Here is a 288358-nt window from a genome sequence, read left to right as displayed (position 1 = left end):
CCATCCTTTGGAGGGCGTTTTAGTATGGATGAGAAAAAGCAAAGAGACTCGCCATCGAATCAAGTAAAGGGAAAATCTGCGCTCGCTTCCTTTCGGAAAGGATTACGCCTCGCTGTACATCGGAACGTGAGCGCTTCTTCTTGGGCATGGGGATGAGGTTAAGCTTTGGATGGGTTGCATTTTCGCTATCACTCTCCATTTCCCCCGTACCCCTTTTCGCTTGACCGCCCGCCGGAAAGCATTCAATCGGTTTCGGTGGCTTTCTGGCGAGTGGTTCTCGTCTCGAAACCGGGCAGCTGGTTCGTTTTAAGCTTCTTAGTGGCGTCTAAAGTGTTCCGAAGGTAGTTGGAAAAATCGCCACATTGCGTTTGCGTTTTCCACCGGTTTCGTGGCGATCGCATTGCCGTAGAAAGCAACACCTACTCGTGGTGGAGCATAAGGTGGCGTCTATGGAATTGTTAAAGGGCGTTTGTTAGCAACACTTCGATGACCCGGCTAATTCCAGGGGGGCAGGGGAGGCGAAGAAGAGGTTAGTTTGAGTGGTTCCGTTTCATGACAGGTGAAGCACTTTCTAATATGATTAGTTTAAGAACTATTCCAAAAAATTTCCAATAAATATTTAAAAGTTTAGTTGATACTAAATTACTTTCTTGTTTACTATGCGATGAGAGTACAATTGAGTGAAAGTTGCACATTCCTGACTATAATCCTCTAACTAAACCTTCACTCTACTTGGTGCGTAAGTTTTGACGAGTCATTTATCGAACGTCAAAAACGCACCCGGCTTGACGTGACCGAAAGACCGCACTCGAGTAGCGCATTCACCTAACGCTAACCTAATCCATCTTCCACGCTCGAGAATGGACTTAGTAACAGTTTATTAATCGACACGAGAGAATACGATATCCATTTCCAACCCGGCGAAAACGGACACACACGTACCGCTCGGTTGGCGCTTCGAGTGGGTTAGGTTGGGTGGGTTTGGGTGGGTTGCGAATTTCCGCCACCCGCCAGTTTCGCGCGCCGGCCATTAATCTTTTCCCGTTAATTTTCCACCAATATCGGACGTCCGAATGTGATTTCCTGCCGGCTAATAATACTGGCTGCAATCATCGCGCGCTGGTCCTTTCGTGTGGGTGGCGGGTGGAAGATGGCGAAACGTACCGGGTTTGACCCGGAAGGTGGCCGTGATTAATGTTTGTGAACGAGTTGGGAGATTGAAAATCACACACAAACGTCCCCCTGGATGTGGACACCCCCCCTAAAGGGAGGTGGAGATTATAGAAACGAAAACAGGAATATTATGAAAGAGTCACTGCTTGGTGAATTCCCTCCGGTGACCGGGCGGTAGTATGTTGCAATCGTCCCACTTGGTCAGGGCCCTTTTTCCTACAAGCTTCTACCTTCAACTCTTTCCCCCCCCACGCCCGTGTCACTCAACATCTTTCCCCGAAACGGTGTCACGCGCGTGATTGCGCAAATAAATATGATAACACGCCGTTCGCTTCCAACACCGGAACGAGATGGTACGCCGGGAATTACTAATAAGTTTACTCATCGCGCTAGTACATGTGCTTAAGGTAGAAAGAAACCTCACCGGTTTGTTGCGAATCGTGCGCTTTTATTTCTTCCCGCGTGGAACGCTCATGCACTTCCGGTCACGTCGGGCGGCTTATGAGGGCGGCGTAGGCCTTGAGCTCAAGACGCTCGTGCCGTTTGTTGGATAATTCTGGTGCTAATATTGTTGTTCTCTTCCTTTTTTTCTTTCGTTATCCGATGGCGCATTTCTATTAATAGCATGTTACCACACGCTTAAATATGGCTTAATGTACGGCCGATGAAGCAAATGTGTTTTCATTCATGATTCAAAAGGTGTTCGTGATTCAAAAGATGACAATGGTATACGAAAATTTTTACGGAAAAAAGTCTTTTAGAAACGAAATTTTTTCATCTTTTGAATTTTATAAATATTTGATTTAATTATTTACTTTATTGGGCTCGTTTTAATCACATTTTTACTTTTAAATTTATTCCCTCCGCTCGGTGGAAAATAAGAATATCATTTATTTCCCATATGTTGGTTCAGCCTAGCTCGGCAATACATCATTAAACTGACGCATAAGTTTAACGTCCCAGACACCCCGTGTGGGGGTCACATTGCGTCTTGCGACATGCGACCGAATGGCAAACATGTGCAACCGAGCAGAACACATGGTCGCCGACGGTTCGAAGCCAGCAGAATATTAATTTCATTTCGGTAATGTTTCTTTCACGCCACCGAAGACATAAGCAAACTCGCGAGCCAGCAATAAAACACAATAAAGGGTTGCACGAGAGTTTTGACGCGGGAAATCGGGTTGATTTTTAAAAAAATGATATCATGAAATGCAAACGAAAGGGAAAAATGAATTCAAAACCAAACCATGTCTCCTAAAATATGTCACTCACGCGGCCACGAGTGTCGCGTCATCTGCCGGGAGCCCGGGAGGGGTTGGGGGGGGGGGGGATAGGTTTGGTCGTTTTGTCATCCCCTGTGCGATGACTGTCAACTTTTGAATCGGTGTAGGCGTCCTCAAATGTGACCGACGCTTCAGTCAGCTGTTGGAAAAACGAAAAAACCAACATGCTGGAAAATGTGTCTGCCCGCCATCGAACGGCAGGCGGTGGAAAATCCCTTTCTGTCTGGCACCAAAATAAGCAGACCATTTGACGGGGAACGGAACCGACGTGACGGACGCTATCTGGTCATAACAATGCACTTCTTTTTTTTTTAATAAGTTGTGAATAAATTTGTTAATACAATTTACCGCATGGTTTAACGTCGCTCGTTGCAGCCGCGGAGGGTTTGGATGGGAGCGGCACAGGAAAGGCAAATGAAAATCATAAAAAAATACAACATCACATGAAAAGTCCACCAGTAGGAAACAATCGTCAATTGTCATCGGTAGGCGCGGATACGCTGAGCGGGAGGAGGTAAATATATGAGGTCCATAAGTCAGCATTGCACCTGGCTGTCGGTGCCGAGCGAATGGCTGCATCATGTCCGGGCATCCGGCTGGCGGCCGGGTGAGCACGCAGGACGATGGGACAGACAAGTAATAAGCAAGCATAAAATATGCATTCATGATTTTTCCCCAACCAACCATGATCACCTTCCATTTGCCAAGCCATGATCGTCAGGTACGGGGGCCGCAGTCTTTATGAATGATGAAAATTATGAATACACACGAGGGGGAAATTAATTTCCGGCCAGCGGCTTGGCATGGTCAAACAAAACGGTTAACCATTACCGTCGCTGGTTGTTCAGCGCATTCACGGTCTCACTTTTCCGCGTTACGTGTGTTATTTTGTTCTCTCCATTTTCGCATCGCCGAATGTTTTGTTTCTCGACCTCGGTTTCGGTGAGAATCTCTATCATCCCAACTCCAGAACCGAGCACATCCTCCAGGGATGCTGGAAGGCACAGTAGTGTGAGAACTCCCGCCGAGCCTTTGCCCCCTTTTCTCCCGTCCAACAAGCGAATGCTTTTGGGTTGCTGTAGGATTTTATTCATCTTTTGAACATTGCGTTCGTTTTCCCCTGGAACGTGACTGCTTTGCGTAAACTCTCGCTGGGCGAAATGGTTTCTGGGGTATTTTTTCCCCCGTATACCTTCCGCTAGGCGAACAAGTTTCACAGTATTTACCCCTTTCTGAATGCTTCATTAGCTAGGTGTGAACCCTGCTCTTTGGCATTCAAATGAGAGTGTAATGCTTGAAAGTAAAAAAAAAGGTTAGCAATTGTTTACAAATTGCGACACGAAACTACCAACGGTAGAATTAATATTCTACAAATAATCTCAACCATAACACTAGGGAAAGGATGCCGTTATTGATTGTTAAACGAAAGTATGAAGCATTAATATTTTATGTTGGACTGTTAATTTTACTAGCCTGCCCATGCCTGGTCGTTGGAGATTTCACAAGAAGTGTTGCTATCAAGAGGGTTAATTTTAACGAGGTTTTAATCACTCATATCGCTGATATAACACAAAGCAATGCGGCTGCTGAATCGGCAATGAGTAATTTCATGACTAAGAAAAGATCCCAGAAGAGTCCGATAAAGACAAATACAAAAAAAAAACTTATTACCCAAACAGGTGCGCTCGTAAAAAAACAACCTGCGCACCTAGTCAATTATCGGAGGATCGTAAAGGTACTCCCCGAAAACCTAGTCAGGCCCTTCATTTGCGTGAGGTACGAGACGGAATTCGGTCGCTTCTGCAAACTGTCCCGTCCAGACCGGAGAATTTCAAATGCCGTTTTACGCCACCAAAGCACTCACATTTTCAAGCAGACGGCGCGCGCGCATGGCCATCCCCGGCGAAACCTCTCTGGCGCCTTTAGCTTGGATGAGGGGGGTTGGGATGGGAGCGCGGGGTGACGATGGGTTTGCATTTTTAATTTCAAAATCTAATCAAATGGCAATTAAATTAGCCACCGGCAAAGGGGCACCAAACTTGAGCTTTTGACGTCGTCGTCGTTGTCGTCGTCGAGGAACGTGCCGACATTTTTATGCCGCGAGAAATACCATCTTGATCTATTGGAGCTGGAGGCTCCTTTTACGTACCTGGAGTGTTTGCGTTCTTGCGATGGTTATTTTTACTTTTTGCACTGATTGCTATAATACTGGTTTCTTCGTTGTTTGGCGTATTCTTCACTTGGATGGACTTCACTGTGGGCCGCATAAATGGACCCGCGATCCACGGACCCGGTAAGGCAGCTGTCCGAGTACGGAGCTCTGGAACGACGAGATAAGGCAAAGTGCAGAAGTTTTGTGAGTGACGAATTAATTGATTCCGATGAATGTTTAAAACTCTCCGAGCGGCGAGATTGAAGCGGAGTGCCGGTTGGATTAATGGAACCCGTCGACAGACTGGAGACTGATCGAGTTTGATTGTTGGAAAGATTATGGGGATACTTTTAGGAATGGCCTTAGTAGATTTCGTTCGTGTCGTTAGATCTCCAAATATTTATCCTCTGAAATCTAATAATGTCCAACTTTCCGATCCGTTCTCAAAATAAAAACAACTTCAAACAGTCCCACTGCCATCGATGTTTTTCTTTGATATTTTTCAAACGATAGCTCATGTTAATCACACCGAACATGTTCACACTTCAAGTGTCTTCCGATTACAAAAGGGGTTTTACAGCTTAAAAGTAGTCCGACGCTAGCTTTCAATTCCTTGCGCTTCAACAACACCTGATCCCCTGGCCGGTAAGGATTATCCGTTTCCGTGAGGCACCACCAGGGTGGGTTCTTTGTACACTGGCCATTGGGACGCGCCGTTGAGGCTAAAGAGAATGGGATGGCGAAAATCTCCCGGATTATCCATGCTTTGGTCAAGCTGTGTTCGGTGCTGGTAGCATACGTTAGTGGTTTCCTTGTTCCAGGAACCCTGAGGGTAGAGAAAAAATTGTATGCATCGCAAGCCCTTTCAGTTACAGCACCGGATCAAACGTACCTCGTACCTTAATTGATTTGTTTCTTTGCAAATTGTCTGCGCGTACCGAACAGAATATTTATCATATCCCTCGCGCCAGCCATAACCGGTGGCCGTGCCCCGTAGGTATGCTGCTGAACCATCGGTAGCTGGTTTTTTTTCCACTCCTTCCTTTTGCGCCACGTATGCTACTGACAGGGTTCTGGATAATTGATTATGCGTTCGTCGAGTTTCTCTGTTTTCGGTGATGGCCGTGGCGGCAAAGTACAAAAGCAAACCAGTACCGGAGCGGGTTCTCGTGGGGTTGCCAGTGGGTTCGCCCTTTTTTTTATTTCTCATATTCATTATCAGCAAAGGGTCAAAGCGATCCACGACCAATTGAAGCCGCAGCTCGGTTGGCTGGCGTCCATCTTGGCGCGAGATCAACAACCGGATGACCCAGTAGTCCGCCAGTTGTTGATCGGTCGCCCTTCCCTTGGTTAATTGTTTGATTCGAATTTTATTGGCCAGCTCGAAGCCAGCTCTCGAGGGTGACCATCGCGGGGAAGGCATTCCGGGTCGCGATAGCCCCGTTACGTGTGTCGTAAGCGTTGGAACTTGCTTGCCAGCTGGAGCAGTGCCGGTCCGGGGTGTGAGATTGTGAGAGGTTAAAGGTTCTCATATCCCGGAGAAGTTCCCCACGAGAGTTGGAAGATAAGGCGTCGGCTCATTTAGGGAAGCGAATGATTCATCGACCAATGTTATATCTGGTGCCTCCACCACATTTCTGGCACAAGTTTCTATGGGCTGCGAGTTGCCAGAGTTCTTGACGAGGGGTGTTTGTTATTGATCAACTGCTACATGTTGGCTAAAATACATGATTTTTACTGTCGATGATGCAACGTCCCCAGTCCGACTGCAGCATCGCAGCTCACGAAAAAGTCCCAAGACGCCGAACCGTTGACTGGCGTAAACATGCCCGGTCACATTAATGTGCGTCGTCCGAAAAACTTGTCCACCCCGTGTCACCATCGCCGCGGGACAGTTTAGTGGTTGTACGCTTTGAAAACTGCCGACTGCCACTGCAGTATAGTGAGCGGCACTAGCGCACAGGGAACATGTAAACATTCCCCAACCGAGGGAACGATATTTTTAGCCCATGAGCATAACTAATATGAAACTATTCTTCTCTTCTCCCGTTGGCCAATGGGTGAGATTTTTCGCCCGACCGTTGGCGACAATATTCTTCCCCGGTCGGATAGATTTTTGGATGGTCTGCCTTGGAGTGACTCATCGCTGGAGGTTGGAGAAACCCGTGCGTGTGTGTGTCCCAGCATCGGGACTTTTCTACGAGCGTATTCCAAGGAAACTTTTCTAACTGCCTCATTGAACGTGACACGATTTCGCAACGGGGATTTAAAGACAAACGTAATTCGTCATAAGAGAATTGTGTCCTTTGAGAGCCTCTTTCGGCAAGTTTGAGAGGGCCGAAGCACGAGTGCCACGAAAAGGGGTTGACATGTCCGACAGATTGATCGAGGACCTTCACTACTTGTTCGTTAGTTTGCTGTCACCGCGGCCAGGTGGCTGGGGCATTCTTGAACGACATCCAATCCGGACGCTGCCCCTGATCGGTAAGATCTGGCCTATTTCTGCGAGAGCTCTGTGAAGATTAATCCTCCGAGCAGTTGTCAGCGGAGTGATTGGTTCCACACGTTAGCCGTGGTGTTTGAATGCACTAACGATCGTAGGTGGGATGCTGGTTGCATCTGCAACAAATCGTCGGCGCAAACCTTGACTGGCGCTGTCGAGGGGATTGTGTGAAACCATGAACCACCAGGCAACGACCTTTCCAACTTCATACTGCGTCCGAATTTGCCTCCCTTGTAAGGTTCGTGCCGTTTGAAGCGATCTTCCCGGTTGATATGTGCCGCACCATCCCGGTCTGATGATCCCCGACTGACGCTGGCATGTCTGGCGAGTGGGACGTGGCCTGACGATGATCCGCTCGATCGTAATCTGCCGTCCGGAAGTTCGGTTCGCTGCAGCATCAGCCTTCATCAAACATCAGGGTCTGCTCGCGTTCAACAAACAAGGGCCACTGTTTGGGCTTTTGGGGTGAGTCGTTGGGCTCGTTCTCTAATTTAAATATGTACTTGTGCCTTCCAACCGCTCTCGCCCTCCGCGGGATAACTCCCGCGCGTAAGAAAATGAACACTTTGTATCTGTCGCTGAGCCGAACCAACAATTCGACCGTTTGTTTGCTTCCATTCACGTCGACCAACGAAAGCAACGTGCGCGTCCTCAGCAAATGCTATTGACCTGCATTTTCCTATGATATGACGGCAGCTCATATAGTTCGTGCCACATGTGACGAGTGTGTGTGTGTGTGTGTGCTTCAACTGCGAACAGTTTGTTCCCTTACTTTTTCCTCCACGTTGCGAAAAGAAAAAGGGCCCACAAGTACCATCCCACGCGATCGTTATCCCTGAATTGCGTCCGCACGCATTATAAGCGGAATGAGAAATTACGGGAACCTGAATGGGACTTTTCTCGCTCGGAATAGCTTCATTTGCACTTAATTAAACGTCCGCAAATGATTTTATGATTTCACCGGCAAATGGCTAAACCACGGACATGGTTTTTCGGGTGGAAGTGTGCCCAGCCGTGTGCCGGAAGGGTTCGGAAAAATACAAATATGTGTGCCAAAACGGTACGAGTGAATGGTGTGGTGTAGTTTGGTAATGCTACGGTGGGTCGGTAATGTTCTTATTAATGGTTGATTTTGGACGAACGGACGGCCGGACGGACGGGTGGCAGTTGGGGGAGGAATATGGAAAACCGTTTGCGAACGATGTGTGTTGTGGCTTTCGAAACGGGTGCAAACAGCGTTTATACGCTTCGTCAAGTAGTTTCGGTGGCGTGATTGCTGGAGTGCACAAATAATTTGCCAATGTACCGTTTTATAATTTGTTAATTTGAATAAATTAACGCTTACTTACAGTCTGAGAGTTGACAGTAAAAGGGTCTCTCATCAATTTCTGCTATAACTGTAATGCAAAAGCAAGTAAAACCCCTTTTTTTTAGGGCAAATTTTCGACCGCATAGTTTTCGAAAAAACCAAACAGTGTAAATAGCGGGTGGAAAGTAAAACAACATTTTTAATATTCAATTTTCTGAAAATGGACGATGGATAATCGAGCGCATTTTCGTTGGTGAAAACCCCATATTTCATCAGCACGTCATGGGTTTTCCCCGGTTGATGAACCGTAAAATTAATGACCTCAATTCAGTGCGTGAATCGGGTGGCGTGCCCGCTTGGCAATACCATGCTGTTTAACATTTCATCGACGCATGTTGACATAACTGTTAATTCTACGAACACACTCAGTCACACGCTGCGGTGCACACATTTTCCCACTGTGTCCGGTTAAATCCCATGAGCGTCTTTGCAAATTCCTTCTATAGAGAAATGCATAATGAGTGCATCATGCTTCCGAGATAAGCTGCGAGAGTCCCTGAAACAGCTTATATTGTTCTGAGTATTTTCCATTAACAGAATGTGTGAAGTTTGTTGTCGAATCTGACTGTTCTATAATAATCATTCCAACAATAGTTATTCCTAGAACAACTTGAGAGTGTCGTGGCTGGGCGACAAAACTTTAGTCATAGCAGTGAACGACCGCGGTAGAAGTTTTTGTAGAGTGTGTCGATGAAACCTCTTTCGGAAGGAAAGTACCACAAGTGCCATGGTTGAAGAAGCCCAACTTCGATGCTTACCAATGTCTATCAACAGAGGTTTCATTGTTTTTCGTCATCTCAATGCCCGATCATAGGATTCCCAATCGTGGTTAGAGTATTCACAACAATGCACCATTTCTAAAGTGTTCGAAGCGGCAGGAAATAAAAACTCGACGCATAGAAACGCGAGCCCTTGACGATACTTGACTGGCTGGCTCAAGACTGGCCCAATAGACTGCACGAACACACACTCTCTCTTACGACGGACTGCGCGTTCCTCGTAACCATATTTTAGTCATCAGAACTGGGCTGATGGTGCGAGCGATAATGAAAAGTGCAGTCGAACCAGGAAATCGTTACTAATAATAAATCATACAGTGACAGCAGGGGTAAGTAAATAAACAGCATGCAGGAGAAGGCCGCACAGATCGCATCGTGATGATAGATGCGCCGAGCGCCGTCCCGGCTCTCTTTATGTCGGTGGAAAGTGAACACCAGCAGCGGCACCGCGAGACAGTCTAATTAATGGTGACATTGGAGGAAAATAATCCAAACATGTTTCTACTCGAAACAAGAAAAAAAAACCATTGTTTATCATGAGAAAGATTTGACAATATCAATCTCTCGCTACGCATGATCGTTGAACATAATTCTACGAGAAACCATAAGAATTAGTTAAACTCAAAATATAATTGAAGAACTAGCGTCCCATTTTAAACAACAACGAATGGTTTAAGGGTATCATCGTGTAATGAGAAAATCAGAATAATTTTACAATCCGACATTGGCAACACAACTCAAATCACAAAGCAAATTAGGAGCTCTACAACGCTTTGACAAACCTAATGCACCATAAGGTTCCCCATCAATCAACATGCCCAGCAGTTGCGAACAGTGGATCTTTTGATGGATGAGTTGACATCGCTTCATGTTTGGCCAATTATCCTGACGCACAATACTGTCCATTTTCCGACAGTGCGGAGTTGCGATTTTACCGATCCTTTTAATCACCGCCTTGGTAGGGAAACGTTTTTCCCAATCAAAAATTGGATAGCGGTGATTACGAAACCTCTCCATGCTGGGGATGGAAAATTCCGAATCCTCCTAGCAACAAGTCCGTGACAAATTGCACTCCTCTCCCGCCAGGTTCCCAGGCAGCTGAAACACGGTTGAAGTCGTAAACCGGAGAATAAGACCACACGGCAGCCTGATTTCGGCTGATGCGGCTTTTCGGTGATTGAAAAAACATCGTAAATCTTCCTGCATTCGTCGTCCGGTTTTTCGGGCAGCAAATGCAACCGGGAAATGCAATTGAGCGGCTCGAGTGAGTGGGTGAGCGGCAAATACAACTACAGTGCGGTGCATTGTTTGGTCCGCGGTGGAAAATCTTCTTCCAAACGAAGAGGCACCGCTTGGAAGTGGAAGAGGGTGACACGAACAAAAAAACACAAACCCACACACACACACAAACATATAAAAACACACTGAAAGTTGAGAAAGTGAAAATTTTATAGCTTCGCTTTTCCGGTGTTGTGCGCACTGCACGTCGTGGAGGTCTTCCGTCGGTCGGTTCGAGGGAAGAAAAAGGTTCTCCTCCGACGGGGACGGCGGATGTATAGGGTCGGGTTTTATGCAACCACCGTACGGCTGAGCACCTATAAAATGAACATTAATGGCAACTGGTGCGCTTGTTGTGCACTGGGTTATCAACGTTCTTAGCGACGCTGGTGGGAAACGCCGTTAAACAACTCGTAATGCACATGACATAGTGGAAGTGAATGAAGGAGATTGTTTTCCGCTTTACAGCAACACGATTATAGCGTCGACAATTTTATGTTATGTAATGTGGGATTAGAGTGAATCAAATCAATAAGAATAAAGTGAAAAACTTGTGAAATAGGACCGGAATGAAGTTAGAAACACAAGCTTTCCACAAAGGCTTTAAGCGAAACCATAAATAAAACATAAAAATGCTGTTAACAAAACAATAAAACAGGAAATGAAATGTTTTAAAAATAAAAAAAGCAGACGCAATTCTTTGCGCATGGTTTCTAAATCGTTTTCCACCAGTTTATTAAATGCAGTCAACACATGGGAGTTTCGCAAAGAAAATACACATTCATAACAGAAAGTGCATCCCCATTAACGAGTACGTACATGGTGCATGGGTGCCTTATGGCAAAATAGTTGCGCCACCAAATGGAAACACTGCACACACGGATACAGGAGGTGTCTTCGGTGACCGCGAACAGTTTCTGGCATTCGTTTTCCACCATATAATTTCCCCTCCCTATTTCACCGAGCAATATGGCGCTAGGTGCCCGTGCTTATAAATATAGCACCGATCCGGCGCACGTTGCTGTTTTCCCGGTGGCACACCGGTGGGAAAAAGCCATTGTCGAGTCACGGAAAAGAACTACACCGGGCAGAACTTCTCCTAAACGACGACTCCATTACTGTAATGGCTTAATAACTGTTTCTACTCAAATAAATTCCTGCACCAACGCGGACAAGCATCGGGTCCGACCCCGTAAGTAGCAAATGTCTTACGAGCCTGAATTGTAGCGACGCGGGTTTGTTTTGCGCTCGCGTACGGCCAACTTCAGCCACGGGTTGTGTGGGTTGTTTTTCTGTGTGATTTTTCACATTTTCACATAAACTTCAAAGGCACACGCGGGACCGGAACGCCCTGGACTGGCCACGGAAGGCCTGGTCGAGTATGTATGTACATAATAAATCCCGTCTTCTGTCATGTTGAATTGCTGGCCGAGATTTATGGCCGCCAGTCGAGGCCGATGTTTGGAGCGCAAGGATCGTTTCGGGGAGGTTTTTTTTATGGGTAAAGTTGGAAGAATGGAAGAATGGAATCAATCAGCGCGATAGTGCACGAAGTTTGGTGGGTTTATTTAAAGACAGCCACTAAACCACTTGTGAATTGGACGTAATAGATTTTCCACCACCGGTATAGGATCTGTTTAGTCGATAAAACGTCTGGCCGCGGGCTGGAAGGCGCGGACGAGACAAACTATCCAGACTTTTTATGCTTCATTAAACGGAGCGAAGGCAACTTGTTGAATCTTTAAAAGAACTTACAAAAGAACTTACAAAAGGAAAAATCACCAAAAATATCCTCTGGACAACATTCGCCCTTATAGAACCAGTTAGAACTCGAGGTGAAATAGAAACATCTCAACTTTTCCCATAAGCACATTGCGCCGTATGTGCGTTCGAGAAGTCACCGAAGAAAACAAACCTCCTTCGTGAGAGCCATTCAACCCTAATCCATAAAATCAATGTCCTGCGTGCGGGAAGAAAACGGCTCAACGAAGGCTCAGCAAACTTTAGATATTAACGGCGCCCTCTAATCCGCCTCAACCGGGGGTCGGAAAGTTTTCGAATCGAGCGCCGGCGTAAACAGGACGGTAATGCCTGCTCGACAACTTGGCTCGGTCCCCACGGGGTCTCCGGAGAGTCCTGCCAACCTATCGCAACTGATGGTTGAAAGATTTATTTCTTTCCCTTTTCCGATAAGCCAACTCTCTACCCTGTCAATGTTGCTTCGGGCGAGGGTGAAGAAAAATTCCGAAAAGCGTTGTGGAAAAGTTAGCCTACATTCGTTGCCGGTGGTCGAAATTGGTATGCGCATGCATGTGTTTGTGTGGCTGATAAGAGGTAGTAGGGTGTGAAGAAAACTTATTTTCCCTGGTTCACCACGGATATGGTTCAACACTAATCGGACACGGAGGTTTTCGGTTGACCAGGTTGCGATGGAAGCCAATCTGCCTCGGGGCCCTCGGCGTCAACGAAGGCTTGGCTTTGATGTCGGGTGAAAACGAGTAAACTATGAGGAAAGATCACAAGCATAACTTTACGTTTCCATGCCGGGAAATTCATGGTGCGAGGAAAGGCGTGTGGATGTGTCAGGTTTCAATGCACATGCAAGGATAATGCAGCGAGTTAAAAATATCCAATACAATATTTAAAAAGAAGTTCATCAAGATTTTGTTAAGTTTGATTATTTTGGGGAAACAAATATTAGGGTTACAGTAATTTTGTAGAGAGTTTGAAAAGTTTCCACACGCAATAGCACAAATGCAAGAAAAGATCAGCGGTTGGCCAATCAACGACAGAGACTTTAATAGGGCGTGAAAATGTTGTTAGATGTGCTTACTGCGGGTCTTAGCATCGGAAAGGAAGGGACCGAGTGAACATTTTCTCTGAATGTCCGTGTAATTATCACCCCATGGAATGTGAACGTCGGAAAAGAACGAAAAGAAGTGCGACCTCTGAAAAACGCGAAGCACACTATTTACAGGAGAAGTCTACTTCGTGGTCTTACCGCTGTTGTAATTACCAAACTGGCCGCATAGAATTTGCTGACCAGGTGGGCAAGCATGCCCAACCTCCGCGCTTGGTCCTCGTTTCCTCGAAACGGGTCGAAGGAAACGCACGACCGTCCCGGGGAACAAAACCTTCGGGAGGGATGAATGCGTAGGACGACAGATGGCTCGAGGCTCGTACGCTGAACCCACAGGATATGCGTGCATTCGAGCCCGGAAAATGACCCTGGATGCAACAGCTGATGCTCCGGTCGAGAATTCTTCACGGTTGGTTTGGTGGCTTAGCGTTGGCCAAACAAAACCGGCTCGTGGGGGATCGGAAAAAGCGTTCCGGAGAGGGGTGGAAAAGTGCCCGAAAATCCCAACGCTACGAAGCACGTGAATGGATTGTGGCCGAAATGCGCTGCACCTGGGTCGAAAGGTGTAATAGTTTGCAACATGAGACACGTGAATGATAAGTTGGTGAATTGTTGAGGCATACCTTGAGCATGTGATGGAGGGTAGGGCTTTTGTGTTGACAGCAAGATGAAATTTGGCACGAAACGTAAGCAGTACTTCAAAAGCACTTCAAAGAAGGTATAATATGCAACACGGAATAACGGAGAAACGATACTCGTAAGTAGAAGTGTAATTTGAGAAATTTTATTTGTCAAGAACCCGTGAGTTATCATTTGTAGAAATCAGTTTCTTCGTCATCAGTTTGTTTGGAATGAATCACCATGACTATATTATCCTAGAACTTCATCAAATAATATAAAGTATCGTTTCAATGTTGACGTTTACGAGTTCAACAAATTTTCGTGCATAAATAAAAATGCAAACATAACTCCTGTATAAATTAGAATTTAAAATTCCCTACCCCTGCAAAGAATGTACAGCGAAAAATTATTATTCCACGGAAAAGCGATTCAGTGTCTACCAAGCGCCTCGAAGCGTAGTTTTTCGCACTCTAAATTTGCCGACTCGCAGCTTCATTACGTGCGTCGTTCGAGGTGATTGCTACAGAAACTCATTCGTTTGTCTAGAACCAACATAAACGGCACCCTTTTTATGGCAAAGGGCGCTACAAGCACACACACACACAGACATAGACACAGCCACATGTAGACAGCATCAAAAACCGCATCTATGGAGTCGGTAGATTGAAGTCCGATGTGTTTGCGCGAGAGTCACTGTTTGCCTTTCGTCGACGGAGCGAACCGGCCACGTCAGACACCGGCTGCACGAACGAACGAACGTTTCCATGACAACCGACAACCTGGCGTGGTTTTCCCGGCCACGTGGGTGGAAAGGAGGGAACCGTTCCACGCAGGACACCGGCCTGCAGACAGTTTGGAAAACACATATTCACACACACAAAATCACTCCAGCGGACGGACGGTCCTCCTGCAATCATGCCGTGTTTCATCACAATGGACAAAAATATCGATTTTCCACCCCGATCTTTCGAAACGACCGGCGGCGCATCGTGCAGCGAAACATGAATGTGTTCCCGAGAGGGAGAGAGGGCAGTAAAAATCCCTTTTCAAGGTCGGTCCAAATTGCGCCCTTTAGGGTGAAAGACGGAATGGAAATGGTATCCTCCTCCTCCTCCCAGCCGTTAGCTGGTGCCGCATCTGCAGATACCCTCGGATGTTGACGCATGAATTAATGTATGCAGAGTACAACTTCCGGACGTAGTACTTTCGGAGTTCAAAACTTAACTCAATCGGAGCTAATCAACACATGAGGTACACGCCGGCGGAACCAACCAACGTACGTGGTGCGTCCGAATTCGATGGCTGTTTTTTTGTTCGATGTTGGGCTGCTCTTATCGATCGAGGTGCATTATCAGAGCGAATGGCGTGCGCCATCGACGAACCTTATCGTGGCAAAGTAGACTACGCCAGCCAGTACGACTAAGCGGTTTGGCAGACGACGAAGTTCGAACGTTCGAAGCAGCCCACAACACCTCGTGAGTAATCCTTGTGCGCCGGTCTCTCGTCAGAGACATAGACAGTGATGGTCTGCAAGTTCGTCGGAGGGTACATAGTGCTGGTGGCTCTCGTGCTAGCCGGTAGTTTGAGTTCGTCCAGCGGCGCAAAGATTTTGGCCGTGTTTCCGAGCATCAGCAAGACGAACTACATCTTCGGGCAGGTACTGTTCGAGGCACTTGCAGCACGTGGACACAATGTAAGTGATGGCTAGAACCTTGCGTGGTGAGTTCCCTACAAACTTTTTGGTTTCCATTCGCCAAGGTAACTATCGTGAGTCCCTTCGAGGTGCAGTACGCGCACGAAAACATCCGCCAGGTGAGGATAACGGGACTGTACAGCCACGTCGAAGGTAAGCTCCCGTGCCGGTGTTTGTCCAACGGCTTATCGATTGCAGCGGAACCCTTTTGACATTGGTACCCCATAGATTATGGACTCACGGCGAACGTGTTCACCAAGCGGGACAAATCGAGCTTCTACGGTAACACCAACCTGATCTACGGTACGGCGGCGATGGCCGACTACACGCTGGGTCATGCGAAGGTTCAGGAACTGTTGAAGAACCCATCCGAGGCGTTCGACCTGCTCCTGCTGGATCAGGTGCTGTGTGAAAGTTTACTCGGGTAAGCGAGACGCACACGTTGCCGACGTCACGTCCATGTGCGTCAAAATCTTATCGCCCGTCTCCACTTATGCTTTACGCCCGTTCGCTCGTTTGTTGTGCAGGCTGGCTTATCATTACGGTGTGCCGGCGATTGTGTACAGTGCCGAGGCCCCGAACAAGTACACCAACGAGATGGTGGCGAACCCGCACAATCCGGCCTACAATCCGATCCCGTCGCTCGGTTACTCCGACCGCATGACGCTGGTGCAGCGCGTCTGGAACACGTTCGTGTCGGTGTGCGAGCAGTTTAACTACAAGTACCTGTACCTACCGTCGCAGGAAGCCGTCTACCAGCGGCATTTCCAACGGAAGGGGACACTACCCCCGCTGTTGGATCTGATCCACAACGTAAGCCTGGTGCTGGTCAATAGCCATCCGGTGATCAACTTCGCGCGCCCATTCGTACCAAACATGATTGAGGTCGGTGGGGTGCACATCCGGGAGTTCGAGGATACCGGGTTCTCGCAGGACGTCATCAATTGGGTGGAGAAGGCCAAGAATGGCGTCATCTACTTCAGTATGGGCACGAACATTCGGTCGGCGGACTTCCCCGACTATCTGCGGGATGCGTTCACGGGTGCGTTCGGACGGTTGAGCCAGGTACTGGTCATCTGGAAGTGGGAGAACGCGACGTTGGCCAACCAATCGGGGAATGTCATCGTCGGTCCGTGGATGCCGCAGCAGCAGCTTCTGGCGCACCCTAACGTGAGGCTCCATATCACGCACGGTGGGTTGCTGAGCATGATGGAGACGGTGTACTACGGCAAACCGATCCTCGGGCTTCCACTTGCCGGCGATCAGGAGATCCTGGTGAACCGTGCCGTTGACGCTGGTTACGGTCTAAAACTGGACTATCAAAATGTCACCGAGGAACTAGTGTTGGAGTTAATTAATGAAATGCTCAACGAGCAAAGGTGAGTCCTCTACTAACCGCCTATAGCGATCATGTGATCCATTCCTTCCGAACCCTTCTTTCGCCCAGCTTCCGCTACGCCGCTCTCAAGGCATCGCGACAGTTCCGCGAACAGCCGCAAAAACCGATGGAGAAGGCCCTCTACTACATCGACTACGTCCTCAAGAACGACGGTGGCGTCAACTATCTGCGCAGTGGAGCTCTCTATCTGTCGTTCTGGTCGCGCCATGTCGTCGACGTGGCGATCATGGTGCTGCTGATCGTGATGCTACCGGTCGGGTTGTTTGCGACGCTTATTCAAATCATTCTGCGCAAAACGCACCAGCGAAAGTTGAAGAACGCGTCCACCGCCGACAAGACGAGCAGCGCAGGAAAGCCGACAGAATCGAAAGAATTGAAAAAGAAACGGAACTGATGAGGGGGAAAAGTGGTGCGAAGTGGTGCAATGGGTGTGGGGACTAAACGAGGGATCTTTTATAGACATCTTCCAAAGAAGAAGTACTGCTTCAATTTTGTATATCGCGTTATTAGATTTGTACAAATATAGTTGAACATAATTTTACTGAAAACAAATGGAGTAATATGTTCTATAACCATTTTTTAACAACGTTATACAGTTTTCAATAAAAAGGAAGGAAACTCACAAGCCAATGGAAATGAAAATTGCGATTGCGAACTAATAGATGAAATCGGGACATTTCACATTTCTCATATTTCCGACAGTATCCTATCGATGAAGCTATGTTTGATTTTTTTACATAGCCTTTTCCAATTTCAGGAGGAAAAAAAAGTTACCGGTTGTTAATTTCGTATCACTCACGCCCGAGGGTAGACAACAAAGCAAAACATCGGTCGGCTGGGGAAAAACGTAGCCGGAAAAATGCTGGAAAGATTCGATATCACCACATTCACCAATGCGAGCATTTAATAGCACTCCGCACACTCTCTCCGACTAATGATGCCATCTTGTCGTTACGGAAGGAAAAAACGGTCTCGTTTTCCCCCGCCCCGTCCACAAAAAAAAAAACCAACAAGAGGTGTGCAGGAAAAATCGGCACACATGAACGCACCGAAAAACCGTATCACAACCGGAAGGGCTTTATGAACGGGTCTGCTGTTCCTGTTGGAGCACTTCCGTCGTCGAAATTGTGTTGACGTGACGTTGTCTACTGTTCCTAAATGATTTTTGTGTTTGGGATGTTTTTTTTTCTGCTTTTTGGTTTGCACCCACATGGCGAAACACATCCGTGTGTATGTGAGTGACGAAAGGTCTGGCGTAGGAACTTGCCTCGCGTGAACGGTAATGGGGCAAACCGAGCGGCCCCCACATTCATCGTTCGGTTTGCGTCTTGTTAAGGAGATCAGGTCCCTAAGCAGCTTAGAGTCAAAATGTAGCCAATTTTTCGTCATCATCAACTCTTCCCCAAGGCTGGGGAACATGGATGAGGACATTTTTGTCTCCGTCAAACCGAGGGACCTTGTGTATGTGTGTGTGAGTGTGATTGCATTTGGTTCCCGGCAAAGATTCCACCATCGCTTGACGATGTTTCCGTTGTTTTGGCGCTGGTTCGCAACAACGTGCACGGTATGGCATGGTTTGAATTGAAGCGAAACCCCTGCGAAGCTTCTGTAAAACACGCCGTGCGCTAGAATTGCGTTAGGGGATTTTCTAGGAACGTTTTCCATCTTGCCTTTTTGTTTTCCCACCGAGCAGTGGCTGCGGAAAAGAATGGGTTTTGATGAGCCGTGCGCTCCTGGAAGCGATCTCTTTGACATCCCAACGTCAACAACAGCCATCATCGTCGGGCGAGGGAAAATTATAAAATGCAAATCAATCTCCAGCAGCCCACCCCTCCGCCTTTGCTTGTTTGTGTTGGTGTGGGTTGATGTACAACCCAGCATCGACAGAAGGTTCCCCGGGAGAAAAACAACACACGATCGGCGTGGGGTCAGTTACGGAGACCAATGGAGTGCGTCGAGTAGAGTTTGCTGTTGTTTCGATAAACTAGACTAGAGCTTGATCGTGCCTGGTCGGCCTGATGAGTTCGCCCGCAAACGAAAAGTCACACCGCATGCAACGTAGCTTGATTGTACGAGTTCCAGAAGCGAACGTAAATATTTAGACTTCTCCTGCCAGCTTGTAGCTTCCCATTTGCATTGTGCGTGCAATCTGCTGAGTGCATCACACGGATTGGCAGGCAGCTGGGATCAAGGCTCCCCAACCGAGCCGTCCGAGGTGCAATCAATGCACTTCGGAATGCGGCAGTGAAGGTTGGAAAAGAATAGAAATCAGCTAGACGATGGCCATTTCCACCGTGCCGAGTCTGGGGATTGGTAGGCGACAGGGCGTATCTAATGTGTTTCCGAATCCGCATCCTTTGTTGATTACGTCGGCTTCCTGAGGCTTCGTTGGAAAAGTGTTTCCAAAGACTTCCGGGTTTTACGAGCTTCCCGGAGTGACTTTCGGGAGGAGTGGGCACGCTAGAATCCAACTTGGTCCCACAGGGACTCTTATTTAGTTTGCTTGGTCAACACGAAGATCAAAGTAATTGGGTTTATTTCAATCGGTATTCAACAAACAGTCTGATTTTATTCAATATTACAAATGTGTTAACAGAGAGCAACCTAGGCTTCATTTATAATGGATCTTTCCATGAAAAGAAACTTGATATTTATTGAGTATTTATTAATGCATTTTGAACATTTTAAACTAATTGCTACGAACGATGTCTTAAGATTAGTCCGAACATTGGTTTGTGGAACATCGAACATAATCAAGTTGTATCCTTGAGGGTTAAAAAGTTGTTAGTTTCATATTTATTTTCTCTTTCCAAACAAATTGTGTCTTTCTAGACAGTAGTTTTAATTTGGTGTGAAGAGAAAAGTATGAAAAGCTGAAATAATGAACCAGATAATATAACAGTTTATATGTTTTTGAATATGCTCAAAATAAATATATTATTTGAGGGTGTAAATATAGCTTTAGTCTACGCTCTAGTTCTTCATCGTTCTAGTTTGACTTCAATTTCACATTTACCTTAAGCCCGGAATCTTGTTTTAGTTGTAATTGCATTAAATGCATAATATTTCCTAATTACATGTAATAAATTAATAAATTCACCTTTTCCGTTGAATCGCCCTACCGTTCAGATTTTTGTGCATCATCTTTTCTTCATGCTTGTCGCAAAGCCTGTGACCTTCAAATCACATAATTAATGACTGCAAAACGAGCCTTTTTAACGCGTCGTTAGCATAAGAACCCCTTGCAGCAAAAATGAACGATGTTTTCAAGGCCAAACCAGAACCAGAAAAATGCTCTACGACACAACACGGTTGTTCTCGTGACGTGATGCTCCCTAATGCGAGGCGAATACGAGCCCTACGGGGAAAACAAACCCTTCCGACCCTAGCAAATGAGCCATTTATACTTTGAGGTGTTTGAAATGAGGGCATTCCAGCCGCCCGACGAGGGAACGTCTTGAGAATGAACATATCCACAGAACAGCGTACGGAGGAAACCAAAGCGGGACCGATTTAGAAATCCAGGAACTTGTGGTTCCTCGGTCCGAGGGAGGTGCGATAGTAAGCGATACTCGCGCGCATCATATCCAGTGACAGGAACGGGCTTCCGGAACCTCCAAATGTCACGCCACTGTCAGCTCGCGTCTGGTTAGTGGCTCGTTCGGGGGAAGGATCGTCGATTGATCTCTTCCTGTCGATGGACCGTTTTTTGGTAGATCGAAATCGAACCATTCCGGATGGCGGTGGTGAGTTTTGAGGGTAATTCTCGAAACGAGTGCTGTTTTAAATACGTTCAACCATGAAATGATGGTCGAGAGTACGTGGCATCGGGAGCACACGAGCCGAAAAAGTAATCCAAACACCTTCCACTCGACTCCCCGCGCAGAACGCCAAAGAAGCAAATCGATCTCGCTGGTACCATTCGGATTGTGAGCGCGTCGGTTTCCGTTTGATGCCCCTACACATTTAACCTTCATGTTTCATGACTGCTTCCCTACCGAATGAAATCGAGGGCAGTCGCATTTGGTGAGGAAGGGAGAAAAATAATCGCCGAACAAATAATCAAACAAACGTACATATTCATTTCCAAAATAAACACCTTCCAACGGTGGCGGGCAGTCGACAGTTGCGTTAGAAATGTCTCGTGCTGCCCTTCCTAGAGGTGCCCTTGTTGCTGAGTCGAAATGCTGACTTATTGCACAACCGGCATTCCTTCCGCCGGTTGGTAGCAGTTTTTTTTCTATCTCTTCATACCGACAGCCGTGTAATAAATGTTAATGCCTAGGCAAAAGCCCCTACATAGAGCGTATGAATAAAATCGAAACCGTTAAAAATGGTAAATATGAATGAAGTTAATTTTGGCGAATTTTGCAAACAAAATAGAATAAATTATTATTACTAATAAAATTACTAATAAAATAAAATAAACTTATTACTAACAAAATAAAATAAAGAGGGCAACATTTTAGCTCCATTCAATTGAAACAATGTATGCAATTTTATATTTATTAATTTCAAACGCTAACGATGTGCTTGGTTAAAAAGATACCGATTTAATAATATAATAAAATAAAGAAAATAATAAAATAAAGAAGGCAACATGTTAGCTCCATTCAATTTAAACAATTTATGCAATTTTAAATTTATCAATTTCAAACACTAATGATGTGTTTGGTTAAAAAGATATAGATTCTTCCGAGCCCCTCGTCCCGCATCGTAATGGGCAGATGATAGTTTCAAATATTTTCCCAACGACGACAACCCCGACCGCTGGTTTTGCCAATAGGACACACCCAGAGGAAGAAAACAAAATCCCCGAATGGGTAAAATGGGTATTAATGTGAAAACGATCACCAGCAGCCAGAAACCGCCATCCATACTTGCCGGATATTAAAATTTCTGACCCCAAGAATGAAAATGTTAAAGAGTGATTTAACCGCTTCGACGGGCCCGCGTCCGAGGGCCTGACAGAATGTGTGAGAGTGTTTGGGTGTGTATGTGTGTGTGTGTGTGTGTATGTGACGCACGTCGACGATCGAGATGCAGACGGTCGATAAGGAATGCATCGGGCATGCAGCGCACGGCTACGCGAGGGCCCCGGCCAAAGTCGGGCTGTTAAAGCGATAAATCGAGCCATTCTTCATGCGGGTCGATCGATCTTCGGCGTGTAACTACCGAGGGCCAGGGTCTAGGCGGCCGGAGGCAGGCAGGGTAGAACGAGGGAGGGGGAGATAAATGAGCGACTCGTTTCTAACTTTGCGACTTACGAGAAGCGAGCTGATAAATTGAACATCAGTATCTACGACACGGGTAAGTGTGTGTCTATGATCGTAGATCTATTGAGACCATGATTGGGATGGCTTTCGTCTAACGACACCGGGAATCGGGATAACTTAATCGAGAAATCCCGCTAGTGGTGCTTTACGTGGATGCACGTGGATGACGTTGGTGAAACATTGCTGATTTGTAGAAATTTGTTTTATGGATTTTATGAAATCCTATGTATACATAGTAGTAAAACTAGGAGAAAAAACGGGTGAAGGATAATAAACTTTAAAAATAAAATGTAAAACCTAGAAAAGAAAACACTTTTTAGAAAATGGGTAAGACATGTTGGTTTAAATTTTAAATAATAAAATACTCCAACTACTGTATCGATAAGAGCATTAAAAGAGAAAAAGAAACTCTTCACCAAACGAATGAACTTTAGGAATAAAACCCATAAAATAAAAAAGGAGCAGTTGTATTAAAACATTTAAACAAACAAAACACTTTAGAAGGTAATAAAATAAACAAGCACAACACGGAATAAATCAAATTTAACTTCATCTTCGTTGCAAAATGTACGATCCCTTTTAATCTTGGACCTTCGCAAACTTCGATGGCTAGAACATCCGGTCCAGAATCGCCTTCCGGATGCATTCCGAACAAAACAGGACCAACCTGTAGTCAACCTTCGATAAAGCGAAAGAGTAAATATTGCACCCCTTTGAAGGCGCTTATCGCCTCCGACGCCGAGCTAGATTGTTCGCCTTCAGGCCACCTTTTAGCGTTCCCTCGACAGGGACAAGGAAAAATTTCCCGAACACTGACTGACAGACAGTTTCTTTTGGCATCCCTGCTGTGACACTCGGGGGACGAGTGAAATTTCCAAACTGCGTTCGAAACTTCGGATGGATAGGATATTTTTCCAAAGGGGGAGATGCGTTTGAAATGGAAAGAAAGAACCTTTGAAAGGAGAGATTGCTCTTTTTTAAGTCCCGTGCTTTCCTCTGCCCAATTCGGAGGGTTTTTTTTATCTATTTCCCTCTCATCATCGGCCCGATTAGCTGTCGACCCCTTCGGCCGGCTCGGTGTGTCCTGAATGCGATTCCGGCGAATCCCAGGTAGCCGCCGTCGGGCCGAAACCCTCCAAAACATCATGCACCTTTCGGGATGAAAAGAGCGCTATCGGTTTGGAAGCGGATCCGTTATTTACCTTGCTTTTCTACCTGTTTGCTCGCCTACCGTTGAAGGGTCGGCTTGCACACCGGCACGGGATGGGCCGGTCGAAGGATGCTGCTGACACAGGGAAGCGCCATTTGCACAGGACAAGTTTGCTGGGTTGTGGGATATTTTTTTTATGTTTTCAGTTCTTCGGAGAAACAGAGGCATTTTTTTGGATATTTCCTACGAAAGTGTGGCTCAATTTCGGGCTTGTTTTTATTCTTAAATTGTACGGACGCACTGGTAAGTGTTGCTTTAGCTGCGGTGAGGGCAAAGAAGCCCGAACTTACCACAGAAAATGGTGCAGCTGTAGGGTAACCCTTTGAAAGGGTCATAAAATGGAATAATTGTAAGAAATTTGATTCCGAGCTACCAGGAAGGGTTGCGAGTGTTGATCTAGTTAATGCTAAACAAATGTTCTTCTTGTAGGAAAATCCGGTGCACTACTTTTAAGTAATTTCACGGAGCATCTTCAAACGTCGAGAAAGATTGTGATTTAGATAAATGTTGAAAGGTTTAATTTAATCTTTCGAATGATATTGGTTAGCCTTTTCCGAAAGAATCTCAAATAGACATCTCAAAAGGCTTATATTTCTACAAAACTATCGAACAAATGTTAATAATGCAACCAAAAACAACGCTCATCGTTCACCTTCTTTTTTTAAATCAATAATTCTCCAGCAAAAGATAATGAAAGAAGATTTATCTGTAATCGAACATGAAAATATCAAATTACGACCGATAGATCTCATTCCCATCATTCCGTTTCCTTTTCGCACATTAACGAGGCTACAGCTCGGTTCGAAGGAAAAATTGCACAAAAATAGCTCGAGTTCAAAACTAAAATGAGGGAAAAAAGACAATGTCAAATGTACCACTCGTGCATCCCCGTTAGAAATCCCACTAGGAGACAAACTTGCAGCATGGTTCAATTTTGTTTTTTTTTCTGTTAGTTTTCTTTCGTCCTTATTTTTCCATCCACCAGGATCGAATCGGTCAAAGTATCGGGTTTTCCGGTTTGCAGTTCGGTCCTTCGGTGTGCAATCGCATCACCGAAGAAAGGGACCACGATTTATGACACTGCAGTGGAAAATTAACAGGAGTTAATTTCAGTGTGTGCTAATTTACGAGTACGACGGCGACCGTAAGGGACATCGGGACATCTGGCCACTTTGGTTGCTGTAGTGAGGCCCCTTTTTGGTCTGTACTGTGCACTTCTAGCAGTTCTCTTCAATGACCAAGTTTGGTAGCGATTGTGTGCGAAAGGTTGCAGCACTTATGATCGATTTATGGGTTTCCTAATAGGAAGGCGTGGCACTTTGGAACCTTATGATAGCTATTTGTGTGATTTGGTTTCAATCATCCAGAAAAAAAATACATTATTGCACGGAACAGAAGCTCAAGATTTGCAAGAGATAGAAAAGGTTTCGTTAGAAACCTGGCTCTAAAAAGAAGTACTAAAGAAGTGAAAATAACCAACACAACCAACAAAAGTGCATTGTACTTTAACGCAAAGTTTTCTCCTAATTCTAACATTAAACCCTAGCAACGTTCTGCTGCAGAGGAACCATAAACAACATTCCATTAGCATTGCCCTCCGGGGTGGACTGGCAAACATTCTGTGCAGTTTTGTTGCATCCACCCGAGCAACCATCGACGCGGGAAAACACATCGACCGGCCCTTTTGCTTCGTTACGGTTTGAATCTGTTTTGCAATCCGTTTCCCCGGGACTAGAGATTGCAGCCCTTTTATTGCAGCATTAGCAGAAGGTAAACAGGATACAACCGTCTCGCAGGTGCCATGCCGCACGGACAAGGGCGACCATAATTTCCAGATGCGTCCCGTAACGCGCTGTAGTAACGTTGTCTTTTGGTGGGTTTTGCAACACACGTTTCCCGGAAGCAAGAACCATGCATACTACCAGTTGAAGATGTTTGCACAGACGCGCTCCTGTAGCGGAAGTAAAATGTAAGGTAAACGTTTATGTTTGATCTAACCGTTTTCGGGTTTAGTTTTCGTGCAATATAAATAAGCCGCAAACATTGTGTTGCAATTGGTTCTTTCGTGCATGCGAAGAAAATTCCCACCCAACCCTCACATTGTGAAACACAACAACGAGACTGCGAAAAACTTGTGCCCGTTTCTAAACCGTTCCATAACGTAATGTTTGGAAAAATTCAGTTCTTTCAACACATCTACTAGTTAGCGTTTGAGATGGTAGAATCGAACGTCAATATTTTATTCATTTGGTACCATACTGCAACATCTTTCCCGGAACGGAAGCACCAAATCCCGGGTGAAGTGAAGACGTTTCCACGACCATTCACTCCAACGCTGAGGAAACACATTCGAGCGAGGAAAACATCGGTAGAGGGATCAGTTCACACTTGGAAAAGATGTTGATTTGTATGTAGGTCATTGGAGGAAGTAACGCGCTGTGATCTACCCGCCACACATCGCCGGGGACCACGGGGAGGATTGGGTTAAAAATGCACCACCTTGGGCGGCCTCTGTCCGGTAAAGCCGATGGCGGGAAACATCTGCCCGATCCGGTGCCGATGCGGCTTCCCGCTGTGACGCTTAGAATGAGTTTTTTTTTTTACTTGGGAAACGCACAGTGGGACGAGACAGAACAGGTTTTATAATATTTAATAAAACAAAATTTTTTTTATCATTTTAATTGGGAGGAGCCTGGATCAATCGATACAGGTAGGATTTTTTTAAATATACACTTTATCGATTGAAATATAACTATGGAGTTTGCAAAGTTATTGATTTTCGTTTGAGTAAAATTTTTAAGTTTGAAATTTTGTAGTGCTAAAGTATAATTAGTATTTGATTGAAATTATAGTAAAAAACGTAAACATCTAATTAAAAGAAAAGTAATCTTTGCGTAGATTGTATTCTTCAATTAAAGATCCCTGCAAAATGAATTTCCTTCTTAGTTTCACTACACTTATACCACAAAACACGTCAAACATCGTGATGTAAAGTAGGACAAAATACATTATTTTACAGTTATGTATGGAAAGTTAACAAATATTACAAAATCTTAATCTTTTTGGTCAAAATAGAGAACGATCAGCCTCAGTCCTAGTGTGCGCTAGCAACGTAAAATCCCCAACTTCCTACCAGCATTTTGACAGGGAAAAAGATTTACATCATCACGGTTTTGCAAGAGCAGTTGGTGCAGCACGGCCCGACAGAGATCTGCATGCGCCCTTGCACCGGAACTTGTTGCAGTGAAAATTTCTCTCGCCACATAAAGATACCTTTTTAGTAGTTCAACCGATGCAGTTTAGAACTGGACAAACTGAGTTGGACGTTGCACCCACGCTATCCAACGCCGACACGATGGTGGATACATTTTACGAGCAGTCAAACTCGACCGGAGTTTCTGCTCCCAATCGTCCCCCGTCCCTTTGGGAAGGCCCGAAAAGAACATTCCGTTACGCGTCCAGAGTGTAACCCGTTCGGAGTGGATTGCAAAAACCGGGTTGCAACTTGACGAATGATTGCAATCGTCGAAAAAAGGGGTTGGCTGCACCGGGAGATCTGTGTCACTAAAATGCGATTAGATGCGGGTGTTGATAGTTGATGAAGATGTAGTCGCTAGTGTTTTGCGTTGCACATCGGACTCACGCTGAATCGGGTCAATTTAGTGTACGATGTGGCTTGTTTTTATTTCCGTGGAATAAATTAACGTTTACATTGTCGTCGATTCATGTTTGCGCTGATTCAAATGGTTCCAAAAACTAACGTTGACGGAACGGTGGTAGTTTTACTAATGCATTTATAGAACCTCTCTCAAAATCGATTGTTTTACCCTAATACTTGTTATATTATCTTTTTCAACTTTCCTCTTCAGAGGTGCAAAACTTTATCGTTATGTTTTAGGGTTGTAAAATAAAAACCTTTGTATTATAAAAACAACTAACTAATTTCCACTGCAAGAAATAAACTGGTTCAAGTGATGTAACGGCACAAAACTAAAAAGAGACAAACATCGTTTCCGTTCGAGCACGTGCCACTGCAGCATTTCGAAAACCGTTAGAAAGCTAAAACCTACAAGAAACATAATGTTTTCATTCATTCATTTTCCGTACCAACCTTCGACGTACGTGCGTGCGTGAACTGGGAGTTGCGGCCATTGGACGATTGCTTTAGGGGAAAAAAACGGAAAAGGCACCGAGTGGGAGTACATTTGTTTTCGATTGGACGCCGTTGAGGTCAGTTGGGAGGATGGTACCCTATATATTTTTTATCGGATACATTCTTGTGAATCACGATCACGGGGAAAGCGGCGTATTGCGTGAGTGGACCGGTTCCCCGTGGGGACGCTGACCGAACCAGACATCGATGAGCAGCGGTTGATGCGAACGTTGATTAGAAGAAACCGCATGCAGTAATTATGGCTTAATGAGCTTTGGGAGGCAAATTAAATTGATCCACTGCTCGACTTTCATCGCCCACCCTCCCCCTTATCAGCTCGATTGACACCCTGGTGGTGGACTGAACCGCCCCTTTGGTCCGGATGAAGATGTAACTAGATAAATTAAAACCATCTCACTCGACTTTCGAGAGCATCCCGGAGCGAGCGGAAACCTTCTGGAATCCTGACGGTGACGAGCTTCTCCATCATCGCGGAGAATCGCCTGCGGACACGATAAATCCGGGGCGCCGTGTTATTTTTTCTTCATCCGATCCGGTACGATTAAAGCTCAGCGTGGAGTCGCCCATCGATTCCGGGCTGGCTATAAGTGTCATTCGACACCCGCGGGCCCCCAAAACGTGCCAACGGGATGTCACGTGCCGGGGAGTACCAGTAATTAATCGCGTCAAACTTTCTTACGACACGACAAAACACGGTATCGGTTAATGTTTCGGTCAGCCTTCGGAGGAAAACTTGAGATGGCGTGTGCGTTTCATAATTCGTCGTAAAAATATATATATATGTTTTATGAGCTGCCAGTGCTGCTGAGCGAATGGTTTTCCATCCGGCTCGCCACCAACCTCTTCCAACGGCAAAAAAATGCCGACGGAAATACGTTGCGTAGAATGTTTGGTATGGGGCGTCGCATTGTGCTGGGAGCTTCAGATTGTGCTTTCATGGCTGTATTATGGAGTATTTTTATGGTTTATTTGGGGTTTCGTGAATAAGCAGTAAAAAACCAGACGAAAAAAGTTTCAGGGTGAAGTTCAGCAAAAGTTTCTTCCTTCCAGTGGATCCATTAAAGTGGGGGAGAAAAAACAATGCTTTTTACGGTATGGATTCCACGAAGAAAGCACTCTGAAAATGGTACATGGTTTTTGTATCTTTTAAACAGGATATACAAAAATTGTTTTTCCCTGTTAAATGTAGTAAATAATTTTGTTTTCTTTTTGTAAACTTAACAAAGCGCTTTAAAAACTAAACAACGTAAGCCGCTTCCTTTTTCTTATATCCGAGCGTGTTCTTGATACTTTCCGAAAAGGAAACCCCCAATTTTCAGCAACATTCAGTCTTACCTGAACGGCGCGGTCGATCGATAAATTCCTTTGAATGCTCGGGAAGGGAACTAGTCACGCTTCCGAATTTTTCCCCAAACTGGGCAACTCGTACTGCGCTGAGGAACTGTCCTTTAACTACCGAAATCAAACAATTCATTCAACGAAAACTCAAACAATTTGCACACGGACTAAATGTCCATCGATTATGTCTCGATTTCCACATCACTAGTAACGGACCGGTGTGTGGGGGTTTGAGGAATAAACCCTGCAGTTTCCTTCCGTTTCGGATGAGAAGAAACAAGGCAATCCACAGCAGCCGAGCCCGTGCTTGGGAGTTGAGCCGTTTTTCAGGACCAACCCGTTGACGAAAAACAAACACCAAGTGAAATGTGTTGCGAATGATGATATAAAATGGCACACGCACCGAACGGAACGTTGAACGCGAAAGGATTGGAAATGAAGACGAACGACGCTCGCGTACCGGGCGGAGGCGCAAGAGAAAAATTTTCTGTTTACAATTTTCCGCACTGAAAAATCGCCTCCCGGAAAACTCGAAACACGCAAGGCAACTAGAGTGGTGTAATGCAGATTCAGATTCATGAATTTAGATGATCCTTTACGTTTTAGAAATTCATGAATCTTGTAATGATAGATTCATGAATCCCGAAGCCTTATGAATTGATGAAAAGTGATGAGCAAAAAATAGGTATAGGGACCTGTTTTTTGGTCGCATGATCCACGACAATGAAAGAATCATGGAGATTCGTAAAAGATCCATGAAAGATTCATGAAGATTCGTTAAGGTTTCAAAAGATTCATTAACGTTTGAAGATTCGAATTTCCAAAGATTCTTGAATTCAACTGAATAAATGTTGGGTGAAAGATTCATATGAATGAATCTCGTCAAAAGATTCATAAGGCACAACACTAAAGGCAACATGTTTGCCGTTTGACGTTTGTGCGCAAAGTTCCTCAAGCCGGAACGTTGTTCATCAAACCGATCCGAAAGACCATCATGTCGATTCCAGCTTGTTTCGATGTACATACCTTTTCAAAGTTGCGGAATAACTCAATTCTCGTACTTACATGTTAAAATTTCAAATTTATCTTCATAGATAGTCGTAAAAGTGCGTTTGATGAACCTTTTGAACAATTTTCTTGCCGGAATAGCTCTTGCTCAACCGTTCCGTTCCTGTGAATTTAAATAACGCCCGTTATTTGAATCGGGCGGAACCGTTTCAATGACCTCTGCTCGAAGACTTCGTAAAAATGGCAAAGTCAAACTTCCCGATTCAAGCCAGCCATTCATGCCAAGGTTACTACAGAATGATTTGCGAGCGACCAAGGTTGCGAACCATTTGACTTTTGAATTAAAACATGTATAAAGCCGTTGCATCATCAATTCATTTGAAACACATATTTCATGCTACAGAAAGGTATTTGCCGTTACCGTTAAATTTTACAATTTGAAATAGCCACATTTACTCATACTAGCAAAATTTAACTTTTTTGAGAGCAACACATGTACAAAGTTTTTTTTTATTTTACTATTTCATACGTTTTATGTATTTGTAAATTGTATTGTTTTGTTTTCTTTCCTTTTACTTCACTGAAATGCAGCTTTTTAGTGTCCTGAATTGTTTCTCTTCTTCCGTTCTCAATCATACAAGCGGCAATCATTTTAATTATGATTGTTTATAAACCTAAGGAAATGCCATGTTGATAACTTTGTCGTCTGAGTCTAGGAAAGAAAGTCTCACTGGTTTACCACCGATACACACGGTTTACGGTGGCCATAGACAAGGCTAACAAACCGGCACGTTACCGAAGTAACTTTCAATGCGTTTTGTCCGGATGGTCCGGATACTGGGACGGATGGTGGTGCTGACAGATGGCGACCGGCAAAGGATGAAAGAGTTGGCAAACGAGGACGGCTTATTTCCCGGAAGGAAAAGTTACAATAGTTTCACACCTACAGCGCGCGATTTCCGCCGTGGCATTTCAATTATGAAGGAAATCGTTACGCCCCAAACCTTTCCCAGATACCCAAGGAAATGGGAGGCCAATGGAGGGCACTGTAAGTTCTTCTTACGGTCCTTGTGGAACTAGAAGTCTCACGATGGTGCGACTATCTTGAGATGCAAGGCACAGGAATCGGTAAATCGGAAAGGGAAAATAATCTCTCTTCTGGAGTGGGCGTTTTATTAGTTCGGATGATGGTTCCTTTGTTTCGTTAAAGACACTCGTGGTCGGTGTCGACGGGAGCAGATTGTTATCACTGTCCATTGTTGATCTTTTACAGTTGAAGAAAAAATGTACATAAAAGGTAACATAATCTTATTGAGAAATCAAGAAAATACTCGGAGAAGAAATAAAATAAGTTGATTTCATATGTCTTTTTCCCCGCAAGTGATATTTTTCAATGGAGTACCGAAACGGATAAAAATATTGGTTCCGCTTAAAAGAGCTAATATAATGTTGAACATTAATATATTTTCAGTAGAAAAGTATGCGTATTACTGGGGTTTATGTATTAAACCGTTAATTTTTCCTCAAACTCCTGATCAATGAACGGGTTAAGGAGCTAATTGGAGGCTATATTCAAAATTGTGTTAAGCTTCAACAACTGGATCATCAGTAACACAGTGATCATCAAGTCACAGTGTTATTAAATTTTATCATTAGTTATTAAATTTTATCATTAGTTATTAAATTAAAAACATTAGTAAATAAATTTACAAAGAAAGGCAAACTATGGTAAGATGTTTTGATGGGATAAAATAAAACTGCACTTTTTTAGCTCGATTAAGAAAATTAATTTTTATTGGCGTGTCTTATACATTCCATGTGAATTTTACTACTCTACAATAGGATTTAATAGAGAAAATAGCATAAAGTTAGTTATGACGAAAATCGTATATGATTCTCCTACGAAAAAAGTGCTCTTAAAAACTACGTTTTAGTAACAATCAGATAGATTCAATGTAGTTTCATTATTTTTTGGTACTGGAATAGATGGTATATACAGGATCTGTTAACATTTGGGATATTTTTCTTGAATGGTCGTAAACAATTAATTTGTTCACATAAGGGGTGCGTACGTTGTATAAACAAATAAATAGTTCGAATAACTTTAAAAACATACCCAAAAAATGATGATCCAATAATGTGAAAAAGAAAAAAAATTATTTCTTTCAATCCAAACACGTGAATTAAACATCTACTACAAATAGCTTAGGGAATGTGCTTTATAGACTCGTAGTTTTTCTTCAGTTGTAAATAAAATTTCTGCAATGGATAAGAAAATTGTTGGTTTCTCATACTCATAGTGTTGATGCCAAAAAGAAAATTATCGCTACTGTCCCAAATTTGGGTACCTGCCTCAGCATCATCTTTTTGCTTTTGTGTATTGATTTCAAACCTGCCTGTAACAAAACGAACGACTCTGCACGCGGGAAGGCACTGGTCTCTAAACTGGTCCCAAATCATTGTCAGCGAAAAAGTTCGCAAGACAATAATCCACCCATCAATCTCGCGACTCGGGGCTCCTGGCACACATCGTACCCATGTCAAGGGTACGCGCTGACACACGCCGAAAACGTATCAATAATTACGCTTATGCGTTTGACACATTACCCGTGCCGAGCAGGGCGTTGAATGTTGTGGCCGGTGGAAAGCGGACTGGATGGAAAAATCAGGAAGAGAAGAGGGGGCTAGTGCTACCCCGTGGCGAAAAGGTAGTAAGTAGCAACTTAGCTGAATTGTGGAATGTGAAGTAATGCCGTGACACGAAATATCGAACCGGCCCTCGGGAAGATCCCGCGTCATCTCTCTATCAGAGGATGTCCAGGGGCGGGCGAGGGAAAACAAAGAAACTGATAAAACCGTGAAGTAGCTCTGAATACTCAGAATAGGCAAACGAGAAAGAGGCAAAAACAAGTCGAACCACTACGCAGGAAGGCAATAATAGCGGAGATGGAAATGACATCCAATAAATTGCACCACCGGTAGCCAACCGGTGGAAACGTATCAATTTCATCTTCAGACCACACCATTCGCAGCCAGAAGGAAATCCAGCCGGGTTCGTCAGGATATCGCCTTTACTCGTCACACTTGGTGGCACACTCTGATACAGTAGAGGGGGGTGGTAGCAGTGGGAACGGGAAGGATGGTCGGTGGGTACTTGCTCCAGGTTTCAGGTTCGTCAACCGTCGGGCACGAGTTCGACTGACGGGCAACTGGGCAATGGGGATAGATATTCCTCCGGGGAAATCGATTTGAAATTTAGAGTGGATTGGACAGTTTGAGGTCATCGTAGGGCGAGCCGCTACCCTCGGCAGGGACGCGGGGTACGGTGGGAGGATAGTGCAAATCACTATTCCGTCCATTCCCCCACCCGACCCCGAAAACGTATGACGAGGAATTCACGAAGGCAAGACAACACGACCACGGCAGGAGTTCGGTTTGATGCAGATGGAAAACGAAAAACCCTCAACTGTGGGAGGATGGTTTGCAACCGATCACACATTCTAAGACAGCTAATGAACCGGAACGGGTTTTAGATTACAACCGGGAAGTCCGGCCCCTCCCGCGTTGGACAATCGCCATCACCATCGACACATACACACATTTTCCCTTTCGTGGGGTGTTGTTGGTGAGTGGGTGCTTGATTGTTTCCAATGTTTTTTGAATTTGCATAGTAGTGTCGGATTTCCATTTGAGGATTGGGTTTGATAGGGGTTTCTTGTTCTTTTTTACCAAAACGTATCGAAAGGATACGTTCTGTCGACGGAATTGATTGCAGGACCCTTTTCTCATTTACCGGTTAACCTACGAAAAACAGTCGACGTCAACACATTTTTCTGCTAGTGTCTTTGGCTTTGTAGAAAAATAAAGGAACCGTATCCAATTTAAACAACAACGTGTTTAAATTAAAAAGGTGTTCCAAATAAAAGAAAAGAAAATACTCCTTCAAAAAAGCATTGCACCCATGTTCACTTGGATGCTAACAACATTTTTTTTTAGTGATGTAGATTTTCCCTAGCCTTCTCACTCATTTCCAATAAAAGATTTCAGCTCCGTGCATTCAAGTCTCCAAATGACGCTTAGGATATCACACATTCGTGTTGAGTTCTTTGCTTGATTCCTCGAATGTATGATTTTTGGTTCATATTGCAGTTTATTTCTTTACACGTATTATAGATTAATTTTTTTCCGAATTTCACACATGCATTTAAGTCTCCAACTTTTGCTCACGATACGTTCTGATTTCTGAAACGCATTTAAGTAACTTTAGACAGAACTTTTAGATGATCTTTCATTCAACATTATAAATAGTAGCTCAATTATTCTTATTCCATCAAGCAGTGTTGATACCCGTTTTGATCCTATTTTCGTTGTGCGGCGTGGATTCACGATACACGTTATTGCAAGTTGTATATTTTCATTCATTTATGTGATACTAATCGATACAATTAATCAAAATTTGACAAAGAATTGATCTGAATCCCAAACGCTGAAACTGTAAAGGGGCTAATTTAGTTTGAATTTTCTTTACCCGCTGCCTAGTCGATGGTATTGACAGTATGGAAAAGAATCATATCCAGACAATTATTATCATATTCAGAAGAAAAAGAATCATATCCAGACTTATACTTTAAGTCCTATTCTTTCATTTTAACTGTACAGTTTGGTTTGACAGCGACTACAGAAGTATTGTGAGCCACATACTTTTGAACAAATTTCAAACAAAAATGTTTTATACAACAATGATACTTACACAATAAGGGTACCATCGGAATAAAAAATGTAAATAAAGTATTACACTTATAGTACACTTTTGTCGATTGTTTGATATTCAATTGACAACGCTTTATTTCGATCAACATAAAGCCAATATAATCGACTGATTAAATGGCACAAAACATTGACAACAAAACCACAAACAAGTATGTATAAAATGTGGCTGATGATTTTTAGTTGCGTATGGCAGGGCTTTTTGTATGTTTCTTTCCCTATGATATAACTTTACTCGTATTCCAAATGGTGTAAACGCTTTTACAGCTGTATGATAGGAAAGCACAAGAAGTGATTCACAGGAAGTTACAGGATTTGAAAAAGGCTTAATTGTACAATAAAAACTGAAATGTGTAAATGTGGTGTATTTGTAAAAGCAAATGATGCATATTACGTTAAAAAAACATATCTTTGATTTTACCTCCTATGTTTCCAGAGATGCAAATAATGTATTTAAGTTATTAAGATTTTTATACTTTTTTTAATGGATTCGGAGCATTAACGCATGTGCTAAAAATTTTGATTGTGTTAAATGCATTGTTGATGGTATTAAATATCTTCTTGCTTTTAGGATGCTAAGGAAGTGTAGATTAAATCCACTGTTGGCAAAATGATATTACTCTCTGTACCAATTTCGAAACAAATATTTTTCAAATAGCAAAAAAACAAGCGCATACTCCATAAAATGTGTTAAATTAAATTCCTCCCGGCTTGCCACGTGCCATCAAATGCGGTACCCGATACAAGAAAATCTGCCGCGCAGCGTGGATCTTAAAGACTTCACAAAACATGCCATCCATTATGACACTTGAGGGAATGTTTTTCTTCATGGAAAGCTCCTGCTTCCCTCCCGTCCACGGCGGGTTTCGATTTTTTCGTGGCCCCAAAAATGCCATCCTTCGCGCTGTTATTTCTTCTCGTTTCCGTCCTCCTTCGCGTTCCTCGTACCACGTGTCAATCACTGTTAAGCGCTGGGGGCAGGTTTGACACCAATGAATATGTTGTCCTTTTTTCGCCATGCCGATGCCATGCGGATGACTATGTGTGTGAGCGGTGGGTGGGTATGGGGACAATTATTTTCATATTTATCAGCAGGCCGCAAAATCTACTCCCGGAGAAATCGAACAAGGCGGAAGGACCTGTTATTTTTTGGCTTCTTCGCCTCCTCCTTTCGACCTCGCGGTCGTCCGGTGATGCGTTCACGGAAAAACAACACCCCTCTACCCTCCCGCATGCGCTTCCGGAACGAGGAAACTGTCAAGTGTTAATGTATGTGGTAGGTGTTGTCGTTTCGTTCGTTTGTGGCGTTGTTGCTGTTCTGTTATTGACGATGCTGATGGTGGCTCGAGTGGGCAACGGTGGAAACAGGGGATGGGGACTCGTGCCCGGACAGCAATGGCGCAGAAGAAGTGTTCGATGGCGGTGGCTTGCATGATTATGGATGGTAAATAAATGAGCGCCGGAACAATGCGCCGTATGATGAACGTCGACGTTTGCCTGTTGATGAGGGTCGGTCTCCGGGTGGCTTATCGTAGCTGCCGAGTCCAGAGCCTTCTGGCCCAGATCGCGACACTCTCTCTCTCTCCACCCCACCCCACTCCTCCCAGCTGACGCGAGCCCGCCGTTATTTGTTTATGCAAATCAGTCTCACGTCTTGCAGCGACCGTCCGTCCGTCTGTTTTCTACGCGTGGTATGGTGATATTGGAGGGTGTGAAACAGCGGACGTATGCCCCCTTTTCGCCCACCTTTCCTCAAGGTGCGGGCTCGGTCATAGTGCAACTGTTTGTCACCGCGGTTATCCACCCTTTCCCCTACCAATGAACTATCGGTGTTCGATGCGTTCCGGTCACCGGCGAGCATGCAACAGCCGAAATATTTCCGCATCAGATCCTTCCACAAAGCCCTCCCCCCCTCTCCACCCGCCAGGTTCCTCGCTGGATTTTCCCGGCCCAATGAGGCACAACAAGTCCGATGGCTACCCCCCGAACGGAGTTTCCAGCTTCTGCGTGCGAACTACGGTTGCATGAAAATGTTAATGTAATTTGACAATTGTTAAATGAAGTGTGACCGCTGGAAAACTTGGAAAACAAGTGGCATAAAATTAATTTAACCATGTCACATGATTATGATAATGGAAAACTGTTGCGCTCGGGCTGGTACGGTTTTGCATTGCCAACCGGCTGTTTTGCTAGCTGGCCTTGTTCGTTTTTTCCACCCTCCTTTCCTCTTTTTTTTATACACTCTACTTTTCAGTGACTTGCTGTGCAGATGGTTTAACCTTTCGTGGCAGTGTTTGGTGACTAACACGAGGGGGATCAGGGTTTTTGTCTGCATGATTCCGGGGGGCAGATTTTAAAGCCAAATCGGTGTGAACATTATGCTTAATATATTCTAGCGATAAAATGGAACGATGCTTACGGCAGTTACATGGATGGTCGCTTTTAGACGTGCAAAGTTATTGAGCGATCGTTAAGAATGCTTAGTATATAATTATTTTGGTACCAAGCATGAACCAGTTGTTTTTTAATCTAGGCTAAGCATATCGAACGGTTGATCTTTCAAGGAAATTTATAGTAACTTTATTTAAAAGATTCTTTGGCAAAGGTTTAATTCTTCAAATATATAAACATCCATCCTTGGTTTACCATTTTATAGAAAGGAATTAGTTTTCCATAGAAATAAATTCTACATTTCATGAATATCTGTAATTATTTTATTGTGTAGCTGAGTAATTTTTCTATTTACACAATAATCTTGAGGCCTAAAGATTAAAAGGATTGATATCAAATTTATATTTTACAGCGGTTGATATTCAGAATGATTACAGCTTGTTCATAATATAAGTTGGAGAAATTAAACAAGCCCAAGAAAGAAAGAAAGGAACAAACTGTTCGATTTTAACAGGTCGACCAAAAAATGTAGACATGAAAAAGAACAAGCTCATCTAAAACTTCTGAAATTGTTCAATACTGTTTTCTTCAGTTATTCCAAGAAAACAAACCATTTTCTTATTTTTAAATAAGGAGTGGTAACACAACGTTTTCTTGTTTTCAATTGAGACGTAGTAACATACTGTTGTACACGTGTACGAATAATTAGCTTGTCAAATTACGACTTTTCAATTCCCCGGGGGCATGAATGAATCAACAGCGTCAGTATGCGTGGGTGAATTTTAATCATGTTTAGACTGAAGAAGGAAAGTAAGCAATTTCAATGCGTCTACAACCTCATTAGAACCTTATACGCAGTTGTCACTGTTTACAATTTGTTCAATTACCGTTTAGCTCCAAACAAAAAGCATGCGAATTGTATCGAAGGTAGAAAAATCTCTACGAATGTCTGAACCACTTAGCCCAAATTTGTATCGCGTATCCTTCTGCAGAGAGGGAGGGAAGGTCCAGTCGAGAAAGTAGTTAATTATTTTAATGCTGACCGTGCCCCATCCCGCCGCCCCGGTTCCGGTTGATTATGCGCTGGCGTGTTGATAGCGGGTGCCGTGGCCACTTGGCAACCGGGGCCGAGCGAATTAAGCAGACCGACCGAAAGGAATTACCGGATCCAAGGCGCTGTCCGAAGTGCATCTAATAGCTCCGGGGTATAATTATTTGTTATTTTCCTCCATGCGCTATCTTCGATCCGTTCGTTAGTGGGTCGGGGGGATCCACGAACGGACCGCGGGACGGCGCTTATCCGTCCAGGACGAACGCCAATTCCAAGACGGTGGGATTTAGGATCATTTATTGCGTCGCACTTCCGTCGTGTTGTTTTGTTTTATTTTTTTCCTACGGTTTTTTGCTTCTCCAGTGGGATGTGGATCATCTTCCGGAACGAATCGAGCAGCATGTTGACCTCCTCGATGCGTGTCTTAGCAACCACTAATTGCATGGAAATTTTATTTTTTACTATCCACCTGACAGATAGCAGAAGTGAAAAACAAAAATAAAACAAACGGTTGCTTTCCACCACTTGCTTGTTTTGTGATGAGCAATTTGCCCGATTCTGATTGCGACCGACTTCCTTTCCTCCCTCCGGCAAGTTAAGTTCTTCACCTTGTGGCCATTCCTTTTTACTCTCTGCAAGAAATATAAGATTTTATAAGACTCAAGAAAGCAGAGCCAAAAAAAAAACAGGAAAAACAAGCAACATACAACATCTTCTAGAAATGGCCATGGAACAGGTGGAGAAAAAAAGGTACAAATCCTCTACCTCGAAGGGAAAGGCAGCGATCGGCAGAGATTATTTTGGTTGAGTGATAAAGTGGACAATTACCCGGGCCAAAGAGCCACGGGTTCAGAGGCAGTGTCGCATTAGCGACTGCAAAGGCTGCTCGGAAGTCAACCGTGGCCAATAACGACGATGGCCGGCCGCTACACGGCACGGATTATTAGCCCGCGGGTGTCCAGCCGTGGCGTCTGGTTTCTTCCGAGAATCCTTCGACTTCGGTTCCACGTAGGATACCGAACTGGTCCGGATTGTTGAATGTGGAATTGTTTATTCTTTTGCAGGTAATCAACGCAGCGAGCAATGGCCAATGTACAATTCACACGAAAAATAAAGCAGGGCTTGCATGGGATGCCTGTTGGGCTATATTTATTTATCTAATTAAATTGAAAAAATATCCACCCAACATGTTGTAATTTGAAACTGAAATTAGCACTCGTTAGCGCTCCATTCGGTTTGGTTGACAACCGAAGCAAATATAATGATAATAATAATACCAATAATAATAGTAGCAACAAAGAACGGAAAAATATCAACAAACAATCCATCCACCCTTCGCCGAGCATGGCCTCTTCTACTACTGATTGAGATCGTTAGTGGCTGGTGAAGGAGTATTTGTCAAAACTAACCTTTGAGTGACCATAGAGAAGAATATTGCACCGTTTTAGTTAGTTTGATATCGAGATTTACTAATTGAAATGAGTTCTTTGTTCTCTAGGTTGGCTAAAAACTTCTGTTTGAAGTAATAAAGCGTTCCTAGTGATGGAATCCTGAGCATGGTTAATATGAAACAATGTGGTCAATATGATCAAGTGTTCATAACATTATGTGGTAATGTTTTCAAATGCTGTTTGAAGAACTTGCGGATGTTTATATCGTTACATTTTTTATACCCGGTTTTAACAATAACATCAAACTTGGCAACAAAAAACACCAGTTTTTATTTTACATTTTACAGTTATGAAAAATAGAAATTAAATTCTGTTTCATTTGATGGTAGTCAAATCATCATACAAATATTCACTGAGACAGCGTTGCTCGCGTTCTAAGCACCATCTTATCTTATACAAGTTTTTAATTTCTAAATATAGCTTTTGATGTACTTGAGCACTTAAAGGTTACTCTGTAGCATCTCTTTGGTCTATGTTCGATAAGCTTTGACTGTGCTTGAGGGTGGGGTTCCTCGCGCGTTGGCCGGAATGCAGCGGGGTTGATAATCGTGACCTCTTGTCGATATGTCGCCAACGAAAACGTGCCGCAGATTTCTTCCAGTTCCAGCGGCGCCACCGTTTCGAATATTTTCTCCCTGACCGAAAACGTGCAAACAACAGGCGCCCTCGGTACGATCGGGCTGCTGTCGCTCGGGTCGTCCCAAATTGGCCCCGTGCCGGTCGCCCCCGCCGCCTGCTCCAAAGCTGAAGAAAAAGGAGTCGCGGAGGAAATTATAGAGAAAACTACCGGGAGCCGTAACGAGCAGAAAACTAGCGCTGCTGAACCAATCCGGTTTCCCGGAAAAACATCCCGTTCGCATGACGCACATTGGATGGCCTGGCTGGTTCAGTTCCTAGGCGCGTGGATGCTGGGGGTGTTAGTTTTCCTCCCTCAAAACTGCAAGCCACCGGGGAAGACAGACAGCCTCTTCCTAACGAGGAAATGTTTGAGGGTTGGTTCAGCCCTTGGCCTTTCTCCGATCCCGGTGGCATACACACATGTGGATAGTTTTCATCAACAGATCATAATCATCGCTATTATCTTCGGCAATGGTTTTCCATAATGTGTAGGGGGTTGCTCCGAAAAATGGCTCCCATAAGTAGTGAACATGCGGTGAACATTCCATGACGGTTGCGAGGGAATGCCAACACCGACTTTATGTTTGAGGGAAAGCGAACGCGATCGGAGGTGTGGCTTTTGTGACAACGAATCATCAACCGTGGATGAGGGGTGTATTTAAAGTGAGTTTTCTATAATGTTCACAAGCGGATACTATTGATGGCTCAAAATTATAGTAATTTGCAATCTGCTCCATTCTTAAAAGAGGTTTGCATTGAATTCACAATCAATGGGGTTGTTTATAAGAGAATCCAAGAATATCATAACAAGTGTCTGATAATTATAGGTTTGAATTACGTGTTGAAAACGCTTATGAACGTATAAATTTCATTTTATACAAAAGTATTTTAATATTCTTATGGGGAGTGGGTTTACCCACAGCGAATTTTTCTTTCCTCTGCATGAATTTTTTTTTCATTTTCATATTATCGTTACAAAATTTAACACAATCATGTAAACTGACAGGTAACTTATCATATTTCCATGCACTTTACGATTCAATGTTGCAAACATGTTTCATGCATGCACAAAGCGTTCGTTTCGAGGTATAATATGGATGATTTTAACGTTGCTATAAAATGTACGAATGAACATTTCGAAAGCATGTGGGGGTTTTTTATAAGCACTGAAATTAATACTGTGTTGTTAATAATATGATTTCTAGCATAGCGGCGATTTGGTAAAACAAAATCGGAAAATTAAACGTATTATTTTACCGTTTGCTTCCATGACAAACGCATCGCAAAATATCCTTTTGAATGCAATTGTTGGAAAGTAAAATACATTTTAAAACAAAGTTTCATGTTGACGTTGATGCAGGGGCGTTTTCAAAATCAACAGATTTTGTAACAATTGTTCCAGCAAGTCAATATTATCTTTTTGAGCTCTTTTATTAGTGTAGTAATGTGATTAAAAAGGGGTCATAATCCAAAAAGTGCCAATTCTAGAGAGATCAACTATAATAGTTTTCATTTTGCATTCGTCAAGAAAGCGTAAGTCGCTCGCAAATGTGTCTGGATGGGGCAAAGGGGTCGAAGTTAAACACGGAAAGCAATATTCAAGAGTTGTTGCACCTGGCTCGGTTGGCTTGGGAGAAAGGTTCCACCCGGTCGAGTGAAGTGCGATGATGGTAACTTCCTCGGTGTGGAAAGAAGCATGGTCTATTGGTTGTCGGCAGAGTCAGTTTCCGAGCATAGGTCGAGTCCAGCGGTGGAAAGGAGGTGCACATGGAACGCCATAATGCCACCGGTGTACATGCAAATATGAAATCATATTTATGTGCTTTGCTGTTTATTTTTAGTTCCCAAAGTTCCGGAAGTGATATTTATTCTGAAAGTTGTTTGATGCCACTCTATCCCTCGCTATTTTGCTGTAGCAAAACGTAGACAGAACGGTTCGGTCGGTGCAGAGTTGATGATCGAGTAGAAACCCCCCCCACTGAACCGAGCTATATCCTTTCTGGATCATTTCCAGAGGGGTTGCAAATCGTTCCATCGCTAGGATTCGTTTCGGAAAACATACGATTTCGTTTGTGCACATATTCTCGGCGCTGAACGGAGGCGACGAGCGGTGCGTCAAGGTGTATCGGGAAGCTTTCACCAGGGCACCTTTCGTACCAGTGCTAAAGGAAAACTTGAATGTTGCAATGCTAACCCCCGCATCGAACTCCAAGGGCACACTGGAGAAAGCAGGAGCTTATGTTTAATTAGTCTTGTTTGCGCTTTCCACTTCAGAACGATCCAGCTCAACATTAACGTCATCATCATCATCGTTATCAGCATGCATCATCTATGTTACGATCGTCATTGATGTGGGGCACTAATTAATAAAACTTTTCATAATTGCTTTCAATCAAAAGTGTCCGTCCTGATTGTACCGCATGATGATATGGAGCTTTTTGTAGTGATTTTCTGCAAAGGAGGTGTTGTTTTTCATGTTCTTTCTCATCGAAGTGCAACAAACATACAACACAGAAAAATCCCGAGAACGATCGCCTTTGAATCGGTTGGCAGAGAAAGCGACTTAGGACGTCTTTCGCATGGTTGGGAAACGAAAAACAGATAAAAACAAAACTGCAGGAATAAATAAATAAATTCTCTTTCGATAACAATCCCCTTGGATGAGGTCGTGCTTCTTATCATTAACTTCACTTTCGCGCGGCCCACTGAGTATGCACATTGGGATGTTCTTGAGTAGGATAGTGGACATAATTTTATCAATTTAAATAGTTGATTTTTTTCTCACTTTGATATGTTTGTTTTATATTTGAAACTGGTTTTGTTATGAAATGAACATCTACTTATTGTTCTTAACTATATTCTCTACCAAATGTCCACCATCGGTTCCGCCGTGCAACGGACGCATTTGACTGGAAAATAGGATACATAGTCGGGCACGCCAGATCATGCCAGAACAGGTGCCTTAAGTCCTGTACACCTACATCGAGGCTCGATTAGGAGAATGTGCCCATTTGTTTTATCATTTAAGCTAACGCAGGCCAATAAAAACAAGGATAATTGGACATGTGCACGCTATCGAGTGCTGAGTGAGCTGTTTGGGCAGGGAGAAGAAAGAAAGGCTCCTGGGGTTTTTTTTTCTTATCTCTCTATCCCTTCTAGTGGATGCTGATCTTAGTCGAATTGTGTATTTATGTAGCGTGTGTTTATTTTTATTTTTGGGATACTTATGTTTCCACTCGACGACGGTTTCGAGAAGCAATCGATGGGTGTTTGTTTGTTTCCTTGTGAGAGTGTTTTTTTTTATTTTAGATAGTTTTCCTTCCGCACGAAGCAACTGAAGGTAGTTGAAGTAAAAGAAAAAACGTATCCTCATCGGACAACGGGAAACGATCCTGATAATCTTGGTGGTTCGGGACGGTTTCGGAAATTCTCCTTCAGCCCATTTTTTTTTGTTTTTTCAAAATAGCCGTCGGCTTTTCTGGGGCTTCTCTCGCCATGCGGTATGTTTTCCGATGGGGCGCAATTTTAATGAGCAGTTACTCGAAAAGTCCCCAGGCCGATCGGGACCGGCTGAACCTCCAAGCCCCGGCCAGGTAGGTAAGTAATGAGAAAAGCACTTGAAGAGCACCGTGAGCAATAATTGCGAGCAGCATGGAAACGCTTCATTAGGGACGCCGGGTGAGTAAAGTGGCATATAAAGTGATCCACCAGCGCGACTCGGGCACACGTTTGAATTTGTGTGTGCTCCATGGTGGTCGCCATCGCACCCGTCAACCTCCGGTCGGCGGAGGTTAGCACTCGTTTGAGGTGCTTCTGTTGGGTGGAACTGGTTTAGTGTTTGTGTTGTGGTACGAATTGTTCTAGTTGCTTTTTCCCGCTCATATGCAGATGAAATAAACAGCGAATAAACAATGCTGTAGTGGAGTGCAGATTGTGGTTAGCTGTTTTTCGCTTCGAACATAAGCGATGCAGGAGTTGTTTTTATTGAAGTGTTGTTTACTAATCGCAAGTGCAGTTGGTGGAAATAAACTCATGATATATCGTCAAGCTGCTGATAATTGTTATGATAATATGTGTTGGAAACTGTTCCAACACTGTGATCCTCAGCTGATCCGTCAGCTGATCGACGAAGTTTCCTTTTGGCTTATCAATTTTATCATGCTGTCTGTTTTTAGCCGAATTGACAGGTGGTGTTAGACGCAAAAGTGTTTCTAACAATATATAAAATTGTGATGTTACTTTCTGAGCCATTGAATATCCTTCTCTACTCATTGCTGCGTTCTTGACAGACACTTATGTATGGATATTCCACAAGATGAAACAATTCAAAAGAACTCCCAAATTTAAATGAAAAGTGATAAAGTTGGTTCTACAGAATCAGGTACTACGTTGGTACTGGACAAACTAGTAAGTATTTTTTTTTAATTCCAAAGTAACCCACAAAGTCATCAATCTAATTGCAATAAAGGTGGTAATAAGAGCGATTAATCCGAATGTTGTACTTTCTTTTTTCTTTTTGGCGTAAACGACCTCTTGGTCATGCCTGCCCGTTAAGGGCTTACGAGACTTGTTTCCTTGTTGTACGTACGTGGATAGTCAGTCCTCTCGTACAGGGGAGGGTCCGGTCTCGGTTGGGATTCGAACCCACGCCGTCGAGGTGGTGAGCCCCGGCGCTCATGGGCCGATTTTCTAACCGGCGCTACCGCTCGGCTGTCGCGGACCCCCCCCCCCCCCCCAATGTTGTACTAGCAGTATCTGTATTATATCATCAAAAACGTTTCTAAAACTCAAATCTGTGTCAAAATTCATGTTTAAGTTACAGCAAGCATAGATAAGCAATACATTGGATATTTGTGAACATATTGTAAATGTTAGTAATGATATGACAGCCCGGTTCAAAACGAAGAATAAGGATTATTTATGGAACATTCAATTGTCGTTCCCATAACAATTTTCTTTTCATTCAATTTTCCACATGAATTTTTAATTTTGGAAATATTTGTTTGTGTGTGCGTCAATAAATAAGCAAATAAATTTAAATATAGCTGTCATTATCGTGAAGTCAGATTTGCTACATCAGTTGAAATGCAATCAAAAATGAAATTTCATTGTTTTAGCCATATTCCGCGAAACATATTTTCATCATACCTGCCAGATTGATGATGAAATATTTTAACTACGTATTTCAGTAAGTTTTCAATGCATCAGAAGCTTTTCCATCGCCGATTGGTCGACTTGATGTGGCTTCCCAGCATCCGCTTTACCAATGCTCGTCTGGAACAAGAGCCATTTCAATGGTTGGTCAAGTCATTTCCACTGGCTACGAAATCCCAGAAGTGCGCGAGGACTATTCGAAGAATTGAACGGTCATGTTGGGGCAACGTGCAGGCCAGTCCACCCGCCCAGTTTTGTTCCCGGTTGGTAGTGTATACAGTGGCGCATTGAAATCTCCAGTTTCCCCCGCTACGGCAATCACACATTATCGGCAATCAGTCAGTCGGCGTTTTCTATGGTTTCCATGAATACGATTAATTTTTGTCGCCCCTTCCCTTCCTAGTGGCCAGCACGTGCTTGTGTGCCGTCTCCGGGGTTAATTTGCAAACCCCTTTCCGGCAAATGAATTGTATTGCTCTTTTTTCATCACACACACCCACGTATCCCACCAAAAACATGCACTCATTTGTATGGGGAAAAGAAGGCGCCTTGTGGGTTCCACAAAATGGTAACATAATTATTGTGACACAGTTCAATCGGTTGGAAAATTGTTTTCCATTCCGTCGAGCATGGCGGTTTTGAGACAGTGGTGAAAGACAGGACGGAGGGAAGAAAACTGTTGCCAAGCTTCGGGCACCCGGGCCGACCTTCGGGATGAATTATGATGCCAAGACGATGGCTTTCGGCTGAAGAAAGTGAAAAATGGATAGTCACTCACCGTCTGCCGGCACACTGGCACTACGTTGGCTTAAAAACTATTTCCCAGCACCGGGGCCTATTGGGTTTGTTGTTTGCGGTGCGGCCAAAGATTTGACGTAAGTCGACGACTTTCAAGCCAGCTAGTGGAAAAGATTCCCTAGCTCAGGATCACGGCGAAAGTCCTTCGTCAAATGCGGTGTTTTGCAGCCGTTCCGTGATGTCAATCAATTTTGATTGATTGGAAAGTGTGTTCGCGAGTCCCTGTAGCCCGTCGGGACGAAGAAAGTCTCTGTTTACCCCCTTTTTACCTGTTTACCAACAACAACTGTTGTTGCTGGTGGTAGAATTCTCCAAAGTAACGTTCGTTCATCGAAGCTTTTGGGTGAGGTGTAAAAGTTTGTCCTATGTTTTGTACACGGAAAAATACGTTGTACTTGTTGGTTCTGTTAACAAAAAACAAAAACAATGATCTAAGAAACATTGGAACTGATTAATTGATTGATTTGGATTGGAGCATTTTTTGAAGTTTGTTTTGGAACATAGGATAGGGTTAAATGAATGCCACGAGTACGCTATTCCCTCAAGAAGAATTACTTTGAGAAGCAAAGCTGCAAAATCATTCTTTTGTGCTATTTCAAAATGTGAAATCTCTGATCAGGTTCAACTCTATTTACCACATATTATTTACAGTACTAGTATTACAAAGGAGTTTCTTACGGCTTTTAATTTAAAAACAAAAATTATGTTTGCGTTTGTTCAAGTTATTTTTTAAATAAAATTACCATCATATCGTCTCTTCAAAATCCTTTATATTGAATCGGATACTTCAGGTACTTCAGCCTAAAAGGTTACCGGTCCATTCGTCGTCTATTGGCTACCTGCAGCTTTTATTGAAACGGTAATCGAGGTCACGCGAACTTGTCAGAAAGACGTTTCCAGGAGACAATTCAGATAACCTCTGAATCAGGAGATCCGAGGCAACAGAGTTGGTGCTACTGTTTGAGCTGACACAGCTGTCAGCAGCACAGAGAAGGGTACCGTTGGGATAAATTTAGGTGCGTTTCACTGTTACCAGTAGGAAGTACATATTCTCCACAAAAGATCGTTGATTCTTGATCCACATTCGCCTGGATTGTGATGTAAGGAAACATTTAGATCGAAACGTTACCGATGTTCCTGGGAACGTTTCCATCAATCCCGGGCGGATGGTGTAACGGGGCCGAAGAGTTCTAGAAGTAGGGGAAAATAAATTCCCAAAATCAATTTCCGGTATTCTGGTGGCGAGGTTGGAAGGAAAACATTATCACTACAAAACCACTACCAAACAATGGTTCATTGGTTCATAGTCGACGGCAAACGGTCGCATTATTTTTACCATCGGAGCTAATTTTCACTGTGCCTGCGTGTAGTGTTGGTAAGCCGGATGGTTTTCCTTGATGGTAGTTCGAAAAGAGATTCTAGACCGTTTCATCTGGTCGTTCGTAAAATTCTATTTTATTTTATGACGTTAGTTTTATTGATCCCCATCGCCAGCGAACGTTGTTCGAAGCTCACCTATTTGGAGACGATCTTACGTGAGAGCCCAATGTGGATGTTTGTGTCATAATCTGTTTATAATGAGGTAAATTTTGATTTGTTTCCTGTGTTTTTTAATGTGGACGATAAATATCTTCTACTACCGTCGGTTGTCTAGGAGAAGTGGTAGTAGTTATTAAAGGTAGTTCGAAATAAACCTTGAAAGTGTCCACTTGTCCACTAGATCAATGTAAACTTTATTTTAACATAACAGTATGTGGAAATACTTTGGACGGATTTTAAGAACATCAACATGTTAGTTTATGTGATATTTATTTTGGTTTTACAAATGACAAAACTATTCCCTTCGCTGGTTCGAGCGGAGTCTCCAGTGCAGTCACTTTAAGACAGGCCGCTCATTAAGTGTCACACACAAGTGCGATTTCGAATCATGCTCATCCTTGACCGGCCAGTTGGTAACCACATGCCGACGGAAATCCTCGACCCGTTGGCTGCTCTTTGCACCGAGTTCATCTAATATTTCAAATAATTGTCAATAAACTGCACCATAATTGACCACATCAATAAATTTCCTCCGTCGCTCGCATTCGAATAAAATTGTCACATGCTGCGCCCGTCGGGAAAAGTGCACCGTTCGTGGTTGCTAGTCGCCGAACGATTGCAACGTGAGTTGCACCGGCTTCGACTCGACAAATCGCATCCCCATTGCATTGGGAAAACCCGTGCAACCCCATCCCAAGGTGAAGTTCCACTCTACTACGGGGTAGCGTGGTCACTTCCGTCCGATTGTCGAGATGCCGGACTTTCTTTCCAACTGCGTTCACACACACGCACACATGTTGCTACAGCACACTCGTCGGTGCGAAGTTGTTCCCTGGTTCGGATGGCCTTGCCCCGAATGGGAACGGCGGATGGCCACGCTGTGTCGAACCGGATGGTGATCGGTGAGATGAGTAGTGAAAATTTACGCCTTCGTTTCTCGCCAGTATCTTCATTTCCGGTTTTCCCGATCAACTCGACCGGGGACCAATGCACAGGGTACGGGAAATGCGTTGGTTTGGTTGATGCGGAAACCGGTTGTTTGCTGCTGGAGTGGTACGTCGTTCCTACTCACCCACTCCACAGCAGTGCAACTCCACAGTGTTGGAAAATCGGGTTAGAAAAGGCAGCGGAACGGTGGTTTGTGCAACGCGGGGTCTGTGTGGCGCACGTGATTGGAAAATTGCTGGCCGTTCGTGACGTTGCCATCGTCACAGAAACATTGTACGGAAATTCTTTTACGATGCAGTGTGAAGCTAAGGTGCCGGGAGAATCTCCGGCATTGCAGCAAGATGGAAACTTACATTCGGTTTGACGATAGCATAAGAAAGAATTTAAAAAAGAATACAGTTTTATAAAATATCAGTAAATTACAGTGTATCATAAATTTTGAATCATAATTGGGAGTTTGAAAGAAAAAAAACATTGTGGAAATTTATTGATAATTGTGTTTAATGAAAAACTTAATAAATCGCAAGTAATTTATTCGTTACCTAGTTAAGGTAGAATGTATTTATCTAGGCAATCATATTTCATATTTATCCTTACTTACTTAATGTTTCTCAGGCCACTTTTACAAATGCGAGAAAAGCAGATGGTAATACAACTACCAGCTTTCTCACAAAGACTAACCGTGTATAAGAAACACGAGCTTTCAGAATACTTCAACTGATCTTACCGAGAATCATCGGACCTTTCGTGCAAACTAATGAACCCCAAATGCACATGCACATCGTCAGAGACACCCATTGCTCTTGATAGAAACAGCAACTCACACGCCCGCAGTCTCCCGACGTCAAGTGTACATTTTAGAATCATATAACACTACAACAGTAGCGTTGATTTTCTTCTACAACACTTCTTCTTCTTCTTGGCGTAACGACCTCTTGGTCATGCCTGCCCGTTAAGGGCTTACGAGACTTGTTTCCCTGTTGTACGTGGATAGTCAGTCCTCTCGTACAGGGGAGGGTCCGGTCTCGGTTGGGATTCGAACCCACGCCGTCGAGGTGGTGAGCCCCCTTCGCTCATGGGCCGATTTTCTAACCGGCGCTACCGCTCGGCTGTCGCGGACCCCCAAACAACACTTCTTAGTACAGGAGAAAAGTTTGCTTTCGTAACTTCATAAAAGTATACCTTAAAAGAGACAAACGAAAAGTTTCCCTCGTTCGTCAAACCGGTGGTGTATTGTATGTGGTTTCTAGAGAACGTAACAACATTTACGTAAGTCAAGGAAGTTTGGTTCTCCACAAATGATACAGAGAAACCTTAATCGGCAAGTGTTTTCTCTGTTTACTGAGAGAATCAAAGGTACCAAGTGCTCCTTCAAAGAGTTTAAGTCACACCTGAAACTAGGATGGATGAGTTGTAAAGGTTGCATTTCTAAGGTTTGCAAGCATAACGGAGGCAATAAGTCAATGAAACATCTGCAGGTTTTGAATTACTCCGGAAAAGGTTTTGTGTAAGGTTCACGTTTCATGGACGGGTCTAAGACTTTTTATTTGAGTTGGAAAAATAATAGACCCAAAGCAAAGCAATCAGTTAAACTCGTGACCGGAAAGGGCATATGTTAGCTTGTGCCCGTGTCCAATAGGTGAATCCTTAGATTTTCGTTGCATATTTTATTTTGCATGTTTGCGAGCAACAATAAATGCCGAGGCCACTCCATCGCACTGTTGAACTAACGATCAAAATTCATCGAATGGGAAAATCATCGAAAGGATTCAACCTACGCCAGCGAGCATCTTCAACAATAGTAGCCAAAGGTTACCATGGAGAAAAAAAACAACTCCACAATTGGCAATGGTTGATGCCGTTGACAACACTATCTGATGGAGGCGCCTGGTCGCTCTCAGTACGTAACTGCCCTGCGTGCGTGGCGAACGATGGTTACGAAAACTATTATGACAAGCAAACCGAGTGAAATTGGAAGCACCTGAGACGCTGGGATGGGCACAGATTCACGGGTAGGTAACCTTTCCACCGCATTCATCCGGCAACCAAGCGCGGGCACGTAAACAGGTAAGTTGGGCAATACTGGCGGTAGCTTAGCGTCAAGCTGCTAGGTGTATTTTTATTTATCGTTCCTTCGACGAAGCACAACGAGCCACGATTGTGTTGTCACTGGCACAACAGGTTGTGTCCGGGGTTTTCTTCGCTCCCATTATTCCCGCCGTCAATCAGTTTCCTTTCCCAACACATCATCGTTCACGTTTTACTTGATATTGTTGCCGCCTCTATGTTCCGCTCGCTCCTCGTTCGGTGGTGTCCTTTTCCATCCGACCGGTGGTTGAACGATTTTTCCGCTTCTTGACGATGTTATGTTTGGATGTTTTTCTTTTTCTTCTATTGCCACCGCTGGGCAACAACATGTTTTCGACAAATCGCTCTGTGGAAGCCGTGCCGTGAACAGGCTTTTCTTCTGCAGTTGTCATTAAAACGATACCAATCGGAGGTAAGAATGCTTTTCAGCTATGTTTTTTTATTTATATTTCTTTGCATACATACGACTTGGACTTTATGTGTATGTAAGTGTGTATGTATTAAACTTTCCTTCAGTAGGAAATTAGGTGATCAAGCACAGCATAAAGCCATTCGGTCTTCCTATTGATAACTTTTGGTTGAATAGAGTGATTGAGGGAAATCTAGTCGATGGTTAGATTTTATTAGAAAACATAAGTACGTTTGGATCGTTTTAAGTGTTTTCCAGCGTAAAATAACCCGGAATACACCGAAATCACCAAGTTGACGTATTCAATGGTGTTATTCAGATTCATGGGAAATAATCTTTTGCTAAAAGCAAACTGTTTCTATCTATAACCACTTTTGTTTAACTCAGTTCCAACGCATCAGTTTGTGATCTAATTAATCAGAGAAATTGAATGGGTTTCACGTTGATTGATTTGGTTTTTAATTATACGATGAAACTTATATTCATCACTACCAACACTCTCGCAGAAAATAACGAAAAAAACCATCCAGACTGAGCTCAACTCAAACCAGCATTTTTGCGTTATGCTTGCGGCGGGCGGCTTTTAACCGATGCGATTCGCAAATCCTTTGTCACGACGGGTGGCGTTTTTTGTGCACTCTTTCTGGCAAGCAACTTGGCCGGCATCAGGTTCCCAAGTTGTTTGTCCCCGTGTGGTTTCGTTTTTTGTTTATTGTCGAGTTCCATCGCACAATTTCCACTGTTCAATTCAATCAATTGATTTCTCCATGCAATCGCTGGCCGCATCGGTAGCATCGGTTTCGCGTTTCCATCGCGACCGAAACGGCTGCTTCGAAGTGGGTGGTTAGGTTCATCGAAAGCGCATCTACAATCGCTCCCAACACAAACAGTACAGTTGCAGTTGTGCCACCGTTGGGTCGCTCGGTAGAACACTGATTGCACCGGGAGGAACACTGGATATTCTTTTTTCTATTTCTTTTTTTTCGTTTTCGCACCCGTCTGTTGTCGCACTCAATTTCAATCTCGTCACGAACGCAACAGTAAATACGTCGATAAACAATATTTTCCACCGTATTAGTTTTTCAAACAATTATTCCACACGCTGTCTTTTGGTGTCATTGTTTTTTTACGCCTCTTTGTGCGCTTGTTTGTTGCTAGTTTGCTTTTTCCGTTGCCCCGATGAGCTCCAATTATATTTTTCCACCAGGCTGTGCACCATCGTTCGTGTGACAATGCAGCAGCGTTGGAAGGGAGCAAGAACGGTGTCGGTATTTGCTTTCCTTGAATGGTTCGAGGATTGCCCCGATCCTGGATCGTTTCTTGTGTTGCGATGAAAAAAAAAACGTTAAGCACTGGTGGAGTTTGATAGATACTTTCCTAATTAACACACTAACTGGCGATGATATTTTTGTTATCGTTAGCGTAGTTCTAGCGAATTGTTGCCCGTGTCTGCTTCCGAAGTAGTGAATAAACTAGTTGTGATCATTTGATGGACAATTGCTATACATTTCTAGCCAATTTGGGTTAAGCATACTTTTTGTCTGTTTAAATATGATCGAATTTGTTCGAACACCAGTCCGGACATGAGATATCAAATTAAATTAATTATACTATAGAGTCCAAGCTCTAAGTTGCTGATAAACTACTTTTACTTGTTATTGTAATATCCGAAGATCTCTTGGCCGTATGAGAAAACTGTGCAGCATGTTGAATATTATAAATTATGTAATTTCTAAAGTCAATCATACAAGTGATCTTATGTCGCATAAAACAATGCCGTTTATATTGTTTTACCTTTTTTGGTTATTTTTTATAGCCAGTTTTGGTTACAGTTTTATATTGTTTTAAGCTGTTAGCTGAACGAGCTGACAAACAAAATTTCATTGCTGTAATGTGAATTTATCGCCTAGTGAATGTGAAACTTTAGTTGGTCAACAAAAATTGCTTGCTAATAATGCGTTTAGACATGCTATATCGGGTTTCACATGAGTGAAATGATTCTTCGGAACTATCGGTTGCTAAGTCAAAATTGCAAGGATTAAAATACTTTTATGAAATTGTTCTATTTTGAGTCCTGTTGACAATGTAGATTTGACTTGATTAAAACCAAATAGAATATGTTGGAAGTTTATCATGCTATGCAAGAAGAGTTGATTGATGTTTTGAAAGCAGGGTTAAAACCATATATGAAGAATCCTACTACGCTTGTTGCTGGTTTTCGTACGGTTTTCGTAAGGTTTTTGAAATATGTGATTTCATTGTTTGAATCAAATAATTGGTGCAAAAACATAAGAAAACAAGTTCAAATTCAACATTATTTTTCGTAGTTCTTAAATTCAAGGGTAAAGTAACAAAATTATACCTGTGTTATGAGTATGAAAGAAATCTAAGATATTGGTTTTCCCTGAATGAAATAGTTTTAATGGTTACAGTTTCTGTGTAGACATTCCAACTGAAAAATTGTTGTTTTTTTATATATTAGTTTCAGTTCATACGGTTACGAATTTTATCTTCGGCGAAAAAGAGATATACCAGCCCACAGGCATAAATAACTTAATGAAGCAAAACAGATTGAGGCAAAAATCCGGTGCGAACCACAAAACCCGTCCGGGCAATTAGCGATGGCACAACACACCGGTTTGCCCGTAGGAAAGTCACATATTTCTCATAAACAGTTGGGTGTGCAGCCAGCTGCATCGGAGGCGCGGTGCAACGGAATTATTTTTTAATTTCCCAAGCACCATTAAGAATAGTGGTTTTTCTGGCCACCGGGTGCCAACCCCGGGGAGGTATTTCCACCGCCCGTTTTGAACGCCAGAAGGTGCCGTAAATTTGTGTATGCACACGCATAAAACATACGGATACTCTGGGAAGCAGCGTCTAGAGCGGTTTGATAAGACGCTGGAAGGAGGCAAAAAACAGAGCGAAACACAATGGAAAACACATACACAAAAAAGGCTAGCCAATCGCAAGTTTATAAAGCAAGTTGTGCGACGACGACGACGACGACGACGATGAGGACAAGGAGAAAATTTATAACTCCACACCAAAACGAAACAGATAAAACGCTGGCAGTGTTGAAGGGAATGGCAAAAAACTTTAAACGGTGAAGTCTGTGATGAAGAAACCACGGAACGGAAAGGAGTTGCGTGGTGGTGTGTGGGTGAGGAACACGTTGGCCACATTAGAAAATACGAGCATCTTTCCTCGGAGCGACGGATGGAGCATAACCATCGGCAACAAGTTCAAGCCCGACGGGTTTACGTTTTTGGGTGGTAATAAATGGCATCCCCGGCGAAGGCAGTCTGCGGGAACCATCATTGTGTGCGTGTTTTTGTGTGCATGTGTGTTCAAGAGGGTGTTTTCCCTGAAGAAAAGTACCAGCACGAGCTTTTCGCCAACGTTGGAAAGATGTCTAGCAACAGGCGTTTGAAATCTGTTGCTTCACCTCGTGTCGCTAGGACGATTGTAGCGTAGGATTCCGCACGGCCGGCTTCGTTCGACGTGTTGGTATTGGTGAGCTCAATCACAGTAGCCTCCCGGCATGATACTATGTGTCAGTGTATGCGTGTGTGTGTGTGTGTCAGCATTGCATTGGAGCAGGGAGTGAAATACGAGCGAGGAAACCAAAAAAAGCTTTCGCAACTTTTCCCGCACATTCCTCCCTGCGCCCGGGTTTTCCCATCCATTTCCCCTCCACCGGAGATTTTCGGGGTAAACATTGTAAGCTGGGAAAAAGAACGACCGAACAACCACCTGAAATGGGAAACCTGTTGAAAGCTCGCTTGCTTCGATCGCTTGCGCTTCTGTTGATGTTCGGGAAATGCAACGTAGGAAACGGTGAAAGGCGAAGGTAGCGCATGTTTCCGTCACACGAAGTTTAACAAGTTCTCTCGTCCTTGTTGCGCCGTTTCGAGCGGCTCGGACGCCGGGTCCTGTTGCTTCGGAGCAACAGGATTCCCCTTCTCACTTACACAAAGGGGAGCCCGCGGCAAAATCCACGACACGAATGCCGAACGCACGGCTATCGGAATCGGTAGGGGAAAATTGTGGAAATCCTTCCGAAGCGAAACTACAGTGTGTGGGTGCTTATGTTTGGATACCTGTGCCCGTTCGTGAAGCTGTAGTTGTGCAACGGATCCTAGAAAGGTTCGGCGAAAAACTACCGACCGGATGGATGTTGTTTGCATTTGTACACCTCAACGCACGTACACCGATGCATGCCGGAAAGGCGAAACGAGTGGGGCTGGATCGGAGGAAAAACGCGCTCGCACACATGAACACGAGACGATTGGAAAGGAAAACGGGAAACCCAACTCATGCACGCACCGCCCGGATGGAGTCCTGCAGTGCAGTGCAAGAAGCGTGGTGAAATTGATACATTATCAAAATGAAAATGAGAAAATAACACTCGCCCGGTTGATCCAGTTTTCTTCTTCATTCATTTCCGTTCGACCCCGATTCGTCCCCGCTTGCCTTTGCCACGCCATCAAGAAATGCTGCCTTGCGGTTGTCTGGAGGACAGGACCCGTTGCGGAAGGCCGTCAGACATTACACCCTTAAGGACGTTGCGAGCCGATCCCTATTAGCCTTGGGTTACGCCACCGTTGGCCGCTGGGAAAAAAAATTCCCCGTTGCACACACCTTACCATATGTGTGTGTGTGTGCTACTCTTTTGCGTAATTGAACTTTACCGATTGGTGTCTGAAACGTGAAACTCTTATGCGGACATTGGTTACTTTTTTTGGACATTGGTTAACCTGCCCCGACTGGGCTCCTTACCGAAGGGCCGATAACTTTTTCGGGGGGAAAACCAACAAAAAACGTTGTCAAACTTTAAAGCAAGAATCCCTTCGAAGGCTCCCGAGGCACGTTCCGGCCAGCGGGAGGAAGTTGAATGAAAATTACCTACTACGCCAGGCTTGAAACGGGTGCGGGAAATCATGTTCGTGCTCGGAATAAAAGCGCTCCACAGTGTGAGGCGTTGGACTGTCTGATCATGCTGCCCGAACATTCCCAGTGCTGGTGTCCGGCAGATGCGATGACAATTTTCCACCATTGTGGACGAGGCGTTGTGATTTTTCTCCTCCCAAAACCGGTTCCATATGGTTGCTTTGGCTGGCGCATATTGGACTTTCTTTTCGGTTTTGTTGCCTTCTCTTCGGATAAGTCCCTGAATGATGGCTACGTATGAATGAAGGTGAAGATTTTACACTGCTTCGATTTATCTGCGATCAATATTGTTTGTCGCTTCACGCAGTTGAAACATGGTGTTGGTGAAGGGAAAAGGTTTAATTTTTTTTTGTTTCACATCAACCCGTTTTGATCAATATCAGTTTTCGCTAAGACAATCTAGAGAACGAAGGAGATCGTGAGGAAGACGTGTTTCCCGGCGGGGGAAGGAGAGGGAAGGAAAAAGTTTCGCTCTTCCAGACCGAACATTACTCGCCTCAATTGCCAGCCCGAGCGTAGGCCTATTGCTTGTGCGTGCCGTGAGGGTTTGTTGTCTTGTACCAGTACCATGAACGTTTTAGCCACGAATTCCCCACTTTTCACCACAGCCTACAATCTCTCCTCCCCCCTTCTCGTGGCTTTCAGTGTCATCACTGCGTATTATGGGGGTGAATCGGTTTCAGATCTGGGTTAAGGACCCTCGAGCTATCGTGCGCTAGCGGGAAGACGCAGCAGAAATCCTTTTCTCGTTGCGTTGCTAGTGCGAGGATGGCCACCGTTCCCCGAAGGCGGGTGGCGAGAGTTAAAGTTATACTTTTCCCAACCTCCAAATCCCTCCCCCCCCCCCTCCCACCTGCTCCACGATGGGTCATCGCCGGCCTCGGTGGGTGGATGCTGCGTTCGCGTTGAAGTGTGAACCAGTGTTTATGGTGTTGGGAATGAGTTTTAATGGCACTTTATTTCATCAGCGCTGTTTGAAGCGCCGATTGTATCGAGCAAAACGAAATAATGTGCCAGTGTAGGTGTGTGGAAGTGTGCCCTGCATTGCCGCTGGAATGCTGCTGAATGGGGGAAAATTCTTCCTGATCCGGGCGTCCGCGATTGAAAGTGATTAAAATACTCACAGGAATCTCAACGCGTTTGAGGTGAAATGAAAAGTGCGTAACTGAGAGAAGAGGCTGTCTTCAGGGTAAACGGGTGGTGGGGGAGAGGGGAAGGAGGATTTAAAGTGCGGCATCGCAAACTTAATTTAAAGCGAAGGATATTTAACAAATATTGAATGGTAGACTGAAGTCCTTGCGAGTAAATCTCGCTAAGGGATCAAAGGGTTTAGTTGACTAGATGAATTCCTTAACATTCCATAATGGTTGTAACAGTAAGATTTGCAGCACATTGATAGTAAGAGTTTTATCAACTTAATGATTATATCGATAAGTGATAAATCTTAACTGGACACATCGTTATCAAAAACGTGCTTTACAAATTTAAGCTTTTCATTTGGTATGAATGAAAGCTACGGGAGTTGTCTTACAATCGAATGATTGATATCAATTTAATTGCTAGCTGGAAATGCGCATTAGAGTTGGAATGTTGCGCCTGTCCCTCACCTTATATCAAGATTATTCACAATTTAAACGTACAATATTTTTCGTTCTTGTAATCAACTTGAGAATATTTGTGATACAACATTTTTGGAATGATGAGGCCGCTTTTGATTAAGCCCAGAGGTTGTCAATCTGTTTGTTGAGAGATGAGAGTCTGTTCGACGGAGATCTGAAATGAATGCCATTTGAGTTCACGGCATTTACGGAATGCCCGGAGAATTTGAAGAAAGTTACCAATTAGCACTACCGTAGAAGCATTATACTCGGCGCGGGTCCAAACTTGGCGCACTTTCTAAAATTTTCTTCGATATTAGACTATTTTCAAAACATTTCAGCCTAAAATATGTAGTCAAATATTTGTTTATGTTTGTACAATACATCCGAATCAAAACATGTTATTGATTTTTTGTTATTGAATGTATATTTAATTAAATGAAAAATTCCATCCCACAAGCGCGCCATTTTTTACCCGCGTTAGCAACGCTGCAAAGGAGATGGTGAAACTGTTTCCAATCATTTATCCGCAAAGGAAAAATTATTAGGGATTGTTTTATCAGAAACTGGTAAAACGTAAGTATTTCCAATCAATCGTGGTTGGATTCGGCGCTTTTTGAGATTTTTATACTAATTTTGAAGCGAAAATATTTTGCGCCAAGTTTGGCTCACAGTGTTCCTAATTATTCACCGTGGAGAATATGACTGTTCGCACTGCTAGATATTTTTGAATCATAGAAGGCTTTGATGAATGAGTTTATAAAAGTTAGCGATGAAATAGTTTTATTTTCACGAGAGAAGCCAACGTCCGCGGCAAAAAAAGCTAAATTGCTTTTTAAATTGCTATTGAAAAGTGTTTCTATTGTTTTAAGTTGAATTTTGAATAAAGCTGTTGAATTCAATGAACTACATCGATTTTGTTTTAAGTGCGTCAAGTAAGGAACACATCGCGCCAAGTAAGGAACATTGCAAAAACAATGCGCCAAGTTAGGAACATAATGTGCCACACAAAGGGTTTCTGAAACTTGAAGAAATATTAATGTAAGCGTTTCTCACTTATTTTACTTGTATTTTATGGTAGTTAGGCTCTGTGCAAAACGTAGTATGATTTGACTGAACATTGATTTGGTTATTCGACTTTTTATGCAGAATTTCCTTAACTGCGCCAAATATGGTACATCTGCGGTACTAGGGTTTTTAAAATTGACATTTTCATGGAAGGTTTTTATATATCTTTACACCATATCCTGAACAGTCGAAAAATGTGAGGTACTATACATTTTTCGAATACGATTACGTTACTTGGGCTGTTTACAGAAACAATAAAGCAAACTTTCAATGTACCGAAAGCAATCCTACGAGCTTCTCGATTTGCATCTTATGCACAAGTAGCTTCGGGAAACGAGAGCTTCGAAATCTTCTAAGATTTGCATTTTACCTTGGAAACATGGTAAAGACCGGTGGGCGCGTGCAAACAAAGGAAAAAAAGAATGCAAGAGAATACCGATGCAGATCGAGGAAAATCGATTCGGATGCGAATAATTTACTTTGTTGCTAGCCTGCCTTGCATTCCTCGTTGTCCAGAGCTTCTCCATCGAAGATTACTGGACCGAATCAGAATTCGGATGATTTGAACCGGGCGCCAGCCGTGGGGCAAGACTTTGCCAATGGTGATCAATGATGCCAGGGGTCTGCATGAGACGATGGAAATATTTCCCCATTTTATGTATGCATGTCTGCGTACGCCTCCTGCCAAGACCATGGGTCATGATTTTTTTCCTACTTTACGATACTCCTTGCGTTCATTCATCTTGTCCTGTCTTGGGAGGAGTGTGTGTCCTTTTTTCTTTCCCGCCCTTACCTGGTCGGGGCTTGGGTTGTTACGGGAAACGTCTTCTTCAGATATGTAGATGTCCCGGTGTACCTGGCAGCAGATTGCACCACCATGCCCGTAGCAGTACGAGCTTCTTTTTGTGTATGCGGCATGCATCATACTTCGGCGTTCGTTGGCTCAACCATAGTCTCATGCGCTTCTTGTAGTCTTGTTGTGCTTCGCTTGGTCGTGCTTGCGGCACTGGAAGGAAGCTGATTTTCCCTTTTAAACCATGTATCCAATCAACCGTCGAAATCCGTGCCAGCACCACCGAAGGAAACATATTGGAAACTAAGAGTTCATCTGAAAAGAAAGTTCCCATTCTCTTCGGCTGGTGGTAGAATGTGTTTAATTTTTTCGTAGTGATTACAACATCTCGGAAAAGGTTCTTTGGATAAGGTTTGTTGCTTGCAGTTGGTAAGAAGTTTCTCATATGCTGCCATTCCCCCTCTCAGAATACCGCAAAATGAAATGAAAGTTAAGGAAGTATTTTCAGAAACATGTTCTGGGAAATATATGAAAAATCAGCTTTCCACTGGAATGCATTGCACCAGCCTTTTATGTTAATGACGTTGGAGACTGCCTGTAGTGGAGTCAACTTGCTTGCGATCCACCTGGGGAGTCAGTTTACCAATATTTTTGTCATAGGAGAACATGGGAGCGCTATTTCCGGTGTATGCCTGTGACGCAAATTAACTGACGGTTTATGCACCGTAGTGTGAACGAGGAGTGCCAGTTTTCTTTGTTCCCGAAGTGTTGCGTGCAACGCGATGTATAGTAGAACAAACGAGCGAATCAAACGGATAATGTGCGACATTGGTTGTTCTAGAATCTAGATGAATGGAATGGTTGGCTTACATTTTGTGCACGTGTAAAGAGGATTGTAGAATGGTCTTGCTAGTTATTTGGATTAATGGTGGCAAATGGGAGATATCTGATATGGCTTTGAATCGGAAGTTTAGATGAAAATTCATCAAGCGTGAAAATTTACACTGTATTACTGTAGTGTGTGCGTACCTATTTTAAAGAAGATGTTTAGAAATTGATTCAGAGATTATTGCTAGTTTATTGTATAAAAGGTTGAACATTTCAAAAATATGACGGATCTTCAAAGGTGAGTATGGAATTTATTTTCCTTCGCCTCTTCGCTATTAGCAGTTAGTTAAATCTTAATTATAAATATGTTTATTAGAAATACACTTTATTAAAATATTTCTTCATAATGTTGCATTATCGTAACACATATTTAACGGCAAAGTATTCCTTCTTCTGAGCTTTCCCGACCTTCATGAATGATAAATGATTGTATTTATTTTAGAAACTTTTCTACGATTGCCAAAGTGTAGAATGGTCTTGCTAGTTATTTGGATTAATGGTGGCAAATGGGAGATATCTGATATGGCTTTGAATCGGAAGTTTAGATGAAAATTCATCAAGCGTGAAAATTTACACTGTATTACTGTAGTGTGTGCGTACCTATTTTAAAGAAGATGTTTAGAAATTGATTCAGAGATTATTGCTAGTTTATTGTATAAAAGGTTGAACATTTCAAAAATATGACGGATCTTCAAAGGTGAGTATGGAATTTATTTTCCTTCGCCTCTTCGCTATTAGCAGTTAGTTAAATCTTAATTATAAATATGTTTATTAGAAATACACTTTATTAAAATATTTCTTCATAATGTTGCATTATCGTAACACATATTTAACGGCAAAGTATTCCTTCTTCTGAGCTTTCCCGACCTTCATGAATGATAAATGATTGTATTTATTTTAGAAACTTTTCTACGATTGCCAAAGTGCTATCGTACCGCCATTCACCATTCACAGTCCCTAAAATGATGAGTTCTGCCTAATAACAGCATCATGTTTCAACTTTGTTGACGAATATGAGAACATTAACCTTTCCTCTCCGCCGGTAGTACCTTGCGCCTGCCATCGACGAGGCACGATTCTGAAAATCCTTCTCCTGGCACATTTAAAACTTCAAACAACAACTGCGCCTCCAACCGGTTGGAAACATTTTCTAATCACTCTAAAACGTTTACCAGCCATTTCGTGGGTTCGCTCGCAATCCGTACTGTCTAAAGTGGTTCGGGTATTTTCACTTCGTAACGAAAAGTGACCTTTTTTTTAGCAAAACATGGTGTCGAACGAACGGAGTTTTCTTCAGACGCTCTTGTGGCAAGGACAAACACTACCAAAACGATGGCGATGGTAAAAACGGTGCCTTTTGAATCACCACGTTCGCGATTGTTCTAGCCGAAGGTTTCAAAGGCCGACGGGGACATCTTGTGTGTATCGGAAAGTTGTTCATCTTTCCATCTGCCTCTTTCAATGTGAGCACTCACGTTGACGACACTGGTCGAGCCGGGTGAAAAAGGGTGTGCTTATTCTAGATGGTCGACGCATCAGACGTACGAAAACCTTACGCATTCCATCGGACACCAGTAATTGAACTCCATGACCCACCATCACCATCACTATGACGGTCGATTCGCATAGGGATTTCCAGAACACCATATGGAACGGCCGCAAAAATTCTGCAACCGAATGCGATCGGAGCACACATTTTCTTTTTGCCATCGAAGCGTGAAGGAACGAAAGGATGGCAAAGCTTTGGAATAAAAATCTCCTTACGTGCGGTGGACGCGTTTTGGCGGCGTGGTCAAGGTGCGGTTGGATTAAAAGAAAAATGTCTCCATATGGTTTGCGTGGGTAAAAAGGCCACCAGGGTGTTCCAGCGTGGTGGAACATTTCGGCTCTGGATGCTTTGATGCTGTACATTTTCTTGTTTTCAGTGTGACGGTTTTTGCTGCACCGAAAGAACGAAACATAAAACCTCGGTAAAGGGAAAGGAATCCGGATGATACGGCTCAGCACTAGATTGGTCCGATGGTGTCGGGAGCGTTATGCATTGGTTGACCTTTGTGCAGGGTATTGTGTTACAGGTTGTTTATTGTAAGGAAAAGGCTTTCAGCAGCGTAGAAAGATTTTTAAGTATGGGTTTCTTACGAAACATGCACATCAACAACATGTTTTACTTCATGAGGAAGTTTTGAAAACATTGGCCTTTTAAAAACCAGGTGATTTCAGTTTTATTTCAACTTTGTAACCCGATTGCAATCAAATAGCAAAACATATTTCTTTTATCGAGAAACTAGTTTTCTGTTATATCTTCAATCGCTATGTTGAAGCATATTGAGAAGTGAGGAAAACTTAACAAGAAAGAAGGAGAAGCATCGTTTGCGAATGAATTTGAACGAAACATATTTGGCCGTTTTCTTTGTAAAACATAATAAAAAAAAAAGTTTCGTTCTTTCTCACTCTGTATTAGAAAAAAAGAAGTCGAAAGGTATTTCCCCAATGCGTGTTATTGTTTTGCATCAATATAATATCGATTACTTTCATAAAATATATCATGCCCTTCTTCTTGGCATAACGACCGGCTTGGTCATGCCTACCCGTTAAGGGTTTACTAAACGTTTCCTCCCGTACAGGGGAGGGTGGTTATCCACAGCGACGATTTGGGCCGATTTTATAACCATCGATAGCGCTCGGCAGCAACAAAACCCTGTTATTTGCCGTGTACTTTTTTAGTTGCTTCAAAATTTTACTCAGAGATATAAATTACTTTCAAATTGAACTGAATTGGAATCGCTTTTGTATCATTCAAACTCTTTCAACTATTCTCTTAATTTACTATTTGATACAGTTTCTGATGCGTTTTATTCCTGCGAGTTGAAATTGAATTTCCACTTCCTATCAATGATTTGCTGATGAGTAAGACATACTAAAGCAACAGATTTTAAATGATCAACATGTTTACACTGCCTTTAACCGTGGGTTGGCACGGTTCGAGGCCGATTTAACCCAGCAAAGGCAAGACAACCCACGACCATACGGTACCATACGGCAGCAAACTGGATTCGCATTCGCGTGAATCATGTGGATTTCGGTTTGCGTCGACAAATGTGGGTGACCGAGGCACCTAGGCCAAAGCGTCGGCACCGGGGGACACCCATGGTGGGGTAAGCATGTGATTAAGCCAGTATTGTGTATGTATTGATGTGCAACAACAAGCGCCACGGGGGGGAAACAGCAGCGCGATGTTGGAAATACGAGCACAAACAGCCCTTAAAGCAGGAACCCGTGGTTTGGGGATGGATCGCCTCCCAAAAATATGGTGGATGTTCCCGGGACGGGAAGGAAAGGGAACGCGGGTTCTTTTTCCAAACTGTCGCAATACCATCACTCACCGGGCGATTGTGTAGGTAGCTCCAAAGGGAAGGGCTCCAAGAGCTAAACGAGATGCGGGTGTGACATCGCCGAGTTTTGAGTCGTTTTTCTTCGCGCCGTCCAATGAATGATGGGGGGGGGGGGGGGGAGAGGGGGAGGGGGTAAGGGAAGCGAAAACGAAGAAGGGCTCGTAGGGGTGGAAACGCTGGCGTGCCACGTGTCGTGCGCAAACGCGCCTCCGTACGCAAACCGAGCGAAGCGCACACCAAACTGTTGCTGCTTATCAACAGGCGGTTGATGCAGGGTGGCTTCGCCCTACACACAGGGTGCGTACGTACGCCACGGTTCGTTCGGCTTGTCTTCGGCCCGGCCGGCTGCTTCGTGTCGGGTTCGTGTCGTGGCACACCAACACCAACCGGAAACTGGCCACACTGTGAGGGTGCGTGTCGGGCATCGCTTTCCTTGCTTTCCACTAGGGGAAGGTTTACAGAGCGCGAGCTCGCCCTCGGTACGCACACGGGCGAAAATTTTCCAACCTTCCCACCCCCAACTCTCCCAGCGAGTCGTCGTCCTGTGGCGCCGATGAACGATGGCAACCGCTCCGCCGCCTAGAACGGGAAACTGGGCACTTTTTTTAGAACCTTACTCCGGGCACTCGAACGACGTGTCAGTCGTCAGTTGGTAGCGATAGCAGTAACATCTCACCCCAGACAGTCCCGCAGGAGGGAGCGTGCTGGGTAGGGCCGTGTTAGCTGGAGTTCCGGTAGTGTCACAGATTTGTCGGATGTTTTCACGACTTTTTTTCTTGTGTTTGAAGCTCTGATTTTTCCTACAACCTTATCCTCCACTTCAGTTTAACCTTCGTTCCGATTGTGTTGATTTGAATTGATGGTTTGGGATAAGAAAGTGTTTCGAACGGTGTTGGGGTTTGTGTTTGATCAGTGACATATTGTGCAAATAGGAGGCACAATTTCGGTAAATATGAAGACAACGTAGTAATCAACAGTAGATTGAATCGTTAGTAGTTGGTTAGTAATCATTTAATAGAAAGTTTTTGCCTAGAAAACATTTTTAAATGATTTTAATGGGGAATGTTGTGTGTAGTGCCATTTGAAATCAAATGGATTCATCAATTGTTGTTCTTTTCGTTATACGATAGCTAGCATTATTGCTCCACTCAGATACATTATGCAATGGTTATTGAAATGTTTTCAAAAGGCTAGTTTTTATTAAAAGTAGTAATGTAACATAACACAAATTTGAAACAGAAAAGAAAAGCTGAATGATCAGTAACAGGTTAGATAAATGAAGAGTAGAAGAAAGGATTAGTTTCAAATTTAAAATAAACTTTCTTTAAAAAAAATAGCTGCTATGCACCAGCGAAACTCACTCCCTAAACAAAAGCATCTAACCACAACAAATTGTACGGTATAATCAAGCAAAAACCAAACCCGAGAAGAGATTGAAGCAACAGAGTAAATGAAAACTTACCCACGGAAAGCATCGTACAAAGAATGACAACCATTTGCACCATTCAGCCCCCAATGCCACGCTTCATTTGGTTATCGAGCGTGGTTGACTCCCGCTTGTCCGTGTTCTGTTGATTTAAGTCTTCATTTGCTTGAGTTTGAAGCACATTTTGAAAAAGGAAACGCAAAAAATGGTAAAGCGTTGAGTTTGTATTTGAGGAAGCCAACAGCACGGACGGGTTGAAGTTTTCAGTCCGTGTTGGTTGTTTGTCTTTTGATTTTCTACCCCGGCAAGTAACCGTTCGGATCCGCCCGATCCCACAGCGGAAAGCAAATTTCTAGTACGAGAGGATCCAGATGGTAGACTTCTTGCGATTTTTTTGCTCTACTTTGTTGTTTTTGTTTTTTCCTATCCGTTTTCACTGCGGTGTTGGAATCTGGTGCAAAGCATGCAAAAAGTAGATCATCATCCATGTTAGCTCAATGAGTGTTTTTAACTGCAGCAGTTTCTCTTTTAAATTGTTTAATCAGTTTTTAATTACTCGTTTTGATAAAGTAAGTAAAAGTTGATTGAAAAAAGACAACTAGTTTTTGCTGTTGTGCTACTGTTTTTTCGTATTGAACTTTCCATCAGCTCTGAGTAATTGTACTGAAACAAGCGAACGTGTTTACTTGCAGCTTAAAGCCTTCGTAAAGCACTTTCACTCTCTTTCAATGCCATCGGTGAGCACTTTCAGGTGATGACGATGTAATTTAATTAATTTTCTACAGGGTAGTTGATGAAGGTTTCAAGAAAAAAAAACCCAGTAAGGTAGGGAGAGTAGAGCCGTGTAGAGCACTATCGGTTAGGGCAACATTTTCCCATTCTTTCAACCGACCATCTTGAGACTGATGGGCAAACGATTGACAATATTTTTCCAATTAAAACTCCAAGCTCAGCCCCATCAGGCCGAGCGGATCTCGAGACAGTTTTCCCCACTTCCCAGCACGTCCGGATGGATGGATGGCCATTGGTGAGAGGATTATTTTGTCAATATTTTCTTGCCCCACCAACACAACCGGCGCTTGTGGTGGAAATATTTATACGCGCACGAGGTTTTTTTTTGTGATCGTTGTGATTGACTACGTTTTGTTCGCTGACCAAAGTCCAAGTACAAGTCCTGTCAAGTGCATTTCGCGAGCGTGCTTTTTTCCGAGCAACTCCAAGGGTGACCGGAAGCATGAGTTTTCCCTACTAGAGGAGGGAAAAAAGAATCACTGTTGATGGTAAACCCAAAAGTGAACGAACAACTTGCGGTGAAACAGACGAAAGCTAAAGCCTTTGCCGAAGGAAGGCTAGAAAAAAAGCAGAGAAATAGAAGCACCAAAAGGAAATTGAAAAGTTGTTGGCCGGTGATGAAAAAACAAAAACGCAGGGAATGGGAAAACAGAAGCCAAAAACAAGAAAACACTCCCGAACATGAAGCGGAAGGTACAAACGGGTGCCATCGCCAGACCTTTCTCCGATGGCTTCTTAACCGTTCGGTGAAAGTTAGGTTTTTGTTTTACTTGTTTTCCCCCGTTTGTTTTCCCACCGGCTCCGTCTCGCTCCTCTTTCTGTATACTTTTCTTCATTATTTTCCGCTCCGCAGCACGGTTTGTATGCCAGCGGTCCACCGGAAGCGTTCGAGTGCAAACACTACACACCGGACCTGGCCAGGCGAACCAGGAAGTGCTAGTGCACGAAGCAGAAGGGAGCAAAAATTGACATCATGAAAAATTTGTCCCGGCCGGGCTTTTCCTCTCATGGTGTTGTTTTCTTTTTATGTCGATCAACCAAACACACCACAACACAGCGTTTGGTGTTTGATTTTGTTTCCTTCTTTTTTTCATCGCCTTTCTGGATCGCTGCTCAACACCCGAGGAAAGAGAAATGAGGAAAAGTCCAATAAATCGAGACCAGACACGCTTACGAACAAAAAGAAAAAAAAAACGCCGGGAAATCATAGCAAAGCTCTGCTGAAAATCATTACCGATCCTCCGAAGAAGTTAAATTGAGTTAATAAACTATGAAAAATAGAAGAGATCGTCCTCCGAGCGCCATTAAAGCACGAACGTGTGTGACTGAGTGAGTACGTTCGAGTGTTTTCCCTGAAAGGGTACGGACATGTGAAAAGCGGGAGCAAGAACTAGCATTTTTCCCCCCGATCGGAAAGGGTCGCGCCTGTGTTCCGTGTTGAAAGGATTTGACGATTTTCCAACCGGAAGTGCAGTGTGAAGTGGTACTCAAGTGACTCCAAAGGGTGACATGAACAAAAAGGGCCAACGGTTAGTAGAACTCTACGAGCCGAAACAAAACACCGGGCTTTTGCTACTGGCTGGGGACCGTTTCTACGCGCTCGGGTAAGTGAGAGTTTGATCTCATTAGTAGTTTTTTAATTTTCCCTGTTTTACAGTAGGTTGCAATCCTGAAAATTATCTTAATTAGAATGACGGCACTTGGATGGTTCACTTTAATTGCAGCATAAAATTTTATTCCTTGTTTTCGGTCCACTCTCCGGGCGGCTTATCGCGCAATGAGTCTTCCCTAAAACACGGTTACTCAACACGATATGAGACACGCCTGGTTTCCCTTCTTACCCTTCCCTTGTCTACCCACTTCCGTCAGCTGAGTGTCCTAAAATTTAGCTCCGGAGAAAATGACACGAACTCGAAACCGTCCAACGTGTTGGTATTTGTTGCATTCGCGAAACAATCTCCCTCCGCCCAGCTGCTTTCCCAATTTCCCCAGAGTCGCCCTTTTGCCCGGTCGCGCGCCCGGGGTTTTCCGGTTCGTTTTTTACTCCCGTGTGGGTCGCCGGAAATCATCACCTCATCCTTTTTCTTGTTGTTCCGCCACCTCAACCCGCACCATCCCGTAGGTGTGGGCACTCGGTTTTCGGGAAACGCTGGCACGAAAATTCAATGAATGAAATTTAATTATGTCTCTAACTTCCAACTCCCTGCTCAGACGGAACGAGGGCGAGCATCTACCGCTTGGATGATGTCGTTCTGCTTTCGGTTTCACTGCTGCTCCAGTCTGACAGACACGTTGGACGTAGTCCCCGTAGTCTGGCTGACTTTGTGTGTGTCTGTGTTAGTGTGTGGGTATATTTTTACTCCCTCGTACGTCAAGCGCACAACTTGTTGAGCACAGTGTTTGTCACTCCGTCTGACGCGCTCGGTCTGGGTTTTGCTTGGTTTTGCAAATGGTCATGTTCGTTTTATTCTTTTTCATTCTGCTGCTTTCACTTGATAAAATCATGCCATTTACATACCCACCGACCCGGTACGTTCCGATGCATCCCGCCAACGACCCGGAACGGATCAAATACGGCATCGCATTGTTCGCTTTTCCTCGCCCGACGAAACCGGTGGAAAACTTTCCGGTGGCTTTATGGTCCGTGACGTGCTGTGGCGCTTTTTCGTGTTTCACAGGATTTCCTTGCATCGCTTATTAGTGCATCCGTTTAACACACTTACTTGCTCGCAAGAAAATGCCGGCGGTTCGATCGAAGGAGAAGCGAAGTTGGGTGGAAAATTTAATAAAAACATAATATCGAAGAAACGATTTTCAGAAGGTATTATGTTTGCTTTTTATGGATAGCGAAAGAATGTCGACATGGCACTCTGTTATAACTTCAAGGGAATGTGGAAATTATGGAAGTGGATTTTGTGTCCTGGTGATGAAAATTCAATGAACCATGTGCCCACAGATAGTTGAGAGTTTACTTCTATTTTACGATTGCAAAATTACTACACGGTATTTCATTAAAGGGACTTGTGTTGCTTTCAAAAAATAATGACTTGTGGTTAAAGCATGTCAAATACATAAGGGTACAGTTATGATTCTTTGTCAGCATTAGTATTAGTTTCTTTCACAGTCTTGGCATTACTTATGCTCTTTGTTTTGGCCAATAAGAGGTTTCAAACAGAAGAACAATTTACGCTACGCTTTACCCTCATTTCATTTTTGCACAACGTTTTGTAATCATGGTTAAACTACGCAATGATTGAAAAGAAACCCTCAAGCATCATCGTTCATGCTCTCGACATTATTTGATATTCGATAACCATCACATAATATATCACGTAACTCGAACGCTCCAGCAACGATCTGCTTGATTTCATTTTCTATCACAAAAAAGTTTAAAATTCAACGAACCCCACTCGAGTCCTGCCACACACACACACACACACCTATACTCGCAAGGACCCAAAAGTGAGTGCATTTATGAGACTTCTCGCATATCGTTCGGAAAGCACTTTAACACCGTAGCTGCGAGCGCCCAACTTCGAACGTCCTGAATATCCGCTGCCACCGCCAGCGTTGTGGAATGTCATTTCCAAGTCTCCCCAGCATCCGGGTCGTCGCCATCCGCCCCGTTAGATTCCCTCCGTCCCACCCGGATTTTCCCACAGCCACTTGGGCACGAATCGTTCGGGGAACCGCTTCGAGGGAGGATGGGGGATCATTCCCCGGGAAAACTTCAGCCCAAGCTCACGTGTTCCGGACACATCCACACTCCGTGCCGGTGCCGATTGTCGCTTCCGCACTCCGCGTTTCCCGTGGCCCCGTCGATGGTAATATTAAATTTAAACAGAGATTCCTTCATCCTTTCGGTTTGTGCCGTGAAGGTTTAGTGCGGATGTTCTGCTTTACCTCGCATTTGGGAAGCGACCGGCTGCCCTGGTACATCCTGTCGCGCGCTGAAGAAAACTAGACAAGGGAACGGGGAAAGCCATTGTTGATTTTCGGTCGTTTTCCGTTTCATTTCACAATTTTACTGTGCGCCCGTTCGCTCGGTTCGGTTTCGTGTTTGCCTCTTGACTAGAGTCGTCCCTCCTTCGGTGCTGAAAGTCAAACTCATAAAACACAACCAGAGCACTCGCTGCCGTCTCTGGTGGGATATTTATCCGCTTTCAGCGTGGACGTGAAGTTCGTATGTGGCAGCAGCAGCAGCAGCACCAAAGATCGGTGGAAAGTTGTGCAAATGGACTGTCATATGTCTGGAGGAGATAAACAACAGAAATGAAAGAAAAAGAAATGAAACGAAGAGAGATTGGAGTATGGAAAAATCGCCCATCTTGTGCGACACAAAACGTCCCACTTGAGCGGGTGTCAAGAAGTTTTCGACTCTAACCAAGATTTCTTTTGTGTGATTTTACATATAGGAGACCATCAGAAAGGTTTCCTCGAATATATTACATCTCAACGAGCTCGTTTAGGTTGTAAATATCAGCAATCAAACGAGAAGTATTTCCTGAACGGAAAAAGGTAGTTTATAAACCAATTGAAAAAGAATGTTTAGACAGAGGCTAAAACCAAATACTTGCCTACAAGACCTTATGACCATTGTGAAGCATTTTTGAGAAACAATCAGCTCACCAACTTTCCCAACTTCAAATGGATCCATTTTCCCATTGCACTTGTGGCACCCATCCAGTTGCCCTTGTCGGCCCCTGGAATGGGAACAATTTATAACGCCACTGTCAGAGCCAAAAACGCCGAGGTGACACTGGGCAGCGCGAAAACCAGGCGCTTGCCAGGAATGACATAATCAGAAAAGATGAAAAGGAAATGGAAATAAATGAAATTCCTCGTCACCGGACAGTGCGTCCTGTTGAAAGCGAACGCTCCCTCGAAGCCAGGAAGTGAGAATGTCCGAGGAAGGGAAAGCCAATCCGACCAGAGCAGAGCATCTTCGCTTTTGCGTTTGATCGGGGTTTCGTTTTGAGCACGGAAGCCGTGGAGAGCATTTTCACCACAAAACCCAGTGAAGCCACAGTGCAGAATGTAGTCCGGGAGTAGGAATTCAACCGAGTCGAGCGGAGGGCGAAAGGATTTTTCGGTTTTGCGACAAGCACCTCCCGCTTTGCAGCTTGTTGGGAAAATGAAAGTCAACCGACTCAATCATTCCAGCCTCAATTCCAATCCCAAAAACCCAAAACCAAAGCAGTCGTAGTCGGGTGTTGGTTGTCAAGGGTTTTTCCGATGCGGGCGAGCGAGAGCTCAGAACAAAGTTGACCATTTTCCATTATTAAAGCGCGCTTTCTTGTTGGTCCCGGGAAAAGTATGATGAGAAACGGAGGTGTGTTTAGACTTTTGTACGAGTTGTGTTCGAAGGATAAAAGAATACCGCGAAGGGTGCGGAAGAGAACGGGGGAAAAGTGTCAAAGAAAAGCGAAAGTTAACCTAACGGCAACGGGGGAAAGTGTCCTGACATCGGGACAAGGTGAACGATGGATATAATAATCAGCCCCTGTGTCTTTCCTGTGTAGTTTTGTAGGAAGTTTGGAGTTCACTCTCGGGAAAAATGGGCCGCAATGAATAATTTAATTCATTTTCCAAATTGTCTAGCTATTTGTAAATAATTTCCTCTACTTGCAGCAACCGCTCGAATGTCGTAAGATGGAGGAAAACGTTGCTTCGGATGTTTTTCCTTTTTCCGGGGATCGATTTGAAGAAGTTCAAAAAGTAATCAAAAAGACGGAAAAGTGGCATCAAAATATTACATTCCATGCGACATTGATGAGTTTATTACTGTTGAATGAAAATGCTTTATATACTGCGACACTTAACTAAAGTCACTTGATATTTAGGATAAAAGTGAACTAAATGAGATTGTTTACTGCTAAAACACAATGTTCAAAACCTTCTTTTCTTCAATAATAATGCCTAAATAATTGATTGCTTTACGCCATTCATTGAGATTAAAACAAATTCAATACAGCAAATTCAAAACAAGTATAAAAGTTTGATATTTCTCTTCTGTAAAATTTGCAGCAATATTTGTGGAACTCACTCAATCAACAATTAAAATCCAACTTTTTTCTCAACGAGACAAGTTGGTTGTTTTGAGAAACATTAAAAAATGGTATCTATACCCAGTTTCAAATTATTTTTATTTTGACATGCAAAACAAGTGCATGAACATCTTATTTGACATTCAAACCTAGCATTAAATCCAGAGAGGATACGACTTTTGTCGAAAACGGTTTCGTTATTTTCGCCACCCGAGCCAATTGGTACCGCATGGTTAATATCCTGTAGGCGTTAGATTTCAAGAGGTGCAAAACAGCTGGCTTATTATTTGAAAGATGTATATAGAAGGTTGTTTTTTTCTAATTTTCCCTATCGTCAACGGCGAACTTGCAAGGGCACAATATGGCCAGATTTAGAACACTCCACCTACACCGTGCTACCCGAGCCTCATCGTCGCTCGACAAGTGGGTAGAAAGAAAGCTGTCCATTTATGTTTTTTCCATGTCGGTGGGACGACTTTCGTAGTGCCTCGGGCTGCGGATCAACGAACCAACATCTTTGTCTTTCATGAGGGTTTTTTTGAGTGCGTATAAAGCAATGAAAACCGGTGACCATCACCCACCCGAGTCTGCCGCTGAGGTGTAAGTGGATGAGAAAATGTTGTTTTCTTCATTTATCCAGCAAGGAACGGCAAGTGCGCGTGGTTTAGGGCTCGCGTTTGAGGACTTGCGGATCCTCAGGTTGCTACTGGAGTTTTCTTTTAATTTTATTTTTAACCCTCCACCCCACCGCCGTCCCGCGCTCAGACTCCAGTTGTTGAATTGACTCGAAAGCACTTCAAAAGAGGCGTGTAACGTGATTATGATGAAGATAAACGATGCCACCCCGGCAACGCACGATAGCGCCAAAAGCCAGGTCGAGGCATTCGCAGGGTAGCATCTCCCAAGTCATAAGGAGGGAGTTCAGTTTCATCACGACGAGCCCCACGAGTGCCGGAGTGATTGGAAGCAGGTCAGTGAGACAATCATCCGAGAAGGACGAACATAAAGAAACACTGTGGCCCAGATTGGCCTGCGGGGAAAACGGCGATAGAGTGGCTAATATTTTGATTTATGTACTACAACTTCATTGTCCGGAGACTCGAACCAACAGCTCGAAGGAAAAAAAGAATGAGAAATGTGAAGGGAATGAGATTAAGGCAACGAAGGAGCGCAAAAGCAATCGAGGAAGAGAAAAATATATTCAGCTCTCGTTTCTCAGGCCTCGGCCCGGGCACCGTTAAAGATCATCGTGGAAAAACGTTTCAATAGAAAAATTCTTTTTCATCCGGAAAAACGGGCCTATTTTCAATGCGGCTGGGCTGGGTAAATGAAAAAACCTGGGAACTGGGAGAAAAATGTAGTATCCGATTGCTACATGGAACCCCAGACCGTGTGTCCTATTGAAAAACTCATTCCGGTTTGGTGCAGCACGACCTTTTCAAACTCCAGCAAGGATCCCAGCCAAGACGAAAAAGATGTTGAATGAGATGTTGATGCTGCAATGGGGATGCGAACTGAAAAGCGAGGGAAGAAAAGCCTAGCAAAGCTTCAGTTCCTCAGCTGGGCCTCAATCTGAGCGAACCTGAACATTATATTTGGTTATCCTTCATTGAAATTAGATTCTATTATGAAAGTATGATTAGATTTAAATTTTATCCGATAAGGTACCGAACGCATTGAACTGCCGGGGTTCGATTGAGGAGTGCGCGGGATGGCGGAAGAAGGCGGAAACCTGAAAGACTCGACGAAGGTGGAATAGGAGCGAAAAGCCTGATGAAAAATGTTGTGAATCATAATGCCTAATAATAGTACTAATAATCGTAACCATAAATCGATCCATCGTAGAAGCGGCAGGAGACTACGGGCAGTTTGCGTCGATACGGACATTCAAAATGTCCTGGGAAGTTGATAAGCTACTGCTGCCTTGTGCGGCCAAGCCTTGGGTCGCAGATCTTTAATTACGAAATTAATGTTTCGGTAATGGAGCTTAAAAGTGATTACGGAGATTAGAGGCAACTTACGATGTGTTTCCAATGAAAGAAAAGAGATGAACACAAGCAATAGGGATCATGGATGATGGTTTGTAAAATGTTCGTCTAATGAAGGAAATAAATTTTCCATCAGGTAATGAGCGCGAAGAATTCACATCTTTCAAAATAATGGGACTGATACATGTTTAAAGTGAGCAAAAACGAATGTTAACTAATATGAGTCAGCTAGTGTATGAGCCTTTAGAAAGAATTGCATTTAATTCATGGGAATATATTTTCAGAAAAAATATTAAACATAATTTATAGGTTCGATTTGTAATAACACTTAAGGCCATTATTAGTTTTATGAAGTAAAAGTTAAGTCAGTAAGGAAAAGACTTTAGAAGATTTATTCACCTTTAAAGTCAGTAAGGAAAAGACATTAGAGTATCTGTCAACGGAAAAACACCACTAATTTTAGCGAAAAGATTTGTACAATCTTCCATTTGTACAATCTTCCAAAGGATAAATTACTAGGATTAGTTTTTACTATTTGTGAAGGTCTGTTGTAGCTTTTAAACAATGTATATTTGAGTCACTCAATTGATGTGCATTATGTTGTTTGAAAACTTTTACTTTGAAAGTTTAGCTCGTTGGTCATTGCTACCGTGAATAAGAAATCTTGATTTGACTTCGGAAAATTTGTGGATGAATATTATAAAAAACTACTCTTTTTAGTATTTCAAAGAATTCTTAAAAAAGGTGTTCACTGGAGTAGGAAAACTTCGACAATTTAAACATCCTAACATCAACATGCTCCATCCTTGTGACTAAATCTACCCAATTTGGGAATCAATCTTTATCGTTAGACTATCTTTGGGAGTCAAGAAAATGTAGCGACGATGCTTCCAGCATGCTCTGTGTAGTTTGCCAAACGTGTGTATGTGTATTTGACTGATAAAGTTGTATTCGCCAGAGCTTCCCTCAGACCACAAGCCGTCGTGTCCATAAACTCCTCTTCGCTTCTAAGCTGTTGCCCAAACGGAACGGGCATCAAAGATTTTCCACCGGAATTAATGTAATTTTTCCCCATTGACAAACATGCCCGGCAACATCGGCGCGACGGAGCGGCAAAGGCAAACAGCATCCACACTGGAAAGCCACCGCCTTCGTGCCATTCCTTCCGCATGCTGTTGCACCCTGCTTGGGTGGACACGAAAATAGCAAAAGTTTTTAATTTGAACTTTTCTGATCAAACAAACTTTCCCGCGGTGCGAGCCAGTCCCGTTTTACTCGCCGGTGCACCCGTTGATGTTGCTGGCTGGAGTTTTCCGGTGGCACTTCCGGAGCGCTCCTAAAGGACCCGTCGAGCGTCTGAGTTCCGCCTACCGAAAAGCGATGAGCGGAGAACCGAACATCTTTATTATTACAATATTTAATTTTCCCCTTCGTTTGCGCGAATCTTTAGCATCGACTGGAAGAGGAATATCTCACTGTGGCGTAAAGTAAGTTATCGTGCATCCCTCACCGGGCGAGGGTTTCATTCTCGCATCCCATCCGGTCTAGCGTTAGTTAGTTTTCCCCGAAGCGTTGGGAAATGATACGATATCGTCGTCGTGCAGTCGTTGCAGTTCACTTCATTTAACAGTGGCTGCAACGGCACTTTAAATTCATATCCAAACGAGTTTCACACGAACAAACACGCCACACCATCGTAACGTGATTCTTTTGTCGGTCCCATTACGTACTAAAATCGTTCGACTTATGTGCGGGATAAGTGAATTGGAATCTCGGTTTGGAAGTGTGTTTAATTTTCCATGAAATCGAACCACCCCGTGGGTGACGTTGGTCTCTCGCGCGAAACGATCAAGTTGTTATTTTTAACGGTGTCGTTCATTTGGTGAAAATTGAATCAAATTTAAGGGTGTGATTGCTTAAAAGGGGAAAACCCACCGAACGAGACAGAGAGAACGAGCGTTTTTAATGACTTTATTTTCTTTTAAATGACTTTTTGCATCTACTTCAGCCATGGAACATTCTGTAAATTGTGTTTAGTCCATGGTACGTTGATTTGGGATGAGGTCCTCTAAGTTATTGAACAAAAACAAAAGATAAACCTATCGATTTCTATCTTCAAACACAACGCCACGACGAAGATCGATATCGTTGTTCGAGCAAAGTAAAATTTAACTACGCATAATCTCATTCACCTGTTTCCACTCGAAACGGCGCCTGCGGCAGTAAAAATTTCCCACTCCAAAGGTGAAAGGAACACCCGGCGTGGAAGGAAAAAACCCCGGAACGAAAAGAATTAAAATCGAGAACAAAAGCAGTTTGTCTAATAAATCTCCAGCTGCGCGGAAAACTATCGCTCGAGGATCCAATCGACCCGCGAAGACTCGCACCCTTGTCCCCGTGCCGGTGGAAAACGTTTACTATTTTCCGGTGATAACTACCTTCCTTTCGCGAGGATGCTTGGAAAAATGCAACCATCCTGCGACGAGACGAAAAGACTGGAGCGAGAGAGAGAGAGAGGGGAAAGCGAAAAAGAAGTTCCGGAAAAGAGAAATAACTTTGAGACACGAAATAAAATGAAAAATCCGCGACGGTAGCCGAAAGGTTGGGGAAAGTGTCACGGGGAGAGGGGAAAATTTAACGAGCACAAGGACACAACAACAGGTTGGCTCCCGTAGGGTTGAACGCCAGGGTCGGGGCGGGGAAGAGTGTACAGGAAATTAAAGCAACAGGCGGCAGATGCAACAGTTGGAAGCGATCTGAGCGACCTGTTGATGCAGTGAGGGTGCGAAAGAGAGAGGTTTGCCCTCTCTTTTCCCACTTTTCCCAGCCAACGACCGCACCCCGCACAGCGTCGTCATCAAACCACTTCCGCTTTTGGCTTTTGTTACGGTTCTGTCTCGGATCACGTCGACATCCGGTCACGGTCTGAACCTCGGGCGCTAGTTGGCTACCATTTTCACGTTCGCTTTGTGCATTGGAAAATGGCTGTCGCGCGGCTGGTGGATGGAAAAGCCCGGGTAAGGGCTGCTGGTAAGGGTGTCAAGCATTTTTCCGCTCGATATGTACACGCTCGAGCACTTTCCAATGAATACATACTTCGTCAGGACGGAGGACCGTTTTTTCCGTCCAGACTCGCGACGCCATACTACATCCTCTCGTTGTGTGTTTGTGTGTGTGTGTGTGCGAGCAAGTTGGTGTAAGGATGTCGCGGTCGTCGAGGGGTACAAAGGACGTAAAATAAGCGTAGCACAAGTGTGCACGATAGCGAACCCGGAGTGCCTGGCAGCATCGCAGCGAAAGGATCGCGCACGGATCGTTACTTGTAAAATATGGAGTTTAACCGATGCTGATTGCGCCAGCAGGTCCAACGCGAAAGGTGCTGGTTCCAAGTTCTGCTTGGTACATTTTCCTCACAGCCCGGTTTTTTCCTTTTCTATCTCCAGCATACCGTACCAGAAGTCACCCACCAAGCGGTACACCATTCACAGTAAGTGGAATATTCAATCTATTTCCTCCAACACCTTCGGACACTGGCAGGGTTTCGGTCGAAAAGGGGAGGATGCTGCCTGGTGTCCTCCATGGCAAAGACCGGATCCCGGGTTGACTTGCAGCCCCTTGCGGAGTGCGATGCAGGTCTCATCCTGTATGCGCATTTACATTGTCCTTTCGGTCGTACGAGTCGGATCCAGCGGATCCGGGACTGCACTTAGAGGCCCGCGTCACGAGAACAATGGCTCTGCTGATTCCGTCTGCAACCCGGGCTGGCAAATGGCCCAACATCCGATCCGGCGGAACCACGGAGCGACCCTAAGGACGGGTTGTCGCGTATCGATGACCGGCATGATTTACTGTAGCAATAGCCAAAGCATAACCGTACCGTGGTCCTTTCTGCTGACCAAACGCTCTTTTCCGAGGTAACGCGCGGGAAGCGCCAAATGGGTTTTCCGAATGAAAGCATCCTAATGGAAAATCTGTCGTCCTGTGACGATGGCAACCCCCTCCCACACTCCGTGATGGTTGTGGCCGGGAGTGGCTAAATTGTTACCATTGTTCGCGATTGCATTCGATTCGAGAAAGTGCTCCACAGTGTTACCGTTTGGAAGTGATGGCCCTCGGTGGAACCTCAAAATTTGGGTCAAGTGGCATATCGCACATGAGTGAGTGAGTGCTCTTTGTGGACACTTGACTTTTCAAACGTCCCGTGACGCATAGACATAATTGTGGGTAGAGTAATAAATTACGGATTGACAGGTTGTTCAATCGACGACTCTCGAGAGTTGTTGATGGAAGTATTAAAAATGGAAGCTGAATAAATTCTTTTTCACCAATTTTCCTCGATGTATGTGTTTCATGCAGGATATGAAGAGAAATGTGTTTTCACTTGTTTACAATTGGGAAGGTTTTACTTAACTCGCTCTATCCAAGCGCTCTGAGCTTTCGACGGTGGACAAAGCAATCCATGCCATGGCATTCGTTTGTTAACTTACTCGTTAAGTAATTGTTTTGTTGTTCTATCGTATTTTTAAAGAGCATCCTGCACTATCTCATTATATCTTTAAAATTCAGTGCTTTTGAGAGGAATTGAACGATTTATCATACATTATTCTTTAGGATTGTTTCTGAAAGTGAAGTGTCATGTATGAAGAAACTGTGTACTAGGGTAAGTGGTCATGTAGTGTTGCTAGTACCAATAGAGATATTTGTTTTAGTATGAAATGTTCCATTATCTTCTGCGGAGTATTCAAAATTCCATCCCATAATAAATTAAAGCAAAAAACTAAAATTTTCCAAACGGGTTGTACTAATAAAAAGTATGCCATGATTTGCTCAAGACTACACTGCGTCCCAAAATGATAGCCTCACCTAGTTTTTTTTGTGCAGGGCGAATACCGAGCATATAAATTTTTCCAAAAAATTCACAAATATTTGTAAGTATAAAACGACTACTTTCCATAAATATTGTTGAAGAAAACGAGAGAACAATCCCTTTAGTACCAAGAAACTAAAATCAGTGGTGTCCCAAAATGATAGCCTCACTTAGGATTTTGATTAAATTATAAACAAAAATAGCATAAATGGATTCAAATATCATGATTTAATAATCAGTGGGCCCCCCATTACGATTTATTGCTTGGAAAATTCGTGATGGCATGCTCTCCGATAATTTTTCTAACGTATTTACTGACAAGGAACGCCAAGCATTTCGGATAGCAAGTTTAAGGTCCTTTAGGGCCTCGTAATGTCTCCCATCTTCATAAATCTCTTGAACTAGCCTTCCACAAACATTCTCTATTGGATTAAGGTCTGGGGAAACGGCTGGCTAAGACATTGTTTCGATACTAGATCGTGCATGGTGAGTTCTTGTTGTCTTGCTTGCGTGCACGGCAGCATTGTCTTGCTGAAAAATGAGCTGTTGAGTGTTGTGATTTTCCAGATAAGGCTTTAAATGATTGTCCAGGATGTCGATAAACATATCGCTGTTCATACGTGCTGGTATAATGGCCAATTCACTTCTACTAAGACCGCTGAACGCAGCCCAAATCATGACTGATTCACCTTCAAAATTGCGACGGTAGAAAAATCGTGCTTTCGTCTCAAATCTCGCCGGTAATGGATGTAAACATCCGATCCATCAATATTGAACATTTCTTCATCATTATAATCCACCTAACATGACTTATTAATTTAAAATTCGAACAATACTGCAAACGGACAACTTACGTTTCTCCACTGATTCTTCCATGTCATATGTTCTGTAGCAAACTTCAACCTAGCGACTTTTTGGTGAAGTTTGAGGGCAGAAACTTTCTTCATGGACTCTCTTACAATATCAGAACATTAATTCAAAGCTCGCAACACAGCATTTTTGTGCACATTCAACCAGAAATCGTTTTTTGTCCTACGGCAACCTTTGGCTGCATTGAAAGCAACTTAAAAAATCCTCCGATTATCACGCGAGGAAAGATTTTGAAGACGACCAGGAGACTTCTGAAGCCTATATTAACTGGAATCTTTTACATAATCGTTAATTACGTTTGTGAATCTATTTATTTGCACACCAATCTCATGATTTGACTTGCCATTAAAGCGATAAGCATCAATTTGACTTTTTTCTCGTTCCTAGAGTTGTTTTCTGCTTCCAATGTTCAAATTAAATTACAAATTAAAGTAAGAGAACTTAAAAATTACTTTTGGCAACTGATAACGTAGCTAGGAACTGGGTTGCTTTGTTAATTTGAATGATTTTTGAAGTGAGGCTATCATTATGGGACACTCCATTTTTTAAATTTTTGACCAAAATGTTATAATTTTTTTTTTTCTGATAAATTAGAAGTGAAACACATTTCTTTTAGATTAAGGAATATGTTTCTGTCGTTTATTTTACCTTGCGATCATTTAAAATAGCATATGAGCGAAAAAACTGTGTGAGGCTATCATTTTGGGACGCAGTGTATAAATAACTGCAAAATTTATTGTTTTATGAAAGGAATATGAGGCCAACGTATCGGTCTACGACCAAGACAATGCATTTGTCTAAGCCGTTCTGTTTAAAATATGCTTCAAAAATAAGTTACACTCAAAATATATCCAGTCTTTCCAAGTTTGCTGTACTTCTTCTTCTTGGCGTAACGACCTTGTTGGTCATGCCTGCCCTGTAAAGGGCTTACGAGACTTTTTACCCTATGTGAACGTGGATAGTCATTCCTCTCGGACAGGGGGGGGGGTCCGGTCTCGGTTGGGATTCGAACCCACGCCGTCGAGGTGGTGAGCCCCGCGCGCTCATGGGCCGATTTTCTAACCGGCGCTACCGCTCGGCTGTCGCGGACCCCAAAATCTGAAGAAAATTCGTATTTAGATGATAATTTGTATAAATATGTAAAATATTGTGTTCTTGACACTTTGAAATTACATCATAATGTTAGTTGTAGCTGTTACTAACTGCGTCACTATTGGTACCATTACAAGCAACATGAACAATCAATGGAAACGGATAAGAATCGATGAAAGCTGCTATCATTTGTCATCGACAAAATAGTTTTTTTCTTATCAAAGTCTTTTTCTTTTCCTGCATTTCAAGTCGACGCACTCCTTCGCAAAGTAACTTTAAATCGTCTACCAAATGTCGAGTGGGTAAGTTAGACCGGCACTCCCATCCTTTTTCGAGAACTTTACCAACTGTCACCATCCGTTCGGTCAACTTTTGCTCGCAATTCTCTATCAAAGAAATCTCGGCACAAAATTTACAATCATCTCCGAAAGCAACACCGACGCATCCGGAAAATATCGGACTGGCAGCAGGTGCAAAGCGAGCGCGGCATCCGGCGAGCACTTTTCATAATGGCAATTTGTGTTTCAGCTCAGAAATAAGTGTGTAAGAAGGGGGAAGGGCTTCAATGTAAAGGGTTGGTAGCAATGCGATCTCTCTTCGACCGTTCGTTGGCGGAGATCAGAGGGAAAGAGGGTTACGAGCAAAACATTCCACAAAACTATTTCTCAACTTTTCCCCGTGCCCTCCCCTCGTGATGCAGTGGGAAACGTAAGGACGCCAATTTTCACGTGCACACAGTAGCAGTTTTGGGATAAAAGTCACTTACCCGCCACACGCTGGAAATAGTGCAGAAAGTGGTATCGTCCTCCACGCTCGTTTGAAACGTTTTAAGTTGAATCTCGGCAAACTTCCATTGCGGTGTATGTTTGCGTGTGTGTGTGTGTGTGTTCAGTGTTCACCGATGCAACAGTTGATAAACACTACTTAGTTGTGTCGGAAAGCATGGGAAGCTATCGCCACATATCGTTTAGCTTTTGGCTTCTTCACCCTCCCATCGTTTCATCACACCGCCCTTCCAAAGCGTTTTGACTCAAGCGTGGATTCCTTCCTCGCTCGAGAGGGAGTGTTTGCCTGAAATTGGAATGAAATTTGTATCGTTTTCCATCCCGCCGGGGCCGCCAACCCTCCGAAAAACCTGGCGGATTTTCCCCGACCAGCGACGAGCAGCGTTCGTACGTACGTTTGGATTTTGCGAAACGGAGATCGTACCGAAATGGTTCCACTTAGCAGAAACGAGTAAACTAACAGTTCTCCTCCTTCAAAACACCCCTACACAACTCGTACGCCATAAGGGAAGGTTGGTTGGTGTTGGAGTTTTTTTTTTGTTCCCCATCTTTCCCCTTTGCATCCTTCTGGGCGGCGTCGCAAAACAACTTCTCCCACTGGCAAGGTTTCGGAACTTAAACGGACCGACTCGCCCCAATGCGCCCCCTCACTTTGCCTGCAGGTCTTGGTTTGTTTGTGTGTTATGGGTATGGATTATCATATTACGATTTAAAGCTTATTTGGGTTGCCCTCTGTTGCCTTTATCGGGCCGAGATTTCGGGCCGTTTTCGGCGCAGTCTCATGCGTTACCCGGGTTTCTCCATCTCGTTTAGGATGTCCTTTTGGGTCGTCCTTTCAACACCGGTCTCGATCCGGCCCGGTTGGCATGGTTCCACCGAACGGGGTTTGTTTTTCGCCACTGTGTTTGCCTTTGTGTTCATCTTCTTTTTCGGCAGCTTGCTGCTCGATGGGTGGAGAACGATGCTGAGCCGTTGACCAGTCGGAGTCGTAGTTTGCAATCCGTTCAAAAGGCCTCGGGGGAACTGTGAGAATATGCAGGTCTGTTTGTGTGTATGAGTGGTTTTGGTCCGGAACATGACGATGTTTAACTTGCCGCTCCAGGTGGGGCGGTTGTTAAGAGCAGGAAACGGATCCTTTGCGTCGGAACGGCATTCCAGACTTTGTGCTCTTTTTTTTCTTTGTTTTGTGACTTTTGCTTCAGCTTAATCCACTCCAACGAGCATCCGGGGTTCCGATTTAGGTGATTATCGGTGTGACCCCGAAATCGTTTGGGGCCCGAGATGGCATCGATGAATCTAAATCGTTTACGATCGGTGAAAATGGTTTGCATTAGTTTGTCGTATGTTAGTGCTTTAAGTTGATGACAATATTCAGAGGGTTCAATTTCTGTTTTGAACTTTCCTTCAAAACCTGTTTGTGTTTCACCAAATTAATTTACATCGCTCTGAATGCTGATGGTTAATATACTTGTGCTTTATTTATAATATTTCTAGTAAGATTTTTGAATGTATTGTATAAAAAATTCATAAGAAAAAAATTGGATCAAGCAACCAAACACTTCAATTTATTTCAAGCTACAAAAAAGATTTTAGGTGGAGTTTCAATCATACAGTTAAATTATTCCTGAATTTTATGAAATTTTGTTTTAGTGTTGACGGAACCCAGTCGATGAGCACATAATTTATGTTATGTCTTGCTGATAATTTGAATTTTGATAATTGGAATAATTTAAAAGACGATAATTGAAAACAAATCAAACAATTCAGATATTATTATTTATTATAACAATGATTTTGAAAACATTATTGAAATCGTAGTCGTTTTAGTTCTAAACATCGACACCGTTGTCATTCAAAATTTTCATGTATCAAATAAAAAATTTTAAATTCTTCTTTCTAATGTGGAACTGTAAGTTATTGTAACAAAGTTTAAATTTTCTTTGCCACCAAGCTTGTACCCGCTCGCTCAGCATCGTAGATTCCACGCAGGCTCCATTCAATTACCTCATCTGCCCGTGGAAACTTGCGCTAGGAACGATAATTTTATTGAAACATCTCATTTCACATTAACTTCTCTCAGCCGTGCGTCATCATATTCAAATAATTAAGCCATCAAAACATAAAAACCACCATCAACCAGGTCGCCGTACTGTGTTTCTGGCTGCCACGCGACGCCTCACCACGTTGATGAATTGGGGTGGGTTTTTCGCAAATGAAAACAGGCTACAGACGCTTTCAGCAGGCGGCGGAAAACCAACGCCGCGAAGTGAACGGGCGTTTCTTGGCACATTTCGGAAGGAACGCGGCTGTACCGAGAAGAACCGCCTTAGCCTTTTGCTGACGCGACAGACCGCACGGTCACCATCCACCGTGAAGGAGGGAGCTAAATTGAAGGATTAAAGTCGTTATATCGCCCCGGTCTGACGTTCGGCGTGGGTTTTCGGGTTTTGTGGCCGCGGATCGTAACGCAAACGCAAAGGCTCTTCGCTCAGCCCCGGCTCGGGTTAACCGCTACATTAGCCGAAGACAAAGATTTGTCTCCGACGGCGAAAAGATTTAATTTAATTACAAAAAGTCACCCAAACATCCGCTTGCAGCCTTTCCCTTTTCCCATTCGGAACCCACCTGTCGCTCGGGGAGGGTTTTTGGGGTTGGATTGTAGCTCGGGCGCCAAGGATCAGGTTTACGGTTTGTTGAATTTTTGGCTAGCGGAACGACCCACCATTACTCGCGTTGGTTGGCAGCAGGTTGTCACATTCGTCTTGCGTTGGATGGAGGCGCCTGGTGCTTATGGAGGCTCCTGGTGCTGATGGAGACGCCTGGTGGCTTTTGCTCTCCCTCTTTTTTCTCTCTCTCTCTATCTCCTGCCAGCCGACTGTGGCCGCGTACGTGAGTTTATTTAATCCAGCTCAAATCAGATTTAAAACGTTCGACGTACGCGTCCCGCCACGACTTTGACACGGTTTGAAGTCCGTTCACCCGAATCCCCGGGAAAAGGGCTGCTCCGTGAGCAATAGTGCCGTCGTGGCGTGGTTTAACCGGAGGCACGGTGCGTCATTGATGTGCGTACCGGGGTGAATGTTTATGTAACGGATCACAGTGGAAGCTGGAAGCGTACTCCGACTAGAGCGTGCGTACGACCGATGACGGTGGATATGCTGTGCCCGAAAATAACCCCAGCTTGCGAGCGATGCCTTGCCAACCAGATATTGAAAGTGAAACCATCCTTTTACCGGCAACCTCCCTCAACGCCAATCAATACCACCCTCGCACACGCGTGTGGTTGGTGTTTTTGGTTAATACGTCAACCAACGTTGACGCACCTAACGACGATACGTGGCACGGGATTTGACAGCGACCACCACCGAAACACACCATCACCAACGCCAAAACCCTCGTTGTGTGTATGTGTATTCGACAGCATCACAAATCGGTTCCTACTCGCGATTATTTTGTCAACGAACGAAACGTTGTAGGACGTCTGTTTCGCTACAAACTGGCGAGGGTTTTGTTGACTGTTCCCGACAACAGCAGAAGCAACGGGGCTTTTGATGGAACGGAGGGCTCAGTATCCTGGTGCTGGTTTCCATGATTTCTATCGTCCAAAAAAGGGGGGAACGCACGAGCTCACTTTAAATGGTAGTACGATATCGTTTTGTGCCCGCGAGGCTGTTTACTTTACATTAGAGTTATCGATACCTCTTTCCGTGTGTATGTGTTTGTTGTGTGGCTGTCCCTGGTTTTGAATTATTCAGCGCCTTTATAGCGATCGTTTGATGTCTGTTGCGTCTTAAATGTCGTGTTCACATGACAAGTAAATTTACACAAAACTGATACTGTTGAAGCGTGTGGAACGTCGATTTCATTATTGTGTATGACTGAATCGCAGACCTATTAATAAAATGAACAAAACAGAAGAAAATGTCCATTTTATGCAATACTTTCATGCTGGAGCTGGGCTTTTTTTAAAGTCATTGCTAGCATTCCATCAAGGGAAAATAGTTATCTACTACATATTTTAGCTTTTTTTTATGTATGGAGTTTTGTGTACACTAAAAACTCGACCAATACAGAACCGTCGCTAATGAAACTTTCCACACATATAGTTTAAGCACTGCAGATGTTGTTGACGATTCGTTTGATCACTTTTTTGTGATAAAATTATCTAAATTTTACAATTGAAACTCAGTTTTACTAAACAAACAAAACAAATACGTATGCAATCTACACTGTTTCACATAAAAACAAAATATAGCAAAAATGCACAAAATGTATATTTTTGTTGCACAAAACAAACATTATCTTCAGTTTTCGGTAGTTTTTACAAAGAACAATAATTAATCGTAGTAATTTAGGGGTTTTCATTAACAGTATTCTAATTTATGGCTCATACACGGTACCAATGAAAATAAACATCAGCCCAAGTATATATGCATCACTGACCACCACTGTAATGAAAGTGACAGTACCAGATGTCAAGGTGCATTCATCAAAAAAGGTTTATACAACACGGGGTATTGATGAAATATCAACAATTTTAAATATTACGTTATAGCAACTATCAAATTAAAACAAAACTTTCGAGTACAGGGTAAAAACTATAACTCTTTTCTTAAATCCTTCTTCGCCGAGCAACGCCGGGGCGACAAGCTTGTGAACTTATATTTTTGATTCTAAATTTGCCATAATGGGTTGTCTGGTTGTGGATGTTCCAAATGAGACACGTTTCGTTTTTGTGATCTCTTGATCACAACATTTTCGGTTAACGCAGAATTTAATGCATAAACCATCAGCGCTTCAGAATTGGGAAATCAACTTCGATCAATCAGAATTTTTTTTCTTATTCGGGCCACGTGTTATTTATACTATGACATTTTCAATTTCTATAGTTTTCACTGATAGTTATAGACACTGATAGAGATAGCTTACAGCAAACACCTCCATCAAATCAAATACATATTTTTAAATCATGGATTTCTTCAAGCTCAAAAGTGTTTCAAACGTTTTACAAATCACGTTTGATTGTATTTTTATTAAAACTTCATGTTTAGAATAGCCTAGAATATTTTTTATTCTTCCTATCCTTTTTGTTTGCAATTATGCGCCTGTTGAACATATTTGACTCGCACGGTACAACACTTTCCAGCAGGGCCTTTGAGGGCTTGGCTGCAGAAAAAGAACCGTTCCGTCACCTTGTAAAATGCCCTTCCATCCTAGCACGAGTACATGACGATTAATCAAACAGAAGAAAAAAGGCTCACCGTACACACTCCTCAATTTGATTCCTATTTATGACGGCACTGGCTTACGACTGCCACGCCCCGTGGGTGGGGGGCGGAGGAGCGTCGAACAAGCACAAAGTCATGTCGTGAAAGCAAAATGATCCTTCCGGAACTGACTGGGGATAAGCAGCAGCCATCGGAAAATACCGTGTCATGAAGGCGGAAGAAGAAAGCCCGATAGCATGCGGATAAATGCCAACGCAATTAAACCTGGGAAAAAGCGGGCTTACCATCTTAATCAAATCGGGTAGGGGGAAAGGGATGAAAACATGGATGCATGACTTGGGGTGCATTAGAGGGAGGCTCGGCCTTCTTTGATGAGGAGGATAGGGAACAAAAAACCAAATCGAAAAAAAAATACACACCAACAAGAATAGCAACCAATGGCTACGGGCGGAAAATCGATGGGCTAACATGGCAACACGGAAACCCATAAAAGCTCCAGCCTCGGTAGACACGTAAAATCTTCGTCCGTTCTTCCGCACCGACCAGCTGATGCCTCCCTCCGTTGGGGGTGGTGGCACTGGCGACAGTGTGTATGAATAAATCCTTTAACATCCTTCTTAACACATAATAAAACACATTCACCAGACCCACCGGGAGAACTCCAACTGCTTCACCAGCTCGACCCGAAACGTTCTATTTACCCTTCTCGCGAGTGAAGGAGGCTTTCCTTCTTTGTTGCCCGGAAAATGGCAGCCTGTAGGCCGCACATGGGATGACTGGCAGGTTTTTTTTCCCCCATACACGTCAGTGCTTGAGTATGCATACGACGACTACGCGGAGCGTGGCTGCTGGCGTATAAGCTTTCACAAACGATCGCACACTCATAAAAACCTCGTTCCCTTTGAATTATGGATATATTCACTTGACTTCAACTTGAACCCTCCAGCTGGAGCAAACGACCGGTGGTGTGGTGCAGACGGGGAAGGGCTAACATGCTACAACATGGAAGGGAGAGAGGTGGCACCCAAATAGTCATACGCGAACAGCGCATCGTCGTGGGCGCGAAAGCCTACGTTCGAGGCACACCAAATAGAACAAGAGAAAGGAAAAACGATTTCGGCAGTGTAGTACATTGTGATTTTTCGTATTTCTTTTCCATTCAGCTTTTTCCACATGCTTTCTCGCTTCTTTCCTACCCCCCAAGAGCCTCATCAAGCTTCCTTTGGGGGAAGGGGGTGGAGGTGCGTTTATCCGGTGGGGATTCCGTAATACGTTTCCCCTCTGAGCATGACATGGTAATGATGACACGAGGCTGGCGATGATGCTGTCGCTCAGCATACAACCATACGATGGGAGGGTAATATGTTAGGGGGACTCCTTGGCTCGACGTACGTGAATCAACTGGTGGAAAAATACACAATCGGGTGGGTTGGCCGAAACATGACTTTGTTTTTCCGCCTTAGCAAAAATGTAGCAAAGTATTATTGCTTGTTTAACTGTAGCTTGAAGCGAAAAGACTTACATTACGATTCTTATACTAAGAGTAAAAACTGTAAAAACTTACACTTATTGATAATTAGAAACAGAATAGAATAAGTATTCATGAACAACAAAATATATCAGCTATAGAGTACTTTGTTTGTCACAAATAACTTAAACTGAGTGTAAATTAAAATGCATAGATTAGTCTGTGCTTCAGAGTTCAGAAGTGGGAACCTCATATAATTCAAGAATTTAAATGTTGCAGTTTGTAAAGTGTATCTATGAACTTTTCATCCAATATTCATGAAACATTATGATTATTATAAAAGATTTTATATTCTCCAAAGGAGGAAGAATCTGAATAGAGCCAGAACAAAAAACAATGAACAAAATCACAATTTTATAATTCCTTTAAAATATGTTACGATTCATGATTGTATATCGAATTATTACGAATGTTCAGTTTCATTAATATACAAAACATTGAATTGAAATTACTCAACTCTAGTTCTGTCCTAGGAAGAAATTTAAAATTTGTATATACTTTTGAATAGAAAATATGTTGTTTCGGTTATGCATTTCCCAGTTGTTTACCCACCATAGAGGACTTTTCGAGCAACCCTCGTAATCCGCCTGCCTAAGCCTAAGGCAGATTGCATTCCGCTCCATCATCGAATCCATTTCCACCGCTGGCTTTTCCGGGCGCTCGCGCGCACTTGGCAGGAATGGGACACGAATAAATCATGAGCCCTATTATGATCATTGTTATTATTACCGTCAACATTTGCCGAGTTCACAAGAGGTGGTGGTGTGTGGGTGTGAGGGTGTGTTTGAGATGCTGCTCTGGGGCTGAATTTGTGTGGATTGTTTGTCGAGTTGGCTGGCATCGGGCTGACAGGCCATGTTATTGTTACCTTCTCTCTTCATCCTCTTCTCGTTCTTCTCCTCCTCTCGTTGGTGAGCCACGTGTGCAACATAAAAGTAAGCGTGAATGAATCTCCCACAAAGCCGCAAAACGATTCACTCCCAACACCCAGTTCCACTCGGCACAAGCTGGCAGGCCGGATCGTGCGAATGTTTTACGACAAAAAGAGCCGCCCGCAGGATAAACGGGGCGCATGATGGGCACCACTGGAAACTCACTCCCACGCGGACCAACACGAACGCTTCATCCCGGAATACCTTCCGGAAAAGCCGCAGATCGTCAACACTCGAGCGCAGTGTCGTGTCTTCAAATAAGCCTCGGGCGCCCGTTTCGCACCTTCACCTTTGTCTCCGTCTCTGCCCCTCTACGATGTTTGTTGTGGCTGCATTCTTCCCTACGTTTTTTTCACTCCCATTCCGGGGTACCCCGAAATACCGGAAAGGACATATAAAATTTTACGACACCTTTCTCGGCCTACGAGACGGTCTTGCCCCAAGGCAGGGAAGCACTGCGCCTGGAGGGGACACACGCGACAACGGTGGTAACAAAATTTCCACCGATTAATTTGCAGCTAATTTCCTTGGGCCCGAGTCTTTTACTGCCGCCCACCCGCCAACCCACCACCCCCATGGGTGGTCATGGGTTTTTATTGAGTGCGAGCGTGATGGAGTTTTATTGCGGCTGGCGATGTCGCCCGGAAAAGGGATAATTGGAGTGATAATTTTTTATTGTTTCCTTCGTGCTTTGTTGCTCTTCGTGTTTTTTTTTTTGGAACGAACGATATTGTGGATAAGACTCCGTAAGCCGAGCGTTTGTGCCATTGATTGGGAGTGTTAGTGTGAAGATTAGGATGATTGGATTGAGCGGAGGATAATGTTGTTTTGACGTGTCGATATTTGTGAGGGAAGATGGCATCGACACATGGAATATCCTTTGACATAATTTTTCATGTCGTTTAAATGGGTTATTTTCATAATTGAAAGAAGGAAATTATTATTAAAATTAATGTGAAATTAAACACATAATTCAATGAGCGTTGATTGGCGATCATCTTTACTATTATTGTTAGTGAAATTTTTAAATTAAAAGATTTCAAATGTTTCTTAAGTTGTTTTTTTTCGTAAATACAACATACAAATTGAAAAAAAACATCAAGTGGTCATCATCTTCTCTATTAAATTTTACACGGGAAAATATTTTCTCACAATAACCAACACGGAACAAAAGCAAAATGGCCACTGGCCCCACAAAGCACATGCTGATCGCTTTATCATCCACCCCTTCCCCGGGGGGAGGGTTTTTGGTGTGTGTGCATGCTAATTAATGTTTTCCTTAATAAATTGTCCATCACCGCCCCCTGTCCCACCCACCAAACCGTTCCCACTCTTTGACCGTTCAACAAAGGAAATGGCACCGTTTAATCAAACAAGCCATTGTGTGACTTTGCATGACGGTCATTGCTTCCGCCACGGTTTCGAACGTGCACACCACCCTTGTAACCGGACTCCGCTCACTTCCTGTTCGAACCCTCCCTCGTGGCATCCCCGAGCCGAACCTAGCGGGAGCGTCTCGACTCTTTTGCGCTTATCGGCGAACTTAACCCTACCGTCAAGTTGTAGTCGATTGAATACCACACGCCATTAAGCCACCCTCGGACATGGTACCACCTTACCCATACAGACACGCTGTGGGCGATCCGTTGGGTTGCGTTTTGTGGTTGTGTTTTTGCTGCTAAAAATAGGCGTTCGCTTTTGAGCATAAATTACGTGTAAATGTGATAACTATTCGCTAAGCGACATCATTAATTAGAAACTCCTTTATGTAGCGCTGTTCCTTTTTTTTATAATCACTCCCGAACACAAAACACAATCCCATGGAGGAGCCCTGTTTGCGTGCACGAACGGTGTGTACTTTAGTGCATTTTGCTGAAGTTGGTTGTAGTATGCTTTTATCGTAAATTTCGATTCGGTCGCTGTTTTTTCCAACACATCGTACGCAATAGTGTGTGGCTGTTAAATAAACCACCTTTGTTGAAGTGGGTGCAGCTTGGCCAGATGGCTACGGCCGTGTTGCTTTGCCAGACATTTTGTCGTTGTCTATGTCCGATAAGAACGGCGAACACATCCTCGACAATGCGATGCAAGAAGAACAGTATTTTTGTTCATGACGCTCGCGTGACAGATTGCGATGGGTTGAAAGAAAAGGTAAAATAAATGAAAAATACATATTTAAACAATTTGGTTTGGTCGGGAACTAATAATTTCAATGTTTATGTCGAAGACAAGATCTGATTGAACATTGTTGTCCTAAAAAAATGTAGTCATTCTTACCCTCATACTTAAAAACTAATTATGGCGTGGAAACTGGAATTGTTCAATTATAATCAGATTTTTTTCTTTTGTTTACAGGTCTTTGAATCAACTAATAATACAACTTGAGCTGGTGAGTGTGATACAATATTTAAATGTTCGTGTTTAATGATTATTCTTATCATATCGTTTAATTCATTTAATAACTGCACGAAAGAAACTAAAAATGCCTACCAACTTTACTATTACATACCAGCTTTAAGGCTCCCTAGTTCCCTCAAATTGATTAAAGTCCATTATGAGCACGAAAACTTCCGATGCTTCCACCAGCTAACTTATCACTATCATTGTCCACCGGCTCGCCACCGCCTACCGATTCTATGAGTCCCTCTAATGGATCGGATGATAAAATGTAATCCAATTACCATACCACCATACTAGTGTGAGCCATCCCAAAATTCAATCCCAGCACATTGGCCCGAAAATTGCAGCCCTTGAGACGCCCTCCACTCTGTGGAGCTGCCTGTGGTTTGGCACCCGAGAGGCTACTTGTTGGTCAGCTCGTATCACCGCCGTTCGGACCGATTGGCCACATGAAGTGTGTTTCGGCTACCAGCTGTCGGGACCTCAAACGGAGGAGGGACGCCACGGTAGAGGATCTTGTCCGTCGGATTGAGTGCCGGCACGCCCGTGGCGCAACGAAGGTCGCGCTCATCGGAAAACTTCCGCGTATGGCAACGATATTTATCTAATTATTCACGAGTGCCAGTTAATTTGATTCCCCGACCTACTTCCCAGGAGCGGTGCCGAAATCGGGAAATGTGTGAAAAGCCGACCGCAGGGTACGCTTCGTTCCGGTCCAGCTTGGGACATAGATAACGCACACTCATTCCGGTGGAAGTTGGGAAACGGCTGCGCTTGGTGTTCAGCTATCTTGCTGGCCTAGTGCCGATACATGGTTCGGTCAACCAGCGCTTTGCGGTTGCAGATCTGACGGTCCATCAGCCTTTCAAGCTTCCATCCATGGTTGCAAACTGTTGATATGCGTAGTGGTGGTATTTTTACGGAACGGTGTGTAATTAACCCCTTAAGTTGTGTCATTTTAGCTTAACTCAGTCGACTGATTATTCGTTCATCGCTCGATCACGACCCAGTGCTGTTTCAACTGCTGTTCTTTAAACCAAAAACCCTCTTTGACCCATCTGAAAAATCGTGATTCTTTATTAGAAACTTCAAAACAACAATGAATTAACGCATAGTTTTGCAAGTTTTTAGTTTGTAAGTAAAATTTATATCTTCATTGTGTACTCATCAAAATATTGTATATTCAAATTGAGTTTAACTGATTTATATTTGACTATGTGCCTACATTGGCCCCCTGTAATAGAAGTTTTTCAATGATTCAAAAACTAAAGAAGGTCAATTTGTAGTTTTCCAAGGAGTTATAAAGGTTCCAAGGAGTAATAATAAGGCAAAACCAAATTTAAAAAAAAACGAGCAAAAGTCATGTTTCATCACTTCACACCGTTTTAAAACTGTTTTACATTTTAGTTTTTTTAACTCTGTCCAGAAACTACTTTGGGAAGTGTTTCCAATGACCCAATCATAAGGAAAAAATTAATGATTCTCGACAGTAGGGTTCCTTAGAATTTTTCCTATTTTCTTTTGAAACCATAACAAATCCCATTAGGATACTTCTAATTGCAACGACCAATTTAATTAGCGTAAAATTTCACCGAAAAATGTCCTTAAAACTCAAACCGCTGAAATTTCGGTTTGCCATTTATGTACCCGTTCCTATTCCTTATGTTCATGTGTGCTCATTTTTCTAATGGATGTATGTTTAACCCTGCCCAGGTTGGATTGGTCGTGGCACTCTCGTAAATTGTTTCGTTACCCCAGCAAACAATAAACTGATACAAGTAGCATAAATTTTAACCTTCACAGGTTTTCACTGGTGTTAGGCTACTTTCAACCAAGTTGCACTAGCAAGAAATAAGCATAAAGTTAGTGGGGCTCGTAAATTTGGTCTTCTTTCGATCTCGTGCACCGATAGAAGCTGGAAGAAAAACTAGTCCCCTAATAGGGTGGTCTCCACGACGGTGTACATCATATGCGTACGTCGGGTGGGCGCGATGTGGAAACCGATTGCATCTCGTTAGAATCCGGGCAAGATTGAATTTGTAGAGCCGGGTGTTTTTTTTACCTTCCCACATTGGCTACCCGAGAGTGGGTGACAGAGAAGGCAAACGGTTTTCTGGCCACCCGACGGCCAGACACTATAACGTCCGCAATACCGCAACCGCAATTCGAGTGTGGTGTTGGGTCGCGTGTTCCGGCGACGACAACAAAGGAGAGAAGTTTTTCTGGCCACTCCATCTCTGTCTCCGGGCAGGACACAATCCCGCTGGCCCCAGGTGGTGTTTTCTGGTGGTAGAAAGATTTCTTCACTTTTTCCTTCCATTTTCTCCCGTGGGGAAGGTGGCAGTTTGGGCTGGAATTTATTTACCAGCTACATTATGGCTTTGAATTTAATTAAAATAAACTCTTTTTGTGTGCAGACTTCCCGACTTAGCAGTGGCTAAGCAGCGGGAAGTAAGCAAATGGTGTTGTTTACGCTACCGTTTTTAGGTGTGGCAGTGGTTTTTGTATGTGTTGTGCTTTCAATTCCAAACAAGGAAGGATTCGTTCACCGAGAAACCAATCCTTTCGGCCATAGGGATGGTTTAAGTTTTTACATTTCTTCCACTCTCCCTCCTGTATCCAATCTTTCATTCTTGTCTCACACCTGGAGGATTTAGTATTCTTTTTTCAGATGAATCTTTACCTTACAAAATGGCGCAGTGTTGTCGAGCTGCTGGAGAAAATCTCGTCGATTGTTTATTCCGCAAGTAGTAAATGGTTTTATTTTCTGTTTCAAGCCCTGTTTCCGCTCCACGAACCAGTAAAAACTTCTCCTTGTTGTGGCCGGAAAACGAACACAAGACAAACGAAAAACACACGCAAGAAAAGCAACAGAATCGTTTACGTCTTCGTACGTATCCTGTTCCGAATCGGGATGGTTCTTTTTCCTTTCCGCTTTGTTTGCTTGCTGTAGCCATTTGTTATCTTTGGTGTTGGTGTTGAGCACGATTCGTGACCGTTACCGGGAGGGAAGGAAAATCTAAGGGAGAAAAACCATCTACCGGCAAGAGAACCGGTTGTCTCGGCACCGTACACGTTCGCCAAAGGAAAACATCTATCTTCATTAGGTCCCCGGCAGCATCTTCGCTACCACGCTTCTCCGCGCCACGAAATCTGGGAATAACATTCGTACTTCCGAAGTGGGTGGTACCGTGATTCACTGGGAAAATCGTTCACTCCAGGGCTGCCGGTTGTACCAACATGGCAACAAGTTACCGGCACAAAGTCAAATTCTCGTTTGACGCCTTTTTTCTTGCTTACGGTTGGGTTTTCCTTGGACGGTCGGACCGAGCCGGTGGATGGATCTGAGTGTCGTTTTTCTTCATCCTCCCACATCCTTCCGGTATGGCGACGGTGTCCGTTTTCCGAGGGCTTAAGCTGCCACCATTGCTTGAGGTGGACAAATTTCTTCAAGATTTAATTTAACGGTCACCGTTTCACCTCGCCTTGCAGCGATTCGATCTTGTTTTTCCGCGCGGTGAAGCATTCTTCTTTCAAACCTGGGCAACGAAATAAACGTATCCTTTTCGAGTCGCCGGACGAAGCACATTCGGTCATACCTTGCACCGTTTCTTCTTCGGTTCAACCCGCCCACCTCGTTGTTTTTCTGCCTCCGTGGAAAACACACAGGACGTTCCTTTGCACGTGGACGCCTCGTTTATCGTTAAATTTAGATTAAGATGGAGTTAATTGTAAAATTTAATTTAGCGAATAGCTAAATAATGAACATAATGAACTGTGAAACAGCCGAACGCAGCACCTTTCTTCTAGGGGATGTTTGCGTCCTTCGGGGAAACGATACGGTTGGCGCGTTTTGGTGGAATTTACGTGTTCTTTGAATGCGCATCCTTGACGCGAAATGAAGATTTCCACCGCTTCGGAACCGGCAGGGTTCGTAAAGGATTACCGGCCACGACGACCAACCGTGAAAACATTAAAAAGGCATGTTCGAAGGATTTAGGATGAGGCATCCCTCAGCTCTGCTTACGCTTCGCCTAAGCCGACCAGAAATGGGAGAGCCATTTGCATGATGAGAATTAATTTTCTACGCCACTTTTCCTTCCGTCGTGGGTTGGGTTGCCGCGGATGTCCGTTCTAGAAAATCCACCCGAACTGTTGTCGAATGGCTAGCGCTGGATTTAGGCAATCCTCAAGAATCTCCTTGCTGATGGCCGAGAAGGAAGGTGGTTGGAATTTTTGGTTCTTTTTTAGGAGCAGTCCTTTTCGAAGTTAGTTTAATTTGGAAATAATGTCTCGATATCAAAGCCGTTCGAGCGGTGCGTGCTTCACTACATGGCAGGGGAATTATCGATGAACGACAAGAATGATGTTTAATTTTAAAATTCTGAAAAGCCTACGTTTGTTTCAATAAATTTAATATTGTGTATCGTAGGTGGAAAGTTCAAAACTATTTGATCCCTTTCGATGTTTATGAAATTAAAAGCTTTTAAATGAAATTTAATTGTTCTAGGAAACATTTTCTTTCATTCATTGAAAACGATCCTTTGTGATATTAAATCGTTTTAAATTTAAAATATAATATGTATTCATTATCTATTTTGTTTCACTATGTAAGCCCCACAAGACATTTTCCAAAAAGATGTTTAATTCTAACATAGTCATTGTTGAATTCTATTATGGATCATAGTAAACTTCTCGGCATTCTGTTAATTGGTTCTCGGATTTTTTTTCTTAATTATATGGTTCGTTAACTTTTAATACTTCTTCTTCTTGGCGTAACGACCTCTTGGTCATGCCTGTCCGTTAAGGACTTACGAGACTTGTTTCCCTGTTGTACGTGGATAGTCAGTCCTCTCGTACAGAGGAGGGTCCGGTCTCGGTTGGGATTCGAACCCACGCCGTCGAGGTGGTGAGGCCTGGCGCTCATGGGCCGATTTTCTAACCGGCGCTACCGCTCGGCTGTCGCGGACCCCCTAACTTTTAATAATTCAAACTAAATTGTTCAAAATTAATAAAAATCAAATATATTACATTTTATACGGTTTTTAAAATACCTGTATTTCCACTCGTTGACGTTGGAATAAAAGTAGCGGAATATGTTTAATTCATCGATATTATTGTGATTGCCTTTCTGGATCGATTTAGCAGTGTTTTCTTGCAAAATGTAAAATTCAATCGTTCTCATTATTTTTTATAATTTTCGGGAAATGTTTGTGGGTAGCACCGGCATACAAACGCGATCATAATCTTTGATCGTTCATTTCAAATAATAATTAGGCTTCATGTGTTCATTTGGATCATTTTGATCAATCTTAATTAGTGTCTTTCTATGGAATGGTCATTGTGGTAGATGGTTGAAACCTGTTGAAAGCCTGGCGAAATATTTGTGCATCATTTTTAAACTGCTTCCGAACGTATCCGGATACTAGGTTACCTCTCGGTTTCCAACTCATGCCAAACCGTGGACTTGCGCATCCCCTCAAGTGCACAATTAAATTGAACGCCCAGCCAGAAAACGTTACCACTACTTTAGCCACCGGTTGTAGGTGTGTGTGTGTGCGTGTGCTTGTGTGGCGAATTTCCCTCTGGACGGGGATAAGAATGGTCGGCACGGTGTATCACGGATTTGCAAACAAAAGCTCGTAATTGGAACATTTTGAGGTTGGCTTTTGCTAGTGGTTTTTTGGGTTTTCCCCTCCTCCACTTCTCACCATTCCCCGGGGAAAAGGGGGTGGAACGGTTGCATGCATTGCAGTTTGAAAGCGAGAGTGAATCCTTTGCACTGGTAATATAAAACGGTGCCGCTCGGAAAAAGCCCCAACCGGGGACCGGCGTCTGTCCGGTGTACTTTTCCCAGCCACAACGACCGAGAGGGTAGTTCGGGGTGGAGCTGTCAGGAGAGGAAAACCGGTGAAAAAACCACGGACGGTGGTCGGAAAATCATATCGACATCAAAAGCGGTATTGGATTTACCCTTCTGTTTCCATTCCAACCGGCCTGGCAGTTTCCGTACTCGAACATGGTTGGTAGGCTTAGTGATGGGCTTGACCATCATTTGCGTTATTTTCCCCGTTTTTTCCGACAACACAATGGATCAATCACGTGAAGCATGAGCCAGAAACATATGATCGGGTTTTACGGAAAACAAAACCGGCAACCCCTAATGGTCAAACATCGGTCGTTGTAATAACAATTGGAAATTTAATAACTTCCATTAGTGCTTTGTTATTTGCATTAAGTTACACCCTCTGTTAGCTTTTAAGCATTTACTGCCCTATTCCCTTTGTGGGGCCATTGATAATATTAATAGTTCCATCGAGAGGTCAATTATTTCACGAGTAGTAGTAAAACAATAGCAAAAAAAAAAACACTTGCAACCGGAAATGTCAGCTTTACGGGCTTTCATTTGTTTACATCTTTGTACGGCCATTTTGAGGCCCCTGTTGTGTTTTAGTGAGGGTGTTTTACCTTTGTATGCAATATTTTAATACGATTATGAGTAATATTCAAATAAAAATTAGAGGAACTTAGTTTAGACTTAAGCCTGATTATGCATCGCCCAATAATAGGTTTACTACATCGATTTAAAAATGCATACAATGGTTTATTACGAATAAACTTATTTCAGAGTACAACGATAAATGAATGTTTACGAATTTTCAAATTAAATGTTTTTAAATCATCCACTCCCAGAATCAACCACGCACTACGCATTTCTTACCATTTATATTAAATATTTTGAGCTTGGACAATCATTTTAAAGCACCAATTATCGATAGAACACACAGTACGTAATTTTCCTGTCGATGATTGCGATGCCTTCTTGTTGAATGAACACACCCACGACGACATATTCCAATGTGTCGGACACACAAAGTTGCGGTTGTGCTGTTCTGACGTCCGTTTCACTACGTATTTTTCCCGCCAGATCCTAGTTCCGTGTCAAACTTATTCATACATAATCGGTGGAAAAATATCTCTACACGCTTTCTTCTTTTCTACCACGTGTCGGAAGTGGAATGCTTCCTTCCTTCCTTCCTATCTTCCTTCCTTCCTTCCGCGTTTAGTGCGTTTGGAAAGCGTTAGGGTAGGGTCGAGTGTGGCTGTTCTGTCTGCTTGGGAAATGGAAATGAAAAAATCCACTCATCGTTTGGAATATCGGAAGAACGTTTTCCAAACGTCACCATTGGATGTGCGTGTGTGTGTGTATGTGAGACGCGCATGTCACCAGTAACCACATCACCACTGAACTACGTTGAACACTGGGTGACCGGGAGGGTCATTGTTGCGATCATCATCCATCATACGTGTGTGGCATGTTTCGACTGATACAAATTTTCCCTTACCTTCAAGGTCCAAGGAAGCGGCTCGATGGAGAGAAAAAAAAATATCCCAAGTGAAGGAAGTGGTTCCGGTTTGATGCCTGGCAAACTCCTCCATGAAAGGTGATTTTTTCCCCCACTCAATTTGCAGCTTGCGAAGTGTTTTCGAGAGCGAAGCCAGTCTTGCGGAAAAACTGATAAGAGCGTTGCCAGCGCGCGCGTTGCGATGGCACTCGGAACTTCCACACATATCGTCCGTTTCCTGTTACGCATTTTGATACACATTTCTTTCTTCTCTCTGTGGGTACGTTCCGTTATTATTATTTGCCCTTATCCAACTCACACTTCACCGAGCGAGACGGTGCGGGTCGTGTTGTTTTATACCACACCGTGCCATTCCTTCTGTTCCATTTCCATTTCCGATGCTAGCTCTGCAGCTTTTCTCGCTTCCCAGACTACTTCCCATCAGTCTAACGTTTTTTTCGCTGGCTTCCTTCCTCTATTTTCCAACGTACAAGCTCCAGAACACGGGGGTCAAGGTAAGTGAGGCAGAAAAGAAAGTTAGCAAAATAAATAAATTTGCCATACTTCACTCACCTTTAGCGAGCAGAAGCAGCAGTAGGACATTCTAGGCAAGAGTCCGGGTGTGCTTGACGCTTCGGTGGCGTTCTGAAGCGAAACTTTCCGTGCCATGGTGAACATTTTTCTCTTGTGTTTATTTTATCACCGGTAGAGTTTTCCCACACCCCCGGGGACGTTGTCAGCGAATCTAATTTAGTTTATTTTTGTTTTTCAAACGTTTACTTTTTAAGTTCGATTTATGTTTGGAACAAAGTCAATGAGGTGTTTTGCGAGTATTGTTTGTACCACTAGTTTTTGCACAATGGAGGCAGTTTGTGATTCCTTTAAAGTGTCCGAATCATTGAAGGAATGTAAATATTTATTGCTAAACAATCATTCCACACGTTGTATTTATTTAATTTTTAGTTTATGTTCGATACATTTAGGCAGCAAAAGCAGTTTCTCCAACCTTAAACTAAAACTTATACGGAGCTACACAGATGAATATATGTGATTTGAACTTTGAATTGCCATTTGCTACTACTTGTGCAATATTTTTTACATATGTTTTATATAAAAGCTTCAGTGTATTAATTTCCAATGCTTTCTACAGAAGGCAACCTATCGCTGGTATCCTTTTAATTGTTCGTTCTCGCTTATACGAAAGAAAAGTTTTTCATTTGCGAATCCTAACTCCATCCGCTCGGAAAACTTTACTGATCGATAACGGAACGTCTGCTTGTTTGCTGACAGCGTTTGCGATGGCAAAGGCTTGTGCATCGTTCGTCAGGCCTGTAGTGGATCTCCGGTTCGATAAACTTTCATCCAGCGCCTGGCGGTTTTTCGCGCAGTGAAGAAGAAACGCAGAAAGAAAAAACGGTCGCACCAAACCGGCCAATGGAAACACTAACCAATCAACTGTCAGAGCATATTGATTGGTTTGTTTGTATTGACGGCGGAAAATCCTCGCCACGCCGGACCGCCGACTGCGCCATAGTCGGTGGTTGGAATAATTGTCACGAAGGATAAATAATTCGTGCTATTTTTAACGTTTCGGGAATTATTTGATCAATAGCCCAACCCGATTGATGGTGAACGCGCTCGGGAAAAGGATCACACTCAGATCTTTCGGGCGGTCGGTGCCGCGTGCTAACCAGCCCACTGTCGGACCACATTTATTGATTCAATCTTCGGAAACGGATGGAACGCAGTGGAAGCATTCGCAGGCTGTTGGAACGAACGAACCCAAAACGTGACAATTGGTAGTCGGGATGATTGATTTGACGATGGCTGTCTCCTGATGGTGAGATTTTGCACTGGCTTTGTTTTTTTTGCATGATCTCTTTTCGCCATACGATGCAACAAAGTGTGTTTCCTTAAGGCAAAAACAAAAAGTTCAATAATTCATCCATGCAGATTTTCCAACACATCGTGGATTTGTTCAAGAAAAGACATCGACACACAATTCTTTGGGAAAAGTAGCTTTTTTTATTTATCAAGTTTATGAGTTATCAATAGATCCATTTCAGAAATTTAAAATGCAATATTCATTATTTCATCATTTCCGTAACGTGTTATATGTAACTACAAAGGAAAATTCTTCTTTCTATTTGTCCGTTAAGCGATTCTATTATAAACGCACATTTGAAAGTTGTAGTTGTATTTAACACACAATGGTCATGTTTGCTGTTAATCTGTACTATTCCGGTTGAAATACGAAGTGAAACTTTTTTTTTAAATTCATAAATTTTGTTATAAAAGTAACCGATTATTTAGTTTTAGATAATTTTGCCCTTTTACACACCCGTAATGTCAAAATAAAATGCTTATGTTGATAAAATTAGGGAAAGATAAGAAACACTTTTAATAATATGTAAAAATGAAACAACATTGCTGTTTATGGGGTGGAAAAACTAAAGTGAAACGATTTCCATCATCAATCATTGTTTCACACCTTCGGTTTTCCAAACAATTAACACTCTCAAGGGACTAATAATTCCACCTCTTACGTCAAACACCTGCGGTCAGCAGGAGTTTCTTAAGATTCTCAAGTCTGCAAATAGGAACGAAATGAAGCAATAGAGCTGCCTGCGTTGAAAAAGAACCCCTCGAAACGAACGCCAGGAGGTTGTTCGCGAATGGGACGGTTTGTCAAGTTTGGCAAACCGCCGCAACAATTATTCACGTGCAACAAAACAGCAAGCACGTGAGCTAAATACTGAGGTAGGAGGAAAACCAAAAAAAAAAAAATTCTATAACAAATGAAAAATAAAGAGGATACACCTCAAGAATTCTCTACATTTTCATTCTTCAATGAGGCAGTGCAAGCAACCACAGGAAGCCCACCCAGCGCTGAGTTTCATCCTAGAAACATCAAAGAGCACCCGAACGTCAGTCGAATAAGGACAAAGGACAATACGGTGGGGTGGCTTGGCGCTGGTTCGGGAACTGCCTGAAATGAAATGAAAACCTACCAGAAAAGTTGCTCACAGAAACACCGAAAGCATCCGAGTTGGCGAAGGAAAACTGCTTAAAGATCTGGTCGTACCATTGGACCAAGCAAGAAGGCAGCGGAAACCAACGGGATGCAAAGGTTTTCTCAGTTCCTGCGAACGTTCACCTTCACCAGCATTCACTGTCTACCGGCTCCCCGCCCCGGTTGTCCCCAGACGACACTCAATAGCCGCTTTAAGGGAAAAACTCCGCCACAATAACGTCAAATGAACAAACCATGTTTCTTTTGTGTCGGCTTTTGGCGTTGTTTGTTGGATCCTTCACCGCGTGTTTTGTCTTCTTCTGTTCTTATGTTTCTCGTCTTTTATTTAACTTTCTTTTCATGTTGCATTTTTTTTTCTTAACTACACTCCTCACATCGGCCTGCTGTGGTTTACAGTTCGTGGTACGCGTATTGCGTTCCATCTGCTTTCCTGGAAACGTTTTGCTTTCATTTTCGTTTTGTTTTCCGTGCTCCATGTTGTTCTCTCGCAACTCTCTTTTCCGTTGTTTACCTTCACTCTGCTCCTTCTGTCGAACTTTTTCCTTTTTGATTTACGTGATGGCTCGGTTATGATACTTTCTCGTTTCTCTTCCTTTAAGTTTATTTTCTCCTGTTTACATTGAAGTATTCGGTCAGTATGCCTTCAAAGATAACGTCAAAGTTAGGGTTTTGCTTTATATATATTTTTCAGTTTTCAATTCATACTGATTAAACGTTTCAGCCAAGGTTTGTTTTTGATGAAATTTTACAATTTTTTTCTTCTTACAGAATCGATAGCAGTTATGGAAATACTACAAAATAAATCTACAATATGATTCAGATGTTAGCAAAACTTACGTCACCACACGACTGGAGTTCCGTTTCCAATCATCCTATACAGGTAAAGGTACAGATTTCTCAATTTCACCAACCAAGAAAGTATCTTCATTGAAATGTAATGAAAAAGGTAACAACACATCACAACATCTCGCCGGAGAGAACCGTAGCGAAAAACGTTCCCTTCCGGGGGCGAAATTTTGACTTCCGCTTCATAGACGTTGCCTCTGTTGCCGAGAAGAATAACAAAGAAGAAAAATTCAGGCAGCCAATAGAAATAGAGCAATCGAGCCAAGCAAGGCCAGGCTTTTGTCTGTGACAGGGTGAACATTTGACAGCTTTTCACTTTCACCACGGGCGTCTATTTCCATTCCCCCCTGTTTCGGCGCAACCGGTGGATGGCGTGTAGGGTTTCAGCGCGGCGGGGGAGATGTTTTTCTTTTCGTTTACCGTATTATTTATACACTTCAATGTTGCTCCTTCCACCGAACCGACACGCTAGCGCACTCGCCATTCTTTTTCAATTGATGATAGCTTCCAAACAAGACCCCACGATCCTCGGTCGACACGGTGCCCGCGTGGAAAATATGTTTCCCGATGACTTCTGGCTACATTTTCCCACTCCATAATTTCCCCATCTTTTCTGCTTCCATATTTCTACAATTCACTCCCGAAAAGAAAACTTTTCCGCTCTTGATTTATTTTCTACCAGCATTTCAAGTTTCCGTTTTCACGGGGTTTTGTTTGTGTTTGAACAAATTTTCTGTTCATCTTTTGCTTTATTTTGACGTTTATCAACAATAACAGTATCATCACTTCACTCGCGCGCCTACTGAAGGGCTCTAGTTTCCCCATTTTCGCATGTAACCGTTTTGTACGCTGTTGCCCGACGTCAATGTAGGCTTTGATTATGTTGTGCCTCCACTTTTGCACCCAGCCGTCAACCTGATGCCAATTTGAACCGTAATGAGTTTTGACGCGAAAGGTGTGGATGTGTTTTGATTACTTGACAACGGGATGAGACTTATTTTTAGAAAAGTAGGTGATGATTTATGATGAACTTTGACGTGTTTGTTTGTTATTCTAACTTGTAGTGTTGTTTTATGAGCAAAAAAGCGACATTAACAACGATATTGGATACATACACTGCCGATATAACATTTAATTCACAACTTGTGATCGTTTTTAGTTCTATAAAATGAAAGAATCAAACGAATAAGGGGCACCACATTTTCCATCGATTCAATCTCACTCTAATACGGTAACAGTGAAAGTGTGAGGTAAACTATCAAATCAAGTAATCTCATTTGGCAACTAAACGTTTTATCGAACAAAACCAACACAACCACTGCCGGATAGAACCCTCAAATGTTTCTACATAACCATGGCAAACCCCGCTGACCTAGAACGAACCTGCTTTTTCCTCCCAAAGACCTTTGGTCGTCTGCGAGTCGTGCGTCGTTTTCAGCATCAAAAGCTAAAGAGCAACAGGTCGCTCGTTTCGACACGCTAAAGTTCAGTTCGGAGCTTTCCCGCTACCCTTGGTGGAATATTTAAGGCCAACTTTTCCGACGGGACAAGAATCCTTGCTTCTGGTTTGGAGGAGGCAACCACCCCGCTTCCCACTCCGGACCATCCACACTGAAGAGTGGTTCGGAATGACTGTGTTTCCATGGTCCGTTGTGCTCGGTCGGGGTTTCCATCGCGTCTCGTTTGCTAGAGTGTAGCGTGGGAGGGGAAACCTTCCGACACCGATCGTCTCCTTTTCCAGCCGAACGGTAACCGTTCCGTTCCGTGCGTCGTTCTGTGGCAGGACGGTGGAAATTATGTTAATTTGCATGCAAATTATAATTACCTTCGTCTGATTCTCTTTCGTGTTCTGGGTTCTGCTCGGCCCGGTCGTCTTTGGCACGAGACGAGATGGCGCTGTTGCGAGTGTTTCTTGGCGCATTTCGATGGAAGCTGCTAAATGGCGGACTCGGTGATAAATAATTTATTTTTGATTATGGTTTCATTATAGCATTTGTTTTCACTTTGCTTTGATATAAGCTTGAATTGGCGTCTTCCGCACAGTTGCGCTTATATAACGAGATCTTTTTACTGCGGCGTTCTTATTAACATTCCATCATTTGTTTGGGCGTTGTTTGTTCCTACTTTAGTTCTCCTTCAAATTGCATAATTTTCTGAGCATTCAGTAGACTAGCAAAAAATCTTTCTCCTCAACAAAAAGTCAGGAGATTTGATTTTGTTTTTTACACTTTAATTCAACTCAACCACCCAGTAAATTGCTAAACTCATTAGTCTCAGGTTGGTCAAAGCTGTGCCAACGGCACTCTCCAGCCACTTGCCTTCCAGCCGTTCAGGGAAAGATTAATTAGCTAAGCGAGATGTGAGTCACGTCAGCCATACGGTGATGCAATCCTTTCGTTAACAAACGGCACAGAAGAAAGCCAGAAGCCGGTGGGAAGCGTGGGACAGACACAATTTGTTTAAATTTAGCATTCGTTTGTAATAAAACCAACCCCCGACGCAGGCAGCTAGGTATTCAATCCAATTAGCATATGTTTGTGAAGCGATACCATGCATTGTTTCGACCAGCAGGAAATTGTCCTCGGAAAATCCTCTTCTTGCGGGTCGTGCATATCATCGATATAGTTTTGGAATAGTATGGTAAAATATGCATAAACCCTCTTTCCAGGAATGTTTCAACAGCTAGTTCTATTAGGTTCAACTGACTGATTGGCGCTATTGTTGGAGTTTTCCAACATTGAATAGTTTAGTGGAGAATATTTCCCGCTCGATGGGGAGCACATTTTCCAAGCCAAGCTTGCCAATTCGATTTGGTGTGGTAGAGTTTCCATCGGAAATAAGGTCTTATTGTTGGAATTTATTGTACTTTTATTAGATCTATTGAAGGCTATTACTATAATATTTGTATCCATGAAGTTGTTTCAATCCGAGTTTAATCGATTTTAGGAACACTTCTAACCAACATGTCGTGGTTTGGTTTTGTAGTCAAATATTTTCCAAATTATTATTGTTAAGGTTTCTGTCTTACTTTTAATCCTTCAGCATTTGGTTTATTTATTTTAAATTAAAAACCTTTGTACCGTAAACCGACTGTGTTTCTTATTTTTATCTATCACATTACCTTTAGGAGTTTTCCTATTTTTATTGGGTTGTTCAAGTTGAACGGAGAAAAGTTTTGTTAACAAATCTTCCGGAAATGTTATTTTTATTCGATTTTGTGTGCCAAATTTTTCGAGAATAATAAAACAGACAATTCAATATTTTGTTGAGGAAAATATAATCTGTTTTTCATTTTCTTAACTTCTCTACCAGCAACAATGGTATGTTTAAACTTAGTTTAAAAACTATATGCAATGTGAAAAACGGTCTCAGGTATTTGATTAATGTGAAATATACCTCCTCAATTCACTTACCATCCAATTCAAGTCCGTTCGCAAGCATCCCCGATCGATACCTTCCACACTATCGATCCGTTTTCAGAAGTTTTCCCATACTCTGCGAAACATTTACTTCAGTCACCGGTGGGCTTCCTTTAATCATCCGCCCATCCACGCTGGCGAAAAAGGGACACGCCAAACGCCGGAATAAGTTCAATGAAAGTATAACGTCTCCGTAACGTCTCTGTGTGTTTCCGTCTCCCACGGGAGAAGATGCCACCATCGGGATCGGATCGGGGTGAGGGTCGGAAAATAGTGTCATGTTCCAAATTAAGTCATAACTTTCTAGGGTTTCACCCGCGAGACGCCATTCACACCATCGGTGGTGCCAATGGTATAGTGGACGAGCGTGTGTGTGTGTGTGTGTTTTCTGTGTGCATGCCAAAGGGTCACCGCTCGAGGGTGTGTGATTTCATGTTGCAATTCCACGGAGCAATCTTCAATCGTCTCGAACGAGTCGACGATTTCTCAAACACCCTACGGATAGGGAAAAGCTGAAGAAAACAACCCATCGTCTTACCGACACGGCGCACGAGAGTCGTCCCGTTCGAGGACGGGCCGTGGCGGACGTAATACGATCGCTACTCATTTCGCCCGCCAGTTCCTCCCGCCAGTCCGGCCCATCGGAAGGAAGTGCTGCATTCAGCTGAGATTAATATTTTCTCATTTATTAGCCGTTCGGTGTAGAATCATCTGATACTTTTTACGACCTTTTGCACGGCCACGGACGGCTCTGGCTCCCCTCGCCGGGGTTCGCCAACACTGCCAACCCGCGCCGGCTGAGGTTAATTATAATTTATTTAAACTGATATCCGGTTCCGGCACACCCACGCGGAAGGACACCGTGTCCCGTTTCCGTTGCCCGCGTTCGCTACCGCAAATAGTCCGCCGACAATTGCGACGCCGATGTCCCCACGATGGTTGGAATGGGAGTTTTCCTTGTGTCTCTGCCAGTTTGTCTGTGTGTTTGTGTGTGTGTGTATTTATCTAGTCTCTTCTGCACCACGGAGCACAACTCGGACGGAGGAATAAAGAAATAAAACAACAATTTCCCGAGCAGCCGCTCCTAATGGCGTCATGTGTGTGGGAAACCGGAGACACACGGGTCTCGCAATTGCCTGCCTGCCATTGACCTCACTCAATTTCCTCCACCAAGCGAAAACATTGTGCGCTCGTATCCCGCTTTTAAGGTGAGCATTATTGGAGACCGTTCCACACTTAAATTATTGTAACCGCGTTCCACGGACCGGACCGACCTCGAGTGTATCCTTATGACGGTGCAATCTAAATGGACGCAATATAGCGCGGTCGACTGAGACGGAAGAAGGCGGCAATGTCGCGGGGACTTCAATTGGAACAGGAAACGAACCTCGAACTAACTCCACGCCCTCCCGGAAATTGTCACCATTTTGCACTCCATTAGGGAATATTTTATACCATATGGCGGCAATTGGAGGACCTGTTATCGTGTGCAACTAATGAAACCTCACCTGGAAAATGGAAGAGTGCATGTTGTCTGTTGTCTGTTGTCTGTTGAATTTAAGTAAAATGGCCTTTATCCGATTTTTTGTGTGTGTTTCTCCTTGCTTCAGAGGAAAGAAATGTTGAAATAGCGCTGGGGTAAATATCTGGACCATCTTTCGATGGTATGTTTTTAACATTTGTTTTTCCCCGAGCTAAACTCCCAGCACCGCCACGTGTTGGACACAAAGAAACGAAGGAAAGGTGATGGTGGTTCATAATAAATTAATTTTATCCCTTTTTATACAACGCCCAACTTTTTCACCAACCGACCACGAAGAACAAACGAAGGAACATCACCTCCATCGCTGGACCGAGCATACGGATCCACCCGTTTTCCGCCTACCGGATCCCTACCTCGCCGACACCCTTCTACATCGACATCCTTCGGCTACATTCGGTCAAAGCACACCGATCCCGGTCCGTCCGACCAACAACAACAAAAGCCCATTATGGTGTGTTTAATTGCCTCTATTAAATTAATATAATAAGTTTTCTCTATCCGGTTCCGCCCTGGACCGGCGCCCCCCCCCCCCCATAACCGACCCTTCTGGTTCCGATGGTAAAAGGATCCGTTCTACGCCACGTTTCACGGGCAAGTGGGCGCCCATCTTGCGGCACGTTTCCTTGCTTGCTTGCACCGTGTTTTTCTTCCGCTTTTGTGCGACAACGTTCGACTTCCGGCGGGCCTCATCAATCCGGCCGTCAAGAATTCGGCTCCAAATTTCACGCCCATCGAGCGGCGCACAGTGGGTGAGCATGGTGTCCATATGAAATTTAACTCTATTTTAGAACTTGTACAAATAAACGTAGCTTTAATTCTTGCTTTGTTCATGTCACAAATCATCATCTTCAGCTTAAATTTATAAATGCGGCGCGATCTTCTGTTAAATTAAAAAAGGATGTGCAATAAATAATCTAGTAGGCCGTATCAATTTTTTGATAAACATTCGCTGGAAGCTCTAATAAAAAGACCCCACTCTTCCATACTTTCCCGTTTCCTGTGCTGTCGAACTTTTCATCCAAGTTGTCATTCTGCCCCGACACGGCGTACAGTGTTCGTATTCCGTGTTTCACGATGGCATGCCGTTCCGTTCTTTTGTTTTTTTTTCTCTTCGTTGCTTATCCTCCAAATAAACCACAAAACCGTTGGGTTGATGTTACGCGAAAGCGTGAAGAAAATTAATTAACTCGTTACTGTATCGGGTGAAACTGCCAGTCTCACCATCACCCGGTTTTTCCATCGATGGATCCCGGAAATGGGTGAATTGAGTGAAAAATTGGGCAAGCAAACTTTTAACGGCCGTAGAGAATAAGTTTGGGTGTGGTAATCGGCATCGTAACGGGAAAACGATTTCCCGAACTTTGCTGTGGACTGGAAGGATGAGAATGGCCGGAAGCAGGGCGAAGTGGTTTATTCGATCGACGTTTGATAAGCATTTTTGACATTAATTCAAGTAGTTTCAGATGAGTTTGTAAGATAAAAAATTGCGGTACAGCTGAGAGGAGGAACAACCAATTGCATGTTCTTGCATTAGAAAATGGTTGGACATTGAAGTACATTTTTGTAATAATCATTTATGCCATTGATTAATCTATTTTTATATTTTTTTTTACTTTCAGCAGACGTGTAACAGAGCTGCAAAGGATCTTCTAAAGCACAATTTGCTTCAAATATTCCAACATCCTTTATTCCTTTAGGCTTCCTCAAATTAAATGTTTAAAATTGTGACAGAGACACAAGCTACAATTTTCAGATACAATTTGTCTGTTTGGAAAATCTTCAAAGTGCTCTCCGGCAAAAACTTGGTTGGCCACGCGTATTCTTGGGTTACTAACACACTATTTATGTTGTTATTGCTTGAGAATACACGTAGTTGACTAGTGTTGTTCATCATAAACATCGTAATCGTAGTGAAATAAAAGTGTGTATGTGTGTGTAACTGTCGGAACGAAAAATTTGTGCAGGAAATCCGTGAAACGTACAATAAAGAAAAGGGACCATAAGTGGAAAAGATTCCCGATACTGGGCCACTCGTACATTACCGTGTGACTCTAAGGGTGTCGAGGTGAGTTTGTGTTATGATATTATCGGGCAAGCTTATCGAGATCGGTATTGCTGTTATAATTCAGTGCCGCGGCGAACAGCGACGGAGGGCTCGTTTTCGGTTAGTGATAGTGGGTGAAAGGTGTATGGAAAGGAGGAAAAAAAACGGAAAAGTGGTTGAAATGGGTCCTTCGTGATTGATTGCAGTGTATCGCGACGATAAAGTGCCCACCCGTGGAGGTGATGTAGTGTGAACAGTTATTTTTATCGATTATTGATTTCAGCTTTGCGTTAAACGATGGGGGCGACCCTTTGTCAAGCGAACCCTAATGACCAGCGGCACGAGGGACGCAAATGCATTCGACGGTGTGCGTTACAAACAAGCCCTCGATAACGAGTAATGGTAGCCTCGGATATGTTTCGGAGGGGATGTACAAGTTTGGGTCATCGGTACAATTTTTTAATGTTAAAATATGCATCAATTTTCAAACCCCAGCTATGGGAACATGTTTCGGTTGAGTTTTGGTAGGTACTGATTGAAAATATATTGAAAATAAAACTCTATTGCAAGCAGCGTACAAATAGAAAATAGTCATTTTATGAGATTATTTATTTATACTTAGTTTAAATAAATGTAACATTGAAAGACAATCTCTTCGGCAATTATTCACAAAATATTTTACGCTGACTAAGTTCCATATTGGGGGTGCCCATGGCGCAGCGGTAGCGCGAGGAAACACCACGCCACAGGTGTGGGATCGAATCTCGAGTCTGGCACCCCCCGGTATTACGAACGGCTGACCACCGATCTATAATATACCGTCTTTCGGTCACACAAACTCTCTTCGGAGAGAGGCCTTGTCCCACAAGGGGATGTCGTGCCATATAAAAAAAAAAAAAAAGTTCCATATTTGAATTTGTTTATTATTAACAATTTGAAACAGAGACTGTGATTTTTAATATTTACACATGCAAATCATCATTTGAAATACGAGTCTTTAAATAGGTGACTACCCTGAATGGTACAAAAAATAATATTTAGCACTAAGTCCAATATTTCGTACTAGTTCGTATGTTCGACGAACATTTATAAATTAGTATAAAAAAATATGAGATAATTCTTATATTTATTTTAAATAAACGTAACATTGAAACACAATCCATCCGGTATTTATTCACAAAATATTTTACGCAGACTTTATTAAGTTGTTAAACGTTCAACCGACCCACTATAACAACTTGAAACAGATACTGTGATTTTTAATCTTTAAACGTACAAATCATCATTTGAAATACGAGTCTATAAATAGGTGACTACCATGAATGGTACGAAACATAAAATTTAACACTAAGTCCAATATTTCGTACGAGTTCGTATGTACGAGTAATTATAACAACATTTTAATTGAAATAAAATAAAGTACTATTTTACCGTTCTGATAATGATAAAAGAAAACGAAAATCAGTTGTTAAAAAGTCTTCTGTATGAACAAAGAATGATTGAAAAAATATATTTTTTTTATGAAAATTCATTATTTAAAACAACATGAAAACATATTCATTTCACAGATCAATCAAACGATTATTCACTTGAATGAAAACTGTTTATTGAATGATTAATAAATACATAATTATGGTATAAAAAATAATTCACTAAAAAAACAAGAAAACATATTCATTTCACAGATCATTCAAACAATTATTCAATTGAATGGAAACTGTTTATTAAATGATTAATAAATACAACAATAAACTTGAAATTATGATGAAAATGTTTAAAAATACTTCTCCGAAATCATTCGTATTGTGTTTAAACAATTCCAATGTGTACACAGTAATTTTTAAATACCCTTAAGTCAACCCCGACGCGCAAAAGTATGCAGAAAATGTTTACAGAGACTGTCATCAATTACAAAACGAACAAAACAGTCTACATCGAATAGCAAACATAACCCTCAAAGAAGGCGAACGTGGAACCTGTCGGACTGGTGAACTGGAAACCATACGATATCGCCTGGCCACGCTCTCGAACGCGCCCCAAATAAGGATCGCTCTCGCATAATCGACCTTTTGTTCGAACCATCAATCATTCTTCGACTGCGACACTTTATTGACACAATTTGTTAAAACAACACCAAATGACCCTAGCGCTGAGCACAGAAACGAACGCCCAAAACCCGGGCCTTTTCCGCTGATTTTCGTTGTTTTTTTTTTTTTGGTTCGTTATCCTTTTTGAGTACTGCTTTATATGCTTGTTTGGTTCTGTTTACGTTTCCCAGTCCTGCACACGATTGAACACATTTACTCTCCCATGACGAAAGTTTCCTAGCGAACAGCTTCGTACAAAACCGAACGTAACCGAATAGAATAAATCAATATTGCTACTCCAATCCCTCGGTGGCGGTAGAGGTTAGGCTGTGTTTCGAGACAATTTCTGTGATTTTGTTACCTTCATCGCATATTAAAACCACAATCTCATCGTGATTCACATTTTACAACCAGACCGAAAACGGGGGTACGGATTTCCTTTCGAAGAATCTCTCCGGGTCGATTATTCAATCGACTTGTAGTGTGACTTCTGGAAGTAACCGGTAAGGGTGCCCTCGTCCGCGAACGCAGTCAGCTCCTGGGGAATCACGTTCGCGTCCTCGATGCCGGTGCACGGCCGGCACATGCATTCGAGCGGGGCCTTCGTCGAAACCTTTCGTCGGCAAACACACGAAAAGGAGGGTATAATTTTAATTAACATTCGTCAAACTTTCGGACAGAAGCAATCAAATGGGACGGGGGGTTTTAAAATTGTTTGCCAAGCACATGCATCCATCCATCGGTGGAATGTCATCAGCCGGATGGATGGTTACTGTAGATTAAATACAATACATTCAAACACCATGCAACAAGCAAACACTCAAAAGATTGTTTTAAAAAGTAGGCTATGGAAATGGAGCTGCTAACTGGCGTTTTTTTGTTGTTTTTTGCAAAGAACATAAATTTCCTCTGTTTTGAAAATACAACTCACAACATGCAATTAGTGTTACTTACCGTTCACGTGGCCCGCCTGCTGTGTCGGATGAGAAAGTCCCGAACCGCTTGCTGAGATCATGAGTAATTTTAACTTACCACTTATGTTTTGCCCTTTCATTGAACCTTGTGACCTTTTCGTACAGGATGAGAGATACGTAGGCCACGCCAGGCTGCAAACCGACAAACCAACGGAACAGCAACCAACCCAACCAACCGCAACCAGATAAACCAATCTCATGGAAAACCGGGGGGTTATGTTTTCTATATATTTTCACCTTTTCCCGCTGGGCGTACACTAGCGGAGCCTTTCAACGGGGAGGTGGTTTTGCTTTCCCATTTTTATACTTTTATACTTTTACAGTATAGTTTATACTTTTACACCCCAGCCTCATGTGACGAGGAGAAAAACGGTTTACTTACTTTTATGGAGAAGAAGAAAAAAAAACAGTCGGTGGAAAACCGCTCACTTACCGTTGTCCTTCTGGGCGTGTAGGACGCGTCCGGGCAGGAGAATGAACGCCAGCTCCAGCACGACGAGCACGGTTGATTTCATCTATTAAATGTGTAATTTATGTATTTTGTGCCCATTTCTTCGTTGCTGTTTTGCGTTGATCGAGGCATTCAAGTGCACCCCGGAAAGTCGCTTACCGTTAACCGAGTGGGAAGATTTTTCCTTATTTTTGGAAGTATTTATTGACGCACCCCAGGAACGACGATCACCGTTGGAGGTTTTATGGGGTTGAAATTGTATATCTCTCCTTCGGTCCTTCAACGAGTTTCGGGGCTTTCGAAATCGTTACCTAAAATTATCGAAACACAAATCACACGAGCGTCCGATAAATTCCACAGACTTTGTGCTTACCAGGAAACAGGTGGGCAAGGTATTAGAAAAGGGTACGGAAAAGACACTCCGGAACTAAAGCCCTAACGCTGCCAAACGACTACTAGAGCTATGCCGCTGGATCTGAAGCAGCTATGGTCTACCATGGGACTGATGGTTGAGAGTGACATCCACTTCGGTATTTATAATTCACCGGCCAAAGGAAAACAAAGCATGATGAACGGATGATTAAATTGATCCCTTTCATAGGGCACTTTTTTTCTTGTCCGTTGAAGTAAAATTGCATGTTCGTGTACGTGGAAAAACGTGTACAAGATCCATTTGCGACCGCTGGGCGTATAAACACAAGGGTACTTTTCCTCGGCACACACACACAGAAATGGGTGAAAATGTCAACGGTGGAGTTTTCCACGTGGGACGGGGTGGTGGTAGTGAATGTCACTTTATTCTCTGTAGGAGCGAAAATTGAAAGGAATCCCCGCTGTGTGAACACACAAAAAAGGAAAGAAAATAACAAACACAAAGTGCCATATTAAAAACAAAGGAAGGAAGAAGAGCTTCCCAATGCATCACGTTCATGCTCGCTTGTGCGCCTGCTGGAAGTGGTGTACATTTTGCTTACCGTGGCGTTGACAAGTCAATCTACTCGAAATGGATTTTTCCCGATGAGATGTTTTCTCGCAGCGAAACCACGACGTTCGGGAAAGGGAAGTAATTGCCATTTTTCTGCAATCAAAGCTGGCCAAGCGGCTTGGCGGGATATTGATTTGGCTTATTGTTTGCGAACGCCATTCTTCGTACGGCTACAGTTGTTTTGCATCACGATAGTATCGGTGGTAAATTTTTAAATTGAGAGTGCATCAGAACCCCTGATGTAATTTACTTTTCTAATGGCAAATAATCTTATTTATTTGCTTTTAGTGGCATGATAGAGGTTACTAGTGAGTTTGTTAATAATCCAATCAAAGAGACCCATGGACATACTACCTTTGATTGCCCACGGCAAATAGCAACAGGGAGGTTTATGGTGCAACGGATGCTTTTCGAATTGTTGACGTGATATTCTTCAACAAAGGCATCAAGTTATAGCATCTTTAGTAATTTCTTCCAATACTTCCAATACCAAACTTAACCGTTACTGTATATGCTATACGAGCGAGGGAACCATCTTTTAGGTAACATTTGTCTGTTTAAAGCTAGGCAACTAGAGTTCAGCCCAAATTATCAGCCTACTCTTCTCATCAGTCATTTTATGTACGCTTCTTGGAACAAGCACTTAAAGATCTTATAGACCAAGATCAATCAAAAGACAGGTCGGGACAAAGCTATTTTTGCTCCGCCATTGTTGCGACAGTTGCTTGACAAAGTGTTTACACATAATTTCTAGCATACTTGTGGGAGATCTCCGCCAAAATCTTCGCGAAATAGGTAATTGGTAGTTCTAGATCACAGTATCCATTGTCTTGCGGATAGAAATTGCTCTTCTGTGTGAAGTCATGGGATATGGATCCTGTTGGTTGTCATGATTGGCGAAAAGTGTGTTGGTCTGTCTCATGCGCAGCCTTCCTCCATGAGCATATTTCGAACATACCAAATTTACAGTTGTGCCCTGGCTGCTCGTAAGAGATAAACAAAATTTCAACCAACTGTCAAAAATTTCCCCACGGTTTTTCTCTCGTTACATGGTATGCTGCGACTTCTTTTCCATAGACTTTGTTATAGACGAATAAATGCAACTACTTCTTCTCGTTGTTTAATTTTCAGTTAAATAACGAATACTTGAAAAAAGATGTTAAAAGTTTGCTCAATCGATTTGGAAAATATACAAAAACTGGACTTGATTTGGCTCACGTATAATTTTTTAAATTAAATATGTTCACATTCAGCCCATATGGCTGAAACTAATACAAATGCTCTAAAAGTGTGTTTAGCATGAACATTTATAAAAATAACATTTTTTACAAATATTTTGGGATTGGATCATGCACAATTTGTTTGAGCACTAATTGTGCTGTTTTATTAAAAGTGAACTCTTTTATTTGAAGAAAAACATCACGAGAATCACGAGAAAAAACCGCCCAATTTAAACTTCCGTATCTGAATATTTATTGATTCGGGATGATGCCACACTGCATACTCTTTATTAGCTGGATTAAATAGAAAATTACACAAACATGTTTCCAGCTTGTAAGCAAAATCGCATCTGTATGCGAAGACGATGCGATAGATATTTTACTGTTTTGTCAAAACAAGACCGTCCGTTTTGCGTACCAACTACGTCATCTTCAAAAATATATCTTATCGCAATAAAAAATACTTTAATTGAACCAAATAAACAGCTTATTAAATCATTAGAAAATGTTTAGAATATAACTCGATTAACACCCTGTATGATAGATTGAGTAAACAAAACCGGAACAAAAAGTTTCTCATGTAATCTCAGCACAAAAAAAATACCATTTTGCTTTCAGATTTTTTATTAATATTAATTTTTTGCTTGTGTAGCTGTAATCGGTTGCAATTTCATAATCCAACTCTGGGAAGGAGATCTGGAATGGAGGAAGGATATAAAATAGACGGACGAGGAATGGCCAGCGCTTTATGCTAGGCGGGTATCGTTGCACACTTCAAACGGAGAACGGAAAACAATTATTTAGAAGAGAACAAATATACACGCCGTTACAAATGGTTTCCGGGGATTTTTTTTTTTCTACCGTCCGGGTGTCCGATCGAAACATCACAAAACAGTGCATAATAACCCAAAAGAGTTTCATGTTGCACCCTTTGCTGCCGAATCGGTCGAATGCTGTGGGAGTGTGAGCGTGTCGGGGTGGTGTTCCGTTTGCCAAAAATAAAAATATGTATATTTAATAACATAAAACTTCAACATTCTTCATCGCTATGTACAGTACAGGAGTATCAGGGTTTCACTAGTTTTCCGTTGACTGTATCCGTGTTTGCCCTTTTTTGTTTTTCGCGAAAGCTACCGTCGACATCGGTGTTTCCCCGGGATGGTTTTTTTTGTTTTTGTGTGTCGTATGCATCTTTCTCGGTTTCGGTTTCGTTGGAGAGTTTGATTTATTTTTTCCTTTTTTCCACTACCCTTTTTATCCCTTTTATTTTCGATTGTGACTAAACGTAAATTACAACACGGCGTAAATTTTTTTTTGTCTCATTTGGGTTCGTTTGCGTTACAGTACGGCCCTGGTTGCTGGTCCGTCTGGTATGATAAATTAAATATTGCCCACGATACCGGTTTTGGGGGGGGTCGCATCCGGTCGCTCGATAGGCAACGGTGTCAATAGAACAGGAAACAACACAATTAAACGTAGTCTGAAACACCGATAGCTAAATACATCACACTCCCCCACCATATCTCGTCAGCGTGCGACCGCACAGTATCAGTTTTCGCTTTCGATCGAGGCGTTTTGCTTTACAGTGTCGCGTTGTCCGAATGGGAAGGACCTTCCGGTACGTTGGCATCGATGTGTCGCCGCCGAAAGTGATCGCCAGCAAACGGATCCCGGTCGGTGTCGTTGGTTGACCCCCGCGCCACACCACCAGCCGCTTCCTCCGCTTCGATACTATCACTAGGAGCCGGATGACTAGCGGTAGCATCACTGGAACCGTTGGACGGTTTCGAGACGGTGCCACCGATGGCTGGCATACTATAGGCCAGAGCAACTTTCACTGCCTTCTCCGGCGAGTGCTGCTGCTCGGTGGAGGTGGTGGTGGTCACCTGGACCGCCTCCTCTACGCTGGCGTCCTGCACCAACGCTTTGCTTTCTTCAACCGAAGCCGAAGAAGCTCGAAAACCCGACCCCGGTTGGGATACGCTTTGACTACCGATGGATTGAACTCCGATCTCCGTCGGGGTGACCACCTGCTGGGTCGTAAGCACCGCCTCAGGGAAAATGAAATTGTTCTCCTCGTAATTGCGCTGGTAGTTACTACGCCGATCGACCGGATGGTCCCGGTCTTCGTCATCCAACGGAAGATCCTCCAGCGTTCCGTTGCGATTGTTAATCGCTCCTCCTCCTCCTACTCCTCCTCCTGCTCGTCCTCCGGCAGCCCCTTCTACCCCACCCGCTCCGGTGCCACGGCCTGCCGCCGCCATGAGGACCCGGTTCTGAATCTCTATCACTAGGTTGTAGAAATGATCGTGCAGCGTCAGATAGTTATTGTTGTTGCCATTCTCGGGATTGTTGTTGTTATTGTTGTTATACACAATGCCGGTCCCGGCGTGCCCGAGCCGCGCCATGCCGTGATTGAGGTTCGCGCGCAGATACTGGATCGAATTGCGGGCGATGTCGCGCAGGGACGCGTTGAACCCGTTGATGTTGTTCACCACGTGGTGGCTGCCAAAGTTCAGCGTGTGCAGATTGTAGCGCGGCAGCCGGTTCAGCAGGTTCAGGTTGTTGTTGTTGTCGTTCTGACGGCGCAACAGCCGCAGCAGGTTCGTCCACTGGACGCTATAGTTATGCTGCGCCCGCGGTTGGTTCGGGCGACGATTGAAACGCTGCTGCTGTTGCTGCTGGGACGGTTGCTGTGGTCGCTGCTGCTGGAAGGCACCCAGCTGCGCCTGCGCATGGTCGCTGCGCGTCTGGATGATGATTTGCTGCAGCTGCGCCTGTTGAATTATCACCGGTAGCTCGTAGTGATGGAAGAAGTATATCATCGAGTGCTGCAGCATCACAAGGGAAAGGAGATGAAATAGTTAACATCGGTACAAAATAACTTAAAAAGTTAAATAAAAATGCGACTCAATGGTTCCAATCTAGCAGTAACGAATGCAATGGATTTTGAACTCTAACGAAAAGTTCAAAAGCATTAGATTTGTTTCATTTTGTTTCGACTGGTATTATTTGGAATTTGTTTTACTGTTTTTTTTCTTTTGTACGAATTTCTCAATTTCCACCAAAAAGCTTATCTGTTTGTTCAGGATAGGTAGCGAATTGTAATTTTTTTTTTCAGCAACACCGGGACACAAACGTGTTTAGTTAGAGTAAGAGGACGATGTGTCGATGCTGATTGGAAGTTTCCATTTAGATACTAGATGCTGAATTGAATGGTGGATGTTTGCTTTAAATTGCTGGGTCATATAAAGCAACAGTCAGTTGTGGAGATAGACGCAAAAACAGTGTAAACATATCCGAAGTAGATTGTGTAAATTAGAAATCAAGATAATTTAACTTATGCATCAAATAAGGAAATTCATTCAAAAGCAAACAGATAATTGTAACAAAATCGCTGTTGAGTACAAATCGGGTTGGAGTTATAAAGAGGTAGGGTAATATTGTGCCAAGCACAAATTCAACATTCGACAATTATTAGAATTAGACCTACAAAAAATACTCTTTTAAACTATTTTTTAAGACGACAATAATAATATAAAACATATCTAGGGAGTTGAATAGAAGGGTTTTGAAATTGAGAGCAAAAACTAGTTCTAAAAAGTTTGTGACCCATAAATAAATGCAAATGCCACAGACAAATTATAGTGATATTAAAAATAAGTTATTTTGCAAGATAAGCTTTTGCTTGGCCCATCCGTTTAACAAATATTATAAACACATTTTAATTAAAAAGATTGTACTAGAAATTGTGCTAAGAATGCTTAGTACGCAACATGTTAATTTGATATAAACATTTTGAAAATAAAAAACTAGCATCGATGGACTGTGCTTGGAAGTGTTAAAAAATGAGACAATAATTCTGAAATAATAATAAAGCAAAACAAAAACCTAACATAAAATCCGTACGATTTGGTTTTCAAAAAAAAAAAAAAAAACTTAACCTGTTTAAAGCGGTGTTACTTCTTCTAGCTTTCTACCAACAATTGATATCGTTAAAACCTTTGCACCCCCTCATCCTCGTCCAATCTCTTTGGAAAACAAATCGGTCAATTACTCGAGCAATTTTTAATCCTCTCTTCCCGCACCGTTAGCTTATTAGCAGCTCGCGAAGTGATGTATTGTTTTATAATTGGATCCACGGTCATCCATAATGTACAAATAGCATTAGTGCGGCAGGAGGAGGGCCGGTGACGTTGTGGGTGGTGGTTTAGTTTCTTGTTGCTGCACCGTTGCACTTTACTTGCGCTGCATTTTCCAGCAGCGCAAGAGTGGAAAGAACAGGCGTCATTCAAGCGAATTATCACCTCACACCGATGGAGGGAACTGGCGGTTCGATCAACTTCTTAGCGATGGCGCGTAAACGTAAGCTCTAGGGAGAAGACTTCCTCATCGTGTCCGCCATCATTGCACTCCGTCCAAAGGCTGAGGGGGGAGAAATACTTAACGTGGCGAGGGGAAAAAAAAGAATACGCTCCGGGGAAAGGGTCTCTCCCCCGTCGACGAATGAAACTTCAACTTTTATTATTCGTCCACCCTATGATTAATGGTGGCGGCAACTTTCCCCATTCTTTTCAATCCATCGCGCCGGAGTTCAATTTCCCGCGGCTTCACGTTCATCTTCAATTTCGCTTTTCTTTGGCAGAAGTTAAAAACAGGCAGCAAAAGTAAAATGAAATAACACAATCGCACGAAACCGAGAGCTCGTAGCCATTGCCTGCCTGGTATCGCCATCCAATCTTATTGCTCCTGCCAAACGCACACGCCCAATTCCACCCTTTTCCAGGGCCATGGGGACACAACGCCACCAACCGAGGCATCTATTTCTGTCGAAAGCTCCCAAAATTAATTGGATTAAAGAAGTAAATTCTCTTTGAAAATGTACCGCCAACCGAACCCGACCTTGGCTGTGGCTGTGTGTGTGTGTGTGTGTGTGACTCTTTTTAGGGCCGAGGCTGGAGATGCTGACGAACGTTTGACAATAATCCTCAAAAGCCCCGGTCCCGAATCCTAGCACCACCCGTGCGTTTCGCATTTTGTGCTATAGCAGAAAGTTACAAAACTCGAGCAAGTTACACCGGTTGACTTTAGTGTAAGACCCTCTCTCTCTCTCTCTCTTTCTTTGACGAGCCTGCGGAGGACTCTCCTATCGAAAAGACATCACAGACTCAAGCATTTACATTCTCAACATCAGATTGCCATAATTATTTATTCGTTCAGGATTGCCTAATCTTTGAAGCGAAGGCAAGCGAACGGGAAAAAGAGGGCAGACATTCCACGGTGTTAATATTTAACTGTGCCCATGAAAGCCGAAAGGGCAAACGTACAACTATGCCACTTAGAGATCAATTAACGTAGCTTGACAGTGTTTCAATTAAACAAAACCGATATTCCACCTGAAACGACGACCACACGCACGCAGCATAAACCGGACACCGGCGGACCGAAGCACGACAGACCTTTTCGTTCCGATAAAATAAAATACCGAAACTTGTTAATTGCTAATGAATGAGTGACCATTTCTGGTGATCGCTGCCATGGCGTGACAGAAGGTCCCTGCGCTGTGCTTTGGCTCCGGTCGTTTATCGGGGGCAAAAGTTTATCTACATGCGAATCCTATCTATTATTCAGCATGCGAAATGGCGTAGCTGGAACTGTTCAGGTAAGTGTTCCGTCCAAAACATCGTGAGCTACGGCTCACGAATGGTGAACGGCGAACACTGGGCGTTGGGTAACGTTTGTTGGTCGTAGGACTGTTTCTTTGTGGCCTTCCGAACAATGTAAGTAGATGAAGGAATTTTCTAACAGTACAATTATCAATAGTTCGAATTAAAAAAGCATGTGGTAAATGAAACACATGTGCTAGACGCACCAAAGTCTATTAAAACTTTGACTTCCACAACTGCGTCGCTTTTCATTGCCGTTTTCATTATGAAAAGTTTGAAACTTGATGAAACCTTAAAAAACTAACAGCACACGGGTGACATTTCTTGGACACGTGATTAGCAGGACATCCGTAGCCAACACTTAACCCGGAGTCATTAGAGTCACTGTATTCGCATAAAACTTTTACCCGCCACTCGACTGTGACCGCATGACGTACTGGGCGCCTCCATTCGCCCCCAAAACCCTAACACGAATCGGTTGTGCTAAACGATTGTAACCGTCGGATTATTATCTAACGCAGCCGGTTCATGAGCGCTTTTCGTCCGATTCACGTTACAAAACGTCCATTCCAAGGGAGAGAGCTCACGTGCACCGATCGGAATCCGTACCCCGATGCCGCGTGTGAACCAAACCACCCCGGTTTCGATGGTGCAGGGGGAGGGTTTTTGTTGAACATTTACGAAACCCCTACACGGACTCTCGCTGGCTGCCATTGACAACTTTTCCCGGGCGCTAGGTTACGATGAGCGCCTGCCTTTCCGACGGCAAAGTCCCGTGTGCTCACGTGTCGTAATTAGACTTTTCACGTGCACAAACCGCACCGGGGGTGGAGCAGGCGGAGAAGGGTGCTGTTGCTAATTTAACGTTCAAAAATATATCTCACTTTAAAATGACACTTCCTGCTTGGGATTTCTAGCAGATTTCATTTCAGATAATAAAAATAATTTGAGCCAACTTTAAAAACTAGTTGTAATGACAAGCCATGAATAGGCAATATTTACGTAAACGTTTTCTTCTCTTAACACGTTGACTGCCATGGCTATCATTAGTTCTAAAAAGTTGTTATCCCATAAATGAATGAAAATGCAACATAAAAACTATAGTAATATTTTATATCAATTCTTTGGGAAGCTAAGTTTTTGCTTAGCCTTCAAAAATCGTTGGTTAATAAGTGTTATAAACAAATTATATTAACACGTTGACTGCCAAGCGTTTTTAGCACAGTTTCTTAGTACAATCTTTTCTAATAAAATTTGTCTATAAAGGGCACGGTAAACGAAGCGTAATCGCTGGTCTCTCGTGTATCGTCGATATTCAGGCCAAGCGTCATCTTTGTTTGTTTATGTTTTGCGATTTGGTAAAAATGGCAACATTTGTTGAAGCTACTGCTATTTTTTTGTTGTTTATTGTAATAAATACAAAAACTACGCTAAATAATCATAGAAATTTGATAACTAATCACGGATGAATGAACTATTGATTCGTTTGTTTACGTTCTGACAAGATTACGCATGCGATTATAGGGTAGGTGAGCCAAAATTCTTTTTGACAGATTGACCAGCAGAATACCACGATTACGCTAGCGATTACGCTTAGTTTCCCGTCCCCTTAACGTTTGTTAAACCGATGGTTTTCAAAGGTTAAGCTAAAACTTAGCTTCCCAAAGAAATGATATTAAATAATACTATAATTTTCATCTTGCATTTTCATTCATTTATGGGGCAAACACTTTTTAGAACTAATGACAGCTGGCTATCAAAAATGATAGCAATGGCAGTCAACGTGTTAAAAAAGATTGTACTAAAAAAGTGTGCTAGAAACGCTTGGCAGCCAACGTTTTAACAGTGTGGCTGCCAAGCTGTTTTTGGTACAATCATTTTTAACAAAATTAATTGAATTCGATAAAACCAACGGTTTTAGAAAAAAATAAGTCGATTAAGTTTTCCAGAGAATACAGTTTTGGGATTTCTACAGTTTTTATGTTTCCCTATGTATTTATTTTAAGAGAAACAACATTCTAGAACTCATGCCAGTCAACGTAATACATACCTGAATAAACAACCAAGATGTAACCAACGCCAGGCTGCTGTACTGCCCATTGAACCGGTAGTGGTATGCGTAGAATGAGAAGTGGTACAAGTAGAAGAATCTAAAAAGAATAGAGTATAAAAAAGAATATAAGTGAAAATTCTAGCAAACCAAAGTTAGGTAATGTGACGGTATTTAGTAGTATAGATTGATTTCGTATGCTAAGCATTTTATTATGGGGATCATCAAAATGTTGTCTCACATCCCAAGTAATACACGAGTATCAAACATTCAAGCACTTGATATTGACAATAAATTGAAAGAAATCAGCTAAAGTTTTAAACATAGGTAATGTCAAGAGCTAATAGTACTTGCATTGATCGCTGTTCACATTGTGAAAATTGCCATCAAGCAGAACCGACAAAATTAAGGTTCTTTTCAAAAATATCAGCACGCGTCATCATTTTCGTGAAATCATACGCATGTGTCATTTTCGTTTCCTTGCCAGCCTGGGAAGGCAACGCGTGGTCGTGGTCGAAATAAAACGGTTAAGCAAATTGACACAAGCAAAGAGACCGGGCCACGATTGACGGGCGGTTCCGGTTTCTTGTGGCATTCGTGGCAAAACTCCCTCCCTCCTCCAATCGATCCGTTTCACTTGATCCATTTCCAGCGAAACGCCAAGATGATCGCTTTCGGTCGAAATCGTCAAAGCGTCACGCTGCGGCTTGCCAACATCTCCGCCAGCTTTTTCCAGAATCTCCATCCAAATTCCTCAATTTCGCCGTTGATATCCTTTCGCCCCCGCTCGGTCCGTCGACATACCTCCGAGTCTCACCGGACGGGAGTAGGGCCTGTCGATAAAGCGCGGATAAGTGGTCATAATTTTATGAAGAGGGTTAATCGAACGAACAACCGTCGTCGTCCTTCAGCGGCGGCGGCGGCGGTGGATGGGGTCGTGAGTACGTTTTATATTTAGGTCAAAAATTTATTCAATTTCCAGCGACCCTCTACCTCCGGTCACCCCACAAACCCTTCACCCTACTATACCGGACATGACCCGTTACCAGGCACGGGATGGCCCGATGGGATGATCTTTATCAACGGCCGAAATCGCCGCCAAAGAGCTCGGGAAAAAGGAATGCACACCATATACATGCACACACATACAGACGACGGTTCTTCAATTGAGCCGTTTTTCGAACCGTTGTCTTTCTGGCCTGTCAACAGTCCTGCCATCATATCTGCCATCGGCGTCCATCCCCATATCCGGCCCTTTTGCGCTGATGATCTCACAACCAAGGGTCGAGCATTTTTAATGTCACTCTACGGAGCGAGATTGCTTGTGGGCAGAAAATAAAGGGAACTGATACTAACGAAACAAACAAGCCGAAGGAACAAGAAATAACGTCTCGGAACTAAAGGGAAAGAGAAGTGCGGACAATGAAGACGGTGACCGTGAGTGACGAAAATATGTTTTTCCAAAAGGTTCCCCGCGGTCGAGAAAATGGATAAGAGTCGCAAAAAAAGAAAAAAACGTCGTGTTTCAAGATGAAGACTAACCCAAAGGGTTCATTCGGTTTGCGTTATTTTTACGCATTTCATGTCATATCACATGGATCCTCAATTCTGCGCAACACTGATCCCTTCCTTGAAGCGCACCAGGCAAGGACGAAAAAAAAGGATTGCTTTAAATATTTTATTTGCTTCAAAAAAAAAAAAAAACACTGCGTGCTGTCGAGTCTTATGGTTGTTATCGTTTACACTAGAGGTAGAGGTCTATTTTAACGGCCCCAAGTTGGGTTGGGGGAGGAATCCGTTTATCAAGCCACTTTCCGGAAGGATCTCGACAAAAATCATGATAAAACATTTGCCCAGTTTTTCCACAATCGCTGGATTGTGTCACTTTTGTGCTGTCAAGGTAGAAAGTAAAATATCAAGATTGTCACAAACCAAATCGGCGATCTGCGGGGGGAGCAAATAAGCAAATGGTCGCCATCCAAAACGACGAAACGGTACCGAAGTGGTACAAGATCACCAAGGAAGGCAACTTCAAAGATCGGCCCAAATGGGACGAAAGTAAGTGTAGATTGAAAGCGGCTTGTCCCGCCAGAGGTTATCTTCGCCTCACTTTCTTCCACGTGTTGCGGATGCGAGTGGGGGGGGGGGAAAAAAGACGAGTCAGAAGTCACACCAGAAGGGGAGGAGAATGCCATTGAAATGCCTTTGCAGTCTCCACCGATAAGCCCCATTGCATCTGCTCTGGTCTTTTGCATACACACACACATTGAAGCTCGACGAGAGCATTTTCATGCAGATTTCGAATGAACCTTAACGACATTCCGGTGCACCTTTGTGGCGTGTGATAGTGCAAAAAGGGTTTCCAAATGCAGAAGCGCGTGAGGCAGCCTGTTGCTTGCTGCCATCCAGGCGAAACTTGAGCCTTTCCTGAACCCAGTACCTCCTCCTTCTCCTCTGGCACGCCCGAAGCACGTCGAACGTGTTTCGTCAACGGCTTTGCCAAGATTTTCTCGTTCTACGAGCGAATCTCCAACCGGTACGATTTTCATCGGATTAGGCGGTGCTGAAAATCTGAAATCTCCTCTGGAATACTTAATCAGACGGGCTTTTCCACAACGTCCCACCAGGCCAGCTCCAACGAGCGGACAGGACGAACATAAACCATGCTCGACCGAACCGTTGGGTCAAAGCTGTTCCCAAATGCGATTGGAAAGCGTACATCGGAAAGATACTCTCTTGCTAAGCTCGTGCCGAATGTGAACATGCATCTCCCGATCCGGGGGGTTTGAAGAAGTACTTTTCCGCGCCGGAACCCGTCATCTCTGGGGGGTGTTCCCCCGGTGAAGCTCCTGTGATTCCTGTGATGCAAGCATACACACACACACACACAGCACAGCCATACGGGACGGCATTCCATCGTCCGACACCGACCGGTAGGAGTTTCGCCCCCGGTGGGGCGAATGATAATTGACACTAATTCGGTAGTTCGGTCAGTGGGAAGGTTAATTGCATAGTGGCCTCGTGGCTGCGGAGCCACACCACCGTTGGGATGGCTGTACCTAAACCTCCCTTTCCGATGGCTTAAATCAAAAGCGAGCTTTGATGAGCACTTCATCCTACGAACGGACGGTGGTTTCAGGTTGAAGGAACGTTGTAAATGGAAGAAATTAAAACGAATTGCTTCAACGCAGATAAAACGACAAATGTCAATATGTAATGAGCTGTTCGGTTTGCAAATAATTCGACAACGAGCGGAAGCGTTAAAGATACACGCATTTTTACTTTGCTATTTATGCTTGAAAACAACAACCCCTATATTTACCATCCATTTTTTTCCAAGAATGGCACCGTTAGAGACACGAGAATCTAAACAATTTCATGCACGCAAAATTTCAACCGACGCTTGCTGGTGCTATCATGAAGCGAATGTATTTCGTCGCGGTTCCACGAGACCACGACAATGAGAGTGGAAAATATTAAAATTAAATATCGGATTCGGTGCCAATTTCCGGTAAGGATTCTTTGCGGACCTCCGAAACCCGACCAAAATGAGCGTGTACATTCCAATCTCCCCCCTCCCCCCGGTTGTATGGAATTCCACACAAACGTATTTTCTACCATCCACCGACAAACGATACATTGAATTTTTATATTTCCAGCTCAATCCAATATGTAGCGAAACCTAACTAGAGCTACGGACGAAATCTAGCAATAATTGGGCTTGCACTCATAATAAAGCTGACGAGGAAAAAAGCTCACACACATTGTGATCGTAAATTTGATCATTTCCATGAATTTTGTTCAACATGGAGCACAAAGGTCGCACATGGGAAGCTAGCCAAGTGCTGGGAAATTAAAAATACCATTTTGCTTCGGTAGAGGCAACAGTAGGAATAAAATTTGCATCATTTGTACCACACATACGTATTCAAATTACCGATTTAATTGGATGTGAGATTTCCCTGAAGGGAATCTGTCTAATAACAATATAAACCCAAATCAGGATAATTTTGAATGGATAACATTATTTGATTGATGCTAGCAAACATTTCATCGGTAGAAAATATCACGCGTAACAGTTTCTATGGTTTCGTCGACGAGTAAAAGAGCAAAAGCATTATTTTGCTGAGCTGATTCTGGTTGATGCAAGCTAAATCCTAAATCCTACACAAACGTAACGTAATTTCAAACGTACGAGCAAATGTTGTCCAAATAAAAAACCTTTGTCTATCAAATATCATATTCCACTTTAACCGTTACCTGAATTGTGGTGTTCTCAGTAATAAACTAATTTTGTCTAGCATTAAGCGAAAACAGTGTGTTTTTAGGAAACAAAACCAGGGGTAACCATTTACGACGGCGGTCCACATGAAATTTCTCCACATGCCATCTGGTGAAGGGAACGAATCGTTGTCATTAAAATGCCCGAAGGCCACACACGCTGACATTACGAACCACTTAGTCACCCAGGAGAACTCGAAGGAGTACGAGCGATCAATTAAAATGTACCCGAAACGGTCCTTTTATGCTCACACCGTGGCATAGCAAGATTCGTTTGACCATTTTATGCGCCATTAGTTGAAACGCGGTGACCGTTAAAACATGGCCCGCCCAGGGCTCTCGCTGTATGGCGATGCAAAAAGAAACCGGTGCCGAGGCAATTTTCCGGCCATAATTCTCACCGAGAGAACCACCTCCCTGAGAGTGGCCGGAGCGACCGATTGTCCGGCGAAGGAGATGAAGACTTCACCCCCCTTTGCTGGCGGCGGCGGTCGTATCGAACCCGGTTGGGCATGATTATGTAAGTTAAATGTTCCGAAACGTGACAATATCCAGTGGCATCGCACACGAACCGGTGTGCCGATGTTGGTAGTTGTGCGCACGATAAAACCAATTAATATAAATGTAATCTCTTAATCCAATCATCACATACACCGAACACCATATCAAACGGCTCTCGAGCTCATCGATGAACCGACCCAGAGACACCGACGCCGGCGCGTCAAGAGAAGACAAGATTCGATGGTACCACACAGCACCTGAGTGGTTCCCGAGCACGGGACACGGTTTGGCAACGTGGACGAACCGAGGAAACAAAAGCATACGAACTGGCTGACATAAATGCACCAGGTCTGGGTGCGGCCCAGCCTTTCCGGGAGGGTGTCTGTGATGTAATGGAGCGAATCCACAAACAACGACAGCACCGAAGACAGGTTGTATGAATTGTGTGTGACGCTGTGGGCAAAAGATGCTACGTGCCCTGCGGAACCGATCAAGAGGACTGGCTTCGAGGCTGTCTTGAAAATGGACCCGACACACATTACGTCGGGGCGGATGCGTCCGGACCAGAAACTCCCAAAGCTAGAAAGCACGTAATCGACGAAGCCGGAGGTCACGGAAGCAAAGCGGGAAATACCAGCCATGGGCGCACGCACACACACAGACACGCACTGCTGGCGTGTGATGGACCGATTCATTTGCCATTTCAACCGCACTAAATTATAATCCAAATAGAAACATCGACCACTCGACCTTCGGTCCTCTCGGTTGTAGACAGGATTTCATTCAATGCTAATCGTACGTACGGAACTCTATACACCAACTCTATTCACCGAACGGACCGCCAAAGGGGACATACTGCATCCGGTTTCACACACCTCCGGAAAAGATCCGCAGGACTGGTGCGAAATAGACTTTGCACATGCATGAATGGGCGTTAGTTGGAGGGTTAAAAGCGAGCGAGATGCAAACAAACACAATCGGACATGTACCACAAATGATTCGAACAATTGAGCATGCCATAACATCACACCACACACGTCCCTACTATATACACCGGAAATGGGATGCTCTTAATTTTCTAGTTTAATTTAATTTTTGCCCATCCAATCTGGACGCTGGAGTTTGGAGGGTGTCGGCGTGGTACGGCGAAGGGCGCACGGTTCCGAACGGAACTCAATTTCGATGACTTTTGACCAACGAATGGGAAAGGGTCGAGCTAAACTATAGGGGAAAGTGGGGCAAAATGCCCCGGTGGAGTAAGATGTACCGGCATGTTTTTAGCTGAATTAAGCAATTTAAACCCAAAATTAAATAATGTAATGTGTTGATTAACGTATCTAGTACATCCTACGTGCATTTTGTGGCACGTCATTAACATCTCATAAAAAAAAACAAGAAAATACAAGTTGACACTAAATTATGTAATATTTATATTAGATAGTCAGTCCTCCCGTACAGGGGAAAGTCCGGTCTCGGATGAGACCCACGCAAGTATTGCAAGTGTTAAAATTACTATTTATCTACTACATGATTTAGCTTTTTTATGTATGAAGTTCTGTGTACACTAAAAACTCGACCAATGCTGAACTGTCGCTTCTGAAACTTTGCACACATTAAGTTTAAGTACTGCAGATTTTGTTGAAGGTTTGTTTGATCGCTAGTTTTTGATAAAATCATCTCAATTTTACTATTTAAATTCAGTTTTACTAACACAAACAAAACAAGCATGTAAACAAATGTTAAGGTGTATCCAACATAGTAACCCTAAGGTTTATACACCAAGGGGAATTTGATGAAATATCAAACATTTTAAATATGTCGTTATTGTAACTATTAAATTCAAACATATTTTTCAAGTATAATATAAAACCATAATTCTTTTCTCAATCCCTTCGTCACCGAGCAACGCCGGGGCGTCAAGCTAGTATAGTATATTTTCAATCAACCAGGCATTCTTATGGAACTTGAACTGTTTTAATAATCTCAAAATTTTAAATAAAAGACTGAAAAAGACGCCCTAGTATTCAAAATGTAAAAAATGTGGTATGATGCACCATCAAAACACAAGTAAAGCCTGTCTCATAGTAAATTGAGCCAAATAAAGCGCGCTACTGTGGCGCCTCTAGTGGCGTCCGCCAGAAACTAATATTTTTAGTAGTATTAGTGAATAGTAACAATCAAGTTGTGCAAGTTTCAGATCTGTACTATTGTTTTTCGCTAAATGCCGTATAATGGAAATTGAACTACCCAAAATAAATCCGCACAAATAACTGGAGCGCCGGTGGACAGATTGACAAGGTTTGGAATCCATAATAAAAGCAAAGAAAAATTAAAAGTATTTTTGCTTTTGTACAGTTATACATAAGGTTTGTTATAAAAATAGGTTTTTACTTTTTGCATGTTCCCTGTTCTTATAAATTCACGTACTTTTTTTGGCCCATTTTTCGACCTGCCATTATTCCAAGGTTGTCTTGGAGTGGTACTGGGCCAATAAGATCACTTGGTACCAAAACCAAATTTCCCAGCGTTTCACTCCATAAAAAAAATCTGGGCAATCACAAAACTTCGTCTTAAACAAAGTGGTGAAACAGTTACAGATGTTCTTGGGAAGAGGAAGTTAACGGAGGTTGCGAAAACGGTGTCCCATTCCACGCCATGGGCGTTAATGCAGGGGGAAAAAAAATACGTGAATTTAAAAGAACAGGGAACACGTAAAAAGTCAAAACATATTTTTATAACAAACCTTATGTAAAACTGTACAAAAGAAAAATTCTTGTCATTTTTTTGTTTTTTATTTTAATGGGTTCCCGGTATATTCAATTTGCTCAGTTGCCTTGGTGCTATAGTATTTTGTGCGGATTTATTTTTGGTCGTTCAATTTCCATTATACGCCATTTAGCGAAAAACAATAGTACAGGTCTGAAACTTTCACAACTTCATTGTTACTATTCATTAATACTACTAAAAATATTAGTTTTCGGCTGACGCTACTAGAGGCGCCACAGTAGTGCGCTTTTTTTGGCTCGATTTACTATGAGACAGGCTTTAAGTCAATGTTGGGTGCACGCATCCACGCATTGTTGATTTAAATATGTCTTGTGTTGAACATGTGTTGCAAGTATCAAAGTGAGGAATATTTAATAGGTCCTAATACGAAATTTGGGTAGATTTTTTGTGGTGTTCAACGGTGTTTTCATTATTTAACTTTTATTATTATTAGGTTCTTTATTCAACATTCAATAGGTGAATTACCCCAATGAATCGTCAGTTTTAATAAATAGTTTTGGATGCTACACTACAAAACTCAAACCAATGTGGGATATATGGGTTCAATATCAGAGTGTTTACTCGTCCCTCTTCATTTACTAACCTTTAGACAAGCAACCTTAGTCCTTCTCCTGTTTGTTTTGGGTCGTCTTGCCCCCATGTTTACGTCGGGGTGCGTGCTGCCCGACCGTTCGAGTCATCTTGCCCCACTATTGTCAACAGAGTCAAAACCATAAGGTCATTCGAAAACCTTATTTAACAAAAAATTGATAAGTTTGAAGTGGTTTTTCTTAGTTTTCAAACATTTATGTAGGATGTTTAGGAATTCAACTATGAAAAATTAGAATGATTTTAATGAATCCATTCATTAGCAGAGAAAAAAGTTTTTCGGTTAACGGAGGCATGTTGCCCCACGTTACCTTACTCGGCCATCCCGACAGGACTATTAATGTCTGCACCATCCACGGGCCGTTCATTGTTTGTAACTATGTTCATTGGGACATTAATTGAACTATTCGAAGAGCACATCGGGTCGAGCCGATGGTATGGCACGCATCGCGAACACCTACAAAAATAGAAAGCGAGCTGACTTGCTGCTGCAATTATCCTCATTTTTTCTGACTTTCTGCGACCGGAAGGCAACAAAACTTCACTTACCAACATTCTTCGGTTAAATTCTGGGATATTGGTGAAAATTCGCGTGATCCGCACCACCGTTTGGTCGCGGTTGCGTAAAAGTAAAATTGATGTAGATTGCATGTAATTTACTCGCCCTCGATCGATGCACATTTAAATTTTAATTGAATTGTACGTCGCAGTTAATTCTTATCGATGTGCAATTTTTCCCTTTTCGCGCTTCGGGCGAGCCCGTCATTTTGTTCCCTCCCATTTGGCCACCGTAGCTGGGAAGCCTTTGCAACGGCGACGGCGGAAAAATGTGTTCACTGAAAACTGAACAATAACTTCAGCAGCGGTAGTGTTTCACCATTTATCCACCGCTACTCCTGCTGAACGCTTCGTTTTTCTTTAATGGCATAACTATGTTAATGCTATAAGCCCCCCGAATAAAGGTTGCCGGAAAAGGAGTGCGCGTTACCTAACGCATTCTAGTAGGCAGCAAAGCGCCGGAACCCGGCAACGCGGCCCATGCCCAGACTGCGTTCGGGTTGTTCAATAATTATTTGCCATAAATTTATATCTTCATAGCGTCATTCCATCGTCACCATCGTCGTCGTCGTCGTCGTCGTCGTCGTGAGAAGGAAAGGATCGCCCAATCGTAAAGTGTGCCGCACCGATGGCAGCCGGATGAATATGTCGGTTAATAGCCCAGCTCGTTCGTTACGGTGCATTCGCTATATATCAACAAACGCAAAACCCTTCCTACCGTACGACGCGACGGCCCCGCAGTTCTCCAACACCGGACTTTTTCCATCCACCATTTGCTAAGCCAAGCAGTCTTCCTACTGAAAAGCAGGAGTTGCGAACATGAGGAGTCAAAGCAATGTATGTAATCAAATACCGAAGTTTTATTACGGTAATTTGGCTAATCTGAATAACATTAACTAACATTGATCAATAAGAATCTATTCCTCATTGTGCAAGAGAATTTTCAAGATCTATTTATTTGACTACTTTCCGTAGGCCAGTGAGTCGTGTAATTTTTGAAATATTTTACAATTCGTCCACACAAAGGCTCTTAAAACATATTTAAATAATCTTCAGTTATCCTTTTGATGACCATTCGGTTACCCATTTGAGAGCATTCGTTTAAAAGCGACCGTAAGATTCTCAGCATAGCTTGAGATTTATTAGAGCTTAAATTAATTTGTTAATGAGTTTAAATTAATTTATTATCTCATCGTTTAAAAAAAAAATTACTTTCACGATTTGGTATAACAATTATTGAAACATTTTAGCATCAATTTCACGATGATGATTTTCATAGAGAAATAGAAGATAAAATTGAACAGATCAGTTGAACTTGGTTTGAAATAATTAAGCTCTTGCAATGATGTAAATTATTTTCCATTCCATTACTGGATGAGAAGTGTTCTACACCGCTGCCCTTACAGAGTCGTAGGAGCGCTATTGAAAAGCGCCCCATCAGAGGAGGAAGGATGTAACCAATGAACAATTTGGGGTAAAGGGAGCTTCCGGATGGACACCGGAATGTGACTACCGTGCGGTGGCACTTCCCTTTACAACGCTCACGAGCCAACAACTAACACGTGTGCGTACCCGGTCCACGCCCTGTTTTCTCGTTTCGGTAAAGCGTCGGAGCGTCCTTTTCAGCGGCAAACCCGCTTTGAATGGCACCAGCCCCCAGCTGGGGAAGTGCGGAGCGAGGTGTAAGGATATCATAAATTCTGCTTCCTCAAAGGCACTCAAAGTCTGCCGGGTTGTGTTATGCCACAAGGATATGGGGAGGATCTTCCTCAGCACGGTTGTGTGAGAGCGGACAGACAGTGCGCGAATGTAACAATAACTGCACCATTGTTTGCTTATGCTGCTAGCTAGCCAGAGCCTTCAAATACTTTGTCAGTAAAAGCCCCCTCCCCTTGGTGGGGGGGTTGGTGGGTTTTTATTATGCTACCAGCGTACCTATCCTATATCGAAGATCTTCCAGCACTCTGCCGGTCATAGAAGACGGAGTACGCGGAATGGCACACCTGTCGGGCATTTCTTTGCATCGAAAAGCAACCGATTGCAGCGATGTTCACCGGCTGGACCTCTTTGGCATGGCAAGGTGTGGTACAACTGTTGCATTTCTGGCCAATCCCCAATCGGAAAACGGATGCACACGAATGCGCTCAACAGGCGAACTGTTTGCATATTCTCATTTTAATAACTTCATTTGCCCGTTTTCCCATCGAATGGTTCACCTCACCTCCTACGGTACGGTACACACACGCGAACACGGTTCACGGAACTGAGCCTAAAAAAGTCGACGGTGCGCGCTCGTGTTTAACTTTCCCCAAATTTCCACACGCTCCACATGCAACGAAGATCGCGCGCTTCCGCATGGGTGAAAATGTAATGCGCTGTTTGTTCTTCGGCTTCATCGAGAAAATTAAACGACCCCACCTATTCACCGTTTCCTACATCCCCCCCACACCCACCCTCCGCCCCGAGGGATGGGTCCGACGTGGTTGTATGTCGTCCCCGCTGCGGGCCGATTGTTTGTTTGCTCGGAAGGTGCAACACACCACATTAAACCGCCGCGTGGTATAACGTGCTCGAAAAACGTTGGCCCGAGTGGGGAAAACCGTACCCGAAACGGACAGAGAAGGATGGATTCGCTTCGATCGGAAAAACATTCATCGCCATTATGAGTGAGCATTAGCGAATCATAATTTATTGTAATGCCATTCCACAACGCACCATCGTTCCGGTGGGGGGTTGCGGTATGTGTTGTGCGGTGACGGTAAACGCTGTCGAGCGAGGAAGTCCCACGGGGGAGGGAGGGAGGTGTGGAGTAGGGTGAATGAGGGATGAAGTTGTGAACCTCCCCGGAGGAAAACCGGGCTCCCAAGAAGAAGAAAAAAAGCAAACGAACTTAGTTCCCTTTCCTTTTTTACAGCTTGCCTTCCTTGTTTTGCTTGTTGGCCCCAATCCCGAAACCCCTCTTTTCGGGTGGCGGGGGTGTGGGAGGGTGGAATACATGGAAAGCCGTTTTGGCGTTTTTTACGATTGTTATTTTTATGAGAGCTTCCGCAAATACCGTTCGCGATGAAGGACGCTTAGGTGTTTTTTTTGTTTCTTTTTTTGTCTCTATTGGTTAATTCGTGACAGGATCGAACTTCGCGTCATAAACATGGAACAAGCCAGGGGCGGCCAATATTTTGCAAACACCGGTCCATGACTTTTGAACCGTTCTTGCTTTTTTTAACCAAGAAGCGGATCAACTTTTGTCTCATAGTTTACGACATAGTGTGTTCATTTTTGTCTCTGAAGCAACCATTTTTGCCCCTAACGGATCTGTGTTTACCTCGTAGTGATACTTTGTTTGTTGATCTATTAGACAATGTTAGAATTTAGTATGTGATCAAACTTTTGCTCTTTTTGCTTTAAGAACATATCTGCCTAAAAATGCATAGTTATGCAAAATAATTAACAAAATTATAAGCTAGCAATGGGTAAAAATAAAAAAAAACAATACTAGAATATGAGCAAACAAATCAAGTTACAGCATTAAAAAAAAATAAATAAATAAAAGACTATATCGATAAAAATGACTATTAGACACGACTTATTAACAGCAAAAATTTATTAAAGTTCATTTTCGCAGAGAATATTCATTCAGAATAACTACACAGACTAGACAACTGCGAGCAAATAAAGGTACCTGCAGGGTGAAATGGTGTCCAATGTAAAAAAAGTTGGTACAATTAAAACAAAAATGCCACCTTTCGATAATAGTGTTAAAAATAATCGTCGTATGATAATTAACTTTTTTTTTCTAGCCAATGTGCGGTGAGGGTTTGGCGTAGATGAACTGAACCTAATCATTAAATTTTATAATTTATTCCGCAGACTAGCAAACCGTGATTGCCAACCGCTGGATTCATACCAAGCCTCCAGGGCAGAATCATGTTTCCTGGCTTTGCATTTGCACGTGCTGCGAACAAACAGCTCCATGGGAAGCATTATCGTCGTGCCTTCGCTCACGGCGTAGCATGTAAGCCATCCCTGCACGTTCCCTCCACTCGAACCATTTCACTTTAAGCCAGAGGCCTCCGCTGAAGAAAAGGCGGCGGGAAAACAAAATAGGTGTGGTAGGCTATAGATAATTTATTATCGTTAAACAACCGAAGGGTAGCGTTTGGCCCACTGCCACGGTGAAAGGCACACCGACATACGCGCGAACCAGGGCGGCGATGGAAGGGGAGAGGGCCTAATAGATTTCCCGAATTAAACTGTTGCAAAATTTGATACGTTCCGTCGGCCGGGAGGCGCCGACCGTGTTGATGATTGACGGCAAAGGCGGTGCCACTTATACGCCTAGGCAAACCACCCGGAGGAGTCACCGTTTGGCGCTGGCGACGCCTTGACGTCGCGTAGTACATGAAATTAATGGGGATTACCAGTGGGGTTGGGAGGGAAGGGTGCTGGGGAAGCCAGCGCCGAAGTGTTTACCGAACTTGAAGGAAACAGTCATTAGAGGCCATAGTCGTCGTTGTCGTCGTCGTCGTCGTCATTGTTGAGGTTGAGCTGGTATATATGGAATATTGTGCGCAAATTTACAATCATGGAGGAACGAAGGATGTTATCGCTGCAGCAGTATGGAGAAATACAGCCGGAAAAATAATAGAGTCACTTTTAAACGCGTGTCGCATGTTTTTTTTAGCCGTCGAATATTATAAACATATCAAATTCCCTTTCGCATAAAAAACAAGATGAAAACCGATTTTTCCTTTCGCGTCACCCCAAATACTTTCCACCGAAAAGATAACCCTGCTCGAGTGCTTTCAACACGACGCTGTTGCCGAACTCATTAGGAACTAAATCAAATAGCACGGGAAAAACGGGTTGCCAACAAAACAGCGAACGGGAAATCGGTTCCCCCCTATCGAAAGAACTCAATGACTCGGAAGCTGATTGCCCTCCTCCCTTCCCTCTCTACCCAAACCGATGGCTCCCCAAAAATAACACCATCGGCCAAATGGATGACGGCAAAATGGATTTGGATTGTTTTTCCTTGCCACATAATTATGTGCCTCGATAACAACAACCCGTTTCGGTGGGTTGGAAAAACCGGCAATTTTCCGGCCCTCCAGCGACCCCCGCCTGCAATCAGAGGCAATGCGCTAGGAGTGCTGGGTGCGCAACCCCAACAGTTGGCAGGCTTCGTTCGGTCTCGGGCGAAATTCGAAGATGAAGTTTTGTCGAAGCACTTGTCACGGACCGCCACTTTTCCGCCTCCCTCGGTGCCCAGCTGACCCGCTTGAACACCATCATCGGTTGAGCTTCATTTGATGATCGAATGTTGTTTGTTGTTTTGTTGCTCTCGGTTTTTCGGCGCGCACTGTGCAAACGGGAGAAGATTGATTGATCCATGGGCGAATCGGGCTGGAGGGCCGGTGTTGGAGGGGTGGACAGGAAAACTCGAACCTTCCACCAACGTTCGACGCTGTATTACATCGCGCCCCTTCTACTTGACTGTCTTCTGTGAGTTCAACAAGCGGGGGGTTTTTAAAGATGGTTTATCGGTTTTTAATCAACTACCATCGTCTGAGCACTTGAAATGGAATATCTTTCGATCTTCCAATCTCATCGATTCGTCACATTTCACAGGCAATGCGTAGACTATCACACCGTATTGGCAACATACGAAATCAATTCATGAGGCCTCTGACTGTGCGCTAGAATATAAAATACATACATAAATAAGACAACCGAACAGATCAATCTTGGCGTTTAGCTCCAGCCAAAATTTTACAACTTAATTCAACTTTGCCATCGGTTTCGAAACTCGTAGAAACAATCGATAAAGGTACGATTATGATTCACAAGAAGCAAGACATCCGGCAATCAAAAAGCAATGGAAACGACACGAACAGCCAACCGTTTGAGGTATTCTCTGTTAAGATAAACAATAAGGAGAAAGGTAATAAGCTACGAGTTTCTGCAGGCACGCCGGGCCAGCCGCAACCGAGATGACACGAGTCACTGGAGCACGTTCTAAGTGGCATGGATAGGTTCAATATTTGTTCAAATAATAAAATTTCGAGAGGCCAACTCAAAACCGGGAAGATCTAAAGGCAGCATCCGCGCACGGCGAAGAATCAATATTGGCACAGTGAAATCGTTCGATTTTCGTAAGTGGTTTCACAAAGAAAATCGAAGACAGCCAGAGAAACAGAAGCGGGAGAAGCTGTTTCTGAGGGAGACCCGACCCGTGCGGGGATTCACTTTGGTTTTGAGGCCGAATGTCGCTACATCCTGGCAACAGGCTTCGGGTGGAATGATTGTCGAACAAATATATCCAACGAAGGGAGCAGGCTGCCCCCGGCTCGGGATTTTAAACTCATTTCGCAATGGTTTGCGAATGCGTGACGTGTGGTGTATATTCATGGGTAAAGGTAACAAACCCTTTTCTCGATAACACAACGCGATAACGAATTGGCGACGTTTGTTTGCTAAGTTAATGCATCCTTCCGCTTATATCAAAAATAAATGTTCAATACAACAGAACCACCTTGCTTATGCTGTGTACTTTATTTCGTTATTTTTGCAAAATGCCCAAAGCATATCGTTTACACTTTTGGTACATCGTCCATCACAGAAATGACACAGCTCAAAAAGAGGAAACTACTCAGACGATACGCCGAAAACCTTATCGTACTGCCATAGACAACGACCGTCTATTCCCAGAGCAACTCGATCAAGCAAGGACGGGTAATTAAGATAAACATAAGACAAGAAGACACTTTAAAAATAAAGTGTACGATACACATGGGTCACATCAGTTAGAAATGGTCCCTTCTGTGGAAAAGCTTTTATAGAAATATTTTTCCATAATGACCAAAACACATGTGATGTCGCTAAACATACGTTAGTGCGAATGAGAATCGGCGAACGAAATCAATCACGGTTCGGTTATCGGTTCAAAATAATTATACAAACCATTTAGCTAATGGAAAATAAAATAAAATGCTGAAAGTTTACGCCAAAATAACAATCGATTTTATTTAAATGATAATAGTCAAATTATTTTAATTGAAATCAACTCAAGTTCTTATCCAAACATCAAAATATATCTGATGTCAAATCGAGAGGATGGCCAAGAACTTTTGTGTTATACCAAAAGTTTCGTAGATAAAACGTTAATCCTTCAATCGGACAGAAATTGCTGTCCCTAGCGAAGCCTCCAAGGTCCAGCCGATTATTACATAACACTGGAAGTTGCGCTTGAACAAATGACAATCAGATTAAACTGTCAAATTGTTCAACCAATTCAACCCCCAAGTGCGATAAGTTTTTTTTTCTTGCAGCACCCAACGCTTATATTCCCTTAGAGAAGAAGATTCCCCGAACCCGAATCTTCTTCTCTGATTGAATCGTCATGGCAGCAGCTCGGTCAAAACCAAGGGAGTTAAGGTAGTTGATTACCGAGAATCTTTGTAAATTGGCGACCGTCGCTTTCGTTTTACGTTCGGTGGAAGTTTTTGCAACCTGCCTCGTAATTCTGCATTGGACTTAATTGATAATTCTCGCTGCCTTTCGATTAAATGACTAATGAATCGCTTTTCTCCATCATTGATTTTCGATGCCTTACATTAAAGTCAGGAAGTATTATATAAAATGTTTAAAAAACACCACCCCTAACTGATAACGAAATATATAAAGCTACTGGAGTGGTTAATTAATTATAATAGCTGAAGCAGCAACTAAGCTGATCAATAACATTACACAGTGAGACGAGTATTGTATTAAATCTCGAAATTCCTTCATCCAAAATGGTATTTCTTCAATTGTATAGCATCTGACAAACAGATAACGACGTGCCTGATGATGATAAGTAATCGACCATCCCCTTCATAATCACCCACTCTAAACATTTGCTTCGCCTTGCGCACACACACACACACAGACAACCAATGTTTGGTTGAGATAAAAATAACATGAAAATATTATGACAGATATGAATAAAATATGCCAACGAAAGAGAACAAAATCCAGGGCACGGGGATAAACGGAGCGCGGTGCACGGAACCGGGCGTCGTCTTCGCGCACCGTGGGGAAAAGGTGGAGCAACTCCCCACGGGCTATTAGGGGGATGCTAAGCGCCCACGGAAAAGCACCAAATTTTGGCCGGGGCACTTCACGTGCAAAAAGTTTCCGCCAGCAAAGGAAAGGAAAGTCGAAGCAAGGAAAGCTGCCTGTGCGTTTCGAAAGCGGTGAAGCTTTGGACGACAAGGCAAGGCCACAGGGGGGTGGCACAATGTTTCTTCCTGTTTGTGTGTGTGTGTGTGTGTGTGTGTGTGTGTGTGTGTGTGTGTGTGCGGCGGGCATCGGATCGCATTAAACCGTACGCCACCGGAGCCAGGCCCGAAGAAAATCGTCATTTCACCTTCACTTACCTCAACCAGTGACGTTTTGTGACACTTGTATGACAGCAAACTGCATCGTATTGATCGGCGAACCAAACCACCAGGATGATGTAGAAGGCGGTCGTGGTGTCGTTGAAGAACTCCGACATGATGGCTTCCATGCCTGGATGGTGGATAGGGGTAGAAGAAACAAAAAGGCGGGAAGAGAGGAAAGAAAAACAAAGGCCCATGAGTTCGGTATCTTTCTGATCGGTGGGAAAAGATGGAGCAAGATTAATCATGTGTCAGAAACGTTCAATATCTATGCGAACTTCCCTCCCATGAAGCGAACCCGCACCAACCATAGAAACCACCAGTGGCACACAGTTTCGCACGCACTTTTATATGTGTATGTGTGACCTGGAGAGGGATTGAGGCTAAGGCCGTAGTAGAGTAGAAGATACCAACAAGTTTTCCGGGAAAATTATGAATCCAACGCGAGATCACTTGGAGAGGTTGCCGGAGGAGCAAGTTGGAAGCGGTGAACCTGGTAACGTAATAGGTTAAAAGGTTTCAACCTATATCATCGAGGGGATTTCTGGCAAATTTCGACAAATTACAGCTCTTTTGTGCGTATGCGTGTGCTTGTATGTGTGTTTTTCTTCCGATTCCATACAGATGAACTTTTCTATTGTCACTTGTTACATTTGCGATTGCTTCATTTAAAGCCTTGTTCGTTTTAAAGACTTCTATTTTACGGTATCCTTAAAAAAGGACCATTAATGCAGCTCTGACGTACCATAGTAAACGCAACGTTTATTCGTTCAAATGACCGAACTTTAAATTATCTGTGAAAAGGCAATAAAATCCCGGCACATGGAAGGCTACGAGTTTGCTGGTTTTAACTAAATTGCGCCGAAAAATATTGTGTTCATGCTAAATCATGACACTTTTACGCTCCCGCACTCGCACTCAGCTTAACGAATACGGCACAGGTCCGATCCCATTGCTTCCCGCAACTCAACATCAGCCACGGGTGAGGACACAATAAAATATGTAACGATTATGACTATGACAAATCGCATTCCCACTCATCTTTGACCGACCGACGCAGTTCCCTTCTCCCGGTGGATGTTCCGAGCCGAAGCAACGTCGCGTGGCGTTGCGTTTGTTGATGGTCGAAATAAAATTACAAACTCCAAAGTCATTCGGCCACCGTTCGGTGTCGTTTTTGGCGAAATCTACGTTCTCGTTTCCAGGTTGTTGCAGAGCGGTCGGTTGGGGTGGCCAGCCAGTATGAGTTGCAAATTGTATTCAAACCGAGGCTCGGGGTTCGAGTTCACTTCTGGGGTACTGTCCGATGACAACAACACCGAAGGGGGGCACATTTCGGTGTGTATGTGTGTGCAGCATAAGGCAAATATAGTTCTGCATACGGTGTGTCCTTTCAAGGGGGCGACGATGGCATCATCATCATCATCATCATCGTCGTCGTTGCCCTTGTCGTCATCGTGCATGTCTATGGTTCCTTTCTTTAAGTCTTCTTTCGCTCTGATAGGATCGTATCAAATTTAATTCACACCAAGACCACCATCATCCTCCATCCAAATGGGATTGGGGATTCGGTGGCGAGCCCTTTTGCCTGGCGACCGAACGGCGGAACCGGAGAAGCCACCAGCTCCGTACAGGCAGCCGACTTGTGCACACGGTTTGCCACGAAAAGACGAACACCAGACGAGCATGATGGGGCTGGGCAGGTGGGCAACTTCAATAACGAGGGATGGGTTGGGCACCGGGTAGCTTGGACTTGTTGGCATATGAAGCTGCTGCCTGGGGCACCCGTTCTGCTGCTGGCTCCGAGCCTGTTGCTTTCCGCTGTGTACATACGCTAAAATAATTTATATGTAAAACGAGACATCGGACGTTATAATATGTGAAATAGGATAGAAGATGAATGTTTCGTTATATCAATACGCTCCCCCCCCTCCGTTAAGCCAGCCCGCACATGATACCCAGGGCACGGTGTGCAAGCGAATGGGTAGCGCCAGTTAGCATAGGCGTGTTTGACAGTGAACTTCACGTGGGACGTCGTCTGCGAAAGCGTCCCGGAACCGGAAGCCAAACATTGGAGCTGGCTATGAAAAACTAAACCATCGCCGTTTCGAGACGGGGGCAGGGTTGACATATTGCTTTTTAGGGCTTTGCCCAACCATTTATGCACGGTATATATTTGCCCCGCCACGAGCCCGAAGCGCAAGGGCTCAGAATGATCACTTTCAGTGCGAGCCATTGGTGGTTCACGATTCAATTAGTTCAGAGTTCAAACTGCAACAGTTAATGTTAATTTAATTCAGGCCCTTTCCGAGCAATGGCTAACGCGAGTTTCGTTTTGTTTTTTTCAAGCGTCGAGAAAAAATATTTGCTAAACATGTTGGTTGCTTAAATAATAATTCCTCGTCCATCATTTAATAGACACGATTTATTGTGAAGAATTGTCATTTAAACAGTCCAGTCCATCACTTGATTGTGATGGAAAACACGGTACTTTGTGGTGTAAAAAAGTCATAGCAAAAACAAACAAAAAACATCATTAAGGATATATGAAATGTACCTCTCAGTGCAAATCAATCGGAGCATAAATGATCGATGAGTTGAGCGAATCTTTTTGCGATATTAATTTAATCCGAATCGCTTCCATGGTGTAGGTTACACGTGAGGGTGAAAAAAACCAGTCGGTTCGGTGAAATGCAACGGGCAAACGCAACAGGAATGCACCCCCAAACCGAAAAGTCGGTTCCATGCAGTTCATTTCATTGCATTCACGTCACCCGGGGGCTACACTTCGTCAAATAAACCCTACCGCCGTTGCGTGTAGCTGGAAATTCAATTCAAAAATGAAATTCAACCATCAGACATTGCTTGTGAGATGCGAAAAAAACAACGCACGGCAAAAACAATATATTTGATTAATTTGTTTGATTAAATTCAATACTCTTCCTTCACAGTAATCAAATTAACACGCATATCCAGCGTTAGGCGGAACATCATCATCAGCATCGTGGCATCGGGACGAACGATCGGATACGTAAGGACGCAGCGTGGCGGCGGTCGGCAAAATGATCTGTTGCCCGGGACGACGAACGGTACACTCGGTGTCGATATCGATGTCCGGCCCGCTGATGTATGTGCGGCGATAAATAACTGCCCACGACCGCGTTTGCGGACACGTTCGGTGATGGAAATGGACAGTCCATTCCAGTCCGGGGTGTGCATATGCCGGTGGGTGAACGAGGGGATAGCACTCGGGACCGGGAACTGCACTGCGCACCGAACTCCCACCCTTTTGCACGTTTGCAAACCCTCCTACAGACAAACTGTACCCATTAACGCCCGTCCAGCGAACGATTGCACGACACACGGTATGAGAAATGTATGCGGAAAAACGCCGGGTAAAATGAGAGCAACACAAGACTGTTACTTTTCTCCGGTTTTCCCCAAATTGGGGTATGAATCTTTCGCTTCGCAGTAGACCACACCGAAGTGCAACGCCATCGAAACCAAACAAACTGCCAAAAACGCTGGTGAACGGTGTGACGCGTAACAGGTTCACGTTCACTCGGTCTCACCGTGCTTTGCCGTTAGGCATCTCTTGCGGACAGATTGACTAATTCGGGAAATTTATGACATTGCCGGAAGGATAGGAACAGCGGAGACTTCGTTAGATGTCCTTGCACAGTGGATAAAATACGCATACGCGGTCGAACGTTTTTCTGCATTTTAAAAGATCTTGCTTTTGTGTTCTGACGTACTTTTTCAGACTTACTATATTTCGTACCAAAAAATAAACATGCTCTTGAGTGAAGAAATTGATGTTCAAACAAAACACCCTTCTATTGGAGTACTAAGAAACTATTCTCTTAATGTTTTTTTTTGTAAAAAAAAATGAGCGATCTTCGAATGAGTCTTAAAAATGCTACAAAAATACTTGCATTAGAAACTGCGGAGGATTTTAAGAGTAATAATTTTTATAATTTTAATGAATTCATGGGTAGTATCCGGTATTCTCATGGCGTAAAATAAGAATATACAAAAGAAATCAATATACATTTCCACAAAAACAGACAGATTTACTCGATTCTTCCTGAAGAATGGCGCATCTACAAACGCTAAATGTGACCAATCTATATACAATAAAAAAGTAAATGCAACGCACTATGCCTTAGCTTTATATTTTATGATCCACGTTAAACCATTTGTTTCTTGTACAAGTTTCTATACATGACCAAGTTGTTTTTCGTGTAAATATATTTAAAAAAAAAGATTTATTTTAGAATACATCTTACTGTGGCACGAAGAACCAATCAACAAATTTCTTTGTTTTTGGCAAACCAAGTTAAAGTTAGTATCATCTAACATGTTGTTGCAGCTTTTTGACTAAAGAGTCAAATGTTATATTTTACTAACTGAAAGAATACCAATATCCCGGCTAAAACACCGTGAAAGTAAAAAGGGACAGTTTCAATAACCAAATGAGTTTATTAATATTTACAGGAAAACAACCGTTTTGTTATCAATACTTTTCAACAAATAAAAATAATTCTTTGTAGTTTCTACTTCGAGGAAAAGTGTCCACCTCTTTGTCGTACAGTGTATTCATCTTTTAACCAGAGATGTCCTCTCGTTTTCCCGCAGTGAAACACTCACTTACCCGGGGTTGTGTTGTGATAAAGCACGTGCTCTCTTTCACTTAGTCACCGGTCCACCGGTTTGGCCATCCCAGCAACGCAACGGAAAAGGATGCGTTTTACGCAAAAGCGAGCAATTTTACCGTCCGATGTAATTGATCGGAAATCGGTTTGTTTGCTTTCCAGCACTCACCACTCGGGCGGCAGAACAGCATCACCACCACCACCACCAGTCATCATCATCATCATCATCATCATCACTCGAGAGCACTCGGATGAATCTCCCAAACGGGAAATGGCCGAGATTGAAGCATCGGGTTACAAACAAACCTTGCATCGGTTTGGTCGCCCTTGGCATGTACCATCGAGTGGTGTCCATCCTTGGTTACGATATGAGATACGCGTTCCATATGCAGGGTGTATATTTGTCCACTGGCCATAAGATGCGATGGTGTGCCTGCCCTTGCCATCGAGTTTTGCCACCATTACCGAAGCATGGGCTTCCCGACACCATCGGGCCCGGGCTTCCAGTGGAGCTGGTGGGAAATTGATTTCTTTCCCGGAACAACGCTTCGTCCTCTGTCGTTGCCCAAATTCATCATGAACATATTTCGATGGCTTCTTCGTTTCATCATCTCCCGGTGCGGGACGGTTTGCGGTGGTCTCCGTTGGCGAAATGAGAAATCAAACTCGAAACGTAATTTATTATATCGAATTGTAGGCCACGCTGGAATCATACAAGTGTCATATATTATTTTCCACACAGTTTTCCGCCCACTTTGGAGGGCTGGAACGCAGCAAAGCAGCGCTGGGTGACGATCATAACCGCGCGCGGCTGCGGTTTCAAATTTCATCCTCGTCAGAGCCCGTACCAACGGACGCAACCCCGATGGTTCTCCCAAGGGTTCTCCCGAGGGATCCGTCGCCTTTTTCGCTCGGAGACACCGGCACATACACCACGCGGACCCCATCCATCATGGGTTGCAGGAGAAGTGCGCTCGCATCCACGCGGACTATCATTTCATCCCGGCCTCGGAAACATTGTTTGCTCGAAACTTCGACTACTCCAGCCGACAACACGTCACACACCCTCCCACTCCCTAGCTGCGATTAATAAATCTTGATCCGATTTCATTTCGTTCAGCCTTATCATCCCCCACACTCGTACACTCTCCACAGCGAAGCTCCAAAAAGACAAACACACACACGCACACACTTTCGCACTAGGGAGTTTTCCTTGTTATCCAGTGCACTAGTTTACTTTTGCTTGTTTTCTGACCATCCAAACCCATCAGAGAGAGTGTAGTGGCCCCCCTCTGGCAAAACCGACGCATTGGGGGTTTCATATTTTTCCGGGAAGCACGAAAAACACAAGTGCACGAAAGGAAACGCCGGCCGGTCGGAAAACCCATTTATGGATATCTTTTTCGGATTGATTATAAATAAGCATTTTTCCCTCGGACGCGAACATCTCCGGACGAACGCATTCCTCTATCCGGGATTTGATTCACTGAACGTGTGATGAGTCCCGGAGATATGTGGAGACGTGGGCGGACCTATACCACTTGGCCAGCTAGCGCGAAGGGAGTGTTGAGAGGCGCTCACGGGGGGAAAACACATGCCAGGGAATAAAAGTGGGTTGAATGATAGGCACTTCAGGTCAGATTTTCTAACCATCGATACACTTAGTGCTGATCTTCCTGACCCATCCTCCGGAGGCATCCATCTCGTTTGTCTACTTACTTCCTTACTCCTTAGCTTGCCTAATAGCCGTACAGGGTTGTCAAACGGGGGACAACAAAATTCCCTTTTTATTAAACAAAACTTGATGATAGTTAAACTGGTAACAAAAAAACAATTTGTATATAACCAAACAGAATGTCTCGTTTGTCTCATTGAAAATAAAATATTTGATTTTGTTAAAGTATGTAACTTACTCCACACAGAAGTATATTAAAATGTAACAAGTGTAACTTAAACTTACTCTTACCATTTTGATTTAAAAACTCGAAATAAGTAAACAACGCTACGATAAAATAAGATAAAAACTGTACTACTAACTCCGTTTGCCTGCCCTGGCATCATGGGGAAATCGATCTGGCGGCCAGCTAGTAACCGAATTATTGACACCCGTGTTTCGCTTCCGACACTTTCGGCCGTCCGAGTCTGCCTTTGTAGGGGTGGCGCACGCAGAAAAGGCACGTCTTTAATTGAATCGTGATTATTTCTCATTCTGTCTGATTAAGAAAATAGATTAACCGAGATTTTCGGTTATCACTCTTTGCGTGGCAGTCGCAGCAGAGGGCAGGGCCCATCTCTATGCCCATTAGTGGACGTGGCAAAATTGTCCAAAAAATGTTTTAGCTCATACGAAAAACAATCCAAGCCATATAGTCAAAGAGTTCAAGAACTTGAGAAGACAACTAAAAACAGTTGTACCAAAGGATTCTAAATAAGCAACTTAAAAAAAACATTTGCAAATCCCTTTTGCTTAGAAAAACAGAATGCATACATTACGAATACCACCAAACCGAGCGAGACGCACCGGCAACGGTATCTTCTTCTTGCACCTCGGGACACCGACCTCGATTGATATAAATTAATTTGTTTAATAATTAAACGAAGCTCAATAAACAACAAATTAACCCCACACTGTGCGGAATTGAAATGAGTCAACATTATCGGATGCGACCCCCGATCGATTTCCCGCCGGAGCAGGAAAAAGAAATTGACACCCGGCGCGGGCTCTCGGCACGGCTCCCGGAGAGATACACACGCCCGCTAGAGAAAAAGCGTTGCGTATCGAAATGTGTCCCCGAGGTTTCTGCAACCGGGCAGGGAACGCGGGAGGGAGGGGCGTAAGGTATGCGAGATGGTTTCAAACTAAAATAAAACCCAGTAAAGGATGGAGCGAAGTAAGTAAGCAAAAACGAGCGAAAGACGACCCAGTGAAAAACAGATACATCCTACGTTCCACCGGGCGCTCCTAGGGTGTCCGTTCCGATCCGTCCGAGGGGACGGCCTGGTGTGCCGTCGCAACGGAGGCAGGGATGAAGACGTGCGCGCCGCGGCGGATTGACAAAGTCGAAGGAAAATAAATATGTAGGAAAAGCCCGCCGCAACCGAGCGGGATGAAAAATAGAGCGGGCATTGCGGACGAAGGCACACAATCCCCTTCGATGCGCAACGGACACGTTCCATTCCGGGGGACATTTTAAGCCGTAACGAAAACAAACCCGCACTACCACGGAACCCCCCTCCCGCTGGATCGTAGAGCGGAGGCTGTTTTATGTGTGCCAGTGGAAAAAAGGTGTCCAAGCACGGCCCGGGGAAAACCGTTTAGGAAACCCGCCCGGGAACCGAGTCCGAAGGGTTTCGCAGCGGACACGCAAACGCGGTCCTTAGGGATTCGGGGCCCGAACACCGATACGATTCGGGGCAGGGGATAAACACTGCCGAAGCGTTCGAATTAAAAATCCGCTTCCGCTCCATGGTAGCCAGGCTGAAGAAATCGATCCCGTATCTCAAGGCTGGTGCGACCCTGACGATGGTCCGGTCACTTGTTTTTCGGCACCAGAGGAAGACGCCGCTGCCGAAGAGATAAATAAGAGGAATGAGTGGGGCGGGAAACAGAGAAATCCCTACCAAGCTCCCGAGCTTGAACACCTCGTGGAACCATTCGGGTTCGGGAAACCGGAAGCGAATTATTTGCTTTCCCCGAAGGTAGCCTACCCCGGCCTGTAGGCGTTGTACTGGGCGCTGTTGTCGTAAGGCTCTGGTGAGCCTGTTTTGCTGTTTGCTTTGCTTCGGAACGAATCGTACTTCCGGTTCCCAACGGTCGAAGAAAGGATCTCTCTAAAGGATCGCCCCCAAAAGGAGGACAAGCACCCGGGGTGGTTGCCAGCCGGGTCGGTGTAGCTGTAGCCTGCTATGTATCGAATGTCTGCGCTCGCTTCGTCTTCGACAAAAGCATAAATTATTTCCCGCTGTGAGGAACGACAACTGAAATTAGGCTGATGAATAAAAATGGTCGTCCGTCGTCCGATGCGGTCGTGCTCGTCGTCGTTGTCGTCGTCGTTGTCGTCGTCGACGTCGTCCTCGGGCCAAGGGGGTGCACACTCTTCTTTCCTCCCCGGGAACCTTACGACCAGAATCCTGCGTATTAGTTGACCGCCTCCCGCCCCCCGGGTCAACCGGGGAGGAAGGACAAACAAGCAATGAAAAGGACACCCAGTTGGTTCACTGGCCAACTTTCGCTTTCCCCCTCCGCTCGACCCCCTGGAAGGTACGTGCTCTATGGTCCGGCTCGGGAAGCCCTTTTATGGATGCAGGATGTGTCGAGAAGTAATTAGAAAGATGGGCGGTAACTAATTGATTGAAATTGTTCAACGTTTCAACACGATCGATCGTTACCGGACAATCCACGGGCACGGGCTAGGGGTTGAAACAACACAAAAATAGGAACCTACAACCACAGTGGCAAAGGCAGAGAAAGAAGACATTTAACCACGTCCCAAAGGTGCTCAAAAGAGCGCAAAAGTTTGTCCTTTAACGCTGGCCGGGTGCTGCTTCGCTAGGAAACGATACCACAACCGAAGTAATATTTCATGGGCCCTCAGAGCTAAAAATTGCGAGGTTAATCATTTCCCGGAATCCAGTAGCATTACTTCCCATCCGAAAACCATTTATGCTCGACAAAAGTTATCGCTGTACTGTTGCAAAACCCAGCGAAAATCATACTTAAATCGATGGGAAAGAAAAAAATATGAAACCGGGAAAAGTTAATGCTTCCACGCAGTCAACAGATCGAACACCAAGTTCCTACCGGTCTATTCTAGTTGGACGATAATCCTTGGTATTCCGCCTGGGGAGGGGACAAGCAGAAATAAAAATGCCTTGATAGAGCGCACAAGTTTATCATCACATTTTTCGATTCGTTCAGCACCGGCTGTGGCCTGCCCGCCGGTACAACGGAGAAGCTAATCAAAAGCAAGCGCCGTTGCCAAGGATTCCTTTCCGTTCACCTTGCCGTTGCCGGAGAGATTCCGCCCGGTCGGTTGGGTTGGCGTACGAGGAGGGGGCAAGCAACGAGGTGCCATCTGAGTGGGGCCGCCCGTTCACGTACGAAATTATTCAACATTTAATTCCATCGATTGATTTGCGAAAAAAGTTCACCGCTGAGGAGGGCGATGTCGAATCAAAATAAAATACCGAAATAATAATAATAAAAAAAAAGTCCTAGAAGTCCGTGCCATGCCGTTCTGATAGGCAACGTCCAAGGACAGATTGAGGCCTGGGGATGGGGGAAGAAGGCACACATCATCGTTCACATAATTTTTCCCATTGCTAAGCATCTCCCGCACTACACCATGCGTTTCTTTCTTCCTTCCATCGGACGCTTTATGCTACAGTATTATGCTCAACTAGGGCGCGATTTCGATTCAAAAGTTATTTCCGTTCCGTTTCGCGTTCCTTAACGCTGCCTTTATTTCGCGTCGAATCCTCTCCTCCCCTTATACGACACAAAGCGCAGTGAGGCTTGTTTGTGCGCGAATTGATCGTAATGCTCTAATTGAATTTCCCGGAACACCAGCAAAGAATCTAATCGATGTTGGAAATTACAGAATTTGAATAATGTGCCAAAGGTCGGCGCGGCGCATTTTCTCTCTCCCGCGTTCCTATCAATGCCATTATATGTCCGTCACCGTTTGAATGACGGTCGGACAGCGATACTTATAGTGAAAAATATGATAAACAAGGAAGAGAAAAAAACACAGTTGGGACAAATGATTCCCCAACAAAAATGATCCACATCTTGAAACACATCATGAAAGACATCGGCGTTTTTAATCGGACAAAAATATTATAAAGAGCACCCGTCGTGGGTGGACAATCTATACACATTTTGACTTCTGAAAAGAAATGAAAGATCAATCGTCAATCAATCAACGGTGGACAATAATAAGAGGAAAGGTATAGCGCGAGCTATGCATCGCCGAACGGTTCCGGGAAGAGGAGAGACATTTTTCTATCAAGAAGTTGGCAACTATCTAACTTTGAAATTAGATTTGTATGGTTTGATTTCTTCGCTTCGCAGAACCGATCAATGGTGACCGCGCTATAACGGAAGTATTCTACAGATTTAACGTCGTTCCGCCCCGCGTCCGGTACGAACTCGATTTGAATTGAAAAATCTGAATAACAAACTGAGTCAAGTTGATTTGAAATCGTTCACCGAACACGCAACACACATCTGGAGTAGTATTAAATCTAAGTGAAATCATACAAACGTAATTCAAATATGAACTCACAAAACAACTGTCTGTTCGAAACTTCAGCGGATGATGCTTCCACAGGAAGGCTCATCGAGTGTTTCCGCTCTACTTCCGAGCTTAAAAATGCACTCACTTTTAATAGCTACCTGCTTTATATTCATTACACAAGAATTAGCCACGCATCTACAGGCCGGATGAGGGGTGAGGCATTGGCAGAGGCAGGAGCCGGCATACGCGACCATGAAACTCCCTAAATCCCGCACCGGAATGATGCTCCGTAAATCCGTAGCACCACACGGCACTCCACTGGGTTTCAACTTCAGCACGTGCAAATAAACATAAAGCACGTGAATGCATAGCGGTGCAGCGGTGGATTGCAACGTATGCATATGTGCGCTGGTTCGGGTGCTCCACGAGTGAGAGCAAAAGAGAAGTCACAAAAGGACAAAAACACTTCAACTGGAAGAAATTTTTGTTGCACACTAATTGGATTACAAAATCGGCAAATAAAGGTTAATGTAGCGAGTTTCGATGGAACGAGCCCCCGCGACCATACACACACACAGACGTGCCGCTTTCACATACCGATGGTCATGGCAACGGTGGAGGAGACATGCCAGAACTACACCAGCACAGCCGATGGGAAGAACTGGTGGTGAATTCCATCACCGCCGTGTGTTCGACTGAACATTTATGAATGAACCCACTAAAGTCCTTGGCGTAACCGGGTATGCCGGAGCGGCAGCACAGATTTTCCCGCTAGTGGTTTTCGTTGAGGGCGCTTCGGTGTGGCAACGGAGCGAGCAGTCAGTCGATCTTTACCCTCCTGACACTGACAGTCACTGGCGAAAGGCTGCGTCAACCACTCGCACTGCAAGTGAATCAGGACACAAGGGCACAAACACACGGACCACGGATGTTCTGTTGGTGTGCGCCCTTTAGTATGTAAAATATATACTCGATAAGAGGGATTACAGTCATAACTTTTAATTGGTTTTACATTTTCGAACGGTTTCACTTCGAACGAGGGAAACGAAGGATGCGCCCGGAACTTGCAAAAACCGACAATCGGAAGTAACTATCTACGGCCAAGGAGATGCTCCAAGACCAAGAAGCGTTTGCTAACCGAGTAGGATCGAATCGAAATGTACCATTTAACATACAAACTCTTTAGACGCCGACGCACAAACAAACGTCGGCAAACAGCTACGGAACGGAAGTAATTTCGTTACGCGTTATGAACCTTACGCACTGGCACCTTCTTCCTCCAGTGCTGTCCCTCCATCCCGGAAACCATTGCGGAAGAGAATCGGGTTGAACTCCGTGTTGTTAGAGAAAGGGATCGCAGGTATTCATGTCCTCTGCCGAGTTCCGAAGCTCTTCCTCCCTAGATACCCGGCACACCTGGAGGCAGGACCTCGGCGGTAATGAGAAGGTGTCACGAGACAGGCATGACACCCATAATTCCTCGTTTATGCGAATGAACATGCTGCAATGTGCTGCACTCCGCCGCCGTCGACCCCTTTTCGCTACGAAATCGATGTTTACGCTCTTTTAGCCACTTGATGTGTGTACCTTTCGGCTTACGGCTAAGCGATGCACAGTACCCGGCGCCGCTAGTGACCACCGGCAGTCCACTACCGTTCGTCCCAAACGCGCCACAGGAGCAGCATAAGCTTTATGTGCATACATACATAGATACACACGATCGCTGGAACGGATCGTGTTCGAAACAAACACGTTGGATTCCGGGAGCGGCATTGGCCGGCTCGGGGTTCTTTAGTGGATTAAGTTTATGTACACAGTGAAGTTCATCTCAAACAGATGGGATTTGGTGGAACATTTTTCGTCGAGGAGTTCGTAGAAAACGGGGCGAAAAAAGAGTAAGTGGAAAGAGAGAGATAGGAGTGCTCAAAGGATTTGGTATGCTGAACCCAGCCCGATGTGTGGAGTCCGACCAATCCGTTTCTTTTTTCAGACGGCCAATTAACGGCAATCCGTTGCTGAAGTAAAAACAATCGACGGCACGTTTGTTGCTTAATGGTTGAACGAATTCTTGGTACTGAGTTGTTTTGTTAGAAACTTAAAATCACTATACGTTGACTAAGCAAAACATCTTAACATCATTCTTTGTTTGCTTATGGAACTTTCCCCCAACGAAACGTACAACTTTGTGGAGAAACCATTCCTGGTAAATTGCTGCCGGTACTGAAACACTACCATACACAAGTTGTGAATAAATTTATCAAAAGAAAAGTTTACACTCTCTTGGCTTCGGTTGGGACAAGTGGGCACGTGCCTGTCAAAAGTCCAGCACACCCGACTTAAGCGGCATCGAGCTGAAGCAACGTGTCACTTGACGATGCGCATAAATTTACACTACGGCATTATCCACATCACCATCATCATCGTCATCGTCTCCGGTGTAACCATATTCATTGAAAAACAATTCTTTAAAGCTGTGCAGTCTGGGCGGCGAGTGGGGGAGGGAGAGTGGGGCGTCACGGTAGTGCAAAGATTTTGCACTTATGCCATACTGCGTCCAGTGCCGGAAGAAAAGATGCGGGACAGTTCACCACATGGCAAGCAGCATGAAAATGATTCCACCCAGATTCGATACATCACCGTGTGACACCGTCTTTGCTTTTCCTTCGCATCGAGGGATTCCCGGCCATTTCGATGGCCACATTCGGCTATGAATATTTTGTAGGATACACCGTTTGTTTGCTGGCGACCATTTTATCGTGCAAATTTAATTTACACAATTCCACTGAGAAGAAAATTCAGTGGAGATTTTAACGTGGATCATGTTGGGAAGGATGCCAGTTCTTCGACGTGCAAAATTGGTCAAGTGTGAAAGTAAGTAAATCTTCTATGATCTTTCCAGTAAGACACAAAGAAGGAAAGCCAAAATCAACTATATGCCAGCAAAAAGTGACTCGCTATGCTTTCAACGGTCTGCAACAAGCTCTTCGCTCTGTTGCGAACTGTTGCGATGGGGACAAAATTAATCGTTACAGTGTTTCACAATTACCACCCGGTGGACGCCAGTAAATCCTGGAGAGAAAAATTAGTTTATCTGATTTTACTAAGCCACCAACTAAACCCACCAAAAAAGGCTAATAAGCTGAGCCGATATGGGACAGATCCGAGGTCCGAGATGCCAAACCGGGAACAGATTTATTCCACGTCAATTTGTACGGATTACTACGGTGTGCAAGAATAATACCGTGGCTGGATTCCGCAACTGGACATGGTGGTGCACGCGAGGGCAACCGGCACGATCTAACTGTAAGCATAATTTCATGAATCCTAGCCGCAAACATTAATATCTATAAAATAGCGGTTTCCCCCGAGAGCGCGCTCGGGTACAACATTTTCCCGTGCAGAACTCATTTGTTTGATGTATTTATGTATTTCCGTACAACGGCGAGCTTTTACGGACGCCGCACCAAAGCCCAACGCACCCTGGATTGGGATGAGGAGAGAGGAGGAACATTCCACGACACATGAATCTAATTATCTCAGCTACTACGAGTCTCTCTCCGAGCGACGAATTCAAATGCAATGGGGTACATGAAATCCCCTTTGTGGAGGGGCCGGTAAAAAAGGCATACGTTTCAGAGGTTATTAGATTGCTCATTTACCGAAGAGATTCCCACGGCGACAGCGACGCCCAACGCCGATCAATCGGGCCAATCTGGATCGTTGGTGACATGAGAGTCAACCTCGTGCGGCGCAAAACGAATCAACCTTTGTGCCCGTAAACCCGTGACGAACCATTTCATAATGTAGCACTGTTCATCTGCCATTTCGAGGCCGGTTTCGACGCAAGATTACATTCAATAGGCCCCCCTCGTTTGACCACCCTCCTGGCATGTTCGGTTCCACCTTAAAGGAACCGATGGAGCTAGGAATTAAATATCATTTCATTTCCTCCATGCCCTGAAAGCCCAACCGGAGCAAAGTAAGGCTCATCCTCATTCGGTCGGATCGAACACATCAATAGTTGCTTTAGACGAAGGTACAGACGGCGCAACGTGTCCTATTAAAATGCATACCGTATGGCATCGCCGAAGGGCATGCCGAAACCGACCCGGCGCCCGAAAGTCTTGGGAAGGGGAAGCCACCACACACATATACACCCGCATACTCCGGCACTGCAAGCGGCCATCAAACGAATTCTGTGACGTTTGTAATTTCCTCATTTAGATTCGTAGTATCACCGCCGTATGCCCGACGTCGACGGTGTGGTTCGCAATCTCTCCGTCCGGCACTCGCATCAATTCCCATTAACTCCGGCGCGGTACGGTTCGGTTGATTGACTGATGCAAGTAACCCCCGGTACGGTCTCCCGCGCCTGCTTCACCATACGGCACACCTTCAAATCGCCGTCATTCGCCGTTTCGGGTGGTTTATAATTCGGGCTGTGTCAAAAGCGGAAATCTGCGCGCCTCCAAGGGAGTGTTTTTTTTTCCACCATTTGTTTTTTGCAATTTCCACAACATTTCCTAACGCAGCGGATGCTGATTGACGTGGTTTTGCGGCGAACTGCAAATGAACACGCACCCGAACCATTCCGCCGAATTTCACATCCTTCCCGGTGGTTTGTAAAGAGGTTCCCGTGCCGCGTCCTTCGGCATCATATATATTTAATATATATCACATGCAACAATGGATGATGGATAATAAATTTGAATGGAACTCATCTATCAATCAATATCGCACGTAATTAATGTATGCGGACATGAGGCTGCAACAAAGCGCGTACCATTGTATCGGTATTTCCGGGTCCCGCGCGTGTGTAATAACGCCATACGATGGTGGATGCTGCCGCACGGTCACGAGTGTATCGTATTCTGTTCACGAATGAAATGTATTTATTAACAGTTGCCACAACGAACGGCCTGCGATGTGGGATTTTGCAAGAATTTTGACGGAATGTCACAAGAACAATAGACGTGTAGGTTTTGCTGTTATTCAATGGATAGTAGAATAGGTTCCATGGATTACGAAACATTTGTTACATTATTTGAAAGATATTAAAATTTTCAGCCTCTTAAATTACTACCTGAAGTTTTGTAAATACTAGCTTGACACCCCGGCGAAGATCGGTGAAGAAAGGATTGAGAAAAGAGTTATGGTTTTAACTCTTTACTTTATAGTTATGTTTTAATTTGATAGTAACGATAACGGCATATTTCAAATGTTTGATATTTCATCGATTTCACCGTGTTGTATAAACCTTGTTGTACAACTTTGGTTGATACACCTTGACATATTTGTACATAATTGTTTTGTTCCTTATAGTAAAACTAAGTATCAATTGTAAAATTTAGATGATTTTATCAGTGCAGTGCTTAAACTTAATGTGTGGAAAGTTTCAGAAACAACGATTCAGTGTTGGTCGAACTTTTAGAGTAAAAATATGTGATAGATAACAAACATGATTGCTTTTCCATCCTTCTTAACACACACTTTATACACTTTTCGTGTAAATGGTAAAATGTTCAAATCTAATAATCATAAAAACCACTCGGTACGCCATTCAACACCAACCGCAACCTAATCGGATGCGCAGAAAATACCAAAAACGCGTGGCGTTCATCCTATCAATCAGGCGAAACCAGAGCGAGCCGATAAACAGTGCCGAAATATGCAACCTCACTAAATGCAACGTACCACCACCTCGGGGATTTTGTTTTTTGCTTTCAAAAGTGCATTTCCTCTAATGGACTTATTCTTAGTTTTGCCAACACGCTAACGCTAATGGTAGAATGGCCTCCTATGGCCCATACATGCCAATGCCTTGATGCGAACGGATTTGCCGAGTAAAATCCACACAGCTGGATGGCGTCGCGATGTGCACTATTGGCCCTAGGACCGAATGCACTCTCGCACGCGCTTGAGCTTTCACCGAACGGGGTAGGGATTTGCTAATGAAGAGAACTCTTAAATCGGATTTCAACCCCTTTTATCAATTATTGCTGGAACCGGTGGAATGTACGGTGTTCTGGAGGACTTAAACCAAAATTCTTTAGCGCAAAATCATAATCAATTCGTACATGGATGAAGTCGAGGTTTTGCTACAAAGTAACAATTGTTTTAACGAACAAAAGTAGAACATAGAAATGGTCGTATGTTGACAAACAAAAAACACAATGTGCGAATTTTCGAAGGCGGAAAGATTTGATTGATTTTTGTTGACTATATTATGGATATTTCCAATCCAACGGTTATACTTACCAACTAACGCCAATATAACCGTCAGTAGAGGAGCGGCAGGAAAACGGACTGGTACGTTAAATTCCAGCATTTGAAGGAGATCCACTGAAAAAGAAAACACAAATGATATTGTTGCAATTAATTTTCCTGAATGAAGTATGGGTGAACAGAAGCAGAAAGACATTTATGATTATCAAATATATTTTGCTTCACAACTTCACTAGCAAAATCAAAGAAAATACATATAGATAAATGTAGATATTGCACAGCAATTTGCTTCTCCCCTTCAATTTAGCAGAAGTGTTCACATCGCAGCTTAAAGTTTAACCTATCAGCTTTATCTTATCTTGGTCCACAATTATCAGGTTTTAATCTACACCATGATACTCCGTTGTGCAATATTAAAACTCATTGAAACGCAACGCAACCAAAGTCAATAGTATTGTTAGCGTTTAGCACTAATGTCCTAACATGTCTCCACTATATCTAGGCATAAATGTGTTCACCCGACACCGAACGGAAAGCGTGAAAGATAAAACTACCCCCCATCAATAGCAAACTGGACACACAAAAACACACCGATGATATATTTGTATCGATAAATTCGGCTCATTTGATCCCACAGCCGTACGAAGGCTACGTCCGATGATCCAATAACAAGCCTCCACACCACCGGAAACCCGAAACAACAGGTTGACGACAGAGTATCGAGGCGAAGGTGCCGGACCGTGTGATGGTCATGCTGCTGGTCACCGGACGAGTTTGGGGCGATCGGAGGATGGGTAAAACAAATGGTTAGTGATTCTCCGCTCTGCACGAGCAGAACGATACATTGGGAGGTTTTTTTTGGGTGGAGGGGGGAATAAGGAGGAAGTGAAAGGTGGCACCTCGTGCAGCTCCGTGGGCCGTGTATGTGTTCATGCAGATAGATAATGTCGTGGCACTCGGAAGGCAAGAGAATGGATGGAAAGCCACCACCTAGCCCAGCCCCAGCTAGGTAAGCAAGGAAGACAATGGCACCGAACATGACCAAACAATAGAAGGACGGCAACAACAGGAACAACAATAAAAAAAAAGCTGTGAATAGGTTCCGCACAGGCACGTAAACAACGCCACAACCTAATTACATACATTCATGTCAAATGGCTATCATGTTTCACTTTCAATTCACTTTGGCTACATTTTCATGGTAACATATTGGATACGAATCCTTTTATCAAAGATCACCTTGCGGCGCCTCCGATGGCCAGCCCGGTGGTGGCTGAATGGGTGGTGGTGGACCGCCCAATTTCACCTGAGGTGAAAGTGATACGGGTTTGTGGACGCTGTGTGGATGAGGATGGCCGAACTATCAGCCTCTTCTGCTTAGCGATGAGAAAAGTTTTATTTTTCACAAAAGCACCTACCAACAACTACACACATCAGCATGAGAGAGAACAATAACCAGGCCACCCATCCTCTCATCGTGTCGGGTAGGCTAAAAGTACACCGGATGTTTGGAAGGACATCAGGACGATACCAGGGCCTACCCGGGTTACACTCTTTCGTTAACACAAGCAAACATGAGGCTTGTGGTAAACAACAAAAGAGCAAGAAAAACAACGTTCGCCACTAATATTATCGATTGAAGGCAAGGACACAAACCTTAGACGAGTTCAAAACCCCAAATTTTCTGGAACTTTACGAATTACAATATTACTTGACGAATAACAATATTAGTTGACGAATAACAATATTACTTGACGAATAACAAGGCAATACCGTTGAGCAAGCGAATGATACTTGTTAATAGATAGAAACATCTTAATTCCACAGCTCACTGTGATGCGCATCACAATTTACTAGAATGCGTGTGCTAACGAAGAACCAAAAGCTTTCACTTCCGCATTTGACCAGGGTACAAGGTAGAGAGTTCGTGGTCTTAAAGTGAGCTAAAATCCTTCCCATAGCAAGCCGAACAATGATAACATTCGGACGCTTTATCCGATTAAAGGGGGCGACCATCGAGACCGGTCGCGTGCGATGGGAACACTTATTTTTGTTGGAAGTCATATTTACGAGGCTCGGGTGTAAACAACCCGTAAACGACCGGTTGTCCAAAAGATGCTGAACCCGATGGGATGATGGGACGGTTGTTCGCCCGCCCCACAGAAGGTAGAGTAATTTACTGTCGTTCTTATTTGAAGCATAGTGAAACACCGATAGCGAAAGAAACGGTAAAAGACTTGCTCAACGACAACGACAACGATGACGATCCGCAACAAGCGTCTTTTCTTCCAAAAACCAAAAACATTTCGGTGGCCTCAAGGGAGTTCGGATGCGGTAGCGAGCACGTGATGGGTTCGAGAAACACCATCGTCGTTCGAATCACCAATGGGACGACAAGTTTTAAGCACAATTATTTCCTAGTTAAAATGCTTACTATTACACAATTGCTAAACTAGTTAAAATTCTTTTATTCTAACGTTTTTAAACTCTCTTTCTCAGGTTTTTTCGGTCTCAAATCGATTTTAAAGACGGATTTAATGAAGCTTACTAGGCAATGTATTAAGGTATTATTAGCAGACAGAAAAGGATCCAAAGTATAAAACATGAACCATAAATGGAACCGCAATGAGGCAAAATGAAGAAAAAAGAAACACAACACGTTTGATATTCATATTGTAACATCGTGTTTTAACTGTACAACGAAACACTCATCTGGACAACGAGATACAAAAACATGCGCGTGAAGTAAAGCATAATAACAATAATGATTACAATGCAAACGCACACCCCCTTGTCATGAATATCGATGTGTTTCTTTATCATCAAGGAAAAATTTGAATATTAATTAAATTGATATTTTGCGTACCAATCTCATCCTCTTGTGGCAGCAACGAAGTTAAGTTTGTAATGTAAAGCTATCCAATGCGAGTAAAGAGTCCACACCCACGGAAGGAAGATTTTGATTTTCATCGGGATTGAAGAAGAATAGAATCTGAACAAAAAAAAACAAAACTCGAGTCGAGTTTGGTGGAAAAAATACGAGCCAAAGAATTTCCACACTTCAGTGGGCAAAACCTTCGATGCGAGCCTTCATTGCCAAGGAGCCGATCTGTAAAGCGTCCTTTCACATGCTACCCCGCTCACCCCATCCCGGTACAGACCAGTGTTGGGCGTCGTTCGGCGATGATAACCAATCAATTTCGGTAACCCTGGCAGCTAATATCTGTTTCTCACAATCGAACCATTACGGTGTGCTCCGATTATTATTTCTCCATCGCACCTTTCGCCCACCAGAGGGAAGGGGATGTGAACGACGGTTTGAGGCGGTGAGGCACAACACACATACACACACACACACACACACAATGGGCCCCGATGCGATGTCTCGTCAATGTCATTATTCAGTGTGTCACATCATTATCGACCGAAGGACGCTCACAAATGTCCTGGCTGCCCTTTGGGGGCGGGAGGATAGCATATGCGGGGTGTGGGACGAAACGAACCAACAACAACCGATAGGATTGCACAGGTTGATTGTGAAAAAAGGACATTCTACCCATCTGGCATTCCACAGGTACGGCAAGGAAGCCTTGAACCAAATGGGGAATCCGAGACGGGGTAAAATAAAATTCGTTTTGATCCGATGCTTTCAGCCGGGTTCCCGATGGGTGGGGGTTGGGTGAGGGGTCCGGAAGCACACCGAAGGGCGACGGGCTGGCATATTCTTGTTATTCGCTTATTATGGGAGGGCATCGAATGGAAGATAAAATAGCCATCGTTTGTCCTCCCGTTGGTGTGAATCTGCCGTGCGTCGCAGCAAGAGCCGAACTATGGCAGACAACAATGGTGAAGCGACCCGAGCCGGCTTAAGCTAGCTTATCCCACCGTGTGTTGTTTGCCTTTGCAACAAGTTTAACGCCATACCGAGAAAATGGCCAAATTATGCTGGTTTGGATATGTTATCGTCTGGTTCAAAACATGAAATTCTATAAGCAAAACCAGCTTGTCTAGATATCTCTTACAGAGTTTGAATTAAAGATTGTTTTATTATAAACCATTCTAAGAAAAACATCAAATAAACATTGTTAAACATCCCCAAAAAAAACACGTCGTTTTCAAGTATGGCATATTTGATTTAATTTGCTTGGACCTCGAAAATTTGCGGATTTGCACTCCATTTCCACGATTACACAATGTTTCCTTTCATTTGTCATAAAAATACCTAGTCACTCAAAACCGCGATCCGCTACGGATGACGGCAGTACAAAATCTCACTTTGTCACGGTGCCAATGTTTGCCGCCGAATCGCAGCCACATGATTTCCCATCGGATTTGGGTAACTTAATTATGATTTCACATATCATATCAACCATTCCAATCTCGTGGGTACATCCGCTGATTTTCGGTCGCATATGGATCAAAATATGTTCTAGAAATAAATGTCAAACAATGTAATCATATTGAATATATACATTGTACACTGGCTTAGGAACTTGCGAAAGCATCACAAAAGTGCAAGATGGTCCCAAGTCTTTAAATTAAGTGCATATCAATTTGTATCACACAGAAAGAGGAAAAAAATTCCCAATAGAAATATGATCTCTTTGACATTTCAATTTAAATCAACAACTATTATTTTTCGACCAATGAAACCAATGAAACTTTAGTTTTTAAATAATTTTGTTGTTCCTTACTGGTTTGGAGAGTCCGCAAATACAAGGGGGTTTTGGAGGAATGACCGTCTTTGGTCATGCCTGCTCCTTTTTTAAAGTGCTTACAAGACTTTTTCCCTTTGTATACGTGGATAGTCCCTTTGTCTCGGTTGGAATTCCAACCCACGAAGACGAGATGGTGAACTTCAACGCTCATTGGCCAATTTTCGAACCGACTCTACCGCTCGGCTGATCTCCCACCACCACCTCCCCCTCCTCTTCCCGCCTCCTGCTAATTTGGAATATATTAAAAAATAATAAGAATAATATCTAGTTTAGAAAACAATGAAGCTATAACTTGCAGGATGGGTTTACATAGCATCGCGTTAATGATCAAAACAGCAATGAAAAGATCATGCAGATATGTCGTGAGTACAATTGCAGCTATATGTCACGTCTTTATTGAGTTCGAGGCGGTCTACGACAGTATTGATCGCCAACAGTTGTGGATGCTGATAAGAGAGTTCCAGTTTCCGGACAAGCAGATAAGGCTTTGTACGGCAACTTTGAGCAATGTAGGTAAGGGTCGGTCGTGTCGCATGCTCTACGTTTGCTTCCCACAGAGGACTCCGGCAAGGGGATTGCCTTTTGGCTGTGGGAACGTGTCCTGGACTTAAGTCAGAGAGTCAGCTGCCGGACACTAATAAGACCCGTTGCGCTTGACGGACATGAGACATGTACTCTACTGGAAGGAGATCTGCGCGCGTTTGACGTTTTTGAACGTAAAAATATTAATGTATATAACAGTAAAGTTGTCTACTCTCCATCTTTGGCGTGACGACAATCTGTTGGCATGATTACCCGTTTGGGGCTTACTAGACTAGAGGGTCGATTTTCTAACTGGCGTACTCTCACAATTGTCCCGGAACCCTATACTTTAAACTTTTTCTTCTTCTTCTTGGCGTAACGACCTCTTGGTCATGCCTGTCCGTTAAGGGCTTAAGAGACTTGTTTCCCTGTTGTACGTAGATAGTCAGTCCTCTCGTACAGGGGAGAGTCCGGTCTCGGTTGGGATTCGAACCCACGACGTCGAGGTGGTGAGGAATTTATAGTATCATAGGTGACCAGTTTTGAACATATCAACCATTTAATCTGAGTTGACGCAATGTTATTAAAATCCAATATCAGCGGATGCTTACCAACGCGAATGGACTTCTAATAATAACAAAATAATACAATATGCACAAAATCGTTCAAACTACGATTACTTACCAATGAACACAAATATTTGATGATGCGAGTAGCGAAGCAACATTGAAATGGTGATCGTCTGAAAATGAAAACCGTTTAATAGATAATTAAATTAACTACGTTTCCTTCGACCTAATGTACCATTCTTCAACTTACAAATAGAACCATAATCGAAAATGCGGCCGTGTAGGAACCACGACCCATCCACCACATCGACACAAAACGGAAATGCTCCCCGGTGATCACGTTCCGCAGGTATCCCTTGTTGTCCTCCTGCTCCGCCAGCACCTTAACCGAGGCCATCAGTATATCATCGTAGCCGAGAAAGTGCTTCAGAATTAGCCGGCTGAACGAATCACCGAAACACTTGTTCACTTGCGGATCGAGTCGAACAACGTGCACGGGAATGTTCAGACGTTGTCTAGTGGCCGCAGAAAGGCGCAGAAATCCGTACTCGAGCGAATACTCCACGATGTACTGATCCGGAGCCATAACTAGAAGAAAAGGGAGGGCAATTTAGAAAACATTGGAGAACAACTGTTACGCACCGTTGCTTTCGTACCTGCATTGCGTAGCTTTTCCATAACCGGTACATCCGATTTTAGTTCCCCTTCACCGCTCGAACTTTGCTCGAGTTCAGCTAGCGTTTTCATAATGGTTTGATTAGCATACACCACCACATTGTCCACCCTTTCCGGTTGCTCAACCATCGGCTTTTTCTCGGCATGTTCCCGTTCGATGGTGACCAGTTTTCCACCACCACCTCCACCCGGAAATGGCGTGCTATCGATTGTAACACCAGTTAAATTTTCCGTAACGATAAAAGTCTCCTGCCGTGGTGTGGCATAGATATCGGTCGTCATCGGCTCATGGCCATAGGGTACCTTTCCCGGTAGCGGACTGCTGTTGGCATAGTTGTGCTGGTGCAGCACGTTTGCGTTCTGGTTCTGTTCTTCTTCGTGCGGTAGCGTCGTTGAAGGATCGATACTTATCATGCCGTTTTTCAACGTGTTCCTCAGCACGTTTACGTCATTGTCATCCATTCCCGCCAACGTCCCTTTCGATGCATCATGTTCGCTTTGGCTAAGGCTTAGGATTTCCACACTGGAAGAGAAAAAGGAGGATGGCAGGTTTTACGTCCAGCACAATACTCTTGCCATTGACCATCGGGGTCGCTTACCGCAGAATGCCATCACGAGGCCAATCGTTTTTCACGTGCTCCAGGCACGTCGTAGGCGTTTGTGAAAACCGCACATGAATGTATGCCAAGATGAAGAATGCAGTTAACGCTTTCAGCAACATCATCAGCTCGATTGCACGCCGAACAGGCCTGCAAAAGAGAATTTTGTAAATGGATTGAATTAATAAAAGCGTTTCCTAAAATCCCCTAACAATTTGCTCAATCATAGCACGTCATTCGCGGGCCAATTACGATTCTTTTTCTTCCGTTTCTCGTTTCCCCGTTTTAATGATGACGCAAATTAATGCAACCTCAGGGTGTAGTAAAATATGCACACACAAATGACAACCGGCACAATGTCGATGTCAACGCGCAGCATTGACCGTGGTCGGAAGAAATACGCTTTCTTCAAATGTCCTTCAAAGTTAGATCTAACTGTTTCTACATAATCATTGTTTTGTGTACCATTCATTTATAAACAACTTTATAAAAAAAGGGGTTTATGAGTTCTCCAGGGAAGAGAATGACAAATTACTGATGGTGTATTGAATTAACGATTCGCTTGCATTCCGTGCACATTGCATCTTCCTGAACCATCCGTTTTCGTCTTACCGTGGAATCGTCTGTGCGTAGGCGATGGCCGTCTTGAAAAACAATGCATGGAACAGTCGGTCGCGAACATTTATCAGCGGATTCTACAATGAAACGTAAATCGAATTAGCTTCCAAGTGACTTCCTTCCACCCGGCCCGTGGGCTTTTCCGCACCTGCACATTGTTCCTCGGCCTGCCCGGATTGATCAACGGTGCACCGGGGATGGGATTATTTTCGGGATTAACATCCGGTGGCAACGCATTCGGCTCCGCCATACTGCCGTATGCGGGATGTGGTGAACTTTCACTTTTGCACTCTCGGACCGAGTGGCTCCAATCGGCGAGCCGTTTTCAAGCGGCGGGTAAGTAATCACCGTGCAAGTGTCCTAGTTTCTAGCGCAGCACCTGAAATACGCGAATTAAACTGGTTATTTCTTAACGATACACGTCTGCACTGCACTGCAGTTTCGCAAAACTCTTGTACTCGGAGCTGTCAGAACCAAAACACAAACAACAACATCAACAAGCACAGTTTCGTCGCAGCAGCAAGGATTAACTCTTTTGCGCGCGAGCAAACCGAAAACAACGAGGCAGAGCATGGAACGATGCAAATCCTTTGCTTTTGCACTTTCCACAAACATTTACCTAATTCCGTAGTGTTTTTATGATGAAAAGCAATCGAACGAACGAGTAATCGACGTCTCGGGGCAAGACTGACAGCTGTCTTTGCAAAATATTTACCTTTTAACCAAAATCGCTAGAACATAACCTATACACCTTGGGCAACTGTCGAAATAGTCGAAAGATTTGCTAATTTAATGATAAATTCACAATTTGATTATCCAATTGAACAATAAATCGCGTGAACACTAGCTCTTTATATATAAGACAAATAGTTTAGAAGTACGTTGATCTTTAGTTGCAGAGGAAATTAACTATTTTGAAATCAGGTAGAATAACCTTGGTCGGCTTACTAAACTGACCAATTTGGTAATAGCTTTTTAACCCTCAGAACCTATTTAAGCAAATAATCTATTTAAAAAATATTTCAGGATGAACCATTTCTTCTGAAAAGAACATTTTTCCGCCATGGATAGTTTTTCAAACTAGGTTCAAACTGAAAATTATCCAACCCCAAGCTATAAACGTAACCCATTTGTACAGAACTTTGTCGATGTAAAGCTACGAATCAGAGCTTTGTGCGGGAGCTTTAAATACAAAGTCGATATTTAATCGAGTCGTTGGAACAGACGCTTTTCAAATATTCAAGGGAAAAAAACTCAATTAGATTAAAAGACAAAAAATTGGGTTGAGATTGATTAACCTACCAACAAATAAAGCAAGAAAAAAAAGTTGAGTGATAAGCGTTCGTATCGTTTCTTATTCAACCGTTTGGTTTTATTTTCGCTTTACGTGTACATGTGGGACATTTTCTGTTGTTTTCCACTTAACGCATTCCTGCGGCACGTTTCCTTCCCTCTGTTCAATCCCGACCGATCGGTCAGCAGGCTTCACCAGATCGCGACTAAACGAAGATATATTGACATTTTCCAGCATTCTTCTCTCCACACACACTGGCCTAATTTTAGCTCTCCTATGTTAAACTCCCCCGTTGAATCTTACACCGTTTACAAACACAATACATATACGTATATTATCTATATATATATAGTGATGTATATAAGCAGGTTGATTTGTATTGTTCGCCCACCGATCAGCTTCAGTGATTTAGTTTTGGTTTAGTTTATTCTTGTTTAGCTCTCATAAAACCAGCTTCATCACTTGCAGCTACTGACTGACCATGCTCACTGTGGCCCTAGCGGTTATCCGATGTTGAAAATCTAGCATTATTTACAGTACAGCGCTAGCATACACCGGTTTGCTTGCGCTTATCCTTTTTATCATGGCTTAATTTTGTTTGTTTTTCGTTCTGCTGTAACGTTTTGCTGTTAGATGTGTTTAGGTAGCGCTTGTATTTTATCTTAAGCTAGCTACTGATTAGCTAAATGGCGATTGTGTGACAATGGTGTGACAATGCTTATACCTCTTTCTTCACTTCTTTCGTTTTTTGTATTATCAATGAAGCACATTTCTCCGTCTTACGCGGTGAAAGAGAGGTGCTTTTTCTTTACTGTGTTTTTTCTTTTTTAATGATCGTTATAAAATCGTAACATCAAGCTGCTACCAAACCGCACGGCCGTTAGGGGTCTAGATTTATTTATTTTCCGAGTGGTCTGCTGCCGCCCGCCATGGGACTCTATTGCGATACACTCTCGTATCATCCCTATCAGCGCTATACACAGATTAAGCGTGGCTTTCGTATGTGGAGGTGCACGCCACGGGGTGGTTCGAGTGCACACTGCTTAAGTAAAAGGATCCCCATTCCCGGTTGAAGAATCGTTGCAGCACCAGCTACACTTACGTGCGGTGTGCATGGATGGTTTCTGCACTTAATCCAACCACCTCTATTTCTAGCAGAATATTTACAATTCATAAAGAGGCAGCAAAGTGGGATTGATTCCGGATCAAACCCTATGTGCTTCATGAAAACAAAAAAAACCTAGCCAACGTTTAAAGCAAATTTGTTTAAAATCTAAATCTTTCTAACACATACATCACATACACGCACACACCACACACCATACACACATACTACCCAGGAGTGCCTAAGACACACACGAAACATTCGACCATTCACGTACACCCAAATGACTAAACTTATCTCGTTGTTTGTTCTATAAGTCGGACTACAATGAAAATTACTCTCTCTGGCATTAAGATTCTTTGTGTTTGGTTCTTCGGTGGAAGGAAAAGAATTTTTCAAAGAGATTCTTTTCGATGGTTTAACTTTATGTGTTGCTGTTCCTTTCGCTCGCGCTGTGGGATCTGTCGTAATGTTTTTAAGCTGGTTGCAAGTTGGTTGTACGGGCTTCGTAATGCACTTTTAATCTTTCGTGGGTATACTAATGCAAAGTATTTCGGAAACATACAAATAATCGGGCAAATTTAACCGATTTTGGGTGGAATGATAAACGGTTCATAATTCCCTGTATCTTTTGCTGGCAATCAAAACTGGCGAATGCAGACCGATCAAAAGTGGCTCCGATTGACGAAGTATTGAAGCTCACACCCTAACCCTAAGATTTGATTTGCTTTACTGATATGCTGGACATTATTGTTACATGTTTGCCTTATCCTCGTTAAGGGAAAAGAATTGCTTCATCTTTATGCTTGGCGAGCGCCAAGCGGGATACTTAAAGAGACACGGGGAGGGTCGATAAAAAGGGAACCGTCGTCGTCACCCACGAGGGTCACAGTTGTTAGTATTATTCGGACGGTCAAATTATACCTATCATTATTCTAAAGTGGGACACGATTTACCAATAATACTTCGTTTTGGAGTGGAGGAAAAAGGCAAAGGATAAAATTGACTGACGTTAGTTGCTTCTGTCCCTAACATTTTTCGCTTTTGCTTTTCTACTGACGCGCTTGGCAAACACTTTCCCCCTTCCTCTGAAGGACATCTTGAGCGCAAGCTGAAGAACGAAAAAGGGTATATTTTTATTTACTCGGTCCCCGGGTTTGGTTTCGGTGGCAATTGGCAAAAGCTTTCGACTCTGTTTGTCTACTCTCTAGCAGCAGGGGGCTGGCCAGCCATAGAGGGATGGGGTGTAAATACACCAAGGATGTCGCTTGCTTGTCCCCATTAAATGTTTCCAGCTGGAAAGAAAATGATGAAACACCAGAGGTGCCGGTTTACTCGTTCCCGTCCGCCTTAGTTCGGTCAACGCTGGACGATGCAGCTAGTTTTAATGGTTTATGGCACGAACAAACATTTACCATTAGATATGATTATGCTTTTAAGGAGATTGAATAATGATTGGCAAAAGTTCTAAACTATTCTAATCGAGCCACACAATAAAAATCAAAACTTGGCCAATTGGATGGAGAGTTTATTTTAACTGTCTCACTCTGCCTTTTTGCTGAACTTGGGAGCATTGTTTGTTGTTGAAAGCATTTTAAAGAATTTTCTACGAACTGGCATTCGCGCATATCCTAATTCCGTTTAACCGTCAACATAATAACAAAACCGTTTAACATATTCCAATCCAGTTGCTTTTCCATGAACCATAAACAACCCGGCTTTCCATCAGCAAGCCTAACATGGCCATTGAATAAACTTCATTCATTGCTCCTATTTTTCTCTGGAAACGACTTTTATGAAATACTTCAAACGAATAAAAATAGAAAGATCGTTTTTTTGCCTTAAAAAATCCGAAACCAAATCCGTTACCGGTAAAAATGAGGAGAAAGCACCACAAAGTGTTTCGGGAAAAATGGTGTGTGTTGTGATATGCCCTATAATCGTTGCAGAAAGATTCGTGCCCGGTCACTTGGAAAAAGAGCAGAAGTGTCCGATTGGATTTTCGTGTTCTACTTCAGTGAATGCGTGGTTCTTAAATTCGTAGAAAGTAGGTACTGCCAAAATGGTTGATTTTTAGAAAAGGGTTTTGTATTTTGCTTGGCAAAATTATTTCACTATTACTAGTAGGTTACGTGCATGAATTACTACTAGTAACTCAAACCTTAGTATGCTTTGAAGCTGAGGATGTTTTCCTAACAACCGAGCCTATCCCAGTTCGTTGATAGACCGTTTTTAATTAAATCGGCTCTGCAAACCGGGAGTTTCCGTCTTCACCTCCAAAAGACTATACTGTTCGCACCCCTCCCTCCATAAGAAACCCGAAACCTCGGGGATGTGTAATAAATCATTCGTGCTTGCATTAAACTTTGGGCCCCCATTGAAAACCCATCGGTTTTTCCGGGAAGAACAGACGTAGTCCACCCAGGCGGACGTTCCGCTTCCCCGGGCTGGGAATGAAAAACAGCGCTCAATAATGACTCCGCTCATACGTGCGTATAAATTTTCCTTAATTTATAGCTTCAACCTCCGGCCGAGAGGGCAAACTTTCGCAGAGCGAAAAGAAGCACGCGGCAAGGGTTCAGAGCTGCACCATTGAGGCGGCAGGTCATTGTTTATGGATTCGACAGTCGACCGACCCGTCATGTTCACCTTTTCCATCTTCGTGTGCGGAGTGTGCAGGTCGTGCGAAAGGAGTCCTCGACCTCGGGACGCTCAGATGGGATGGAGTTGCTTCTGCAACATTGACGCAGCATTCTCTTTAATCCGCTTCAAGCCACACTGCGCATTACCCTTACCAGGCAGTAGGGAGGGAAGATTGCAGCATTGGACCAACTTGCTCGGAAGATGCACGTTTCATTCAATTTACTCACACCCCATGGACATCGACCGCGCTTCGAAGTCCGTCGTCAGCAGAACGTCTTGAGCTTGGCCGTCTTTGCACCACCTTTACCGTTGCCAGCGGGCTCACCCGCTTTTTCGGATTAGTCGGTTGAAAGGGTGGACTAATCGAATCTTGCGAAGTTTACCTACCCCACGTAGTGTTACAATGTCCCAGAGTATGTATTTTGGACGAATACACCACAAACCCTACTGGTCGGTTTATTCTGTTGCAGAGAAGAATATTGTAGAAGGTTCTACCGGTAGACATTTTCTTGAAGTAGAATCTAACAAAGATGGATCTTTTTTAGAAAGTGTTTTAGAACTGAGATAATACTTTCAGATAAAATGAACACCTACAATAATAATAACAGCGTTCCATAGGGTAATTTTTAATCCTTCTCAAACGATCCATGAATTTTAAGTAGGCACTTTTCGCGCCTGAAGAAAAACCCAATAATCAGTTCATTCCCACATAGCAGGCTGTCACTTTCTTCGCCGTGCCGATAATGGATTAGGCACGTGAGTTCGTCTCCAATCGCTTAAAAAGACGTCTTTCGCGCCAAACGCAAGACCCCGTGCTTGTGGTGCACAAAATTGACGGAGAACTTTCCAGAGAACACAACTTAGAAAAAGATGAAAATGACCGGGCGCCTCCATTTGAAGCGGAAATTCATTGGGGATTAGTTGGTCGCCGGTCGCCCAACCAATTTGATGATCGCAGCAACCGGCGCAAAGGATAGAAAGTGAGATTAAATATGATAATGTTCACTTATGAAAACTGTAATGTTGAAGGTTGATGGGATATTGAAAAAGTTACGTATACATTACCGTTTGCTGGTGGTGGTTTTTTCTTCCCTTTCCCTCCCCTCCCCGTCGTACCTTTGTTAACGAGTTTTTCCCAACAAAATGAAGGAAGGATTACGGTGATAAAGTTCGTTTTCCCATTACACCGCTCTTTTCCAGGCTCATCGTTAGTGCCTCAACTATCCTCGTGACCTGATTTCCTTTCTTGGTGTGTGGTTTTCCCATACATTGTTATCGATAACGCGTGAATAGGAATCCCCTTCCCCAGTACCACAAACAAGACCACAATCGATCTAGTAAACATCGCCATTTATTTCCGCTTGATAAATGACACATTTCGTTGACAGCTGTCACCGGCTGTGTGGGTGTGTGTGTGTGCGTCACCGGCGCAAAAACCTTTAGCGTTTTGTTTGTTTGTTTGTGTTTGTTTGCGGGATGTTCCTTCGGCATGTGTTCCCAGGTGACAAAATTGACGGTTATTTTTGAAAAATGCAGTGAAATTGCCCTAAATCCCACCGATGTTTGAATGTATGGGTGCGGAATTTCGTATCGCCGTGTACATACACGGACTGATGAATGTTTTCTTCTTGAACATTTTTCTAAGCTTGCTGTGCATCAGTTTTGAGCTGTCATTGGTGTTTTCATTTGGTAATGTGACTGTGCATCGTGCGGACTTGTTCAGCGTAAATAAAAGATGATAATCTTTATTAATCACACATGTTTTCACGGAATAACAAGAAAAGAGGTAAGAGAAGCCTTTTTCCGGAAACATATTTAGCATCATCATCAACGTCGGTCGAATGTAGGTGTTGAATGAAAAAACGTCAACAAACCAGAGGTTTGTATCAAAACTTGTTGACACGGCGGGAGTGAATAAATCACAACCGTTGAAGGAAGTTTTGTTTAAAATGTTCCATCTCTTGAACTTCATATTCGATATAGGGTTTTTTGAGAAGTAGAACTTCGCACAACGAACTTGGTGGCTTCGGGAATTCTCTACAAACTCGCAACAAACAAGGAGAATGTGCTGATGAACGATGTGATCGCCATCGTTAGTTCGGTGCATATCTGGGTGAAATTCTGGGCACATACAATACATCAGTACGATTATCAAGGACGGTCGGAAGTATTGTCGGCGTCACGTCAGTAGATGTTGGACGTGGTACAGGAGAATTTCGCGATAGGTACGACACTTCCGCCGCAGGATACCAAAATGGTACTGGAGTCACTGTTGACAAACGTGAAGTGTTACATCCGAAAAGAGTTTAACATTGAAAAGGTTCGTAAGATTTAGGGGACAAGCTTATTCATTTTCCTATTTTTCTCGTTTTGGATTTCATTTGAGCTCACCCTTACCACCACAACGAAGCACGAGGTTGATGACACTTTGGCGCCGAGGAAGCTGATCAAGTTCATTACCGATATGCTAAACACGAAGCGAAATTCGAACAAAAAAATGCTGTCCTGCGATTCTACGATCCATCACTTGAGTGCCACAACCTTTAATCGGGGTTGTTTTCCTTCACGCTGCCGTTCGAGCTGGAGCCGCACGTTCTTTTGGGTTTGCGGGATCTCGTCCTTGGGTCCGACACCGAGATGGGATACGCCGGGGCACTCTGTTTGATTTATCACACCAATCTGGCCAAACTGTCACTGAAGCTTGAAAATGCGCGACGGTTGATGATCAACACTTTTACCAAACCGAAAGCTCCGCAGATGATCGCGAAACAGATTGGCTGGCAGGAGTCGATTGCTCGATTGTTGAACAAAAATCGGATGGAAAACCGCGTCCACGGAGGCGCGAGGGAGCAAAAGTAGGGTAATATTTTGATCGACATGGATGAGGTGGTCAAACGTGAAGGTGAATCGTCGGTGATCAATGGTGCTGGCGACGATCTGATGCGTACACGTACACGACGGTGGCGGTAAGCATGGACCGAAATCGTTCATGTCTGAGGAGGCAATGGTGATCAAGGAGCAGGAGGATACGGTGTAAGATGCGGTGGTGAGGCAGCGTCCACACGGCATCGTAGCGTAGCGATTTTGACACTCCATCGTAGTGTAAATGTTGGTCGAGAGGCCTTAGCCACGGCCATAAAAAATAGTTGACACTACGATGGAGTGTCAAAATCGCTACGCTACGATGCCGTGTGAACGGGCGGTGAAGAATATCACCTCTTCGATCACTTCCGTCTACTTGGTGACAAACAGGACGCGATCGGTTCGCTAACGTTCGCTAAGTCGTAAGAAAAACTCGTCGCTCAGCAGCAGCAGCGAGGAGAATGTTTCCTCTCAATAATCGGGTAGGTCGGTGATAAAAGATGTTACTTTCACAAAGCGTAGTGAAAAGTTGGATAGCAGCACTGGAAACAGTGTCGAGTCGCCGGGTGTGAAGTACGCTGAAGAAAATGACGCAGATAATCTCTTGTGCCTTGTAACGAGCAGTCTGTGGCTAGGTCAGACTGCATTAGCTTAACCATGCTCGCATCGTAGTTTGCGCTTGCATTCTCGAGATGGGTATTCAGGCTGAACTGATCGATCTTACTTGTCCTGCGGCACCGATAGAACGTAGCCCAATTGCCCTCTGGCAGACGATCCAGTGGAAAAAGTGTTCTATGAAGCTACACGACGGAGTAATTTCGCTGCACTGTCATGGTACTCCTGCAGAGCATCAGCAATGACTGGACTGAAATGTCCCACCTGCGTCTCGGTCTGCGAATAACATATTTCCACATCTCTCTCGATTCAGCCGTTTGCACTGTACCAAAAACAACATTGTGGTTCGAAGATAAACAGAGATGCGACTCTAATTTTCTCGATCAGAAGGCGGATTAAACAACATATGGATCAGCAGTATGAAAGCCAACAACACGTTTACCCAGGGCCAAGCAAGATTGTGATGAGGCAGTTTATCGATTATGGTAAGTTTACTGATTTATTTGCGTTATCGCTTCAGCACTCGATAATTTTTATTTGGAAAGTGTTATTTGCAACCGTCCAGCAGGTTTCAACAACAAATGCCGGAAGGTTTCTGCATTGCTCGTATTGACCGTTTGCTGCTTGTAGAGGCTATGATTTCGGAAGCGTTTGCTGCTTGTAGAGGCTATGATTTCGGAAACGAGACAGGACATACAAGCCAAAATAATGCTGGAAAGCCAGGGTAGGCCAATATTTCCAGTGACTGTATCGACGAGGGATGAACTTTATGCAATGATGATGCAGACGCTCTGTTCGCCGCAAGATGCAGCTAACCCTATGATACAGGACGAGCAGCAAGCTAGGAAGCAGGTTTACTCCATGGTAGCTCGATAAATGCAGTGTTTGCGATTTTGTTGCATTCGAGTTCATCGGGGAAGATTATCCTGTTTGCAAGCAAGGTAAATGTAAACAGGTAATTTTTTGTATATTTGTACTTTTCTATATTTACCTTTTCGTATTTTTCGTTTCATGACTACGAATTGCAACTAGACGGTTTTTGGAACACGCAAAGAAACTATTCCAGAAAAACTGCTGAGATTGTTAAAATAAATCCTCTGTTTGAATTCGAATTTATATTTTGTTTTGATTTGATGGCTTTGAGCTGTCAGTTCCGGAGTTGGGTTGGAAGGGTTCAATTTATAATAGTAAGGATCGGATCAGTGCACCCACGGTGGGTTCATTTTTCACGCACACACTTGCAATTTTGGCTTAATAAGTCTGCTATTAATCTTCTATGCAGCCCCTTTCTAAGCCTGGCGAAAATTATCTAAATCGTGTTTTCTGTCACTTGGGTTGTTTTGAGGTTTTTAAAATGCGCCATCTTCCCCGCGCGTCCCTTTCGAAAAGGTTTGGTTGTCTGTGTCTTCGCCATTGATCGAAATTTCAATGTTGGGGAAAATATTGAAAAACGACGGAACAAAACTGGGAACACGTTTGCCCTGCGGCATGGTCTGAACTTTGCCGCTCGAATCGTGGGCGAAGATGTAATTTCCGTTCACTTAAGAATTTTCCAATAAGCAAGCACGTGAAGGAAGGCAGAATGTCTGTCGATTTTTACCCCTCAAGGCAGGGATTACGAAATTTGAGCTCGACTGACGAGTACTTCAACCGCGGAGGCGGTAGAGGACCTTTTAAATATGCATAATCCTTTCCAACACTTACGACATTGGCATAGTTTTACAATACGTATGAATAAAGCTTTTGTTTTCTATGAACTAAATTTTCGCATTGTTGTGGTTGAAAGTAAATGGTGACCTGGTGGAAAACAAACAAGCGAATAATTTTCCCCCAAAATAGAGAAATACGTTCTTCAGTAAAATGTTGCCAAGCACGAACCAGACATTGCTTCTTTTCCAAAAAAGAACACTTTAACTCAAATCTTATCAGATGATACACTCTCGTTTTCTTTGCTATGCTCCCAAACTTGCTGTGTTGTCGATTGTTTTTGTACAAAACTGATTTACTCTACTTTCGGTGACTTGGGTGTGTTTGTGAGTGTTCGCTAGCATTCCAGAACTTCTTTTCACTCTGTTTTCATTCGCACGGTCTTACCTTATCTGGTTTCAACTCTTTCTCCGATCTGCTCCTGTCTGATCCATTACATTCATTCGATTTTCGTTCACTCGATTCACACTCTTTTTGTCTGGCGTTTGTGTTGTTTTTTTCCTCTTCATGCTGCTGGCTACAGATTTTGTTTGCTTGGTTGTTCACATTCACTCTTTCTTAAGTTCTACCTCCCTAACTTCCCGTTCCTCTGTTGACGCTTCGTACTCGCTTGTTTACACGAGTATCGTTTCTAGTTTTGTTGCTGTTATGAAATAAATATGACGTTTTGTTTTCCCTTTTTTGCTATACACTGAGAATTTAGCTACTTTTGTTTCTCTTTTTTCCTGTTCGCTCTTCGGCTGGACGTTTTCTTGTGTATGTGTGTGTGTTTCTGTCGGTATTGTTGTTGAGATTCTGCTTCCATCAGCTCGCTTTGGTTTAATTTCGACTAGTTGTTTTTGTTTAAGATTGTTTTTTATACTCTGCTGCCCGATTTAAGGTTTCGTACTCGCGTGGCGCCCGAATGCGCGGACGAACTCACACCGTTGCTTCCGCGGGTTGATCGGCGTGCCGTCCTCCGCCCACCGGTGGCAGGCTGGGCTGGTGGCGAGAACATCTACCTTCATGGGGCGCCCGGTTCGACGTTGTGTGCCGTGCCCAGTATCGTCGCGTCGAAATTCAGCCGCAGCTCGCCGGCCAGTATCAGCTCCGAGATGCAGCCCGCCATCCCCGTCCGGTACCGCTGGCGGGTGTAGTGCGGGGCCGCCGGCAACCCACCTGTGTGTGCGCGCGTCAGAGAGCATAAAATATTCAAATTAGTTAATTTGGAAAACCCAAACACGCTAGCGGAATGGAATGGAACGGGGTGTTGGTGAATGGGAGGAAAGCGGGTGCGTGGGAAAATGGTTCGATGGCACTGTAGGGAAGCTGAGATCGTTGTGATCGAGGCGGTGTTTTCATTTCCATACCGTTTTTCCCCAAATGCCCTCCATTTTCACGAACACAATTCCCTTCTGACATATCTGCTTTAGGGTTTCGTCTCTTCCAACCGAATATGACCATATGCTTTTCCCAATACGGGGTTATGGGTGGAGGGTTGGGGTGATCAGATTGAATTTCGAGGCAGATGGTACGAATGGTTTTTGGGGGTTGCACCGAAAAGCGCAAGGATTTTATGTAAATCCACACCGATACACACACACACACCCTCTGGGACGTTGGCCAAAGCTTGCCTGCGCCCTTTCGCCACCTCGATTTTCCATTCTGGAACGTCGCAAAACTGCCCGACCGATCGTCCATGTACGTGTGAGTGTTGAGATGTAAGTGGACTTGGTTGAAATTAAACTGTAGCCAGGCTTGCAACCGTTTCATGACAGCACTTTTTCGGAATGAAATCAATTGGGCGGAAAAATGGAGAAATTAAACGACATCGACCCCAAAAACTCGGTACGACACCGAGCGGGTCATTACTGGGCGGACACGGAAGAACAGTAGGGATTTGAAATCAATAGAATTTCGGTCGAACAGGATTAAACTGACATGAGGTTTCGTTCTAGCAATGAATCTGAAAAACGGTTTTGATCATGTTTTTAATTCTCTTTTCCTAATTGATTGAATTGAATTGAAGTATGGATAATTTGAGCTATATGAATGAGTTGAGGTTATTAAGTGAAAACCATGTAATGCTTAATTAAATTTAAGACAGAATTTAAGGTTATGCTATTAAAAATGAACTGGCTACAATTGGATAGTGAAGCAACTTATAAACCATAAATAAATCAAATTTTTACCATAAAGGTTACACACAAAGTTCAATTAAACCCTCTTCAAAATACCAACTTGAGGCAAGATTCATGTATCGTGCTGGAACGTATACGTATTCTGAAACCAGAAAGAGTACGCACAGCACGCATATCAACCCATACCACTTCGGTCCCTTGGCCTTCAAAAGGGTAGCAGTGGCTGACACCCTGACACCGAATTGGCAAGCGAATGGGATTATACGATGCTGGACGAGTTAATTAATAACGAAATTAGTTCTCCGTCCAATACATGGGGGCCCCCCCGGTTTGATTAGTTCGTCGTAGGGAAATTAGTGAACCCCGATTCGAACAACAATCGACTAGCCAGCCGGGGTCGGTCGTTGGCGTTCGGTGGAGGGGTCTCCCTGTGAAACGGGTAGGTGCAGGGTGACACTCGGTGGGATATTCGAATTGGAAAATCACAATTTGAATTTCAATATTCTGCACAGCTTTCGTTGTTCCCTGCACAGAGCATAACAAAAGCCTCGGAGAGTCGTTGGGGCTGGGACGGTCGATTGGGTTAGAGCATACAAATTCGTTGTTGAGCATTGGAATTCGAAGAACGAAACAAAAAAAATAACTGGACGCGCACATAAAGGATTGCGGGGACGTAGTTTAGGAAACCGTCCCAAATGTAGAGTGAAAGCATTTGTTGGAATGGTGATGGTTTCCTGTTACTTACCGCACCGATGTTTCGGCAGGAACCATGATTAATGAAGTAATCGAAAAATAGTAATGGAGTTCGATGCACGCAGCCATCGAAATTGATGAATCAGATATGAAGCATGAAGCTGCGTGTGGACATCAACAGTGCAATAAAATTTAATTATTCAACCGCAAATTAGTTGGCACCAGCATTTAACAACAAACGGTCAGCTTGGAAGTGAATTATCGACACCAATCAAGGAGTGAAATTATGGTCGGGTTCCGTAGGCTATCATCGATAAAGCGAAAAGGCAATGATTTTGTGTGAGCAATTACAACGATATGAACATATGAAAAAATGCCTGTAACCAGCGTTTTTTTTAGTTATGTTATTTATTTAATCATTTTACCTATGGGTTTTTATTTTTTTCAATAAATAAACTTTGATTTATGGAATTAAAGATTTTAAAAAAGTTTATCCATTTTGTCAGAATATGGCTTCAGCTCATCCAAGATGATGAAATGTATATTTTCGAATTTAAGTGGTTGTTAAAAAAGAGAAACCTATCTGACTTATTTTAAATTATCTTTTGTACGTTTAACGACACTTTTTGCCTATAATTCATCCCCTAGCTAAAACATCGGAAAAAAATGCACCCAAAACGGCAATCTTGTCAAACGAAACCGAAATCATTCGTAAACGATTGTAAACGGTGTAAAAGAGGAAAGGTACAAAAAAGAGCTCCCCGGTCTTGTCCGAGCCATGCGCCATTCATCGGTGCCAAATGCCCCAAACGGCAGCTTGCATCGGATTGCTTTATGAGGGGCAATAAATTTGAATACCTCACCCGCGTCAGATGGTGCAGCAATAAGTTTTGCGGGCCAGGGGGCTCGAGGAAAAATGTTTAATTCCACTAAAGAGCCACCATCAGCTGGCCATCGTAAAGTTTGCTGCTCTCCACCAAACACCTCCGCGTTTGGTCAGTGTTGAGCATTGGGAAGCAAAAAAAAATCGAAGGATGCAAAAAAAAAACAGGGACGTCACCACAAGTTGCCACTGCAACGTCATTTTGCTTTTCCAAACGCTCCCCCTCAGCTCCTCTTTCCGACTCCACCCGGCAGGCAAAAGTGGTATAGATAAATCAACTTTTATTCGCAAAATTTTCAATAACCATTTGCTGCCATCGAATAAAAGGCACGGCCGAGAGGGGTTGAGTTTTATGCTCATGTTTCCGCACCGTTCACTTTTGGCCATCGTCCCGATATTAACGACCCCCGGTGACGAAATGGATGCTTGGAAAAGTTTTGCATCATGCACCGCAGGGTCCGTGGGGGAGGGAAAATGTATCTCATACTTTGAGCACGCCGTTGAGTGCTGCTGTCAAACTGAACAAGGGAACTATATAATGTCGAATGTTCATTTTTTACGTAGTTTTAACTTGAGTGCAGTTGCAACATATGCATGAAACCATAACTTTGTTTTGTGCAATGTGAATATAGGGTAAGCAAATAATTGATGGCATTATTGCAGAAAATACACGATTTAATCAGTTTATTTGGCACCTGTCACTTACAGATTACTAAAGAATTGAATCAAATAAAGAAAAATGAATGTTTTATGAAATGACACCTACATTCCATTTTTATTTGCTTATTATTTTCTTTGAAAATTTTCCTAATTTAATGGTTTTAAAGTACGAGTGATGAAAATGTACCTTTTCGGTGAAAACAAATATAAAAAGGAAAATTAAAAGTGTGACGTAAGCATGTCAGGTAAAATGTAAAATAGCTACGATGGTTACTGCGTATCTTCTAAAAGACCTACAACGAAAGAAACTCAGGAATAAAAAAAAAACTCGATGCTGATAAAACCAAAAGGAAAATGTGAGCAACGATGCAAAAACAACGGACCCTTGTCGGGTGTTGGCAGAGCGGATAACAAATGAAGATATCGTTCCGTTGTCGAGAACCATCGTTCTCCTGCACCATCCTGCAAGTACGCCGACCATGAATGTCAACGAATGCAACTGTTGAGTGTGAAGTGTGTGCTTTATAAAACGGGCGGGAGAAAAAATGGCACATCCGTGCGCATCGTAAATTTACTCCATGTTTCGTCGGCACGACGTCCCAATTTCGTCTATGTTTAATTCGCTGCACATACACTCCTCCACCACGATGGATGGTGTTTGCTTTGGCGATTGCATGTTGGCCGCCCCGAAGGGATACGGGATACGGGAGCGAGGACCGTCGTAATAAGCGCACGTTTCACCAGCATATGACACCACTACGGATGATCGAGACGACCATAATGTGAGGCAACGTGCGCCAAAAGTTTCCGAACCAACGCCGAGACGAACGACGAAGCCATCGTTGCAACGAGCTGCAATAGCACGTAATCGATAGCAATAAAAATTGTAATAGCGTTGTGTGCATCTGTGTGTGTGTGTAGTTCTTTTAATTTTTTTTCATTTTACTGTTGTTTTCCAATCGATCGGAGTCCACAGGCTGCAGGATAAATCATTATGTAGTAAAAGTGAGAGGCACATCTCGTTCCACCTTGTTTTTTTACAGTCCAAGCACCATTGTACCCGACGTTTTGCTGAACTGTGACAAGCTGTTTACCAGAGGATCATTTATTTTCCTCCCCCGGTGACTTGATTGCGTGTCAGTGTGCGGTTAAGTGTTTTGAGTTATTGGATTCGATTGAAGCTTTGTGTGGCTAGTGGTTTGTCGTTTGTGTTGTGTGGGAAATTATTGCTGCTCCTAAATAACACATGTTGTTTTTTCTTTAATTTTATCTTCTGACTAATCGGGTCATACACATGAAAATATCGATCGATATGATGACGGTGCTGTTTGCTATTTGCGGGTTTCGTTTCAAAAGTTTACCAATTGATCAACGATTTTAAACAAGCATCGATGTATAAATATAAAATCAAATTAAAAAGTGGAACATAAATGTACCGTATTTTTCCGTGTAAAACGACCCCCTTTTAGTTCAAAACTGATCAAAGGGCGATTAATGGGGTCCTTATACACGGGTAGCAACTTTTCGATTCGATCGTAAAGTTGAGGTGAAAACACGTATAACATTATTACAACTGATGAAAATTAGAAAACAGAATTTTTCAATTTTTTTCATAAACATCGAATAATTTGTTTTGGGGGTCATTTTACACGAAAAAATACGGTCTTTGTGTAATTAATTTGATTTATATTATCTCATATAAGAAAGTAAAATTCATTAGAAAAAAGGCTTGTAATATTCGTCCCTATGCGAAAGTGACTCCGCGATACGTAGCATCGATTTTATTTCCAGCAATTTAACCTCACAGCGATTATGGCCCCTCTCGTTCAATGGAACCGCGAATCCCACATAATCTATACGACTACGGGTGTTTTCCGGATTGGAAGGACATTTGATGTGGAAATATAATAAAATACGTGCTTTAAGCTAGATAGCTTCTCCGCTTCCCCTGGTAAATCCTTCCATCTACTAGTTGTGGACCATTACCGTTTGTTTTTTTATTTCGATTTCGCCGGTTTAGCAGGGACGGTGTTAAAGGGTACAGTTTCAGGTTTTTCTTTTATTTTCATTTGGCTTGTTTTGGTCCGGCGTACGGAAACTATAAACAGATCAGTGGAACCCGGTCGTCCTTGGACCGTTCGCTTGGTTTGGTTGGCACGAAAACCGGGCCAGGGTGCTAGTACAGCTGCGACAGAACGGATCACCGTGTAATGTGACCAATTCCACCCAGAAGGAAAATGGGTTAAGACACACACACACACACACAAACACACCCAAGTGGTGGGGTTTCTAGGGACAATCGTTTTGTGCTGTTTTCCCTCCTCGAAGCACCGCGGTTTGTTTTCCCAATTTTGTGCCCACGTGCTCTGAAAACCGGAGGGGAAAGGCCAAATCGTTTTTTAAAGAATGGAAGTAAACATATTGCCAGGAACACCATAACATAAATATCCGCTTTATAGCACTGCCCCTTCCTTACCATACACCCTGCCGAGATGTGAGGGGGGAGGGGGGGTTCTTGAGTTTCCCCGTGGCCATTCGTATCCGTAAGGTTTCTGCACTGACCCGAACCACCGAACCAGCTACGTTCGAAAAATTGTTTTTCCGGCTGTTGCGGCCGGGCATCTTTGGTTTGCATCTCGCATCAGCAAATCGGTTTTTCGGTGAGGTTGGCCCGCGGGGAGCAAAATGGTGCTCGCCTTTCCCTGACCCCGGAGCACTGGCTATGGCATCGGGAGAACAAATGTGCTTCTGGTGGAGAATTTGTTGTGGAACTCGTTTGCCTTGGCGAGCTTATAACTCATGTGAGTTTTGTTTATGGAATTTAGTTGGTCGTAGGAAATGGAGGAGCAGAGAAGGACGGGAGCGAAATGGCTTATCCTAATTTCTTTCATTTCGCTGAAGTGTGGGCTGTGCGGTTAGGTCGTATAAACTAATATGAAAATTATGCTGCTAAATTACTATGCTATGCAAAATGTTTCACATGTCAGACCAACCTGTGATATACTCAGACGTTAAAATATTATCTATGAAAAATTAAATCAAGTCTAACAGGATCGTAAAGATTAGTTTGGACTCTACAAACTGTCTGTCAACTACCTCGTTTGCTTAACTTGAATAATGTGATGTAAAAGTTTAAAAAAAAGAAAATATTGATTGTATGCTAGTTTCAGAGTAATGTACTACTAACAAATTTGTCAAACAGAAACAGTAATGTTTTTTGGAAGCATCCATGACATCTTGAAGGGCATTTACCTTTCGATTACTTGGTTCCAGCCGGTTCAGCAAATGAGTTTTCCGAGTACCAAACGAGACGCACGGTGAACCATTTTCCTGGGCATCATTAATCGCGCTATTCGCCGAACAATGGCCGGCAGAATGGATATTGACTGACAATAATGGGTACCTGGCGCCTGGAGAAGGGGGCACCGGTCGGAAGTGATCGCCCCACCCGGGGGCCAAGCCTTCAGCGAAACAGGCGCCCGCCTGTGGTTTGGCCAAAAGCTTTCACCTTTCCACGGTCGCGGAATAGGGCGCGCGGTGGAAAATACTGAAAGCCACCTGCCATTAACATTGTAAATCCATTAAGGCAATGAAAGGGCACGTCATCGTCATGAGCTGGCTACACCAGCACCAGCCAAAACACACGCTTGGAAAGCCACTGCTCGCCTTCTCCCATGCCAGCCAACCCAAGGACCATCGCGATGTGCTCTTATTTTTGTTTTACATTTTTAAAGCCCAACCGTCCGCTTGAGGAGGCTAATAATAAATTATTACTCCGAGGTACGTGGCAGGTCGGTGGCCGGTGGAACGAAATTAAATCCATTTTTAATAATACCTTTCACTGGTCTGTGTGTGTATTTGAAACGGAGTGGAGTGTGGTGGAAAGCGAGGAAATACCTGCCTCCCCCAAGGGAGTGATTGAAGTCGCTAGAATCGAACAGATGTCGATCAAGGGGAAACACTGACGGAACCTTTTCCCGTTCCTTTCGGCTTTTCACCATCGTGAGGTCGCTGGCAACAGGTGATTAAATTTTCGCAACGAAGAATGTTAAATTATGAAGCATAAAATCGATTCACATGAATTATTTTCGATGTCATTGCTGATGCCGTGTGTTGCTGTAGCTGTAAGCAAAATACTGGAGCTGGAATTTGCGCGATGAAAAATACCCTTGGCTTGGTTAATCATAATCAAAATCTGGGGATTTGTTATTGTAAGGTAAAATAAGGTTAGATTTTGAATAATTATTCACAAACTCGCCATCTTCCTCATTACACTCCTACCCAATCTCAGCACGGGAGAAGAAGGGACTTAACCGTTGGAAAGAAAAGCAAAATCGCCTTCCGGAAATTAAAATGGAGCAATCCAAAAAAAAACCTACTCCACTTTGACTGGTTATCCTCGTGCCAAAGCCAAAGAACAAACTGTCCCTGTACTCCGGAACACTCCGCTTGGCCTCGGAGGCTAACCGAAAGGGCAAACGATGGCGTCTGGACAGTTTAAGCAAGTGGGCCGATTCTCATGACTCTCTTAGTGGAAGTTGGCTGAAAGAAAACCTTCCCCCATTTTATCTGCCCCACAGATTCGTTCCATTTTTTTCGTTTTGTGAAAAGGAGTGTACAACCCGGAAGGGTTAAAAAGTTTCGATTCGGTCAAGGCGACGGAGGGAGGACCTTTTCCGCTGAGCGTTTGGTGAAGGGAAATGGAAGGCGATGGGAGGAAATAGGTGAACTATACGGCAGCAGGAGATGGAAAAGGAATGAAAAGAAACCACCACTTACCGACATACAGTCCGGTGTCCGTGTTGAGCTGCCTCAGCTTACCGGGCGATCGTCTGGTGATTGGCTTTCCACCGTCAACCTTCAGCGTGCCGTCCTGCGAGTTCCTGTGATGTGTTGGATGTCAGCGTGGGGATGTGTTTTTTTTTGTGTGTTAGTTTTGATGGCCGGGGTTCGGTTTGAAAGGTGAGGCATTAGGCCACGTCATGGGCCCGACAGATGGCGCCACCGTTCCACACGCACGGACGCAAAATAGAGCCATTGAAACGCGAAGGAGAAAGGCAAATTTTAGCCCCGAAAGGTGAAAATGTGACAACCATCGTCCACCCGGGGGCCCGGTTATCGCCGACGTGGGTGTGTGTAGGTATGTGTAACCGGAAAAAGGCAGCGTTTCCGGCCGTGGGAAACGGAACGAAAAAAAAAAACCGTGGGGAAATGAATTGTGAAAAAGCCATGACCAGCCGTTTGGTTTGACCGAGTGAGTGAGATAGAGTGGAAAAAACATGGAAAGAAAAGAGGAAAAAATTGGGTTAGAAAATCGACGAACGAGGCGGTTCTGCGTGGTGTGCGTTCATTTTTTTTTCTTCCTCGCTTTTTTATTTGCCCTCCCCATGGTATGGCATTTCCCACGGCGAGCGTTATGGAAAATGGTACTATCGATTTTGTTTTTCCTCCTGACCGTGCCCAGTGATTGATAGATTTATAATTCATGAAAAATTGGTTTTTGTTAGGAAAACCTCTTTGGCGGCATACATTAGCGATGCAGCTTTGGAAAAGTCGCCGTTTTTTTCACCATGTTAGTTTGGGTTTTTTTTTCTCTCACCATTACTACTTCGAATCTGAATCTAAAACCTCCGGGAAATTGAGTACTGGGAACGCCCTCCTGGAGAATTTCCTGTAGCATATGCTCGGTATGGGAATGGGATAACATTTGGGCATGGTAAACACGAGGTTCAATTGAACCGGGTGCAAAATATGGGCAGCACTCCAAGCGGTATTTGCTCGGTAAAGATATATGCTTGCGAAAGCATCGACTAACAAAAAAAAATCCTAATCAACGGTTGACGGGGTTCCTTTCTGGAAATGTGCATATGAATAATGTCTATGCATTTCACCATTTTGGTTTTGGATTAATAAATCGTACGTTTGGCTTTCGTTTTACTGCTTCCATTAGTTTTATGATAAATTAGACTTGATTAGGACAGTTTCCACATCCATCACTGAGGGAAGGAACAAAGCTCCTTTTGAAATGTACGCATTGCCATTACTATTCTGTAATAAGCTAGTTTTTCGTTTGTCATGATTTACACTTATTTAGTTAAGCTGTAAAACTTCAATAAAATTGTTTCTAGGTGATTTGACAAAGAGTAAAAATTTCATCAACTAAATACCTAGAAGTAATAATTGGAATGATAAAGAAATGTAACAAATCCGGACGAGCTGGCATCGGTCCACACATTTACAATTCAAAATCGATAGCAACGGAACGAAAAAAGCAACTCAAAACTTGCGGCCACATGTTGCCCAACTCGATTCCACCAACCGTAACTTACCGTAACGCTCGCACCCGATGCCACAGACCGTCGCTGACTTTGGTGGCGTTGTATTTGATATTAATTTCACCGGAGCCGAGATTGTACCGCAGATGAAGGTATCTGTACCGATCGGAAGAGAAAAATGGAGAAAAATGTATCAAACCGTAGCTTCCCTAGCGGACAGCTAGTCATTCTATCGGATGTGGAAAGTTAGTCCAATGGATTGAAAAAAAAAGATTTATGGTTGATTAAAAAAATAACCGATAGAAAACTAAAAAGACAGAACAAATCCGATTCTATTTGAACGTAGCATTTTGATGCCGGAGGACAGATCAAATTTGCTCAGTATCCATTGAGCAAACGCAGTTCTCGGTATCGTCCGTCATCGGTCGTTGTTGGTCATTTGGGAAGCACTAGTCCACTGCGGACCGTCGACAGAAAGGCTGACGAATGGCTGGCGGACATTTTTCACCGGAAAAATGGGTCCACGCTGGGAGACCACCGGCCGGAGTCGTTCGATGGCAGCGCTTTCGGTAGTAGTATTTAAATATTTGATTACGAGCTTCGGGACGTGAAGTGATAACGGATCGATTCGGCGAAAAGACCGGGATTTGGTTTTGGTCCGTCTCCCTTGTCACATTTCAACCCCCTCCCGTCTCGGGGGGAGACCCCCGTACCGTTTTCGATGCCGTTCCGATACACTGCCTTAATGTTTTATGATATTTGATTAGATTGCGTGATAGTGCCAGCTTTTCGGAAGATGCGCCCGGTTGAACTCGTTCGAATCCGGGTGGGGGGTGGGGGAAAAAAATCGCCCGAAACGGCATCAACGATGGGGAATTTATCAGCCAGCTTTCGGTCTGGCGATTGGGGTTTCTCGGCGAAAAATTATTCTAGCAAGCATAAGATAAGGGAACGAAATTCCCCCGAAATCGACGTGCCGTTGGATTATGGTGTTATCTTCGCGTTCGAAAGCGCACGAACGCGCTAAGACGTTGTCTCCTGTCCGGATCGTAAGGCACGGGGATTTGGCAACTTAAAATTCTTATCTCGTTCTGTCGCCGCCAGAACCTTCGAGGGTGAGTTTTGTGAGGTTGGTGTGTGTGTGTATGTGTGTGTTTGTGTGTTTCCCTGCACCGTGTGATGGCGGAAACGAACGACCAAAATCGATTTCGAGCCACATTAACTGATGTCACTCGCTATTTCTGTGGCACCCTCTCATTTCTTCTTCTATCCTTCCCGATTCCTTCTTCCCGAAAACAAAGCGTAATGGTGTTTGTGTTGACATTTTTGTTTTATGGCACGAGTTGGAAAGTTTTTTTTACCACTGCTTCCCTCCTTGCAAAACATTCATTACGCTAGACTCGGGATGGACAGTTTTCCCGGCCTGGCTCCCCGTATTTTCCCCAACCCACCACCGGTTCCGGGCTTGGGTTGGGTTGGAAATTAAATGGCGCTGTTTAGATAAAATGTACGCCCCGTGACTGCCACGGCACGCGATATGAATGCTAATGCGAAGGTCAAATGTGACACGTGGTAATTACGGCACCACCCAGGGGTTGGAAGTGTTCCGTGACACACGATGGTGGTTTTACGTGTCCTTTTTTTCGTAACGCCACATGGAAGGTTCTGGTGGCGTGTTGTGGTTTGTAACCAATCGATAAAATGTGACAAATGCTACCTGGTTTTCAACAGAAATAAATGTTCTCTTATAAATTGAACATTCGTAGCCAAAGCTAACAAAAACATTATAAACATAAACCGTAAACGTAAAATGATAGAAATCAGAAGAAAATCGAGAAGATGTTTCAGAGAAAATTGCCAAATCAAATAATTGAAAGTCACATTCAAGTCATTTGTGTTCAAGTAGGAGTAGAGTTTGGAAGCTACCAGCAAATAAAAATTACACGGAACCTGATGGACTGGAATTGTTCAGTTTTCCTTTTTCCAACGGTTTGAAATCCATGTTGATGCTTAGAATGAACATTATGGGGTTGTCAAATTGGATGCTTGGTAAATGTATGGTACAAAATATGTTTTCGAACAGTATAAAATATTTCCTTATGTGATCTTTAATTATTTTTGAGTGATATTAACATATGTGAATTTCCTGATTGTTTTCTTCCCAAAAATGGTTGAAATTGTTGAACGAGGTGTTCCTGTTATATGATGAAAAATCAAAATCCAACGAAAATAAGTATAAATTTTATTTACAAAAGTTTAACGATAAAAATCCATATATTTGATCTTTTACCGATTATTATGTAACTTTGCTATTTATAAAGATGATACTCCATTCAAAATCATCGTCTAAGGTATCCGGCCCGCGTTTCCTTATAATCATCTGGCCCATTCAAGGGAATGTATGCCGACTTCGGTTCTAAAGTATTTAGTGTTTAGGGGTTGATTAACACGATCCGTACCGCGTCACCCAAATATGGGTGACAGCAGTTCTAGTTCTAAAAAGTTTTTGACCCACAAATAAATGAAAGTGGAACATAAAAATTATTGTAACATTTTATATAAATGTTTTGGGAAGCTTAGTTTCTGCTTGGCTTTCGAAAACAATCGGTTTAACAAATATTATAAACAAATAGTAATTTATAAAATTGTACCAACAATTGTGCTAAAACGCTTGGTACGCAACGTGTTAAATCTTATGAAATTGATACCTAACCACTCAACGCAGAAAAAAATTGAACCTTTCTTTAGATATAAATAAGAGCAAACGAACCGAGAACCAAATGAAAACATAAAAAATAACAAATATAAAATCATCCAGACAATTGAGCTTGTTTAGTTAGATGACTACTCACCCATTCTCGATGCCAAGCGACAGGAAGTCGTCACCTTCGAGCGCACTGTGCCGGCCGGTCCAAAGGATCAGCCCGTTGGTGGAGTGCGTCTTGAAGCGCAGATTCAGATCGATCTCGTAGCTAATGACGCGCCGCATCGTTTCCGCGTCGCTGTAGTGAAAGTAGCTGTCCGTGCCGGTAAAGCACGCGCCCTGGTACTTCCGGAAGTATTTGTTTTTGTACTTCATGCTGCGTAGGACGTCGTCTTCGTCGTATCGGGGGTCGTCCTGCGATTGCTGCTGGTCTTGTTGCTGCTGCTGTTGCTCCTGTTGTTGCTGCTGCTTCTGCTGCTGTTCCTGTGGTTGCTGTTCCTGTGGCTGCTGCTCCCCTCGCTGGTCCCGCGAGTCCCGCATGCCCTCCAGATGATCGTTGAGCCAGCGAAGGTGTTCTCGGGCCCGCGCTTGCTTTTCATGTTTCGAACGACGATGATAGTGATAGCGATGCCTGCCGTCATCGTCATCGTCATCATCGTCGTCATTGTCGTCATCGTCGTTGTTGTCACCGTCGGTGGTCGAATGTTCGCCGTCCGACACCACACCCCAGAACCCATTGTCGTCCGCGTCGTCCGCGCTGTCGTCGTTATGATTTTTCATAATCCGGTTCATCTCCTCGATCAACGCCCCATCGAACTCCGGCCTCGTCTGACCCCGGCGTCCGGCCCTTCTCGGCGTCGCCGACTCCCTCCAGCTCTGCTTGCCACGGCGCAGCAGATACTCCGGCCGGTACGGTATCCGGTCGCCATGCTGGTCGTAATCTTTCCCCAACCCCACCCTGCCCTCGGTGTCGGTGTAAGCCTCGTCTCCGTTTCCTTCGCCCTGTCCATCGGCAACCACAATCATTTCATGCTTCAGCTCCCGGCCAAATTCGGGCTCGGGTCGGCGCGTGTCATCCATTACTTGCACACCTTCCCCGCCGTCCACCTTCGTGCTCGTGTCATCCGACCCAGTTTGGTCTCGGACCTCGTCGGAAGGCTCCCTCTTGCCTGCCTGCGCTTCCCGGGCATCCCCGTAGGCGTAGTCTGCGTAATCGTTCGATTCCGTCGACAACGATTCCTTTGATTTCTGCTTATCGATCCACGCGATTATCTTTTCATTAGCGATGGTGGTCGCCGCCGTCGTCGTTGTCGTCGGTTTGCTCGCCGGAGAACTCGATTGTTTATCCGCCTCATTAGCTACCGATGCCGGTGCGGGCGTTCTTATGTCGTACGCCTCCCAGCGCTGGTCCCCGCTCGGTTGCCCGTAGTCGTAGACACCGCAGTCGTCGTCGTCACCATCGTCCGCGTCAGCATCATCATCATCGTCCTCCTGGTAGTAGTCATCGTAGCCTTCGTCGCTCTCCTGAGAACCGCCATCGGTTCCATCGGATGGATTGTTGTCGTGCGGGAGCGTTCTGTCCTCCGGTGGGCCGGGAGTTGTCGAAGGGACTCCTCCTCCCCTCGACGTCGGTGTCGGTGGGGATGACGGTGGGGTTACTGGAGTTCGCGCCAGCTGCTGCTGCTGCTCTTCTTGCTGCTTTCGCTGCCGCAGCAAACGCTGCTGCTTTTCGATCACCTCCGACGGAAGCTCCTCGGCCTGGTTGCACTGGCGGTTCTGCGGGTTGCACTGGCACTCGTACGTATCCAGGTTCGGGACGCACTTGGCGAGCGGGCCGCACGGCCGGGCGACGCAGGCATGCGGGCAATTTTCCACGTTCGAACCACCGAGTGCCTCCGAGATGATCGCGATGGTACGATCGTTGATGTCGACCTACAAATCAAAAAGCGGACAAAACCATGTTATGGAGGAATGGTTTTGCATGATTCGCTCGTTAATTACCGCCACCGCTTTTGACATTCAACGGAATGTGTTCGGTTGAATTGAAATGGCAACGAGACGATAGGAGCGTTTTGCAAACATGAGCGGATTGTTAGCGAATTGTCATTGACGATTTCGTTACAGAACTATTTAAGGGAATTTTATAAATTGTACAGAAAATTTAAATTATTTCATAGATCTTTTCATAGATTTGATACAAATTCAACAAATGATAAACGTTTTTTTATTGTTATTTAATTTAACTATTGATAAATTAGTTTTTAATTTTATATCTAATCGTTTATAACTGATCCTATTATTTATCATAAAAGTGCTTATTGAAATCTTTTTATACAATACATGGCTTTGGATAATGATTGTACTGTGATAAATACGGCAAAATTTTTCCCAAATTTTTTTGAGAATTCTATATACAGAAAATTTAATTCCATTTTGAACTATTTCTAGTTCTTCTGTTGTTTGTTAAAAAAGAGTAAATGTTTGATAAAATCTAATAAAAAGAAATTGAATCATTCAAATATACACTGTATTGTGTTGCTGAAAAAGGGAATAAAAATGTGTGTTCCGTTTGTGGATCACATGTGCAAAGTAATCTAGTATTTTATAACATTCATTTAAGAACGTTTAAACAAAGCGCCTTCGTAATGAGTTATGAGACATCAGAAGAATGCAATTCGTTTCAATTAGAAAAATTTAATTTATTTTACGACGAAATGGAACAAGGGAAGGAACTGTTCATTAACTTGTGCACAATTGTGCACCCGCTTGAGGGGGCGGAAAACCCTAGAGTACTTACCTTCTGAATGCAACCGGCGAACGATCCTTTATCTCGTAGACTCATCGGCAGGGTGTGCACGTTGTGGACGCCGCCGAGGTAGAGACTGTGCGGCAGCGACAGATGCCAGAAACCGTTCGGTGACACCGTCATCACCTCCGGCAGCTGATCGATCTGTGTGCGGTTTGTTTGGGGAAAAATTTAAACGACAAACAGCATTAATGTAATAAGTCTCCACGGCAAAGGGGGCTTAGTTTTAAATCGGATTAATTAGAGCAAATTCGTCCACGACCGCTTCCTGGACGGGAGCGGCCGAAGTTGTGCTTGCCGTCGGCGTGCACGTTAAACTGGGCGGGATGTAATTTAATAAAACATTTTTACTCTTCTCCATCACCAGCCGGCGGTTCGGTAGAGCGCGTCGGACAGATTGCTTCCAGTGCAGGAATGGCCGCCGTAAAATGGAGGGCAAAAATGCGCTCTGCACTGGACGTCGCATGTCAACCTAGCACGAGTTGCCCGGCTGCTGGGTGAAGGATGTCCGGAAGCGTTTCAGCTGTCACCGGTTGGGACAAGAGAACCAACCAACACCAACTGGCAGTCGTAACCGTTCCGTGCGGGAGCAGCCTCGGAAGGGTTGAGACTTGGTTGAGGTAGCGGGTGGGTCGAGGGGTAATTACAATATAAAAATTTAATTAAATCATTTCCCTCCTTCCGGCCCGGTTGCGGAAAGAGATACGTAATTCCAGACTTCTGTTCCCATTAGGAACTGTCTCCCGTAGTGGATGGTTTAAAAATCTAGTACCACTTCTCTCGCACCGACGACCCGAACGGCGGATGAAGATATCAACGAAACGAATGGGCCTACCATTCGGAGCCGGAAGTCGTTCATAAGCCCATTTACATAGGCTAAACGTGCATGGCACTGGGCCACTGGCCTTTTGTGTTTGCTTTGATTTTATGTGATACCGTTGCAGTGTACCTTGGCAGGACAGCATGGAAGTCGAAAGCAATCTAATGCCGCAGTCTTTGTGTCAAAAGCACCGAGCTTACCTTCAACACTGCCAACCGTGACGTTCGGGAGACTTTGATGGTGTGCCATTGTCCCATGGTAAGAGGGAATTCGCTCCTGCAAGAAAGAACAAAATAAAGGATGAGCTTAAACCATTGGAAATGACAAAATAGCATCGACTTGAATTATAAAACTCTTTCAAAATCGTTTAAATACTTATAAGGTTTAATTAATTTTACAACAGGAATAATAATAAATTATTAATTGTAATGATACTTAAAGTATGTAACGTAGCTCTGTTCCCGTAGATCTCTTAAACTTCAGATACACATTTTATTCAGAATGGAACACGAATAGAATTTTCTTTAACTTTTAAACATGAAAATACCACGAAGAATGATGTGAAGAGCTTTAAAAATTTAATCACTTTACGGTGCTGTGGTCCTGTTTGTATTTGCATTGCTAATCCAAAATAACCGGCATTAGTCTCAGCACGTATGTCACAATGCAACCGTCTAAGCGATGTCCTTGTTATGTCAGGGAGGTGCCAACAACAAACCATCATGCTCTCTGCTCTATTACGATGGACTTAACATTTTTCTGCATATCCAGTTTTTGATCAGGAATAAAAAACTTAGGATGATATTCACACTGGTCAACGTTTGCGGTAAAAAACAGTTATATTTTACTCGTAAACAATAGGTTAAAGGAATGTGTGTTAAGTGGTTCTCGAATGAAAATATAAGAACACCTTTGCACCTTTGCAACACAAAAAATGGGGTTTGAATCAAGAACTTCAAAACTGTAAAGTTTTCGTAAGAGTTTGGCAACATGAAGTCGTCCTTAGCAATGAATTTTCTAATATCTTCTATAAATGTGCAAATAACTTTAAAGCGTCTGAGAAGACGTGTGTGCTCTCTTTTGATTTTTTTGCAAACAACAACACTTTATAAATAGTTTTTCTTTGATTTTAGTAGACGGTACTCTTGATTTTCTCTTGATTTTGTTTAATGTACAATTACACTATCTATTGAAAAACTAGCTTGAATCAAAACATATAGCACTGAATTACAGTTTACTATATTGAAAGCTTAAGTTAAATTGGAATTCAACAAAATCGTTCATCCTCCGATTAAATATAAAACCATCGTAACAGATGACTCTTAAGTCCGATAATTCTACCAAAATGCAATATAATTTCCAACCACCGTCGGTGATAACTTGTGGTGTACCAAATTCGTCGTTGAATAAAACACGATAAACTCAAATACGTGGAAAATGAAACGCAAAATCGAATCGACAAACCGGCTAGAAGCATTCCATTGACAAATGCTGAACACCATCGCTGCGTGGCTTCTCACCGGGGGGATTACCCGGATGACGGTGGCTAGTTTTCCCGCGGCCCTCCCGGTTTCCCATCAAAATACCCATCAGCGGAACGCTCCACGAGGCATTGACGATCGGTTAGAACGATTAAACCGTTCGGGTGCAGTTAAACCCCACTCCCACCTCGGAACGCGTTTTCGCGCGGTGGAATTGAAATTTTAATTAAAATCCATCCACTGGCCGTTCGATCCATCCACTCGTTTTATTCGACACTGGCTCCGACCGACGGCTGCTAATGACTACGCGCGAAAGTAGATTAAATTCGCGCATTAACATCAATCAACGCCCCATCGGGAAGGGATTATCGGTTCGGCAAGGCGATTGTTTTCGGGGCGAAAATGTTCTCCCGGGACCATATTCAATAAAACGAATTTATTTAAGGACAGTTTCTAATGAACCCTTCTTCGTGAAGTCTTGAGAATGAAGTTATGCCATATTGATCGTGCACAAAGAACCAATGGCAGGTTTGAACTATATTCGTTGTAGTATTTTCTGACGTGAGAATTAAATTGAAAGCATCGAGTTTTAAAAAAGGTATTCCTAAAGTAAGTCCTAGGAAAGAACAAAACTAGATTAGCACTTAATCAATATTATAAGTGACCCTACAACTCTCAAATATTGTAGACAACCCTGGAACTCTGCGTAACTTCACCTTCCGTGCCGATGGGAATTTTCCATCAGCGTGGAAAATGAGCTCGACAAAATGCGCCACCCAGCGGTGATAATGTTGCGCAATTTGCAACTGCGGCCGACGGCACCCGCGATGAATGCAATTTGCATATTAAAATGCCCGCCGGACCAAAGATCGTCTCAAGATGCGCATTTTTATGCGAGCGCACTTTCGCATACGCTTCGTCATCGCTAATGCCCTCCTTTTCTGCCGTCTCCCTCAAGCGATGCAGGACTTTCGTCGCTCTGAGAGCGTTGGGAAATCGGGCCCATTAGATCGCAACTCTAGGGGTTTCGTCGGTTCGGGTCCGTGTCGCAAAAGAGAGGTGCAAAACCATAAAAAACGAAGATACGATGAACTCGATACTATTTACAGTAAGCCTTTTCTTTTGTGCTTCCATTCCCAACGTAAATTAGATAAAATTCTTACCGCCAACGGACACAACAAGGGGAAAACCCAACGCGAAAGAGGAATGAAAAATGCTAACAATGGCAAAAATGATGGGCGTTGGTCATCGTCTCGGACTTGGGCTTTAGTTCATTACCACAAATTTTCAAATGGGTTTCCCCCCATCGTTGGCGTAGACGTCCACGGGTATGGGCCGAAGGCCTTCCCATCCGAGTGTCCAATACGCATAAGGATGGCGTGAGCCAAGGACTCTTTCACCGGAACCGAGGGCCGAGGAACTCATTAAACTTAAATAAACATCGATATTATCATTCATTTAGTAAAGTTTTCAAATTATTTCCCTCTCTCCCTCCAACCGGACCGCGTCGAGGACGGAGCCAAGGAAGTGGGCCATAAAAATGGATCAAGATGAAGCTGTTACGCCAAAAGACAGAAGGCGTCGGGCATCAATCGCATCGCGTCGTTACTCGCAGCAAACGGAGGAGGGTGGGAAAACCGAAAATTTAGCTCCCTTGTTCTGTTAAGTAAGAAATAATTCCTTCTTCGCCGACGGCATAATAAATAGCTCCCGATCCCTTTGGTTTTGGGCTTCTCGGTAGGCCGGGTTTCGCTGTGTCGGGTTGCTAATTTCGGTATTCTTCGAGCGTTCAAAGCGACTGTTTGCAATTACAATCGAAGGATGATTTCAAGCGATTAATTAAATTAGCCCTTTTTTAACTGTAACTAACGAAACAACCGGACGGGGAAAAGTTAGCCGATGGCAGAAAAGCGGCGTTGGCGAAGTGACTTTAATCAAACGCAAGTATTCCAAACGAATGATGGACGTTGTGCCATTTTTAAGTAGTAAAACAAACATTCAATTTTCATTTTTGAGTTTTATGGTCCATTCGAGCGCTCGGTGGTTCAAATAACCTCCTGGAAAGCCATTCTTTATATAGACCATTTACCGTTAAAAGAATCCCAGCATGTGCACCAAGACTAGCATCGAAAAGCCATCCATTAGAGGCAAGTGAGAACGAGTTCATCATGTCATTATAATTCGATCCCACACATCAATCATTCGCCTGGCCATCACCATCGTCATCATCGTGATACTTTTCTCGTTCCCGTTCCGTTCGGACTCGAATGCATTTTGGTTGGAAACATCCCTCATCGTTGGATGGCCTCAACCGTCGGTTTGATTGCAATTTAAAAGTCGTTTTCCCGCCACGCGCAAAGATCGGTCGTCTGACACTCACCTGACGGTCGCTGGCCCGCTGCCCAGATCGTACGTAAACTCGGCGTAGCCCATGTTGAGGCAGAGCGAAATGTAATCACCGTACTCGTGGTGGCCACTGTACAGCAGCAGCCCATCCTCCAGCAGCGGCTTGATGATGATCTAGCTCCGGCAACGAGGCGGGTGGTGGTGGTCGTTAAGCGCACGGGCATGGATCGTGGATCGATTTCAAATGCATTTTCCGGTTGGTTTGTTGTTTGGCAGCCAAATTGATTGCCAGGCGCATGATGGAGGCGCCCGGTGCCGCACGGGTTTTCGGGGTTGTTCGGTGGCGGATTTGGCAAAAGGGCACATTTCCACCGGTCGGCGGCGTGTTTTCCCGCGTGGCATTATATGGCAACCGGCGTGCCAAAACCCCCGGGTGGTGATAATGATGCCGATGTCGATGATTATGTTCCGTAGTTCGCAGCGCCGTCGTTGTTCGGCGATGTTGATGAACAGCGATTGAATCGAATGTTGTGTCGGTAAAAATGAAAGGATATGCGCGACGTGTTTATTTGCAGGGGCAATTCATTAGCGCATCGATATAGGACACCATCCGGTACACGGCACACGGTTTGTTGTTCATCGAGAGAGAGAGAGCGGCAGCATCGGAAAGAGACACAACAAGAAATAAAAGCATGGATTAGAAAACTGAAACTGAAACTGAAACTATACTCCACGTAGTTTTGGATGTAGAAATAGAGATAGTGTGTGTGTGTGTGAAAGAGAGAGAGAGAGCTATTCCACGGCCCATAATGAACCTGATAGGTTAATCTAGCGCTTGCTCGTCGGAACCGGGCTAAATTAACAAACAATCAATGTCCAATAGATGTACCGTTTGTGTGTTGCCTGCACGCCAAAGCATCTCTTATCATTAGCGGGCCGAGCTGAAATCCGGTTGCTAGTGGTGGATGTAATTTATTCCACCATTGTTTCACAGCCCCCCCCCCCTCCCTCCCTCGATGCACATGATTTATCCACTGCACCACCCGCGTCCCAAAGGGGTGGACGCGGTGTATTGATGCAAAGTGTAATTAGACCTCAAATTGGTAAACACCGTTGATTTATCGTAGCATAAATACCCATTTTCGCTCGCGTGCAATGGTCTAACAACTACTAAACCGGTCCAGTGAATGGCCAGGCCAGGCCACACTATGTGCCAAACGCGCTGTGTGTGGTTGCTTTTAATTTAGTTATGCAAATGAGCTGGAAAATGTCCATCCTGGGGGTTACTTTTCTCTCCTCCGGATGGCTTACGCAGGGAAAGTTTATTGGCTTGGATTAATATTCTTTTCCAGCTACCTGCTCTGTGCAAACTATAACATAATTTTATTTTGCCGGCTTATTTATGGATCTATTAGATGTGCATGAAAAATGGATAAATGGGCTAACAAATTTTTAGATTTAAATCTAATCTCAATCTCTCTTTTTCTCATATTTTAATAATTTATTTTGATTTATTTCTGAAAAAAAATATTATTGCATAAAAATCACCCATAAACATACCTTTAGCTCAAACCAAATGATGCAGCTATCACCGAGCGGTGCATAGCGTAAATATGACGATCCGTTGAATGAAGGCACCTGTGGAAAAATTCCAAAGAAAAATGATGTATCGATGGGTTGAAAAACTAGGACGGTATTGTGTATGAAAAATGTTCCCTAAAACTGGAAAAAATGGCATCGCAAACGAATTTCCAATTGGTTCGGTTATGATAGTGGGAGCGTCTACGACCCAAACACCATCGACGCCACAAAGCTATCGTTTTCCACTTTTCTCTCCACCCGTTTAGTTCATTCTTTCATTCACCTGTAGAAAGATTTCGAAAAGGAACACCAGTCGTAGAGAGTTCGAGCCAGATTTTTTTTCCTAGCTGTTTTTGCACTTCACATCGATGCCGGGTGGGAAGTAGTTGTTCACCTGTTCGCCAGGTTCCACATGCCACTCTTTTAGTTGCACACTCTCGCGCGCTCTATTAATCACGTACCTGTAAATCCAGTCGCATCTCGCATAAATCACCGCCAAATCCTAGCGGACAGAGACAGATGGCGCCGTCATCCGACGGTAGACATTTTCCTCCATGCTGGCAGGGATAGCGACTGCACCGATCGGTGATACATTCCTCTGCAGACGGTTCAGTTTTTTTGCCCACGGTTGGCGATGAGGGAAGGGGAGAAGGGGACAACCCCACAGACACCACAGGAACGCGTCACGGTAGCATTATCATCGTGATGGTTCCATATTTTCCATTTTCCATCCGCACATCGGTGTTGTTTTGTTTCGTTTGCGGATCGTGAGTGAGACACGAGTTGTTGTTTGTCGTTCGGTAGGATTTTTTTACCATCCCCAATTGCATTTGCATCCATCAATTTGCGTTTCATTTCACCATTATTTATTATTTAATCCCGCGCGCGTTCGTCGCAGAATCGAGTGGAAGGCGTAAACGGGAAGAAAGAAAAAGAAAACGGAACATGAAAGAACTGTTTGCAAAACGTTCCGACCGAATTCGTAATTCTAGCCGTCAGCGAATTCGTTTCCACACACACAAACAGACACATTTTTCAGAACAGTTCCGAACGGCGTGAAGGAAGAATTCTTCGAAAGTAAAAATTAATTATCATTTAATTAAATTGTAACGCCGTGCGATCATCCCCGGCGTGAAAAACAGAAGGAGGAGAGAAACTTTATACAAAACGGAGAGAAAATAAAATAACACAAAACATCCCGTGGAAACGTGAAAAACCCCCCCGGGCCTGCGAAAAGGCCCCTTTCTCCGGTCGAAACAGTTTCCGCTTAATTCAGTTATCCCGTGGGCGCGCCATTCCGGCCGGCGGCTTGCTAATGGAATGAACTTTAAAATGAAAAACTGCAGTAAACTTTGGAGCACCAGCATCCCGGTTGCGTTTTGCTTCCAGTGGGACCGATGTTTCCGGTGCATCCGGCATAAGGAAGGTGTTGAGCGTCGGTCCGACCGGTTTATACCGAAGTGTAAAGTTGGCGTCCAGTGGACCCGATGGCGAGGGGATGATGACAACGATGACGCGAATGGTCGACTTTCTCGCGAACAAGGTACGTCCGAGGGGAACCGTCTTTAGTCTTTAGTTGGACAGCGTTGCATGGTGATGAGCTCATGGAAAAGTTTAGTTGCAATGCCAAATAGAGTTCTCGTCTCAAAAATACACCTAACAAAGCTAGATTTAAACAAAAAATCAGCAGTGTAAAACCATTTATTAAATATTATCTGATAACTGTAGTTATATGAAAGTTTGTAGTTAAAATGAAACTTTTCATAAGTGGTTCCTGTTTTAGTAAGACAAATAAATAATAAAAACCCTTTCTTTGCTAAAACGGTCATTTACATCGTTCAACAGACCGAGGGGAAAACTAAAGTGACTAAATTATTTGCAACACTGATCCGGACGTGTGAACCTTAAAAAAACGACACAGAATAAATACAGTCTATTAAATTATCCAAAACGGTGCCGTAAGTCTCTGCTGCCAGTGTCAACAACCCGTTCTGGACGAAAGTGAAAGAAAGTTTCAAATGAGACAGCTTTTTTTTGGTCGATGCTCTATTTTTGACTTTTCCCTCCCTCGTTCAGGATCCGATGTCGTTGTCGTATCATCGTGCTTTCCATAAACAAGCGCGGCATCGAAAAACCGATGGCCGGGGAAAAACAGGCGAGATATCTAATCCAAAAACTGAACGAAACTAATACCAACAAAAAAAAAACGGAACGCTAAAAAGTGAAAAGGGTGAAGAACTTATGCCACCGACACTTTTCAACCCCTTGAAAGTCCTCCAACTTCGCGTCCGATCGATGATGGTGGAGTTGGAGTTTTTTTTTTTCTTTCACCTCTGACGTGCTTTCGACTTTCGTGGCACCGTCAAACTTGTGAAACTAATTTAGTAAAAGTTTTCTTTCTCGCTGCATGCCATTTGGTGAAGAAGTGTAAAAAAGATGAACCCTTGGCGTCAGCGATATGCCACTGAATGGAAGGAACTGTTTCCTTCTTATCCTTCTGCCGAAGATAGGAAGATTTGTCAGCGAATTTTCGGTTCACAGTTTTGTTTAGCCTTTTTTGTCTGCTCTAATTTATGTGTTTACCCTCATTGAAACTGTTTGAACCACAGTTTGACACTAAAAAGGATCAACCCAAACCAACGAGTCGAACTCGCATTTGTTTTACTGAATCCAATGATCCGTAAGAAGAATCGTATCACTACTTTTCATAATATCTTCGTCACATACTATAATTTGTGAAATTGTTCCACGGAATTAGATCTAAATGCAATCGCACTTATTAGTGAGTAAAAATAGAGAAACTAATTACTCAACCCTAACTTCTGTAGAAAAATGTTTGCTTGAACATAGCATTAGGGCTTGAGCTAAACGACACAATACAAGGGTTTCTTTTATTTGATTCTCTTGATATCCATCGTGATACGATTGAAAATCAAGAAAAAATTAAGTACACCACCTCTTAAAGTTAAAATCTAGAAAAGGTTCATCTTTATCTACGTCATCTACGACAATCGGTAAATTATGGCATTTTTCACAGGTCAATGAAAATTGTGTAGAACAAAAAAGGAAAAAGAAAGAATAAAATACGGGCGAAAACAAACCCATCACGCTTTCACGCTTGAGTGAAAACGAGCGGAAGGAGAAAAAAAACTAACTAAAATGCGTACGTAGCTTTTTGAAGAAAACAAACTCCGCTCGGAGGTTCAAAAGTTTTCGGCGAGGCCAAGGTATGGAAACGATTTCGTCCACATCTCCTATACCATCCACATCCTTCTACTTACGTATATCGAACCCGTGCGTAACGTCGCCGAGTGGCGCCGGCTGGAAGTTGTAATCGTGGTCATTAGCGACAAACTTTCGGATACACCCGGTAAAGCCGGTGCTGACGGGAAGCTTTCGGTCCAGGCCGGTGATGTTGCCGTAGCCACCGAGGAAAACCGGCTCGCGGAAGGTGATGCGCGAGAACAGCCCCTGCGGGGAAGAACGCAGATGAAGAAGGAGAAAAAAGTGATGGTAAGTAATGAGGGAATATTTCGTACCCAAAACAAAATAAAAACCCCACCCCGCTAAAGTTGGGCATGAATTTTACGGGATAATAATTGACCAAATTATGATGAAACATTATCTTGAAGCCGTGAAAACATTCATCGTTCATGATTTCTGTCGCACCAGTTTTTCCTTGTTGTCAAAATGATAAGAAAACGTGGGTGAGAATTGTTGACAATTTTGAAAAGTATGATGTTCTTTTGATGAGGCGACAAGAAGAAGAAATTTTGAAGAAGATCTTAACTGTAAGAAGCACTCTTTTTACCTAAGGGATATTGTAACTCTTGATTGTGGGAGAAATATGCTCATGGTTTACAAATGACATGATAAAAAACTTTTTACCTCTTATCAACAAGATATTGAGTACTGATCAGGCTATAGAGTATCTAGCGTGCCTTGTTAGATAATTTGTTTAAAGGTCTTTTTAGTGATCTTCTTCGATATGTTAGCTTAAGAATCGATATACTGGTATTGAAGTAATCTGAACTAAACGTTGGGAAACCAAAATCAATTTAATGAGGTTCATAAGAAATCAGCAGCTTATAAAATTGAATTATTGAAATGAATAATTATTACTCGATCTTAACAATTATCTCACTCATCTTCTTGTGGAAGTCATTTTTCGTCAAAGCACTGCGAAACGCTATTGCTCCTTCGAGGCCAACGGATACAATAAATGACCGACCGTGGTGTATGAATATAATCCTTTATAGCCATCTTACGACCCGCTTAATCAATCTCCCATTATTGAAAATATGCCCGGATCGTATCTTTCCGTAATCTGCACAATCACTTATAAGTGAACCGGAGCAGTGGCACACACAGTGCACAAACGCATGGCCCACATTGTCCGTGCCGAATCCGAACTAATATGTTTCACGACCACCGGCTTAAGTGAGTCGTTAATCAGAAGGATTTTACTGGCCCGGAAGGTGGTGGTGTGGACTTCACTGAAAATCACATCGTTCCGTTCACGGTAACGTCTGCACCGAACACCGAACTGGCCCACTGGGCTGATATATTAAGTCATTAGCAGCAAATTGAATCCCCGGCCGGCATTTGTCGGTACGGAGGGTTTCGACTGCACGGTGATACATGATCCGTGAACAGCGTCCACCCGGAGCCGAAATTAGAAGGCACGCAGTCGGCGGAGAGTTCTCGAGTTTCAAAACCTCGAGCCCCGCACCGAGCTCGCGCCGGAAGTTCGGGGGAGGAAAATTTTCACTTCATTTAACATCAATTTTCCCACCGATTTTCCACCCCGTGGTGACTTCTTAGTCGTCAGCTCGTTGTCGTGCAAGAAGAAAGAAGGACCTCGGCTGCCCGATGGGGGTCTACTGCGAACAGGGAAAACCCATGGCACAGTTCACCAAGCTGTTGATCCGTTGATCATAACTCTGGAGGGTACGTTAGCAATATGGTTTACGAGAATTATTTCACGGCGAGCCGAGTTCCAAATAACGCAAAGAACTGACACACCAGTTCATTATTTCCGGGTCAGTGTATGTTATCATTAATTAAAATCTATAATCCACCTTACGCTTGGATACGAATTTGATGTCTATCATTTTTTCGGTTTCACAGATTTGAGGTGAGGTGCAATACCAAATCTTTCCGTACAAAAGGCTTACCGATGTAAAGTGTATGTAGGTGTTATATTCTGTCTTTCATTTGAGTCGGTCTACGGAAAAGTCCTGGGATTAAACCATTTGGTCAAGATTTGAGTTCCGGATAAAGCTTATCTTCATGCTACCCAGCGGGTAAATGGTTCGTAAAAGGGAACCACACCCCGCACAAGGCAAGGATATGTTTTACCAATTTTCATGGAAAGCGAACACATGCATTGACCACTCAATACCACCCAGCACAATGTATTGGTGCAAAGGCTCATCTGCTTGTTGGGATCATTCCTATATTACATTCCCCGGGGCCGTCGCTGCTACCGTCATCCCATCACCACTCTCGCCGCCGTAATCGGCTTCCGGTACTCAATCGATGACAAATGGTTCAATCCGGAGAATTACTTAGCCCGTTCGCACGGAGCAACCCGCTTCATCCGGGGGTGCCGGACGTAGGGCTTCGGCACCACAAAGGACTTCAAGAGCGTCAGGCAATCGAGTGGCTAAAGTCATCTGCCGCTCGGTCGCATTATCACCACCATCGGGCGGGGATTGGATCGAACGGGACGGGACGGCGGGAATTGTTTGTGTCTTCCGGTGCCCAGCTGTAATCTAGAGGGTAAACATAATTAAAATCCCATTGTTTCCGGCCGCATCCGTACCGGAGCAGGCATTAAGCTCTCGAGTGAGGCGTTGATAGGGGATTATGCAACTGGTTCCACCAGCCCCGGGGCATGGAGCGCACTTCCGGGCCGGTCGTTGGTCGCCGGCGAGGAGCTTTTAACCGATACCGACACCGGACCGGCTGCTGTAAAGTCGTTAATTTCGTCCACAACAAGCCCATTGTTTGTGTTATGCGTGTTCACTGTTAACTGGACGGCGCGGGTTGTGGGGCGAGGGTGCGCAAAAATGTCCGATTCTGTGGATGGTTCGAGCCGAATAGGGTAGGTTGTGGTTGATGGGATGGTAAATATTATCTTAGTAAGATGTTGCTCTCACCGTCTTTGTTACACAGGCAATGTTATTCCCGCACCGTAATTGTCCATTAGTAGGGAAAATAATTAAATACAGCCTGCTTTACATGGATGCAGCAATAATAATAATAAACATTTTCCCTTTGTGCTCTGTACAATAATAGTCAATTTTGATTGTAATTAAAATTAGAAAAAAATTGTAGCATACTTTTCCCTTACATAAAACGCAATCGTTATTAATCTTTGACCTGGGATATTGATTGAAAAATCTTCATTTAGTTTAGTAGCTGAAGTTCACAGCAGTTTAAGAAACGTTTACGTTTTAATGCGTCTTGAACGGGTTCTCAAAGTTATATTTCACGCGTTAACAATTTTATAAATACCCCCCCGCTAGGGTAGCATAATAGGGCACCATTATTTATTTCGAAACATGGCACTGGAAGCTATATCCGTTTCTCCACCTCTGCCAGCCACCCACACCCACACAGACAGACAGCTCCCCATCCCCCCGGGACCTGTCCGATGCCAATAGCCGTCTTCAAGAAACTTAGCCTTCCCTCAGGCGAATGCAGCGGTGTTGCAAAAATAATCAATTTGTATTCTTCCGCTCCCGTGGCGGCACAATGCTGCAATTTCCTTTCCGCAGCAGGAAAAGCAAGCAAGCAAGCGGGCAAGAAGCCGCCCAAGGAGTGCCCGGAAGCCGGAAGGAACGCTGGTGCCTCTGGTAGGCGTTCGGAGTCGCCTGTGCACACAATTCTTTTGTTGTGGAACACAAACAATCCTGATGAAATTTGTGGTCTTTGTGATGCAACACTGCGCTCCGGCTAGCGATACCACTTTGCCCGCAGTGCCGTTTGCAGCGATCCGGGACGTGGCGAACGATCTGAGCGCCCCGTGGCCGAAGAAAACTTTCTTCCCTTTCGTCTTACCTTCGAGCGGCCCTGCACCCGGTTGCCCTGGTTCAGCACGAGCCACGCGTCCCAGCGGTGCCGGTAGATGGTTATCGTGTTCCACTGGTTCAGGACGATCGTTTCCTCCGACTTGACGCGTCCCATGCCGGAGCCACAGTCGAACCTGTGAACGATTGGTACGGAAAGATTAAGATGTAATATATTGTGGCACTCTGCGAAACAGTTCGTGAACTCAAAATGTTTAAATTTCATTTGTAACATAACAGAAATGGGAAAACGATTGCTCGGGAAAGGGAACTTATAATTTGCCGAACGTTTATTTGCTACAAAGCAGTTGTGTGTTTTAGATTGAGTCCCACCCCGTTCACCACGCTCGGCCTTTGAAGCCGGCCGATATTCTACACCGAAAGCGAAAACTTTAGAGCAATTTCAAAATGCATTTCCCTCCGTCCCCACCAACGCCGAGCAATCCAACGCAATCAGCTTACCGGAGTTGACGGGCGAAGGATTAAAAGAGCAAAGTTTCGCGGCAGTTGACTGGCATCGGGTTTCTACGGGGGTTCTGGTCGTTCCGAAAAACTTTGTCTTCGGCGAGTGTCCGCCATTCCGTTCGGTTTATGTCTTTTGTTAAGGGGAAATACTTTATAAATCATACCGAGCCGCTCGTGGAAGGCGCTCAAATGAAGCTGTAGGAAAGCTGGAACCCATAATTCCAAGTCCAAGTCAGCTTCGTTCGCTGGCAAATGGCAAAAACGGTCCTCCAGTCAATGGTCCCGTTCTAAGCGTCGTTCTTTATTGCCATCGAATGCCGTCGGAACGGGAAAGCTTCCATTCGCAAGGCACAATAAGTACTCAAGACGGGCACTCCTCCTCGCAGGGGACTGCCACTTGCCTTCTCCACTTTCACCTTGGAGAGGAAATAAATAAAACGTGCCTGTAATTTTTCCCCGCCAGCTCCATCTATCATCAATTAAAACTAATTCGTTCCACTTTCACGCTCAAGCAATCGCCATCGATCCATTTATCGGCTCGTTGTTCCTTCGCCGGAACGCTGCCGCCTATCATGACGGCCGATGTGCATGAGGTTATTAGGAAAAGAAAAATTAACATCAATAGATTCTCGATAGGATGCGATCGATAGCTTTTTAGTGGTCGGGGTTACTACTTATTGTGAAGGAGTTATTTCACGACAAAGGATGGCTTGGCCCCCCTCGTTAACATTGCATGAGTGTTTCACAAGACAAAGAGTGTAATTTTTCTTCGAAAATTGCTTTAAATAGTTTAATGCAGGGATCGGCATACATTTCCTAAATAGGGCCAGATTATTAAAAAGATACGGTAAGCGCGGGCCGGATACCTTAAATGGTGATATGATCTTTTCAAAGTAATACTTAACCCTTTTGAATAGTGTATCAACTTTTAATAAAGTACATTAAAAAGAGTTGTAATATAAAATATAAGAAATTTTATCATTAAACTTTTTTAAACAAAATGTATTTGTTTTAAACGATTAAAATTCAACGAAAAGAAGTATGATACTTTTCATTGAACTGTGATCTTTTTTAACAGATACATTTTGGTTCGTTGTACCGTTGCATAATTTATTTTGATTGTTCTGGAAATTATTTCTCTACTCTCATTATTTCAAAGTGTTTTGATTTTGCTGACTTACTACTGACTTACTACTTGACTACTGACATAGTGAAAATAATTCTGCTACGAGAATTTTTTAATGTTGCGAGACTTATTTTACATCTTTGTTGATCATAGTTATTTTGGATGCATAGTAAACGAGTTTTTCCCCTCCGGACTCATGAGACTAGGAAATTTTAGCACGATCAATAAAGCAAATTCGATAGAAAAAGTCAATTGAAAATTGTAGGAGGAATTCACTTAGTATTGAGCACTTCTTTCAACAATTTGTTTTAATTTTTTTTTTTTCAAAAAACAACTGACATCGTGATAATGTCAAAATTTAGATGGGTTTCCCTGGGGACCCCTGGTTTAACGATTTAATGTTACTTAAGTTATGTTACTTAATTACTTCTTAGTAATTAAAAATGTTTCTAAGTCATTTCCTATGATAACTAAAATTTTACACGTAGTACTTTTTCCTCACTTAAGCCTTTCAAACACCTTGACAAACTATCGGTGCAGTATAGGTTTCGATAGTTGCTTAACAAGACAAGAACGACCGAGAGCAAGTGTCTGCCGCCTGGAAGCATGAAAAATGGCTGGCAAATATTTTTCATTTACCGCAGCGTGCCCAACCATCGTCCTTGGCATCGGTAGCACAGGCGCGCCCCGTGCACTATTCGAGCACCATTTCCGCTTCCTGTCGGGAAGTGCTTACACACATACGTTCGGGACAGCAACAAACGGACAGCAATGTTGGTGCCTCGCTCAGTAGAAGTGGTTGACACACACACAGACACGGGCGAAAATGTACGGCGAAAAGGGAAGCATCGGCGTGCTCGGCGATGATCCGTTCGCCTGCAGTTTTGGGGCCACCGGCCGGAACCCTCAACCGAGGCCCGGCTGTCGAAGTGGTTCAACACATACATTTATCTTGCATAATTGAACATTCCTTCGAAATTAATGTACACATAAATATCAGTTGCCAGCTGATTTATGGGCGCAAGTTTTTGTCTCCGACACCGGGAGCCGACCGGGCGCCAACAGGCGCATCCCAATTTGGATTCGTTATCCCGAGGTACTTTGACGATACAAAGGTCGATGTTTAACAGTGGGCGGTGGTGAATCCACTCGAGATGCATAGAGAGGTGGACGATCAAGAGGAAAGTGTTGATTGACTAATGATCATGCACTAAAGTCTAGTTTTTTTGTTTCAAGACAAAGTGAAGAAAAATCTGTTCGAAAATAAAATGTGTACACACAATTTAACTTATAATGTGTTTAGCTATATTTTTTGCTTTAGCAAAAACTTATTCAATAGCTTCTTTAAAAATAAATTCTAGCACCCCACCGAGGGTTGAAAAGGTAAATAAAACATTTGAAAATGTCATCAAATCAATTCAATCAACCCAACAAAATGAGCTCGATGTCGTTCTACGGTCCTGTGTTTGTTCACGGCGCTGCGTCCACCTTCCAATCAAAATACATTTTATTTCGTTTCGCTAGCGGAAAAAGATCCGCCCTGACGGGATGTATGATTTTTCGCTGAAACGATACGACGAAACGACGTAACTTCACGGCACGATAAAAAAAATTGGGAAAAGAAACCGTCCCGTGAGCCGAGAATCCGCGAAAAGCGGATTGGAGAAAGAACAAACCGTCGTGCTGAAAGGGAAAAAAAGCATCACCCAACCCGGGCCCAAGCTGAACGTAAGCTAAGTCAATATCCTTTCGCCTGGTCCGCTCGGCGCGTTCCGGTCGAACGGAGGCAACCATTTACAGGACGCCGGCAGTAACTCGATTAAGTTGTTGACAAACATTCGCCGAATTGCTGTGCGGCGCATTTCAGCACCGGGAAACGTCCGCGTCCAATAGCGTGCTACTATCGATTCAACTCCTGGAGCACTACCCACCGTCACTATCTACGAAACCGGATGGCGTCCTACTAAACGGTTCCCCTTTAAAGGAGCAAACAGTAGGCGGGTGTGTGTCTGTGTGTGTTTGTAAATTAAGCGGACCCAACACAAACAAACAACGCCACCGGAATGGATCCATTTTAAAGTGTTGAGCAAAGTTGAGCCGCAAACGGTCGGATGGCAGATTGCGGAGTGGGTGAAATGGGAAAATGGGTTTTTCGTTTGCCCACTGGTAGATTTTTGCGTTTTTCACAAGAAGTCATTTGTCGGTAACACTAATGGGGATTCATTAGTGAAAGAAGCATATAAAATACGGAATTTTGAAGCATGAAACAACATGCACTATAATATTGCAATAAAGTTAAATTAAACGCCCACCAAACATTGCGACCGAAAATATAGCAGAATGCATCCGGAAAAATCTTATCTACATGCAAGCTCCAGTAAATAACGGCAAACATAAAAACAGAATGTTGTACAAACAAGCGAAAATCAAACGTCAGCTAAATGAAACGTCATACTCGGCAAAATTCAAAAAGTAAATTGGAAAAATACACACACAACAACAAGCACAACAATAACGAGCGTGACAACCACTTACCAGAACTCGACGAAGCCTTGATGGAGCAGCAGGGCCATAAAATCTCCCGTCAGATCGTCCCGTTCGCCCGTTAGCAGCAAAATCCCATCGAAAGACTCGGGCCGAAACTCGACGTGCAGCTGTGGGGGTTGGGGAAAAAAACCGGGTAATGGTAAAGTAAAATGGTTACGATGCCGGCAAGTGTCTGCCACCCAGGTGAGCGAGAAAATGAACCCATTTCAACGTACCCAACGCGCGGGAAAGCCGGGAAAAGCAAACAGATACACATCGCGCCTCCGTTGCTAAAATGGCCAATCGTGGAGTGGCGAAAAACGAACGCGCTTGCTGAAGCGCGTACGCAAGCTAATCGTTCGTAATCCGACGAATATTATTTCACCAACTGTGCGATCGGTGCAGTTTTCCGTGGAAAGTATGAGCAAAACAGTGCAATACTGTTGCGGTATTAAACACCTCGTTTTTCATTAAACCTTGATTGTTAAAATTTTTGAATGTTTTCAATGGAAGTGATCAAAAGAAACCGAGCGTAAACAGTAATTCTGCTGTCGGAGTGTATTTTGTGATCAATGTTTATTTTATGGTCAATGGGGTTTTGTTTGATGTTGGTTTCCGGAAAAACAAGCACAATCCAATGCTTCAAAATTATTCCACATCAATCAAATAATTCCTGTGCAGCGAACGGTCTAGGTGTGTTATCCCTTGTCAGCTTGTTCCGGATTATTTTATGAAACTAAATTTCCCGAAACTTGTTTTTTGCTTTCGATCAGCTTAGGGCACTGAGTGCAATCGAGTCAACATTCGCAACAAATGCATCCCACAAGCAGCCGATTTAATCGTTCGGATGAACGCTGAAGCGTACGTACGGTTCGGCAAAAATGTATTTGCCATCGGTGTTAAACCAACAAACGCCACTAAACAAAAGGGGAAAAGAGAAGAGCCACGAGGGTTTGGAAGAAAAATCGAAAACCCTATACAAACATAAACGCAAAACGAACGAAAAATAACCCCGAACGAACAAACAGCTACAAAACTCAACAAACACCGTACAACCATTTTCAAACATTGCATTGTTGTAGCTCCGGCGTGTTTTGAGGTCAAAATGCGAGTGAAAAATGTGATAGCAGGAAGAACAACACCAACAAGGACTCTCAGGCGCACACCGGGCAAGGTGTTACCACACACAGCAGGATCGGGTATTATTGGAACAAAAAAGGTGGCCTTTTTTCGTCCCTTCCCGGCCGCGTACCCCGTTACGGGGTTTCTCCGCGAAAGCATAACAATAACGGCGAAGCGATTTTCTCGCGAAGGAAAATTACCTTCATCGCTCCACAATGCAGCATCCACATGGCTGTGGGTGTTTTGAAGGTTGGAAGCGTTGTTGCAACCACCCACTGTCCCCTCCGGCCACGCCTGAAATTGAAAAAGGGTGTGCAGCAAGGTGCACCCGCGAGCATCTTGCGCCGTTCGAAACCCATCCATTCCGGGCATGTTCGACAGAAATAGAACTGCGGCCAGATCATCCTTTGCAGAGCAGGGGAGGAAAATCGGTGAAACGTTGGTGGTGCATCCTCGTTTGTTAAAAGAGTTAGGCGATTTTTTGTTTCCCACTTTCGGTTTGGTTCTGTCCATTTTTGGTATCAAAGAGCGCGAGGTCAGTTCGTTCGGCGCTCGTTTATATTTCTGTGGCTTCGACATTCGGTTTGTCGCGTCGGTTTTTGCGCGGACCTTGGCCGTTTTTCGCATCATTGCGTGGCTGTTCGGGGTTGTGTATCTGCATGTGTTATACTAGCTAAGCTCCGGCCAACATTGTGTGGATCGGACGATAGGGGTTGATGGGGACATGATAATGATAACATAACTGGATCGTCATACAGATGCACAACGGTCTCGTTTGGTGCCCGATCAAGGACAATAAAATATTTAAACTGTGTTCTAACCCTTTGGTTTACTGTAATTTCAAAAAACTACATTGTGAATTTTACCAGTAAGAACTAAATTTAAGGTTCTTCCGTAAAGAGCAGGTTCAGATCTCAGTAAAAAACATGTTTAAATTTTATAATGATACGAACTTTCACTCTTATATTTGACCGCAAGTAACATAACTCCCACTCAGTGTCCAGCTTGGCTACGATCCCATTGGCATAGCGCTTCGCGAAACCGTAACCACGGTGTCGGAACAGAATTGACATTGATAGGGATGTTTCTGGTTGATGTTTTTGTTTTATTTTACACGTTTTCGAACTGATCGAAAAAGAAGAACATAAAACCAGCCACCAACGTTCCAGCCACGTTCACAAAAGCTCCATAAACTGATCCTGCAAAACGGCGAGATCGTGGAAACGTCCGAGGTTGAAAATTTGAAATCGCTCACACCAACCACACACGCTGGCCAACATTGAAAGGCATTGATGAGTGCCGGGTTGTGGTCTGACATGCCGGAGAATGGCGGAAGTAATCACCGTTTTAAAATTGCAAAGAGAAACTGCATCGCTTGCGGCATTCGCAGCCGTGAACGCGTTTTCCACCGTTCACCAGTTGGATGATGTAACGTACATGAAGGAAGGGGTCATTCCCACCCAACTAATGAAGCACATTATTAACTTTTACCCTGAAAGCACGTTAAACTATCAGGACGCTTCAATGCGTATGGTACTTGGTCGAGAATTGGTTCGCAGGTGCGATCCCCATTGAAATCACGGGTTTTAAGGTTTCCTGGAATACATTCATACCTGGACATGTTTGTAGGCTCCTCTCAGAGCGGGAAATGCGACCCACGAATGTTGGCTGAAGCGAGGCGTGTTGATTTTAGTGTCTGAAAAGAGAAAGCCAAGAGTGTTTTTATTAGTTTAGTATGATTAGTTAATCATCTAAACGAAATAGCTTTTTGCTTTTGTTCTACAGTTAATCGTTTGTTGTACAACTGAGAGTCCTTTGCCGCCATTTTTGTTCACAAGAGATCACAAAACATCATCACACCCAGCATAAATGGCATAAAATGGCTAGCCGGAACTTTTTCTCGGAATGTTCGTTCGTCTGTGAACCGTTTTCCTTCAATCAATCTAATTACCATTCGAGCGAAAACCAATGATGCTGGATGAATTGTTTCCCCGGCGGTAACAATCACCCGCAATCTGTCGACGCGAACCACCAGCATTACGCAGCACAATTCTATCGACAGAACCCCCACCCACTCACCTATACACACACACAAAGAAATACGCACTTGTTTTGCCATGAATCGCCTCCGAAGAATCGGCTCCGAACCATCTTCAACCGAAAACCCGCAGATATGTTGAGTCACCGAAACTAAAGCCATCTTATTGGATTTTCCGGTTACGCTACGACTTGAAAGGAAAAGCTCGCCGGCGAAGCGATCGTCGCAGTTGTCAGCGAAAATGTTTGGCCCACCACTGAGGACTCGGGTGGAGTGGCTTGGGTGCAAAGGCAAAAGTTTACCGGTCCAGATTAAAGGAGGTTCTCTCTTTCTCTTTCTGCAGGGAACGGAAATAGTTTTCCAAGACTTTGTGCGCCCCGTATCCGACTGTCGGCGCTTTTCGCGAAAAGCGTCGCTTCCGGTTTCGAAATGCCATCCAAAGCGAATCTTCCATTCTGTCTTTTCTTCTACGGTGAACCCCTCCCCCTCCCCGCCCCCCACAACACACACACACATCATACGTGTGTCAGTATGCTGCCTCGCAATTGCCATAAGATGGGAAGGAAATTGTGACCCCTTGCATCCCCCCCATCATCCTCCTTCCACTTCGTTCCCACGATGGGTTTGAAAAGTTTCCGAATTTATGCCACTGTGGGCGAGGGATTTCAATTTTCCAATCCCAGCTCCGGCGCGCTCCGATACGGTTTTGGTTAAGTTTTCCGTACCAAGAAAATACCCACTTGCCCTCTCCCCCCCTCCCACCACTGCCGGAGGGCATAAGTCGGAACGGTGCGCTCGAAATAATAATGAACAAAAGGGCAGCACACATGAAGAAAATCACCACACCAAATCACGGCGGGAGCCCGGGAGGCGGAAAAACTGGGATTTAAAATAATCGTACAGACGCGGCAAAGCGCACCTCGCACATTAACACCCTTTGCCGGCACCCTTCGGGTATGGGATGTGCGTGTTTGTGTTGCCAAATCGGACTGCAAGGGGTTGGAGATTTATTAGTGCCCGCTTTTGAACAGGCCACGGTCCCAAAGCGGTAAAGTTTGAGGGGACGTAAAGTTTAAGGCGTCTGTTTCAAGAAGTGGCCAGAGTGGCGTGAGTGTTGGATCCTTCCAGAATGGGAGGTTTGAAGGCGCACATAAATCATTTATGACATATTTGAAGTGAGCAAAGGATGATAGGTTCATTAATTTCAATGAAAATCAATATATATTTTTATTACTGCTAGGCGCCCCTTTGGTTATTGGAAAATGTCCACTTTTTTGGGTAGAGTGCAAAAATCTATCTAGAAAATATGGTGTTGACGTCGATGAAGAAAAATGAAAACATCTTCAACTGTTAATAAATAATTTACGCCGGATAAACATCAATGAAGAAGTAACGAGAAACGCTCGAATATTCTGACAACTTTCATACAAAAGCGTATTTCAACACGCAACCCGATGAATACATGTAGATTTACTCATTGAAGTTACACTCACAATGTTTGTGATTTCAATGACCGATCTTGCTATCGGAGGAATGAAACGCTCTTCAGTGAATCTGGTAACGAAAATTAATAAATAGCTCCGTCTGTTGTTGAGGGTTTTCGAAATGTTTCATCTCCAAACGCTGCTAGTAGGGCGCGCGAAAGAACAAAACCGATCCAAACATGGTCCCATCAAGCGTTTCTCCAAGAGCCATGATGGTCCGACCGAAAGCTTTCGCACGGAACGATACAATTTTCCACCACAACGACAACTCGAGCTGGGTCTCGGCTCATACGATATTCTCTTTAAGGGCGAGTGGCGTTGTCAGCGATGGCAAATTGCATCGAATACCGGGAATCAGCCCGCTAGCGAGTGACATCGACAGAATGCAACCGAGCAGTTGGTTCGATAATGGATTCCTCGCATGTTATGGGACGCCGGGAATGTCGATATGGAGTCGAAACGGGGACGCAACATGATGCGCTGTGGTATGGTTTAGGGATGTTTTATTTTTCTTCGGCTTCCTTTTTTCCCTCTTGCACACTTGACGTACGTGACTCGCAGCGGCGAGCAGCGGAAGGTGGTACGGTACGATGGAAATGGTCACTATTGCCCATCGAACGAGCTGCATGTGTCAATTAACGCTCTTGAAATGGATAGTGTCATCGATTTCGTTTGTACATCGTTTTATTTGTGTCTTTTCGATGGTGAAACATGTTGGAGTGCCAGCGATATCCTTTGGAAGTTCAATGAACTTTTACTTTCCCTCCAGCAATAGGATATCTCAGACAGATATAAATCAAACTTTTAGCAATACGTACGTTAGAAGAATTTTAATAAAGGCTTATTTTACAACTTATACAACATCAAAAATAGATCTTTTTTACTGCATCAAACTGGTTCATATTATTCCTTGCAGTAACTACATACAAACTTGCATTTTCAGCTATCTTTTATGTAACGCTCGCAATAGTAATCTACCTCTCCTTCCTACCAGCTACTTGTGTCCTAAACGTCACGTAACGTCAACCACAGTACTGGAGTCGGGTTCCATTTTCCAGCCATTGCCTTCTCCCATAACTCGTCCGCTCCGCAAAATGTCAATTCGTGTCACCGTTCGGGCCCATTCCGTACGTGCGCTTGTCGTGCAGCAGAGATGAAGTAGCTGTACGATTTGTCTCAGTTGAAATTAAGGGCATCGCATCGGTAAGGATAGAGATCACGACCAAGGCCGGGGGACACGAACCAACCCGCATAGTAGAAGGACGAAGCAGCATTGTGCAACGTCCCTTTGTCGGAAGGCTGTTCCGTTCCCGTCGCAAACGGGATAACGCCAATGGTAACATGCCATGGGAGACACGAACAGACACGTGGCGGAATGGCTGTCAGTGTGCATTTCTTTTCGTAAAACGATACACATGACAACAGCATGCAGTAAATGCAGCTCGAATCCACCCTAAGTGAAACGTTACATAACCCATGTCATTGAGAATGATTAGGAAAGGTAGGTAGACAATCAGAAAATGTGTTCATTTCGACGAGAATAAGAAAATACGCGTTTATCGTTAGTGAAACTCATGAATCTATAAATTTTGAAACGATTTTATATTAAAGACTAAAGATGAGAGCATGTTTTTCGGAGCTGAAAAATCAATGAATGATCATGATCAAGGTAAAGAATACGCTTTCTCCCAGTATCACATGCAAAAACATAACTACACTATGCTGATCCAAAGTATCATGGTATGTAGACGGCATTACGAAGCCATTATTATCCCGGTTTCATTTTCTTCAAAGCCGCCAAATTGTTGCTCCACAGCCGAAACGCCCGATGGAGTTGTTCAAAGGATCCTCGACGTAATGGACGGGGATATCTTTTACCATTTCGGTTCAAAAGTAAATTTCCATTCAATGGAGAGGAAGAAAAGGGCACCATAAAGCACGATACAGCACCACCACCCGGTGGAAATGCTTTGATACCACAAGCATTGCACGATATTGGTTGAACAAGGCAGAGAGCGCGGTAGTCGGGCCACATAATTGTAATTTATATTTCGCCAAGAACAAGAGCGGGAAAACAATCTTCCGATCCGTAATGGTTTGAAAAGCGGCTCCAACGCCGGTGGAATGCGAGGCGAGTGTTTTGCGGGAACGCGGGCGAACACATGAAGGGAAAAATTTACTTCCCAATAGACCTTCATTGACGTGAAGTTGATTTTTCGATCCCACCATCGGCCAAACCCCTGTGGGTAGTAGATGAAGTGCAAAAGTAACCTTTTTCCACCTGGCCACCTGGCAAACTTCTGCCGTTTCTGCCCCGCGGCATAACAGGGAATAAAAATTCGCTCTTTGTCAGCAGCTGGGAAATGGGGTGGTGGGAAAACAAAAGTTTTGCTTCAACTTTTGCACCAACGTTTATTGCACGTGATCCCCGGGAAAAGACTTTCCTAGACGCCGTGGGCGCGGGATGGTGATTTTTGCCCGGAAAATTCATTTAATTTTATATCCTCGTTTAGCGGTCGCCGTCGAATGTCTAGCGGGAAACACTTTGTGCTTTTGGACGGGTGGGTTGGTCTGTTCCACCCTTGGCTGACGGATGGAAAGAAATGTTACACCTGGTTTGCAGTTACTGGTGGTTTTTGTTCTTAGCTTTTGAAGCATTGGACTCTTTAACAGTTTGGAGGTAGATTCTCCGAACGGCTTTCTTTTGAAGTGTTAAAACTTTTATGAAAATTACGCCAGATGTACTTTGGCAAATTAGTTGGAGTTTGGTAACATTCCTTTAAACATTGAGCTGAAGCTAATTATTTTGCCGAATTTGACCAATTTAATATTTTATTTCAATTAAAGAAGATCTTCCACCGAGATAACCAGTATCATGCTATCGCCATTTTCGAAAAGCAAACTTGAAAACCATCTAATTTTCGGTAAGGCATCGGAGATGTAGTAGATTGCAAAAAAGTAAATATCAAAAAACTTTCCGTCGATTTTCCACCATCATTACGCACCAACTTTTGCATCCAACGGTGGTGGGAAAATAATTTCGAAACTCTCGCCAGATGGCATACTTTTCCGGCCAATGAATGGCACCAATCGTAGCGGGATCGTGAATTCGCGCGAACAGTACACGTCTGAAGTGTTCCAAAATACCCTGCTCCCCGCCTGCTCGAGCTCGCTTAAACCCTGGATCCAATAACGGATAGCACCACTCGCTGCAGAAGTTTACCGCCCGCGAGTGAAGTAATGAAGAGGACACTGCAAATAGAAGGCGAAGAATAAAAAGTTCCCTTCGTCGAGGAAAACGAGCGCGGGCGTGCATCCTGGCTGATAAAACGCGACGGGAAGAGGTGCAGCCAGGACGCGAAATGGAAGCGAAATCTGACGGTTTTTATTGCCCTGCTACCGGCAACTTTTAATTTCAATCGGTGAAAAGTTTCGCCGGCGCGATTCGCATTCCCGAGCAAAGTTGACGTCAGAGAAAAAAGAAAACATGACAGGCAGAAACTCCCACTGATACGATCATGCCAGCTGATTAAAGTTTACTTGACAAAGCTTTTGCCATACAAAAGGACTTGAAAGGCCGTCAAAAGCTTCTTGTAATTCAAAGGATAGATAAACAAATTGTATGTATGGTAAATTAAGTATTTGAGTACGACATCTTTTGATAAATGGACAGGATTTATAAAAATAGTCAATAACCTTATAATTGAAAAAAGGTAACGGTTGTCCTAAGGAAAACAGTTCCGTTGCATTCCTTCTCGTTCATAAGATTAATGAAAACCAACGTAAGAGAATGTGAGAAAATGTTGAATGGTGTTAATTTGATGCGATTCTTACTTCTGCTCCCGTTTCACGACGTTACTAGCGACGCATTTTATTAAGGTAGTTCAAATGACAACCACCGGATAGTACAGCACCTTGACTTTGGCCATCGCTAGAAGCTTTTCCACTTTCGTGGATCAGGTTCATTAAAACAGAACGAAACGTTGGCACGGAATTCCGGAATTCGATATCACTAGACCGTGTCGCGTGCCACTGCGAAGCTGATATTCGTCCAGACGACAAAGAATTTCCTTTTTCGTTCCGTACGCCTCAGGGAAGGAAGTTTTGCGTAGAAGAGGAAAAACATAAACATACTACGAGAGCTATTCTTTCAGGCGCAACATGCATGATATATTGACGAATAATGTGAACGGATCTTATAGGGCACCAAAAAAATTGTTCACGGAAAAAGTGTGTCAGGTAGGACAAAGATGAGATAATGAATAAATTTCTGAAAATGCAAAACGTGTAGCTAACAAATATAAAATTGGAAACATTCAATAGTTTTCATCGATTAATTTATCAAATATGACTCTGCATCAATTCGGTTCCGATAAACTTACCTTCTTCACACCGCGGTCCAGTTTTTCCAAAGGCACACAAACAGTGCATGGGTGCAATCGTTGACCCTTCCATCCCATTGAAGCACGTTCCTTCGGGACCACATTCAAGAGTACACGGTAGGCTGAAACATAAAACAAGAAAAATATTTTAATAACATTATTATGCCCCTCTCGTGATCGAAACCCCGAAACGAGCGTTTAATTGTGCCCTACTAAAGAGATAGTCTAAAGGGTGGCACTAACGAAGGATAAATCAAGTGCAAATGAAGAGAATAGCAATGAAGTAACAGATGTGATTTATTTACATTCCACGCCGGTTTTTTTGGCTCATTGCCGTCACTAGAAAGCCGGGTTTACGCACACGCCTTAATCATCTCACGCTAATGAAACCGAGAACGTCATCGAATTGACACAAATTGGGCCGCGCCAAATGACGGCAATGGATCGCCCGAAGAATTCCTCTCGCCATTACTAAGCGGAAGCTCGACGCGCAAATGGAAACGGAACGCCTAACAGCCGCCTAGGCTGCTCGAAAGCCACCGCGAGGGTCTTTGCGTCAAATCCAACATCAAGAATAATGCCGAGAAGAGTGGCGCGAATGGAACCTGATAATCATGTGTATATCTTAAATATAATCTTGATTCCTAATGTTTCGACCGTTTCCGCAGCTACAGATTGTTCGTGGAATTAAAAGAAAACTGATGCTTTTGAAGGTGATCCTTAGGTGATTAGTTTTTTGTGACGTAAGGAGAGCGTTCGGTTTTTGATATATAAATGATTCGGTTATTTAAAAATAAAATCATATCACTCTCACTTTTAGCATCATACTTCATACCATTCGAGTGTTTATTTTAATGAGGTATCGATATTCAATTATTCGCTTTGCGCTACCCGTATCCAAAAGAAAAACATGCCACTTATACCGCCTTATACGTTATACCTTATACCGGTGTAATTCGATCCTGCTTAATGAATTCATTAAATTATGCACCCGAAAAATGCCTCCTATCAAAACACTACGTCATTACAATGGCTTCTAATTTACACTCGGAAACAAAAACCCTCCCCGAACAATGGCAAACCCAACCCATTCTTGGCGGCGTGATGAAAGTGCGTTACAAATGCAAATCATGCACCAAACCTAAGCCCTTCTTACCTTATCGCCGCCCCTCCCGAAACACGCTGCGTTGCATTATCTTGGCGCACGGCCTGAGCGAAATCATTGGCCTCGGCATCACCACCCATCGCCTCCGGAGGTAATTTTCCGCCGGCCCGCTCGCCCTTCTCCGCGTTCTCCTCCAGTGAACCGGCGAGCAGCGGCAGAGCTCTGATTTCCGGTGCATCATCGGCGTCATCATCATCATCGTCCACATCATCGCCGCTCGGTGCTTTCGCCAATCTCGCTACAGCTGCTGCTGCAGATGACACTGTCGTTTCCGGTACCACCTCGTCATGCCGCTGCCGGCGCTGGGAGTGTAATAATGATATGCCACTGATTTCCATATCACTCGTGGCCGGTGGCATATTGCTTCTGCTGCCAGCGTCATTAGCACCGGTGCCAACTCTTCCCTCGGTTGTTGTGTTGTATTTTCGCCGTTCGCTCCCCGAGGACGACTTCTTCTTTTCCTGCTGCAGTTGCTGCTGCTGATCGTGTCGCTTACTACCGCCACCAGCTCCACCTCCGAAGGCAGTCACCAACGCGGGGCCATCGTTTTGGATGGATTTTTCCGCCCGGCTCGCCTTTCCGTCACGGTTGCGCCGCGCCGGTGCCGGCTTGGAGTTATGATTGGCTTTTCTTCGCGCCAGCTCATCGCCCGTGTCGATGCTGTTCGGTCGAGCCTTCCGGTTGCCACCGGTGTCCCCGGCAGCGGACGCAACCAGATGCAGGCCACCGGTGCCACCCTTACCGCCATCATTATCGCCATCGTCTTCGTCATCGTCGCTGTCGAACGATTTCATCGATATGTGCAGATCGGATATGTCGAGTTTGGCGCTGAACGACGCACCGCGCTGATAAAGGACGTCCTCCTCGCCGTTGGATGCGTTATCGTCGCTGGAGGTAGAATTAATTTCTGTCAGCAAAAGAAAGAGAAGAAAGAGCTCGTTAGCTAAAAGTGAAAAGGATGCGAAGGTGATTCAAGCTGATTGCTTTTCCACAATCTCAACCATCCCCAGGAACTTATACCCCTTAAGAAATGAGAACACACTTAGTTCTTTGTTTAGCATGATAGATCATCTGCTTCAATATTGGGGAATGTTGACGAAAATTCGTCAGCAGCAAATCACACTCTTGCAGAGTACAAACATCGTTGACGCACATGCGGCTTCATACAAACAATATAAGGAAATTTATAAAATACATAGTTTTGATGGTACGATTTGTGATATGTACGATGTCAACCTATCGACTGAGCTTAAAGCTCTGCTTAGCTTCTGTTTCTTAGCCAGTCATTTATTAAATTCATTACATTTTACCCATAAATATTCAGTCAAATAAGACTAATATGCGTATTACCATTCAATTCGACAATTTTAAAAGATAGATCGTAGATTCAAATATCCTCAAATACTTGACTAGATTCAGCCTTCATTAGCATCGAACCTGTCACCGGTTGGGTCCCGCGAACTCGCTGCTTCCGTTATGAAACCTGGTGCATTCGTCGAGAGCTACGTATACTTTTCCCGCACGATTCTCATTACGGCAATCAATCGCACGTGTACAGACGGCCTTGCGTTTCAACGCAGCAGAAGGTAGCGATCGAAGACAAATGTTAGTGTTTGCCAATTACTCAATTACAGTGCGATTTTGCGCAACTTTCGACGACGTCTCATCACGGATGCAAATGTTTGAACTGTCGATGAGCCGATAATTTGGCAAAAAATTTGAATAATTTTCATAATAAGCCAACACGTCGTTTGTTCTCATTTGGTTAAGAGGAGGTATAAATCTAAAGATATATAAAAATAATGAGGGAAAGATAAAGTCACTTCAAAACCTTTATGAGTAGAAATGATTACATTTGACCCAACGTATCAAATGAGAGAAAAGGAACGATGCTTTTCCATCACCAAAGCGCTGAAACTAATTAACTAACTCATATTGGGTGCGTTGAAACTTTGAAGGTAACCAACGCATTTTCCTCAATTTCGCTGGTGAGCATAATTATGCGAAATGAAGTGAATCCGGGTTAAAATTTCAATGATGCATTTACAAGCAGCCATCAACCTTTTAGCATTGGCTTGTCGCCTTACTCGCCACGCCTTCGGGAAGCAATGTAACCGAAACCGGAACGTTTCGGGCTTAGATGTTTTGATGCATAATTAGTTTTCTTCTGCTCATTTACAATGGCACGATGGCGGGTTGGAGCGTCGTCGTAAAATTGCTTCGTTCGTTCGAGCTGCTTATCAATTAACTGTCGGGTGTATAATTAGTGACCGGTGTGCACGTTGTGGAAAAGTGAGTGTTGAATGATTATCGTGCTATAATGCATTAAAGGGTTTCTCCACGCTCGTTAGACAGCTTGCTCGGAAGCTTTTTTGGTCAATGTGCAATGTATGGTCTTGATCATTGGTTGCGGTTGATAGAAAAATAAATAAATAAATAAAAATGCGTGCTATACAAAATTTGAACCTACGTTTGAAAAATCACGGAAGAATTCATTAAAACCGAAAGAAAAAAAACCGTCTTAGGCTATGGGTATTGACATGGTACTTAAACATTCTACATCGTTACCGGTTCTTTGATATAATACTGGATTATTAACCTACCAAATTGGTCTCTTAATCACTTTAATTTTCCTCCATTCTTTGTTTTAATCCATCCAATAAATAGCAATTCAATCAAATAAGCTCAGCTATTATGATTAATTGACCTTACAACAAATATCACTGACCTGTACAACATCCCAGTGCATTACCAAAACTGAAAAATCAATAGGAGAAAACTTTGCAAAATTTTGGATGCAAACGAATGATGACGAAAGAACAGTTTTGTGTCAAGGTTACGGTGACCGTGTACGTAAGGTGTTAAAAACGGATGTCACTCATGCATATAGATGGAAACATTGGGATGTGGATGAAGAACCTGTTCAGCGAAACAGGAAATGGGATTGGATGAACCTAACACCGAATGGGAGATTCGCAGGGAAGGTTCAACGCGCTCATTTGTAAACGGTCCATTGGATAGAGACAACATGTGAAAAGTCAGCGTACCTGTAAAGCCAAGGCTGGTTGATGTGTGCGTGTACCGTCTACCAGAGTGACGCGAACCCCTCATCATCCTATCGTAAGTCATATCGTGTGAATCTTTGTCTTTGGCAGAGACGCGACCAACAGACGCGCGTGGCGTGTGCAGGCTCCATCTTCACTCGGAGGCCCGCGAGTACTTTACATCCGCGATGAGCCGTCAGTCGCGCCACAGAGTGCTCAGCGAACAGATCATCGGCGCTCAAGCTTAAGAGTAACGTGCAACGGTTTCAAGTGATTTTCACACAATGGAAGGCGAAGTGCCCTACTTCACAAACGCAGACGAAGGCTACGTGCCGGCCAAGCTGGCTGAGCGCAGCTCCAAGGCGCAACCATTGAAGTTGTTGCAGTTCGTGGTGCGCCATGTGATTCCGGACACGCTGCACTTCCTTCTGCAGCTGATCCCACTGATTGTGCAGGCAGTGGTCGGGTTGGTGTTGCCGGCAAAAAAGAAGTCGATCCGCGGTCAAACGGCTCTAGTGACCGGCGGTGCGAACGGTCTCGGTCGGGCGCTTTGCCTTCGACTAGCTCGCGAAGGCTGCCATGTGGCCGTCGTCGACATCGATCTGCCGGGTGCGCAGAGGACGGCGGCGGATGTGCGCCAGCTTGGCGTGAAGTCGGAAGCGTTCCTGGCGGACATCGCCAGCAGCGAGGAGGTGGACCGGTTGCGGGTTGCAGTCGAGACCAAGCTAGGCCCCGTCGACGTGCTGGTCAATAATGCTGGTCTGCTGGCGGTACTGTCGCTCAGCGGAGGCAACGCCGCCGACCTCGAGCGGATTATCAACGTGAACCTGCTTTCGCATTTTTGGGTAAGCTTTTCGATGCGAGTTGGTTTCCGTGTTCCATGGGAATAAGTGTTTGCATTCCCCTAAAAACAAAGTTTTCTTTTTGTGTGCGTTGTATGTATCATTTCAGTTGTGTTTATAAAGTATTGCACCAAACAAGTTGTGTGCGAATACGTTCAAATTTCAATGTTATTACAATTTTTATGTAAAATTACAAGCATGTCAAAACTTATCATACATTTTTTCGCCAAGTTGAATTGTTTATTTCTGTGTTGTCGCAATTAATAATTCTCATATCGACATAATGAAATAATGATTATATTGTATATTAATGAAAAGTGAGAAGGTTCCTTATTAAATACCCAAAAATGCATGAAGAAATATTTGAGTAGGCAAAAACAAATCGCACAAATCAGCAGAAAGAAGTAAATCTTCAAAAAAAAGTTCACTGGGTGTTTTTTTTATAGACTACACTGAGTTTAAAATAAAATGAAAATGATAGTATTTTCCAACCCACAATTCAAATTAAATCAAACCGCAGAAATTTCTTGTTGTTGAACGTGGGAAAGGGTCTGAAAATGTGTTCAACAGCGTTGGACTAATTCAATTATCCACACTAATACGACGTATGTCCGGCATGTGAAAGTCAATAAACCAGCACAGCACCTCGCGCATCTACCGGTATTAGCTGTTCGCTAATCAGTTTGCCTTGTACAACACCTTACCTCGATTTCGATACGCTGATTCAACTGAACATACGGGCGTGGAAAAGATGCAAAAACGAAACACACTGAAAATGTTAAACGAGTGTAGGTACGCTCGTTAAAAAAAAAACGATGTAAACTACGGGGTTTGTACATCAAAAAAGTTGTATAAGAAAATTAGTATTATCCTCCAAGATATTTCTGCAGACATAAGGTGATTATGCAACTATTAACAAGTGAAAACTATGTACAAACAATGATAATATCGTTACGTACGGAAGTGAAATGTGAATATTTGTAAATAACATGGTGAGCATTAGTACTGTTTCTTTATTTTGTACTCATTTTGACTAACCTGCATCACAACTTGCTTGAAACTAACCTGGGGTTTATAAAACATAGCTTAATATTCATCTTATCTCAGAACTAATGACGGCATCATTTATGATTCCAGTGAAAGATAATTGCAATCGATTACCATGCTTCATTTCACTCCCATTCAGACAATTCGCTCATTTTTACCCGGCATGACCGATCGACACCGTGGACACATCGTGGGGATTGCTTCGATAGCGGGTAAGAAACGCGGGTTACCCTTCAGCATAAGGCCCATTAATGCCCTTGCTCTTGTTGCAGCCTACTTTCCGGTGGGACGCTTCATTCCATACACCGTGACTAAGTATGCCGTCCGCGCACTAATGGAGGCGCTAAACAGCGAGCTTCGGATGGACGGACTTGACCACGAGCTGCACACAACCTGCGTCTATCCGTCGTTGATAGCCACGCGCCAACAGTTTATGGAGATGTTGGACAGTTTAAAGTACGCGCGGAAGGGCGTTTTAAGATCGGAATAGTTCTTATATCCAGTTCTTTTTGTAGCTTCCTCAAGCGGTTCTATGTGTTCACACCGGAGCAGGTTGCCGAGCAGATTGTCACCGGCGTCCTGGCCAACAAGCGGGAAGTGTTCGTGCCAAACATTTTGGCTCTATTTTGCAAGCAGTTCGAGTATGATCCACGTGCCTTCCGATAGGATGCTGCGAGGTGATCGTGAAGCTATGAATTATCATGTATTATTTTCATCCCCTTCGCAGATGTCTACCGTCTGGCCTGCGGCACTTGCTGGTGCGCTGCGTAATGCGAGGGAAAATACCGAAGCTAATGTCGGCCCAAGAAAATGGCTCCAAACAACCTTGAAGGCGTCAATGATGGCGCTCCATGAGCTACTCTTTCCCTCACGCTGGGTGACCGGCGCATACATCTTTACCACAATTACCTGAAGCGAGCCAAACGGTCCAACCCAAAGCAGAACCCAAAGCATGTTTGCGCAACAACCATCCCAAGTGATCCAAACTCCAAAGATGTTCAATGCCGACGTTGGCCAATAAAGACAAAATTGAATGTGTTTTCAACCCCTCGAACGTAGCGCTATTTATTGACTTTCGATTGTGCAATCCGGTGCCCCACCTGCGGCAAAGCGCTGACCCACACGAATGGACTCCTAACAAATTTGTTGCCAGTAACAGATCGGTACACGCTTTCTCTCCACTTGCAGACCATCCGCGCATTCGTCGAGGGTATGAAGGAACGCCGGCGGGGGCACATCCTTGCCGTCAGCTCCATCATGGGTGAGTGAAATCCTTCCGCGAGGAAAAGAAGGAGATCGAACCGGCGATCTAGCCACCACAAGCAGAGCATTTTATTTCTTGCTTTCCTCATCCAGGCTACATTGCGATGCCTCGGAGCGTCTCCTACGTGGCAACGAAATTTGCCGTACGTGGGATGATGCAGGCTCTACAGCGCGAGCTGGCGATGGATGGGTTCGGTGGTGAAATATTCACCACCACCGTTTTCCCGACGTTCATCGCCACCCGGAAGCAGCTGATGGATTTGCTGAACGAACTGAGGTGAGTAGCGGCGTCGGCAGGTCTGCCGAAAGTGCGTCATTCACAGTTCAGCAGCTTTTCTTGGTTGTGCTACCTTCTTTACCACTCCAGCTTCGATGAAAAGCTCGCCATCTTGACGCCCGAGGAGGCGGCCGATGTGACGGTGGAAGGCATGCTGCAAAGGAAAACCCAAGTCCTAGCCGCGCCGTTTTTCATTCGACTATTTATCTACTTGTCGGAGTAAGTAACGTTTGTGTGTGTGTGTTATTTTTTTCAAATGTACTAATCCTGTTTTCTTCCATTTCTGGTTGTAGTCTGTTGCCTTGCGAACTTTCTAACCTGCTGCTGAAAACAATTACTGGAAAACTACCTCAGCTAACAACTCCGTTGAACAAATAATAGTTGTTGTCTATGATTTTACACCTTCTATAATATTGTATGGATTGGCCGGATCGAGAAAAGTTCCCGATTACTCAGAAATATTGGAATTTTATATTCATTAATCATTTATGTTACCAAGATCATTCAAGTAGTTAAATAATTAATATCCGGTGATATACTCTTAAATCAGTCTATCCGCTACAATAATGTAAATACTTAGTTATAAGAAATAAACCCGGTTTTAAATAAGGTACCCGTTTTATATTTTTTTTCAAATTAATTAAAAATAAAGCTACCTGCCTTGGGCAACAAAAATTGCAATACAGCAAAAGCAGTTGTGCTTTGTTAAATTGTATTTCCCCCGGCGTAAAGTTTAATTCTCATTCATCATGCACAAAAACAACGTCCAGCGAGGTTTCTTAGACATTCCAATAGTACATCGGCAGGAAAATTATAGCTTTATGGCACACACAAATGAGGTGTGACTAGCACTTTACGATAGCCATCCTAATCACCAGCACGTGGTGTGCCTCAATAATAGACTGAATGATCCGTTACGTAGTGCAATTTTATTCCAACCAGATGGTAATCTTCAGGTACCTCGCATGTATCGAAGGTGCATAAAATATTATCCAAGCAAGGAAGATGCTCAATGTTCAGCAGATGACATTTCTACATTTGAGTTGTTTTAAACTTTGTTCGATAAGTAATAGTTCAGAAAGATCCACAACAAGCCTTTCACATGGAAATGAAGCCATTGAAGCAGTGTTTGTACCGTTGATTATCTTTAAATGGAGGTACGAAACAATATTCAAACCACCGGTAGAGACATGCATAAACGCCTTTGAAAAAAGGCTCTGGTATCCAATTCCCATTAACTATGAAGCAGAGTAATTACCTTTACATCGTGTATATTATGATATGTTATTCGATTTTGTTTGCTTTACTATAAAGAGCTAACATACTATTAAGCGTACAAACCTGTAGCAGCTTAAAAAAAGTCGTTAGGCTTTCAATGTTAGCTATTATTTTTAACCCACAATCAATAAGTTTTCTGGAAGTTTGATTTTATTAATGTTTTATAACAATTCTTTTTCAATAAATAGAGTAGAATTATGTAATTTTAAAAAGAGAAGTATGATTATGTAATTTTACTTCTCTTTTTAAGATCCACTTGAAACATTCGTTTAACAAGGAATAACAATTTTTATATAGAATAGTATGCAGCTTTTTCAAACGTATATCATTTTAGTCCTATGCTTGATACATTCCAAAATCATGTTGTTTGGCTGTAGATACATGCTTGGTTGAAATTTATTTACTATAACACGTTTTTCATTTGTTACTGTCCGACTCTGACTGGACTTTTTTGTTTCATTAGTTCGTTATGATTCTTATAATTATTTTTCATATTATATTATTAAAAGTAAGTTACCCACTATTGTAAGACGGACCTCGTTCCAATCTGTTACCTGTCGATCATATCATCATGTTAGCAGAAGAGTGATGATTTCTATAGAATATTTGTTTAATACGAACTTGGCCCTTGGAGGTTCGAGGACCCTTGCGCTCAGTCCGCGCACCGTTGAGCCACTGCTCACGGTTCAAACCCGGTTATCCGGAAAACGCCGATTTCTTGCATCGTTGGTCGAGCTGGTTCGGAAAATAAACCAACCCCACTCCGCTTTCGAGCAACCCTTCAGCGCAGCTCTTTTCTTTCACTGCAAGGGCAAAAAATGCAGTTGCCCCTGCGCTGCAATTTGTCTGCGATCGCGTTGCACATTTCAGTTTCGCTTCGACGCTGGGACAGAACGGTACGGAGTACGGAGCTGTCAGTCAAATCAAAGTGCATCGTCACGAAACGACAGTGAGAGCCACACGTGAAGTAACCGAAACAGACGTAAAGTTCACGCGTGTACTATTTGCATTCGTATTCGAGCGCGATGCAAAGTTTACAGAACATCGGACAGACGCCGTACCAGAAGGCGTTGAGTGGAAAACCCCGGAGTTCCGGATCGAAATCCAACCCGCTGAATGTGGTCAAGTTCATCGCAATGGCTTTGCTGGACGTGCTGACGTTCTTCGTGCTGCTGGTTCCACTGACCGCCAATGCCATCGTCGAGCTGGTTCGTCGAGCGCCGAAAAAGAATGTTTCCGGCTGGACGGCCCTCGTGACTGGCGGTGCGAACGGACTCGGACGTGACATCTGCCTCCAGCTGGCCCTGTCCGGATGTCACATCGCCGTCGTCGATCTGGACGCCACCGGCGGTGAGCAGACGGTAGCCGACATTCGGAAGCTCGGAGTCAAAGCGCATTTCTTTAAGGTAAACCCAAGTGTGCTCCAGCGAAAGTCCACGCCTTCGATGTAACGCGAACGCAGCACGCTTTGCTGACTCGCGTTAAATTGTTGTGCGGTAAGCGTAATGTGTTTCAGGAAGTCTACGCCGCTTTACTGCACAAACGTAACACATCCGCGAGGGGGGACGAGTAACTACTACTGCACTTGTATGCACTTTTCTACCTTTCATAACTTCCCAACACTGATCCAGGCCGATGTTACCTCGTACGACGCCGTGAGCGCCATGAAGGATAAAGTGAATGCGAAACTCGGACCGGTCGACATTCTGGTCAACAATGCGGGCGTTCTGCCGCTGATGTCCTTGCGCGAGGGTACGCCGGACGATTTGAAGAAAGTGATCGAGACCAATCTGCTTTCACATCTTTGGGTGAGTTCTTAAATTGCGGATGATTTTCAACATTCCTCTTAGTTTGTTTTTAGGTTTGATAGAAACATGCTTGATCGTGCAGTTAATTAACATAATTTTGTTTATCTTAGCAGTTACACTACCGTAGCTTTTCAACGTTTAATAGAAGACGTTTACATTAAACTACACATACACATTTTTTGATATTCCTTATCTTAGCATGTTGTACTTATCCTTCATCATCGTATATTAAAACAAAAGATATAGATAATTTATTACAAAAAAAGAGAAGCTGGTCAAGAAAAGTTATTTACATTTAAAATTTAACATTTAACTTTTATTTAAAACAATTGTTTGCCGCAGGGGCTGTACAATATAAAACTTAAAAGTAACTTGAGTAGGATTAAGAGGCCTGGGAGAGGAGACGGGAACGCAATTGAGAAATGGAGATATTGTAGTCAAATAGACCTCGCACTGCATTGAAGCCATTCTTTCCAAAACTTGCTCGAAGAAAGGGAAGAAGGAAAGGAGGTCTATCACGAAGGTGACGCGAAGGGATGTAGAAGGGTCAGGACGATAGGAGGAGTGGGACATCAAGGTTATGGAGGAGGAGGTTTGCGATGAACAGGGATTGGGCAGTCACGTGTCGTTGTTGAATGGATTGAAGTCCGAGCAAGTGAAAACGCGAGGTGTGGATGTAGAGAAGTTTACAAAACGTCTCGTGGAGAGGCGGATGAACTTACTCTGCACGCTTTCCAACCTGTTCATTGCTGTAACCCCCGCTGGAGACCACACAACGCAGGAGTAATCCTATATTGGGCGGACCCAACAACAGTACAGCGCCCTCAAAGCCGTAATTCCCAAGTGTCCTGGTCGCTCTGTCCACAACAGAGTTAATGTGGTCAGAGAAGGTGAGTCGGTCATCCACCCACACCGCGAGATCCTTCACCACAGACACTCTCGAAAGTGGAGTGACACAAAGACAGTAATCAAAACAGATCGGATCCCGAATGCTGTATTTTACATTACAAATTTTATTTTATTCAAATCCGTACACTAACTGTTTTAGTTTTATGTTTGCTGAATCCTGCCGTTAAACCATTTGGTTTTAAGAAAATTAATTTGATTTGATTGTATAAATTTAATTTAGGAAACGCTTTATTTTTCGTATAAAACGCTTTATTTGAAAATTACAACAGCTCACACCCGCGAAACACCTTTTCTGCATGTGTTGCTGATAAGAATGATAAAGTTTCCAACTGGTCCGATACCTGCATAAATGAATCCATCATTAAAGAAGTTCAATTATTTTATTACTCCAAGATCGTCGCTAGATGTGAACCAATCAAATACTGTACTGCCATAATTATCTTGTCCCTAATAGACCCTGCGGCTGTTTACCAACGATATGATTGAGCGAAAACGTGGCCACATTGTGGCGATTGCATCGATAGTCTGTAAGTTTCATCGTGAAGCTGCCCGCAACACTTCAAACACACGACCTCATAAGGGTACTATTCTGAACGTACGTTCTGTATGATTGCCCCTAGCATACCTGCCAGTCGAACGTCTGATTGCATACGCAGCCTCAAAGTACGGCGTCCGGGGGCTGATGGGTTCGTTCGCTAGCGAGCTGCACATCGAGGGCGTCGACGAATTCGTCAAGACCACCACCGTGTACCCGTGCTTTATCAAAACCCGGGCCGAGCTGATGGACGCACTGAAGCAGCTCGGGTAAGGTTTTGCTTTGCCGGCTTTACCTCGGACGATATTACATAAGTTTTTGGCCATATTTCTTGGACCTCCTCCCGGTAGCATCAAGCATCGAGTTCCCATCCTGCAGTCGGAATCTGTTGCCCGTGCAATCGTGGACGGAATTCTGTACAACAAGATGCACGTGTATCTACCGAAGGTTGTGGGTCCTCTTGTTGGAATTTACGAGTGAGTTTCTTGATGGGCGTGCTGTTAATAACAATACACTTAAAAAACATTCTGCTTTGGTATCTTTCAGAAATTTACCCTTCAAGGTGGGTCATCTTATGAAGCGAATCTTACTACAAACTTCGCTGCCGAACATAATGAAACGATAAGACGTAATTTTGGATCGATTTTGGCCAGCCGTTCTTTCTCCTAAAACTGCATTATATGTTGTTCGACCCAAAGGAGTTCGACCAAGGAAAATCAAAGGATTTATTATTACTGGAGGAAGATCCTATCATAATATATTACACACAACTGTATACTTCCCTATTTCCCAACAGTGTTAAATTTTTGAACCGATCACAAATTGTCATAATTGTCGCAAATATTGTCAATAAAGACAATAGATTTAACCGTGTTTAGCGGTAAACAATCACAAGAACCACCCTGTTTGCATCAATTACGACATAATCATAAACTACCAACAGCTGTTTGCTCACCGAACCTTCATCTCACTTCCCGCGATCGCGATCGGTGGGCAAGAAAACATTGATCAAACCATCTATCAGTCCATCCTGCTCACTCTGCCTAGCAGCTTTGTAAGCTCGCGTGTTTGGAGCTTTGGAGGGTCGGATCGCGTGAACCCTTCGCGATCCGCGATTCGCGCGGAAAAGCTCCAACAACGAGAGTGGGAGAAGCGACTCGAGCAGAAACGAGAGAGAGATAGAGGGGATGAGAGTAAAGCCCGATCGTGTCGTCGATCAGGTTTCGCGTGCGATAGGTTTTTACGTTGGTCCAGGTGCGCTTTTGCTTTCAGTACAATTTCTGCCCGCGATCCGGTGATCTCGTTCACGGAACGACACCTAAGTCACGTTACAGCGGTCGTCGTGCGTGAGCGTATCATTTTCCCAGTGGCTGTTTTCGTTATTGTTCGTGTTTGTTTCCGCTCACGAAACGATCTTTTTTCATGTTATTGGTTTTTCGATTTGTTTTCCTACGCGGAACTGCAACGGATGCAGTTTAGTTGTGTCTTCTCGTCGGTTGGTGTGACTTGTGCGATTGCGAGGTGACCTAAACAAAACCAAAAAAAAAAACAACGCCGAATGCAGTTTCGATCGTAAGCGAGCTCAAGGTGGGCAGGAATTGTAGATCAACTGGCGAGCTCTACCCGATGTGGGCAGTGCGTGTGCTGTTGCCAGCCTAAAGTGAACGTACATCTTGCCTGAAAACGATCAATCCAAAGTTGGTGCCGTGCGAGCCAAATATTCTAGTGAAAAGGTGCGGTGGTGACTACAATCACATCCATTCAGTCGTTCGAGCGTTTAGCAGTAGCATCAGCATCGCCATGGAGGTGGCGTGGCGCTTCCGGATCATATTTGTGATGGCCTTCGTGGTGATCATCTTCGGCGACCTGCTCGGGTACGGTGGCGCACGGAAGGAGCCGAAAGGCAAGTCGCTCCTATCCGGTATCACCGAGGTCGAGGCGAACACGGGCGAGTCGCTGGGACCGACCGGCAAGGATGCGGCCACCCGAACGCGGACCAGTCACACAAATGGTAAGCCCGCCGAACCAGAACCAAGCGCCGAACAACTGCTTCGTTGTTGGTGCCATCAAACTATATTTACGACACCGGTTTACGATGTTGACCTAACGTCCCGCTTTTGGTTCGCTTCCGGGTTTTTCCGCAGCGATCGGCGGCAGCGTGGAGAGTGACTTCGACGAGGAGGAAAACACGGCCGGCCTGTCGTCGGCGGAGCTGGCCGCCCGCAAGGAAAAGCTCAAGAGCTCGCTTCGGGAAGCGTGCCTGCCGAAGCTGCTGTGCGAGATGGCCGCCAAGCCGAACTACTCGCTGAACGTCCGAGAACGGGATCTGCTCTCACTGATAAGGTAAGCCGTCCGCGGGCAACCCGTTCCCGCGAAGGAAGGAAACGAACGGGGGGTTGGATGGGGGTCTGCAACAACCAACCTCGTTGCATGCACACGAGCGGTTGTGGGTCATTGAAATGGAAACCTGTTTCGAAGCTTTTCCTTTCGAAGCCGCCAGCGTGGGGTTTGTCTTGAGCCTGGCGTCTTCTGGGGCTGGGAAGTGAAAGGGAAGTTGCACGTTCGGAGCGAGTAAAGCTTACTACAGCGGGCCGGTTCAATAACACTGCGTTAGGGTAGGTTTCACTCGGAGGCCCTTCGTACCCTTCGTACGCAAGGTTTTGATGAATAACGCATGGAAATCAGCCACGTACATGAAGCCACTTAGCGATTCAAATGAAAAGGTGTTGGGCATAGAAGGTATATTTTTGCTCCGTTTTTATTTTATTTTTTTCAAGCAACAACAACAACAAAAAAGGCATCCACAAGTGCATCCGTACGAATTACGTTAATGATTCGTGGCGAATGTTCCATCCGAACAACGGAAGGCTTGTCGCAACGAAACGCTGGAACGTTCGAAAAGATGGAAGCTACGTTTGTTTGTTTGACTTACGCCTAACTGACTGGACCTTAATTTTTTTTTTGTGACGCAAAAGAACAAAGTAACGGTCACATCTAGAAACTTCCGAACCGGAATAATGGTACGAATGCGCAACCATCAGCGAGCATGTTTGCACAGAGCAAGCGACAAAAAACTATTTAATGTTATTTAGTTGTTTTTTTTTGTGGATGATGATCACACCCTTCTGCACCTTCGTTTTTTTCTCTCTCTGATGAGCTTTCTGCGAGTCACACGTGCTCCATCGATAGATATCCACCGGCGGCTGGGCTTTTTTTTATTGTTGGCCTGCTTGGCTGGGCGACGATGATGCAGCAAAACTTGATTTGTCTGACAAATATGCTGGGAAGTATGGGAAGAGGGTCAAGAGGTGGTAGGGGTGTTGGAGGTATTTGTTGGCAAAAATCAATCATAAAAAAATGTTCCATAACACACCAACTCACTCCGCACAACTCGTTTGCCGTTCCAAAAGGCTCTCGAAACTAACGCCAGATCAACACGTTGCAGGACGAAAGTTTGCAAACGCTCACATTGGTCAAGAGTGAACAAAAGTATCCAAATAAGAAAAGTCTTACAAAACATGTAAAATCTTACTAATGAACTGAAAACAGAGCGAAATTGATATGAAAGTTTTACCAAACAGACCTTGTAATTTGTTTATCATGAGTTGATAAAAACAACGATAAACTGCTTCAGAACTACTCACTGCTCACCAATTCTTATGTTTTCTATTTCATCATAGACTGTTAAAAACAGAGGGAATTGAATAGGAAAGTTTTACCAAATAGGTTTCACCTTATATCTTGTTTATCAAAAGTTGATGAAAACAACGATAAACTGCTTCAAATCTACTCACTGCTTATCGATTCTTATGTTCTCTATTTCATGATAGATTGTTAAAAACAGAGCGAATTTGATATGAAAGTTTTACCAAACAGACCTCATAACTTGTTTACCATGAGTTGATAAAAACAACGATAAACTACTTCAGAACTACTCACTGCTCACCAATTCTTATGTTTTCTATTTCATAATAAACTGCTAAAAACATAGGGAATTGGATAGGAAAGTTTTACCAAATAGGTTTCACCTTATAACTTGTTTATCATGAGTTGATAAAAACAACGATAAACTGCTTCAATACTACTCACTGCTTACCTATTCTTATGTTTTCTATTTGATAATAAATTGTTAAACATAGTGAGAATTTAATGAAAGTCTTACCAAATAGACCTTATAACTTATTTATTATTAGTTGATAAAAACAACGATAGAATGCTTTAAAACTACTTTTTGAACAAAATAGAACAAATGTCGACCTTCATCGAACAAATCACGTTCAAAGTGCTCCTTTTATATTGTCATGTCGAAGTGCTACAGGTTGTGGCAACAAAGATGTAGTTCTCAAAATTATATGCAAATAAATTTCATCCCACCGTTTGTATGGACAAATCCAACTGTACGCTGGGATGCTGGTAGTACTTGGGGTACCACTCGACACTACCGGGGGGGGAAGCAAACATTTCTGTGATCGCGGCCAGCATCACCTGGTTGTATCATCTCACACCATCGGCCAACACCAACACCACCAAGCACCGCCGGACACGGCGTCATTACATCACGGTGCCGGTCGACGGAGCACCACGATCGTGTCGCGTTGCCGAGTGAGGTAACCATGGTGGGCAAAAAGTAGGTTGCTGGCCTGTTCTCCACCACGTTTCGGTTATAGGGCACTGTCCCGCGGACCGCTGGCCAGCTCCTGCATCGAAAGATAATCAGCCCAGATGCAGGTCGCGGAAAATGGCACAAACTCGGGGCTCGGGACTCTTTGTTGTTTACTTTTTTCGCCCCTCCGCCTTTTCTCCTTCTCCCACCAGAGCGACCTTGAGGTGGGCAGAAAAGTGAAATGCAGCACAGCCGATGGCACCGTTTTATCATCGGCCGTCGATCATTCGGCGAACCCCCCCTCCCACTGGAGCCCACAAGCCAAAGTGGGCTGTTTGGAGCGGCGCGATTATTAAAAACCAAACCCGATCGAGGTCAGCCACTGCTGGGGACGCGTTTTCGCTCGCTCGAAGGGCCTTCGGTGGTGGTGCGGTGTTGAAAAAGTCACCAGTTTGTTGTTGTTTGTTTATTTGTTGCGCGGAGAAGGGTGGGGAGGTCAGCAGCAACAACAGTTGCGAGCACCACCACAACCACCACGGCCGAACACTCACTGAATGGTTTCGGGCCCAACGTCGAGACTCTGGTGGGTCTCTAATGGAGCAGTTTGTACGCGAATTCACGCGCCCAACTAGATCCACGACCGCTTGGCCACGGAGGTCTCAAAGTATCCCTCGCGTGTCGTTCGCTCTTTTTACTAGTTTCCTCGTACGCGCACGGAATGCCAATGGAAACCGTGCTAAAGCCCGGACCACCGCCAACCATAACCGATTCGACGCCAGCCGGCCATTGCAATGGTCCTCTCCGGACACCCCTCCCTCCCGTTTAGGATGAGGTAATGCAATGGCGAACGATTTGCAGCGTGCGCGAGGAGCGTTGGTTGGGCAACCGCCGTTTGGCACTTTCTTCGTTTTTCCTTTCTGGCGGTTACGTTCCGCGACGTCGAAGGGGTTGCGTAGTTTGATTGTTTGGCCACTCGTTTGTTTACGATTTGGAAAGAATGCACTTGAAATTAATGTGCTGTTCGTGTGTCAGCAGCGTCCCTCCGGTTCACAAATCGAACGCAATTCATATCCCTGCGAAGGTGTTCGATGTTTTTATTTTATTTTCGATCCCTCATATATTAAAGTGTGACTAATTGTGCCTCTCAGGCACACCACTATTTTCAACTTTCAACACAAACCGGATTTGTTTCTCAGGCAACTCTCCAAAAATAAACCCTGCCGACGTGGCGATCGTTGACCTTGCCCGTTTGCAAAGAAGTCGCATCAATTGGTTCTTGAATCAATCTGTTTGCATAAACAGCATGATACGACACTTTTACAAAGATTTTATTTTTAAGAGTCGAGTAAAGAAAACTATCTTTGGTGGCAATAGATTTTCATCAATAAATTTTCGTTTACGCTACTTGATTTAAAGTAATAAATTTGTGACATAAAAATTGAGTTTGTCATCGTTGTCGACCGGCTTTGACCAATCGATTGCCGCCGGTCGCCTAGGGCCGGTTTTGGCCACTGCATATTTGCAAATGTCACCATACTGTCGCAGCTTTGAGCACAAACTTCTTTACCTTGTTCTACTGCCACCCAGTGCTCCCCGCGATCGATGGAGCCTGTTTACCTTCGACTCGTTTCAAATTTATCCATCAAAATATCAACCGCGACGTGCGTGCGTGCGTGTGTGCTTCACCGCACACAGGTGAAGTTGTTTTTTTTAAACCATTAGAAATCCGCATAGAAAGCATGTCCATGTTTGAGCACGCAAGTGGACAAGTCGAGAATTTCCATAGCAAGGTTTTCACAAGTGTGCGTCGGCTGGCAACTAAAGGTTAGATGACAGTTCCTTAGCTACCAAGGATTTGTAACCAGCAAAAGCCCAACCCGGAGAATAAGCATGTTGTGTTGCAGGCGGAAAACACGCTTGAATTTTTCATGTTCCGGTAATTACGACAATAAAGTGAGGGTTAACCATTTCATCTATAATCTTGACTATCTGCCCCATGAGAAGTAACAAGAATGAAGCTTGCGCATCCTAATATATTTATTTCCTGTTTTCGACCGAGTGTTAGAAGCGCGAACACACTAACAGTTTTCTCAGTGGAAACCTTGGGGAACCAATTTATGGAATCGGTGGCCTACAGCTGTGTGGTTGAAATAAACAGCGGAGAGTTATCGCATCCATTTAACGTCTGACAGGTCACTCCATATTATCGTTTTAACGGCTAGAGCAAGTCCACCAATGGATGAGAATATGTTAACCTATTTTTTTCCTTTAAAGAATCTTTTATCATTTATGTTAAGCAGTAATATAAACCGACAAATTGTGATTGGACTAAAATAGATTGCTCAGATTTGACATTTCAAGTCTCAAGGCCTTGAAAGAGCTAGATTAATATTGTCGAGAACCAAATTGTAACATTATCGCACGCAGTGATCTCTTGCGACGCACTGTTCGTACTCAATCTCGCACCGAATCAAACCAATCGCCCGGCCATTACGTAACGTACCGGTTCCAAAAATGCCCCACGGAAATCATCTGTTCGTAGACTACCATTGCGTGCGGTTGTCGGTGTGTTTGTGCACCGGTAAGCACGTGCCGCTGCATTGACCCTCCCGATTTCCTCATTTCACGAGGTGCACTTTGCAATCTTGCACGATCGCAAAAGCGCCGATCCACCGTAGCTGTTGTTGCGATTGACGAGTATGTGTGTTGAGAAACGTTCGCCCAAGATTCGTAGATTGTTAGCCGACTTGCGCAATTGGTCTGTTCAAGCGACCTGTTCCAGGGGGGTTCCCAGAGGTGCACGGTGAGGTCGGGAATTAGGGAGGGAGGCGGTGAAGATCCAGTATCGGTGCCCTAAGGCACCCAACTCCCCAGCGGCTCCTGTTCTGTCCCGGTACTAATGGATGTTTTAATATTTCTCCCTTTCGGTTCTTTCGTCCCTCCGGCAGGTCTACCACCTTATCGCTGACGATGGCTGTCAGTCCGACCAAGTGGCACTTTGCGGCGCACATGGGGCAGCTGCTGCGCGACGCCGGCGACACCCTGGTCACGCCGATCGGCTGCTCACACCTCTGGCCGAGCTGCCCGTACAGCTCGAAGAAGCTGCTCAAGCTGACGAATGTGGTCCAGCTGAAATAGGCCGGCCCTAGCCGAAGGGAGCGAAGCTGTCCTCCGCAACGACGCTGCCAAGCGTCGAGGCTGGATATTGCTGTGACTGACCCTGATTCCAGCCGACTCGATAGTGCTGTCAAATTGACAGCGCAAAGCTTTGGTCAGCAGCTGCGGTTCGCGATCTTGATGAGACGGATCGGTGTGAAGCCTTCAACATCTTTCGACTGACTTCCGACCACGGCGTATCACACCACATCCCAGCACCATGTTCGAGCGGAAATCAATGATCGAAGATGGAAAATCCGGCCCATCGCAAACCGGCAGTTAATCAAATCAATTCGAAATTAACCGTCCGTGGAATGCTGTATGAGCGGGTTAATGTTTCCACCCCGGCAAAGATACAAAAAAACAAAACCCCGACCCCATGTTGACCTTACACGGCCCATTAGTTTTAGTAGTCGATATGCGGTGATTAACTATCCCATCCCTTACCCCGCCAACACGGGTGTGCCAACAGACCCCGGGCAAACAGCAGCCCCGCAGCTGTACTGTAAATTTTAAGCCTCATAAGCTGCACAATATGTTATACAGTTTTACTTCGTTTTATTTTTATTTTTTGTTGTTTGCTAACGGCAATTGTTTCCGAAAATCCGTCCCCGGCACGATGGTCGCCGGAAGGCCGGAAAAGCATGCCACACGCACCAACCGAAGGGGTGACCGAGCCGGTCGACGATGAGCTAACGCGTTTAATGCTGTACGTGCGAAATGATTCGATTACTCGGACGTCGGGGTCGGTGCCGTACCGAAACCGGAAGGTTAATATGTTGCCCGGCATGTATCGCCTCCGCCGGCACGACTTTCACGATCGGCTCGGCGTTTGCTGGGGTGGACCGGTGAACCGTAAAATGTGATCGATAAACGATGTCAAGTGTAAAATAATGGCAACACTGTAATAAATCTGTTCGTGTAGATAGGTAGAACATAAATGGATCGATGTCGGCTAGCAGAACATACGCGCACGAGAGAAATGCTGTTTTTAGAGCAGAAAAAAGTTGAAGCCATGTGTATAATTTTTAAAAAAATATTTTAAGACAATGAACCCGATGACTGCTGTACATAATAAGATTGTTGTAAATATAAATTAGCTATATCTGTTGAGCAACATAAGCAAAAACACATCAATGTTGAATTTTACTTTAACCAGCAAACGTGTTGGCTAACGAGATTGTTATTGTTGTGCACAAATAATAATGATCTTAATGCATGAGCATCAAAAGTATGTAGTGAACAAACAAAATTTTACATGTGTAGTTTTCTTTTGCATGACTAAGTTAACTACCTTATTGCATTAATTTAAGGATTATCTACCCGAAGCCGTTATTAGTGTAAAACATATCCTTCCTGCTGACAACTTGTAGGTTGGCAGATAGAAATTTCTTCCCCATCTGGAACTTGTTTGTCAGTTGGCTGAATTTAAATTGAATTTAATATTTTACATCACACCACGATGCAGAAAGAAATTCATTCATTCTACATGATTTAGTTTTTCTTTGTCTCACCGATGCATTTCCGGTATTTACAGCCAGCTATCTGGCTGCCATTTCCACCACTTTTCCTATCCACCGAAAGCGGCTTCCTGTGCGGATGATTTTGGTTCTATTCCGCCACCTGGGATTCCGGCCGTGGAAAGGAAAGAAAAAAGGATCTGCTGCAACCGCAACGGAACGCTCGACGAAACGCAAAACTTTTCACCAGAACCGGGCACCGAGAAAGATTTATGGCATTCAACAGCTTTCCCGTTGTGTGAGTGTTATCTGTTGGGCCATTCCTCTCCCCGGTCGCGTGCGCTACGTTGCGGTGGAAATTTTCCCACCTTTGTGCCCGCGAAAGCTTAAACGTGATATCGTTAGCACACCACCGCGGTTACTATCAGCAGTTGGTTGGTTGGCAACGATCCCCGCACACACAGACACACACACACACACACACGCAACCTCCGGTGCCGGAAAGCGCGAATCAAGTCTCGTCGTGGTAGAATTTCCGAACACCGAGTTTTTCACCCGCCTTCAGAGCAACATGCTTAGCTTAGCGTGATTTACATACGGTTCCGGTTCGGAGGATTTCCTGCTTCCCACCCCTCACCCCCGATGACAAATGGAGACCGATTCGGACCGAAGCTCCAATGGCCAGTTCGGACCGGCAAGGTGCCGCGCGAGCCAAATGGTAGACATTCTTTTCGCAAGTCCGTGCGATTGCGGCAAATCGTTACCCTAATTCCCGCGCTATATCCCGCTTGCCTATCGGCATCGGAGCGGGGCACGAGAAGCGAGTGGTCGATCTTTAGATGGCGCGAACTTAAAACCCTTTTTTTTTGCAGGATCCACCGAGTGCCATATAGAGCGCCATACCATACGTCAAAAAGGAGGGGAAGCTCTGATTTGGACCTGATTCGAAATGTTTACCATTCGTCTTGATTTAATCCGAGAGGCGCTGCGCTTTATCTGCCGACTGGCTGGATTACGAGCGATTTGGACTCCCCGGGACCAGCGGAGATGAAAACCGACACGTTCCCTTGGCGTTCGAGTGTGGCAGTAAGGCACGGATTACCCCGTAGGTAGTTTGGGCACTATTTCGGCAATGGATCTGGACCTCTCGGGTCCCCGTGTTAAGTGGCAATATCTTTCCCCATACTCTGGCCCGAACGCTAAATCACCGTCTTGAATCCCAGCGCCAAGAACTGTTGCTAATTTGTCAGCCATTGTGTCCGTGTGCCCTAACCCACCCTTAAGTCCGTGTGTTTGGGTCTTGACAGAGGGATTGCAAAGAGAAGGGGGTGCAGTGTGCCGTGAGGGGAGATGTGCTGGTAGTTAAAACAGAACCAAAAGAGGCGACTTACCTTGGCAACTATAGCCATTTTTGTTCAACTCGAATCCCTCCGAGCAGTCGCACTCGTACATGCCATCGTGCAGCTCGTAGCACAATTGCTCACAAGGACTCCCGTGGCCACAACGTCCTGGAAACATAAATGAACGGATGAAAACGTATGAGCGATGGTGGAAAAGAAATGGTAAAGGGGGCTTGAAGGAAGGTGTTGAGAAAATTGCGGGTATCGTTAGTTTTTTTCGTTTTCTAAATCTTTCATTAAACACAAAACTACTTTAAAGAACCCAACCGTGGCTGAATTCAATGATAAAAAGCTATTCGTTTGTAATACTTATCATGCTTACTCGAAAACGTATGATTTTTTAAAATGTGATGTGAACAAAATATGATAAGGATGATTTGAGAAAGAAAAATAAGTCCAGTTGGTACAGACAGTGAAGGACTGGCCAAAGCTTCCGTTTTTTTTAAGTCAAGCGTTGACGTAGTGATTACTTGTGGATGGATAAAAGTTATCCAAAACGACACTAGCCTACAAAATGGAGGGACCTGCATTTATTAGCGTCTATGAAAAACAAACGAACTCAGTTATGAAAACTTCTTTTGTACGTTTTAGTACAAGTTCAATTTATGACCAGAAGTGCAAATTGCATAAATTATGGCGCTAGGTCCATTTTGAACTGCCAATTTTAACGGTATTCCGTCAGAGCCACAACATTTTATTCTACATAAATATTTTATGTGTCTTACTGACATCCTTAAAGATCAACTTGTTGATTAAAAATAAATCCACAAGAAATTATCGATAAACTAACAAGTACAATAACCCAAAAAAAACTCTTAAAACATGAGAGACACATTTCGCTATTATAATCGCTTGCAGTTATTACCTCCTGGTTACAAAATTTCTGATTCCTGAATCCCCACCCCCAGATGGTATAAACAAAAGAAGTGCCGAAGACAACTTTTCCAAAACGACACCCACGATCCTCTTCAGACGCCACCCAAACAATGTTCAACCGCAAAAACCATCTTTTTTTCATCATTCACCAAGAAAGAGAAAACCGGAAACAATGAGGCAAAGCCCTTGTCATCGTTATCCTTACGGGATGCATTTTCCCCGGATGCACTGGGAGTGCCCGGAAGGAACCGAGCGAACTTCAGGCCAATGGAGGCCGGGAAACGCCATTAGTTTCATATTACTACTCCCTGCCTCGGCGTCGGTTGAGTTATAAAATTTAATCAAAAACTTGTTGATATGCAATTAGGTGTCTTTCGTTCGCCGCAAAACGAATGGCGGCGAAAGCATATTTCGGCGAACCTTGCGACTTTCGGTGTCGGCATCCGCTGCATTGTGTCGGCGGAAAAGCGGAAGCATAATGGAAGGCCTGATGTACGATTATGATGCTGATACGGTCGACGGTAGGACGACACTAGGCAGGTTAACTTGAGTTGCGACTGAGCTTGTGGTCTCGTTCAGGAAAGGAAAAGGAAATACTTTCACACATTTTCGTTTTTCTAGCTCATTAGTACCGTATGCGGCGATGTCGGATGCAAAAAACAGTGGAACATATGATTTTTAATGTGCATGGGTAAGTACATGAAAACATATTACAGCGTAAAAGTTCTTTTCGTGTGATCTAACATTAAATTGTCTTCACATTCTTTTTGTTTCAACTCTGGTTCTTGCTTTTTTGTACAATTATTCATATCCACCGAAGTATAGCAAGATTGACTTTTATTCGTTTCTTATCGTTTATCCCTATTTTGTCCGTCCACCAACACCATCTTCCAGATACTCCCCCCGAGACAGTGTCGTTTCTGCCAAACCCACACAATCGTGACCTATTTTGGCAATAAACACCTTTGGCTGCCGCTCTCCCAACCTCTCCCAGGGTAGGAAAAGGAAACATTTGTCATCCTGCCAGAGCAAACCGGAACCGGCTCGGTAGTGGAAGACCAACTGAAAAGATTAATGCTTCCTACGGAACGTCTAATATCGGAGCATTGACAAATCGACGACCCTATTTCTTTCTTCTATTTTGTTTTCTTTTTTGCCGCAAGAGAGGAATGGAAAAAGGAAAGATTCCGATTTTTTCCACCATAGGATGTCACGAACAAATTGATTCAACATTGAAACACCTTGCAGTGCCATTATAGAGTGATTATGTGATGCACAAAACCTTCAATCATATTGCGAGAAGAGCATAACATATAATTCTTATCTGACACAAACTGTCCATAGATGTATCATATGATTTATACGAATACAGTTGAACTAAGCAAAGCAGCGAAAAGTATAGAAAGCGACATTTTCCCCAAATCGAAAAAAAAACTTTTATAAAGTTTTCTGAAGTTTAACATCACTTGATAATGCAGCCGCAAATACTGATCAAAGTTGGGCATAAGCCTACAAATGCAAAAGTTTGTTTCCAGAAGATCTTGATGATGGCCTTCCCATTGTTTGGTAGCGAGCTTGAATTGGCTTCGCTGGCCATTTATCTAAATCAAGTTCGGTGGAATAACACAAATAAACTACCATGGGGAAAGTGAAACATTTTCACCTCGATGAACGTTTTGCCGTGCGTGTGACTTATCTCGGCTAGTCATTTTGAGTTCTAGCTCCCTGAGCACGATTAAGATTGTGTATTCTTTTTCTTAACTTTTCTTTCCTGTGCGTCCCTATGGGGTTTGTTTTTTCTTTGCTGTATTCTTTAAGATGTTATTCAAACACACACATACACACTGGCACACCCTCAGCTTTACTCGGAAAGGCCAACACTCGATACGGTACCAAACGGAACGGCTTCGGCAGGATCGTCACCGCCATATTTCAAGGATTCCCTTTTTGTTTCATCCTTCAGCCGAAGCATAATTCATCCATAATTCATAACATCTCCCTTTGCGCATCGGAGGCGAACTGTTTTATCCGTCCTGCCGTGTTTGACCGACGGTCGGGATTGGGTGGGGAGGGTGAAATTGGCAGTTTCTTCAATGTCCCACCCTCGGCTGCCCGTTATTTTTTCGCCGGTGTTGGAAATCTCTAGGCTCACAGGAAGCGGTAGGGCTCCGGAGTTCCTTCAACGTACACCCAATGGAAAATTCTACTTTTTCCTTCGCCACAGCAGTCGTCATTGCCGGTGGGAGAGTCAGGAGCATTCGGAGTGCTTTCACATCCGGCACACCCACCCTCGTCGGCATCCCTTAAGTAAGATGGCTGATGAAGAGGTTTACGCGACCGTTGAAAATAGAGTCAAGTAAAGAATAAGTGTGTTTGCTGGGCATTTATAGAATGATGACATTTTCTTTGTAAATCTTGTGCAGAATAAAAACAAAAGTGTAAAGGACATAACAGAGAGATAGTGAGTGAGGGAGAGTACACAAAAACGAACAGAGTTGAAGTAAAATAGAGACACTGTTCCACTTCCCAGCCGGTACGACGTCAGGTTGTCTTTTTTCCTCATACAACCACGTAAAGAGTTTCCGACGGTGTACTTCAAACCTCGGCTCTTGCAATACGAGACGGACTTGTGCAAACCCGTACCACATAAATCATCACCATAGCGCAGCGAGTCTGTGACTTTTTGTCCAGAACTCATGACACGAGCCACGAGCCTGGCTGAGAGAATGAAGGGCAGAAGCTTACCGGGTGTTCATACGGGTTTCCCAGTCCCGAACACGGAAGGACACGTACGTACGAGTCATGAGCCCGCCACTTCCCTGCATGCCACCGGATATGCCGTTTAGTGTTAACGAAGGAAAACGCGCGCATGCTGCGAGGAATCCTATTAGTGTGGAGGGCCGTTTATTTGAATGCTTTCGGGTTTTTCATCTTCGAGCTTGTTTTGTTTGCAACGGTGGGCAAAAGCGAGCGAAAATAAGTCATTTTCCAGGAAAGTATGCATTTCAATGGAGTAAAAATGGGCAGATGGAAAACAGGCAAAACCCAATCTTGAACTTTCAGCCTACAAGGGTAAAGGACTAACAGTTTAAGGAGGCCCTAATTGTGTCACGTTCTTCATAGCGTACCGCGAGGCGGCTGCTTTTATTTTCATGTTTTTTGCAGATCCGCCCTCCAAATTAAACCACCCGTTCCATTAACATTTGCTTACAACAAAATGTAAAGTCCCTTTTCATCTTTCGGGAGTGTGCGTTTTTTATCATTACCGCTTTCCGTGCAGCATTACCCTTCCACATACCATGATTTTATCGTTAGCCTTTTCAAAAATCTTACCACAAGTCTTTATGCTCTGAAAAAATAAAAATTTCATGGATGACTTAAGATGCATTCAGCATTATTTTCGACTCCCAACAAAGGAGTGAAGGAAACTTATCGGAATGTTGAGATGGTTAGAAATAAAAAGCACTCTTTTTGAAGCTTTTCTGTGAAAAAATTGAGCGCACACGTCACCAAAGCGAGTGTTTCCGAGACGAAGCGTAGCCTCGAAATGGTGGTGCGTGAAAAATCATGACTATCTCTCACGACCTGGCCTCACCCACGCCTCACTTGGCCGGATGATCATTATGAATAAATAAATGTTAAGCACCGAAAATTGCATTAAATATTAAGCCCTCGGAACGGTTTCATGGTTTGGAAAAAGAAAGTAGGACGCAAAAAAAAACACATCCGAAAGATAAGAGATCAGAACTTCCGGTATTCGGGCTACTTCCCGCGGATGACGGGTTGCCGAGTGCGGGTGGAGGTACGTTGGATGGTTTAGATGGAAAATTGCGTTCTAAAGCAAACGTTTCACCTCACCGACCCGGCACAAAAGTGAATGAGGATAAAAGCGAAAGAGGAATCATACCGAAACATCCACGCTTCAAGATGGTTTACTGTTCGCTGACTTTCAATCGACTTCCTGGGCACGGCGGGGGTCTCCATCGTGTGGCAGATTGATGATGATTACGTTGTACCCTCGGCAAAGGAAAGATGCTGGTTCACAAACGGTGAACAAAAATCATAAACAAGCTTATCATCTGATCACAACAAGGATATGATAAAATCCCTAATTGAACATGTTCCTCACCCGCTTAAACCGAACGCAAAGTTCGGGGACATCCTCACGAATGAAGACATTGGGCTGGGTTGTGGGTTATAAAATTTAAGGGGAAAAGATAAGCAAACAAGAAGTTATAAATCAAAAGCTTGTACACCACGAAACCAAAGATAACTGTGGTGCACTGATCAAAGTTATGTTTTTGTATTTACGACGAATATTATTGTTTACATGGTAAACTGAATTGTTTCCATCGTTTAAAGTATGTAAAAGCCAAAGCCAAAGCCATTTTGCATGCTTACGGTTATGCTAACTTATGAGCTAAAAACCAATCCGAATTCATTAAGTAGCTACTATTTATCTCCATTTGAAATGGTTTCATTAATTTTAATGGGTGATGAGTGCGTTAAGCGTTTCTCATCCGAATCCCTCTTAAATCGTAATTGTTTTATCCTAATTTAAATTAGAGTCAGCAATACAACGGCATCCATTTGATGGCGATATGAGTTCGGATAAAATGCTGATGATTTTAATAAGTTGGATTAGTTTGTTGAAGTGCTAAAAGATATAATATGATTCAATCTGAAGAAATGAATAAATTTATTTATGTACTCTAACCCAGTTGAACGTTTTCCATGCATACACTAAATGAAAAACATATATACAATAAGTTCAAAGACTTTCTCTCACAATAGGCGCTTATTTTTGAAACAAAAGTGTAGCTCAAAATAGATAATATGTTAAAAAATGTACCAAGCGTCACGGCAAAACATTTCAAGCCGGTTTGTTTCCATTTCGCGTTTAAAAAGCCACACTCCATCGCTACGTCACGCTACGCGATTGAACCGAAACAATCTTCTCGGTGTTTGTTATTCATAGAATTCCCCGAAAATGTTTTCTAATTTGCCCACAAATCCCTTCGAACCTTCCGCGCCACCTTCGTTGGCCGTAACCTTTCCCGGGCCGTGCCAACGAGCGCATACGAAATGTCAGCAGCTTTCTCCAAAGGAGCGAAGAAAAAAACACAACTCCATTTTTCTTTTCCACATCCGCACACTTATGCACAGTTAACATTTGAACTGCCGACCCTCAAGCACGTTGTTCCGCCTCTGGGCGCTTCGCTTTCAAGCCATTCGTCGGAAGTGTTTACTTCACTTCCGCTTGAACTCGAACTCTTGCCTTTCCATTTTCTTTTTTGTTGGCTCGTCTGGAGGCGGCGAGCGATGAATGAAATAATAAAAAAGGAGAAGCGGAAAGTGGAGCCTTCCAACGCTCGACACAAACTGTGCATGCGCTCGCACACACAAATGCACACGGGGGAATTACCGTAGATCAAAGAGGTACGAAGCTCATGAATAAGGAGGGCCAGGGAAAGCATCGCTCGTTGCGCAAGGACTCCCCCAGTTTGCTTACAGGAAGTGCGCTTCGCTTCTCGGCGTTTAATGTTCCGCTTGCTGGCGCACACCGCCTTATCATCGATTTGCCACGAAACGAAACGATGTGTCAAGTGCCTTCCCGGGACCGTTCAGAGCTAAGCTACCCGCCTGGATGTTGTCCGTGTTGCTTTATTCGTAATTGAGCGACTTTCGGCAGAATCACTGTGCAGCGCCTACTGAAAGTGGTGAAACAATGCACGATAACGATAAGAATCGATACGCTGATTTAGACGCTAGTAGAAAAAAAAACGAACACCGACTTTTTCAAGCAGTTTAACAAGTATCTATGTACGTCAGTAAAGTTTCCGTGTTCCAGAAAGATTGTTCGACATGTTTTCTTGCCCTCATTATTAGCATCCCCTTGCTCAGTGAAACTATTGCCAATGGGTTCGCAATGTTTTAACTTCTCTGAATTGCTTGTAAGTTTGGTCAGACAAAAATTTAAGTAAGTGCCGTTTGAATTCATAAGCCTATTGAACGATACGTAGTTCCACTCCGGTAGAATCCCCAATGCATCCTCGCTGTCGGGACCGTTTATCATGCATTCGGAAGAATATCCACCTTCCCACAGCTTGTTTGAGGCCACTTTATCAAACTTCAAACCATACACCAGCGCGGGGCTATGAAAACAAACGGCCAGCATGCCGCGTATAGCTTCGGCGTCGTGTTTCATGTCGGGAATCACTGTGCAGAGAACGTCCAACTGTTGGCCAGCAACCTCTCTAGGATTCAATATTTAGAAGCAGCCTTTGTGTAAGCAATATCCGACAGGACAACGCGACAGCGCCTGCCACAGTCAGGCGGTCTGAAAGTTGGCACAACTTTGTGCAACCCGGGTGGAACACGTCTTTCAGGAATTCACCATTTCCACTCTCCCACAGTTTGTATTATTTATTTTGTCCCACGCTAGCACAAAACCCGCCAGCGTGAGGTTTTCCCCGAATCCGCTCGTGTGAGCACTTGCAGCATCCCTTCCTTCCAGGATCGATTATCTCGTGGTGGAGGCAAAGTATTCAAACGCTGCGACAGCTGTTCGGGTCGTTACATCATTCGGCAAGGCTTTCCCGGCTCTAAGGCGTAGTCGTCGCAGAGGACGGCCAACAAGAGGATCGCGATGATACTACAATTTTGTCCAGCCAGTCCTTTACGAACCTGCCCGTGATTATAAGGAAGTGGGTGAGTGTTTGCTGGCAACGAAGTTACAATAATACGGTGCAATCATAAGCAGCTGCGGTGCAATCAAACGTGGCGGCGTGTCGCAGCAGCTTCGTTCCTTGGCAACGCGGTGCCACGGTTGTGGAACAAAGCGGGCATGTGTTCTGCGGACGTGATCACGGTTTCATAAGTTCTCGTGCAAGCATGAACATATTTCGTTTCATGAACAGCTATTGGTAAGCCGGCAACGATATTAGCAGATAGCTATAGCCTCGATGAGGCTTTCGTTGTGGCAGAATGGTGTTTAGTATCATTTTTCGTTATCGTTTGAAAGTGCCATTACTAGTGGTAATACGGATGCTGAGAGTAGCCCAACGTTTTTTGTAACAAAAAATGTATGACGAAAAATTAAAAATGATTTTAAGATTGACAAAATGACGTACAAGAACAATCTCTGTTTAACTGGACATTAACTCTCAATGACAAAGAACAATCTAGGGTTAAATAATAAGAGTGTAAAACCAAGAATGAAATAACATCCAATGAAAGACTTTCGGAATCATTCTTGGTGAGGAATAGGTACAATTGAGTTATTTTAGGTGAAATATGTATGCTCATCTGCAAAACATCCATATATTAATTTCGGAATCAAGTACGCAAGAAAAACGTTTTAGCTGTTCGAACCGTTGAAGAAGACAACGTCAATGCGCCACAGAAACGGAATAATAACCTTTTCCAAAAAACCGAACTTCTTGTCAGACTAGTTTCATCATATCATCGAAAAACACCGATGCGGACCAAGCACAACTGGCGCCTCGGTTTGATTTCGGCAGAGAACAAACCGTTCGTTAATCAGGCACGTCCTATGCTACCGGTACATCTAGCGCGAACTCGTGCCGGGCACCATCTGGTCAGAAGAACTAGAACTTGCTCATCCTCGGTCCAACCAACCGGCAAGCGCTGCCCTGGCGGAGGACCGTGCTGTAACTACGTCTTAACTTTTACAGCCGTACGTGGCATCTCGGCAGGAAAGTCTTTCACGTGGTTTCCGGCTCGCCGAGCTGAAATCAAACCGGTTGTTCGAATGACTTATTATTTCTGGTCCCCAGATAACCGAAATACAATTCGCCCAATATACGTGCATTTCCGGGATCCGCATCGCTGCTCCCCGAATCTCAATCCGCTGCGTGTAAAAAAGTAAAACATATCATAAAAGCTCGATGTTCCTGCTACGGTTCGGGGACGGAATGTCGAAATAAAGTCCCCGAAAGTCGTAAACCAATGCGCCCAATGGGGTGGGCAGGCACCCGGCACGGTTGAGAGCATCGCTGATTCGAGCTATTGCTGCTTCTCCCGGGTTCACCGAGATGCCACAACCTGTCATTCCCAGTGTCGTCCAATTGTGGCGCTCTATCATCCTGGCGGTGAAGTCGAGCGTGCCCCAGCACCCGTGCGTGCCGCAGTGAACTCTTCATCAGGCAAGAAATCGGAAAATCAGACGCCACATAGCACTCGTCCATTTCGTTGCTCGGCTTCGTTGTCACACGAACCGCAACCTGTGCGCAGCTGGGCGAAGGTGAGGAGGTTTTATCTGTTTCGTGTTCTTTTTGTAAGGCCTTATACCTATGCCTTATCCCTGGATTAGTGCGATTTCATCTATCCGATGGTGTTCAAGGATGTTTCGGGCCAACATCACTTAAGGCCATCGGAGCGAAAGATCTCGAGATCCTTCCAGAACGGTGTCCACATTCCCCCGAGCCGCACTGGAGCTGGTCAGCCCTCGGGCGAAGGTGAAATGAAAAGAAATAAAACACGTTGGTGTGTATGAAAAATGTATGAGCCGTGGTCAGCCTAGCGTAGGCCAATGGTGTGCCGCACAGTTCTCTGCCATGGCAAGGAATTTTATCATTTTCTGCTGAGCTATTGGTTCGGCTTGCTGTGATGTTTGAATTCAGGTGATGACTGCCCGGTCTCGTATCGTGCACAAGCATTCGTGATGGATCGGAAATTATAAGCTCAACCATGTGCGAGACATAGCAGTGCTCAGGCATGCCACTTGCTGGAAGCTTACATATTTTCATGCCGGAAATATCGTACCTTCAGCAACGCACTGATGAAATTGCTTTCTCCGTTGGCTCACCAGGTGCGGCAAAAATAGCTTTATCGACAGTTAAGCGTACGCAGATCACACATCGAACGATGTAAGTGTAAACCGATGAACGAGTTATTCAGTCTCGAGTCCCTGGCTACGCTTCACAGTAAGATAAACTTGAATCACAAGTATTTCAATTATTCGAATCTCCTGCATCGTCTGCAACAGGAAAACATTTATCTAACGAGTATCGAGGCATCCTTCTTGGACGCAAGAATCATACAAGAAGTACTCCCCTCGGGTCCATGCAGCGTCAAAGAAAATAACCAACACATCGAAGATGGTGTACTATATATTCACTAGCAACAAGAAAAAACTTCCTTTCGTTAGTGCCTTCGGCAAATGAACAGTAAAATACCTGCATCGACTTCGTCCGATGAAAGACCAAATGAAGGAGGAAGTAGAAATCTGTTCCATCTTAATGGAATAAATCTCGACCTGTAATTATCTTAACATCCTGCTTTGCATTCTTGCATGCAGCACAAGACAAGCTGATCAGACCGAACCAACAAGCAAACCACATAAAAGCTAAGCAAGTTAAGCGCCTCCAGCTGGTGTTTAGTGCGTTTGATCTTGCAACTTTCGCCTCTGTGGCATTTGCCTGATTGCGACGGTTAACGTTTTAGATTGTTGCAAACACTAAACATTTTCATTAGGTATTGTCTAAGGGAAATGATGCTAAAATGCTAGAATGAACAGATTATTATACAGCTTGACAATTAAATCGGTTAGAAGTTTAAAATAAGATGGATTCAACTTTTTGGAAGCGCCCCTGGAAGCGCTTTGCCACAGTAACTTATGGATTCGCCCATGATGGCTCAATACTTGACGCACATTATCAAACTGCTAACCTGACAAACCTGCGAGAAATAGCAGAGCTCTTTGAAAAAAGTTCTTTGATTTTACCTACACCCATAAAATTCCCTTTCCGCAGCAACAGAGCGAGAAACAACCAATAGCGTCATGTTTCACGCTGAAGGTTGGCTGGTAAATAATTTACGTTTGCGAAGAAAGGTCAAAACTTTTTCCCCGGCACCATTCATAAACCATAAATCAAGCCACAAGCACGGTTGCCATAATTTAATCAGTCAGTAGTCATATTTCCCTGGCGTCGGCTCTCATCACACGGCGCAAATCAACCGAGCGCAGTCATAAACCTGCTCCGATTGGTCTGGGGGAGAAAAATTAACGCTCCAAACACAATCTATTACCCCACCGACGGCTGACTTTGACTAACCTTGAAGCAGGCGGGACTTGATATTTATGTAATCGTCTTACCTGGAAGAAAAGAGCAGAAAACAGGACGCCATTAGATTTCGGCAACCATTAAGTTTTGTGGCAAAGATAATATTTTAAATGCAAGTCTAATGTTAGCGTTCGGTGAAAAAAAGCCTCTTGTAACAGGACCATGCTTAAAACAGTTATTAAGCTCACAATTAAATCACAAATAAACGTAAATCATCAGGAACCTTAAGATTGCCATTGATTCAAATACATAATTTTTTAGTACGCTACCCTTCTTTTAAAACGATACTCATTTTAAATATTGTTGAGGTGGGAAGGAGCAACATTGAAGTTTTCCGTCGCAAAATGTGCATGATAAAAAATATACATGGCAAACATTATGCGTCCTGCAACACATTGCTTTATCTAACTGGCATATCAAAGAAGAAGGTGGTGCCACTTCAAACCTAACCTTCGGCAAAAAAAAGAAACGCTACTGGCATCAGTTGCTATCGTTATCCTTTTTATTGCAAATCAGCTCCAGAAACGAAATGTTGATTGCGGCACAAGATAAACACAATCAAATTCACTGCAAGCAACGCAACGAGATGCAACTTCGTCAGCAGGAACCAATCAGTGCATCTTCGAAAAAATAAAGAGAAAACTCTCACCGAACGGAACGTAGGACAGGTATACACGAAATGCAAACGAGAAACGCAATTTTCGAACCGATTGCTTAGTGGAACCGATCGGACGAATTGAGTGGTCTCTTCGGTGCCATCGGGAGATCTGGAAATCAACTTTCTACGGCAGACACAAACCCAGCGCGGATGCAGGATGCAAAGCTTTAACGAATCGGCCAGAGCTAGTCAACGAAGTTGGATGGTTTGAAGCAACATCCTGATGCCAGACTATCTTTGAGAAAATCCACTTGAGGGATTTGAGGAACTTATTCTTTGTTTCGTGAGCACTTTCTTTGTTTTGTAGAATCATATTTAAGAAAAAAACCTGTTTGGAAATCAAAACAGCCCGTTTTAAACATCATTTGAGAAAAACACACAATCAGAGGAGGATTAAAATAGTTTTTACATATTTACAAAATACATGATGAGTAATACGATTCAGATCATTACACAACAAAATCAGAACATTCCTGTTTCCCATTTTATCGGGTTATTTGAATAGGTAAATGCAACCCTTTCTCAGTAAAAGATTTTCATTGAAAATCACGCTCAATAACTTATTCGAATCGAATAAAAATATTCCGCTCCGCAGAACGATAATGTTCTCGGGTTAATTGTTTTCTGCATTTTCAATTTCCGCCCACGCTCACCGTCCGGTAGTCGTGTGTGACTATGTGCAAGGACGTATCATTAACTGCCACATACACCCACCGCATACGAATGGCACACCACGGCATCCGAGGCATATATCGTGCACGGATACGGAAGGTACAATTAAACAATTTAAAATATTTCTTTGCAACGAAACCAAGCAGTTCATATCCGAGGCAGGAACGTACTGCCGCCGACCATCCGGGAAACTGCTTCACTTGCAAGCAATGAACCCTTTGCCCAACTTCCGGCCTGCCGCTTCCTGCTTCTCACCGTTCCCGCCTGCAATGGCTTCTGATATCTTAGTTTTTGCCGGCGAGAGTGGTATAAAACACACAAACCGCACCATTCTTTGTTCTGGCGCGCGCACACCATCCGTGCTGGCTGTGCATGCACCGTTTAGTGTACGTGCCCGACAAACGAGCACACGTGCGTGCCGGGTGGACGGGTGGATGGGGATGCGACGGGTGATCCATGGGTACGATCTGCCACGTATATGGAAGTTTCTTGTGCCGTTACGTTCCGTTGCGCTGAGGCAAGTGGCAAGCTCCAAGGATCGTGCAGTGAAAGCTCATGAAGCTCGGGTCCTGCAGGCCCGGCGGGAGGTCCCGACGCATGTGTGCGAGCGGTAGCTACGGAGGCGCGGCCAACGGGGGGGAATTGGAAGAAAATTGAGTTTTCAGAATATCATTATTATGTTTACGTATTCTGTGCAGCTTAATGCTGGCGCATAGCAGGGAGTAACGTAGCAAAATGCCGAGGAAAACGGGTGCATGAGTACGCGGATGTATGTGTAACCATGAATGGATACATGTATTCGTTCACTTGCTCAAAAAAATAATAGTCCTTGCAAGTACAGCATGAGGTGGTATAAATGTGTACCCCAACGATATATGAAGGAATTAATTTTTCCTCTTCGCTTTCTTTTGTAGCTATTTCAAGATTTTTAAAACAAAACTTCCAACACACATACATAACAAACAATAAAAATTGTGTTCAGAAAGTATTACAATTAAAATTTGAAACATTGAACTTTTATCGGATCAATATCTGGTTGACAAATCGTAGTAATTGCATCGAGTACATTAAAATGAAACTTATATCTTTACGATTAAAACTGAACGAAACTAACTCAAATACATTAAAATGTATCAATGCAGTTTACAAAATATACATTGTAAACAATTTTATAACACAAATTTTCTTCCACCAGCAGAGAAATGCCAGCGCCACAAAACTGAACATCGTACGAAAGCACATAAGTCCGAGTTTTCCACGTATCGCAGAAAAAGCGTCCTCAAGTAGAATGTCTGGTATATGAGGAGTTTAGGAAAGTCGAATCACTGGGAAAAAATGTCTCAAACGAACGAACGAACGAACGACACGAAGCACAACCATGATCAGGATACCTCCGGGGGGATTTTGGTACTGAATGTCCCAACACACAGCAGGAGTCGAAGCACCTTCGATCGCCTAGACGTCGAAGAAGGATGCCTAAAGGTAGCCACCGTCGTCGTTGTCGTCGAAAAGACGTCGTCCTGCTCGTCCGACGCTTCTCCGGGACCGGACCAAATTGCATCGCATGTAGAGGAGTAATAAAAAATCAACATTATCGTCTAGGATTATAAAAATAATTTCCAGGAACGACAGCCCGCTCTCCCTTTTCTCTACTGTCGACCTTCGCGCGGCCTCTTCTACCTATCGTCCATCATTCGAGAGGATGAGGTTAAAGGATACTATCGTTCTCAATTGCAAAGGTTTGCTGTGGGTATGGTACGGAGGTTAGTAAGTCCTGGAACGAGCTTGAAAGCCCGTCTCGAAATGTCCCTTCGAAGCGGCTGGCAACCGTTGCAGCAACGAAACAGCGCTTTCATGGCCACTTCACTGTTCCCGAGTAGGTGGGAAGGAATGGCAATGGCTTCTAAGAAAACGTGAACTCTCTCGCTGAGCACTCTGAACTGTGTGACCATTTTCTTCTCCTCTTTATCCCACATTCAAAGCCCCTCTGTGCGCGTGACACATTACCTTTTCTAGCGGAATATTGCTCTATTTTCATTTTACGTATTTTCTTTAAAATCTAATTTCTTCTTACGGCTCACTTGGGAGCCCACGATGGTTACACTCTCACAGCTATAGCTCTTTTATACAGCCATATAGTGACGATCTTACAGAAGACACTAGGATAGGAATTAGAAACAGAAAGTGTCTAACTCTACGCTGCTTCTAACAAGATAGCAAAATACTATCGAACGCAACTTGAAAGATTGTAACGATTCGATCGAACTTTGCTCTATTTTCGAAAAACAAGGGAGGAAATTAAAAGTGCTGTTTAGAAAGGACCAACTGAAAGGTATTAACAGACATCGAAGGTTTTTAAAGATCCAAAATTTTACGAAAACTTAATATTATGACGGACCATAACATATTATACTTGGCTAACTTATGAATGTTATCTCAATTTAAAAACTATTTTCAAGATTGTCGAATAACAGTAGTGGTTGGAAACTTTGATCAAAGTATTCTGTTGCTTTAACTTTGATGAACACCACTAAACATAACAAAGCTGGTTTTCATCCGTCGGTACCGGATCGAAATAGAACTCTACCGAGCGGGGGCTCTATTATTTTATGACTTCAATGGAGCTACCCACTTACGCTGGCAATATCGTTGCAGCTCCTTCTCGCGTCATGCAGGAGGATATTTATGTGCGTTACCTTGTTCTTCGGTGTTCTTTTACTGTGACTTTGGTGCACGTCTTATCGTACTTGCATCGGGTTTTATTTCACACAAGAGTGTGCTTTCACAAGGGCTCCGTTGCAGTCCTTCATGTACTGTTGGACCTTCACGTGAAAGATGGCTATAATTTCGGTTTAATTGAACGAAAGTTTATGTACACTTTAGTGGGTTTCCATTACCTTGAGCCAAAAATCCAAACAACCCCTCAAGGATCCTGTGGTCAAGGTAATCGGTAATAAAACGGTACCATACCCTGGACTTTATTGACAGAATGGAAGTAAACAAGCAGAAGGAGTCACCGAAGTGAATTAAGCATATAGGAGCTTAAATCAAGTTCGGTTTAATCTCATTTTGGTTTTATATCAACTATGTTATCCCGATAATCAATGAAAAATTCAAAATTGTGTGTGAAATTTGTATTCAATTTGAAAACTTTTATGAAAAAGGGCTTTCTTACACGTGTTTTAAAAAAAATGTGGTACGTGATGATAACGATTCACATTCAAAACAAACAAAAAAACTACTATAGACTTTATCGTACTACTGTCACGAGATGTTGCATTATCGCAAAAATAATCAATAGATTCTCCAAATCCTTTAATCGATTTTCAGCATCAATATCATTTTATTGCTTCCTTTGCTAGCATAGCTTTATTTTCAGATATTTATATAATCCCATACCTACCGCTTCATCTCATTTTTCCCTCTTTTTACCTTTCCAATATTTCCCCCTCAATGAGTCCCATCAGGAAATCGAAATCTTTGCCCTCCCTTCCGAACGGACTGCGGACGTGTTATTGGTAACGTATCGAAAGAAAAAAGGGATACCGTTACCAAATCATTGCATTCTGAAGAAGCTTTCTTCAACCCAACATTCCCGGGGAAATGGTGTACTAAACTCTTCTCTTAAGTCGAAACCCTCCCCTAGTCGGGGCCCCCATCGCATCCTATCCGCATTCGCTTTACGGTGGGATTGTTGTGCTCGGTAGAATAATCTGTTTTCCCCAACCCTTCTCGTGCACGATATGGCCCCTTTTTGTTCGCTTTGCCTCATAGATCACTATTTTGCTCTCCCTTCCGTGGGCATTCCACGTGTCAAACCCTACAACGCAACCTTCCTACGCAGCGAGACGCAGTTTCGCAGCGTTTGGGGAGTGTTCTCCGGTTTCGTTGCCAGCTCCGGCGGCTCGTTGGCATTCAGTGGACGGATTCACGCTGCTGGAAACTTCACTATACTCCGCCAGTAAATCTCAATTTGCTCACCATCCGCAGCGCATCCTTGGCGGGGAGAAACAGTACCCAAAAAAAAGTTCCACTTCCCAAAGATGGACGCCAAAAGAAAGGAACGAATATGATGGCGCAGGAAGCGAGCGAAATGCTAACTTGACATTCCGTAGCTTGCGGATGGATTGAGAGTTATGCATTGGAGGGGTGGGAAGCAGAAAAAACGACAAAGAAAAGCAACAAAAAAAAACAACAACTTTCACTCCCTCTTGTGAGCAGGAAAAATAGATGAGATTATTTCCTTCCGCACCGTAGCCGACTGAAGCCATCCGAGTTTTCCCCCTATTTCGACCAAAACGAACCCTTGTACTGTTGGGAGGGGGGGTTGAGTGCCGGAATGCAGACCGGTTTGCGAATGCGGCCAAAGCGCAACCGGGATCCGATGCCAGAAGCCAACCAGACATCCAGACATCCCATCAGAATCGATTCCCGCTCCCAACGGGGTTTTTCGCTGTCGTTCTCCAGCGAAAGACAAAATGGAACGGAAAATATCGACGAAAAGTTTTGTCCCTGCCCGTGCCGGACCAGTCGTTGGCCACACACTAGTGGGGTTTCGAATTTTTCAAGCTGTTCCCTACCCGCAATATTCCTTATTGCCTGGCTTCGGTTTCCGTTATGACCGGAGGGAGGAAATGGACTCCGGCATAGAATTCGTATTTCCACTTTCCCAACTCGTGTTCCCCTTGGATTTCCCTGAGGTACCGCTCGTACGGCAAAATGTGTAGTTAACCAGGGCACAATAGCGGAATGGGTGCATTCCGAAGTTTCCGTTCATTCTCACCACCCTCCTGCCTTTAGTTACTTCAACTAAAACGAACCATCATTTCAGCCAGTAATCAAATGTTGATTGCATTCATCTATACATTTACGCGACGGATGGTATACGTTCCTCGCTTTTCGTCAGCATTTTTCCCTTCTCGCCCCTCACATTCGCGCGCCCCACCGCGTGAAAAACAATGACCATTTGTGGATTCCTTCTAAGAGGCGCTTCCTTCCTGCGACAATTCCCTAACTTTTTCCTTCCCTTCACTAAAACTCGTTCGAGAGTAAAACAAAAAAAAAAAATATTCGCCCCATTCTAGTGCTGGTATCCTTCGTTTTTCTTTCCAACTCACGTTGAACACACTACTCTTCTAGGCAGGAACATGAGAGAGTGCTGGACAAGAGGGTAAGGAGCGTGTGGGAGTAAATGGTAATTAATTTTCATTACACTCGTAGAGCAATGGACTCATTCGTGTTCCTCGGATATCCTCTTTTTTGGTTTTCGTAGTTTTTTGCCGGGGTGGCAATAAATTATTAGTTTTTACTGCTACGGACTCTACTGGCATTGCGCTGGTGGATGGTTTACTTATTCATGGTGTGGCCTTCTTTTTGTGATTATTATGATGGAAAATGTGTACATTGTATGTTGAGAGAAGAAACATAAAATGATGTGTGCCATATGAAAGAGCCTTTACATTCAAATTTGGGAGTTCCTTAGAGGTCATTATTTAATGATCCCTAGTTTTGGATATAACAATGTCAAGAAATAACTGAGACGGATCTACAAATTTAATCATGAATTCAATAAGATCTTTTCTTACTTATCTTTCAAAACAGATGTTTGTAAGGCCATGTGCTTTAATTTTGACATTTAAAAAAGTAAAGTTTAAGATTTGGTCCTGTACCAAATGATTGTATAACGCGTATCACTTTCTATGGCGTTCTTTATCTTTACTGTCAAATTTCAAAAACGTAAGGAAAAATAATGAACAGAATGTTAATAGCATAACTTCATGTGTCATTTGCATATTTCTTTCCATCGAGCTCTAAATAAAAACTACCAATCTTCCGAATAAAGGCTGCGAAAGGCCAACGAAACTCATTTTATATACACTATTTTGTTTTGTTTTAAATGACCGATTTGCTGTCGCGGTCCAAAGGAAAAACTCAACAGACAAAAGGGACTCAAGGTTTATCTTATTCAAATTCAATAAAAACACTCCACCAATTTGTTGGCGCCCCGAAGCAAGAAGGAAAACCGTCACCTAATTTACGGTCACGCTGAGAAACAAAAATGAAAAAATGAACTCACACACTCTTGCACACACCGCCCGTCCTCCGGGCTAAAGGTAGCATATTTTATCTGGAGAAAAATGCGGTCGATTTTCGAGCCAGCAAAATTTCAGCCATTTCACTCCAACCAAACCAAAAGCAAAGCATTTATGTTTTCATCCAAAAACAATAACGAAAGAGAGTTTTGCCGTGGGGCGAAAATCAGACACCCGTCAAACGCGACGATGGCACGGTGGAACGTCTTCTGCGTAACGTTCCCTGGTTAGATCTTTTATATCAAACTTCACGCTGCTCTGTTTGCTGTGTTGTGCCGAGCGAACGGAAAAAGCGGCAAAGAAACGAAAAAGCACCATGTTAGTTCCCTAGAGCACGAATCAAGCACAATTTTCTCCTGTAGAACTTTAAGATTTCGTTAAAAAAAAATGTCATCCGAAAATTTGCTGCAAGAAAACTTGATTCGTTTAATTCATTATTTAGAGTGTCTAGGTGAACAGGAATGAACTAAATCGCTACGGAGTTTTTGATGAAATCAATTTACTATTTATTTATTTATGGCTTTCTGTGTATCGCGATCAAAGCGTAAAAGCTAGCAAGAAACAATCATGGAAAGGATTATGAAAAGTATGCATTACGTAAATAAAAACATTGCTCATGATGCTCGTGGCGGTAAAAACTTCCCATTGCCACAGATCAGCTCTCATGCATTTAATAAAATCAAATGAAAATCAAAACCCTCTATCATGACATTGCTTTTCGCCCGGAGGTTGAAGTGCATCAAGCGCCTTCTAACAACGGCTACACAAACACAGTCTGCATCTGCAATGCACTCTGCACAATCACAACATTCCGAACAGGAGATTATGATGGTGGCAGATAGTTTCTACATTTCCATTCCCACCATTGTCCTCGGAAGAGTAGCGAACAATGGTGAACCGCCATGCAACTTGCTGACGGCAAAGAGAAACGCCAGTCCATGGTCAAGCTCGAGCCAACCTCCCGCCACCGCTGAAAACGCCCGATTTTCCATCGGTCCACAAAAGAGCAAAGGCAAAAGAAAACTCCCCCCCCCCCCCCCCCCCCCCTTAACCAGCATGATACCGTCTGTCCGTCTGCTGACAATCTGATTTCCATCGGGCACGGCCAGCCAGCGGGGGAAATGTTTTTGCTTCTATTTTTTAATTCCACCCTCCCTTTTTAGCCTCCACTCAGGAAAGTGTTGTTCGTGTCTGTTCCATTGCGGACGAACATTGGCAAAGGCAGGACACGCATCAAAGGACAGTGTTTTTGTTTGCTGTCGGTCGTCGGGTGCAAACGGGCGAAACGAAACCATCGAACTCGAAGTGGAGATGTGACCACGGCGAACTGTGAGAGGATCGAAACGGTGCGATGAAAAGCGAATGAAAAACAACCTCCCGGAAAATAGGGAACCCTAGGCAAAGGAAAAAGGTTCTGTTCAACGTGCTGTTTGTTAACAAAATAAAACAAAGCAGAAAAAAAGCTTACTTCAAATAGGAGAAGAAAAAAAAGCTGTCTAAAGTTGTCATTAATTTTCATTCATTTAATGAAGGAAAGATGCTAGATGTCCCGCGAGTCACAATCGAGAGTTCGACGGTTCTACACTGCAGGGGACCACGTTAATGTAGAGAGAGTTTCCAAGCGACCGTTCATTAGTTAAAAAAAAGGTGGACAATCAAAATGAAACCACGAATCGAGAAAATACGGGGAAAATTTACCAAATGCCAAAGCAACCACCCGGTATAAAAGGATTACTTTGTAAGCTCCTGCACAGTCTGGCTGCCTCAGAGTGTGGTATTTGGGGAAAATTCTCCTCTGTTCCATTGTAATCAATGTGACAGCTAGCTCTACCCAATTCTTTTAGGAATTTTTCCCGCATTCATAGAGAAAACACTTTACCTAAAGCGATTACAGGTTCTTCACTGGAGGATGTTTGATCAAATGTAAAACAAGCATAATTGTACGAATGCAACATGAAATAAAAACATCAGGTTATATTTGAAACACAAGAAATCATCGTTCCAAATCAGATCGCTAAGATGAACAAACAATTATTTTCGGATTGATTTGATCGAACGCAATTTGTTTTTTGATCCAGATCTCAAAAATACCGAGACGAAACAATGAAACGACCCTGATTTAAATAATAATCACAAGCCAAACGAGGGTGTATGTAAAACCACGGAACAACCTAAATATTTTCCCAAGAGCTAATCATAAGTCGGCGGGAAATTTGAAACGGGGTAACGTCGAAAGAACGAGCCGGGAAACCGAAAAACCTCCCTCCAAGAACATGATGTAATTTATTATTGGGATAATGTAAACAGTCACAAAAGTATTGAACAGCTACAAGCCACCCGCGCGCTCGCTCGCTCGCTCGGGCCTTCGAACAACGCCCTGGGAAAAGCGGATGCAAAATTTCCCGTGCCCGAATAAAGCCTGTAATTTGCCTTCCTTCCTCGGCCGGCTTTGTCCCGGGCTCAAAGAAAAAGGTTATTGGGTTCGCCGCCATGTCGAGCCGCAACTTCAAAGCCACAGGGATGCGGAAAACTGTTTCCTGCTTTTTTCACGATCCCAAACATCCTCGCCCCCCCCCCCCCCCCCTCCTCTCACTCTTTCTCACTCACGCACCACTTGAGCCGTGGTAATCTTCCTTCTTCCCGTGCCACGCGAGGAAAACAGGCAACATAAAATAAAAACCCCCGAATTGGGAGCAGTAAACAGAGGCAGCCAGAGAACAATTTCCATCGAGGCTACATTTCCGCCACGAACAAGTCGGCCGTAGGATCCGGCTGTGCCACCCATCGCCGGCAGCGACTATTACTACCCGCGTTTGCCTACGCATTCAGCGTCAAAAGGAAACGAAACACATTGGCGTAAAAACCGAGATTGGATCGATTCGGATTGGTGAGCATTACTTTTTGTTTCAGCTTTCCCGATCCGCACGGTGTCTTGCATGGTTTCACGCTTTAGGCCTCCCCCGCTCTATCCTTCTTTTCTTCCCACATAGCTGAGGGGCAGCTGAGTGAATACCCCGTAATGTTCAAGCCGACGAACGGGACACCGCGACCGAGGAAAAATCTACAATTCCCCGGGACCAGGAATTTCCCCTCTGTGGAAAAAAAGCAAATTTGAGTTTTATCTTTCGTGAGAAACAATTACTTCGCGGGCGCGCGCGTTGCTCGTTCGGGCAATTTATGTGCCCTGCAGCAAAGGGACACCATTCCGGGGCGTGACGCTGGTGGCCGGATGATCCGTGTTTGCCCAGCGTCCACGATTTTACAGCGGATCGATTCGATCCTGCAATATAAGTAAAGTTCGACCGTGTTTGCGGTACTTTTCCGGCCCGATAGCTATCAGTAATTGCTTTACGCCTAGCAATGGTATGGGTTTCGATCGTTTGATGGGCAACTGCGAAACGATACTGTGCGCCTTCTACATTTCACATTTTACGCATTTACCCACAATCTGCGCTAGCATATATTATCAGGCTCCTTTTTTGTCCTAAGAAGCCGAAGACGTTTGAACGGTTTCTAGTGATCCGATAGCTTTATTATACGGCCGAGCCAAATGACATCATAAATATTGAGAAGAAGTTGAGTTAATCATTCTCGTACGGGAGGGGAAAAGATAGTTCCCACATCGAGCTCGTAATGTGATTAGTGCGTTACATTTCACCCCCAGGCCCAAGTGTCGCCTGTGGGGAGAACCTTGGGCAGCGCCGGGGAGGTGGCAGGGCAAATCATTCCTGAATTAAACATTAGCAAACCGCCACCTATCGACACCCATGCTGCCCGGCGCAGAAGCCATCAAAAGCCGGAGACCGATTCAATATATACCCTGCTGTTCGCGTTTGGATCTTCGGCACTGCATCCAATTATGCAAATAACACTCACAGGAGACATTACGGTGAAAAGATCAACCCGTGTGCCATCTCCATTTCCTCGGCAAGCGCAAACATCAACCCTCGCCCGCCACCAATCTCCCAGCGGGCCAATGGTAAACCGTTCCACCGCCTTCCGGCTGTCACGGGCAGCGCTGGCAGAAGTCTTCCAAGGCCGTAGAACAGCTTTTCCGGCCGCAGCCGCAGAGAAATGAAAACCGAGTGAGATGGCAACTTCTTTTCATTTTCTTGACCCGGGTCGACGGAAACGACAGGCAAACCGTTTTTCTCACACAAACACGGTGGTCTGGAAGGAGCGACGGGAGCGGTGGTGGGACGCTGGAGTAGTGATTAATCATGGTCACCACTTTGGCCACCGCAAAAACCACCATCGGCGGTGCGACAGCTATTGCGAAATCGTCAACGGGGGAGCTTTATTGATGGGATCTTAGGGTGCATTTACACGAGAGCAGACCGAAGACGAATACCGACGTGGGTGCGGTTAGGACATTTCATGCAAGGACGGTTTCAGAACAGCTCTCTCCGTTTAGAGAATAATTGTGCCAGAGAATGCACGTAATTCATACAGCGCAAAATAGACCACAAGAAGTTAACTGCTGTGAATAAAACGATAAATTTCTTGCGCAGAGAGGTAGTTAATGTTTTATTCTCATTTTTAAGAGCAAGTAGACTTTTAAAAAATTTAAAGAAGCACAGAAATGAAAAACAAAACACTATTTTGAAAAGAAATAAAAATTAATAATTGTATTTGATTCACATTTTGCGCTCTAAAAGCATGAATTTTAGTTTTTAATTGTTGATATTCAACTGAGCTGTAAATAAACATAAGAAAATGGTAAAAATAAAGTTGGAGTTGAAAATTATGCCACGACAAGAACTATTCCAATCAAATCAATAAAAAAAAGACAAGACTTCGTTTATGATTTCCTACTGATTTTCAAGAACATTTTACATATGATGTTCAAATTATTATCTTTTCTTACTCTTTTAAAATTATATAACAATACAAGAAATAAAGTTCAACCGTCTAAAGGTGGCTTTAGTGTTCAAATACACAACCTCAGCGAACGACGTAAAAATTAGCGTTACACCGCAAACATTTCATTTATGTGACTCCCACCGACCACCCTGCCATCGCATGGACGAAGGCGAAGAGTCCTTTTCTCGACACCTGCACCTTTGGTGGGGTGTGGTCCGTTTTTCCTGGAAAACTTATCCGCTGGCAAGTAGATAAAATAAGTAAAAGATAAATCTTTCTCACCTTTCTTATCTAGCTCGTGACGCGAAGAGACGCGCCCGGTGAAGTCACGCCCGGCATGGCGAACACAAAAAGAAGGGAAAAACTAGACAAAATGGCGTCCAGTTTAACTTTTTCCGCTAAGCTAGGGAAAGGGACTGTCCTTGAAAGTCTTGCCGCCGGCAGCCACGGGGGATTTTCATTCGTGATAAAACCGAGAATGACGGGCACAAACTCGAGCCAACTTGTGTGGCCTGATGGAGGGAGTGGGTGGGGGGAGGGGGGGGATCATGGTAGCGAAAAGAATGACGTGGAATTCACCAACGAAAGAGGATACTTTTGTGCCGCCTCCTGTCAGCCGCAGCCAGTCAGTTCTGACGTGTTGAGACGGCCCAAACCCATGACACGCACAAAGAACCGATCGAACCGTGCCGGTTCCGAAGCGTCTTGGTAAGTATCAGGTTCGGTGTTCGGCTCCTAATGAGGTACTTTTTTCTTATTTCGCTTTCGCCCTTTACCATGTGGCATGAAGGGGGTGGGGGAGGATACCTTCGCCTTGGATCAACTCAAATTATTCCACGTATTCCCCAGTCGTCCGGCACCATTCATCTGCTTGCTTGTGTGTTGGCCCCCACCCTACAACGGATTCGAACACTGGTTATCTGTCCTAGAAATCCTACCACCAGAGCTCGACAACGGATAGTGTAGGCCGAACAAATGCGAACATTTGGCGCTCCACATGCATCCACACACGAGCACCTTCACCGTCGAAGGGTTTAGGACGGTGTCTTGTGGAAGGATTTGCTGGTGCTAAATAATGTTACCCCAACTCCAGCGCCCGGCACAAACAGAAACACAAACCGAACGGCAATGCCGGGCGGTGTGGGCCCGTTCCGCTACCGGTTTTCCCGTCTGGTCCAACTATTTCGGTGTGTCTAATTTCCAAATCCTATTAACTTCATTTTGTTTTGGTGTAACATTTGTCCCGCCCATGCCGCGCCCCACATACTCCGCGTCCGTGCAAACCAAAAGGATGGTCCAAAAAAGCAGCTTGTATTGCTGACTTTATTTATTCGCTCGTTCGAAATAGGTAGGACAATGTGTGCATTTCGCTAACCCGATACCCGACGTCTGGCCCGATGTGTTTGCAGTCATTTCGGGGAACTGGGCGGGCGGTAGTCCCGGGTCCAAGGACACCGACGACAATGGCAACACCGATCCGGCCTTTTCAAGCACTGGCGTCCATTGTGTTGGCCCGTTTTGTACCTGCGACAAACCTCCGGGCTCGACTCGGCTGCTCCGGTGGCGTTTCCGGTTCCGTGCACTCTAACAATGATGGAGAATGATGTTGATTGCGATTCGTTTTTACAAAAACTGCTTTATCTTTCTCGTGGGAGCGCTAGAAAAGGTACGATAAGTTATACATTTTTTTGAAAAAAAAATGTAACGCAATGGTGTTAGATAAATAAGTTCGTTTGAAAAACTTCTCAAACGACCGTAATTTGACAACAAACTGGTGTGACACGGGTTCACATTTCTGATGGAACCTTTTTTTTAGAAACAGCTACATAAAAATCCAGCCGAGCGTTATGTCGTATCGATTTCAATCGCATTCCGTCCACTCACATTCAGCATTTCACAAGGCTTCACATGTGAAAACACCGCCAGGCCGTGTGTCTGTATGTTTCTCTGCGTCACTAGCAAACACCACACGGCACGTCGGGCGATGGAAATGGCCGTGCTTAGTGCCTTTCACAACGTACGGTTGACGTTTCCCGTGTCGAATGCTTTACTATCCACTTTTCCACTTGACCATCTGCTTCCGCCGATGCGGATAGGCTGAGACTTCCTCTCGAAGCATGAGAAACAGCTTTGCCGATCGTCTCAATCAACATAAAACACTGAACGACCGATTTTTAAAGGATTTGTCGAGCACAATACGATTTTCCTTATTCCGTCGATGCCGGCGTCGGGCCGTAACGTTCGGCGCGCCAAGATCGAATGCCGAACAAGGTGGGACGTGACTCATTCCGCTTTCGCTCGTAAAACAGTCATTCCGTGATTTCGTAACATAGAAATTCGACCATTTTATTGTGCTTTTTTCCTCCCTATTCTAACGAAAACTCGATTCGTTTTCGCTTTTCCATTGCCTGAGAAGAGATGTGATTTCATTTTATCTAATATTACGAAAATTATCCATCCCAACTCATGTGTGTCTGAGTGGAGGAAGAAATAGAGGAAAATCTATACTTTCAAAGCATGTTTACTAAAAATATAACTACTGTATTTTTTTTGTATTCGTATGATGTTAGTCACGGGGAACTGGTGCGGCGTGAATGGAAACTGTTTACTGACAACCGTCGGGGACTTAACGTGTTAAATATGTTACACCGGTTGGTTTTTATTTAAAAAGGATCAAGCCGAATATGAAACACCAGGCGCCTCCATCGCTTCAGCCGGTGGGATGAAACCTTTTTAACCAAATGATTTTTACCCAAGTACATCGAGTTCAAAAATAGCAAGAAACAAAAAAACCCGAAATATTCTAACAGGACACGAAATGCTTCCACGTTGGATCCAAGAATACCCTCATAAGCGGAACATTCCCGTTAGTAGTGACGGGCGTGGATGCTTTTCTCCCTTATCTAAACCACCCCCATGGTCTCTTAAACGATTACGCGATGCAGAGGCGGATGAAGAAGAATGAAGAAGAAGTTCGCCCACACGCGCTAGAAGTTTTCGCTTCACATCAAATACGTCAAATATGAAACGATTACCGAACAAACCAACAGCATCGCATTCATCCCGCGTGCGCTTCGCTTAATCCCGCGCCGGCCGTGCCATGTTTTCCACCCGAATTTAACAGCGTGCACAACTCAGACCGACCGACTCAGACAAACACACGTGCATGCGGTGTGTACGAAAAGCAAATTTTGGGCCCCCGTTGTTCCATCTTTCCCACGCTCACGGCGAATGTTGTCGCCGATGATGAAGATGATGATGATGATGGTGATGCTGATGGTGGTACTATCTAAACATGGATAATTAGTTTTTTGCTTCATTTTTCCTCGCTTTTTCCCACGCTCGCGCGTCGGCGGTTTCGGTGCGCTAAAACGATCCACCGTGGCACAATGTGCACTAACATTTGACGCTTCTACGCTCATCCACAAATCCCTGACACTCCTTCGCCGACATGCTTCGCAATTCCAGTGGCATCCAACGCCCCTCTCCCCACCCCCACCCCTTCTATTTCTTCCCATCCGTTCAGCAGCCGCATCGCAATATTTCAGCTTTCGGCATCGTCACGAAAAATCCAGACACCACACGGAAAAGGGATGAGGATGAGGAAGGCGGGGGGAGGGGGGGGGAGCGGACGCTTAAGTAAGTGCTTTCGGCGCTCTCGGGAATTTTCCATGCCACCTCACCCGTGGTTGCAGTGGGTTGAAACCGTTGAACAAAACGCGAAGAATTTCGCGTCATGCAGAGGGTAAGATTTTCAATTACGCCCCAAGCGGCCACCAAGCGAAAGTTTTCCCAGAAACTGGGGGGCTTGTGAGCGTTTTTCACAGAGGTTTCCCCGGCACGGACCCATCGATGAGGAGCTCATCCGTTTGCTTCGTCCTTTCCTTCGTAAGTTTTGGGGCTAACAATTTTAGAGTACAAAATTAGGGAAAATTCAGGTTTCAAAAGGTCGTCACCATTTGTTTTTCCCATACTTTCACATCAATTATCAAAACATATTTTCTGACCAAACGTTCACCTTCTTCTGACCCAGCCTTAAGCGAAATTAATCTGTTGATTCGTTGCAGAAAAATATTAGTCCCATCACTTTCCATCCTACCCGTACGCAAAGTTGAAACGATTCACAAAATCGTTTTACCACGCGGAGGATCCTACGTCAGCACCTAATGGGCCCCCAGTCGTCGATGGCACCGGTGTAGTTTCGCAATCGTTCCCGAGATGCCGAGCGACAGTTGCGCAATAGAATATTCCTGCATCGAGCGCTGCTTCTTTATCTTTGCGCGCCGTAATCGGTTAGAAAAACAACCAGCCCAATCTGCAGCGATCAGAAACATCCCGAGGGTACCGGCGCGATAGGCTGAGCCCGGAGGAACCTACACGTTCGATTGGATCCTCCTCTCTCTCTCACCCCGGCCCCGTATGGATAAAACGCACATTTTGCAAAAGATAATTACGAAGAATAATTGATTTACTTCGTCGTCGCATAATTTATACATGAGTACGAGGGATTAAATTAATTAGGCAACGCCTTCGCTCGGAGAGCTCCGGTGCTCTGGTGAGTGGTTATCGCACCGGATCGCCCGACGGGAACGTTCGAAGAGGACTTGCTCCACCCTCGGTTGGCAAAACCCGTCGCTATAACCACAACATATCGCACGGCAGGCCCCTTCAGGCACACAAAAACACACACACACAGGTGAACGCAGGAGGATTGGAGCAAACCACCGGAACTATCGGCACGGGAGGGGGAGGCCGTATGAGAAACCGATGATTTTCTCCGCCTCGCTTTCATGCCATTTGGTGGTGGCAGCAATTATCTTGCCTGCCTGTGGGTGGAAGGTGTGGCCGGGGAGGTAGGCCGGCCACTCAACCGCTGCCCGGGTGGATCTGCATCGCTCTCCCAACCGCACGGCGGAAGTTCGGGAGGCAATCGAGTCAGCAATCGGGGAGTCAGCAATCGCACGACCAGGAAGGACACACCCGTGCGGTGAACATGTGTAAATTTCAATAATGAATACTGTCACGTACTGGGGCCGGATATACATACAGAGTCCAATACACACAGCTACACAGCACCTCGGTGTCACATGCTGGCGCTCTGTTCCATTTTGTTCAACACGAACCAAACGTGCTGTTCACGCAGTATTGGGGCGAGAGCAGAAGCGAAATGTACCGAATATTGATGGTAACATGAAGTGTTCTTGTTGGTGGCGCCTTAAGCCGAACAAGCGATAGCCTATTGTTTGCCAGTGTCATGTTGTTGATGCTGGGAGGTGGTTCAATGGCTGAAAACAATTACTGCACCTCCTTACACCAATAACAGTTTATTGCTGCGTCTGGAAATTGTACAACAATGTTTAGCGTAGGCAGTGAAGCGAGAGAAGAATATTATTAAACATCAAGTGAAACATGAGCAACATTAAACATTCTTAGGTAAACTTGTGAAGAAGATGGTAAACTTGTGCAATATCATGTCATAATCACTTATGTATGAGCGACGCGAAGGAAAGCAAACAGTTTCAAATATTGAAACAAAATCTTTCAAATTACTTTCATTTATTATTTTGTAGATGATGATGATGATGATTATAACTTACTTTGTTTTTTTTTTTTAAAGAAGCTTACAAGATTAAAAAAGATAGCAATCATTGACCGATGTAGTTATATGAAATAAATTAAATTAAAGGCAATAATCGAAGATTTTTGTTACTGAAATTTAACGCCTTAAATCATCGTCACCAAATTTGTGACTTCCCTTTGAAATAATGATTTGATTTCTGAATATTTCTTTCTATGCAAATTGCATAACACTTCGCAAATCATCCCATTCCGAATCGGCCAGATTTAACCAGGATCGAGAAATCCAATTTACTTTTCAGATAATCCAATTTGTAGCTAATTTTCAATCGGAAATATTTCCCAGGATACTTGTATCTAATTTTCCGCTTCCGTTCGGTTTTTGCAACAACCGACCGAAAACAAAGCAAAATGTAAAATAAAACAAATCAAATCATAACAACCATGACTCCCCGTGCCCCGTGTACAAGTTTTATAACTCCGATTGTTCCCATCCCGAAAACCGGCCGGGACCATTCGTCATCGCTTAATGGGTGGAAAATAATCTAGCCTCGGTGCCCTTCCGCATGGGCCCATCAAGGGCGGTGTGTTTTCCTTTCCATCGCTGTGTATTTGTTCCACGCCGCTTCCCGTCGGTCCCCGGTCGGGAAGGGTAATAAAAAGTTGCTCTTGTTCTGGATGCGGATTCTCCCCGAGCCAGCTCGGGACGGTGTACACACATAATTTTGATCCGAACGCTTCGAAGTCGCTACGGAAAAATTACCACCAGGGAGGCAAATCCTTCGATACCCGAGAAGGACCGAATGGCGTCCGGATCACACGAAACGTTGGAAATGAGAGTATAAAACAACAGAGCAACAACAACACCGTCATTGCGCCGACAATAACAAATAATCATTCTTTGGAATTATCCCCCAACCGGAGGGTTGATTCTGTCCGTGTCCCTGTCGAGCTCTCCTCTTCCCTCTACCTGTTCCTGGTATCTACGTGCTTTTTGCTCTCCCTATTTCCAACAGGGACTATTTTAGCGTGTCAAACATAGAAACACTGGTGGAGTTAAATTGAAGCTTAATAGGTTTTCGAATGAAATTGGGGTTTATTTATACTTCTTCACGCACCTTTCGCTTTTCCATGGTCTGGGATCTTTTTGCTACTACGTAGCGAATACGAATCATCGATTTTCGCCTCACGTTTCCCGGTGAGTCCTTTTAAGTCAAGGGATCTCTTTTCTTGGGATCAAATATCAAAATAGAACGAAACCCTTAAAAGAAACATGACCACATCCCTGCAGCACACATCGAGAAGCTGCTTGAAATGTTCCCTTCTGCTGTAAATGGATTTCTTTCTTGCGTGTCCCCGTTACAAAATGGAATCCCAAATGTGGGGAAAATCAGACACCAACAACAGGATTAATGTCTGACCGGGGCTTTTTGTCCTTCGAAGTTGCGGGAGGAATTTCTCTCGCTGTCTCTTTCGCTGCCTCTGAAGTAAAACGTGTCCGAAGAAACCGGTGGCCAAAGTTTCTTATTACCCAGTCGTTATCTTTCAGCTGTCATCCGTTGGCAGAAATAGGAAGTAAAACGGTAACACGACCTTTCGAGTGTACTTTGCTTTAGTTGTTTGTTTCCTCCATGCTTGCAATAAATAAGCTGAGTGAATAATACTTTCATATGATATCGTTGGTGATCAAATGGCATCCTCTGAACAGAACTATTCAGAAATGATTTCATCCATCACGAGTATGTAAGCCAAGCTACTTTTTGCATCAAATGAAATACATGTGTTGGAAGTAAGCTAAACATTTAAAGACTGGGAATTGAAATCTAACGAAATTTTAATCGAAATTATCAAATTTTCAACGAAAATCAATTGTTAAAACATCGCCTTGAGAGCATTCGAAACATTCCCGTACGGTTATTATATGTAGGAAACAAATTGGCATCATGCTGCTTCCTGCACAATACAATGAAATTTTCCGATTGAGTGGAATTCAATTTCACAATTTCTTTCACCAATAATGCTCGCCCTTTCCTCGCCAAATGGCTCATTTCATTTCCTCACCCGCACCGGAAGGATGGATCAGTTATTTTCATAAAGTCATTTCATGCTTCAGCGCCGATGAAGGGAGGCCAAACAATACCGACAACAATAAAAAATAGAAAAATAAAATAAAACACACGACGATGCTTGAACCTGCTGAACAAGCAAAAAATTGTTCCGGGGTCGGTTCCGGCGAACACGCGTACTCCGGAATTAATTATTCATAAGTATCCCTTTTTTTGTTCAATATTTATCGCTCAAATTCAACCCATTTCACGATTGCACTGCATAATTCGCTCACACATTTACCCAGTTTTCTTGCCACATCATGTCGATTTTTTTATTCCTTTTTTAATTTCTTAGTGCTGTTAACCGCAGCTGTTAAATGTGTTCACCTTTTCGGTGTTTGTCCATACATAAATGATTTCCTCGTGTTTAACTCTCGAAGTATATGATGCCAACACGGAAAAGTGGGTCACTTTAGAGGGTTTTGACCTACGAATCGCTGCAATTACTACTTATGCAGGAATAAACGCTTCAAACTAATAGATTTTAATCCAGCTTTCCTAAGGTGATAGGACATTGGCACAAAAATTGTGCATAACCTCAATCGTTCAATTGAATGCATGTTTTAACCGTTTTTCACTATCAATTTTCCTTGAATGAGGAAACAATAAAATGAATAGTTTAATTAAATTACGTGACCTCTGCTTCCGCGAACCGTGACGTCAAACGACACCACGAACTGCTAAACCTACTTAATCCCTTTCCATTCCTTTCCTACGGTTCGCCTGATCCAAGCAAGCCATCCGTAATCAGATTTAAGGTCTAAAGTTTTCTTGCTTCCTGCCGGTGAAATCCAAGCCGGCACTGCCAGCATCGGTAATGCGGCCTCAGGTGAGCATGTTGGCGCAATGCCAGCGTGATTTAAAAAATACAATAAAAATAAAATTGGCAGGGGGCATTGGAGCGCCGTTGGACTTGCATATAGGGCAGACAACATCCATCCTAGCACAGCCGACTCAGATGGACCAGCATGTGCTTGTATGACCATCGGAATGAAATTAAAATCATCACTTGCTCTCACAAAACAAACAAAAACAAAAACCGGGAGCTTCCACCGGGTGCGCTCCGATAAATATTGGGCGATCGATTAATATTCAATAAACTTCTTGGCAACAACTCGCCAGTGTCCAGCAGTTGCATCTGAATTCAGCTTTCCAGGGTCCGTAACATCTTGGCAATCATGCACTTGCCACAGAAACACATAAACACACAAACGTAGGAATTCATATCTTCTGCAATAATCATCATCATAAGATCTAAGAGCACCAGTGGTGTCCCAGTGGAACTGTGGCTAGCACTTTCTTGAACCAACTCGACTTGGAAAACTTCCAAATGTAGCGTTGGAAGCGGATGGACCGGACTCCGAACGGTATGCGCTTCGTTTTGAAGCCATTTTGCAACACGAACACGAAGAAAAGGGCAAGATTCTTGATCTCTCTTTAATAATTCTCGACCACATATCGTAAAGAAACTTGCTTTAAACGATTTTTGACGGCTTTTCAATTGTTTGAAGATTCAAATAATATAATGAATTGAAGTAAAGTTGTTCGTTTTATTAAATAATTCCTTAAACTAAGAAAAGTTGACCATATTCGTCGTAAGTCAGAAAATATGAAAGGTGAATAACGAGTACGAATATTATTAAACCTTCATTTGAGCCATTCATATACACTTGTGAAGAATGTTCTCTACATAACATCAATGCTCCACTCACCTTGAAAAGCAGCCTCCACCGAAACATCCGCCTCCGTGCACTTGGCGCTGCACACGATGACAAACAACATGAATCCGAACAGCCACATGGTTGGATGGACCGGATTTCACTTTGAAGAGGAAACTGGATATCACCTACCGGCGTACACGACCATTAATTATCAGGAATTCTCGAACTTTCACTTTCACTTCCCACCCGCGGACAACTCCGCGCTGAACCGCTGAACGGCTTCGGGACGTCGTGTGCGAGTCGGACGGAATCGCTTCTTCACCAAGCACCACTCACATCCTCTTCAGACGCCTGAAGTTGCACTACTTTTTACTTGCTGCCCTTTCCGTAGACTCACTTGATCGAACAACTTTCTCCCGAAAACCACTTGACCGCACACACTTGTACACTTTTCCGTAAAAACGGAAAACCCTTGTCGCGCTCAACGCCTGCTATAGTACGATATTTCTTCTTTCCTTCACATGACAGCTGTCAACGTTTCTCGCCTGCTATGAAACATACTCACGTTTACCACCGTCTCGAAGCACCAGGGCTAATAAACCAAGAAAAGGGAATGTAAGCAAAAGACTTTCGAAAATAACCAAGAAAAGAAACGCTCGGGTCTGATTTTCCACAGATAATTAACTAAAACGGGCTCACGGGGCTTATCAGTGTAATCCCCTTTCGGTTCTATTGGTTCGCTCTTCCAGCTACCGCTGGCATTGTTTGGGGTGGCTTTTCATAGTCTATTTGTCGTGAAGGATTATTCGAGTGTCCGCTCGAAGCGTGGAGGTATGCAGCAAATTGCCACCGCTTTTCTTCTTTCACCCGGGATGCGAATTTTAAGCCACTGTGCATGACGTTTTCCTCGCCCCGTCTGGTTCTCTAAATAACTTCGCGCCCACTCCTAAAACAAGGAAAACAAATAAACCCAACGAAGGTGCTTTTTGCAGCCAGACGGCGGAAATTATCCTATGTGGAGATGCTAAATGAAAAAAGAAAATACGTCCCAGCCCATTCCGATTACCCTCCGTTTCGAAACACTCCACCGCGTTGTTGTTCCACAAGCACTCTTTACGATTTGTGTCTGTTTTGTTCCACGGCAACATGCAGCTATCCTTCCCAATTCCCTCGCTTCCAGTCCACTGCGCTGGCTTACTGATGCACGGCAAGCATTTCCTGTCGGTGTTTTATTTTGCCATGAAACTCCGGGTTCCTTGCCATCCCTGGGCTACGGATGCTGCCACCGTTTCTGTCCGCCATTAGCAGTAATCGAGAGCTTTTCTTTGTTGTGCTTCACTTCACGCTTTTGTCGTATTTATTTCACTCGAAATTCCTCCCAAGCCACGACCCCGCGATCGGGGAATGTTTCTTGGAAAAGTCCCTTGGAAGGGAGTCCTCTGGAGCGGCAGTTCCGACCGGATACCGGGCTAGAGAGAAGGATGAAATGAGTGGAAAGAAAGAAAAAACATAGCGGTGAGACTAGAAGTCATATAAACAGAAAAAGCGAAATATTTAATGAAACCGAAGGAAGGGTGGGACAAACCGGATGAAAATCAGCAGCAAACGCAGGAAGGAGGACGTAAAAACGGGAACATTAAATTAATGATGGACTGTGTTGTTTGCGATCCCGGCGAGCCAACCCTCTATGGCTGGTGCCTTGTTTTTCTCTATCTTTTCCCTCATAGCCGTCTCGCAGCCGTTCGTTGTACGGTGCAGTGCGCTTTCGGCGGAAATCGGCAAGATGGTATTCAATTTTTACGGCCAGTTTGCTTACGGTTGCGGAAAATATACCGAAGCGTTCTCGCTGGCGAATGGGGTTTTCCCCTGTTCTGTTTACGAGATACGGTAGGAAACACTTGAAAGCAAGTAAAAAAGGGAAAATAACCGTTTATTCTTTGAACGGCGCCAGGTTTAAAACTGACGCCAAAATTTTGCATTGAAATAAAATGTTTGTGATAGAATTATTGTTTTATTTTAATTCGTTTTACAGTGCTCGAAAACTCTAATAAAATGTCCATCATTTAGATCTACAGAGATTATCGATTTAGAGTACAGAGGAAGACTAATAGGTTTTCATAATTTTGTCTACCAAAATTAAAAAACAAATAGTTCATTATATACCAAAGCTCACTGTTGACGATTCGCGTTTCGGAGTTCGTACAATTGACGACACAGTAAACTTTTCTAAGCACCGATAATACGGGAGCTAAAAATTAGGTCTGCTTGCCGCAAGTGTCGGTTCGCGAATGACATAATTTGTTTATTTATTGATTATCTCTTTGTTGATCTTCTCGGAGGTACCAGCGCCCTCTGCTGGATTGTGTTTATCGGTCGATCGTCAGCATCGATCGCGCTCGATCGAACGTCAATAATTTTATCAACAAAAACATCAATAAAATTATTGACATTCCCACCCGTGCGTTGCCTGCAACGTACTCTTCTCTCGTTCGATCTGTAGCACCCGGCCGTTTCAGTTGGCGCATAGTTCTAATAAAACCAAAAACAGGCTCAAGAACATTACGAGGTGCGGGATGTCGGTCGCTTGTGGCTGTCGACACACTCGCAGTAGTGGCCACCGATGAACTGCTGCTAACCGTCGATCCAGTGACGGAACCCGAAGGGTCGCTGCGTATGGGAGGCGGAGGTGGCGGTGTCATCGTTGGTGGCTTTGGTGGTGGTCCAGCCGGTCGGGCGGTCGAATACGGTGACTGAGGTACGGAGGCTGACAAGGACGGTTCGCACGTCGTACCGGGACGGTTAGCGGGAACGTTCAACTCCGTTTGCATGACCGATGGTGACGTTGGGCATCGCGTACTCTTATGTTGGCGGACACTGATCCTAGTCGCCGTTATTCCACCGCTTCGGCCCTGCTCGGCCATCACCCGCTGTGTGCCCGGCTGTTTCGGCATTATATTAGGTTTGTAACAGTTTGGCGTCGGTTTCGGGAATGCCGTCGCTGAGGGAACGCTGTCATCTGCCCCGGAATAATTTCTGCTGTTGCTAGTCGATGTTGTGGACATCGTTGGTATCGTTGTCGGTGTGCCGCTGCCCGACAGCGCGGGTCGGTTCGCAACCGGTGCGATTATGGTGGTGCTGGTGGTGGATTTGGTATTCGACGACAACGACGACAATGTCGATGGTTTGCTTCTGGGGGCGCCTTTTCCGCCTCCGCTATTCTCTAGCCGACTGTTGTTGTTCGACAAACCATTGGTGGTATCCTGCGAGTAAGTTTGGAGCTGTGGAAGCTGTGGTGAGGTGGAGCTTTTCGAAGCCTTATTGAACCGCGACTTGACTTCCGCACGGGTACACAGGTAGACGCTATGAGGTTGTAGCGACGTCGGGGTTCCCTGGGTACCATAGATGACCCATCCAAGGCGCGTCTTGGCTGCTATTGGTTGCCCTGGCAAACCTTCGATCGTCTTGAGCGTCGTCATTAGCTGTGAGTTGTCGATTCCGATCAGTATCCGGGGCGTTGCTCTCGTGTAGCTTCTAGCGTCTGCTGCACCGAGGTAGTCGTAGGCTGCCGTTAGTTCCTTCACAGCTAGGGTTTGTTGCCGTAGCGCCAGATCTGCGACGGTATGGACATTCCGCATCAAATACGTTTTCTCAGCGTTTTTGGCGGCCGATATCTTCAATGAGACTGTGCGAGATTTGGGCTCCTCGCGGGTAAGCTCCCCTGTCCAGCTTAAGCTAATGGGGTTTGGGTAGCCCTTAAGGCCTAGCTCTGCTAGCAGATCCTGATCCATTAGCGTAACCGCAGAACCGTCGTCCAGCAGTGCGTATGTAGAGATGGACTTCCCCGCTCCATACACGGTCACCGGCACATACTTGAGTAGCGTCTTACTGCATGCTACTGCGTGAGAAAGACTGGAGACTGCGCTTGAATTGGGTTGTCGGTCTGGACGCGCATGGTTGTGTAGAAGCTTGTGGTGGTAAGCGGAGCAGCCCGCTTCTCCGCATGGCCGTGTTACGTGGCAGCGGCCATTATGCTTCCACAAACATGTTCGACATAGGCGCCAGCGACGAAGCCAGTTCCACCTTTCATCGACGGTGGCGGCGAGAAACGTTGGGCAGTCAGGACCTGCTAGACAGTCGTCCCTATTGCAGACTAAACAGCCTGGTCGGTCATCATCATCCGTCGCCTCATGGTGGCTGTCTACTCGTCGGACCTCGGCACGTTTGGGCATGTCTTGAGCGGGTGGTGTCACGAGAATCGCCGCGTCCGTGATGGCGTTCATCCATGTCCCAAAACTCTCCAGCGACACTGTTGATGACATGGTGCGCCTGTGCAGGCCCCAGTCCAATCGTAGATTTGGGGGAAGGCGTTCGACGAGCTCTTGTATAAGGGCCGCGTTCACGAGCTGTTCGTGCAGTCCACTGTTTCTTACTGTGGCGCACAGCTCTTCTACTGCCACACCGTAGTCGATGATCGACTGCAAGCGCTCCATTTTCGGTGACGGTGTCTCCCTGATCTGCTGCAAGATGTTGTTAATCAGCACCTCGGGTCGACCGAACAACTTCTCCAGCGTGTCCATCACCTCAATCAGGTTACGAGGTTGATGAAGTCGACATTGCACGGCTCTAAGTGCTCGTCCCGTCAAGCACTCCTGCAGCCTCATCACATTCTCGTCGTCGGTGAAACCGCACATCCGAGTCGACGTGTCGAAGCGGCTTTTAAAGCTGCACCACTCGTTCGGGTTACCGGAGAACGTTGGTAGCTTTCCGGATACTACGTTGCGGGCAGCAAGCTGGCTTTTTGACAGCTCGGGTTCGTTCGCGCTCGCCTCGTTTTTCCAGTAACTGGGCATCGTGGAGCTTGCTGCCAGTTTGCTCGCGTACGTAAGTGGCTTCCCGCGTTGCGCAGTAATTATCCGACTAAAGTTCGCCTCGAGCTGCTCCTGTCCACGCGCACGTTCCTTCCACTGTTCCTCGAGCGGCTCGCAGTCGCTGGTGTGTTCTTTCTCCTGCCGCTCCTTCAGCTGCCGCCGCAGAGAATTTATTTTCCGGGTGATCTCCCCGGAAGACAGCTCTTCTTTTGCCGCTCCGGCGATTCCGCCATCGCACTGCTTGCACCGCCACTCTTCCGTCACTGTGGCCTCAGTTAGTCCCACACACTCGAAGTGGAACCACTTCTTACAGCCATCGCACTGTGCCACGCGTTCATGCAGCAGGGCAAAGCACCAGCCGCACATATCCTCGATGGCGGTCGACTCCATTTCCATCTTCTTTCAATATTCCCTGGCTTCAGCAGCAAAGCGTGGGATACACTTCCCGAAAAGTGATAAAACCCGGATTCAGCGGCGAATGCGGGCGCGATTTCACTTTTCTTACGATCGTGACACAATAAACTCCACGAAGTTTTTTGGCAACTAATTTTTAGTGTTGACGATTCGCGTTTCGGAGTTCGTACAATTGACGACACAGTAAACTTTTCTAAGCACCGATAATACGGGAGCTAAAAATTAGGTCTGCTTGCCGCAAGTGTCGGTTCGCGAATGACATAATTTGTTTATTTATTGATTATCTCTTTGTTGATCTTCTCGGAGGTACCAGCGCCCTCTGCTGGATTGTGTTTATCGGTCGATCGTCAGCATCGATCGCGCTCGATCGAACGTCAATAATTTTATCAACAAAAACATCAATAAAATTATTGACACTCACATTCAACAATAACAATTCGAAACATTGCAAAACTAGACTATTATAACAAAGTAGAAATTTAGTCAGTAAATTGAATTGCTCTGTTTTAAAAATTAAATTCCTTACTAACAAAAGTTCATTATTTCAACTGTCTTACGTTTCCAAAACAAAATCCCAAATAGTATTGAGAGTAAAATATGCATTTCAAAACCCAATCCGCATGAGAAAAAAAAGTGATAAGTTCAAGTAAAAATAAAATGAAACACAAACCTCCCAACGAATGCGGGCCGTTGTACATTCTTCATCGTCATTAAAAAATGGTTTCTTGACAACAAGATATCTGTTTTTACTTCTCATGCTGCAAATGTCAGTTCTTATGTTTCTCAATTCAATGTAATGCCCGTAACAACACCCATCCGCTCAGACATTGTTGAGTGATTGAATTAATCATAATTGAATCGTATCGAAAGTGGAACGTTTTCGATGAATGATGGTTTCATCGTTCATTCCGAGAAATTCAAAATGAAACTTCGGGGAAATTGTTGCACCCTGACAAAGACCAACTGCGGGAGAGAGCTTACACCCCACCAAACATTCCATGAGATATAAATGTGCCTCGGTTAGAAACCTGTGGATTTGTTATGATGTTATCACTCAATTTGATAAATAACAGGATGTACCATTTTGAAATGCTTTAAGAAGTTCATGCGTACGAATTAGTATTTTGTGTTTTAATCTTTACCTATTTCATGTGGAAACAAGCATAATCGAGAACATGCCTTACATTGTATGTGACATTGTATATAACAAGAGATGTCGAGCGGCGGACGAAAAATCCGCCAAACAAAAACAACCGCATTGCGACCGCATTTGCCAGAAAATGGAAAGAAAACATCCTTCCTCCCACGCGTGACATCAGGCAATGGTGCGGAGCTATGCCCACGCTTTCGCACGCGTTTCGAAAACATTCCTTAGCCCCTTCCACCTTGCCCCTCGAGGGTTGGCGTTCGTTTTTTTTCACCGGTCAGGTACTTTGCAGTCAGCTCGATCTTTCCAAAGTGTCGAAGATGGAAGGCAAGCATAACGCACGGCGCATAGTTGGGTCGCGGATCAAAGCCCTCGACGGCAGGCAGGCTTGCCGGTGATTCGGTTTGCCCGCGAGGATACAAATAGAAATAGTTGGAAACCCCAACAGTGGCACCGGTTGGAGGGCGCCCTTGTGGCACACGTGCGTTTGCACGATGCAACCCATCTCGAGCATCGCTGTGGCAGACGGGAAGGTACTCGCCAACAAACCCGTCGATATGCCTACAGGACGCTTGTAGGTTTCCTGCAGCGACTACCGGCAACGGATGGCAGTTCTTCCTGTCGCCGTCTGGTGAAGAGCCGCTTCTGGTTTTGAAACAATGTTCATCCTCTCATATGTGTGTGTGTTTGTGTGTGTGGGGGTAGAATCAAATGTGAAATCCTAACCTCAAGCCTTCCGGCAGTCTCGCAGCAAACAGTTGCACTTCGTGCGAGAAGGTACCAAACAAGATCCGATCTTTGGCATATTCTCTCCATGTGTATGTGTGAGTACCTGCGTGTAGGTGTGTGGCGGAGGAATGCAAGTGCCTCAAGCACCCGTACCAGTCCTTTTGCGGAAGGTGATTCCGTTTTATCTTTCCCACAGACACATCGCCATTCAAAAACACATACAGCCGTAAACACACGCCCCCGATACGGCGGAAAGATCGCCTGAAGCCTAGCCGGGGTCACCGGACTTCCGCCCGAGATGGAGCGACGAGATGTGAGATAAACGCACCGCGGCTCTATTCAAACGGGAGCCCGGTTCATATTGCTCCAATTACTTGCCGACGGTGGATGGGATGAAGAATGTGATGCTGCTAACTGCACTTGCTAGGCCTGAGCCGTGGTGACACGGGCTGTGTCTGACACCGAGAGCCGAGGCGGGAGGCTCGCGGGAACGGGAAGGATAACTCCGTCAGCGTCCGGAAAAACAAAAGCGATGCCGGAAGCGCAAAGTACTGCCGGAGGGAAGTGGCACTGTGAAGAGTAGAACCTCATGCTCGACGCCATAATTCCTCTTGACAGTGTGAGCCACACGGTGTTCTGATGGGCTGAGCAGCGAAATAAGCGGAATGGGAGGTGCCGGCGTGGAAGGAAAAGTTAGCGAGATAGTGTATGCACGACATTGTTGCTGGAGGAACGGAAAAAGAGCACTGGAATTCATAATTAAAATGTTTGATGCTTGCTCGAAAAGTGAGCTCTAATAACTTTTAACCGTACACCGACCACTTGCACGTTGCAGTTTTTGTTTTTAAACACACTTTTCGGAATCATCCCTTGTGTGTGTTAATAATTAAAATGTAAGGAACCTGTTTTTAAAACCAAACTTATTTTTCTATTATTTAGTGATTTTCATATTTCAATGAAACGCAGAAACTTTCAACAGACTTTTCTCTGCCCTAATACTTGTCAAAGGTTCTTCTTAATTTTGTTTCCATTCAAATATGTTTTGCCTTGAGAAAGCTTCATTATAACCTCCCGCCGCTCGGTCTCCACCTTCCCATGCGAAACTTTCCTCCCATTACGCATAAAGCCAGCCATATGTAATCCCAAGATTCTACCGAACGACGGCTCAGCTCGTAAAAGTAGTTTCCCGCAGCGTCGATGGAGGCGCCCGGTACTTTACGAATTTGGACAACAACTTCTTAGCGCTTGCAGACGCGACCGACAACAACGGCCACCAGCTGAACGTCCGGCCGTAAAGAGGCTGCCCCCTTCCCAGGGTCGCTCAAATGATCATCCTCTAACGACTCGGCACGTCGTGTACGTCTCGCTTAATTCCCCATCAACGCAATCGTCGCAGCTAATGGAACACCAGCTTTCGACTTGTAAGATGACAAATAAGCTTCAACCGGCTTCGGTTGAAGGGTTCACTCGTGAACGTCCGGTAAGTGGAAGAAAAGACAAGCGCACTCTGCTGCAAAGCCTTCGGTCACACAAGCACACATACACACACGCACACACACCAGCTTTGAGTGTCGAGAAATTTCCCCGGTAATCCTGCTTAACTTCGTCCCTTCTTCTGGTCGTCGCGCCGCACCGTTGTGTCGTTGTCAATGTTGTCGAGCCGTCTAGCAGCCAACCGAGTCCCGACCACTCCAGCGAAACCAAGACCAAGGCCCCGATAAACCCCAGCCGATCGGGGCCTGGAGGAAACAATCGACACCGCCTCGGGGGTTTGGGCGAATGTGGCGAAAGGATTTTATATTATTTCCTGCCATAAATCGCACGCACACACACATTCGTACCCGCTTGGTTTTTGCGTCGTCGGTAGCGCTTCTTGGCGTATGAAGTACGTACCGCACCGACGAACCTCATAGATCGTTCTTGGACTTCATGGCGGCGCATTTTTCACTATTCTCCACAAGCAAGGCGCATTTTTATTTAGCCGCTTTGTTTAAATCAGCCCGGATTACTCCCGGCTGGCAAATCCAGCGCAGGAATCGAGTCGCAAATGGCCGAAGGCTTACGAACCTTAGAACCAAAATGAAGAAAAATTACACTAGACACCGGTTGGTACATCGACAACTGCTATTGCAAATGCCCCATACAAACAAACCGACGGGACGATAAATATTCACTTATGGCTGCCGTAAAAACGCAACATGTCCATAAAACGGCTGTCAATGTGAGTGCGATTCAATTGAACACCTCAACAAAAGGGATAATATTCATGATGTCAGCTTACGCTACAGAAGGGAAAGAACACGACGAGACTATGAAGTGTACATGTCAATTGTATTTCTATATCATAATCGACATTATTGATTGATGTTGAACTCAAACAAGGAAATAAACGAAAAAAAGATGTTAAAAACATTGTGAATTTATTTTAGCAGCTTTTCCAAAATTGTTTGATATTGTTTAACGTCACGAAAACAGTGTTCTTAATGTTAAAGGCATAGCTCGCTAAGATTGGGATAACTTCAAAAAGAACAAATCTTCTTGACTTCAAAAAGAGCTAATCCACAATTTGCTTTTCGCTTTTATTCTGGTTGTTTTATAAAATTGGCTATTTCACAAACATTTTTATTTTAATGACACGTATCTTAAAGCTTTTGTACCTCTCATTTGAATAGATATAAATAGAAGTAACTAGCTCGACGACCCGGCGTTGCTCGGTGAAAATGGGATTGACAAAAGAACTATGGGTTTAACTCTTTACTTGAGTTACACTTACATCTTACACAACACATGTGTATGTAAATCGAATATCAACTTGATATAATCGTACTTCTTTGCAATATAGATAAATGAATCGTAAATAATGCTAAAATAATGTCTATACGTACGAAAGTGGAGGCGCTAGCCGTAATTTGTTCAAAATGTATATGTTTAGTCGTATATTTTTCTAAGTCGGCATGATATACGACTTATTATATACATGAGTCGTACATTGCTCGTCCATCTGTACATATGCATAAAGAAAACCGTACATTCTAAATCGGCATCATATGCAGCAAAGAATATGCATTGCTCGTACATTGTCCATGCATAATGCGATTCCGATTTGAAATATACTACTAGGAGATTCAATTCGTACAACTTTATAGTAGACGATTTCGTGTTTTGTGGGATCAACGGAATATTCCAAATGGTTGATTTTTCATTGATTTTCCGGTGTTGTATAAACCTTGTTGTATAACTACGGTAGATACACCGGGACATATGTATACATGCTTGTAGTAACTGAGTTTCAGATGTAAAATTTAGATGATTTTATCAAGAAAAAATAATGATCAATCAAATCTTCAACAACATCTGCAGTGTTTAAACTTCATGTGATGAAAGTTTCAGAATCAAAGACTCAGCATTGGTCTAGTTTTAAGTGCACACTAAGCCTCATACAACAAAAGTTAAAATAAGTAATAGACAAATTTTATTGAAAATCTTAAGCTACTATTTGTGTTGTGAATATAACAAACAAGAAAAATGTATTTTCAAGGCGTACATACGCATTTTAACGAAACCACCTGCACGATCGGTTTGAAGAAGTTTCATTTAAAACCATAACAACAAAAGGACAGTACTGTAAACATCCTCCGGCAAAATCAGCTCATCATCCCACCGCACCAGCGAGGAATTATCGTTTAAATCAAAAACTCATTTTGTGGAAAACGTTATTTTTCCTTCCGCGGCATACATACATTATGCGCCTGCAGACGGGTCCCGGAGGCCGCGGGCTTCGGTAAACTCAGACTCACACACACATTTTACCACCAAACGGTACATAGGATGTCGACACATGCACGCCTACCGTTGACCGAGCCCCAATTCGCCGCGCAACACACAAATCATATTACCCGAAACCGAACCGGCCGAAGGGCAAAATTAACACATCAATCAACAATGCCCAGCCGGCACTCGTGTGCGCCCGGTTTGTGGGGGGATGTGGGGAGCGGTGAAGGATGAGGAAGAGTAGGGAGGGTCTGCCACACGGCACCAGAAGCGACCGAGAAAACTTTACCCTCCCGTGGCCTCGCCGACGAAAAGCTCATCCTTTTTGGAGGTGGGCGGACATTCGGTTGACCATTTTCCACCTCGCTTTTCTCGCGTTCGCTCGCTCACCCCGGATGGCCATTGATCCATAATTTGCGTTTTTGCAAGGCACCTACAAAACTTTTCCACCCAACACGGAAGGTAAGGTTTTGGGGATGCGCGCTTTCCCGTCTTTCACAGGTGACGCTTGGGCCTGTCGGACTGTTGAAGTTTCCCAAGGCTCACGTGACGTGACGCGTACGTCATCCTTCGGATATACACAGGAAAACAACACCCCCCGCCCCTCACTACTTAAATGCCCTTCCCCAGGGGAAAGTTCGGTGCGTGAATTTTCCTCGCGTAGGCAGCAACATTTTCCAGTGTGTGAACTGACGCGGCTGCGAAGGTTAAGGGAAACGCTTCGCTGTTACGCTCCGGTACGCTCACGGGACGCAAATATTTGGGTGCGTGTGCGTCGAGCTTGGCTCGGATAATTTGTCGGAAGGTTCCGGCCGAACAACACAATTGCTTTGGCAATGTTTTTTCTTTCTTTCTCCTGTCTTATTTATGAATCGTTTGTGTTTGTTGACTGGGAAAGGAAAACAACCGGCACCGCTGAAACAACATTTCCTTCCATCGCAAACAAGCGCGCGCCGGAAGACGATGATAACAAAAAACAAATTCGACACTTCGCCGAGGGAAAACAACTCCAAAGTGCCTGACGCGTAAAGCACATTAACGCACGCGCCGACGTGCGACCGTTTTGCGTACGCGGAAAGGCAATTCAAGAAAAGTTTTCCGTGGTCATTTCTGGACCGGAAGAAACCTCCAACGCAGCGGGAGAAGAAAATGTCCTTCACCGCCAGTGACGACGGTTCGGGATGGGAAAACCCGCTAAGCCTCGCTCGTTTGTCTCGAACGACAAATTTATTCTCAATTAACAACACCGTTTCACCAACTATGGTTCCAACAGCCCCCTCTCCCTCCTTACTGTTCAAACCTTTTCTCAATTCACATCCACGTGTCGCGTTCTTAAGCAGTATTAATGTCGCTTCGCTCGCAATCGGAATCGTAAAACAACCCAAATCCGACGCAGGACACCTCCACCGACACTGACCGGGGTCCAGACCGTAAAACCAAACCGCACCAAACCAAACAACTCTCCTTACCGGGGAGGGTGCCTTGTCCCCTATTTGGCGAAGCACGGCCAGACGAACGTGGAAAACTTTTTTAATCGCATTATAACTTTCCATTATCGTTTGAATACATTACAAGCCGATGGAAGTACAACAATGTGGTTGCCATTGGCTCACGTACAGTTTTCCCGCAAGCCAGAAAATCCCAGAATCAGAACGAATGTTGTGCCCTTAACGTACGCGCGGTCCGGGTGTGACACCGGATGGACCCGTTCCAATCAGACCCGGGGAAAAACATCATCCGTATTTTATGGTACGGGTTTATGAAAATCAGTAGACGGAAATGTTTTTCTTCCGTTCTATATTTTTTCCAACATTTTAGCCCATTTTTAAGGTGACTCCATTAACGTTGGCGAAGTAATACGCTCCCATCCGGATAAGGGCAAGGATTTTCATTGCGGCCGAAAAAAACCGACAAAAAACTCCCCGTTTTAATGAAGAAGAATATGGAAAGTGGAAATTACCTGCGCAATGTTCGACGATGCAAGCCAACCGGCCCTCGATCGAGGAAGTCATAGGATCTTATCGGGGGCCCTCTTTATGGGCACACGGAACACGAAAAGGACTTTTCACCACTTTAGGAGGAAAACTTTGCCAACCGAGGCAAATGTTGTTGCGTATCTTTAATTTTCACCCCCCCCCCCCAGTTTTCACGTTCCGGAAACAAAAAGCAAAGGGAGTGAGGCAACGGCTCTATTTCCTTATTTTTATGACACCGGTTAATGCTTACTGGTGCTCGGGAAAACTTCCTGGGCCCGACTCAAACTCACACACAGCTCGTTGCGCTATCGAAACTATTTTAAAACAGCAGTCACATTAGAGCAAAGTTAGTTCTCGGTTTCACTCAACTTTTTTTTTTCTTTTTTGCTTCATCTTCTTTTTCTTCCTCTGAAACGAATTGCACTAAAAGTTATCGGTTTGGCGATGGTTTGGTTGGTTGTCTGCTTCCAAACGTCCTGTCCAGCCCACGCAACCCGTCGGATGATACATTCGAAAACTATTCCATCCAATTTGTCCCGGACGCCGGGCATTAGCAGCCTGTGTAGGCGACGAATGTTTTTAATGGCAACCTCTTTTCGGGTGGTGTGGGGGAGAGGAGAGGTCGTAGAACTTTGTTTCCGCAAACGTGTAAACTGCTGCTAATGAAGATAGCTCTCCATGGAATGCACCCGGGTTTTGGGCTCTCTTTTTTCCACCCTAATGATGATAAGAAGTTTCTAGAGCCATAAACAGACGTAAAACTACTTGAATGTTCAAGTGGTACTGTTTTTGAAATGTACGCCGCTAAGGACAGCTTCGGAACCAGAAAAACTAAAGCTGAATGTTATGATTCCAAGTGCATAACCATAGTTACTAATTGGATGACACAAGTTGCATTTGCATTTGATTGCACACCATAATGGAAAAGGGGGGAAATAATTCCTCTATTCAGTGTACATCAGATAAAACCCCCTGCCAGACTTTCCAGAGTTGTGAACAAAATGAAAACCCACGCATGAAAACGAAGGTTGTAGTTTAAAAACCGCTCCACAATCTTGGGAGCAAAAGGGCAGCCCATTGCGGCCGGCTTACGTCAGGCCCGAACCCCAAAAACTTAAACCTGCAAGGCGTGAAGATTACATTGCTCAGCAAACACCTTCGCCTGCTGATAAATATCCGAAATACCAAGAAAAGCCAATCTCACCGTCGCCGGCTTCCGGTGCGGTCCATTAACGGCCCTCGGCCACCGACAAAGGTAAACAAGCCCACTAATCGTCCTGGCCATTAGCTACTTCCTGGGTGTTTCTTTTTTTTTATCCACCTCCACCCCCAACACACCCTCGGCGACAAGCAGCACACACCCTGTTCTGTCTCGTTTTTTTTGTTTGTTGGTTTTTTACCCATTTTCACCGACACATTTTCCGAAAAGCTCCAAACTCGTTTGATCAAACCCTGAAGCTTGCGAAACACCCCTGGCAGGATATTTGAGAACTGAACCGCTGCAAAAGAGCAGTGCGTATGGTGGAAAATGTTTGGTCTGGCCTAAGGATAAGGCCGGCATGGAAAACTTTCACCCGAAACATCACCCCAACCGGTGGGAAAGGGAGAGGCGCGCAAGGTAGGCCAAACGGGAAAACAAGAAGGGAAAAAACACCGC

At 44.0% G+C, this 288358-nt stretch overlaps 6 protein-coding genes across 6 annotated transcripts; 4 read left to right on the top strand and 2 right to left on the bottom strand.

The window, feature by feature from the left end:
* The first annotated feature begins 15543 nt into the window (after positions 1-15543).
* On the top strand, positions 15544-17507 carry LOC131294150 (UDP-glycosyltransferase UGT5-like). The gene is made up of 5 exons (XM_058322196.1): positions 15544-15714; positions 15780-15867; positions 15943-16138; positions 16242-17093; positions 17162-17507. Exons 1-5 carry the CDS (start codon positions 15544-15546, stop codon positions 17505-17507), a joined length of 1653 nt encoding a protein of 550 aa, XP_058178179.1.
* A 99766-nt stretch (positions 17508-117273) lies between these two features.
* LOC131292771 (membralin) lies at positions 117274-166277 on the bottom strand. The gene is made up of 13 exons (XM_058320888.1): positions 166220-166277; positions 165749-165979; positions 165595-165677; positions 164983-165132; positions 164365-164906; positions 163959-164296; positions 163824-163881; positions 157933-158016; positions 140778-140910; positions 123646-123745; positions 118283-118760; positions 118178-118219; positions 117274-118105 (listed from the first exon to the last, which is right to left on the bottom strand). The coding sequence occupies exons 2-13, from the start codon at positions 165848-165850 to the stop codon at positions 117510-117512; spliced, it is 2706 nt and encodes a 901-aa protein (XP_058176871.1). The 5' UTR covers positions 165851-165979; positions 166220-166277; the 3' UTR covers positions 117274-117509.
* A 10552-nt stretch (positions 166278-176829) lies between these two features.
* LOC131294149 (uncharacterized) lies at positions 176830-273935 on the bottom strand. Its single transcript, XM_058322195.1, has 18 exons — positions 273848-273935; positions 241193-241309; positions 219571-220486; positions 218415-218536; positions 212124-212206; positions 209398-209516; positions 205264-205408; positions 201477-201666; positions 198657-198793; positions 198175-198252; positions 196649-196788; positions 192988-193063; positions 191959-192111; positions 189851-191093; positions 189310-189748; positions 186512-186613; positions 184962-185065; positions 176830-176984 (listed from the first exon to the last, which is right to left on the bottom strand). The coding sequence occupies exons 1-18, from the start codon at positions 273933-273935 to the stop codon at positions 176830-176832; spliced, it is 4407 nt and encodes a 1468-aa protein (XP_058178178.1).
* LOC131284042 (uncharacterized oxidoreductase YoxD-like) lies at positions 222908-225342 on the top strand. The gene is made up of 5 exons (XM_058312900.1): positions 222908-223468; positions 224652-224724; positions 224785-224968; positions 225028-225153; positions 225240-225342. Exons 1-5 carry the CDS (start codon positions 222908-222910, stop codon positions 225340-225342), a joined length of 1047 nt encoding a protein of 348 aa, XP_058168883.1.
* Positions 228356-231207, top strand: LOC131284053 (17-beta-hydroxysteroid dehydrogenase 13-like). Its single transcript, XM_058312911.1, has 6 exons — positions 228356-228736; positions 228962-229138; positions 230502-230574; positions 230668-230851; positions 230933-231058; positions 231129-231207. The coding sequence occupies exons 1-6, from the start codon at positions 228356-228358 to the stop codon at positions 231205-231207; spliced, it is 1020 nt and encodes a 339-aa protein (XP_058168894.1).
* Positions 232383-238323, top strand: LOC131284064 (uncharacterized). The gene is made up of 3 exons (XM_058312922.1): positions 232383-232593; positions 232727-232925; positions 238134-238323. The coding sequence occupies exons 1-3, from the start codon at positions 232383-232385 to the stop codon at positions 238321-238323; spliced, it is 600 nt and encodes a 199-aa protein (XP_058168905.1).
* Positions 273936-288358: the final 14423 nt, after the last annotated feature.

The sequence above is a fragment of the Anopheles ziemanni genome, chromosome 2 (genome assembly GCF_943734765.1).
Source record: "Anopheles ziemanni chromosome 2, idAnoZiCoDA_A2_x.2, whole genome shotgun sequence".
NCBI lineage: Eukaryota > Metazoa > Arthropoda > Insecta > Diptera > Culicidae > Anopheles > Anopheles ziemanni.
The sequence above is the reverse complement of the archived record's forward strand: the minus strand, read 5'-3'. Positions and strand labels throughout refer to the sequence as shown.

Coding starts and splice junctions, on each gene's coding strand:
- LOC131294149 (XM_058322195.1), bottom strand. CDS start 273,935: ATGTGGCTGTTCGGATTCATGTTGTTTGTCATCGTGTGCAGCGCCAAG. Junction 241,310..273,847: donor GGTGGAGGCTGCTTTTCAAG/GTGAGTGGAGCA, acceptor TTATGTTTCCAG/GACGTTGTGGCCACGGGAGT. Junction 189,749..189,850: donor CGAACATTCGACCACCGACG/GTGACAACAACG, acceptor ATGAAAAGCAAG/CGCGGGCCCGAGAACACCTT.
- LOC131284042 (XM_058312900.1), top strand. CDS start 222,908: ATGGAAGGCGAAGTGCCCTACTTCACAAACGCAGACGAAGGCTACGTG. Junction 224,725..224,784: donor GGGGATTGCTTCGATAGCGG/GTAAGAAACGCG, acceptor CTCTTGTTGCAG/CCTACTTTCCGGTGGGACGC. Junction 224,969..225,027: donor GAGATGTTGGACAGTTTAAA/GTACGCGCGGAA, acceptor TTCTTTTTGTAG/CTTCCTCAAGCGGTTCTATG.
- LOC131292771 (XM_058320888.1), bottom strand. CDS start 165,850: ATGGCGGAGCCGAATGCGTTGCCACCGGATGTTAATCCCGAAAATAAT. Junction 165,133..165,594: donor TACGCACAGACGATTCCACG/GTAAGACGAAAA, acceptor TCTCTTTTGCAG/GCCTGTTCGGCGTGCAATCG. Junction 163,882..163,958: donor TTTCGATTATGGTTCTATTT/GTAAGTTGAAGA, acceptor TTTCATTTTCAG/ACGATCACCATTTCAATGTT.
- LOC131284053 (XM_058312911.1), top strand. CDS start 228,356: ATGCAAAGTTTACAGAACATCGGACAGACGCCGTACCAGAAGGCGTTG. Junction 230,852..230,932: donor GACGCACTGAAGCAGCTCGG/GTAAGGTTTTGC, acceptor TCCTCCCGGTAG/CATCAAGCATCGAGTTCCCA. Junction 231,059..231,128: donor CCTCTTGTTGGAATTTACGA/GTGAGTTTCTTG, acceptor GGTATCTTTCAG/AAATTTACCCTTCAAGGTGG.
- LOC131284064 (XM_058312922.1), top strand. CDS start 232,383: ATGGAGGTGGCGTGGCGCTTCCGGATCATATTTGTGATGGCCTTCGTG. Junction 232,594..232,726: donor GCGGACCAGTCACACAAATG/GTAAGCCCGCCG, acceptor GTTTTTCCGCAG/CGATCGGCGGCAGCGTGGAG. Junction 232,926..238,133: donor GATCTGCTCTCACTGATAAG/GTAAGCCGTCCG, acceptor TCCCTCCGGCAG/GTCTACCACCTTATCGCTGA.
- LOC131294150 (XM_058322196.1), top strand. CDS start 15,544: ATGGTCTGCAAGTTCGTCGGAGGGTACATAGTGCTGGTGGCTCTCGTG. Junction 15,715..15,779: donor TTGCAGCACGTGGACACAAT/GTAAGTGATGGC, acceptor CCATTCGCCAAG/GTAACTATCGTGAGTCCCTT. Junction 16,139..16,241: donor CTGTGTGAAAGTTTACTCGG/GTAAGCGAGACG, acceptor TTTGTTGTGCAG/GCTGGCTTATCATTACGGTG.